The 262,313-nt window shown below is 44.8% G+C and overlaps 2 protein-coding genes and 1 long non-coding RNA gene across 7 annotated transcripts in view; 1 reads left to right on the forward strand and 2 right to left on the reverse strand.

Annotated features, from left to right (window-relative positions):
- The window catches only part of WDR1 (WD repeat domain 1), a 43,534-nt gene extending 7,644 nt beyond the window's left edge, over positions 1-35,890 (reverse strand). The window contains exons 1-11 of one of the 2 annotated variants that reach the window (XM_073891423.1): positions 35,708-35,890; positions 35,131-35,252; positions 23,255-23,345; positions 18,171-18,318; positions 16,997-17,177; positions 9,200-9,277; positions 8,760-8,840; positions 8,192-8,425; positions 5,297-5,386; positions 3,658-3,812; positions 2,792-2,879 (exon numbers count right to left, since the gene is read on the reverse strand). In XM_073891423.1, coding sequence (XP_073747524.1) covers positions 2,792-2,879; positions 3,658-3,812; positions 5,297-5,386; positions 8,192-8,425; positions 8,760-8,840; positions 9,200-9,277; positions 16,997-17,177; positions 18,171-18,318; positions 23,255-23,345; positions 35,131-35,252; positions 35,708-35,723 — 1,284 coding nt within the window. In that variant the 5' untranslated portion in view covers positions 35,724-35,890. Of the gene's footprint in view, positions 1-2,791; positions 2,880-3,657; positions 3,813-5,293; positions 5,387-8,191; positions 8,426-8,759; positions 8,841-9,199; positions 9,278-16,996; positions 17,178-18,170; positions 18,319-23,254; positions 23,346-35,130; positions 35,253-35,707 lie in introns of both variants that reach the window. The other variant, XM_073891422.1, reaches the window with a different exon arrangement.
- Positions 35,891-73,421: 37,531 nt separating this feature from the next.
- On the forward strand, positions 73,422-223,378 carry LOC141372569 (uncharacterized). The gene is made up of 4 exons (XR_012377851.1): positions 73,422-73,531; positions 78,798-78,876; positions 216,838-216,902; positions 223,274-223,378. It is a non-coding gene; the product is annotated as an uncharacterized lncRNA (long non-coding RNA).
- A 22,546-nt stretch (positions 223,379-245,924) lies between these two features.
- Positions 245,925-262,313, reverse strand: part of ZNF518B (zinc finger protein 518B) — a 21,198-nt gene continuing 4,809 nt past the window's right edge. For 2 of the 4 annotated variants that reach the window (XM_073891426.1, XM_025887400.2), the window contains exon 2: positions 245,925-252,577. In XM_073891426.1, coding sequence (XP_073747527.1) covers positions 249,132-252,374 — 3,243 coding nt within the window. In that variant the 5' untranslated portion in view covers positions 252,375-252,577 and the 3' untranslated portion in view covers positions 245,925-249,131. Of the gene's footprint in view, positions 252,578-253,298; positions 253,441-258,569; positions 258,722-259,701; positions 259,794-262,313 lie in introns of all 4 variants that reach the window. The other 2 variants (XM_073891424.1, XM_073891425.1) reach the window with 2 other exon arrangements.

A 262,313-nucleotide genomic window follows, 5' to 3' on the forward strand; every position in this document is an offset into this window, starting at 1 on the left:
ACCAGGGCACGACCTCCCAGCAGAGCACGACCTCCCAGCAGAGCACGGCCTCCCAGCAGAGCACGGCCTCCCAGCAGGGCACGGCCTCCCACCAGAGCACGACCTCCCACCAGGGCACGGCCTCCCAGCAGAGCACGACCTCCCAGCAGAGCACGACCTCCCAGCAGGGCACGACCTCCCAGCAGGGCACGGCCTCCCAGCAGGGCACGGCCTCCCACCAGGGCACGACCTCCCAGCAGGGCACGACCTCCCAGCAGGGCACGACCTCCCAGCAGGGCACGACCTCCCAGCAGAGCACGACCTCCCAGCAGAGCACGACCTCCCACCAGGGCACGACCTCCCAGCAGGGCACGACCTCCCAGCAGAGCACGACCTCCCACCAGGGCACGACCTCCCACCAGAGCACGACCTCCCACCAGGGCACGACCTCCCAGCAGAGCACGACCTCCCACCAGGGCACGACCTCCCAGCAGAGCACGACCTCCCAGCAGAGCACGACCTCCCAGCAGAGCACGACCTCCCAGCAGAGCACGACCTCCCACCAGGGCACGGCCTCCCACCAGGGCACGGCCTCCCACCAGGGCATGACCTCCCAGCAGAGCACGACCGGCCCCAGGCAGCGGGGAGGACAGGACAGACGGCGCACAGCAAGGCGGCTGGACTGTGGCGCAGCGGGCCCTGTGCGGGCTCCGCCCCAGCCAGCACCTCGCTGCCCTCCGACTCAGGGGAGGGGGCAGGGCGGAGTCCCCAGGCGTCCAGGCCCTACTGAGGGCCCTGCGGGGTTTGGTCCTGGCTCGGCTGCCTACTGCGTGTGGGGACAGCTCTGTCTTGAGCCTCAGCTTCCCAGGGTAGAAGAACCCGCCGGTGCCTACACATCACAAAACTGGAATCCGACGTTCAGGGTAAATAAAGTCCCTAATAAAGGCAAATAAAAGTAGCAGCTAAGGTCCGCTGAGCATGAGACCCAGGCCTTGCTAAGAGTGCTGCACATACCCCGCCCCTGGAGACGTCAAGATCACTACCCCCACCCCTACACGGACAAGAAAATGGGGTAGTTACAACTTCCAAAACCGAGCTGGGGCTCGCGCCTGGGCCCCCTGGCTCCCGCGCGGTAACTTCCGCCCTCTGGTGCTCACAAGAGGCCCTCTGTACGCGAGGACCCCCCGCGCCCCTTGCCACCCCTCCTGCTTCTAGCTCCTGGACTGCTCCCAGACAGCATGGCCTCGATCTGTGACAGCTTTGGCTTCAGGCCACGGCACCCCTGCCCAAGCTACCAGCTGCCCCACGAAGGGTGGGCCGGCCCCTGCCCCCACTGTGCAGTGGCCTCTGCTTCTGGGCGTCCCGTGGGGTGGGGCTGGGGGAAGAGGACAGGGAACAGGTGGCCGCACCCTCACTGAGACCTACCACTGAAAACGCAGCCCAAGAAACCCTCACCTGCCATCTGCCCAACTCAGGAAGTGCATGTACCTATCTGACCGGTAAGGACTAGGGGCACAAGCATTTGCTGAAACTTGCCCAAGACGTGAGACTCGAACCTAGCTGTTTCCCTTCCAGCACATTCTGCTGACCCTATGACCTGCAGTGAGGAGTTCTATGGAAGCCTCCTACCTGAAGTGGGGCAGGGAGTCTGAGCAGCAGCGTGGCACATCACAGAACAATGCTGCACTCCCCCACCCCTCCCCCGCGCAGCACCACCATGGCCCCTCTCTGACCCTCCTTTGTGCTAGCCGCGCTAAGAGCCTCGGAGGAAGGCCTGTCAGGACTGCCCTCCACTGACAGGAAACTGAGACCTGGAGACACGGAGCGCACCCCACAGAGCCGCAGCCCAGGCCCACCCGTGCTCCTAGAAGGCTGCCTTTCAGGCCCCCCCCCCCCCCCCCCCCCCTATGGCTCTCCACGCAGTTCATTCCTCCTGTCCCCCACCGACCACCCAGGCTGCTGAAAGAAGTTCCTGCTATCTAGGACACGCAGAAAACCATTCTCCCCGAAGCACTTAAGTGAGCAGGATGGAGGAGGGGCGGGGGACCCCGAACGGCAGCTGCCTTTACCAGGGTTGTCTCTCCTGCCGTTGGGGGCGCAGGCACACCTGCCCTCCCTAATCTACATGCCGGGATGTCCCAGTATGCTGACACCGCCTGCGCCACAGCAAAGCCTTGTAGGAAGTGGGTCACGCCAGGGTCTCGATCAAGGGCGCTTTGTTCCAGAAATTCCAAAAGAAAAGGTGTATAGGTGACCTGTCTTGAATGAGAAGCCAGGCCGCAGAGCTGGGATACCAAATGCCATTCTGGTCCTGGCGCCTCCGGCCATTGTGCGGCCTTGGGGAAGTCACCAGATCACTGCACGCCTCGGCCCCGCTTAGGAAAGGAAGGTGCAACGCTGCAAGGAGCCTCACAAGCCCCCATGAGCTGCCAGGGAGGAGGAAAGCAGAGCTCACAGACGGTGAGGAGCATGCGCGGATCACACAGCTCCAGGCCTCAGGGCTGTACCCCGGGCAGGCCCCCTGGGCTGATGGGCACACGGGGAGGCTGATGCCTGACAGCCGTGCCCTCTGGCAGCTGCAGACCCTGGGCAAGAAACTTATGACCCTGTGCCTACAGAATGGGGAGGACCCTGTGCTACCAGGGAGGCCTGCCGACGGAGCCAACACATGTGCATACGGGGCTCGGACAGACACGTATCAGAGCTCCCGCTGCACGGGAGGCCAGGGGAGGTCGGAGGTCAAATGCCATGGCCCGCCAGTCCCGCTCTGCCGCCCTGCCCATCCTCCCCGCCACACCGAAGCAGACCGTACCTGCCCAATGCACACGACCACAGCGTAGCCTCCGGGGCCCACAGCCACGCACTTGGGCTGGACGTCCATCTTCACAACTCCCTGCCCACTGGTGCAGACAAGGGAAAACGTTATGTCCACCTCACGGGGGCTCGGCGTGCGGGTTAAGCACACACTCACCGCACACCCATAGCAGTCCCAGGGGCAGGAAGCAGAAATGCTAGTCCATCCACACGGACGAGCCATGAGCTAAAACCTGGGACGTGAGAAAGGGCCCCTGGCTCCAGGGAAAGAGATTGGAAATCACGCAGGGGCTGGGGGCGGGGGGCTCCTGTCTCTGTGACCTGAGGACTGCCCATGGACCGCCCTGGGGCACCCCATCCTGCTCTCGTCCTGCATCCATGGGCCACAGACCCTGGCGATCCCTGGGTACAGACGGAACCAAGCCCACCTCCCACTCCCATGGTCACAGCCACTCTGCTCAGCAGGGTGACTCTTCTGAAGAATCGGATACTTTCACAGATGAAAATCAGGTCTTCGTTTTTGGCTAATGCCGTGAAAACACGCCCTGGAAAATCTTGCACACACACAAAAACTTCTTGAAAACAGTAAACAAAGGAAAACCCCGTGACCGGGCCAAGTGTGAGGTCTGGGAGGGCATCTGGGCTGAGATGTTGTGCCTGGCTTCCCAGGCAGAGTCCACACAGCTCACTGTCCACGTGAGCCACCCGGACTCTCACCCGGCCCCCGGCCGAGAGCCTGGCACAGGAGGAGTAGTCGGGGGGAGAAGCAAGAAGAGCAAAGTGCCATCGAGAGCCGGAAGCAGCGTGGGCAGAGGGTCCCTCTTCCGGGGTGCATTGTGGACCCGGGCCCCCGGCAGCCCTCACCTGTAGTCCCTCAGCGTGAGGTTCGTGTACCGCACCGTGTCGTCCATGCTGCAGCTCACCAGCTGCCCGGACTCGTCCACCGTCATCCTGGACACCTGGTTCGTGTGGCCCTTCCCGGCGAAGGAGTCATTCTCCCCCGTCTCTGAATCCCAGTAATGTGGGGCGGCGGTTAAGGAAAAGCCGCCTCCAGGACACAGCGCAGGCCCCACCGGGGAGGCCTGGCCGTCCCTCCTTCAGGGCAGCGTATGTGGGATGGGGAGCACGGGGCCCGAGGGGACGTCTAGGGCAAGTCTAAGTCCGAATTCCAGCACGTTCTGGTGACAGTCAGTGGGCCAGAGGTCACGCCGACGATGAGCAGTCCGGCCGGACCCCCTGCAGCAGCCGGCACGGGAGTGTGCGGGTCCCCGCTGGCTAGCGGTGCACATGGAGCCCCGGCGGCGGCGGCGAGCTCCTGCAGCGAGGGAACAGCTCTTCACTGCAGCGCCGCGCCACCAAGCCCGCGTCGCCCTCTGTGTCCTGCAGCGAGCCGTCAAGCCCGTGACCACCGGCAGGAGGCTGGCTGTGCCTCCCCGCTCAGAGGGTGGCCAGACAGGTGCCGCCGGGGCTGACCCACCCTGGCTGGGCTGGTTTACACACTGTGAGGTGGAGGTGCTCAGCGGGGAGGAGTGCTTTAAGTGAGGAGGCTTTTCCTTCACACAAACACCTGAAAATCTCATTTCAAACGAAGATTATTATTGACTCTAGAGCGCCACGGGTATGCTGCACGGCCGAAATGCTCTTGTGATGGGAGACCCCGGTGCCTGATACCCAAGGAAACATAGCTATCTGAGCGTCAGAGTTCACACCAAGGCAGCTGAAGACAACATGACTGCAGACCGGCACGCCACTCCAGAAGGGGCAGATTCTAGAGCCTTCTCTGCCCCTATTATCATGCAGCCCCGACCATACACTATCCTCCTGACATTTAATGGGGCAGAGGATGACATATCTGCCCTCCTACCCCAGGGCTGTGGGGAGGCCTCCCTAGCTGGAGCGCTCTTGTGAAAACTGCAAAGCCCTGCAGGGATGCGTGAGCCTGCACCCCAGCACCACACAGACAACAGTCCTGGGAGAAGGGGGGAGCCCCAGGCCACAAACACAGAGCGGGGACTGTAAAGGCTGCTTCACATGCCTCCAGGGAAAGTCTCACGGGACCGCAAAGAACCTCAGAAGGCAGATTGCGGTTCCAGTCCCAGGGGCCGCTGACAAGCGGTGTGACTTTGGGGAAGGCACGTGAGCGTTCTCAGCTTCTGTTCTCCACTTTTAAAACAAGACGAATAATACTGACAGGTTCTAGGTCCTACTTAATCCTAAGATTCCTGACTCACGGCTTGTGAGAGGGATCGGGCCGCACTAGCGGCCCAAGCGGGAGCAGCAGCTCGACTCAGAGCTGAAGAGCCACTTACAGCTACACAGAGAGGTGACCCATCGGGTCAAGGTTGCAGCACGGAGCCAGGGGCCCCCAGCACGGACACGGCCTGCTGCTCGGAGCCCCGCTGCCGCCACCTGGCTGGCCTGGCCTTTGGCTCCAAGGGGACAGAACACTCCCACCTCTCCTGTCAGTCAGTGGCCCCGGAGCCAGCTCTCTTAGTCAAAGGATATTAATGTGTCCGTCGTGGCTCCCGGAGTAGATGTAGGACTTGCCGCCATTTTTATGCACCGTCAGACACTGGATGGATTTGCTGTGACCCTGCGGAGGACATGGACGGGGCAGGGTGAGCTGAGAACATGCCATCCTGTGTCTGCAACCTGCCAACCGCCCTCCGCTGACTGTGCCCCTGGGGGATGAGGCAGAAGGCCCTTCACACTGTGGCAGACCTCCGTGCCGACACCCTGCAGCCCCCCCGCCCCGCGTGCCCGAAACCCCCTTCCATGAGCCGTGGCCAGCTTTTCCCCAGCTGACTGGCCATCTGGCAAAACCTCATCATGCAGCCCTCCCCTCCTGGGACCCAACCTCAACCCCGGCCAAGGATGGGATCTAATAAAACCCCAGGAGCCAAGGGCATGGTCCGTGCAACTGACCCTGGCAATGCCCCTGAACGGGGGAAAGGCTGCTCCCGCCCGGCAGATGAGAGGGAACCCCAACCCCGAGCTGAGCCTCTGTGGAGCGGGAGCAGCAGTTAGCAGGAGCAGTCGCAGAAGGGCCTAATGCTCACTCACAGAGGCAGGTGGGGGGACATCCGGGCCCTACAAGGACCCAGGGAGACCTCCCGGCCACCCAGAGACAGACCCAGACAGTCCCGGGGTGCTGCTGATAGTCTGTTCTCTCCCCAGAACCGGAACATACAACTCTAGCTTCGACTCCTGGCTGGTGAGGTTTCTTCTCTCCCAACACGCTGCTCCCCACCCAAGCTGCCGGAGGGCCCTGACCCCCAAAACCTCTCTGACTCCTCTGCAGCCGGCCCCCCACTACTAGGGGGACACGTAACCTCGCTGTAACTGCTCCGGGGGGGGCCTGGGGTGGGCGGGTCTCTGTCTGGTCTCTCCCAGCAATGCTCTGCGGCCAGGTGGCACAATTCTGCACAGGCCTTGCCCCAGGAGCTTCCCAAGCGTCCTGCGGGGTTCCACTTGTTGCCACACCGTGGCAAGAAGCTTCTGAGGAAGGTTCACAGTTCTCAGGGAACACACTGGGTCCTTTCGACCTCCCGTCTCCTTCTAGGACAGAGTCCCTCAGCCCTGATAATACTTAAGGCGTGGTCCTCAGACCAGGTCGGCCCCACTGGGCATCCCATCTGTGCATCCTGAGGACTCAGGACCTGCACCCGGGGAGATGCCTGGGGACACCATGCATGTGCCCTGCCTGGGGCCACAGCCTCACCCGGGGACTTGTGAGGAACCTGAGCTTGCATGTGCCCCACAGATGTCCCCAGACGAACCCAGCTGCCGTGTTTGAACAAGTTGCCTCTCAGATGAGTCTGATGGACCTTCTAGCTTATAACCACTGCTCCAGCTACACATCAGAATCCCTGGGTGTGTTTTAGAGAGGTACCAACAGGGAGAGCCACCCCTAGAGGTTCTGACCAAATCCCTCTGGGGCAAGTCCAGTTCCAAGGCCTCCCGGTCCCCCTTCAGGTTCTCCAGGGAATCCAGCCCCTTCTCAGTCTCAACGTGCAGTAGGGCTGAGAACTACTAGTCTAACTCTGGCCTTCTCCTAGGCTCCCACGTGTGGCTCAGACACCTCTGCAGCGCGAGATCAGCACCAAGTACCCCCTGGGATTCACGCACACATGCTGTGGCGGGAGTGGGAACAGGAGTTTCTTTTCTGCTAACTGCAAAAGCCCACAGAATTCCCCGAGCTGGCCTGGGTGCAACAGAAGCCCAGCCTGTAGCTCCTGTGCTTTCAATGGCCCGTGGGAAACTGCTCTTCTGGGCCCAGGTGGGCTGACACCAACGCCTGAATCTCTCAAGGAATTCTCCCCATCACAACTGGAAGCCCAGCAAAGTGACTGTGTCCTGCGATGGCCCCTGGCTCTGTGCCAGGCCATATACACCCGCATGACATATGCACCACGCCAGGCTGGGAGCCCATCACGGAAGAGGTCCCAACGCCCCGTCCTTGGGGCCAAGCGGGGGGGAAGCGTCATGAGAGCAGAAGGTGTGGGGCCAGCAGTGAGGACAGATGCTGCTGTTATACCAGATTGGTCCTCCCCCACAAGCCACATCCCCTCCTGAATGGGACACAGCGGCTCCCACCTAGGCAATGCCTCCATCAACTCCTGGGCAGAAACAGGGTCTGCAGGGAGTGGCACCAGCCGGCCCTGTCCTCAGGGAGCGCCTAGGTCCTCACCTGGCTGCTCGTCTCCTGACAGGGAGAAGGCATGCCCCCCACCCCCCTCAAAAAAGGGGCACCCAGGGCAGACTTGGCATCAGCTGCCCTGAGGAAGCCCTCCAGGTGACAGGGACGGAAGCTGGGGAGGGGTCCCAGCATCTCCCATCGCTCACTGCTGCACAAACTCCCAGCCGAGCACTCGAGGCATCTGTACCTCAGGGTCCACCTGTTTCTCCGAACTCATTCCCTCCCATGTGCTGTCCCTGCTCAAAGCACATAAAACTCAAGGCCTCCTCGAACTCCATCCCATGTTCGAATGCTACATAATGCCCAGGTCCAGTCCCAAGGCCTCCTGGTCGTCCTTCAGGCTCTCTGCTGGTCCTCCATGTCTGTGGTGATGCTCTTGGGGCCCCGTGTGCTCCAGCCGTCAGCTCCTAACGGAGGGAGGCTATTCTCCCCAGGGCACGGGGACCCTGACAGCAGGGGGAGGGTCACTGTCCACAGCCCCAAGGCCCTGAGCCCCTGGTACTTCTAGAAGCTCAAGGGGAACTCGGCACCAGCCTCCCACTTCTGCTAAACACACATCCCAAAGCAACTAGCATCCTGTCATTGCCCAAACCCCCAGGGCTGCTTCCCCCTGGGCCTCACGCAGGTTCTCCCTTTTCCTCGCTGGGCGCACACCTCTGCCAACCCCTTTGGACAGAGCCAATGCCGGTACAGCCTTACCTTGATGACCCGCAGGGGCTTGCTGGGGTTGTTTTTGTCTAGGTAATTGATGTACCCAGACAAGGAGATGCTGAGGAGGTGGTCCTTCTGCCACAAGCAGCCCAGCTGCTGGTCCAGAACGGTGGAGCCCATTGTAAACGTACTGACGACAGAGTTCACATTGACGTCCCAAATCTTCGAGGTTTTGTCTCCAGAAGCAGAAAGCAAATGGGTGCTATCAGGGCTCCAACTGATCTACTCAAAGGAAACAGCGGGCCACGTGTCAGCAAGCACAGAACGGGAAGGGGCCTCAGGAAGCAGCCTGCCCACAGCCCCCATTTCTGAGCAGGGAGAAGCCATGGCGGGGGTGGGGGACCTGGTGGGACCGGTGTCCAGGCCCCTGCTCTGGCCACTGGCTTCTCCAGGCCACGACACCCCTTGTGTGTGACCCTGAAGCTCTCCACCGCCGCCCCTACTTCAGCCCCCTCACACTTCACGCTTCCGACTCCAAGCTGTATCGGACGACTGCACACACAGACAGGGCCCCACCAGTCGCTGACACGCTCATACAACGCGGATCCGTACTCACAGCGTAAACGCCTCCGTCATGAGCCTTGCCTCCTCCCAGGGCACACACTTTCTCTCCCGTCTTTCCATCATAGATGTAAATCTTTCAAGGAATAACACACATGTGGGTCACAGGTGGGAGGATGCGCTCACCAGCTGGCATGCAAAATGAGCTCTTCCTCGTCCCTGCTCTACCGTCGAGTTTGCTACTGTGACTCTTAAAAAAGGAATCTGAAAAATGTGCTAACAGGCGGAGTTTCCAGCTCCATTTAAAAGGAGAGAGATGGAAAGGGGGACACCAAGCTGTGATGACACAGCCCGGGAACCGAGCGCCTCCCAGGAATGGGATGGAGGGAGAGTCCGAGTTCCTCCTGGGAAGACTGGCTTTGGGAGGCTGGCCTGCCCTGAAGAGCTGGGAGGCGGTCAGGTGAGCCCCCACCGCCCCGGGGCCCCAGCCCTCACCTGACCATCTGCGCTGGCCGTGGCAAATCTGTTCCCATCAGGAGAGAATCGCACACAGTTGACAAAGCGGCCGTGGTCCTGCAGGAACGAGCACAGTAATGCACCTGATGACAGGAGACTCCGGAAAGTTCTTTACAAAAAATGCAATCTGCTTCAAACATCTACTCCGGCTGCCAATGGGAACTGTCAGTCCACAGGAAGACCTCAGAGCTTAAATAAAAACAAGCCCGAAGCAGCTCCTGACTCACTGGGAGGTCTGTGTCAGCCTGCCTGCCTTGGCCCAGGCCCATCTGTGCCCGGAAGGCCGTCCCCTGCTAGGCCTCCCATTCCCATGCTTGGTCGGATGCCTGAGCTTCCCTCATCCCACAGAGCAGAGCCCAGACAAAGCCAGCTCTCTTCCCCCAGGGCCCCAGCGGTAGCTCAAGCCCAGAGCCCTAGGCCTCTTTCCCAAGTCTCCAGGGCCCAGCATACAGCAGGTGCTCAGTGGGATCAAGATGGAGCTGAGTTAAGGGAGGTTTTAAAGAAATTAGACAGTGGTCTTGCACTTCCAGGGAGTAAGACTCCAGATGACCTCCAGGGATGATTCCCTTTCCTAAAGATTCATTCTTTCCTCCATCAAGGGTTTGCATAAGAAAACATCCTCTAACACCCCACACACCCTCACCTACCTGTGAGAAGCACCCCTCGAGTGAACTTAATACTATTAACTCTCCTCAAGGTAGGAAGGGTTAAGGGCTTCTGGGGTATAAACACCTAACCTTCAGGAAAACCCGCACCCATCACCTGCCCCCACAGCGCCCTCCAAGGCCAAGCACTGAGTCAACTTAAGTCAGGAGCTGCTTCTGTGAAGGCTCTGCACGCGTCTGTGTGACGTGAGGGGCTGAATCGTGCTGAAATCATGCCACCTGTGAACAGAAACCTCCTTAGGAAAGAGAAGAGGGTCTGTGTGGATGCAGTCAAGGTACGATGAAGTCCTTAGGGCAGACCTAACGCTCCAATGAGGGAGATCAGGACAGACACAGACAGGGAGGGAAGAGCACGTGAAGATGGAGGCAGCCTGGGAGGACGCTCCTCGAGCCAAAGAATGCCAGGGGACAGGATCTGGAAGGAGTCGGGGGAACACAAGCCTGCTGACACCTGGATCTCAGGCTCTGGCTTCCAGAAACAAGAACAAATCCCTGTTGAAGGCCCTGGTTTGTAGTCCTTTGCTGTGGCAGCCGCAGGGAACGAGCACACGGGAACACCATCATCTGTAATGCTCCTGGCATAATAACCCTTCAAGGACACTGTGCTCACTGCACTGCGAAGAAACTCAGGCCAGGAAGAAAACTGGGGCCAGCATCCCGAGGAGGGCAGCCACAGAGCCGGGATCGGAGGAACCCATGTGTCTGCGAAGTCCAACTGGGAGGCTGAGCAGAACAGTCGCCCCTCAGTTGGGGTTTCCCTGGTGTAGGCAGCTCTCGTCTTGGAGACATGAGACCGTGATCTCTGCCTGCGGACTGTTCCAGGCCAGGCACCTCGGGCCCCGGGCGATTCGGTCCAGAGCTGGAGCACAAAGCCAGCCCCGCATGCTGCTCTTTAGCAATCACACCACTTTGCTCAGCTGACAAGGCCAGAAGCAGCCAGCCCTTCATCTCGCTCAGAGGGATTCCCCCACAGGGGTGAGGACAGGAAAGCCTGAGCACTCTGAGCCCAGTGACACTGGGGATCCACACAAGCCGGCTTTCCCTTCTGCCTCTTTTTGGCAAGCACCGTTGTGGGGCTGCAACTTTGCTCTGACTCAAGAGCCTGACCTCTGGGGCATCATCATCAGTGTCCGTGGCAGAGGTGCGATGGGTCACGGCTTCAGCCTGAACTTGGCTCTGGTTTTGGGACCGCTGGGAGGCAGTTCCATTACTAACATGCCACCCACCTGGCTCCCGGGGCCCAGCCTCAACCAGGCCAGGTCTGCAGGGTGACACCAAGGCCACGGACCGGAGTTTCTTGTGTGTGCTTATCTGTGTGAGGGCTGACCTTCCATGCTCCAAGGTCTGGCCCCCATGTTTTAGAGCAGGCACAATCCGCCAATCTGAACCACGGTGGAAGGAATCTGCTTCCCAAATTGCGATCTCTCAAGCCCTCCAGAGTGCTTCTGCCTCCACCACGGTCACCTGTCACCCACTACCTCACCACTGCGAGAGCCCTGGGGAGCTTCCAGGCACCTCCCAGGAGACAAGCAGGCCCAGAGGGAACCTGGGTCTCCGGTTTCTCTTCCAGAACACTGGGGTTAGCTGCACTAGCTCTGGGGCCTGGGCAGGCCGGGCACCTGCTGGTGGGGAGCCACCCAGGTCAGATCCTTAACTCCCGAGGCCAAATGCCACCGTGGTGCCAGCCAGGCTCCCCAAGAACTGACTGGGGTGCTGAAAGAGCGCACAACAAATGGAGCAGACCCTGGGCTAAAGAAGTCACTACAGTGGGATGCTGATCCCCCTTTACTGGGCATAAGGAATATGCCAGGAGTTAGATGGTCGGCCACCACTCAAGAGAGAACAGGAACGTCCCCGTATCCCAAGCCCAGCTCAGGGAAGTCAGGATGCCTTCCTGAAGGGTGGCACCAGACACCCAAGCCCCACACCTGCCCACGTCCACCCAGCGGCCAGAGCGTTCCCATTATGAGGCCGCTACCTCTCCTCAGAAAGGCCTTCTCCCCTGACCACCGGCCCCCGTCTCTCCGGATCCGACTCCACCCAGCACTCAGTATCCTCGATATTACAGGGGATGTCACCCATGATGGGCTCGTGGCCCTCCTCCTGGATGGAATGCCGCATGGCCCTCCCCAGGCCCTGGAACAAGGCAGGCTTGTGGGAAAGCCTGGGTTTAATGAGAGCCAGAAAGAGCAGATGTCCCCAGAGGACCAGGCATCGTGTAAACTCAAGACCTTTGGCTTTAAAAACTCCTCCCTGTCAGCTTTTCCTGCAGCTTGAGCCAAGAGTCCAAATGAGTAGGAAACTGATGTCTGCTCCTGAAATAGCCCACTTAAAGGGAAACAGCAGTGAACAGCTCATTAACCAAAAAAGTTAGGGCTAAAAATAGCCTGTTCCACAGGGAGGTGAGGCCTGAGTACAAAGGAACGGGTCTCTGAGGAATCATCACGGTGTGGGGGGGAGGGCGGGATGGGAAGGGTTCAGACACCTGACGGGCTTCTTCCGGCTGTCCAACCCAGCGGCCACCTACTGAGCTGGGGCTCCCAGCCCCTGGCCCTCCCCACGCTCCCTGGAGGAGTCACAGCACCATCCTGCGGGCCTAGCTCACTCAGGCCATTCCCTGATGTGGAAAGCCCTTGGTGTCCGGTCTACCGCCGTCAGCCCATCAGTCACAGCCGACACTCACCGCAGCTCTGGCGGGGACTGTGTCAGCGATCCTCCCCGAGAACCCCCCACTGTCACTATCTCTCCCCCACCATCACCCCCTCTGGACACTGAGAACAGAGCCATGAAGCCATTAGGTAATAAGTAATGTACCTGAGGCCCCGTCACTGATAGGCTCAGAGCACCACAGGGCTCTGTGGCCTGGCTCCAGCGAGCACAGGCAGACGAGCTGGTCCGCTCAGGTGTCCCCTCTAGGAGCCCTCCCTGGTTTCACTGGCCCCAGCTGTCCTCTGAACATACAACTGCTCCTAACCCTCACACTGAAATGCCCCGCCCACCTGTCCTGCTGCCCATCCCGAGCTCATGGAGGGAGAACTGGCTCGGATGCCTGTGCCCACCTCCTCGTCCTCCCCGAGCATGGCACACACCTCCACAGCTGGTGCTCTGAAAATGGGCTTCTGTCCTCCCCTGAAACCCTGCCTCGCTCCTTCAGCCCGCTGCCCCCTCCACTCCTGCGCCTGCTTCAATGTGGCTGAGAGACACAGAAGGGCCCCGGCTCCTGCTGCCCTGGCCAGGCCACTCACCCTGCCGTCAGTCACAGTGGGGCAGGAGTAGACCAGGAAGGAAATGGGGGGAAGGAGACCTGCCCCGCTGACCCCCAGCATGACCAGCACCGATACACCCACAGCTCTCTGAAAAGCCAGACCGGCAGGTACAAGGGCGGGAGGAGGAACGGCTAAGGACGAGGCAGGGCATTCTGTGGGCCCAGCCTGGGCCGGAACAACGCAGGCCCCAGATACACGCCGAAGGACCGACACTGCTACTTTCTGCCCTGCTGTGAGTCAGGGAACAAGGAAAACACCACCAGAAAAGCCTGCAGAGCAGAGCTCCAGTTTTACTTACCTGCCTAGAAAGGCAATGCTTCTAGTAACAGCCAAGACAGGTTTCTAGCCCAACCCCCCTCCGCTGCGTAGAAGGAAGCGGGACACCCCCCGCTCAGCGCCGCCCGTGATGGGCGAGACCACACAGGTGGCAGGGGAAAGCCCAGGAGCGGCCGACCACGCTGCACAGCACGCCCGGCTGGAGAGGAGACCAGGTGTCCCCTCTGCCACAGTTGGGCGCCGTGCACGCTCAGAAGCTCAGGCAGGATGTTCCCACTTCCAGATCACACGGCCACAGCCTGGACAAGCCGGCCCGGGCCACATGAGTGCCGCCTAAGCAACCGCTGAATTAGACAAACTATCCTATCGCCCGCAACACGTGGCTGTGGGACAGGCTGTGGACACAGTGTTCTCAGAAGGGGCGTCCATGGTTGTCCCCGGCAGAAAAGGAAGCCCAAGGCCAGAAGGGCGCTGAAACCTGCCCAACACACCCACGGGCAAGGTGCACAGACAAGGCAGGCAAGCAAACAATGCCTCGGTCGCAGGGACGTGCTCCGAAGGAAGAAATTCCTGCTGCAGAGGCTGGAGTAGGTTAAGGGCCCACCTGCCCCTTCTTTCTTGGATCCTCCAAGGGAATCTCAACCTTTGTCCACAGAATGCCAGTGCCAGAAGCAGAGACAGTGATGCCACAAGCCTCCACCCCACACCCGGCCTCCTACGATCCTGGGGAAGTCACCTGCCCAGGTGGCCCATGGCATCTGAAATGAGGGGGGCCGGGGCCTATTCCAGTCAAGGTTCCTCCACCCCATCTTCCTGCAGCCTCTGGAGCCCACAGCAGGTTCAAGCAAAGGAAAACAAATGCTGAACTGACAGCCCGAGGGCCCAGCAGAGCCTGGCTGAAGCTGATCCTAACTTAGCTCCGGAGGATCCAGGAGTCTATGCTCACTCTGCACACCATGAGCAGCCAGTTTAAACCAATAAGCTCAGGGGCGCCTGGGTGGCTCAGTCGGTTAAGCGTCTGCCTTCGGCTCAGGTCATGATCCCAGGGTCCTGGGATCGAGCCCCGCATCGGGCTCCCTGCTCCGCGGGAAGCCTGCTTCTCCCTCTCCCACTCCCCCTGCTTGTGTTCCCTCTCTCTCTGTCTCTCTCTCTGTCTCTCAAAAAAAAAAAAAAAATATTTAAAAAAAAAAAAAAAAAAAACCAATAAGCTCAAGAACCAAAGAGAAAAGTGACCGGACGCCCCCTGCGGGCCAGCAGGGTGGCCAGGAGAGCTGACTGAGTACATTCGGTCCCTCTGGCTTGTCTGAAACCCTGCTTTCACCTCCCCTTGGGTTCGTGCACCACCTGCGTTTTTATTCTAGCACGTACTGAAAGTGAGAGCACAACTCAGTCTTTCTCATCGCAGCCACTTGAGCTCAATCCCTCTGTGCTCCTGACATGCTCACCGCCTGTCCCCCAGCCTCAGCCACGGTGCAGAGGGAGACAGCGAGAAGCTGGAGCCTGGATGGGCAGGCAGCCAGCCACCCACTCCAGCTGCACTCTGGGGCTCTGAGGGTCCAGGGCAGATATGTGTGCATAAGTCAGACTGATCTACATAGCTGTCAATACTTGACAGGACATTCTGGGTGGGTGTGGGGCCCTGAGTGCTCTCCCCACCCTTCATTCGCTGGCCACCTGAGCCTGTTAGAACCTTCTCCAACAGAAGCCCAAAGATCTCCTAGTGGACACTCCGATCTGACGTCCGCCAGCATCTCTCGTCCTCCCACAGGTCTACGGGGCCAGCGGAGGACAGTCGTCATCGTCCCATCTCCCGAAGGGACCCGGACACGCCACTGGCCCATCCAAGGGTCACAGAGCCAGCCAGCTGCGGCTCTGGGCTACCACCCAGCATCCCCCACTCCTGGTGTGCAGCCAGGTCCTGACGCAGGACCCATGGGTGACAGGCTCCACAGGCAGACCTGAGGACAAGCTGTGTGCCCACCCTGGACACAGGTACCAGCTGGACTAATGTTTGTACCTGACAGCCCTGGGCTGGGGCCTTGGGGTGAGGGCTGTGTTCTCACGTTAGAAAAGAAAACGGAAAGAGAAAGATTATTCTGGCCAAGTCCCCAAGTGAGCACATGGAGAAGGCTGGCAGCGTGCTGGTCACAGGCTCGAGCCGCCTGGGCTCAAACCTGGCTCTGCTGACTCACCGCTGAGCTGCTCCGGGCTGGGTGTAGTCTACATCTGCAAAGAGGACGTGATCCCTCCTGGGGCAGGGAGAGGTGCCTCACCGGCCCACAGCCCATATCACGCCAAGTGACATCAAACAGTGGGGGGGGTGGGGGGTGGAGGGGGACTTGGGAGCAGGGACAGCTTCACTGAGACATGCAAGGACAGCCTCCTGTTGCCACAGAAACCTCTTATCTCCCTCTCTTCCTCTCCTGGGTGCAAGGCAGGATGCTCAGTTATCTGACGCAGCTCATGGTACCTCTACCTGCACTTAGTAAACACTGACCTTGAACAGCCTCCGACAAAGCCCCCACCACCTACCAACCGGGCAGCAAGAACCGGAGACGGTTCAGGAGCAGGAGACGGCCACAGGAACTGCTGCAAAGGGATCTCTGAGCTGCACACCCCGCGGGGCAGAGAGCCTTGCTGGACTTCCTACGCAGCCGCCTGGCCCTGCTCAGGGGTCCTGGGGATGGAACGGAGACTGTTTCACCACTGGCAGTGTAGGAGTCCCTCTGTACCCGAGCCAAGATCTGCACTGGAGATTCTGCCCACCACCCGAGTGCCACCCTGTGGGGAACCTGCCGAGGAAGTGGCATCATCCTTTCTGGCCATACCCTGCCCGCAGTTTATGAATCACTGTGTGCAGTCATCGAAGTCAACAGCAGTCCCCACAGAGCCACTTTAAGGACATTCTCTCATTTCATCCTTGATGAGGTAGGACAGGGAACTGCTCTGGACCCGTGGGCAGCCGTGAAGTTCATGGTTAAAATGCACTATACTGATGCCCCCATACCCACCTTGTAGATGAGAAAAATAAGGCTTAGGTTCAGACCCTTGTCCCAACCAGGGAGCAGGGGCAGAGCTGGGACACTCTGCTAAGGCATTAAGACATGTGTCTTCTACAAGCAAAGCATCTAATTCTCCTCATCCCGTGTCCCATTCAAGCTGTGACCCTGCCCTCATCATCTGGAGGAGACGAACCCGTGTGTCCCCGGAAGCTCACCACCTCTACCACCTGGCTGGCTGAGCAGGTCTCAAGCGGGCAGAACCAGAGCCAAGCTTGGGCTACCCCTTTCTAACAAAGCTCCTTTAAGCCAGGACACTCACCTGGTCACAGGGCATCAGAAATGTGTCCTCCCTGCAACCCCAGAAACACACACGTCTCCCAGGGTGGGTCCCTCCTTGTTGGAGGTGGCCCCACCGGCCAGAGGGTTAGCGTGCTGTCCCACCATCACGTCACGTTCCCCCGCAAACCCGTCTACACATCACAGCATAAATGACACGTGCCTGCAACCCTGCGGGTCTAGACTGCTGATTTCACATGCAAACCACCCCCCAAGGGCACGTCCGCTTACGCCAATTGTAAACTTGAACTTGAACGGTGGCCCCTCAAAGAACGCGGCACAGTTATCGTCACTGCCCGTGGCCAGCCGGTACGGTCTGCTCTGCTTGATGTCCACGCTGTTGATGACTTTGTTGTGTCCCGTGATCTCGCCCACGGAAGAGCCACTGTCCCACAGGAAGACGGCTCCAAACCTTTACCCGAAGAGAGGAGTCACAGGAAGAAAACAATCAACCCTCGGGATGGTCAATGAGATGTGGGCAGCTCAGAGTGGGGCAGGGTTGGGGGGGAGGGGTGCTCACGGCCACGCTTCATGCACACTCGCTAAAGGAGCAAACACGAGGCACCGTGGTTTCGGCTCTGTGCCGTGTTTGTCAAAGAATCTGAGAACAAGGGCCTTTGGGAAGGGGTGGATGTCTGCATCTGTATGGTCCAGGGCCAACAAGTCTCCCACCTGCCGGGAGAACAGCTCTGTGGCTTACCAGTTTCCTAACAGTTGTACTGGACCAAGGTATTTAGCAGCTACCATCCCCTACTAGAAAGGAGAGGATGCCTTGCTCTCAGCTGGCATCCGATGAACACGCCACTGCGGGGGTTACTTTTTGTGTCCGAATGAAAACTGAATGGTTAAGACCAATAGGATGACCTGGAAAACTATGGCAGAACACCTGCCAGAACACACATTAAAAATAGCCTCTGAGTAAGGGAAATGAGATGCGTGCCCGCCAAGCCCCTGAAGCTGCGTGGTGCCCTGGGGGGAACCCCGCACTGTGGCACTGACCCTGCTGGTCACTGGACCCGGGTGCAGCAGCCACTGAGGGCCACCAGTGCCGTCTCCACCGGTCCCCTCTTCCTTCGGAAGGTAACCACCTTCGGTGATGTGCCCATCTCCCCTGCAGCCAGGTGTGGCTGTGTGATATGCTGGGAGGGACCCCAGTGATACTCCCGGAGCTCCCTTTCCCCTCCTTCCCTGCTGCCTGGAGTGTGGGCATGATAGCTGGCACTCCAGGAGGTGAGGGGCCAGGGATGTCAGAGACAGAAAGAGAATAGGCCCGGCCCCAGGCGGCCTCAACACACACTAGTCCAAGCTGGCCCAGAGGTCCCCGCTCCCCTCCCAGCAGGGGCACCCACAAAAGAAAGCAGAGCCAAGACACACGGGCAGGGAGGGGCCGAGGCCAGAGACTCACTTCTCCCTTCCTTCTCCGACCACTGCGATCCTCTTGCTGTCTTCTGTCCAAGCAATGTCCTTGATCTTCCCAGCGAAAGGCTGATACTCATACTTTAAGAGGTGCTCCTTCTGCGTGGTATCCCAGATCCTCAGCTTTCCAGATACATCTGTGGACACAAAGGGTGGCGAGAGCCATGTTCAGCCCTGGGCCCAGGCCGTGTGGGCACAAGGCACACCCATGCAGCACGGCCCAGGGGCTCACAGGCTTGCTGCAGTTGCCCAAGGCCTCATTTCAAGTGAGCAAAATGTGCCACCGGTGCATCAGAGCCTGCGGCCTCTGTGAGGCCCATGACTGGGTCCCTGCAGTGCACCAGCCATCCCCTGGATGACAAACCCTCTGTGGGCACGAGAAAGCCGAGACACACGGAGGCACGTCCCAAGGCATCAGGCAGCAGTCTGGTTCTATGATTCTAGTCTCCTCGCAGGGGGATCTAAATGGCGTACGAGCCTCCCGCAGCCTTCTGAACGCTCGGGACTCAAGTTCTTCGTTTGCAAAATGTGACAAGACTAGTGACAGCCGCCTCTCCCACGCAGTGACTGCGCTAACAAGGAGCAGAGCTGTGTGCAGCTGGTGCACGCCGTGACTTGCACACGGCCCCCGCCTGGGCTTCCCTCCAGCTCCTCGCCTGCACCCCCCACATCTACGGCGACGCACATGCCACAGCCCAGACGAGTGAGGTGAGAGCAGGAGCCCTGTGGGAGGCTCGCAGGTGGGTGCTGGAAGGCGAAGTGGTACTACAGACAGAACGTGAAGCCACGCCTCTCCTTGGGGATTAGTCATCAAGTGACTTCGCGGGAGGGAGAAGCACACCCCTCCCTTCCCCGCAGGATCCCGTCACCAAGATCTGAGACCAACCCCGACACAGCCCTTCCCAAAAGAGCACCGAATTCCCAAATCAGCATGAAGATGGAGGATTTTACACTAACTCCTCAGCCCAGACTGGGCCTGGGGGGAGGTCCTCCCAGCAGGCAAGCTCTGGGGGGTTCCCAGGGCCCCCAGGCCTCTTTAGCACTTAACACAGACCCTCCGGCTGCTCTGTGAGGCCAGCTTCTGTCCTCCCGCTTGGGCCGCAGAGCTGAGGGAGGAGGAGGCTGCACGGGGTTCCAAGGGTACAAATCCCTTACACCTACAACTGCACCAACCAGAGGGGGAAGGACAGGGCCACTTCTGGGGGGACTGATGCGAAGGTGACATGAGTTAGCACGTGTGAAGTCTTAGACTAGCACTGGGTGCGCTGTAGGCGCTCGCTGCAAGCTGGTCATCACTCGCCAGGAACGAACTAAGGCTCTGCAGGAAGCCACTGGAGACCCTGCCTCACAGCAAACCCCCGCACCCACAGTCTGCAGGGCCGACAAGGGGAGACCCCCTGCCATGTGAAAAGCACAACCTGAGGGGTCCCGAGGGTGCTGGGCCTCTCTGGGTGAGGTCCGGGAAGGCTGCCTGGTCGAGGCGAGTTCCAAAGATGACCTGGAACTAGTTCGGTCCCTAACAAACAGGCCAGCAGGAAAGGCAAGGAAGAGGCAGACGCTGGCGCATCAGAAAGGACGCGTGTGCACGCGGGGTCGTGCGCACACTCACGTACACGCCAGGCCGTGTGGTCGGCTGGGCTGAGGCCGGTCCAGGGGGCTCTGGAGTCCTGCACAGGGTCTACAGCTCAGGCTGACCGTGTCCCACCCTCTCGGACAGGACGGAGCCAGCTTGCCCGCCTCCCCTGGGCTCTGCCAGTCCCTGCCCGCCTCCTCGGGGCGCTCAGGCTCCTCTCTGGGCCGGGCACGGATCGTTTCTCCTACGGCCTCCCCACCAGACCCCCCACCTCCCCCGGTGGGCCCTGCTTGTCCATTTAATCCTTTTGTTTCATCTGAGGGAAGCTGATAATGTCACATTACTTTCAGGTGCACAACCTACTGACCTGACAAGCTCATCCGTTACGCTGCGCACACAGGTGTAGCCACCATCTGTCCCGCCCTTGCTATTAACGACATCTGCGACTGCCCTTTATCCCCACGGCTCGCTCACTGCACACCTGGGAGCCTGCGTCTCCCACTGCCCCGCCCCCACCCCTCTGGCAACCGTGGTGTGCTCTCTGTATTTATAGTCTGATGCTGCTTTTGTTTGTTCTTTTTCCCCTTAGATTTCACTCTGAAGTGGAATCATATGGTCATTGTCTTTCTCAGTCTATTTTACTTACTGTAATACCCCCTAGAGCCTCCCGTAGTGTCTCAGATGGCACGACCGCATCACAATTCCATCACACATATATGCCACATTTTCCATATCCAATCGTCTACTGAGGGACACTTAGGTTGCTTCCATACATTTAATTCTTTTTCAGAAGCAGCTGGGACTAGGAAGAGACAGCGGGGCATGGAGACCAGGCGCTCGGGCCTCACTGATGAGGGCAGCCCCCACGCAGTCACGAGATCCTGACCAACTGCCCATGGGTGCCAAGCCCTGTGCTGAGTGCTGGGGACACAACAAAGACACCTGCCGGGGGCAGAGGATACCTGCAAGAAGCCAGAGATGATGGGGAAAGAGTTCCTTCTGTCCTCCACTGGGAAGGCATCTCCCCCTCCAGACAATATGCTGCACCAAGGGGAGCGGACTGGGTGAGCCTGCCCCCCGCCCCCTTTCCCCAGCAGCTTAGCAACATGGAGGGGCAACAGGGAGCAGGGAGTGGCGTGGGCCTTCCCGTGCCCACGGAGGCCTCTGCCTGCCAGCTCTGCAGCATGGCCTCTCTTCCTATGTTCCTCATCTGGGCAACCCTTCTCTCCTCTCCTCTGGGCATGGGGCCCCTCTCCTATGAGGCTGCCACTCTGTGGCCTGGGTGCATGCTCTGAGGGCAGCCGGAGATTCACAGCCCTGGTGCGTGCCCAAGGGACGGACCATGGGGTATAGACCACTGGCATTAAAATTACGCAAGGAAGACATGGCTAGAAAAAGGGAATTGGGTTTGCCCTGGAAATGGCTCTGAACAAGAGAACATGGCACTGGGGGCACGTCAACCCAAGGGCAGAGACTAACCATTTTGTTCAGGGCTGGGGATGCAGCCCCGGCATGGGCTCGTTACACAGTAGGCCTTTTGGAAGGTTCAATCATTCAGTGACATAGACCATTCAGGCGCACAGGAATCTGAAGGTCCCACAGAGGGCTGGAACTCCATCTGGGAGCAAGCCGCAGGATTCCCAAGGTACTGAGACCCACACCTTAACCCGGGGAAACCCAGGTACCAGGTAACCTACTTAGCCGGAGAGCACAGCCCTTTCTCAGCCTCCCTCCTCCTCATTCCAAACCCTGTACAACCACACTATTTTTAGTCCAGGACCTAATCTCTGCAGTAAAGGTTTCCTTGTCTTCACTTGATTCAAGAGACCAGCAGGCTAGAAACATAAATGTGATCTCCGCCCAAGAGCACCTGGATCTGCATGCAGCCCAATCCTGCCTCAGTTCCTCCCCAAATCAGGGTGCTTTCACGAGAGAAAAACGTCAAACTGATCCTTAGGTGGACTGTCCTTTGCAATGGTCTCTGTGCCAGGCTTCCTCATTGATTTAGCATTAGGATCTGAAGAGCCCAGATTTCTGGCTGGTGGAGCACCCTGCCCTGGGACCTGAGAGTGCTGGCCTGGGCTCCCACGTGCTTCAGCAGCTGGGCCTGCAGCTCCACGTGCCAGGGTAGGGAAGCTGCGCCAAGCAAGCAGCAGGGCCCTCACCAACCACACTTCTCTCCTGAGAAGACATAATTTTAAAAGGCACCAGGGCCACATCTTGGGGCTTTCAAGGAAAAGGTATTTTCCTGGCAAGCAGGGCCGGCCAAAAAAAAAAAAAAAAAAAATTACACGGCTAAAATAAATCAAGGCATATAAATTAGAGCAAGTTTTACAGATAGAGTTGGAGTGAGTCTAAACACCAACATTATTAAGTGCCCACGTTGGGCCAGACTCCTGGCCAAGCTCTTCACACACAGCCCCAACTGCCGGCTTTTAGCCATCAGCCAGCGTGCCTTTCTCTCTGGCATGTCCCCGTTTTAGTGACAGACGTTTCGGTCACCTGCTATCAGGTGGCCACCAGCACAAGACGGTCCCAGGCATTTCACACACACTGCTGCTCGGGATCCACTGTCTGGCTTCCGGGAGAGAAACCCAGGACCCAGAAAAGTCAATCATTCCAGGTAGGCCACACAGCAGGTAGGCTGTCCCTCCAGGGACAGCCGCAGGGATGTGTGAACCCCTCTCCTGGCCAGTCAGCTCTTTCAGCAATTCGTTCCTCTCTGCTGCTCTCTGGGGCGGCTGACAAGGCCCAGGCCCCCACTCGCTCGCTTGCTTGGCTTTCCCTGAGGCCGGAGACAGGGCTGGGCACTGACAAAGCAGTCCGTATCTGCTGAGCGTGCGAGTGAACGAATGAGTGAATAAACGGGAGGCCCGCTAACTTCCATGCCTCCCCTTCTCATCTGCAAAGGGTAAAAGATCTACCTCAAAGAAGTGGGTGAACAAAGCATCCAGCCTGGTAAACATCTTTATGTCCCTCCTCCCAGCCAGCCTCCCACAGAGCCACACAAAAGCCTGGCTGGAATGGAATGGAGCGTTTGCCTGAGGCCAGCATCGATATGGACTGGGAAAGGAGCAGCTAATGAATAAAGGTGACACAAGACAAAGCTGCAATTCAGAAAACACACACACACAGACAAAATGAGCTCCCAAACACCATGATACAGCTACCCGCAAAGGCCTCTGGCCAACCTCACAGGAGCATTTCTGCTGACCTCTGAGCTGGAACCAGCTGGAACCCCGCCAACTGCAAAGTTCTGCAATGGGGCTTTCTGGCAGCTTATACTTTCCTTGTCAGCCCCAGATGAAACCAACCACACTGGCTCCACCTGCCGCAGCTCCCCTCTCTTTATCCACCGCCCCCCCCCCCGCCCCCCCCCCCCCCGCTCCTCCTCCCTCCCTCTTCACCTCCCACCACCCTATGGCCAGGAGTCCAATCTGGCCTGGGGAACTCCTGGGCCACACCACACGCGTCCACGAGCCATGAGCGCACAAAGGTACCTCCAGAGGCGATGTAGAACCCACTGGGCGCGTACTTGGCCACCACCACCTGATGGGCATGCTCCGTGTAGATGTCAGCAAGGGCTGGGTTCTGCAGGGAGGAGACCAGAATGAACACAAGGAATGCAGAAGCAATCAACTGCTTCCCCCTCTCCCGATGAATGGATTTGGGGGCTAAAAATAACACACGCACAGACATTTTTTTTTTTTTAAAGATTTTATTTATTTATTTGAGAGAGAGAGAATGAGAGATAGAGAGCACGAGAGGGAAGAGGGTCAGAGGGAGAAGCAGACTCCCCGCTGTGCAGGGAGCCCGATGTGGGACTCGATCCCGGGACTCCAGGATCATGACCTGAGCTGAAGGCAGCTGCTTAACCAACTGAGCCACCCAGGCGCCCCACACGCACAAACATTTAAGTCAAAACCTCCATAAAGAAAAATCCCAGCAGTAGGACTACCTGCCCACACACCCACCTATCTTCGGGTGATAGGAATCTAGGCAGTTTTAACTCTTTCTCTTTCATCTACAGCTGTGAAATTTGAGATGATTGTCTTTCCTTTGCTTTTCTGCACTCGACACAATACAAATATGTGTTTGTAAGATACACACTCGAGACAGAATTGTCACTGAAAAAAAGTCTACTATTCTACTTTTCTTTGTGGGGAGCCTCCCGCTGCGGCTGCTTTCTCCAGTCACCTGTGTGCTGGTCTCCCTGTTCAGAAGCAACTCAACCCCAGCTGCCCAACAGTGTACAGTGTATGGCCTGAAACAGAGCCCTTGGCTTTGAGCTCCAGCAGCACAGCGGGGCGCGGAGCTGGGAGCCTCCCCTTGTCACAGCCGTCGCCCGGCAATGTGGACTTCCTACTCGCTTCGTAGCCCAGATGGAAGGCTGGCTGAACTCACAGCAAGAACAGGGCCGGCATCTGGGATGAGAAGCATCTCCACTACTCGGCAAGAAGGTTCTAATGTCTAATTTACTAAAAGTAGACAGCGGCGCCCCCACTTCCACACCCTCGAGCGGCCTCAGCAAACCTGAAGCACGCATACTGAGATGCTCTCGATTTGTCTCCACAGCTGGGCTTTCTTTCAGGAGGGAAGAGACTCGGTCATCTACTCCCCAATTCCCGCTGTTGGCTTTCTATGAAGCAAGCACTCTTTAAAAGAGGCCGCTTCCCACTGGCTGGAGGCTGAGGACACATCAGGCCCCAGTGTCGACACCCCGCTTTCTAGAGGCGGCGGCTGCAGGCACATCCAGCCTGACCCACAACCGCGCCCCCCACAACCTGACCACAAGATCAGAGGCCTGCACTTTTCTCAGCCTTCTGGCCAGAGGGTCCCCACACCCCCATTCTACCAGAGTAGCAGACCCTAAATTCTAGCCCCACCCCCCACAACCCACCTTCTGGCATTCCTGTTAGCCCCATGTCTCTCTGCAAATGCTGTTCCCCAGGACCACCCCTCCTGCCCGCTGACACCTACTTATAAGGCCCAACTGCCAGGCCACCTCCTGCACGAAACCTCTTGTGAAGGCTTCTCTTCTGTGCCCCTAAAGCATTTAACATGTCTGTAAAGGTCCTAAAGGTCCTCATGACACACGATACAGGTATCCCCTGCTTTTCCAAAGTTTGCACTGTGCCACTTTGCTTTTCCAAAAGACCTACATTAGTACCTGTTTTCACTAACTGGGAGTCACACGGGATTTTTACTGTCATGAAAAAAGGCAAAGAGCCAAAATCGCATTCAGCGCTGGTTTTGCGGCAAGATGAGCCGGTCTGGGGTAGCAGGCACCCGAGAGCGGCGAGGGATGCCCCCCAGTGCCTTCCCCGGGAGCCACACTCAGCGTCTCGGCATCAAGTGGCCAGAGCTCCAAGCTGTGTCTGGGAGCACCTGGGCTTTATCTCCATTTATGTCGTGCATCTGTCCTAAGGTATCAGAAAAGCCAGGACAGGTGATCTTTTTGGGGTCTAGAACACTCAAAAATTTTTTCATATAAAGTACCAGTAACTGCTTCTTTGCTTTAGGCCATTTTGGCTCACATAAGGTTTCACAGAATGCTCTGGTTTTGGATAGCAGGGAAATCTGGGAATCCCAAACCTTCTTGTAGACCTGAACCTTCTTGTCCTCTCTTCCAACCAGTTTTTCTGCGACCTGCTTCAAGTGCAGTTTCTTCAGCCATCAAAGCAGTTCACAAATAGCAGGTGCTCAATAAATGGGTTTTTTTGAGGGGGAAAAGTATACAAAGTCCTTTTCACCCCTACAACTTAACACTCAGCATTATGTGATGTAGTGGGCACTTAATGTACGTGCTTCATAAATTAATCCATCTTGGAATAAACATTTGCTAATGAAATCGGAAACGTATCAGGTACTCAAAGAGGATGTCACAAATGGCAAACAGGCACATGCAAAGGTGCTCAATGTCATTAGTCTTTTGGGAAAAGCAAATGGAAACTACAATAAGATACCACTACATATCCACTAGAATCAGCAAGATTAAAAACTGGTATCACCAAATGCTGGCAAGGACAGGGGCGCAGGGTACGGGAATGTTCACGTATTGCTGGTGGGAATGCAAAACGATGCAGCTGGAAAACAGTTTGGCTGGTTGTTCACGAAGTTAAGCATACACTTAACCACACACAAAACCTGCAATCCCGCCCCTACGTATTTACCCGAGAAACAAAAGCACATGTCCACAAAAAAGCCACATGCGTGAAGGTTCATAGTTGCTTTACTCATTAACAGACCCAAACTGGAAACAACCCAAATGTCTACCAGCAGACATTGGAAGAAACACCACCCTGTATCCACACAGTGGAACACGCCCGGGCAACAAAGGGGAACATCCACTAACACGCTCAGCAACATCAGTGAACCTCAAAGGCATTATGCTAAGTGAAAAAGTCAGACACAAAAGACAACACTGGGTTGCAGGACTCCTTTTTTATGACATTCTAGAAAAGGCAAACTTAAAGGGACAGAAAGCAGATTGGTCCTTGCCAGGTGTTAGGCATGGAGGGAGCCCAGTGACAGCAAGGGTCTTCTGGAAATGATGGGAAGGTTCCGTGTTAGGACTGCGGTGGTGGTTATGGGACTGGGTGTATCTGTCACATTGCGCAGCAAATAAATCTTGCTGTATCTAAATTATGCCTCAATGATATTAAGATGCCTGGTATCCATTTAACATTTGCCTGATCCAACCCATTCCAGTCCAGATTGGTGCTTCTTATCCTAACACCCTAACGCAGACAAGATCGCTCCCAAAGTAGCTGGCCGAAAGTGGTCTGTGGACAGTCCACCCCTCCTGAGATTCTTTCCAGATTGGTTGTTTCAAGGCCGACTGAGGGGTCTTACACCCCACACAGCGGGTACCACCAGCCCATTTTACAGATGAGAAACCCATCCCATGGGCAACTGACCGCCCATACTGGCACTCAGCCCCACTGGGATCTGCCTTTAAATGGGTGGGCTCTGAGGGGCCTGGGGCTGGGATGCAAGATGAGTAGGCATTGGCTCTGGGAGAAGTTCTGCCCCTAAACATTCCTTCCCTTACACGGTCAGGGCGGTTAAGTGCAGGGGGTGTGAAACACCCAAGGTCATCCCCAGCAGGCTCAACACCAGAATCCCAGGCTGGATGAGACATCTCTCTTGTCTGCATTGCAAATACAACTGAGCCAGCGACGGAGGGAGCCAGATCCTCCAAGCTGAACATAATGACTTTTTCTGAGTCTATGGCAAGCTCCCCACCTGAGCTCAGCACACGCAGGGAGGCTGGCTACTAGGGGCAGAAATGACAACTCCCCTGTTCCCACTGTCGTCCTGCCAGGTGAGGCTCATTCCAGATCAGCTAAGGTCACAAGGCACCAGGATTTGGACCCAACGCCCGCTCCCCCCGCCTCACAGGGGGCGGGAGCTCCCCTCACTTGCCCTCCCTCTCCTGCTGCCCTCAGGCAAGGAGAATAGGACTTGGGTGAGTAATTTATTTGCGGCAGGGCTAGCGAACAGGGAAAATGAGCCAGTGAAGGGGAAGAAAGCCAATTCTGGGTGCACCAAGGAATATTCCTGTTATGGCAGGGGCTCCCCCTCCCTGGGGGCCTTAGGACATGGTTCAGGACAGGCCCAACCTCACTGCCTGCACTCTTCTCAGACCCCTACAGGACTGCCCTCCTGGGCCAAGGGGCTGCTCCCTGGGTGCCCTTACCTGGCCAGGGCTCCGGTCACGCCCACCTGGGGCTAGAACAGGCGCACCCCCGGGGCCCCCTCCCTCCGTCCACCGCAGCTCAGGGCCTGGCAGTGGGTACTCAGCAACACTGCTGAGGGGCGGAGCTCGGGGCTGCTCAGACCCTGGCATAAGCCCCGGAAGGCTGCCCCCACACCTCGGAGGTCAGGGAGCCTCACAGAAAACACAAGAAGACAGAGTCACAGATGTGAGGAGAGACATGGGCACGGCTGGCCTACCACTTGCCTTGCAGAGCCTGCAAATGCCTGTGGGGACAGCAGGTGGGGGTGCTCTGGCCACAGTGGAAGCCAGAAGACAGGAGGCACCTCAGCCCAACCGGAGGAGGCCCATTCTCCTGTGGACTACATGCCGCCCTGGCCTCCCACCTGCGCAGAGGCCCGTCCCCACGACCAGACTGTCTTCCGCCAATCCTGTCAAACAGGAAATGAACCCCCCACACCTTCCCAATCTGCAGCCTGCCCGAGGAGACTCCCTACGTCAACGAAGGAAGGATTCCTGAAACTCGCTTCATCCGGGCAGTGTCTAACTGAGCCGTCAGCTCCCCAAAGCTCTTTCAGGTCCTAGGTCTTCTCAGGCTCAGGTGCCGAGGAGGGATCAGAGGTCACCACACCACCTACCGTGAGGTCAGTGACTCGCCCAGGTCACAGGGCGTGGCAGCTTTGACCTCAGCTCCTGAGCCAGTGAGCCGGGGGGACACATCAGGAGGTTGGGAAGGCCTCCCCAAACGACCAGTGTAGAAGCTGTTGGACACAGCACTGCAAGAGGGGCCTCCGTGCTCTCCTGTAGCAGCTGATGGCCCCGGAGCCTCCAGAGAAAGCCCTGGGCTCCTCCAAACTCGGACCAGATAAAGTGAGCGTGACCTTCCAGGAGGATCGCATTTCACAGTACTGGCTTTCTAACTACTTCTAGTTCCTAAAAGCAGTCACTAGGAGCTGAACCTGTGTATCTGACACAATCTGCAGGGACCTCTGTTCATTGATGACTAAGGACAAACTCGAATTACTGCACAGTAACCCGGCGTGAAAGCAGCCACACGGACACCTGTGCTTCCAGAGCGGCAAGCTTGGGCCCAGAAGCCGAGCCCCTACCACGCTGCCTCAGAGAGGAAGAACACGTAAGTATGGCTCCTTTACTCCTTTCGAGAACTCCCTGCACCCACTCCGGGCTGGGCCTGGGGACCCAGCAGTCAGCGAATGCTTCGTATGAATACGACCTGCCACCAAAGCAGCAGCCGGTGAGCACCGTCCTGCTCCTGCTTTGAGGCTCCCGCCAGCCCAGAGGAAGAGAACCCTACCTGGCAATCCGAAGTCGATCTTCCACTACGCCTGCTCTTTCCTCCAGGAAATCACTGAGTGACTTTCTTCCCTTTAACTGCCTCTGCCTCAATGACACCCCCTAATTAGCTTCTACCACCCAGGCAAAGGCTACCTCGGAGAATCCTTCCCTGCTGTCCCAACTGGGAAATGATCTCTGCCATGAATGCCCTGCCCCGGCTGCCCACCCCACCACCCTACTTCCCGCCTTGTACCATGTGCCATTCTTATACCCACGTGGCTTCTCACCAAGCAGACCCCGCAGAGGGCAGGGCCTGTATCTGATCCAACACGGCTGCCTCCAAATGCCCCAGAAGACCAAGGCTGGCTGGACCACGAGAGCCATTTCCGAATCACTGTGCATGGATGGTTCCCTCTCAGCCACAAGGGTGGACCCTTCTGTTGATTTCTCTGAAACCTCACAGGAAGGTAACTTTACAACCCACTTCACTGGCAAAGAAACCGGGCACAGAGAGCGTGATGTGCCCAAGGCTACCTGGCTGGTAAGTGGTGGGGTGGGGGAACCCGAAGTCAGGTAAGAGCCTTTATTCCTCAGTGCTATTCTCTTACATATGGTTGGTACCACCATCTGACTGTTTTGACTCAGAAGAGCATTTCAGCCTGGCCGACAGTTACGCATTTCAGAACCGCGGGGGGGCCATTCAGCAATCCTGCATGGTGTGCAGCTCCGAGCGACTATCCCTCCTGCCTCCCGGCTCAACCCCTTCCCGATGGAGCAAATCATGCCGTAATACAGGGACCCCTACACACAGGACACTGGCACCTCCCTTCCTGCACCCCCTCCTTTTCCTCTGTCTGCCCAGAGCCTTACTGAGCAGTCATGAGGGGAGAGTCTGGGGGAGGCTGCCCGGGATCAGATCCCAGCACCTCCTGGGCCTCTGGTGTCCACATCTCTAAAAAGAGAAACAGTCTCTAGCTGACATGGCGGCTGTGAAGAGGAAGACACCCTGGACCATCACAGCTCAGGCAACCCTCTAGGGATACTTGTGAACGAACTCAGCTAAATCCCACGATGACCCCATGACTGTTCCCCCTATTCTTATGGATAAGAAAACCAAACTGGATGAAGTACGGTAGGTGCTCAGCCACTGACCAGCACAAAATGTGCTCAACCAAGAGGAGCTCTTTTGCCAGAGGCAGAGCTCAGGGTTGCCTGCTGGACTGGCCCAGGTCTGTGTTCCCTGGAGAACAGCTGAACATGGGCGGGGCTGGGGAGCAGGACTGGAGTACCCATGTTGGGATGGTGTGTGGTGGAGAAACTGACATTTTCTGGATAAGATCCCAGGGAGCAGAGATAAAACCAGTGGCTAGAAGCTACTAGCAAGACGACCAGCGCCTGGAGTCCAGGTCTTTCTACGGGGTGTATCACCACCAAAGCCGGGCAGGTTCCACCAATGAGACTTTAGAAGAGAAGCAAAAAGAGCCCTTTCCACTCCAGAGTCTACAGGTCACCTGTAATGAGGCCCTGTGGGGGATGATGGGGGGTTGATGGGGGCAAAGTCCAAGGTCAGGACTGCACAGGGACCCAAATGGGCAACTCCAACCATTTCAGGGCGGGGTTGATTTCCAAAACCCAACCAGAACCCCCCACTCACCTCAGGCATGAGGCTACAACCTTGTTTTATAACCTCGAAGGCCTTGACATTCCTATCTACACCTCCAGGAACAGGAACGGGGTAAGAAATGTACCAAAACCACCAAAAACCGGCAGAAGCCCCTAATTGTGCTGAGAGCACACAAGTCAAACTTCTTCCAACCTCCGTGCACACGTGGTTCGCTGTCTGGATCCTCCCCTATCTCTGCCTCACTCCTCCTCCTGGAAAACTCTTACTCATCCTCCAAAACCCAACTCAAATGTTCCCCTTCTCCAAAAACCTTCCCTGCTGCTCTGTGGCACATCTGGTTCTTAAAACCTCTTGTTCCCAAATCACCCAGGACATTCTTTTAAAGTGCTTCACCAGAGCATCAGAATGGTTACCCATAAGGGTAACATTCAATCTCAACGCTACTGATATTGTGGGCCAGGTAAGTTGTAGTACAGCCCTGTGCGCTGTGGGATGCTTGGCAACATGCCTGGCCTCTACCAACTAGATAGATACCAGTAGCACAAAAATGTCTTCAGACATTGCCAAATATTTCTTAGGGGGTGGGGCTGGGGGCAAAATCTCCTCACAACCGTTGATTTGAACCTTGGACACTGTGGTCATGGGCAGGGTTCAGCAAGACAAGCTTAGTGAATTTGTGTGGCAAACATCAAGAACCAAGGATCGGTTCTATCCTGATAAACACTTGCTGAGTGTGTTCATCTTGAACCTCAAATCTTAGTACAGAACAATCTCTACTACAGATTTGATCATAGTACTAGTGTGCCTAACCTCTTTATGGTTCTGGTGGTTTCTGCCACAGGGCTGACTGACCACCCACTGCTACAGCCCCCCACATCCTCACACCAGGCTCTGGCCCGAAACTCCACAACCCCTGCAGGGGACCTCTCGCCCAAGCCCATCTCATCTGTCTGGAAGCACAGCACCTGCACTTCCTCTCAGGGTCAGCCCCATCCAGTTCCCAGTGTCGGTTTTGCCCACTAGACTGCAAGATCCCTGAGGATGGGCCCTTGGGCTCTGCTACGAAGCAGATGCTGGAAAGTACTTGTAACAGGATTCACCGCGGCTTGAGGTCAAGGAGGTGGGAGGGCAGGGCAGCAGGGCGGGATGGAAAGGAAATGCCTATCCTGGGCCAACTAATAACACTCAGGGAGCCCCCGCTGTGACTGGACATGTGACAGCCAAAGCACCCAAGAATCACTGGCCCACGAAGCAAGTCGCCATGCAGCTCTGTGGCTTGGTCTGAGCCTGTCTCTTCACTTCTTTAAGATCCAACCCCCAGGTCTCTCCTGGTTCAACCTCATGCATGTGCCGCCTGCTCATCTGTCCAGGTGGTACTCCACACACCACTCCCTTCTGCCACCTGGAAGCTTATGTCACTCCCACCAAGACCACGAGCTCCATGCAGGAGAGGCCTCCCCTGTATCTGTGCTCCCCACAGGGCTGGTGGCCATCCTGGACGCACAGCAGGGACTGAGAAGGCATGTGCAAATAGACAGAAGGGACAGTGTCAATCCTTCTTGAGCCATCTGTCTCTTCATGGACCTCCCCCACCCATGTGTGGGGGGAGGCACGCACAGGTGGTCCTTCTGCACACGGCTGGCAGCAGATCACTCCAGGAGAAACTCAGCACTCAAGTTCAACACCCCTGAACTTCACACTGTGCTTTGAAACAGAGCATGGTAAAATCCAACAAATATGTCACTGCCTAGAATTGGACTTTATATACGTTATTTTGTCAAATATATGTATTTTAGTTCCGGAATCTAGGGATTAGACTGCTTTAAAAGCAAGCTCCAAACCTGCCCTTGCAGCTAATCTGCTGGCTGCTTCTGGCAGCTTTCGAGGGGCCTCTGCTGGGAAGTTCATGTGCCAAAGCTGTTTTTTACAGGGACGTGATGCTGGGCAGTTCAGAATCCTGAGAAGGCTCCTTCACGGTCACTGGGAGTAACTCTGCCCTGTCTCTGCAGAATCCGCAGGGGCAGTGGCAATGCTGGCCCCATGCTAAGAATACACCAGGCTCTCCCCTTCTGGATTATTCTTTTCTAGATGGCCACACGACCGTAACATGTTAGCCCTGAGGGGTAGAGAAGGCCAGGATGGAAGTGCTATTAATTCGTATGTCCTGAGCCAGGTATGTGACGTGTCGCAGAAAGAGCATGGAAGCAAGAGGGCCTGGAGCTGAGTGGAAGGAAGGGTGGGGGTGTTTTGGGGGTGACACCAGAGGTGACAGGCTGGATGGGGAGGCTGTATCAGGCACCGTAAGGCAGAGCAAAGGGGCAACGGACACCATCTCGTATTTTAACGTAACCGGTCCGGCCATGCTCTGAGCAGACTGGAGGACAGCCAGCGTGGAATCAGGGAGACCAGTCTGGGTTTTCTGTTCTGCAATCCAGAGAGGATGTAGCTTGGAGGAGGGTGGGAAACAGAACAGGCAGAAAAAAATGTCAGATTCTGAAGTCTGAAAGTAGTCACTAGGATCCACTGAAGAATGAACTATGGGAGGGAAGAAAAAGAGGAAAATCCAGTAGAAGTCCCAGGTTTGGGGCCCGGACAGCTGGAGGGAAACCTGAATGTGGTCTGGAGGGGCCAAGTAGAAGCCAAGCAGACGTCTGCTGGATATTCCTTGACCTGGTCCCAACCTCTCTCCCGGGCCTCCTCTTTCCCGAGCCTGTAATGTAACCAGACCATCTTCCTTCCTATTCCCTGAATGGTCATGAAGATTCCCCGTCCCTTTCCCAGGAATGCTGTGTCCCACTAAAAATGGTGTCCATCTTAACTGAGTACCAATGGTCCCCCAATCCAAAAAAGAGCCCAAGGGCCTGATTTACATCCAGAACAGGAACACATTAGCAGCTTCCCATGCTGTCCTGGCCCCACAGAAACTTACAAATAGCTGGGAAAGGAAAGCAGACGCACCCTCAAGAGAGAATGGTAAACTCTGGGGTACGGTAAAAATAAAGACCTCTGAAAAATGAGCACAATGGGTGTCACAAGCTGGAGAATGTTCGCGAGGCGGGGGGGGGGGTGCTTGTGCACAGCTGTAAACAATTCTCCATTGGAAGCAGCTCTGACGATCAGCCTCCTTTGCCTTGCTGGCCCAACCCCTCTGCAGAGCAATGGGCCCCCAGGGCTGAAGGATGCTGTAGTTCAAGAACCTTCCGTGGCACCAGACACACAGTAGGTACCTCACATGAGGCCTCCCACCTAGAAGTACATGTAGATTGCCACGACAAGTCCAGGATTGTTAGTGGCAAACCCAAGCGTTCCCCCCACCCTGTATCCCTGAGAATGGTTTAGTCCACTTTTATACTCAAAATCTTGGGACCTACCCTGGACATCTCCAGATCATTACCATCTAAGTCCCTGGTGAGATTTCTCTCAGTTCTGCGTGAGGCCAGATCAGCTTTCTAGGAATCGGTATGACTAGCACAATAGCACTTAGCAACTTCAGTGAACATTCACACCCGCCCACCCCTTCATTTGAGGTGCCCAGCAATCCGGGGCAGGGCTGAAACTGCCACTCAGGAGCTCGGTCTTTCAGCAGAGGAACGACAGTGACTGGCTGGCTTACCCAGAGACGAGGGGAGAGCCAGCAGCACCTCAGACCATGCAAAGTCCTCTCTTTTTACAGGCAAGAAAAGCGAGGCCCACAGAGCTCCTTTACTCCCTCAGCCAGTTGTGAGCTCCCCGAGGGCAAGTGCATCTGATCAGCAACAATCCCAACCCACTAGGGGTAATCACTCGCAACAGATGTGAATCTAAGCTGACATCCCTTGGGAACATGACCAATCACAATCATCCACCTACATACTGTGCACAAGGCCCAACCCCAAGCATGGTGCAGGAGAACCCCTCCCCCCCAAATGGTTGTGCTGGCATTTCCACCTTCCCTCCCCCATACCGTAATTCAGGCTGAGGAAGGGAGAAGAAAGATTTCAGTGTGCAATCCCAGCAGTGGGGAGACCAACAAGCAGACTGGGTCATTTCAGTAATTACAGAGGAGTAACAGGAATTTGCGAGGATTTTCCACGAAACTGGCTCAAGAAGCGTTCTCAGTCTGAGTCCAGGATGTCTGTCTAAACAATTCGTGGGGATAAACTGGTTCCTGATTTTGCATTGGGGCTCACACCAAGCTGGAGTGCAGAGGCCTGAGCATGAGTCCTGGCTCCGCCACACTGAGACCCTGGGTGTTAATAATGATCATACATAAGTGCCATTTACCAAGTGCTGGGTGTGTGCCAGGCATGCTGGGCTGTAGAGACGCATCATCTCATTCAGCGGGCACAAGCAGTCAGGGGAAGTGGGGGGAGGGAGCCTCATCTCATCACCAACTCCATTTTACAGATGAGGACACTGGGATTCAGAGGCCCAAGTCACCAACTGCCCCAAGGTCAAGCAGCCGCTGACCGGGTGTGTCTGATCCCCCTAATCCAGAGCCCTCATACTTAAGGTCTGAACTAATCCAAGCCTCAGTTTCCCCGGGAAGAGAGAGAAGAGGGCCTAGGAAAGCTTAAAACAGCCTTCTAGGCTTCCAAGGTGTGGTCCCAAGGCTGAGGGGGCGTGGCGTCCTCACCCTCCCCCGGCCGCTGGGCGGGAGAAGAGGGGCGTAGAGCGGAAGGAAAATTAACCGGGCAGTATCACCCAGGGTCTGAACCCGCGCCTGGGGGCGGGGGAGGTGGGAAGGGAGTACTCACGTCGATGTTCCTTAGAATGACGCACTTTCCATTGGTGTAAAGAAAATTGTTGCCCTTGGGGTCGCCGCCGATGATTTTGGAGACGCCCCTCTCCACCTGGGGGAGGCTGGCAAACACCTTCTCTGCAGAGACACAAACCAAGCAGGGCGCGCGTTAGGGGCAGCCCCCACCTCGGCCCACGGCCGGGCTGAGGACTGGGGACAGGAAGCAGACGAGAGAGGGGCCCTGGACCGGTCTCAGCCGGTCACCTGTTGCCTCCACCGGGAGGGGCGGCCGCCACTTTGAAGGAGCGCAGGGGACCGCGCGACTTCCTGGTCCGCGCTCCCGACCAGGCCCTTCGGGGCCGTGGGGGCTCCGACGGGCCCAGCCCGCAGCACCAACTTTGGGGCACCCTCCGGGCCGGGGATCGCCGCCGGGCGCCCCGAGGGCGGCGGGGCGTTCGCCGGCCCGCGCCCTCCTCCCCTCCCCCGCGGCCGGGGACCCCGCCGGGCTGCCCGCGCCCCGCGCCCCGCCGATGGCCGAGGGGACCCGGCGGCGTGGGAGCCCACCCTGGGGGGCACCGGGCCGCGGCACTTACTGATCTCGTACGGCATCGTCGCCCACTTGTTACCGCTCTGCACTCGCCGAGAGCCTCCGGAGCCGCCCGCGCCGCGAAGCGGACTGGCCGAGGCCGGGCAGGGTACAGTGGGCCGAAAGGCGGCGCCGGGCGTGCCGGGCGCGGAGGGGGCGGTCCGAGGCCGGGGCTCCGAGGCCGGCTCGCGCCCTGCCCTGCGCGCTGCCGCTGCGGACGCGCCGAACCCGGAAGCGCGGCCCCGCGCGCGGCTCGCCCCCAGCTTTGACCATATATAGTCAAGCGCTCGGCTCGGCGGCTGCAGCCCGCGTGAGCCTGCGCGGACCGGGCCGCCCCTCCCCCCGCGCGGGCCCCGCCCCGGACGCCCCGCCCCGGAAGTGACGCTGCACGCGGCCCCGTAAAAAATGTGGCTCGTGGGGCCAAGCTCGGTGCCAGACGGGTTCTGGCCGCGGGTCGAGCGTTGGAGCTGAGTTCGCGGAGGGAAGGCTGGGCGGGCTGCTGGGGCCGCTCCAGGCTGAAGTTCGGCGGCCGCAGAATGCGCCCGCGCGCTGTAGTGGGGCGGGGGTGGCTGGGGAAGTCCTTTTGGAGCCTGTGTTTGCGCAGCGGGCGTTCCCGGGCCGCTAGCCTTCCGGCTGAGTCGGCGCCCGCTCGGATATTGCGGACAGAGTGCTTTTTCTTTTCTTAAAAATATTCCTGAATAGGAGTCGCCCTTCCTCCAAAGCAGCCGCTGACAGATTTCAGGGATATGCCTCGCTGGGCCTGAGCTCTTTCTCTCAAAACTTCCTTTAGAAAGCTAAGAAGCCAAGGAGAGTAAAGGGAATATAGGTGCTAAGAGAATCAGGGAGGCAGAAGGAAAGGGGGAACTTCTAAGATGAAGGCAGCATTAAAATGGGAAAAGCAAGGGCTCTGAGATGTTGCTTTAAGCCTCCCTTTTCAGTAGGGGGACGCAGTTTTCCTGAGTGGGGGGCTAAGCGAGAACACGTAAAGCACCTGTGGGTACTGAAGCCTGAGCTGGAAAGCCTTGAAGCGTGATCCTTGACTTTCTATTTCTCTAATCTGGGAAGACCTCTTGGCTCTGTTTTCCAGAATCTGCCCAGGTTGATCATTTCTTGCCTCCTTGGCTGTTAGTCCCACAGAGCCAAGCCCCGAAAGCTCACCTGGGTTATCGCAGGTGTTTGCTATCTAGTCTTATGCCCCCACCTTAACCTCGGTCGGCTCTTCAGGTTGCAGCCTCTGTGTTCTATAACCTGAAACCTGTTTTTCCCCTTAAAGTCTATAGGAACTCCAAGTCTCCAAGCTAAAGCCTTTAAGGTGGCTGACTGGACCCTAGGTCCTAGCACTTTCCTTGGGCTCTCCTTACATACACCTTTGTTAATACAACCTCCTAACAGCCTGCCTTCGGTCTCCAGGAGGGACCCTGAATGTCAGTATCCTGGAGGCTCCTTCTCTACGTGTTGGTCCAGCTACTTCTCCAGCACCTCACCTGTCACCACCTGCCTCCCTGGCATCTCTGTAGCAAAGTCCCCCAGGCACTTCCTGAGACCAAACCAGCCTAAGACCAAACACCACCCCCGCTCCCCCCTGCCCACAGGGCTGTTTTTCTGAAGCCTCCCTTCTCACAGTGACCCCTGTCTTTCTGGCTACCCAGCCCTATTTTCACCCCCACATTCAACCCTTCACCAAATCTGGTTCCTTGAATGCCTGCGTTTCCCAAATCTATCCCTTCATCTCCCTAACACAGCCAGGCTCCGAGCTTCCTCACCTTACGTGGGCTCCTTTAACCACTTCCTAGCTGCTGTGTCCACTCAGAGCCAGAGTAACCTGGGTTTGGCCAGCAAACCCTGAAGTGGTGAATGAAAAGATTACTCCAGACCCGTAAATAGGAGAAAGAAGGTTGAAGGGACCAGACGTTCTAGTGGTGAAAAGATCTCGAGGCAGACTCAGTCTCCGCTTTTATTGCAGGTCTTAATACATCAAGTAAGAGCAGAAAAATAGAAAGGAATTGTTAGGCTTTATCAAGACCTAAACCTATGGGGCAATGCATGATGGAAGCAAATGGTGTCTGATGTGCATGCAGGCTAAAGGTGTGGTGAATACGTGACCATAAGGTGGGAGTGTTTTTCACCTAAGTTAAATGTTTACTCTCTAGGTGAGAGCCTTGAGCTGCAGTAAGGATCTGGCTGTTTTCAGCTCAAACTTTCAAAAGAGACCCAGCATTCCAGGCACTCCTCTTTTGGTTTTCAATCGGTCTCACCTCGGGAGAACTATTTCACTTCATCTTTCCAGGTACTATGAATCCTCACAGTAACCTCAGACCTTGTCAGCAACCCCCACATCTTCTATCTCAAGATGTAGGCCCGGGGAGGATGTTGGTCTCGGAGGCCCTGCAGGGACCCAGCCCCAGCCTAGCTCTCCAGTAGCTCTGTGCCTGAGTCTCTTCGGGTCACAGGGGCCACCCCGAGGGCCTTTCAGCTCTGCTACTCTGCACAGCGCCTGCCTGCGGCTACTACACCTGTGTTTGAGCCTTTCCTCTACACCCCAGTTTAAGGCCAGTCTGTTCCACTGAACTCTCAGACCAAGGCCAAATTGATTCCTCTGCTTCCTGGATTGACTTGCTTCCCTACCCCCACTGTGAACTTGAGAACAGGGGCCACCTGAAAACAGGGCCCACATGTTTTTTCGAACATTTAGCAAAGGGCCCACCAGACTGCCCTAGAGGGAATGAGCAATAAGAGCATCACCTGAATTTGCATTTAATTCCAAAGCAATTAGTGTCTTAAAAACCTACTTAAGTAATTCCTTAAATCTCAAACTCCTAGGCTGGCTTTGGGTAATCTGGTTGCAGTTACTTGATAACTGCAAAACCTCTTAGATCAGCTTCCAGGTGTCAATACGAGGCCTTGATGCTTCGTTTGGGGTCAGTTCTGCTGGATACTTGGTGGTGAAAATGAGGGCTAAGGATGCGTGGCTCTACAAGAATCCACCACCTCCTGAGCATGCTTAGCCTGGGAGCCCTGGTTTCCTCTTCCGTAAACTGGAATCCCACAGGAGACCTGGGCTTTGTCAAATGAGTAAATATCTAAAACCTGTAAGCACTACAAGATTTTTTCAAATTTCTGCAGGCTACAGGAACTTGTGTGTAAATACTTTCCCGTTTGAGATGATCTACAGTAGATGTACCTCTAGGACAACTCCATATTCCTGCATAGCTTCAGACTGATCTTAACATAGTCCAGGGAATATACCCTAGTCATTCCAGTTACTGACCTATCTTAATTCTTTATAAGCCATGCTTTCATAGACCACTAAACCTCTGATCTTCCTAAGGTCCAGGTTGAGGGTCAACTAGCTGGAGCCAGCAAACCTGGCTTGAGACTTGGACTGGCACGACTTCACTCCTTCAGCACGGAGCTGTGAAGGTTCTGGGCCAGTCCCGCTGCTTCCTTGTCTCTCTATTCCTTGTGCTAAGAACTCCTGGGACTTGTACAATGACCACAGCCACTGTTTTTGCTTCTCTCTGCTGCCTGATACTCACCACTTTGGCTGAAGTGGTGCCCTGAGGGCAGGTGGAGTCCTTTCCTCAACTCTGCCTCCCTGAAGGGCTTTCTACAACACCAGACTTCCCAAGCCTTGTATTTGGGAGCGCTTCCCACGAGCCAGGTGCTGGCTTGCATGTTCTTTGGCTCAAAAGTTATGACTTGCCCAAATTTCCAAGCAAAGGGCTGCAGCCAGGATTAAAGCTTGGGTCAGCTTTCTCCAAAGCCCAGCTGTTTTCCTTAAGGAGTGAACCAGAGGTCCCTGGGGGCTCAGTTAAGCATCTGACTCTTGATTTTTGGCTCAGGTCATGATCTCAAGGTCGTGATGTGAGCCCTGCATGGGGCTCCAAGCTCACTTGCATGGAGTCTGTTTGTCCCTCTCTCCCCTGCTTCCCATCTCCACCCCCCCCAAAATGTCTCTTAAAGAACCAGATCAACACTTGTGAACCTATGTTCTTGAAGAGGCAACTTTATTTCATTCCAGCAAATGGTAGAATCCAGGAGCTCTTAAGTACAGGGATGTCCTTTTTTTAGTTGAAAAGCTGTGTCCTTGGACAAATACTCAGAATTACAATACTTTTTTTTTTTCTCCCGACTTACACTAGAAAATGATCCAGCCATCTGTTAGGTCGGTCATGATCTGCTTGGCTTTGGGTTCTGACCCCGTCCCAGTAACCCCCATGAAGCAGGCACGGGCTACCTGACCTCTTGACGTTCTGCAGTGCTGTGGGGTATCTGGTCTAAGGGCCATGCTGGTATCCTTGCTGATGACCTACAGCATTGGGTGAAGGGAGCTCTGCTTTCTGCAGAAACCCTAGTACATCTCCGGGTCTATCCTTCCTCTGGGCTGGTCAGCACTAGGGTCGTTCTCCCTGGCTGTTGCAGGCATGGAGAGATTCTGGACCTCTACATACAGAGTACAGGGTGTGCTTAAGCCCCAAGTTCTGCAGAACTGGCTCTAGGCTACTTCCCAAATAGCTGAGGATCTTGGGAAGTGCCAAAGCACTCCAGAAACCCATCCCAGCTTCTGCAACACTTCCTGCTCCAGAGGAGTCCCTGGCCGTTTCCAAACCCACTTCCCACTATATTGGTCTTTAGTGTGCTCCAAGATGTGAACCGGGCTCCACTTTTCCCAAAGCACAGAAAACACAAGACAGGGTTTATTGGTGGCCGGGAGGGCTTTGGCCTCTTCCATGGAGAGGGACATTGATTAGCTGGACATAGGCGTTCCTCTGTTTCATGGGGAATGATCAGAGCAGTAGTTCAGCTTAGGGAACTGGCTAAGCATTGCTGAGCCCTTGTTTTGCCTGCATTCTGAGAACAGGTGCTTTGCTTCCTCCAACCGGTCAAGTGTTTGCATATAGACCGCCCAGCACCTAAAGCCGGGCCCACTCTCTAGGTCTGCATGTGTCTGGGAAAGGGGTATTAGTTTGCTAGAGTGCTGTAGTTAAGTACCACAAACTGAAGGACTTAAGCAGCAAACATGCACTTGGGCAGGGACCATAGCATTGACACTAGAGGTTTGCCACCCACATTGGAGTAGATGTCCTTGAGGAAAACCACCAGCTAGGGTACAAACCGATTGATGGGCAGGTGTTGTGCCAAAGGGTCCCCCCAAAAATGATCAGCTACTCCATCCCACCCCTGATCCAGCATTCCATTCTAAAATGCTCCAACATAGCAACTTAGAATAGCAGCCTTTAAAATAGGCACCAGAACATTTTTGTCATGTTTGGGAGCTACTTGGCATCTGGTGCTGCCTGTGGGGCTGTGAGCCCAATTCCTTAGCCCTACTGGCATGGCCATGAAGGGACTTCTGCGTCCAAGTGAGGCTGGAGGGTGGTGGCAGCCGTAGATAGCCAGGAGCTACTGTTTGGCTTCAATGTCCTCAGCTTAAGTCTAGGCCCAGGAAGGCCTAGGCCTCTTGTCCTGGCTGGGTGGGCTCTAGGCCCTATTGATGGCACTGTTGGGACCAGGACAGTAGGCCTCTGTACAAGGACAACTTGAATTCTATCTGGCAACGTTTGTTTTCAAGGCAGTGTCTCTACAGGGAGACTGCAAGGGGGGAGGCTGGAGATGGCAGGAGCTCTGACTCTGGCGTCAAAGTTAATGGACTGAATAGCACCATTGTGTACACTTGGGCATGATGGGCATCTGGTTTTGTCTATTAAAGATTTTATTCGACAGAGCTAGAGCCGAAGAGCACAAGCGAGGAGGGGGGGAGGCAGAGGGAGAAAGAAGTAGGCTGCCTGCTGAGCAGGGAGCCCAATGTGGGACTCGATCCCAGGACTCTGGGATCATGACCTGAGCTGAAGGCAGAAGCTTTAACTGACTGAGCCACCCAGGTGCCCCTTGTTTTAAGTCTTTAAATTCAGTTTAGTGTGATATTGGCTTTAGTGTATAACAGTGATTCAACACTTCCATACAACACCGTGTGCCCATCACAGGTGGTCTCAGTCCCCATCACCTATTTCACCCATTCCTTCACCACCTCCCCTCTAGTGGCCATCAGTTCTCTAGAGTTGAGTCTGTTCCTTGATGTGTTTCCCGCCCCAGCTTGCTGGTTTGCTAAATTCCGCATGAGTGAAGTCATCAGGTATTTGTCTTTCTGACTTATTTCACTTAGTGTTGTAATATACTCTAGCTCCATGTCATGGCAAATGGCAAGAATTTATTTTTTATGGTTGAGTACTGTTCCTGTGTATCACATCTTCATCTATCATGGACACTTGGGCTGCTTCCATTATCTAGCTATAGTAGATAATACTGCAATAAACACTAGGGTGTGTGGGTCCCTTTGAACTAGTATTTTCGTACCCTTTGGGTAAATACCTAGTAGTGCAATTGCTGGATCATAGGGTAGTTCTGTTAACTTTTTGAGGACCCTCCATACTGTTTTCCAGAATGGCTACACCAGTTTGCATTCCCACCAACAGTGTAGGAGATTTCGCCTTTCTCCTCAGCCTTGCTAACACCTGTTATGTTGCTTTTAGCTATTCTGACAAGTGTGAGGGGCTATCATTGTGGTCTTGATTTGTATTTCACTGATCTGTGATGTTGAGCTTCTTTTCATGTCTGTTGGCCATCTGGATGTTTTCTTTGGAAAAGTGTCTGTCTATTCTTCTCTTCTCACTTAATTGGATTACTTGGGTCTCCTGGGGTGAGTTTTAAAAGTTCATTTGTCTCCTGAGTCAAGGGAAATGAAAGCAAAAATCTTCGTGACTTCATCAAAATAAGCGCTTGCACAGTAAAGGAAACAATCAAAATTAAAAGGCAACCTACAGAGTGGGAGAAGATATTTGCAAATGACCTATCTGAAAAGAAGTTGTTACAGCTGATGTCAAAAAGGTTATTGCCTGTGTACTGCTCTAGGATTTTGATGGTTTCAGGTCTCACATTTTGGTCTTTCATCCATCTTGAATTCTTGTGTATGGTGTAAGTGGTCCAATTTCATCATGTCACTATCCAGGTTTCCCACCAATTATCGAAGACCTTTTTTCCCATTGGATATTCTTTCCTTCTTTGTCAAAGATTAATTGGACTTAGAAAACCCAGAAGTGAATCCAAAACCCTAGGTTTCTTCAATCTAGGTCTGTTTCTGTGCCAGTACCAAACTGTCTAGATCACTACAGCTTTGTAATATAGCTTGAAATCCAGGATTGTGAGGCTTCCAGCTTTGCTGCTTTTTCAAGATTGCTTTGGCTATATAGGGGTACCTGGCTGGCTTAGTTGCAAAATCCTGTGATTCTTCATCTTCAGGGTCATAAGTTCAAGCCCCATGTTAGGTGTAAAGCTTGAAAAAAAATTTTTTTTTTTTTAAGGTTTGCAGTCTCTGGACAAGTCCCGTTGAACCCCTAAATGTCTTTAGGCTGCAGCTATTAGTTCTCAGGATTGATATGTACTTAAGAGTCTGATAGACTCCCTTCCCCCTCCCCAAACTGGGGATGGTGCAGTATTGGCTACAGTGGACTTACACAGGGAAGAGTGATTGTGGGTCCTGAGACGCCCCTGTAGGTTAGATGGAAAATATACTGGAGCTTAGTATGCATTAGGCTTTCTACGGCCTTCTAAAACTGAGTGCATAATGGGAAAGAAGCATACGATTATTGTACTGGAAGCATGTAACTTGGAAGAACATGAGTGCCTTGTGTGTGCTGGGCACCAGGCCAGGGAGCTGAAGGTGTTACAGAAACATGGGGTTGGGGACTACACCGAATTGCACTTGGGCATCCTTGGGCTCCTTGCTTCACCCACCCCGATTTCTGGTGTGGACACCACATGGTGAATTCTTTAGTCCCCAAGTGCTAAACCACCAAGCATCGAGTGATCTGCATGCCTTATGCACACTAGTTAGTCCTTCCCCTGAACCAGCACTTGCAAATTCCAGCTCCCAGGATGCTTGCCATGCTGTAAGAGTGAAGGGGTTGGAGCTAACCTGTGTTTTTGGTAGTGCTTAAAATCGTAATTAGCCTCTTTACATGTTTAACATGCAAAGTGTTTATAGTGATATTCCTCACTTCAAGAGTTGCAGCTAGACCAGGACACTCCTAGGCTAAGTCCTGCAGCCAGGTCGCCTGACTCTCTAAAATACATGTTTTATCTTAAGGTCTACAGAGGAGTCCCAGCTATCAGGAGTGTGGGGGTCATGGTCCTAACACTAAGAGCTAAGACTTCTTGAAGTGATAGCATCATTGTGTGTACCACCCTGGGCTGTGGTCTTTGTCTTTTGGGGTGCGTCCCAGTGGTGAGAAGACCCAGTTCTATGTGAGCGTCCTGAGGTGGGCCCTGGGACGTGACTGAGTGAATAAATGCTAATTTTCTGCTCTGCTTTGTTCCCACTTGATGCAAACATCTGGGTTTAGGTTGCATAGCAGGCTCCCTAACATCTCAACCTGGACAGAACTGGCTTTAACCCTAAAGTTGGAAAGGACATGGAGTCCCAAAGTTACTTCCCATAAAGCAGTCTGATTAGGTAGCAAATCGGCTCCCTCTGTGGCTGACTCTCTAATGATAATGGCTAGAATATGCCTAATGTAAAGGGAATTGGCTGAGCTAATGGTGCTGTGATATAGTACATAACAAACCTTACTGTTGACAGATTAGCTCCAGACTTAAGATTCTTACTGCCAAGGTATCCCCTTATTCTCATGGCAAACCAAATCACTAACATGACCGAAACTACTCTGACATGATAGCAAGTAAGACCTTTAAGTGAAAGAGCAATTCTTGATAATCAGTTACTGCTTTTTAGGAGTCGTGTGTGCACAAATGACTTAAAACTTAAGGAGACTTGGTCTTGTCAGTTCTCTTTGCCTAATTCCAGATTAACTCAAAAGAACCCAACATACCAAACTTCCATCTGGCCCTGTGGACAGTAACTTGGACCGCTTCAGATGCATCCTTCATTGGATAGAATGTACCACTAAGTCTCTGCCATACTGATGTAATGGTTTTGGAAGCTTGGAGATAAAGTGCTTTGTAAACTGTCAATTTGCTCTCCAGATAGGACAAGTCAACATGGACAAAAGGATGATAGTCTAGAACCAATGGAAAAGTGGTGGGTAAGCTCCAGTGCAGGAGGGCTGCTCCCTACCTCTTGTGATCTGGAGGAATCTTGTGGAAATAGCTTTGGAATTACAAAATTGCTTTGGGGCTTGAGATATGCAGAAGCAAGGAGAGCCTCCCAGCCAAGGCATATACAGACAGTAAGCAGAACGAAGGCTGGTAGCAGATGCAGGGTGAGGTGCTGGTGCCAAGGACAGTCCTAGATGACTACCCAAAGAACAGGCCAGGGAGGGGGCTGGCCTGGGTGAGGCATGTGCTTTCCCTGAGGGGGGTGGTAGGCAAGGAAACTTCACCAGACTATTGCCTGAAGACCTGTCTGAATCCTCACATCCCTAGGGACTGGCAGTGAATGCCCATTCTCCTAGTGATACTGTACTGACATTTCAGGGTAGACTGTGCTAATAAGCATGGAACCAGTGCATCAGGCTGTACATCTTTGGGGGACACGCTTTATAGTTGGCCTCTGAGTCTAGGAGTATTTGGTTCTCCTGTGGCCACAGCCAAGTTCAGGTCGATGGATAGGGACTCCTTGGGATAGGCACTGGTCCTTTCATGGCTGCCTCAAATCCCTTCACCTTAGTGTCAAGTACTTAGATGAAGGCAGCGTCTGCATGTGACGGTGGTTTGCATTCGATCCCCTAAACTACCGGGGTGCCCAGTTTACAGTGAGAAAACTAGCCAGATGTCAACCAGTCTGGGTACAAGACTTGATTCTGTCACTGAGGGCTTTGCCTCTGTAATACTTCTGACCCCACATGGAAAGACAACTGAATTATTTTCAGAACCACACATCAAGGTGGTTTTGAAATTCTGAACTTGAACCCTTGTTTCCAGGAAATTTTGCTCCTTGTTTCCCATCATTCCCATAGAACCAAGGCCTTCTCACTGTTTAGTGCTGTTAGGAGATGAGTGTCTTGATGGTTTTGGCAACCGCTATGTGCATTTTTAGAAAACCCAGCGGTGTCCAGCATTCTTCCAAATGCTGGTAGGTGACAGCATGTTTTTTGGCTTTTGAGAACTGGTGGAGTTCTAAGTGTTGGGACTTAGCTGTTTCTTGGGTTCTCCTTGGAATTCTGGTGCTAGGATCATGGGTGGTGTTTTAAGCTCTAGGAGAAGCTTCCTTAGCTTCGGTGGGTATATACAGGGATGCCGGGGGTGAAGGGTCAAGAACTGGCTACCGCCCTGTGGGAGGCGGGAGTAGGGTACTCCCACCACCCTACCGGAAAGAACTACTGCCCTTTGACCTCCTCCCTCTTAATCCCCACTGTTCTCACCACCAGGCAAGAGGCTCCTCTGGCCAGGAAGTTCGCTCTTGCTTTCCTGGTGTTGAATCTATGCGGCTGCCCTTAATGTCCTATAGTAGGTTTCCTCATGGAAGTTCACCCAATCAGAGCCTCTTGTACTTGTGTTGGGATGGAGTGTTGGTGCTTAATTCCAAATCCTCTTTTTGCCCTTGGTCTCTAGAAGGCCATGCATTCCAGGAACTCCTAATAAATGGCAATAGAGGAATCCCTTTTGTAATGGCAAAGCTCAGTGGAGAGAGCTTGGCTTAGACTCCAGGATAATATGGGACTTCTAATTTCTTGCCAAGTGCATGGTCTTTGTCAGGTTGACACTGAAGGCTGGTTTGGAAGAATGCACTTCCTGGTGTGGCTACAGATGTGCTGATGTTCTCTATTTAAATGCCTGGCAGCTGTGGGTTGCATAAGCAGGACTGCTCTGTGACTGTATTGGGTAAAGTTAGCTTTGGTTATGGGTACAACTGGCCTTAATCTGCACAGCCATGTGGGGTCTTATAACAGCTGGAGCATCAAACATGGCTTTGGCTGGAATCATCGGACCCAAGGCTCTAGCCTGGCTGGGGCTGGGGGGAGGTTTATGTTCTGCACTAAAGCACAACTGTCTGTACCCTTGCTTTGAGCAGACTTTAAGATTTGAGCGGAGAGTTTATTTGCTGGGGTCTGAAGAGGCTTGAGGAGGTGGGGAAGCCAGGAACACAGCACCAGACCTTGTGGCCCAGACAGCTCAGCTGTCTGTTCTACAACCCAAGTCTCTGATGCCCTTGGGGCCATGTTCAGTGGGGGAAAAGTCAGACTTAAGGTAGAAGAGGGCATGAAATGGAGCAAGAGTGCTACTGGTACTATCTACAGAGCTCTTGGTAGGTTGACCCTAGTGAAATAGAATCAGTGTGACCTGATTATGGAACTTAGCCAGAGGAACCTGCTTGGTGATGCAGTGCTGGCTAACTTAAAAGCCTGCTCTGTGAGCCAGCAGGGAGAGCCACTCTCAAGCATTGGCATCCCTGGTCTGCAATCTGTGGGTGTGCCATCCCCTGTCCTGAGTAGCTGGGGAGCTGACTTAGGGTGGCCTCCAGGTCCTGTTCAAGCAAACTTACTGTTTCAGTAGCCACTTCCTCTTTGTCCCCAATCTGTTAGACTTTTTAAGACTTGGCTTGTCCCACAGGGGCTGCTGCCATAGGTGTCACATATGGGAGTAGAGCCATGGAAATCCAGAAGTAGGGATTTGCTGGGCCTTTCTCACCATACAGGGATGCTTGAGCTGTGGAGATGGAGTCTCAGGATCAATGAGGCAGATCAACTTTCCTCCTTGTTGGATTAAGAGGACCCTATGAATGGAACTGTGGTTTCAGGGCTTCCTTACCCTGTAGGAAACAAGGTGTAACTGTCACAGAGAAACTCCCTGAATGTCGTCAGTGTGACTAGCCTTCAGTGTGCACTCCTCACTAGAACACCAGGAATGTCGGAGAGGATGCTCTTCTAGCTTTCCTTCTTACTCATGATGTCTGTTCACTTTTGGTGTCTTGTCTTCCAAATGCGATTTGATGTCATGGAATATTGAATAGCAGGTGTAATAGAGGTGGAAGTGGGGGAGACCATGAGGAACAACACGAATGGGCTGGCCGTGGGAATCCAGATCCTATTAGGTTGTGGTGGGTTCAAGTGAAGTACTCAACCAAACTGAATGAAATGTAACAGATGAAGTTAAATCACATTAAAAACTAGCAAAAACAAATACCTCCTTTAAAAATACCCTCCATTCTAAGGAAGAGAAGGTTGGTTTTACCTTTCTCATGGCCCAACATCCTGGAACCTCCCCTTGCCCAACTTTTCCCCAAGTGACTTTCCTTTCTGTAGGGCTTTTAGTTTGATATGCCTGCTCTTAAACTCTGTATCTGAGTGTCCTTACTAGCCAGGGGCCCTAGTCTATGAACAAGGAATCCCAGATGTGATGGTGTCTGAAGGAGACACAGGCAAGTGGGGAAGTGGTGAAGTGGCCAGCTCTGTACAGGAGCACGGAGCTTATGTGGGCCACCAACCCCTCCCGCAAGGAGGCACTGGGATCTGGACAATGTAGGATGGGGAGGGATCAGGCATCCAGTCCTGGCAGGCTTGTGCCAACTGGGCAAGGTGGGCAGAAGGGTGCCAGCAGCTTCTCCCAGTAAGTCACTTTGGAAGTGCCTCCCATCATACCTACCCAGTCCTGGCCCTCTGGAATTGTGACTCCAAGTGTGAGCTAGTGCCAAGCTGTGTCCTTACCAGGTCCTATTCAGCAAACATGTGCTGGAACTTCTGAGGAGCAATCTTATTTTAAAACCTGGGTTCCCGGCATAATTCAGGAGATAATGTCCCAACTTGCAGGCAGGTACAGGGGCCCTTGGGGCAGGGCCCATGGCTGGGAAGGGCTACCCACAGGAGCTGGAGCTGTGAGCATAGGATGGATTTGCATCCAGGTGTAGTTGGAGAATTGATAAACTGGTGAACTGAGTTTCTCAATTCTAGGCTGTAATGGAGATTGCCATGTTAACCCATAAACAGAAGGAATGGGATGTTGTCAGTGACCACATTGGGAAGTCCCATAGATATTATGGTAACTGGTTGAAAATGGGGAAGAAGACTTAGGAACGGCCTCTCTAGCCCTTCACTTTCCTGATTGCATATGAGGTGAAGCTTACCCAGGACAAAGCACCCAATGTTGAAGACCCCTGGTAAGATGAGTCATATCTTCTGGGTGTCCAGTGTTCCCAGGGGCACACAGGTGGAGGGCCTCTAAATTGATAAAGCAGGGAGACCTTGCTTCTTGCAAAGGTTCCTATAGCTGCACCATGGGGTCTGGGATCTTGCAAAGGTTCCTATAGCTGCACCAAGGGAGTTTCTTGGACTGCCTAGGAAAAGGATATTGGGGAATAAGTTCATGGGATTTCTTAGTAATGCCTGATGTCCCGGAGGGCCATGACAATGACACGGTGGCTTCTTATGCGGGCTTTGGCCAACGGCTTGGGGTGGGGGTGCTGGGCATTATGGCAGCTGGTTTTGGGGCAGCATGCTTGGTTTGGTGGTTGCCCCAGTGGATGTGGAATTCTTCCCACACACAACTATGCTGTGTTTGTGAACTTGCAGGACCTGCTGATTCTCTTCTCCCTTGATTGTCAATTATACCTCCTGAGCTGCATTCTCTGCCAGAGTAGAAGCTCACTGAGGGCAAGGAAAGTGTGCTGATGGCTGTGATTTTGGCACTTAGGAATGAAGACAAACTTATTTCCATCTTAGAGCTTAGGATGTTGGACCTCTCAACAGTAACTCCCGGGAGTGTTGGGTATTTGGATGTTGTGGCCTACACCAAAGAACAGGCAAACTGTGTGTTGGATCCCTGGATTCTTAAAGTATGCTGACTAAAGGAGTGATTAGGGACACTCTGAAGGAGAGCCATGTTCCCCTGATCAAGCTGAGGTTTTATCCTTTAGGGTAGACAGTGTGCTCAACCAAGGTCCCTTGATAGTTGAGTTTGATCTGCTGTGAGTGGGATGAAGCTGCTACTTGCTAGATGACCACGTGGTGTTGGGCATGGAAGCTCCTGGATTCTCAAACTTCCCTGACTTCTGTTCTCCATGCTGTACCCTGTCTTCCTCTGCGGGGGGTGCCAGAAAAGGGGGATGAGGGTGGGAAAGAATGGGGTCACAGGTCTCTTAGGAGGTGACCGTTTAGGACTAGGAAACTCTTCATCTGCATTTTATTAAATAGCTTTAATCACTGAGGGGCCTCTCAGTGACTTTCCACATAGACTTTTGAGGGTGCTTTATTTTTGTCAGCTCCAGCAATTAGTCTTCGTTTGGCTTTAATTCCTGTGTAAGCCTCACCCATGGAAATGACACTAGCCCCTGTCTAGTTATCAGCTACAGAATCCATATGTGGGAAAGCAGTGGTCTTTGATAGATGCCAACAGTTTTCCTCATTTATGTGGTGGACCTTGGGTCATGGGTGGCCTTGAGTTGCCATGCAGACCTCCCTGAGCTATGGGAATGGGGCTTCTCCTGTACTGAGTGGTGTCCCAGCATGGTGCCAGAAGAGAGCAAGCAGGTACACTTGCCAGAGTGGGACTTCCCTATAGACGGGGTTACTCTAGATTCAGTTGTTAGGTTCTGTTCTCAGGATTAAACTGGGCCTTATTTTGTGACTCATTGGTGCACCCCCACCCCCATGACTGACTCACAAAGGAAATCATGTTTTTCTCCACTCCTTCCCCTCCCATCCCAAATAGTGGTGGAGCCTTAACCAGGTAAAACTGAGCCCACAATGACTGCACAGGAGGCTGGGGTCTCACTTTGGTCCTTGGCTAGACCTTATTGGGGTAGTAACACCAAGTGCCCGGTGTTTTGTCCCTGGGGGACCTATGAATTCAAGGCTGGGTACCAGGATTTTAAGGGTCCTGTTCTCTCAGCTCTCACATGTTCATATGCTTCTTGTGGATCATGTTGCCATTTCATTAAATTAGAAGGAAGAATGTCTAAATCACTGAGAGTAATGGCCAATGTCTTCAAACAGGTATTCAGGCCTAATGCGTGGGGGAAAACTTTTGTAGTTCTACCACTGAGCTGTCACCAGAGAGCTTTCCTGGTCTTCTCCATGGGCTCTTGAGTTTGTCCCCATTGTGGAATATGTAGCCTCAGGGCACACGAGCAGTACAACCGATGAAACTCCTTTCTGGGCTCTGGTAGAAGTGGAATAAGATGACGATTGTCCTTTTGTGTCTGGTTTACTTCCCTTCGAATGTTCTCAAGGTTTATCCATGTTGTAGTGTCGGTCAGTGCTTCATGCCTTTCGGTGGCTGAAAAACATATTGCATGCACATGTCTGTTCTTCTGTGGTAAGGATACTTGCTTGTCTCCTCCTCCTCTTGGCTCCTGTGAAGACTGTGGTGAATGCTGATGTTCACTTACCTGCTTGAGTCCCTGATTTCAGTTCTCTTGGGTATGTAACAGAATTGCTGCATCATAAGATACTTCTGTATTTAGCGTCTTGAGGAACTGCCAAACCGTGGACTGTTCCTGGAGGTGGTTCTGTGTGGAAAAATCTCTTCCTGAGGTCCTTTTGGAATACCACCTCCACCCTCTTAGGTGAAAGAATCCACTGCTTGGTTTTGTGCTTGAAATTCAACACTGAAAACCGGTGATATCCACTCCCACAGTATCTAGATCTGGAAGTCTCTCCCCACTCTCCTCCCCATCCCACTACTTAAATTGTCAAAATCCTCTTTATGTCAAGGACACTTTGGGGTCCCTGTCATTAAGACTCAACAGACACCTTAGCGATCAGTCCCTCTGTAAACTGTCAACCTTACACCTAGCCAGATTACCAGCAAAATGAGTTATTCATGAATAGGATTGCAATTTGGGACACACAAACTTAAGCAAACAAGAGGGGCAAATCCAGAGAAAGGGGAGCAGTCCTTATTGTAGAAGTCAGGAGGGGCTATCTGGAAAGAAAGTCCATTGGAAAGTGAGTTTAGGCTGTAGTGACTTCCTGTTGACTGGGTTGTTGCTGCGCAAGGAGGAAATGTCCTTTCTGCTGGGGTGGAGGTAAAGGAAGCTTCTACCTGCCAGGGTTTGCCAAGGGCGGTGAGCCAGTAGTGTGTGAAACCTCCCCTTCAGGGCTTTCTGGCTGTTAATAATGAGCTTTTCTTTACTCGTTTTCATAAAATCAAATAAGTATTCTCAAGATCTGCCCTATCAAGTGTTCATCTCAAATTTGATGCCAATGAGTCTTCATCCGTTGTTGGATGGCCATCTGTTGACTGGGTGACTCACTTTTTATGTGGTCAAGTTAGACACCACTACTGAGTTGGCAAGATTCCTTTGAATTGAAGTTTAGTTCACTCCGTTGTGGCTTTTGTTTCTCTCCACTCTTTGTCCCTGGACTCTTCAGGTACAGGTCTATAACTTGCAGCGAGTGGGGAGTCCTGCACATCAGTGGTCATGTGGCTAGAACAGCTGGAGAAATCTCATATGGAGAAATCGATAATGAGCTTCCAGTTTTAGACGTTGAAGGTTGCAGGGGGCTGTCCTTCTAGGAAGCGGCCTCTCCTTCAGTTGTGTTCTCTGGGTCTCTACTATCTCTGAACCTAGCAGCTTCTGGGTTGGAGAATGGAGTACTTCCCTCTGCTTCACTCCCGCAGATCTTTGCCTTCTGTGACTACGAGAAGACTTCTTCCTGCATCAGCTTTCTTGCCACTATAGTAAGGGTCACCCCTGGACTGTGGTGAGGAAGAGGGAGGGAGGAGCCCAGGGAGCAGAGGTTGGGCCAGGATTGACCTGGGCACTTGTGAACTCACCCAGGTTGACTCGGGGAAGAAAGTGAAGTTTCCTTCAATCCCTCCTTCCCCTGCCACACTTTGAAGCCTCTTCTGAGCTCTGGGGCAAGGCTGAGCTAGCACAGGGTGAAGGAGTACCCCAGTACCTCTGCCTGAGGTGGAGCAAGAGCGATTGCTGAGACAACGGAGTATGCAGCAAAGGAAGGGTTTATTAGAGAGGACTTCAAAGGAGGAGATGGGAGAGCAAGCCTCAGATTTACTTCCCCAGAGGAGGAGACTCTGGGAAGTTTAAAGGCAAATGAAAAAAGGTCTGGGTAAAAAGTTGCTGCATTTAGTCCATGAACCCTTTGGTTACCAGTTTCAGTTGGTTGGAATAGATCCCTTCATGCCTTAGGCCCAGCTGGGCTGGTCTTGTAACCTCCTGTGCCCCTATACACCTGCCTCTTAACCTCCAGTCCCTTACACTCCCAGCATACCAGGGGGATTTCCTGGGATCAGGTATCCGGAGGGGTCTTCTGTTGGGACTTGTTCCAACAGGGGGTGGTCTCCTCAAGCCTCCTGGTCCCTCAGCTCTCACATGTGGACAGTGTTGCCACTTCCAGGAAGAGGGAAGAATGTCAGACCAGTAGGAGGCCTTTTCTAATGGGCATTCAGGCCATGTCCATGGGAAGTCTCCTCCTCGTGGCTCTGAGTTGTCACCAGACAGCTTGTTGGAGATCTTAGCCCAGGGAGTTGCCCTCATGGACTCTTGGCTCTGTCTCCTCATGAGGGGATGTGTGGCTTTAGAGCCCACACAGAAGCATGGCTGGGGAAACCCCTCACCAGGTTCCTGGTGGGGATCAGGCTCATGGCCCTTCTGCTCTTCTGCCTTGGTTGTCTCCTGCCCTAGAACTTCTGTGATTTGCTCCGTTTTGGACTTCCTGAGGCTTGAATGCTATGGCTAGGCATAAATTTTTTGGTATTTATCTTGGATTTAAGTTTCTTGGATCTTAGTGTCTGTGACTAACGTGGAAAATCCTTGCCAACTATTCAAGCACTACTCTTCAGGTGAGATGGAAAGTCTGTAAAGAGGGCTGAAGGTTGTATACTGCTCATCCCTCAGATGGGTAATAGCTCACAAGCCTTGTTGAAAAGAGCTGAGTAGATTCCAGAATGACTATTCTGCCCTCTGCCTGCTTGGAAGCACAAGGGGATTTCCCTCTAATCCACAGTGGGACTCCGTGGGGCTCCTAGAGGTAAATCATGAAACTGTTGGAGCCTCCTGAGACTGGGCTCCCACTGGAGTTCTAATCCTCAACCTGTCGACACTGAACCTGGATCAACTTGTCAATTCCAGTTTAATATGTTTCTAAAGGTACTGGCTTGGGCCAGGCTTCTCCTGGGCTTCTGTTCCTCATAAACTGAGACTCAGTATCCTGTTTGGCCCTCTAATTCTTGGGGCGGTTTAGCCTGTGGCCTCCTCTTCAGATCTAAGTTTTTTCAGTTTGTTCAGTATCCTCTTGTTTTCTGGAGGAGAATTTGACCTCCAAACTCTTCACACATCAGATCCTAACTTAGAGGAAATTTCCTAACTTTCCTATAGGCTTCTATAACAAAATACCGTGGACTGGGTGGCTTAAGCAATGGCTCTCACAGTTCTGGTGGTTGGGAAGTCAAAGGTCAAGGTGCTGGCACCTTGTTTGGTAAGGGCCCTTTTCCTGGCTTGAAGACGGTGGTGGTCTTGCTGTGACCTCATGTGCTAGAGTGAGCTTTTGTCCCTTCCTCTCCATAGAAGGGCAATAAACCTGTCATGGGAGCTCTACCTTCATGACCTAACCTAAAGCTAATTATCCCTCAAAGGCCCCATCTCCAAATACCATCATACTACGGGTGAGGGCTTCAACATATGAACTTGGTAGGGGAGATAGGAACGTTCAGTCTCTACCAGGTAGGCTTTAAAACAAACAAACCACACACGCAAAACTATCTCCTCCCCAAGTAGATGGGTGGCTATTTTTTCCCCTCCAATTTTTCTGTGGTAAGATCTAGAACGTAAAATTGGCCAATTGAACCATCTTTTAGTGTACAACCAGGGGCATTAGATTCTCCATCCTGAGCAAGTTTTCAAATTAGCGGTGTTTGTACATCATCCCACAGAAACTAGACAATGACTCCCCATTCTGCTTCTCAGCCCTTGGCAACCTCTAATCTAGCTTGTTTATGGCCTATTCTCAAGATCTGATATAACTTGAAACAATTCTTGTCTCTGACTTGGAATTTTTTTCAAGGTCCATGTCTGTTAGAACAATGTAATCCACTCTATTGATTCTTCTGGTTGAACAATCTTGTCTATATCATTTTACCTAGTGGATACCAGGGTTTTCCACATTTTGGCTCTTGTGAATACTGTGATGAACATTGGCATACAAGTGTCTGCTTGAGTCCCTGTTTTCAGTTCTTTTGGTTGTTTACCTAACAAGAATTTCTAGGTCAGAAGGTAATTCCATGTTTAGTATTTTGAGGAACTGCTAAACCATGAACTGTCCCTGGAGGTAGTTCTGTGGATGACTTCTTCCTGAGGTCTTTTGGATATACCCACCCTGCTCCCCCCCCCTCACTCCTGCCTAGATGATAAAAATCATTCCTTGGAGTTTTATACTTGAACAGCACCTAAGAAGGTCATATCTGCCTCCCAAGTAGCTAGATCAAGAAGTCCTACTACCCACTTGGATGGTCCAGATTCTTTCTTACCACTGAAAAGCTTAATCAGTCCTCCTCCCAAATCAAATAATAACTTGAATATCTGCCCTATTAAAAACTTTAGATTTTGGAGGTGATGACTCTATCCATTGGCAGAGAATAGAAACCATTGGCAGAAAATGAGAACCGTGTTGGAGCTCTTCAATAGAATCTCGTTACCTTCTCAGGATAATTTCTGTTCACTAAAACATTTCAGGAAGGTGCCCAACTTGTCCAGGGTGACCTGCCCAACTTCCATTAGGCAGCCAATATTAAGCCTTGAGTGCTCATCTGTGTGATTCTTGAATCTTTCTAGGCTTTGTCCTTGATCCCTGCGGGTAGATCTGTCTGGTGATTAGGAACAAACTTTAAAATTTTCACCCTCTTTTAAAATCAAGACTTGAGTGCTTTTATCACTTTTCTAAAGTCCTTTGTCATTTCTGGTAAAAAATGTTCCCAGAAAGAGCTATGTGAGCTACTAAGGTGTCTTTGATTAAGATAACTTGGTATAATCTTGAGCACATACCAATAGAGAGAAGTGGGATGTCCCAAGACCTCAATACTCATAAGTAGGCTGGCCCTCTTGTAGGTCATCCTCAAATATAAGCTGGGTATATACCTTCATCTGCAGGCATAGTGTGCCTAAGTCAATTGGCCATACAGAATAGGGAAGGCTTGCAAACCTCAATACTCAAGGATCTCTCCTATAATTAAATATGGAGCATCCTTATCCCTGGGCACATGCACCTCAGGGCTCAGAATCTCCAAGGAATTACTGTCCCTCTTCAATCTGTATTCACTCTTCTAGGAAACCTCTGGCCCTAGTAGGTTTGACTACTGCAGAGCAGGGGAAGCCAGTCCTTGTGCTGGTCAGATGAAGTTGTTGACCAAGAGACAAAGAGGATGATTAAGCCCCTTGCACTCCCAGAGGAAAGAAGGCAGTTGGGAGGGGGGTGGGCAGCACAGACTAGAATCTGTTTCAGGTGTCCCCTGCTGGCCTGCATTCTGCAGTCAAGTGCCCACATTGCTGGAGGCTAGGCTGTGATTCTGCTTTTGTGGGTTCTGGGTGGGTAGGGGCTATGAGAGCAACCTGCAGGTCAACCAGGTTTTTCTTCATCAGGGTCACTTGTGATAAGCCTATTTTTCTGGATTTCCTTTAGTGTGAATTGTGATCAAAGAGTAAACTTAGGTAAAATCCTTCTGACTTCAGTGTCTATCAAGGACTTTAAGCATCATGGCTTTTGTCCATTATAGGCTCTGAAATTTCATTTGTGCCAGGTAGCAGTGGAGTTGACAAAATGGCTTCCTTAACTGGCTTATTAGGCTATTCAACTTTGCTGTTCATGTTACAATGGGTATATCCTATAGTAGGTCTTAAAATACAAACTGAAGCCATTCCTGGAAAACTCATCAGATTTGTCAAGGTTCCAGGCTATGACTAGACTGTCCCCTGTTTTGTCTTAGAATGGAAGGTGTGAATGCTGCTGTGCCCCCACATCCTGACCCTTTTAATTCTTAATCCCTTGCTGCCAAGGAAGGAAATGAACTGCAGAAACCACTTTATCCTGTTGCATGGCAGTTTTAAAAGCTTATAAGGAAGGTTTTGAGACTTGCATAGTAAGCACAGTATAACATGAGCGCAGCATGATCTCCTGGGCTCTGCATGCTGTTCTGCACCAGATGCTGTCCTGATATCCTCTGAGTCAGTTAAGGTAGTGGGTATACTGGAGGTGATCATGGGATGCTGCCTGGACTAAGCAGATGGCCTTATAACACCTGCTGATCCAGCAACCACTGAGCATAGAAAACCACCAAAGCAGGGTCACCAGGACTGTTCCACCCAGGTTGGATCTGGGAGGGGACTTCTCCCAAGCTCTGTTTAGCTGAGAGCTGGGTACTCTTAAGTCAAAGAGCATGCATCTCCAATAGTTAGAAGAGGAACGGTAAAGTATGCTCAAAACCGAATGCGCTTTGAGACCGAAAAAATCCAGCCACTTTATACTGGTAGCAGTTTTAGTCAGGGTATCTTACTGATGCGTGGTCTGAGTAGATGATGATCCAGGGGCCCTGCAGCTCTTCTTTGCAAAGTCCAGAACTTAATCTGCAGATTTTATAGACCAAGAGGACCCTGCACAGATCCTGTAATGCCACCTGCACCTGAGTGGGAGAGGGGAAGAAATTAGGTTATCTTTACTAGTTACCTAAACAATTCTAGGGAAGATCAGAACAAGCCTTCCTAAATTCTGGTTGAGGCATGCGTTAACCTCCACGGGGCCTGTAACTGTAGCCACAAGGTGGGGGGGAGGTGGGGGCGCGTCACTGTGTGGACATAAACAAGATGAAGGGCCAAAGATGGAGTTGGTGCTGTTAACACTGCCGCACCAAGCTCCCTAGACAAGGTCATGCTGGTGTCCAGAGACAGGACCACTTCTTGGGCAGGGTCATCTTAGTGCCTTGCTACTCTGACCATCCTCTCTGGCCCATCCAGCTGTTGTGCCGTGGATGTGGCTGGGAGCTTCTTGGCAGGGGGCTGGGAATCCTTTGTTCTAGTGTTTTCTGGCTAGATGTGGTAAGCAGGCTCTCCTCCTGTGCCAGGTGAGCAAGGGGCAACCTAACCATGAGGCGGATTCAGGGCCAACAGAGAACGTGCTGCTGGAAGAGACCTACCTGCCCAGGCATACCCCTGAGATGCTGCATTAGATATCCAGTGTTCCAAGATAGGGCTTGGAGAGGAAATGGTTGCTATTATGGGCCCATCCTGACCTTACAGAGTCTTTGATGTGGAGAGGAGATTCCAGGGAGGTTATTTTGAGTGGTCATCAGATCAGAGGAAGGACCATGCACAAACCAACTCTAGGGAGACTGGAGGGACCAGCTGGAAGGCTGAGGTTATTGGAACCAGATCTCAGGTAGTGTTCTGGGAGACAGTGAGGAGGTTTCCTTCACAGAAGGAATATACCCTTTCAAGTGCAGATTCCATATTTAACCTTGCATCCTCCTGTTCAAAATCAGCAATTGCCCTGACCTTCTACCGTGAAGTCCAGGAGGTAGCCAGCAGGCTGGTCACTGACCGGAAAGAAGCAAAGGCTGAGTTTGCTCCGTGATGATCTCCACTGGGGAGGGCCCTGGGGGCTTGAGAATGACCTGCTTTTTCTAGAAGCAGCAGCAGGGCTCTCCTGTGAGTCTTGTCAAAGAGCAAAAGGGTTATACAGGAGTCTAAGTAGGTGAATTCTTTCAGGAGACAAGAAGAGAAAGGAAGACTGGCCTGTGCACAGTACCGACATTCCTCGGGAAATTGGACACCGGTGTATTTCTCCCAATACTGTATCTTCGGTGGGGCTGTCAGCCACCAGGACTGGCTCCTCCGTCCATTACCAGTGGGGCTGGGGGGCTGAGAACGAGCTTGCTGATGAGCACGCCAGCCTGGCTTCCTGGGGCCTGGGTGTGGGCTCTGGGATATGGGACAGAAGATAAGGGAGCTGGATGGGAACAGTCCCTTGGACTTGGGGTGAGTGGAGCCATCCCAGGAAGCAACTTTTTTTGGTAGAAATCCTTCAACATCCGTCATTTGGTGCCTGTCCTTTCTCATAACTGACGTCAGTTATTCCCCAACACAAGTATAACTTCTCCAATCACACCTTGGTAAGAGATGTTACATCAGAGCTTGACAAATGTATGCAGTGAACCTGGAGCCACATGGGAAGGTCAGGCGCTGCCTCTTTTGCCGACCCTTTGACAAGGAAGTGAGGGTCTTCCTAGGCTGGGAGGGGTCCCTGTGTCTTGGAGGCACGGTTTCTGTCTCCAGGCCAGGGGGGCTGGCTACTGTGCTCCTTTTACATCATGAGAAGCCATGGGCTAGAGCCTGCCTCTTGCTGGTTCCATGCGGCTGCGCCATTTTGTTCTCTCAAATGTCCAGCTTAGTTCCCCTTTCTTTCCTCTAATGGGGTGGTGTCTGTGTCACTTTCCTACAAGTCTGCCGGCCATAGGGTGCACAGGATCCTTCCAGGGTGGCAGTGAGAGACCAGAATGTTAAGCTTCCACGGGCTTCTGTGCACCTAGCGATGGTTATACCCCAAGGCCACCAGGTGGTGCTAAAGGACTCCCCTCAGCCAGCGGCCTGGTAGAACAAGGAGAGTCATGGGCTTTTTGGTGAAAGAATGGGTTTTGAGGACATCAGTGGGGGGAGCGTTTCCTCTGTCTCAGCATCTTTTGCTCTTGCCCTTTTTCCATTTAGAGAAGTCTTTGTCCCCTGTGAACCACCCCACCCCATCTTTCATACCAAGCTTGCAGACCCCTCAAAACCTATGGGATGCCATGCATGTGTGGGGAGCCCAGGATCTCCCCAGGGACCCAGGTGTCTCTGTCCACCTCCCAAGTTGGGGGTATGCACTAAGCAGGTAAACTCCTTTCTCAACAGATGGTTGACTGTGAACATTTTGTGATCTTACTCATGTGGCCTCACAAGTTTTTGAGATTGTTTTTTCCCAAATACTAACATAAAACCCCAGAAAATTAAGAACCAAATTTAGAAATTGAACTTGGCAAAGGCAAATTGGTTCACAATAATAAAGGATAAGCTGCCAAGCAAACAGCTTAACACGACAGATCACAGTAATCCGTGAGGTAGCAGTCAGCACATCTTAATTTGGTTCTAAGCCTAACTCTTGAGGATTCAGAGTATAGAGAAACCATAAAACTGACTTCAAGACCGACGAATACATAACCAGCAGTTACCTATAGTGACCCTGACAAAGTCTAAAGGTTTGCTTGAAACACGTCTTACATAAAATGTTGGTAACCTACCCAGTGGCGCACAACTGTATTTCAATTGCTAGATTCTTAGGATGATCTAGAAGTAGTCTTTCTATCCAGAGTTCCTCTACTGTTTTAAGCTAAATTCCTTAAGCTTCTGGTCCAACTTGCCAGTCAACTTCTTTTGCTCAATTCCATAGGCCAGGCCTTACTAGAAATCTAAGACTAACATCTTTAAGCTTGTCTGCTTTATTAACAGCCTGAGGGCCCCCTAAATACATTGGAGGTAAGGATAGAATAAGTTGTCTTGACCAACTAAAGGGACATGTAAGGACAAGCAGAAAAAGCATTCATATAGCATCCTTACAGAATGTCTGAACTACTCATCTGCAATTAATTATCCTCCTGATCTAAGAATGTTAGCATTTTCCCCCTTTCAAACTCTGCTTAGCTACTTCTGATTTGGAGACCAAAGTTTCTTTGAACATTGGTGTCTGTGTGTGTGTGTCCTTTCATGCACTAATAGGAGACCTGGTTCACTGAGATTCGCGCTTTTGAGAGGGGAACCTACTGGCTCAGACTCTGGGAGGAGCAGGATGGGCTTGGGGACAGGCATGCCTGCGCCTGTGCTCAGTACCGGCCAGCAGCTCTATCCTTGTTCCTATGGCCACCTCACACTGGGAGAGCCACACTTCAGCAAAGCAGATGTACATGTGAAAACGCCACTGGGGAGCGAAGCTGAGGCACTGCAGCCTTTTGGGGTGGGGGTGGAGAGAAAGGAAAGTTGAGGAGCCAGAGACCTGCTGGGTGTACAGGGATGAGAGGGCTGGAAAGTCCAAGATGAAGGTGCCAGCAGATCTGGTTCCCAGGGGGGGAGCTATTGACAGGCAGACAGCTGTCCTTTCCAGTGTCCTCAAATGGTGGAAAACAAAAGATTTCTGGTCTCCCTCTTAGACACCAATCCCATCATGGGGCGCCCCCACCCTCATGACCTCATTTAAACCTAATCACCTCCTGGAGTCCCACCTCCTAATGCCAGCATACTTCGGGTTAGAGCTTCATAGGTTTGGGGGAGAAAGACGTGAACATTCAGTGTGTAACAGTGTATCACTGGATTTTGAACTTCATCTACTCACTGTAATCCTATAGCTTCACCCAGACTCCTCAATTTGGCTTTCTAGAGAGCAGATCCTGGGGCAAGGCTATGAGAGCAGAAGTTCACTTGGTAAGTGGTTCCAGGAAGCATGAGTGAAGATGTGAGGAAAGTAGGAATAGAGGAAAGGAAGTCGAAGGTGGTGTGGTTATAAACAGGTTTACTGTGAGGATTAAGGTGCGTTCAGTCCTGCTGGGGAGCCTCTGGTACACAGTCCATGCAGAGCACACCCGAAGAACCACCTCACCCAGCAGGAGGATGCTCAATGACTGTCCTGCCCTCAGTGGTTGGGGGTGGGTACCCCTAGGGGCATTACTTCCCTTGAGGCTTCTAGTTTGCATTTGGGTGTTTGTTTTATACATAGGCTTCACGTCTAGCATGGGGCCCCTGAAATTAAGTCACATGCATTTTTTTTTTTTTTTGACCAAGTTCAGGTGGTGCCAGAGACTGCCCTCAGGCAGACAGAGGTGGGCACTTGAGGTGGGGAAGTTGTGGGTGTGCCGGAGGTGCCTCCTGAAAGGACTGGTGGGGTATGGAAGGAGGGCCTCATAAATCTGATTCTTCCCATACCTGAGAAACGTTGAGTCTGTCCCTGCTGCTTCTTGGTGGTTATGCTGTATGCAGAGAAGATGAGGAAGGCAAAAGACTGACCTGGGAATAACACCTGTGAAAAGACCAGGGAAGAGGCAGGATTATGCAGAGGGAGAGGTCAGACCATAATGTGAACCTGATGGTCTCTGTTAGCCCAACAGCCTGTGGCAGAGACCAGCTTAAAAAAAAATCCCACGTAGGACCAGAATGGCTAAGCAGGCCCAGCGGTTGGCTTAGGGCTACCCTAGGAGCAAGAGCTAACAGCTGGAGGTAGTTAGGTGACCACGCTCCTCACAACTGGACAGCACCTTTTGTGAAGGGGAAGCTGTCTAGTGCATCTGAGTCTACGAGTGATAGGTAGCAGCAATCCCCTGATCTTTACTGCTGTAACTGGTCTTTAAGGACCATCAACATAAAATGAAATTGGTCTTTCTCCTACTCTTCGTCCTAGAGCCCTCCCCTGTTGGCCAGCGCTTCCATTGTTAAGCTTTTTTGGTGGGAGAGCAACACCTTCATTAAGAGGTCTGAACCCCTGGTGACCTTATCAGGCCATATTTACCATAATTGCTTATGTACTTTTAACACTGGGCATGGAAACACCAAGAAGTCCCCCAGTGAATTACCTGGCTTCTATATCCTTTGCCACTTTCACGTGGCAGAAAATCTTGCTGGGCTATTGGCAAAAGGAGCCCCAAATGACCTGGCAAAGCCTGTGTAAAGCTTCTGGATTGAGGACCTCTTGACCTTAACCTGGAGGGATGGAAATCACAAGGGTGTTATAAGAAGAAACTCCATTCCAGTTCTTGGTTCCCAGACCTCTACTCTGGCTGTTGGGGATTTACCATTATATGAGCATTAGTTTGCTGGCAGAGAACACCAACCTGTGACCGAGTACATTAAAGTTGTAGTTCCTGTTTTGAATGGCCTCGAAATTGCTAGTGACTTCAGGAGGACTATGTAAGTGGGCATCATAAATCTAATTCTTTCCACCCCTTGGACAATGCTGAGTCTATTACTTATGCTTCATGGCCTTTGTGGGGCTGAGTTTTCTGGGAAGGATAATCTGAGATGCTGACTTAATACAAAAGAGTTTGGGGTATAAAGTGTTTATCAGGGGGAAAGAAGGACTAGGCAGAAGTCAGGGACGGAAGATTGGTAGAGCCCTGGTGAACCAGGTAGGGGGCTCCGTAGCAGATATCTTCTGTGGGAGTTGTCCCACCCAGACTAATATGGCTAGAATGTCTATACATTGTTCATCTAGATCTGAATGTGGGCTGCTCCTGGAGGGACTGATCACTAGCTGGAGGTGATCTGCTCAGTGCTCCCTACCAAACAGCATGTGCTTCCATGAAGGGCTATCTAGGTGGTATGTTTCTGCATGTAAGAGCCATTCCATCTCTGCTGTTCATCCTCAATCTGGTACTTGAGCTGATCATTTAAGGTCATTCTAATATCAGGCTGACTGCTTCTAGAGAACAAAATGTTTCTAGGATCACGTGTCCATTGTTTAACCCTTTTCACTCTAAAAATGGGTCCCTTGTTCTAGGTGACTTACAGGCTTTTCTGCAGTAAGCTAGGTATTCTGAAAGTGCTTGTGCTGCATACCCTTCCCAACGTCCATTAGCCAGTTACCCCATCCCTCCAGCCCCCTCCCCTCCAGCATCCCTTAGTTTGTTCCCTATTAAGAGTTTCTTATGGTTTGTCTCCCTCTGATTTTTGTCTTGTTTTATTTTTCCCTCCCCTATGCTCCTGTCTTGTTTCCTAAATTCCACATATGAGTGAAATCATATAATTGTCTTTCTCTGTTGACTTACTTTGTTTAGCATAATACCCTCTAGTTCCATCCACATTATTGCAAATGGCAAGACTTCATTTTTTGATGGCTGCATATTATTCCTGTGTGTGTGTGTGTGTGTGTGTGTGAGAGAGAGAGAGAGAGAGAGAGAGAGAGAGAGAGAGAGAGAGAGACATACTACATCTTTATCCACTCATCTGTTGATGGCCATCTGGGCTCTTTCCATAGTTTGGCTGTTATGGACACTGTTGCTATAAACATTGGGGTGCATGTGCCCCTTCAGATCACTGCATTTGTATCTTTGGGGTAAATACCCAATAGGGCAATTGCTGGGTCATAGGATAGCTCTATTTTCAACTTCTTGAGGAACCTCCATACTGTTTTCCAGAATGCACCAGCTTGCATTCCCACCAACAGTGTAGGAGGGTTTCCCTTTCTCTGAATCCCTGCCAACATCTGTCATTTCCTGACTTGTTAATTTTAGCCATTCTGACTGGTGTGAGGTGGTATCTCATTGCGGTTTTGATTTGGATTACCCTGATGCTGAGTGATGCACATTTTTTCATGCGTCTATTGGCCATTTGGATGTCGTCTTTGGAAAAATGTCTGTTCGTGTCTTCTGCCCATTTCTTGATTGGATTATTCTTTGGGTGTTGAGTTCAAGTTCTTTATAGATCTCGGATACTAGCTCTTTACCTGATATCATTTGCAAATATCTTCTCCCATTCTGTAAGTTGTCTTTTGGTTTCTGTCAACTGTTTCCTTTGTTGTACAAAAGCTTTTTATCTTGAAGTCCCAATAGTTCATTTTTGCCTTCGTTTCCCTTGCCTTTGGAGATGTGTCTAGCAGGAAGTTGCTGCAGCTGAGGTCAAAGAGGTTGCTGCCTGTGTTCTCATCTAGGATTTTGATGGATTTCTGTCTCACATTTAGGTCTCCTCCATTTTGTTTTTTTTGTGTGTGTGTATGGTGTAAGGAAATGGTCCAGTTTCATTCTTCACATGGCTGTCCAATTTTCCCAACACCATTTGTTGAAGAGACCATCTTTTTTCCATTGGATATTCTTTGCTGCTTTGTCAAAGATGATTTGACCGTAGAGTTTTGAGGGTCCCTTTCTGGGTTCTCTATTCTGTTCCATTTATCTGTGTGTCTGTTTTTGTGCCAGTACCATACTGTCTTGATGACTACAGCTTTGTAATAGAGCTTGAAGTCCGGAATTGTGCCACCAGCTTTTTTTTTTTTCCCCCAGCCTTCCTTTGCTATTCAGGGTCTTTTCTGGTTCCATATAAATTTTAGGATGATTCCATTTCTTTGAAAAAATTTGGTATTTTGATAGGGATTGCATTAATGTGTAGATTGCTCTAGGTAGCATAGACATTTTCACAATATTTGTTCTTCTAATCCATGAGCACGGAAAGTTTTTTCATTTCTTTGTGTCTTCCTCAATTTCTTTCAGGAGTATCCTTCGAGGATCAAAGTAATGCTGGCCTCATAGAGTCTGGAAGTTTTCCTTTCATTTCTATTTCTTGAAACAGCTTCAGAATAGGTATTCTTCAAATGTTTGGTAGAATTCCCTTGGGAAGCCATCTGGCTCTGGGCTCCTGTTGGGAGATTTTTGATTACTGCTCCAATTTCTTTGTTGGTTATGGGTCTGTTCAGGTTTTCTATTTCTTCCTGGTTCAGTTTTGGTAGTTGAAATGTCTCTAGGAATGCATTCATTTCTTCCAGATTGCCTAATTTGTTGGCATAGGTTGCTCATATGTTCTTATAATTGTTTGTATTTCTTTGGTGTTGCTTGTGATCTCTTCACTTTCATTTGACTTTATTTGGGTTCTTTCTCCATTTGATAAGTCTGGCCAGGGGCTTATCAATCTTATCAATTCTAATTAATTTCAAAGAACCGGTTGATCTGTTCTACTGTTCTTTTGGTTTCTATTTCACTGATTTCTGCTCTAATCTTCTCTTCTGCTGGGTTTAGGCTTTATTTGCTGTTTCTCTAGCTCCTTTAGGTGTAGGGTTAGGTAGTGTATTTGAGAACTTGGTTTCTTGAGAAAGGCTTGTAGTGCTATATACCTCCTTCTTAGGACCACCTTTGCTGCATCCCAAAGATTTTGAACAGTTTTCATTTTCATTTGTTTCCATGAATTTTTTTTTCTTTAATTTCCTGGTTGATGCAGTGTTTCTTCAGTGGGATGCTCTTTAGCCTCCATGTATTTGAGTTCTTTCGAAATTTCCTCTTGTGATTGAGTTCCAGTTTTAAAGCATTGTAGTCTGGAAATATGCAGGGAATGATCCCAGTCTTTTGGTACCAGTTGAGACCTGATTTGTGACCCAGGATGTGATGTATTCTGGAGAATGTTCCATGTGCACTTGAGAAGAATGTACATTCTGTTACTTTAGGATGGAATGTTCTGAATATATCTGAAGTCCCTCTGGTCCGGTGTGTCATTCAAAGCCTGTATTTCCTTGTTGATCTTCTGCTTAGATGATCTGTCCATTGTAGTGAGGGGAGTGTTGAAGTCCCCTGCTATTGTAATATCCATGTGTTTCTTTGATTTTATTAATTGGCTTGTATAACTCACTGTTCCAATGTTAGGGGCATAAATATTTACAATTGTTAGATCTTGTTGGATAGACCCTTTAATTATGATAGTGTCCTTCCTCATCTCATTACAGTCTTTGTTTTAAAATCTAATCTGACCTAGGGATAGCTACCCAGCTTTCTTTTGATGTCCATTAGCATGATAAATGGTTTTCCACCCCCTCACTTTAAATCTGAAGGTGTTTGGGGGTCTAAAATGAGTATCTTGTAGACAGCATATTGATGGGTCTTTTTTTTTTTTTTTTTTTTTTTTTTTTTTTCAATCTGATACCCTGTCTTTTGATTGGAGTATTTAGCCCATTTACATTCAGGGTAACTATTGAGAGATATGGATTTATTGCCATTGTTGCCTGTAAAGTGACTGTTACCATATATCGTCTTTGTGGTCTGTTACTTTTGGCTCTCCACTTAAAGGACCTCTTTTAATATTTCTTGTAGGGCTGGTTTGGTGATCAAATTGTTAGTTTGTTGTGGAAGCTTTTTATCCTATTTTGAATGACATCCTAGCTGGATAAAGCATTCTTAGTTGCATATTTTTCTCATTTAGCACCCTGAATATATGCCAGTCCTTTCTGGCCTGCCAGATCTCCATGGATAGGTCTGCTGCCAATCTAATGTTTCTACCCTTGTAGGTCACAGACCTCTTGTCCTGAGCTGCTTTCAGGACTTTGTCTCTGAGATTTGTAAGTTTCACTATTATGCCGGGGTGTTTTAGACCCCTTATTTTGGATAAAAGATGACCAAAAGCATTGATTGAACTTCTGCCTGTTCAGAGGATTTTCTCTCTGAACTGTTTTGGAGTTCTCTAAGGAATCTAACTCTAAGGAGTCCCAATATTGCAATAGTCCTCTTATAATGCCTTGTTATACATTGAACTAACCTATCTATGAAGCAGGGCTTTAATTTTTCATCCTTGTCATAGGAATCTCCCAGTGAGGCCATAAGTATGAGCTGAGAGGCTGTAGAAACAAGAGGTAGGGGAAGATGGGTCTGAGCCATTCATTCTTGTAACTTCAATGTGACCTTAGATTTGCTTGGGACTCCCCATAACTACCCTACTTCCTGCATAAAAATAATTGGCCCACTTCACCTTATGCCTTTGAGTCTTACAGCATCCAGTTATAATGGGAAGTGCTAAACAGTTAATTGATGTTTCATGGCTAAGGGTTCAGTCTCTAATAAGGCCTAGTAGCATGCTTGGGACCAATTTCGAGATAGTAAATTGTCTTCTACTGGCAAATGCATAGATGGACTTTGAAATCTTAAGGGTCCACTGGGTACTTTTCCTGTTGAGTCCTACAGAGACCTCACATTTCTACCACGGGTATGCCTAACATTGTGACCGGTCAAGTTATATATTGAGGGGTAAGGCCATAGGTATTACAACCCAGACCAGTTGCAGCGACCTCTTTGCTCCAGTCCTACTCAAAACTTGCCTTCGGAGCCCAGTGGAAAAGGTTTCCAAGTGTGACATGTGTTGTCTCTACAATCCAAAGAGGCCCACCAGTTTTGGAGTTATACCTCCTGGTAGGAGATGCAACACTGTCCCTGGATTTGCAAGTTGGGAGTTCTGTCCCTGTGTGCTGTAGATGTTCCAAAGCATCACTCATGTGGCAGGCCCCTGAACCCCTGTAAGTTTACCTCTTTCACTCTGGTACATAGGTGCTTTTCAGAATATTTGCTACTTTCTGACTCCTAAGTCCATTAGTATAATGCTAATGGTAAAGTAGACCAGCAAGATCTTTGAAAAGTCAATATAATGAAGAGTCCCGCAGCCTATACTGCAAAGATGAGGGAAGTTAACATATACCTAAGATGAGGCTGTAAATGCATTCTGCTGACCTTACCGTGAAAAACAAATGACATTCACTTTCACTGAGGTTTAAAGAATGTATTCTCTAGACCAGCCGCTACATACTAAATGCCAGAAGTGCCAGAAATATCCACTATTTCCAGACTACAATGCTTTAAAACTGGAACATCTTAACAGTCAAGATACCATATCCTGCATAACCGCTATGGTAGGTTAAATATACAGTAGCTTACTGTCCTGCCATGGGATTTCAAATGTTAAACTGACAGCCTTTCAAAGACTTCAAGTCAAATGCAGGGAGACTTCTCTTCCATACCTAAGAGCCAAGTGAATATAGCAAGCCGGTGAACGATCTGATATTGGCTAGTCAGCTTTAACCAGTGGTCAAAGTGAGTTTTTCTGTGCTGAGAAACCTTCCTGGTCCACACACCGAAGTGGAACAGTTGTCCCTTGGGGAATATTCCAGAACCATTGCAATTTTCTACGAGACATGAGCCCTTGGAGTATCTGTTGTAATTCTCTTGAGATAGGACTTTCTACAGAAGATTCCAGTCATTGCAATGCTACTCTTATCAAAGCTACAATAATCAAAATAGTGTGGTATCAATATAGTGACAAATATACAGGACAAGGGTAAAATAGACATCTCAAATCCACAGATAGTAAAAAGATTTTCAACAAGGGTGACAAGAACATTCAATGGGGGAAAGGGCATAACTTTCAACAAGTAGTGGTGGGGAAACTGCACATCCACATGCAAAAGACTAAGGCTGGACCCCTAACCCATGCCATATACAAGTATTAACTCAAAATGGATCAAAAACCTAAACCCAGGAGCCAAAACCATAACTCTTAGAAGAAAGCATAGGGGAAACCTTCATGACATTGGATTTATCCCTTTGGAAAGGAGCATGTCTATCCTATGCCTATCCCACCATTGTATTGGAAGCACGTACATTCTTTAGAGTTAGGCCTCAGGATGAATCACACTTCTGGCCTCACCCAGACTTAATTTTAGATATTCAGAGACTTTGGAGTTGATGCTGGAATAGGTCAAAATCTTGGGGGCTGTTGAAATGGGATAAATGCATTTTAGATCTTGTATATGAGGACATGAATACTGGGGGGCCAGAGGGTGGAATGTTATGTACCGAACTGTGTGTCTCCTCCCCCTTCCCCTGAATTCATAGGCCAAAGCCTCAACCCCCAATGTGACTGCATGTAGAGACAAGGTCCTTAAGGAGGTAAATAAGATGAAATAAAGTCTTAAATGTGGGGCTCCAATCTAAGTGTCCTCCTGAGAAAAAGAAGAGACACCAAGAATGTTTGCTCACAAGAAAAGGGCCATATTGAGGATGCAGCAAGAAGACTACAAACCAAGGGAAGGAGGCCTCAAGAGAAACCAAACCTGCTGACAACTTGATTTTGGAATTCCTACCTCCAGAACTGCAAGAAACTTCTCTTAAGTCACCCAATCTATGGCTTCCTGCTAAAGGCCAACTCAGAAGTCCAACACAGGATATAACACAAATTGGTGATTGCCAGGGACCGGGTTAGATAAAGGAGGGAAATTACTTAGTGAATAGTTCTACTTTGGGGAGATAGAAATGTTTTGGAACCTAGAGGTCATGGCTACACAACATAGAAATGCACTAAACACCACTGAACTGCCCACTTCAAGATGGTTCGTGTTTTGTTTTGTGGAAAAATATACATAATGCAATATCTATGTTTCAATCATTTTTAATGTGTAATTCAGTAGCATTAAGTACATTCACATTGCTGTGGAATCATCACCACTATCCATTTCCAGCAATTTTTCATTTCAAACAAACTGAACCCACTAAAGTTCCCCTTCTCCATCCCCCACTGCCCCTGTCAACCACTATTCTACTTAGTCTTTTACAGACACATTCTTTATCTAGAAATCTAGGTTTAACTTTAGAAGAACTGTGGTTCCAGCCCAAGACTCTGGATGAAAAGGGAGAATATTGACCTGGTTACATAGCCTTAACCATTGGCCCAGGTATGGGAAATCCTAGCAAAGGGAGGAGGGCGAGGTCCTAGAAGCAACCCCAAGGAAGGTCAGCAATAGTTGCTTGACTCCTGTGGCATTGCCTGCCTCCTAAATCTGCCACATCCATCCACCTTAAGAGAAAACTACCTTCACAGAAATGGATCCTCCACCAGTTTGCACACATTTACACTTAGAGTGACTTACAAGCTGTCAAGCCAGTTGGGGCAGGGGGAGATAGTGTGTGGGCAGAAAAACCTAGGCCCTAGGTTCACTGAACCTTTCACTGTGAATCAAGGTATTTCCCAAGCCAAGAAACACTCCTTGACTCCAGTCTTTACTTCTTGTTTGAATTAGTCTTTTTGACCACAAGATAATAATGAAACCAGTGACTATAGTCCTACTCACACATTTGTCCCTAGAACTGACTGCAACAGATAGAATAGGTATTGATCACAGAGATCTACCTGGAGCAAGTCTATGTGGGAGATTTAAGATACAGGAAGCATGTTCTTTGGATCAGGACACCAGCCTTCTCCCTTCATTGAGACCTGACATGCTAGTGAGGTTACTTGAAGAGTGATCAGTTTTCCATGAAGAGGTACTTTGAGGTGGACTTGATTCCTGGCTGGCATGAATGGCTCCAGACCATGGAATGCTTATCTTCACTTCCCTCTGGTTAGTTTCCTGTAGTAGCAATCCTTCACAAGAATCCACAGAATCCTGTTTCTGTGTGAAAATGTGGAAAGGTGGATGATGTCCAAATGGTCCATGAGTCCCACATGGTGACACTGTCTTCATAAACTGCTGTTCCTCCATTTACCTGAGATCTAATGTTGCCTGACAATTGGATGAATACCAATAGAAAGACTAATATAGAGAAAAAGGAGAGGAGCAAGGATTTTTTAAATGGAAATTTTGGAGATTGATTCCTGTCTAGGGAAAGATCCAGAACTCTGCCTGTTTCATGTTTAACCCTGAAGCATGGGTCCTGGGTAGGTGAGGCTCCATGGGAATAGGGATTTGCACTTGGGGCAGCTGGTCCTCCAATTCCTGTACTCAGACCTGCTGTTACCTGTGGGTCCAACATGTCCAGGAGTTTTGGACCAAGCCCAGGGCCAGGGTGAAGTAGGTGTGGCTGGATGAGGAGTCACAAGCCTGGGTGCTGACAGGTCTGGAGTTATGGGCCCTGGGCTTTAAAGTCCACTCATGGTGTTGAAGCTAAGCAGGCTCTTCACCAAGCCAGAAAGGCAGGGGAGGGGAGACATGCCAGGCTTATGGTTTGCTGGCAATGGGGCAGGCTCTGTGTGAGTAGGTGTATCATTGGATAAATGTCCCATGACCAAAATGAATGTTGGCAACTTCATGATTAAAATTGTTCTGATGAAGTTTGAGTATTAAGCATGGCCTAGTGAGAGCTTTTTTTCGGGGGGCTCATAGAATGGTTAATGGGGAGTCACAAACATTTTTCTACATATTCTTTTATTTGTAGGGAACTGAAGATTAGAGGCTGTCACTTTTCAGGTGTCTCTGGCTGTAGCTTAAGGGAATTCTCCTGTGCCTTCCTCAGGGAGAAGGCCTACACCCATTTTTTTTTTTTACTCAAATTTAGGAAGTTATTTACCCAATAGAATGAGAATCTAGATAAGGGGTCTATATTAGTAAATGCATGGCTGTGTGAAACTTGCTTGAGGGATTGTGGTAATAAAGCATGATGTCTGTCATTGTTATAGCCACTTCTGGTCTGTTACTGAGGCCCAGGGGATACTTCTGAGCCTGTGTAGTACTTGCAGGAAAGATAGTACACTTCAGGCTTCTTCAATTTATTCATGTCCTGTCCTTTGATAAGATGTTGTTCAAATTCCTCCATAAAAGTAAAGAATTGGGACCATAACATCTCACCACATTTGAGGTCCTTCAGAGACGAAGATTCTCACATTTTGGTTTCTGGTCATTGAGCTGGATCTAGAACCTGGTCTGTCTGAGCTACAGAACAACTGATGTACTGATAGCAGTGGACCCAGAGATGACACTCCATCACCAGATAGCTGGGTACCAAAATCTGATATAAAGGATATATTGTCCAAAGGCAAGGCCTGATATGTAGATGGTTCACCACATATTGGAGCCTGGCCTGCCCAAGTTGGCCTTAGTGGGGAAGGTTGAACAAATTCTCACTGCCCACAAAGACCTACTAGTATCCATAATGATAGGTGTAGGTATTCAGAACTACAGAACACAGAGCAAGGTAGCTCCTCATGGAAAACAGAGGAACACACCCTTTAGTAGGAAATCATATCAGCCCATAAAACTGGATCATCCTGGAGCAGTAAGTGATCAATGCTACATAATTTTTTGCCCTGATGTTGCACAAGCACTCTGAACTTGGCTCTTGAAGTACATACTTGATGTGTCATCCTTGTGCTTGGTGAACAGGCATATTTTTTTTCCCCCCTGGGACAACTTAGTAGCATTTGATCAAGATATTGTTGCATTGTTTTTATTGTCCTTCCTCAGTCTTAGAGGTTCCTTGGTTACCCTTGGAAGGTACAGCAATTTAGTGAATGGATAGGATCAAGCGATTTAGTAGGCGGATTCTGTTGTAGTTCCTGTTTTGTCTTGAACTACTTGGTCAGAAGGAGTGTTGCTCCTCAAAAGGCTGCGTAGGTTTCTTAGGGCCTCCCCAGACTTGCTTTATGGCTTTTGTCTATGCCATCTATCTCATGAGGACAGCTGTTCTCCTGATACTGATCTATTTATCTTTTAATGTTGAATCAAAAAATGAAGTCACATGAACAAGGAGTCAGTGTTTGGGAACCTTGGCTCACCTCACCCTTGGCCTCTTGATTTTCTAGAGGGAAGTCATCCAGTTAGGTTGAAGTTCTGCCTCTAGTCTTTATACTTTTCTCCATGGCCAGGAACATGGCTGTTGGCATCTGTGAGATCATGTTCTTTAAGCTTCAGAACAGTTAGAAGTATCTATGAAACTTATTAGGTAGGGAACCTCTTAGCCATTTTCTGTGTACATGGGCTCCTTTGTCTCAAGGGTCTGGCAACTTCTGTCCATAGAGACTGGTGAAGTTCCAGTAGAGGCCTCTCCATTGTTGAATGCAGCATTTCCAAGACTCAATTGACCATAGGCTGCAGGGTTCCCTCCACTGTTGAAATCAGGACCCAGTGTTTTTTGAAGTGTCTCTGTACAAAGCCATAGAATTGTCTTAATTTTCAATTGCCATTAAGGCTGAAATCTATTTCATGGGTGCCTTGGTCTACTGAAGCTTAGTTTTAGTCTGTGAGACACCATGAGACCAGTCCCTACCGGTCTCCTTATTTGTAGAAGGAATGTAGAAGGTGAACACAAAGCTTAGCCAAGAAAGAGCGCCTGGGCAGGAACACAGAGACTCAAGTCCTGGGGTCTGAGTCCTGTACCCAACATGTCCAGTCTGGCTTCCAGTATAAAGAGTGATGGGCAGATTGGTCTCCAGTCATAGCTTTCAAGATGTCACAATGCAGCAACCATGTCAGTGTCTCCACTGGCAACACTGAACTGTCCGTTACTTTCAATGTCTCTATGAAAGCCTTTGAGGCAACAGTGCCTGGCAGAGAAGCAGGGTCTTTGGGAAAAGTTTGAGGTGAATAGGTGGAAGATGGTTCATCTCTGCCCTGGGAAATAAGCTTCACCAACAAAGGTAGGGCTTTTATCTTTTTGTTCAGTACAAAGAATCCTGGATCTTGAAGGTTTTGCTTGTCCTGTATGGCATCCAAAGGCTTCATATTATTTGGACTTTGTCTCAAAGCAGTGTCTGACCTCATTAGTATAGACGTCTTTGGCTGGATGATCCTTCATCATGGGGGGCTGTCCCGTGCATCATAGGATGTTTAGCGTTTGTCTATTCCTATTAGATGCTAATAGCATCCCCACAATTGTGACAAATGTCCCCAGATGATGTAGTCCTATTTGCCTGGGGAACAAAATGTGCCCTGGTTGAGAACCATTGAACTAGGTCCTTCAAGAAACACCTGAGTGCCTCTTGTAGTTTCCCTGTGGGGCCTTTGAGGATGGAGTACTGGATGCTTGAATATTTTTCTTATGAGCTCTTTGGGAAAGAATATTTTGGGAAGCGATGGGATTGTTCTCTGCCCCCCACCCCCACCCCAGCCAAACTCTCTCCCTCCTTATACAGATTCCCACAGTTTAGCTCTGATAGCCTGGCACTTGCTTCATTCTCCCCTCTTACTTTTAGGAGTCCTTTTCACCACTAATTCTGGCCATCAAACTTGGAGCTAAACATCCTGTGTTCATTGTACCCAACTTATAACTGGCTTCTTACTACTCAGGGATCTGAATCTGACCAAGTGTTCATGTTAGACATGCTCTGGCTCATATTTAGTTCATCTGAGTGGGTGCTGAGGGAGAACTGGTGTGCCCTGTTGCCTGCAGTGACCTCCATCTCTACAGATGACCTAAAGAGGCTGTACCTCGAACTTGTCCTCCTGGAGCCAAAATCAACTTCAGGAGTTGAGGTAGGATTTAAGGCTTCACTAAAAAACCAAATATCAGGAGACTTATTTCAAGGAGTTGATCCATGAGATTGTGGGGGCTGGTGTGCCAAGCCTGAAACCTATAGGGTACCCCATTAGGAAATGCAGTTTGAAAGTCTCAGGCAGGAACTGATGGTACAGTCTATAAGTGGCATTTCTTCATCAGGGAAACCGCTGCTTGGTTCTTAAGGCTTTTCAACTGATTAAACTAGGCCCACTCACACTATCTAGGATAGTCTCCTTTAAGTCCAACTTATTATGGACTTCAACTGCTACCTACAAAATACCTTCACTGAAACACCTAGATTAATATTTGGTGGAAGAACAGGACTGTAGCCTAGCAAGTTGACAAAACTACCCATCACATATTCTTAGTAAGATTATTTCTGAAGAAATGGAGTCCAGTGCTAGATATCAGAAAAAAACTTTTCGATAGTAGGACATTTCTATATACTAGTCTCTTGAAATTCTCAGGTAGCTTTATCACCAGGATGTTCTTCTCCCAAAGCATAAATCAGAAATCCCAGTAGATATCCACACTCAGAGCTGATGTAGCAGTATCCAGTATGTCCTCTCATGCTGCATATACCAGTGTGAGCTGCAGCAAACGGTTCTAGGCCTGCATGGGTTCATGACAACTTCTTTGGATTATTTCCTGTGCTGCTACAGCCCATGTCAGTTCTATGGCCTCCATGGATCTGGAGAGGTGGATGGTGCAGTGAAATTTAAGAGGCAAATATTTGGCCTCTGTTTGTTTTACTGGATGTCTTCATATTACTTGGTAACTAACAAAGTCCACTTTTGGATCACCGATGGTGTGAGGTCTAAGTCACAAAACAGGTAACTGCAGATAACTCAGAGCAATTGGGAGTAATTCAAGTGAGGGGAGGGAGGATGCTTCCCTTGGAAGGGGATCATGTTTCTTTTATGTAGGGAATGTCTCTTTATTGTCCACTTCATATTTGGCCTTCAAATACTAGCACTTGGCAGACTTGACTTGCTGGTGAAAGGGACTGATGATGTTGGGATAGCTGTTCACTGGCAATTCTTGCCCTCAATACATAGTGCTATCTGGATTGAACAAGAAACTTGATTATTTTAAGGCAGGGTCAGTTGGCCTTCACTTGGGCCTCAAGGTAGCAGAACAAACCACATAGGCGAGGGTCCAATCAGGCGTCCGTCTTCTAGACAAATGGCCTCAGACCTGTTCCTCATTGTTCATAAAATACAGCCTTTCTGTGCTCAGTGTCATGGAACATTCTCAAGCCTCCCTGAGGTGGCTTATAGGGTATATACATCCATCCTGTGTTCTGGCCAGAAGGAGTAGGCTGCTACAACTGATGGGAGAGGTAGACAAAGTGATGGGACTGCCTGTGTGTAGATGCCAGCTTGGAGGGGGGGGGTGGGTCATGGATCTCCAAAGCCTATTGGCCTATTTGATCAGGGTGCATCTTCTTGCAATGATAATGCTCAGAACTGTACTATGAATGAGGATCTGGCCAGGGTGTGGGAATCTTCTGATAAGGTGTGGTTCCCTTTGCAGTGCCTTCCTTAGTCCCAGTCAAAGACTTGAACATTTTCATATGCTAGGCTCTAGTCTAAGTGATAGGGGCATATAGAAAAATTAAGGCTGCTGCTTGTTTCCCGTAAGAAGGATGACCTTCGCGTTTGCCATCAGCATGGTCTTAGGCTGCATTCTCAGGTTCTCCTGTATTGACTGAGCTCTCTTCCTCCCCATAATACCTGCTGTTTTGTGAATGCAGTCACCTGCTTTCCAGTGGCCCCAACTGAACACTGTCAACTTCATTGCAAGTCTGTTTCTTGAATGTCCATGATCAAGCTTGTTTCCAGGAGCTTCCTTAAAATCAGGCAAAATGCTTGACTTGGTTTGGTCCTGAAGTGGGTGAGAGCAGACCAAGACGTTTTCAGTCGATATCTTAATTTTCCTCTTGGAATACAGATTTTGTGGAAGACACAAGACAATGACAGGCCCTAGTCTTCATTCCTCTCTAGACTTCATTTGGAACATGCAGTATTTTCATGGCCATGTGTGGTATCAGGTCACCTGCCCAGTTCAGGTTTGCCATCAGCATGGCCTTAAGGCTGCATTCTGAGGTTCCCTTGTACTGGTTTAGCTCTTCTTCCTTATGACATTTGCTGCTTTGTGAATGCGGTTTTTCTGCTTTCCAGGTCACCTGCCATTTGCTACTAGATCTGGTATATATCTGGATGTTACCACATTGGTTGCTTCCCTCCAGCATGGCAAATTCCTCTTGATAGAGCTGGGTCCCCCCATGCCTTCAGCTCCATCAGTGTTAAATGTGGCAGAAATGCAAGAACTGATGTTGTAGTGGAACTGATAGGAAAGCTGAGAAGGTGGCCGGGGTGGGGGGCACCCACCAAGGACTGGAGGGCATCATAAATGTTAGATACCATGGTAGGCTAACCTTGAATTCTAGGTGTTCCAGAGCCCTGAAGTTCATCATAAAGTACAGGACTTGACTTGAGGCTGTTACTGAGCACTAATCACCTGGGAGATGCACAATGGTTGTATCTAGTGTCTGCTGCAACATAGCTCCATGGCCTTTATCAGTGGCAGCTGGTGGATGGGTGGGAGTAAGACAAATAGAGCTCCTGGAGGTGGCCCAGTTAGCTCAGCTGGCTGTAAAACATTTTTGATATTGGACACTTACAGCCAGAGTTTGTGTTCATTTGCCTCAAATAATGGTCTTGTAATTTCAATGACTGTTGACCAGCAAAACTCCAGCAAGGGCACTTTCTGCTGTAGAATGCAGCCTGCCTACAGAATCTGCAGGACAACAGCAACGTGGAGGATGTGGAGGTATTACCCATGATTAAGGGGTCAGGACCCCATGCTCTCCTTGAAGTTACTCTGCATGCATGAAGGTAAAGAATTCATTTGCCAATTGCCATTGAGACTAAGGCATATTTCTTGGGTATCCTGATCTTACTGCAGCTTCATCTAAATTCACATCCATGAGGCTTTTGTCCATGTTGCTTTGCTAAGTGGAAGAAGAATACAGAATGAACATAAATCTTAGCATGGAAGAGGGACCTGGGCAGGACCACAGAGCTTGCTATTCTGGGGTCTGAGTTTTGCACCCAAAACGGCAGACTTGGCCTCCAGAAGAATGATGGGTAGGCTGGTTTCCTTGTCCTAGCTTTCCAGATGTTGTCAAACAGCCTCTGTATTGTGATGTACCCAGAAGGAAATGGGGGGAAAAGCCGACTTACCTTCATTGTCTACATATACACTCTTGAAGGCAACAGTGCATTGCAGATGGGTCTCTGGGGAAAGCTCAAAGAGCTCAGTTGAATATGCCTTATCTATTTTCTTGGGCAATAAGCTCCAACAATTTGGGTTGGGCTTGTTTGTGTGCTACCTCAGGTCATGACTATTTCAAAGTCTAAAGGTCTTACCTGTGCTCTTGAACAGATACCAAAGGCTGCAGACTCTTCAGATTTTCCTGCAAAGGGACCAGCTTATTCAGTGCTTCTCAACCTCAGGACTATTGACATTTTAGGCTGGATGATTCTTTGCTGGCATGGGGTGGGGGGGATGGTTTATGTGTAGCTGCACTGCACAATAGGATTTTTAGCAGCACCCCAACCTCTTCTTGAAGTCTTTAACACCCTTCCACAAATCACAATGAAACTTCTCCCTCCATTGCGATATGATCACCCCCCAGTTGAAGATCACTGACCGGGTCTTTCCTAGGAACCCTAGTGGGTGTCCTGCAGTTCTTGGAATGGTGGAATATTGGCTGATGGATGAACTGAAGTTTCAATTGCTTACAGAAAATGGGAGAATTTGAATGGCCTTGGTCAGAGGCCAACCCAGGAGGTAGAGAGCCTGTACTCTTGGAGTTCCCTAAACTTAGCTAATTAGCCTTCTGATAAGTCTCTACCATTCTCTCACTTTTGGAAACTTTTTCTATCTTATGTTTTATCCTGCAACATGTAGCTCAAAGTCATCATGTCCTCATGTTGTATAGGCTGGTATCAGCTTCTTTGTACTTAAGTACTTTGTACTTAAGTATCTGAATCTATCCTTGTGTGCGATGCTGTGTGATCATTTAGCTTGTCTGGGCAGATGTTGAGAGAAACAAGTCCTGCTGATGCCACTGTGACATGTATCCTTGGAGGTAGCATGAGTGATGGTCCCTGACCACCTGTTGCTGCTGATAGCTATCCTCAGGAAAATGGAGACTTCAATTCTCCTTGGTTGGAGCCTAGAAAAACAGTTGTACAAAACACATTTTTTCTAGCTTCCATCACTGGCCACTGTTTCAGCATCCTCCAGGTATTGTCCATTGACAAATGTTTTTCTTATGGCATAAGTTATAAATCATGAATGCCTGATTCATATCCCTGAAATCCTGTGCTCTGCAGGACCACGTGGAAAGAGACCCCCTCCCAGTGTTTGGGCAGCTGGCCATCAGAGTTCTGTCTTCAAAGACCTACTTTTGAGGTAGGCTGGTAACATGTCCTGCAGTGTCCCTAAAACCAGCAGGGGGCTGGTGTGAAGTATAGGTGTGGCTGGGTAAGGGGTGCCAACAGATCTGGGATGGTGGGAGCTGGGCTGGGAGGTACACTCATGGGACTTGGGGTTTCCCAGGCTTCTTGCACAGCCAGATTAGAGAGAGGACAGCCAGTGGCCACCTCTGGTTTCAGTAATGGACTAGGCTGTGGTAACAGGGGAATCACTGGATAAATATCCTGTGACCTGCACGAATGCGGGCAACTTCATAAGTGCTCCAGTGAAATTTTGTTTTGGGCATTAAACACAACCCACTGAATTTACCACAAAGATACAAATGTAGGGATCCGAAGGGGTACGTGCACCCCAATGTTTATAGCAACAATGTCCACAATAGCCAAACTGGAAAGAGCCAAGATGTCCATCGACAGATGAATGGATAAAGAAGATGTTGTATCTATACACAATGGAATATTATGCAGCCATCAAAAGGAATGAGATCTTGCCGTTTGCAACGACGTGGATGGAACTGGAGGGTGTTATGCTGAGTGAAATAAGTCAATCAGAGAAAGACATGTATCATATGACCTCACTGATATGAGGAATTCTTAATCTCAGGAAACTGAGTGTTGCTGGAGTGGTGGGGGTGGGAGGGATGGGGTGGCTGGGTGATAGACATTGGGGAGGGTATGTGCTATGGTGAGCGCTGTGAGTTGTGCAAGACTTTTGAATCACAGATCTGTACTTCTGAAACAATGCAACACATGTTAAGAAAAAAGAAAAAGAAGAAGATAGCAGGAGGGGAAGAATGAAGGGGAGTAAGTCGGAGGGGGGAGACGAACCATGAGAGACGATGGACTCTGAAAAACAAACTGAGGGTTCTAGAGGGGAGGAGCGTGGGGGGATGGGTTAGCCTGGTGATGGGTATTAAAGAGGGCACATTCTGCGTGGAGCACTGTGTGTTATGCACAAACAATGAATCATGGAACACTACATCAAGAACTAATGATGTAATGTATGGTGATTCACATAACAATAAAAAATTAAAAAAAAACACACAACCCACTGAGACTTTTGGGGAGTGAAGTGTGGGGTAGGAGTTAAGTTGACACAACTTGTTCATTTCTCTGAATGCCTTAAAGCTTCAACCCTCTTTAATCTGAGGTGGTCGCCTCTTGAATATTCTGGCTCTAAGTCTAAGGGACCACTCAAATGTTAATGTCCTTCCCTGAAAGGGGTACCCATGTTCTCCTTCCTGGGTTTCTTTTTTGAATGCTTCCCTTAGCTGTATTCCTACCCTCTATAGGTAAGAGGCCTGTCTGCCCAGACAGAATACCATTGACATTTTTCACAGAGCTGGAACAAACAATCCTAAAATTCTTATGGAACCAGAAAGGACCCCAAATTGCCAGGGGAATGTTGAAAAAGAAAACCAAAGCTGGGGGCATCACAATGCCTGACTTCAAGCTGTATATATCAATTCTTGATCCTTTAGACAAAGGAGTCTTTAGGTAAAGCATTTTACCTAGCAGGGGCTGAATACTGAGACATTGGAGTCTGTTCCTCCTCCTGGCAAACTTACCCATTCTTATTCCAATGTCTACCTATCCTGGGTGGTGTTTTCTTTGGGAGAAGCCCATTATGGAGGTCTAGGCAGCAGCTCAGGTCTACAGCTGTGAATGAAGAATGTTACAAGGATATAGAGTGCCTCCCTGAAATCCCACAGTGCACTGGAGGTGGAAGGAGTGTCACACCTTGAGAACCAGGTGTGGAAGCATGCTGAGTTCCAGGTGGGGATTTCAGGGCAAGAGGAGAGGGAAGGACAGGAAGGTCTGCACAGAGGTTTGGTGAGACATACTTGAAACTGGGCATATCTGGACTTCCATCAGCAGTAGCCAGTTCTCTCACATGAACTTGGTGACCTTTCAGTGTGATACCAAGTATTCAGGATAAAAAATTCTCCTTTGCATGCATTTCCAGTGGTCTCAGAACTTGGGCTGTTTGACCCACATGGGTCTTCGTCTCTGAAGTGGCTTGGCCAGTGGTGTCTGACAGGTAAGTATCTCTCCAAATACTGCTGCAGTGCTGGAGATGGCTGTAGGATATCACTGAAAGGACTTCATATGGAAACCTATAAGGACAACATTCACAGAAGTTCTATTGTGATGGTTGCAGTGTTTAACACCAGTTCATCGGAGCCTGATTCTCAGGGCTTTTTGGCTGAGTTATTGTTATCCTCCTACTACGATACCTAATTTCTGGTCTCAGATGAATTTCTCCAAAGCTTTAGTCCACTTGGTGGGATTGGAAAGTGGTAAAAGTTTCCATAGTAATACTTGTTATATTAACAGATCCTTAGTGTTGTATATACCACATACATTGCTACAAGAATGAAGGATAAATATTGTCCTTCAACTTCTCTATGGCAAATGAATTCCAGTTCCAAAAAGCTGGAAGTAATTCCATTGTCAATTGCTCAATCTTTTATGCATCTTACGTAGCTCCCTGAACTGGAGAAAAGGGGTAGAGCAAGAGTTACTGAGGACAATATACAACCTGTGAACTTTAATCAGACATGATATTTTTGATGAGGTTCTAAACCCTTAATGACCTCTTGTCCAATATTTCTGCACTTGTGCTAAAATCTCATGAGATGTTTGTCTGAGGGTATCAAGAAGTAAACTTTCGGGCGCCTGGGTGGCTCAGTTGGTTAAGCGACTGCCTTCGGCTCAGGTCATGATCCTGGAGTCCCGGGATAGAGTCCCGCATCGGGCTTCCTGCTCAGTGGGGAGTCTGCTTCTCCCTCTGACCCTCTTCCCTCTCGTGCTCTCTATCTCTCATTCTCTCTCTCTCAAATAAATAAATAAAATCTTTTTTAAAAAAAAGAAGTAAACTTTCTGCCAGTTCTTCTGGTTTGAATCTGCATTCAGACCAGATCATCCTGCCTCTCGTTGGCCTTTTGTTGTTACTTGCCACCTCTAAAACTCTGAGGACATATCCAGTTGAATTAGCCCCAATGCTAGCCCTTGCTGTACTTCTTAATAGGGAATGACTGGGAGAAGCTAGGCATTTATGTCCAGTCCTGTTCATTGACCAGGTCTGTGCTGTTGGCTGACTGATAGTTGCTCACTGGATAAGGTTTTCTCCCAGGATTCATATTCTAGATCTCTGTGGCAGACAGAGCTGTAGCTCATGAACATCCTGAGGATTTGTGGTGACCACCTGCCTAAGGGAAATCTTGTTCTGAAGGCAGGCAGTGGGGTTGGCACTGAGACTGGAAGAAGACTATGACCACTAATTACAGGGTGAGTTAGACCCTAGAATGATAATCAATATTCCATAGAAGCAGGTGGAAGACAGAACTAAGTACACATCTAGGGTCACTAGAGTGGGCTAATCTTACTAATGCTGCACAGCTTTTGAGTATGCAGCTTTCCTGATAAAATGGGTTTTATTGGAGCAGCTTACACTCCTGTCATGACATTGTTGCCATGGCTACTATGCAGGTTGCATTACACTGTTTCCTGTCGGAGTCCCCTTAATGTCACCTTAATGTCAGGAGTCTGACAACTTTGGTCTGGTTCCCATGGGAATCATGCCTTTACTACCTGTGTGATGCCAAATCTTGAAGGTAGATACATCTCTATAACTGTGTTTCTGTTACCACACTGGAGCGTCTGATGTTTGTGACTGGCATTGTTATTTCAGTACTCTGGGTGGTGAAAAAATGTTTATATCTTAGTGGACTTGAGCCTGAATTTACAGCTTTTCCTGTAACACCAAACTTCATTACATATCTTCTTAGATTTCTCCCTTTCAACTTCAATCATAGATCTGTCACTGGGATTTAATGATGTAAAATGTTGTATAACCCTGGTTGATACCCATTCCAAGTTGTTTTCAGGTAGCTCTAGGCACTAGAGACTCAATTGCACTCTTTTCAGAAAGATTCATTGATGGAGGTGCCTAGAAAGTAACCTGATAATCCACTCCCTTCTCCAAATAACTTGAGCCAGAGGGAATCTTGTCCCCCCAACCTGGACATTTGTCCTTCGTCTCTGATCTCAGAAAGGTGGAGATGGGAGTATTGTGCCTTGCTCTGAGGGTTCAAGCCACATCCAGATCTCCAAGTTCAATACAGAAGAGGATGGAGAGGGGGTGGCTTCTGTCCTTCAGCTTTGAGCTCTATCACCTCTGCCAGCACCAGTAGGAGGTTTCTGATGCTTCTCTAGTGTTTCAAGTCTTCCTGAAGCAGTCTCAGCCCCTCCCTTGATCCTATAATTTTGTTCATGGCACCTCAGTTTTTGAGATCTAGTTTTGTGAACTGAACCCTGAGGGTCTGGTTGCCTTTACTAAAGCCTGAGCCTGCAGCACAGGGATGTTAGCTCCTCTACTCCAAGGAATGCCCAAGGCATGGTTGCCCATCTAACACAACCTTTTGTAGGATATTAGGGAGGTAACACAGGCCTTGGGGCAGGGGTGCAGATAGTATGCACAAGGGCACAAGAGCATTTTGGGGGAGCAGGTATTAGCCAGATGAGAGACTACACTATTCACCTAGCTTTTTGTTTTGGCATCTTAAAAGGAGAATCTAAAAAAAAAAAAAACATGCAGTTTTAACCTTTTTAGACTGTTTAAGATTTGAAGACTGTAGCACAACTTCTACATTTTCTTTGGACACATATACTCAAGATAGCTAGGCTATAACAAATGCATGAGCTACCTTTTGGATGTAACTGGTAGTTGTTACATTCAATTATGACTCTTAAATCTGTGTCTTTAATGGTTTTCCTATCTGTTGGAGACCACTGAGGAGCAATAGGGTCAAAAGACATCACTATCCTTAGTCATATTTTCTCCAGTTTCCAAGTTCTAATAACCAAAGGAAGCTGGGTCCTGATCAATTACTGTGGCTGGGGAGGGTGAGAATCTTCTGTGATTGGGTCCCCTTGTTTCTCTCTAAGCCAGTGCTCCTTTTATCCCAAATGTGAGTTGCCCCTCTCCACAGAATAGGAGGAAGGCATCTGGCTAATTCAAGAGGCTGGTTTGATTCCTTCCTCTGAAGGGGTGATGATACCCAAAGGAAGAATCAGTGAGGTTATCTCTGGCGGCTCTCAAGGAAGGGCACACAATCTGTGGCTATAGCTCCTTCTCTGCCTCACTAATTCTCCTTAGCAAGGGAACACTAGAAGGAACCACCTGTGTGAGAGCTTCTTTGTAAACTCACTGTCTATAACTAGCATCAATAGAGCAGGTAGATACCTGCTCGAAACTTTCAAAGCAGTGAGCAAAATTCTCAGTGTTCAAGGACTCCCCCCCCCTTTGTTTTTTTCCCCACCCTCTCCCCTCCTGCAATGATGGACTTCTAGGTCATCAGCTCGCATATGGATGTTCTTGAGGGAATCTGGATTGAGCTACAGGTTTTGAAGGGAAGCTGCTGTATTTCTACCTTGTCTTTATGGGATACATAGATTGAAGTCTAGGGTGCGAGGTAGGGTGCTCTGAGATCATCTTTCATCCTAGTCATGCAGAACCTGGACCCCAGAGGGGAAGAAAATAGCCTGAAAGCCCTGTGTCCTTCTCTCTGCCAATCCCCATGAGGACCAAGGGCTCTGAGAACCATCCAGGCACTGAGCCACCTCTGTAGATGAGCAGATGCTTGTAGGCCATGATACTTCAAGGTTAAGTGCCTATTTCTGCAGCTTCCAGCAGGATTGGTGGTTACTAACCACACCTTTCAAATATGTAGCCAACATGAGGTCCCAGGGTAAAGTTCATGTCTACACTGGAAGTCCAGGAAGAGCTCTTCTGTCAGGTGGTTGTGACTTAGACCTGGGACTTTATTTTTTGGTCAAATGTCTCCATGTAACCTAAACTTAAAGGTCCTTGGTAAGTCAAACTCCTACCATTTGCCTTAAACATTGTATCCTGAAGGATGTGGAGGAGATGGCAGATGTCAAATTCTACCCACATTGGTGGGGGTGGGGAGTGGGGACCTCAGAGTTGATACTGTAGCATACAAAATAGCTTGAGACACCAATTCCTCATTTTTGGTGACTTCAAGGTTGGTTATTTCCAGTATTTGGCCACAAAGATTTCTCAAACCCCCCAAAACCTGTATCTTCATTCAGAGCCCTAGGGGGCTCATATTTACAGTGAGGGTTGGTGGGAAGGCATCTCTCCTACCATAGCCCTGCATCAAATTTTACCATCTAAGTGGTAGTCTGTTCTGCCTTTAGAAGTAGGAGACCCTTTTCACCCCGGTGACAGAAATCTTCCCCTGTTTTTCACCAACTTCAAGGTGGATGGGAAAGACTTTTTCAATCCTAATGGAGATCTTATAGCATCTTTCTTTCTTAAGATAGAATTCTTTTTTTTTTTTTCATATTCAAGAAATCTGGATAGAAGGCCAGTATAGTATCCACAGTAAAGAAGAACCCAAGTTCCTGTATTTTGTTGCTTCACTCTGGGTGGATTCAATTGCTAAGATCACTTCATGATGCAAGATGACTGCTGACCTTCCAGCTAGGAAGGAAGATGGAATAAACGACATGCCTCCTCCCTCTCCACCTAGCCCCCTACCCCTTGGCCTTGATAGACACACCACTCCTATCACTTATAGCAGGTGAAAGGGCAGGCATCATTCCCGAAGGTAGTCCTATTGGCCAAGGAGTTTTGAAATTGTCTCTAAATACTAGTTTCAATTGCTTTTTTAAAAATTTTATTATGTTAGTCACCATACAGCACATCATTAGTTTTTGATGTAATGTTCCATGATTCATTGTTTTTGTATAACGGCTAATTCTGATCTTTCTCAGGAACTACCATTCTTGTACTTAGGTGGGAATCAGAGCAGGTGCTGACCAACAAAGAACCTATAGAATAGGCAGCCATGCTACCATGTAGGTGGCTGTTGCATGGACATCTGCCTGTGTAGAGCTAAGAACTGGCAACTGTTTTTGAAACATAGCCCTATACATACATACCACATCTTTATCCATTCACCTATGGATGGACACTTGGGTTGTTTCCATTTCTTGGCTATTGTAAATAATATTGCAATAAACATGAGTGCCTATGTTTTTTTCAAGTTATTTTTAATTTTCTTGGGGTAAATACCCAGTAGTAGAATTACTGGGTCATATGGTATTTCTATTCTTAGTTTTTTGAGGAACCTCCATACTGTGTTCCAGCGGCTGTACCAATTTACATTCCCACCAGCAGTGCACAAAGGTTCTTTTCTCCACGTCCTCAGGAATATTTTTTTTTTTTTGATACTTACCCATTCTGACTGGTGTGGTATACCACTGTGGTTTCAATTTGCATTTCCCTGACTCGTGATGTTGAGGACTTTTTGTATCTTAGGAAAAATGTCTATTCGGGTCCTTTGTCCATCTTTTATCAGATTGTGTGATTGTGTAAGTTCTTCATATTTTGTATATTAACCTCTTATTGGATATCATTCACCAGTATTTTCTCCCGTTCAGTTTGCTTTTTCATTTTGGTTTTCTTCATTGTATAAAAGCTTATTTTGGTGTAGTCCCAACAGCTTATTTTTGCTTCTGTTTCCTTTGCCTGAGGAGACCTATCTAGAAAAATGTTGCTAACGCAGACATACAAGAAATTACTACCTATATTTTCTTCTTGGAATTTTATGGTTTCAGGTCTCACATTTAGGTCCTTAATCCATTTTGAGTTTATTTTTGTGTATGGTGTAAGGAAGTAGTCTAGTTTCGTGGCTGTCCAGTTTTCCCAGTACCACTTATTGAAGAGATTGTCTTTTCCCCCAATGTATATTCTTGTCTCCTTTGCCATAGATTGACATATGAGCATGGGTTGATTCCTGGGCTGCCTGTCCTATTCCATTGATCTATATGCCATTATTACATGGTTTTGATTACTATAGCTCTGTAGTGTCTGCTTATCCTCATCTTGACTCTTCTCTCCAGCCCTTGCTGAAATCTAAGTCTTAGATGGAATGAATGACTGGGCTTTTAGGTATGACAAGAAGCCCCTGCCTGTCCTGTCCCATAAGGAAGAGGCTTCAATGATCTTATGAACACTTTTATGGGGGAAAAGTGACATTCAGGTATAGCCTCCTTAGATCCTCTGTTGCATGGGATGTGCTTTACGTTTAGGTAACCACTGAGATGTGTGAGATACCTCAGTCTCAGGGAATGAGGCGCATGTTTAATGAGGAGTCTTTTATACCTCACTGGTCATGTGGCCCAAACTAGCCTGTGTAACCAGGCAAACCAGATGTAGACTCCAGATGTAGGTATTCTCAACAAAGGATATAGGCAAGCTAATACAGAATGTCTGGTGGGAGGGCTCGGGGAATGTTTCAGACTTTAAATACTATAAATCGCTAGCTGCACCCTTATCTTGGTCAAGGCCAATGTTCTGGTTCCAGGCACTTCTGGAATAAGCACAGGACAATCATAGGCCAGCTGCAAGTTAACTATCCCTGTATAACTTCTAATCTTTTTCAGTCGACAAAACTGAGGGCCACTGATATGTTGGTAGCATAACAGGAGTACAAATGAGGAAGATTCTGTCTGTGTCCCATGGAGGAGACCCCAAAATGGAGCAAAGGGTTTTGTAGAGTCATGGCTGGGGAGATCTCACATAGTCTTCTCCAAGGTGTCAAGCCTTCATTCAGGGGATTTTCTTTCACTGCTAGGCTGTACTACTTTGTGAATACCTTCTCTAGCACTTCCAAGGGGTTTAAACCATCTTCATCTGGAGCAGCAGTAATTCTGTTTTATCAAGGGCCAGTGCTGGTACTTGATCTAGGGAGCCCCGGAAGGTTGGGCAGTGCTATAGTGCTGGGAAGGTAAAGCCCAGGGTAGCTCTGTAGCCATCTTATCATAAGAAAGGGTCATAGGTGCAACTGGTAGAGACTCACTATGACTGGGGCCAAGGAGAGACTGCCTGGTAGGACTGGACATGTCATGGTCATGCCTGACATCAGAAATGAACCTCAAACTCTGAGGATGAGTCTGGACAAGATGGACTCAAAGGAAATGATGAGTGGACATTCACTGCCCATAGACATTCTAACATCTAAGGGGAATTGTTTCAATGGTTCAGGGGTACATATGCTGAGTGGCATGGTCCTTAATAGGAAAATCAGATAACATGCCCCCCTTTTTTTCTTGAAACTCTAATTTTAAAAAATGGGATCATAATTACTAAGTTATACATGGAATGTCTGAAAATTAGATATGGTCAGTGAAGGATGGTCTTTATTCTCTCCTGCATGGAAATTCTAGATATATTCTCAACATGGTCCACCAAAGTGACTGCAAAACACAATGAGTGTACATGTAAACTGAGGCAAATGGGTCTTTCTGGGATAGTTTTGGGTTTATCTGAGTATTTTCATTCTGGTTCTACTGATGTACCTTCATGTCACATTCCAGCACAGCTCTCCCCTCTTGTGGAGGTTCTCTAGGAAATAATACAACAGTGTCACATGCAGGGTGTTCTTTAAGGAGTGCTTTGAGATTCACACTTGTGTAAGGGACGGGGTAGAATCAGGACTGGGTAGAGCATCTGAGCTGCAAGCTTAAGTTGGTCTGACTGCCTTGCCTGACCCGAATAGATCATTTCAACTCTGGAGCTCTCCCATCAGAATTGTTGTGTGTTGGGCCAAAACCAGGTCTCTTACTCCCCACCTTGATCAGGTTGTTCCTGGGAGGGTATGACCTAGGGTGAGATGGCACTCTGCTGCAGGGACTATCCCTGTCAGCTGATAGCACTACCAAAAGCCAGGACACTCTTGAGAAAGGGGATCTGGTGGCGCATCTTTGTCTAACAGTCCAATCTTTGTGCCAAATCAGATCTACTTTATATACATTTGAGAAACATTTCCTCTAAGATAAGCCTCTCTTCCTGTGGAAACTTAGGAAAAGTTGGGTTAGTGGAATAAACTATAGTTGCTATTGCTAGTGTCAGTGTCTTTACCAATATTCATGGTCTCCTGATGGTAACTCCTCATCATTTTCTTTCACCATCCTGTCTTGATTCCCATCCTCCTCAGTTAGCCTGATCTGGTTGGCTTATCCTGCGACATAACTTACTCTCATCCCTTGAAGATCTGAGTCCCCATGTCCTTCTTAGGCTGAGGTTGCTTGCTGTTTTTATCACAGTTAGAAAAGGAGTACCAAGAAGTGTCCAAATGTGAGCCAGCTGTGTGCCAAACCGATTCCTCCTAGCCCCAACTGTGGCTCACTAGCCCTATGTTCTCTTGCTGATCAGTCAAGTAGCAATAACAAGATGGTGCTTCTTCTTGCCTACGGGTCCCAAGGATACAAGGAGCTCAGAATGTCCCCTGGAAGAAGTATTCTTGTGGGCTCTTCAGAGTTAGAGCTCCTGGTCCCTACAGGTACACAGAAAGTACACATTCAAGTGAGTCATTGGGAGTGATGGTAAGTGGGGCTACTTTTGCTTTTATCCCTTGGTTCCAGGTATTCTGATTGACACAGTGCTATAAGAAGTACTTGAATTAAAATGTATACATCAGTTAAGTGTCTGACTTCTGCTCAAATCATGATCTTTGGGTCCTGAGATCAAGCCCCACATCAGGCTCTGTGTTCAGAGGGAGTCTGCTTCTCTCCCCTCCGCATAACCCTGCTCTAATAAAGTCTTTCAAAAAATGTATGTGGTAAGTGTATGTAGTGGAATATTACTCAGCTATCAAAAAATGAAATCTTGCCATTTGCAATGACATGGATGGAAATAGAGAGTATTATTAAGTGACCTAAGTCAGAGAAAGACAAATACCATATGATTTCACTTGTGGAATTTAAGAAACAAAACAAAAACAGGGGAAGGGAAGGAAAAATGAGAGGGAGGCAAACCATAAGAGATGCTGAACTCTAGGAAACTCAGGGATGCTAGAGGGGAGGTGGGTGGGCAGAAGGGATAATTGGGTGATGGACATTAAGAAGGCACTTGATGTAATGAGCACTGGGTGTTATATGCAACTGATGAATCACTAAATCTACCTCTGAAACTAATACTACACTACCTGTGAACTAACTTGAATTTAAATAAAATCTTGCATGGAAAAAAAAAAAAAACCCTGTTTTCTAATACAAGTATGAAGTAGGATTTTTTTAAATCATAATCTGGAGTACAGAGAGATAAGGTTCTCAGATCAGAAACAGTAGGCAAGCCATCTGACCCATCTTACCAGGTTTTAATGACTTCTGGCAACTTAGGTAACATCATTACCCTAAAACGAGGCCACTTCCCTGCCTTCATGAACCCCTGAGAATTTGGTTCAGCCAGCTCTGCTTCCATCTGCCTGGGAGTCCTGAGTCTGTCATGTTTCCTATTAGCAGGAGTGACCCAAACCCTATTAGCAAGGGTTTCTTCTCTGGATAGTCTTAAAACATGGCACGTCTATAGCCATACTTCCTTCAGAGGAATGACTTTCTCAAAACTTCAGGATCCAAGATTAATTCCATTTTTAATTTCTAGATTTTTTGACAAATTCTAAGAACTTCCAAAGTATATACTGAGGTCTCTTAATTGCCATATAGTACAGAGTTCACCATGGTTGGCATGTGACACTTGAGATTATGTTCGCAAGGACTTCCAGCATCTAGACCTGTCTGCTTTAAGGCCACCAGGTGGCATCAAATGACAGGGCTCCCAAAAGAGTTAAATGGCAGCCAAGACTTGAGTGTATTGAGGACTGGATTGATGCCAATGTTAACTCTCACCCATGATTTCCATATGGTTCATAAAGTTCCTTCAAGCTCACAAAACCGCTTGGGCTTCCTACATCCTAGGTGTTCAATAATGGTCTCCAGCTCTGATTAGTCCATGGTTAAACCACTTTCTACATGGGATGTACAGGGAACATTAATTATGAGCATTGGGAACCAGTATTCTCCCCGTGGTGTCTGTCCTCTTAACATCACTCAAGAAGATGGGATAAAGAAGGATGTCGAACTTGATCTGAGAGTTGGTGATGTCTGTCTGAGGGTGGCCTAAGAAAGAACTCCTTAGTGTTTGTTCAGGCTGGATATGCCACTGGATTGGGCCATTACCAGTTGAGGTCACCTGGAAGGCCTTACCCAGGGAAGTACTTGTCATGAAAATTTAACCCTTTGGGGCACAAGGAATGAAGAGAACTGCTGAGCAAAAAAATTCCTTCTCTTCATTTATCAGAAGATGATCAAGGCCTTTGCCTAAGTCATATACCTTCAACTTTTCTAGAGGCAATTTCCTATCCTCTTCATTTATCTCTTCCCCAGCCAAGCAGATAGGTTTCTTTTCGAGATGATTTCACCTGGAAGACTCCCTCCTGAGGTTTCTTTGGAATAAAGACCCTCTTACCAAGGTGACAACATCCATTCCATCTAGAAATTTCATGCTTCATTTAAACCCACAGGGTGGCTGTTTCAGTCTATAGTACAGGAAGTCACTCCTGGTTTTCTAGACCTCTTTGATTCTTAAATACCCAATGATCTAAAGGTGTCTTTGAGATCCAGACTCCCCAGTGATAAAAACCTTACCTTTACAAAGTAAATCCAAGTTACATAAACATTTGTCCCGAGCAATCAGGGTTCACTGATCTTTGAACCAAATCACTTTGACAAAGAATGGGAAAAGTTGGATCTTTCAGTTTGTCCTGTCACTTCCTATAAAGTTTCCTTCTGTAACCTAAAACATAGGTGGGCTTCCAAACCATGGTAGTCCATAGCTATGTGAACAACCTTCCCATTCAATCCTCCAATTCATGGGATCTGTGCAGCTAACCCTATTGTTTACCTTAGTGGGTATTTGGCAAGCCTCTAGGCACTTCCTTGAAATACCAAAATTGGTCAGATTGGTCTATGAGCACAGAAGACAAGGAGGATTTTTGTTTCTCTTTCCTCTATTGGAAGCTCTCGAGCTTTTGAACAGCAAAAACAGGATTATCTTCATTACCTACAGTGTTGGAAGTGGGGAAAATTCTAAGACCATCACTGTTTTTTCAAAGGTAATTTCCATTCCCCAAGAGCTAGCCTTGATAGTCTGTGATCCTCAGAGTTTAAGATATAGTTACTTATAACTTGGTAACTTATCTTTGAAGAAAATGCTCATGGTCAAAAGAAAGCCTCCCTAGAAAGTGCTGCAAGACACTGGCCTTTTTGACCAAGTTAACTTATGAACACTAATCAACTACTATTAAGAAATACAAGATGGGGGCACCTGGGTGGCTCAATTGAGGTTAAGCATCTGATGTGGAGCCTGCTTAAGATTCTCTCTCCCTCTCCACCACTGCCACTCATATTCTTTCTCTTAAAAAAAAAAAAAAAAAAAAAAAAGTTGGTCCATTATGAAATAGGCATGCACTCTCATGAGTGTCCCAAGTTATAGGGTGAGTGTCCCGAGTTATAGGTGAGTATACCTGTAGGTGCACTCCACGGCTCAAGATGAAATCTGTGCCCAAGAGAGAAGCTTCTAGTTGGCAATGGCTTACCTCCTCTACATTCAGGAATTTTGGGATCCCAGCTGTCCAGTTTTGGATGGAAGCTACATGAGGGGTCAAGAAAGAGCAAGGCCTTTAAGGGGCCTGCTTGCTCCTGCTATCTCCAGGAAAGAGGTTCTGTGAGTACTGGTGAAACTGTCAAGGAACTTTGGCCCTCCCCTTTCCTGACTGGCACTTCATTCCTCTTCCTGGAAAAGTCATGGTGAAGAGGGGAGAATGACAGGAAGAATACCACCTATATCTAATTCTCTCATGAAGTTATCTGTTTCAGAAGTATCTGGGATACCTGAACACCTTCCAATTTCTGATTCTAAAGTTTCTAGGAAGCTATCTGTAGGTAACTCTGAATTCCAGTGTTATCTAGCTAAAATTGCTTGGCCATCCCATTGAGTCTTGGCTGGTCAATGAATTCTAGATGTAGATATGATGCCTTGCCCAGTATTGCCTCCTGGACACCTGTTTAGGTTGATTTCTTTAGGTCTTTTAAAAGACCCTTATACAGTCACCCAGCATAAGTGTTTATATCTTTTTCTTGTTGAACTTCATGCAAATCAGGCCAAATGCTAGATCTCTACATTGGATCTTACAGCTGAAAGTAAAAACTGTGGAAAGGATCGTTGTTTAAATGAAGTAACAGTTCTAGAGACCTCAGTAAAAAGAAGGCAAACAGCAGTTCTAAGGGACTGTAGTCAGAAATTTTTAGAGGTAACACGCCTGTAATGGGACATCTCAATGTTAAAAGATGTAGTAGACAAAAGCTATGGCTTTCAGACTTTTTTTTTCACTCATGATTGCTAACATGAAACTTCATAAGCATGAATCTCTACTATCAGACTAAAATATTCCCACTGATGGGGCTTGTCTCCCCACTTCATCTGGGACTCAGATCACAAGAAAACTTGCCTTTGCTGTTTAGTTGGTAAGGCACTACAAATTTTGCTTATGGCCTGTAAAGATATCTGGAGCAGAATGAGGAGACACCAAAGGATACTGAGAAGCAGAGGTCAGTGTGACAGAACCAAAAAAGTATGTTCTAGAAGTTAACTCGAGAAAGTGGCTCTTGGAGGAAGCAGTGGTCAGTCATGTAAAATGTTGCCGATAGGTGAGCTAATAAGGAATAGAAATGATTGGATTTAGTGCTGAACAGGTTAGGGTTAAGGAAAGAAAAACTTGTTTCATGGAGTTTAAAAGTATAATAGCTTTCAAAAAAACAGTGAAAACTAGGCATGGGGATTTAGACTGTTTCAGAGTATTACAAAGGTGAGCAAAGAAACAGGTAGCAGCTAGAGGGGGATGTGGGGTCAAAGGGTTTTTGAGGAGGAGGAATGATGGCAAAGGTTGGTATTAAGGATAGTGTCATTTTGAGTCTTCAGTGGTCAGTGACTTCACATGTCATTTAGGCTTTGACAGAGGGAGGAACAATAGGCATCTTAAGCACTCCATCTGCTGGGCCAAATGGTATGTGCCTTTCCCAGGGTGGTACTTGACTTTATTCCACCTGGATACTTATACTGCCACCAGCAGTGGCCATGGGTTTGAATTAACAACCAATGTGTAATGGGTTTTAATCTAATGTTTCTAGTAAGCATTTTAGAAGGATATAATGGAAATACCATTTTCATTTCATCAGAAACTATCAGAAAAAAGGGCACTTTGCTCCTTTATCTACATGGGGTAGGATATCTGACCTCTATAGTCAAGAGTGAAGATGTGTGTGATCCATGTTGGAAAAAAAGGCAAGGCCTCCATTCTCAATAATCATTGCTATAATTCTGGTCACCTAGGCCCACCCCAAAGTTTGCATGCTGGCTCGTTGTTCTTTCAGTATAGACAAGGTTTTTTTTTTCCACGCTAAACTTAAGATCTGGAATACTGAGTCTGTAGTTTCCAAGAAAATGGTACTAAGAGATAACAGACCTGGAGATCCACTCCCTATTCAGGCCTGTCTTCTAGGTCAGCCTAGACTAGATGTTAGACTACTGGATAGGTAAGCTTCAGGATCAGAGATCTGTGGCACATCAGTTTGGAAGAGACCCTGGGACCCTTTTAGTTCAGAGTGGATGATTGACGCATGCCCCTAATCCAGGTCTTTGAGAGTAAGACCTCAAAGAGGTCTCCCTTTGTGTGAATGCCTCCATGTGTGAAGGGATAGACAAGTGATGCTAAGACCTTGGCAAACTTTTGAAATTATGACTCCACCCAGACTTAAATAATTGGAACTGTTGAGTTCAGATAGCAGTTACTATGGCTTCTGGGACAGTCTTGGACTTCAAGAGGTGGGGCCACAATACTGTGCTGGTCATCACTCCTGCACAGGGCCAGTTGTGGGTGACTCTGCCTGAGAATGCACTTCTAGAGTAACATGGAGGTATCACCTCAATGTTCCAGAGCCCTCCTTCCTGAAAGTAGGAAGGCTACCCCCATACTTAGCTGGGTAATGCTACAGGCTTTCTACCAAGTCATTCACTTGGGAGTATAGTTGGGATAAGGGCTCTTGGATTCTAGGCCTCGAGGTCCTACACCCATCAACTCTCACAGAGGTGAGTGATGAGAAGAATAATCTGCATGGATAAAATCCACTTTTCTCAGATACTTAAGTATATGATTCAGAAAGCATGAGAGGCCATAGAAATATTAGTATGACTACTCCAGTAGCCTTTTTTTTTTCCTTGCTAGAAGCTCTTCCATTTGGTCCATGGCTTGGGAGAAGGCTCCAGGGTGGTTAAAAAGCTGCCTAGTACTTGCAGGGAGGGGCTTAGGTGCAGCCCTGATACCAGGGGTATATCAGAGAGGCCCCTCAAAGACCATCAGGTTTAGAAGGCTCCTAGTCCTGCTTGAGATTGAGCCTTCTAAAAAGAAACCCAGGATCTTGTTTTTTTTCTGTTTCAAATATCTTGTTATATAATGTATATAAATCTACATTTGTCAATTTTGATGTAGGCCTTAAACATTTCTGTACTGATTGAAATTAACATCTTTTTTGCATAATCATATCAACAGTACATGAAATATATTCATGGTTATAACTTCTTGATGAGTTTCACATTAACTAGGAAGTAGCTCTGTAGGAAATCAGATGGAGGTCTGCACAGGTAGAACCCATGCATACAGATCCAAAGCAGCCTTATTTTGGTTCTTCTCCAGGACCATGGCAGCTTCCATGGTATCCAGAGTTTAACCCTGTTCATCTTGGGATGCCTTCTGCATGTCCTGGAAAAGAGTGTGGCCACCACAATGCTTTTGCATCTTCAAGAGATACTCTGCACTCTTGCACTTCTCCTTGACCAACTCATGAGAGAAGTGGCCCACACCCTCTGAACCATGTCCTCATGGTTGGAACAGAAGCCCTTAGGAGGTGCAGGTGGACCAGGTAGTTGATGACAACTTCCACGTTGGTGGAATAATTCTGACAATCATGGTTGACTGTTAATAAGGAGGGAAGCTCAAAAAACTGTGTTGGTTGGTTTCAGAGGTCAAGGATGGTTGAGAAAATGGTTCTTACAGCAACTAGAAAAGAGGTGGGAGGGTGGCCAGAGGCTGGATAAAAAGGATGTCCCTGGGTCTGTTCCATCCAAACACTGTTGGAAGCAAGAGGTAGGTCAATGGGACTACTGTGCGTATATTTCAGTAACATTGTTAATTAAACATAAAAAATAGAGCTACCCAATGACCCAGCAACTACACTACTGGGTATTTACCCCAAAGACACAGATGTAGTGAAAAGAAGGGCCATATGCACCCCAATGTTCATAGAAGCAATGTCCGCAATAGTCAAGCTGTGGAAAGAGATGAGATGCCTTCAACAGATAAATGGATAAAGATGTGGTCCATATATACAACGGAATATTACTCAGCCATCAGAAAGGATGAACACCTAACTTTTGCATCAACATGGATGGGACTGGAGATTATGCTCAGTGAAATAAGTCAAGCAGAGAAAATCAATTATCATATAGTTTCACTTATTTGTGGAACAGAAGGAATAGCAGAGAGGACATTAGGAGAAGGAAGGGAAAAATGAAGGGGGGGAATCGGAGGGAGATGAACCATGAGAGACTATGGACTCTGAGAAACAAACAGGGTTTTAGAGGGGAGTGGGGGGGAACGGGTTAGCCTTGTGATGGGTATTAAGAAGGGCATGTATTGCATAGAGCACTGGGTGTTATACACAATGAATCATGGAACACTACATCAAAAACTAATGATGTACTGTATGTATGGTGACATAACATAATAAAAAAAAATAAAATCAGGCTGCAGGCTCCTGAACATCTCCTGAGGGAGACCTACAGTATAGACCTTGGGTAGAAACTGGAGTACAAAGCTGTCCTTCATCCACAAATAACATGAAGCCTTGGTTGCCTACATAAGCAGCTCTGGAATTCTCTACCATGGTGCTTAGCAATGTCCAGGCACAAGGCTGAAGCAACAGAGCCAGAAGGGCTTTTTTTTGACTGAGGCTGCTCTAGACTCCAGACAGCAGCAAAAACAGAGTTACAGAGTTGAGCACAGAGGAAGAGCACATGCTGCTGAGGCCCATGTATAGCCTTTGTGGTAGGCATCATGATGTGCTGCCCAGAACCCAGCTGAACAATGGAAGACTTTTTGCCTTTTTTTGGAACGGCAGTTGGTAGACTAGCATCAGATATTAACCTTCTTTAACCCACCATTGTGCTTACCTTGAGTGCCGTCCCCTCTCCTACCCCTGGCATTGTGACTGATCCACATCTAGTCCCTGGGCAGTTGGGAGAATGATAGCCCGGCCCTGCCATCCTAACTGAAGGGTCATCCTAGCTTTAGCATACCCTATGGGGTTGGCTGAACCTTCATGAGACTGCATTGCAACTCAACTTCTCCCTCTGCCAACCTGGCTTCCTTTCCTTCCAAAAGTGGTAATGTCAGGAAAGTTTCCCACATTTATCTCAGTCTACTTCCTAGGGAACCCACCCTATGACAGCCCTCATTCCTGTCTCCATGGTTCCCTGTGAACAAGCATGGGCTTGATTGAGAGAGATGGGCTAATATCCTCAATCTTCTTGTTTCATGTCTCTGCTTAAAAAAAAGATGGATGTGTCAACGAGTTTCTTTCATGCAAAGTGGGCAAAACTGCCCAAAAGTCGGCCACTGGGAGAACTTTCCATCTCCCATTCCTTTTCAGACACTCTGTTGAATGGGGCTATGATTCAGTGACTATTTTCCAGCATTGCTGGCACATTGCAGACCTGTGCATAACCCAGGTTTGCACATTTACTCTTCAGTTAGTTAAAACCCCCAGAGGCCATAGGTGGTTTGAGAGAAGGCTGGCAAATGAACAGGAGAGGAGAAGGGTACTATGAGATTCTGAACTACCTGTTTATGTGATATATTGTAACTTTTGGAGTTATTCATAATTGGTACTTAATGTCATATTTGTTTTATGATGGAATATCATGGTGTTTGCCTATCTCTGATCTGAGACTTCCATGAACTGGGTTTTACCTGATCAAATTATGGTCAAGCTTTGGTTTCTCATGGAGCCAAACAGCAAGCCAGCAGAGTTATTTAAGAGAACAAGGCATGGCCTTGCTTCAGTACCCTAGGCATCTATATTGTGATTTTTTTTTTTTTCACTTGAACTGTAAGAGGCTCCATACAGCATCTGTTAACCATAGAAAATCCAATTGTCTGAGGGCTGTGCCATAGGCTCAAGTGATAGGGCAACTTAACCTGCTACAGAGTGTACTCTTGCTCTCAGTTCCACTTCAAGAATTTGTGGATTATCTGGTAAATGAGTCAGGGTAGTACTCCTATACAGTCTGTTTCCAAAGTCTGAAAAGATCCACCAAGAATTAGGCCATCTGCTTCCTGGTGGGTGGTAGAAGGTCCAGCAACTTGTCCTTTACTTTAGAGGGAGTGTTGCAATATGCCCAGACCATTGATGTGTTAGGCCTGGACTTCTAGAAGGTGGTTATCTCCAACCTCTGGTACTTTTATATATTTATAAATCCTCTAAGGTGCTTGCTTCTTGCTGTTCCTCTCCTACAAATAATGCCATTAATAGGATGGAACAGTGTGGTGGCAGGTGGGGAACCAAGACAAGATCCTTGTGGACGCTGTCATGGCTAAGGCCAGTTGGCCTAACCATGAACTTAATGAAGGTGTGCTATTGTCCATGCCAAGTAAAGGCAAACTGTAACAAGAGTGTTACTGAAACTATCTTTTGCTAGTCTGACTTATTCTATCTTCTGTTTTACTCTGTGGATCGTACCGGGTGAATGAGATTAGGGCTTGGCAGCATGTTGCTCAAGAATTAATAACTTCTTGGTGTTTCTCACTAGGACTTGCACACTTTATTTCTTAAGGAATGGCCATGTGAATGTTTATCTGTCAACTCCTGCAGTAGCAAGGACAAATACAATAATGCTCCTGTATAGATATAGCAGACGAATTGTCTGAAGTCCTAACCAATATTAGGTCATCTGTAGGTTTACACCTCCATTAACATTTTTTATTGTGCTAAAAAACTTTGTTAAGGTAGGTCTCGTTTTAAGAGCACAATACTGCATTAACTCTAGGTGTAGTGTTGTACAACAGATTCTCTAGAGCTCATTCATCTTGTATAACAAATTTCACACAAGATGGATAGCTCCATGGACTTTGCCAGTAGTTTCCTGGTACCTCAGGGTAAAATGGGATCTGAGGGGATATGGGAAAAGCCTCTCATTGCCCACTACAAATGAGTTCATTGCCAAATTCACTGATACTTCAGAAGGAACAGGCATCTTTGAAGTGGGAGCTCCTGTCACCCCTACTTTTTAACAGGCAGTATCTGCCTGGGGCTCACAGCCTTTTTGAAGTGAAGTCCTACATGTTCAGTGTTCTGCTAAGAATCTGAATGCTGATGTCAAATTTCTTATTTCTGGAGGTTCTTGACAACACTATAGAAGCTGAGGAATGATTTTTCTGCATCTCAAAATAGTGGAATGTCTCTTCCAAGAAGTCAGCAGAGAATAAAGGTCTATGCTTCCTAGTGATTTTCTGGTACTCTTCTTACAGGCTTTAGTATCAAAAGGATTCCATAACACTGGAATGGTGTCTGCCACCTTTTGAAATGTTTATAGTATATACTTTATTTGAACAGATCTGGGTATCATGTCAACCTTATAATGGAAACTTAGCTTTACTAAGACCTCCCTATATATTCTGAAACCCTGTCCTAGTCAAAACCTGAGGTTTTCTTTATCACCTCAGCAGATGACTGATATCATGGGGCAGCAGTAGCATCCTGTCTGGGTAAAGCACTCAGTTTTGCAAAGATGAGTTAATTCAGGTAGTCCAGGTTACACGTATGAGTCAGAAGAACTTGAAGCTCTCAAACATTGAGATTCAGTAGGACATGATTGGGCATAGCTTTTATTTTCTTCATGTGCTGGTGATGCTTTCAGTGATGAGAATCTTGAGTAACTTGCAGAACTTGGCACAGGTTGAGTTAGGAAGCAAATGGAAAATGAGGCAACCTCAATGAGTATCACTACATTTTTCCTCTTTGAATGAACTTTAAACTTTACATGGAAAATTTGTCTCTTTTTATAACCTTTCTTCTGAGGTCTCAGAAAAATGAATGACTCTGTCTTCTGACTCTTCCACTGCTTGGTTAGTGCTTTTACTCTGTGACCTAGAGGTTTCTCCATCTGTCCAAACAGCCCCCTGGGAATGTAGGTCTACAGAAATAGCTGCTTCCATAGGTCATGGTGTGACGTTGTGTTCTGTATTACGTGACTTTGGCCTCCCTTGAGCTATAAAGAACCACACAGAAGTTTGTGAGTGTAAATTATGGTCTTGATAATCACAATGTTTCAGAAGTCAAAGTACACTTTGGAATGGTCAGAGATCAATTTCCTTTTGACCCAGAAAAGCTACCTGGTACTGCAATCCCCTTAAACACTGGCCACCTAGAACTTCAGCCTTAACGCCTCTTTAAGGCAGAGCTGATCTCAGTGACCTGAACCCAAGGAAAACATCCCACACGTGTTGGGAGAACTCAGGTTCTAAACTATGATGCTGGCTAGAGAGGAAAGTGTGAAAGTTCTCCTCCCCCATGCTTAACCACTACCTTGGCATGAGGATTCGTGGTCTGAGGGGAGGACACCTGTTAGCAATGACTATGGGGGGTGCTGCCGAGAGGGCTCCTCAGCTCCCTGTAGAGTGTTCTGCTTTACAAACAGACCACATCCATCCACCTGCTTTTATGAGGCCTCATTTCTCACAGAAATGGGGCCTCCTGAGAGTATGTACATTCTCTTACTAGAGTGAAAAAAACTTACTTAAATTCAATTAGTTAGCATAGTGTATCATTGGTTTCTGATGTAAAGTTCAGTTATTCATCTGTTGCATATAACACCCAGTGCTCATTAGATCATGTGCCCTCAAGGTCCATCACCCAGTTACCCTGCAACCCTTAGATTGTTCCTTAGAGTTAAGAGTCTTATGGTTTGTCTCCCTCTCTGATTTCGTCTTTTTTTCCCTCCCTTCCCCTATGATCTTCTATTTTCTTTTTTTTTTTGAGCTGATTATGATCTATTTTCTTAAATTCCACATATGAGTGAAACCATATAATTGTCTTTCTCTGACTTATTTTTTTAAGTTCCTGTGCTTTCTGGTACCTTTTTTTTTTTTTTTTAAACATTTTATTTATTTGACACAGAGAGAGGGAGATAGAGCACAAGTGGGGGAGTGGCAGGCCGGCAGAAGGAGAGGGAGAAACAGGCTCCCTGCTGAGCAAGGAGTCCAATGCGGGACTCGATCCCAGGACCCTGGGATCATGACCTGAGCCAAAGGCAGCTGCTTCACCGACTGAGCCACCCAGGCGCCCCTCTCTGTTATTTTGTTTAGTATAGTACCCTCCAGTTCCATCTCCATCAATGCAGATGGTAAGATTTCATTCTTTTTGATGGCTGAGTAGTATTCGTGTGTGTGTGTGTGTGTGTGTGTGTGTGTGTGTGTGTGTGTATACTCCATATCTTTACCCATTCATCTGTCAATCGACATCTGGCCTCTTTCCATAGTTTGGCAATTGTTGGTATTGCTGCTATAAACATTGGCGTGCCAGTGCCCCTTCAGAGCACAATGCTTGTGTCCTTTTGGTACATTACTAGTAGTGCAATGACTTTTAAAAGATCAAGGTTAACAATGTTTACTCTTCTGATCCATGAGCATGGAATGTTTTTCCATCTTTTTGTGTCTTCCTCAATTTCTTTCATGAGTGTTCTGTAGTTCCTGCAGAGCAATCTATACCTTCAATGCCATCCTGATCAAAATTGCAATGACATTTTTCAAAGTGCTGGAACAAACAATCCTAAAATTTGTATGGAATCAGAAAAGACCTCGAATTGCCACGGAAATGTTGAAAAAGAAAAACAAAGCTGGGGCATCACGTTGCCCAATTTGAAGCTATATTACAAAGCAGTGATCATCAAGACAGCATGATACTGGCACAAAAACAGACATATAGACCAATGGAACAGAATAGAGAGCCCAGATATGAACCCTCAACTCTATGGTCAAATAATCTTAGACAAAGCAGGAAAAAATATGCAATGGAAAAAAGTCTCTTCAATAATTGGTGCTGGGAAAATTGGACAGCCACGTGGAGAAGAATGAAATTTGACCATTCTCTAACACCCTACACAAAGAGAAACTCAAAATGGATGAAAGAACTCAATATGAGACAGGAATCCATCAAAATCCTAGAGGAGAACATAGGCAGTAACCTCTTTGACATCGGCCACAGCAACTTCTTTCAAGATACATCTCCAAAGGCTAGTGAAACAAAAACAAAAATGAACTTTTGGGACTTCATCAAGATAAAAAGCTTCTGCACAGCAAAGGAAACTGTCAACAAAACAAAGAGGCAACCCACAGAATGGGAGATGATATTTGCAAATGACACTACAGATAAAGGGCTGGTATCCAAGACCTATAAAGAACTTCTCAAACTTAACATCCAAAAAACAAATAATCAAATTAAAAAATGGGCAGAAGACGTGGACATTTCTCCAAAGAAGACATACAAATGGCTAACAGACACATGAAAAAATGTTCATCATTAGCCATCAGGGAAATTCAAATCAAAACCACACTGAGATACCACATTTCACCAGTTAGAATGGCAAAAATTGGCAAACAACAAATGTTGGAGAGGTTGTGGAGAAAGGGGAACCCTCTTACACTGTTCGTGGGAATGCAAGTTGGTACAGCCACTTTGGAAAATAGTGTGGAGGTGTCTCAGAAAATTAAAAATAGAGCTACCCTATGACCCAACAATTGCACTCCTGGATATTTACCACAAAGACACAGATGTAATGAAAAGAAGGGCCACATGCACCCCAATGTTCATAACAGCAATGTCCACAATAGCCAAACTGTGGAAAGAGCTGAGATGTCCTTCAACAGATGAATGGATAAAGAAGATGTGATCCATATATACAATGGAATATTACTCAGCCATCAGAAAGAATGAATACTCAACTTTTACATCAACATGGATGGGCCTGGAGGAGATTATGCTAAGTGAAGTAAGTCAAGCAGAGAAAGTCAATTATCATACGGTTTCACTTATTTGTGGAACATCAGGAATAGCAGGGAGGACATTAGGAGAAGGAAGGGAAAAATGAAGGGGGAATCGGAGGGAGAGATGAACCATGAGAGACTATGGACTCTGAGAAACAAACTGAGGGTCTTAGAGGGAAGGAGGGAGGGGAGTACGGGTTAGCCTGGTGATGGGTATTAAGGAGGGCACATACTACATAGAGCACTGGATGTTATACAAAAACAATGAATCATGGATCACTACATCAAAAACTAATGATGTATGGTGACTAACATAATAAAATTAAAAAAATAAAAGATCAAACTATGCTACAGCATCATAGCCTGGTCTCCCTGCTAAAAGCTGAAACTTGGCCCCCCAAAACTTCACAGGGCATGGGCATATACTGAGGTTGCTGAGGAAGTGGGACTTGAAGCATCTATTTTCCTCTGAAGATCACCAGGAAAAAGTGTGTATACCATCGCCTCCTTTCTTTCATTGGCTGAAATGGAATGCTAATATCCCCTGGATACTTCTGGGCCATGCATGTCTGCCTGAAGAGCAGGCTCCTGTTGGCATCCCACATTGTAATGTCTAAGAAGTCCTGTGCAGAAAAATATGCTCAGCATAGGTTTGAGCATTGAGTCAAAGCAAGCAGAATGGCTCAGAGGTACACCCAACCAGATGAAGGGTGTGGCATGGGTATGAGCCATCCTCTGACCCAATGTTTGCATGAGAAAAACAGGCAGAGATCCATGAGGTGCTGGGTTTTTTTTTTTTTTTTTTTTTTTCCCTTTGCTGGTGGGAGCCGTAGTAAAGACTTAACATCTCAGCTAGCCTGGAGTAGGTGCTCTGACCCTATCTGGGAGCTTGTGATAGTCTGGGCCCATAGGCCTCCTAGCAGATGGACCTAGCAGATGGAGCTCAAGTGTCTGACTATACATCTTGGAGGTTGGGGAATGGCTAGTGCTGATGTTACTGATGACCGCTATGTGAGAGGAGTAGTCAGAATGGGTAATCTTATTCCTATTAGGGGTCTGGCTGAGTCATTAAAGTCTCATTAAAACCTCTTTAAAGCCTGGCTTGCTGGTACAGTTTGGACTATAGGCTCCTCTGTGCTCAGAATCTTAAACCAATTTCTGTCAAGGTTATCAGCCCAGAGAACATTCTATGTCCTTTTAATCTATATAACTTTGTACTTGCGGATAAGATGGCCAGGCTGGGGTGAAGAGCATCAAACCAATGCTTATTGATATAGAGTAGGTGAACCAGAGAATACCTGAGGCACACTCAAATGTCTCACACCTGCTTAGAGAAACCCCCCTCCCCACAAAATGAGTTATGCCATTAAATAGTAAAAAATCTACCTAAAGGACTAAGTTCTTGGCTAGATATGTATTTTAAAGCAAGTGATCCAAAAAATTCAGAGGGAGACCCAGGTTTCTTGGATGAAATTTTCAGCTTTTACCTTCAAGAGAAGCCATTGAAAGTTACTGTTGACCCAGCACAGAAGCTCAGAATTGGGGTGTGTCTTGGATGCTATGTGCCTCAGAGTCAGATACCTGGGCTAATAGGGACCTAAACCTGTTATCACTATTCTTCTGCTCCAACTTCACTGTGGGAGATCTCCTCTTTCTCTGGAAGCATCCAGAGGGAGGGGAAGGTGCTGACCAGTTGGACTTCAGGTGAGATTAGAGTGGCGTCAGATGAATGGACTCCAAAATTTGCCCTACTTTGAATTGTAGGCATTTAATAATTTGATCCCCAGCTGTTCAGTGTTACCCAGATATTTGTGTTGTAGCAGAAATGCTCTGGCGAGATTATCTTAGTTTTAAAATAGCTATAATTTTGGTTATATCTTAGTACAATCTGTAGTAGGTGTTTTTTTGTAAACTAAGGTTTATAAAGGGCAAAAAAGTGATAGCATTACCCTGTTAAAATGCAGAGTCTAGTACTTAGGGCTGATGCAATGGGATGTGTTCTCAGAATTCTACATGGGAAAATGTTTGGCTTTCCTTGGCCTAAACTCTTGACATATGCTATCCACTGGCCAAGTGAATGCAGATTGGGTAAAGTTCTCTGTTTAGTCAGTCAGCAGATGGAAGTTAGTAACTGATGTCAAGGTTTCTCCTAGAATTTCCCTGCTAGAAGCCTAACATTCATCTTGAGTTGTAGAATACCAACAAATTACTGGATCTTGTCAGTTTACACCAAGAAAACCACAAGGTGGGTCTCCTAAAGGACAGGTAAACTGTGATAGGGCACAGGAATCTCCTAGGGACAAAAGGGAAACAATTATCAGAAGGAAGGTTTTTCCCTTGAAATCATAAAGTCAACTCTGTATTTCTCCATCTTTAGCTGACACTTGGAGAATGGCCTGCCTACTGCCTTCCAGAATTGCCTTCATTCTACTCTGGAGTATCTTTTACTGTCCTATCTTGCTCAAAGGGTAAAAACTAACTATACAAGCAAATCTTGTGTGGTGTGACACCAGAGGGCTCATGTGCTAGGCTGTTGTCTGGGGAAATGGTTGTACTGGGTGCCTGCCCAGCTTCCTTTAAATCAGTCCTCCATGGAAGAAACCAGGACTTAAGGATGAACCACAGTTCAGCAGCAGTGCCGAACAAGATACTCTCATAGACAGCTTCCGAGTCCATTAGCAAGCGATACCAATACCTCCATGTTTCACAAGAACAGTTCATTCTCATCCTCACAGGCCTACAGGTTGGAAGGGAAGCTTTATTCACATGTGCTCCTGAGACCCAGAAATGTACATCGTCAATATTCACTAAGGATTTCCAAACAGGGAGGCACTTTGTTGGATTTGCCCTGTTATTTCTTTAGCTTGCTCTGAGGGAAGGGAATGAACAGTCCAAAAACATGAAGCAGTTGGATTGAGCAGGCAGGAACTTGATGGCTCCATACCACAAGAAGAACTGTATGCAAAAGAACTTTTTAGTCCTGAATCTTTTCTAGAAATGACTCCCAGTCCTGGTCAGTGGGTGCTGTTTTTCCAATTTGCCTGACAGGGGAAAACGTCCCCTCTTTTCACTTCAATAGCATTAGGACCAGGTGTAGGTCCTCTTATTCAGAGCAAATGGAAATCCAATCTCTTGTGTATTAACCCAGGAATAGATGTCTGACTAAAGCAAGCATAAATGTGCTCATGTGACTCCCTCTTACTGAAGAATCCTAAGGAAGGGGCGTGCAAGGGAGACACTGTTTTCCACATGAACATGAACTTGAGCAAGTCATGGTAGATGAAGTCATCCCTCATTGTCTCTCTGGCAATTCTGTGTGAAGGAATAAATTATAGATTTGAAGGGAATCATCAACTCAAGGGTCAAATTATTCCATGCTCAGTATCTAACCAAGAACCCATTGTATGTAAGATGTGAGCTCTTAAATTCTGTCGTTTTGTGCCACAACTAGTCAATGTAGGATAAAAGAAGGGATTGTGACCTCAGTTATCTGTTTTTAATTGATCTAGAAGTATCTTAATTGCTCTACTTTTGAAGGAGATTTTATCAGATAAAGAATTGTTCCTTGAAAGCCTGTCTTTGAACACTTTGAATACGTGGTTCTTCTGCCTCTTGTCTCTGTGGTCTCTGATGAGAAATCAGCTGTCAAGCTTACTGAGGATCCCTTGTATGTGATGAGTCACTGTTTTCCTGCCGCTTTCAGGATTCTGTCTTGCAACAGACTGATGTGTGTAGCTTCAGGTCCCTTTGAGTTTATTCTAGTGTAAGTTCATTGGCTTAGATGTGTCAATAAATGTAACCAAACTTGGGGAGTTTACAGTCATTTCTTCAAATATTCTTCCCTTTTCTAGTCTCTCCTTCTTGGGTTAGCATTATGTACATGCTGGTATGCTTGATGGTGTCCCACAGGTGTCTGAGTCTCTGCTCACTTTTTCTGATCCTCAGACTATAATCTCAATCAACCTGTCTTTGTGTTTGCAGATTCATTCTTCCATCAGCTCATATCTGCTATTGAGCCCCTTAAGTGAACTTCTTATTGTACTTCTCAACTCAAATTTTCCATATGGTTCCTTAAATTTCTGTTGATCTACCTCTTAAGACATGGTTCTCATACTTTACAAACGATTTCCTTTACTTTGAAGGTATTTTACCTTTTTTCAAAATTTTTTATGTTCAGTTAGCATATAGTACATAATAAGTTTTTGTTGTAGAAGGTATTTAAAATAGCTAATTTAAGCTTAAATTTTTCAATATAGTAAGGATAACATGTAGGTTTCCTCAGGCCAGTGTCTACTGACTGACTTTTTCCCTGTATGGGCCTGTTTCTCTGTATGGGCTTCAACTTTGTTAATCTGAATATTTGAAATGATTGCAACTCTGGGAAATTAGATTCCCCCACCCCCAGGGTTTAGTGGCTTCTCTAGTTTGAGGTCTTTATTACTTGTGATGTTCGGACACTCAACCTTCTGCTCAGTTATCTTAATTACCTAAAGATTAGACAGCTCTTTCCTTAAATGCTTTAGACCAGTAAGTCTTTCAATTGTGGATGAGGGAGCTCTGTGTGTTGGGGTACACCTTTAATTACATGGCAATTATAACTCTGCTTTAGCCTTTATTTTGCACTGTAAGAGCCTCAAGTCCAGCAAGAAGAGATTAGGGCTTTCTCAGGTCTTTTTCTTCTTTTTTTTTTAGATTTTATTTATTTGAGAGAGAGAGAATGAGAGAGAGAGCCCATGAGAGGGGGTAGGGTCAGAGGGAGAAGCAGACTCCCCGCCGAGCAGGGCTCCTGATGCAGGACTCGATCCTGGGACTCCAGGATCATGACCTGAGCCGAAGGCAGTCACTTAACCAACTGAGCCACCCAGGCGCCCTCTCAGGTCTTTTTCTAGGGGTGTGCAAAGCCATGCACATATATGTGGCCTTCTAAAGTCCCAGAAATATGTTCGAGGCTTTCAAAGTCTATTATGAGCATCTTGTTCTAGTCTCTTAAATTTTTTCTCAGTCTCTTGTTTAACACATTTCTGAGGCCATATTACCAGATGGGGCAAACAATTACTGTTTTGCCTTTTTTTTTTTTTTTCCTCATTTTTGACAAACACAGAGGGGATAGGTCTGTTTTTAGTGAGGCAACTCTAATTTAGGTCAATTAAGACAGTCTCTAAGAATAGGACTTTGGAAAGTGCCAGACAGGTCAAATAGTTACTAGTTTATGGGGCCAGGGATTTTTGTGAAGGTCCAAACCCAGTTTGCCCCCAGGAGTGGCTGGTAGGCTATTTTTCATAGCTACCATAGTTGTAAGGTGTTGGTTTTCAAGCCTACTACAGAGCTGGGGAGAATAGTGGAATAAGACCTGTTAAAATGCCACAAAGCTCCCCATCCTTATTAAAGACTCAAGAAAAATGTACTTACTACCTTTTGGATTGTTGCAAGCATTTGGTTAATTTCCAGAGTACTGGAAAAGTTACATTTGACAATTTTTATTGTTGTCATTGTGCTCACTGTTCTTATGTAGAAATATTTTTGGAAGTTGTTCCCTTGCCATTCTGGAAGTACTGCTTCCACTGTGTTGACATTATAGGGAGGGATCCTTCCAAAGCCACTTTGCTTTGATTTGTAATCCCAGGTCTGTGAGTGCAGGGTGTGTGTAATGCACATCATGAGACTCTGCTGGACACAGCTTAGGTTGGTGTCTCAACCTGCCTGACATTCTTATCTTTGTCTCATTAAGGGGTTCTTTTCATCCCAGAATAATTGGGGATGGTCAAGGTGAGGTTTTTTATACAGCTGCCCTAGAAAAGGTTAGCACTCCAATTTGCCTCTGGACATTGTCACTGGATGTTGATTACATGGGGGAATATTGACTGTTGCCCTGGCAAGCACTCATCTTCTCCCTGGGGCTCCTGCACACTTGGATCTCAGATTTGAGGAGGCTGTAATACCTCAAGGGTGGTATCTTAAATTTACACGGAGAAAGCAAAGGACTGAATATAGAAAGTATGGAACTAGGCATTCCCTACAACTTTTTTTTTTTTTTTATGGGTACTTTGGGCAGAAATAGGGTTGCCCCAGGCAGTTGGGGATAGTGTCTGACATGGCCAACATGAGCACCACCTCTGAGAAGATGGGGACCAAGTCCAAGAGACATGGAGCAGAGTTCTGAAACCATTCCAGTCATCATGGTGTCATGTTGCTAGGCATAGCTAACTTCAGTGAGGCAAAATTAAAATTGAGCCAGGAATACTTCCACTGAGAAGTCACCAGTGCATATATACATCCTTTGTATCCTCGGGGATAAGACCATTATATGTCTAGGATGTTCTGTGTTCTGCTTGTCACAAGAGTCAGATCAATTCAGCCTGGAGAGGTTTCATCACAAGTTCGAGAGGTTTGTATTTAGCACCATGGGAAGAGATTTTTGGAGTTGGAAAGTGGCTCCTCATGTTGATGTTGATTTTGAATTTGTTGCTCAGAGATCAGAGCTACATACTAAGTCTTACCCAATAGTAGCCTGTCTCAGTGATGACTTGTTTGCCATTCCTACCAAGGCTGGCTCAAAGGGATTTGCTTTGTGCCTGAGGGTGAGCAACATATGAGATCTTGATGAAGACCCAAGGGCTGAAAAACATTGAAAAAAGAGTTTCTGTTGAGATGCAGGCAACTGACATGTTACTGTCCACAACAGCTATGCCCAAAACAAGTGGGCAGAGTGGGGCATGGTACATGCCTAGCCTCAGCCACACTTGCCCAGTCATCCTGGAAGAATGCCAAACTGCCTGGGTTCACTTTTCAAACTTTTGTTTGGGAAACTCTTTATTTCTCCTTCTGTTCTGAATGACAGTCTTGTTCTATAGCATATTCTTGGCTGCAGATTTTTCCCTTTCAGCACCCTGAATATACTGTGCCACTTCCTAATTCTTTATCACTTTTTTTCCCCCATTTTAATTACTAGGTGTCTTGGTGTGGACCTCTCTGGGTTGAATTTGTTGGGGAATCTGTGTGCCTCCTGAATATGAGTCTATTTCCCTCCCCAGATTTGGGAAGCTTTCAGCTATTTTCTTCAAATACATTTTTTGCCAATAAGGATGATATTTAATGCTGATGGATATTAAGTATTTTCTGAATGTATAAAACAGAAGAAATATTCAATTACCCACTACTACCCTCATGAAGCTCTCTATAATCCAGAGAGTCAGATGAGCTCTCATGTAGAGCAGAGCCTATAGGTGTCCCCCTACCTGCCCAGTGCTAAGGTGGGGAAACTACAACCCGAATGCTAGAAGGTCCTCAGCCACCCTTTTATCTTAACTTGGGAGGGGGTTCTTGGCAGAGGCAGTTGAAGGTTCAAAATGAAGCACTGTCTCATTAACTGTTTCTGCTTTTCTTATACAATCATTCAGGGTGGTGACAACTTGAGGGGTTATTCAAAATTCAGAATCATTGCTGAGAAATTTGTGGGATTTTCAGGTCTGACTGAGGGGTCTTCTGGGAAGATTGCCTCCCAGCCCTTGTTTGCACACGGTAGTGTGAGCTCATTGAGTTTGGTCCACTGGACGACTCTGCCTCAGCATGAGAGCAACCTGTGTGTGGCTTCCCAGGAATGACACACCTTGGTGCACTGAGGATGACATTCATGGTGGCATGGCATATGGGGCTCTGATTGCTGGCCTGAGCATTGGCGTCTGACCTGATATTCCTGGCTCTGTGTCCAATGTTCATCTCCCCTGGTGGGCTCAATAACTTCTTTTATGGCCATAAGAATAGGCAATTTCATCCAATGTATATGGAGTTTATACAGAATTGAGCTTTGACAAAGTACAGGGCCTTGAGCCTCTTTCAGTGCATTTTACCTTAAGTCCAATGACATCCCCTCACATACGGTGAATAGGGAAATGTTTGGGTTTCCATGTATCCTGTAGGGAGGTTATTGTATATTTTGGGTCCTACCTATAGAAGGCCCTGTAATTTGGGCTCTATGTAGGGAAATAAGAGGTAAGCAGCAGGTGGTCAGCATCAGTGAGAGCATCCTAGCACCCTCAAGAATAGCCCTGTGAGAACCAGAACATAAACTACCCATGGAAGACTTACATGATGACCAGATGCTGTCAAAGAAGGTTCCTGAGTCTTTCTTTACCTGCTAAAACAGCAGGCAGCAATTCAAGGTGAGAGGCTTAAATCTGCCCAATCATCAAAGAATATTCCTCCCTGAGCCTTTCCCTATCTCTGATGTGAATCCTTTCCAGATGGTTCTGTGGAGGCTGCAATGGTGAGCAATCTCTTAAAATAAGCAAGAATGCTCCTTTCAGCAGAGTTAAGATACTTTTGGCTCCAAAACTATGCCACATTTCAAAGTTACATCAATCCTTTGGATCTTAAATGTGTCCTTCACTAACCCATGGCAACACAGGCTCGAATCTTTTAAGGGGTGAGTGAATCCTTGGAGCCATGTGGCTGGTGGAGCATGCTGTAGGATCCTGACATAGTCACTGCCCAGCCTCCAGTGAGCAGCTCTGCAGTAGTGAGGTATTTCCTTGAGTTTCATCTGAGTATTTTCATCAAGCTGCTGTACACATGCAGGGTTGTTTCTTAGCCTGGGCCTGGCAAGTTTCTCAGCAGCCTAGTTCCAGAGACTGCTGAACTCCACTCATCAGACTGCCTGTATTGTTCTCCTGCCCGTAGCCTATCTTTTGACCTTCCATTTCATCAGTACTGGGGAAGTAGCTGTACATGGAGAGACCTGAAACCAGACCCTTCAATGATTAGATGAGGAACTGCTGCATTGTCAGTTTTAGCAGGCCTGGTCCATGACCCCAATCCTCACTTGATTTCTTGGACTAGTGAGCAGAACCTGGATCCCTTTATCACAGCTTACTTGTGAGGAACAGGTTGTTTCTTGAGGTGCAGACTTAAATCTGCTTTGACTGTTTCTCAGGTCACTGATAGGTGCTACATCTTGGAAGTTCATCCAGAGGAGATGAGGGCCTGAATGCTGGGAGCACAGAGTAGAAATTTCTGCTTTTCTCTCGATGCCTTGGGAGCCAACTGAAACTTTTCCCAGGAAGTCTGGGGACAAAGCTGATGGTGGCCAACACCAGCACCTTCTCTGGGTATAGAGGCTCAGTGTTCCAAGGAGTAGCATTCCGAGTCAGTCCCAGCATCTTGGTGTTGGAACCCTGGGCCTGCCAGGCCAATGGGGCAAAGTGTGAGCCAGCACTACCTTCTGAGCTGTGCTGACAGCTGCTGGTCTTGCTTTGCAGGGCTTCCACATTCCACGTTTGTGCTCAACAAGATTTCCTTGAGGTTAGAGGAAGACTCAAAGCTGTTGAAGCACAGTGATCCATAGCTCTTATGAAGTAGGGACCTCACTATCCACTGTGAAATACAAGGCCTCTTGTAACATCTTAGCCTCTTTGAGTGCTTGTTAGAGAAATTGGTGCATTTCTAGCTGAACTAGTAGTAGAATCCTATAAGGAAATAACTTGGGTTCAGAGAATTCTTTGGAAAGTTTTTAGTTGTGTATTTAGTTCCTTTTTGTAGAAATCCTGGATATCTGATATTTTATCATAAATTCTAATGATTTGAGTGCAGGTATAAATACTTTGGCATTTGTTTGAACTGAACTCCATGATATCTCTAGGTTGGGATGCTAGGAGGTTATGTTGCTATTTTTATTGCCTTAATTTTTTTTCCCATTATTTTATTTTATTTTATTTTATTTTTTTAAAGATTTTATTTATTCATCTGAGAGAGAGAGAATGAGAGATAGAGAGCACGAGAGGGAAGAGGGTCAGAGGGAGAAGCAGACTCCCTGCTGAGCAGGGAGCCCGATGCGGGACTCGATCCCAGGACTCCCGGATCATGACCTGAGCCGAAGGCAGTCGCTTAACCAACTGAGCCACCCAGGCGCCCCTCCCATTATTTTAAATACACTTGAATGGGTTAGTATGGATTCCCTTGAATGTAGAATCTGAAATAAGAGTTTTGGACAGGTACTAGATTAATTTACCATTGCTTGTGTAACAATTGACTCCCAAGTTAGGGGCATAAGTGAAGACATTCATTTCAGTGTTCTGGAGACCAACAATTTGAAGTAGGTCTCAGAAAATCAAGATGTGGGCAAGGTGGCATTTGTCTTTGGCACTAGAGGACAATCTAACCTGTCCTAACCACCTTTATAGAAGCCTTCAGAAGTCCCTGGTTGTGGCCTCTTTTATGTTTAAATTCTGAGGCTTCTTTCATCTTTAAAGTTGGCAGTGCATCTTAACCTCTGACCTTACCTTTACTTTTGTGAATACATGAGGCCTAAGTGCATAATCCAGGATAATTTCCTCGATTTAAGTTCAGTTGATTAGCAACCTTCATTCCTTCTGTCTTAATTCCTTTGTCATGTAACATAACACCTCTACAGGTTCAGAAGATTAGGATATCCACACTTTTGGGGGATGCAGTTATCTGTCTACTTTATAGTTTATTTGTTGTGATCCCAGGAAGCCCAGAGGTGAACCTGTGGTGAGTTGAAGAGAGTTAGCCACTGAAGTGGGTAGTATTTTTTTTTTTTTTTAAGATTTTATTTATTTGATAGAGAGAGACACAGTGAGAGAGGGAACACAAGCAGGGGGAGTGGGAGAGGGAGAAGCAGGCTTCCCGCTGAGCAGGGAGCCCGATGCGGGGCTCGATCCCAGGACCCTGGGACCATGACCTGAGCCGAAGGCAGATGCTTAACGACTGAGCCACCCAGGCGCCCCTGAAGTGGGTAGTATTAAGCTGGTCATCTGTATAGGTGACTGGAGCTCAGTCCCACTTGGGACCTATGTAGAATACATCTCATAATTGTTCCTGATGGGGTCAAGAGTCTGGTCATTCACCACTAACTCTATCTGCTATGTTCTTTGCAGTTATTCCTTCAGCCAGCCATCCATTTCCTTGCACTGCTGAGTTGTGGCTTTGCATAAAAACAAGGGCACAAAGAGGGTCAGTGTGTGGCACTGGGTCATCAAACCCTTTCCGGTAGAATGCCAACCTCCTACATTTCCCCTTGAGCAGAAGAGGGACTACTGCAGTGTTTACTACAGCAAGGTGTTCCCTATACTATCTTCCTGTGATGGGGACTTTCCCCCTCTTCTGGGAAGAGATTCTTTATACTCTCACATCCCATTCTGCCTCCCACAATGCCTGTCTGTATTAAGTATCTTAGGATGCCAAAAATGAATACCAGTCTCTCATTGTGTTCAAAGGATGACTTGTCTTTATGATTCATCCTCTTCTAGAATAAAAAAAAATGAGAATATATTAGGGATATAATGCTAAGTCTACCACTCACACCTTCATTACAAGTCATGAGTTCTAAGATAAATGTTGCAAAAGAATTCAACTGATTTCTTAGCATATAGTAGAGCTCAAGTTTAGATTTCCATATTCACGTGAATACTATAATAGGAAAACTATAGCATTTCATTGCTATATACCTCTATTGTTTAGGGTGAAATGTGATCTAAAATTTTTGTTTCTAAGAAATGTCTACATCTCATTTGAATTTGAACACTTGATGCTGGTTTTAACCTTTTTTTTTTTTTTTTTTTTTTTTTTTTTTGCATTCTCTCCTCTGACATTGTACCTTCCTCTGCTGCTATTAATTCTAGTGAGCCTAGTCTGGTTCTGCTACAACCCCCATACCCCCTCCATTTTAAAACTCCCGATTGTATGGGAAAGGAAAAGCAAATGTGCTGAACCACTTCTGCTGTTTGCAGTCTCTGGCAGGCCTAGGCTGTGTGTCTCAATCGATTGGGCCCTGCTGGCCTCTAGAGGAAGCTGCTGTCAAGTATATTTGGCTCTGGCTTTGTCCACAGCTGTGAGTGGTGTTTGGCCCCATCATGCCAGCTGCTGCTCGCTGGCCAAAGCCTAGGTCCTTTTTGACCCATGTCTTCCTAAAAATTGTATTCCTTAGTGCCCATACAGAGTCATTTTTAAGCCAGAGTGTTTAGATGGTACAGATACAGTTTCTTACCACCTAAGTGCTCTTAGGAAGAGAGACATTCCATTTTACCCCCAGGGATATTGATGATATGGACAGGATTTAATGTGGGTCCAGGTCCTTCAAGTGATCTCCCCCCACCCGATCTATGACCCCTGTGGATCCAGATCTCCCCTTTCAACCCTCCGTGCCTTAGGTTGATTTTAGAGCAGTGAGGGCTGAAGCATAGAGCCCAACAATGTCCATGCTGTGTGCAGGGCTTGACTCACAGGTAAATTCTCTGATGGCATTTCCCCCACTGCCCTGATCTTAGGTTAGACTCCCAACATAGTTGCCTGGAGTCTTGTCATAGGAACATCCTCTTAATGCAACCAGCCCTGACTTTCCTTGTTGGAGTGAGTGGGTTGAGGAATTGAAGTTTAATTTTGCTTTTGTTTCCCTTGCCTGAGAACTGTCCAGAAAAATGGTTGCTATAGCCCATGTTAGAAACTACTTGTGTTCTCTAAGATTTTTGTGGTTTCAGGTCTCACTTTTACATCTGTAATCCATTTTGAGTTTATTTATGTATACAGTGTCAAAAAGTCCAGTTTCATTCTTTTACATGTAGCTGTCCAGTTTTCCAGCACCATTTATTGAAGATGGTCTTTTTTATTCAAGTATAATTAACATACAGTGTCAATTTGCTTCAGGTGTACAATATAATGATTCAACATTTATATACATTTCTCAGTGCTCATCAAGATAAGTGTACTCTTAATATTTACTTCATCCCACCTACTTCCCCTCTGGAAACTACCAGTTTGTACTCTAAGATTCTGGGGGTTTGTTAGTCTTTTTATTTTTCTGCCCCCTTTGTGTATGTGTTAAATTCCACATGAGTGAAATCATATGGTATGTTTTTCTGACTTATTTCACTTAGCATTATACCCTCCAGTTCCATCCATGCTGCAAATGGCAAGACTTAATTCTTTTTTGTGTCTGGCTAATATTCGTGTGTGTGTGTGTGTGTGTGTGTGCGCGCATGTGCATGTGTGTGCATGTGTGCACACACAACACACCTCTCCATCCATCTATAAATAGACACTTAGGTTTCTTCCATATCATGGCTATTGTAAATAATGCTGCAATAAACATAAGGGTGTATATATCTTTTCAAATTAGTGTTTTCATTTTCATTTGGATAAACACCTGGTAGTGCAATTGCTGGATCATGGGGTAGTTCTATTTTTAACTTTTTGAGGAACCTCCTTACTGTTTTCCAGAGTGGTTACACCAAGTTGTATTCTCACCAACTGTGTAAAAGTGTTCCTTTTATTAATGAGATGGTCTTTCCCCTATTGTATATTCTTGCCTCTTTTTGGTCCAAGATTGACCATATAATTCTGCATTTATTTCTGAGCTCTACTTTGTTCTAGTGATCTATGTATCTATTTTTGTGCCAGTACCATACAGGTTTTCCTAATTCTGAGTGATCTGGCATGAACCAAGTTTGATTAGATCAGGAATTTAACACTGGATTTTCCAAGTGTTTGGTTCTCACAAAAGCTAATTTTGAATGTGCTACTGTTCTATACTCAGTTCTGACTTCTAAATGGAATCAAAATCTGCATATCCTTTCATAAGGATGTTTTATACTGATGGAAATAGATGATGTTCTAAACATAGGATATAGAGAATTGTTCGTTACCTCCTTTAAAACTCAGAGGAGCTATCTGAGCACAACAGGGGCCATAAATGAATTTACTACATGTCCACCATGGATGGGACATTGAATTCAAATGACAACATCTATACCATCCTCTATGTTGTACTCTGAGCATGTCCTGAAAGGGGGGTGTTTCAGTGATTGAAATGAAAACATTCTGTCTTCTACACTTCAGCCTTTTCTTTTCTGGATCTTTGGACAGTGTTCCTTCAACTGATCTTCAGCCACATTTATTCTATCACTTATCTTTGTCTTTCTATAGGATATTTGCTGAATATTTCTATCTGTTTTATGACTTCATTTTCTTTGGCTAATATCTGCTTTGTCTTTGAGGATTGTGACTATATCTCAATTTCTTGTTTTTATTTTAATCTCTTCATGGAGGAGTGTACATTTAGCTCTTAAACTGGTGCCCTTTTGATGCCTGCTACTTTGTCTTGTGAATGTTTGTGGTGGCTCCTGCCTGAGCTTATATCTTGGCAGAATAGCTCTATTGAAAACTAATTCTTTGTGGTATCTGGTTGAGGTGATGGCCCCTTGGATTGATCTGGAAACTGTGTGGTACCTGAACATCCTCTGAAAATGTGAGATCTCAGGTGCTGCTTGTTGAAACTTTGCCAGAGGAAGCAAAGACCTAAATGCTAGAAGGTTGGAGCTAGATGCCCCCTGTTGCTATTCTCTGAATTTATTTGGCACCAGTAGCCTATGAATGTACAAGAAAGGAGTGGGATAGTGCTCATCATGGGCATCATTACCCCTTTTCTGGGCGGACAAGGCCCATCTGTGGAACAGGGATAGAAATTCTGCAACTATTGCAGACCCACAGTGTCCTAATGGTGGGAATTACTTGACTTTTGGTCCAAAGATCTGACCCAGAGACACTTTCTGGGTAGGAGAGGCAGCTGTTGGTCATGTCGTCTGGGCATTAGCCATTGCTGGTCTATTCTTGGCAATACTTTTCTATGGAGAGTGGCTGAGAGGCCCTGGGTATGGCTATAAGAGGAAAATAATACTAGAACTGCAATTTTCATAAAGAGCTGTTTTTCATAAAGAACTTTTTTAGTGTGCAGGGCAAATAGTTTGGTTCTTCTGGCAGCCCTGCTGACCAACAAGCATGTGCAAAGCAGGGACCTCACTGGACATCTGAGTCAGACTCACATATCTTCATTCCTCTGACTTAGTGAAGAACTTAGTAAAGTTGGCAAGAATTCAACCACTGGACTAAGTTTACTTGGTTCTCAGGGATGAGACCACTTCCAGTCTAAAGTGTCCTGTGTCAGGACTCCCCCTACAGATGGAGCCAGATTAATTCAGTCTAGCTAATTTTGCTGAGGGAGTTCAAGTTGCTTATGAATTGGGAACAGATTTGAGCTTGTAATTGCCTCTTGGTGTATACTTGGAATTCTTCCTCATGCCTTAGAGAAGGGAGCTGTAATTCTGTTTGAACTTTAAATGGTGGGCTGTTGTGACTAAAAATCTTGGCATGTGGGCACCTGGGTGGCTCAGTTGTTAAGCGTCTGCCTTCAGCTCAGGTCATGATCTCAGGGTCCTGGGATCGAGTCCCACACCAGGCTCGCTGCTTGGCGGGAAGCCTGCTTCTCCCCCTCCCACTCCCCCTGCTTGTGTTCCCTCTCTCGCTGTGTCTCTGTCAAATAAATCTTAAAAAAAAAAAAAATCTTGGCATGTTATACTCCACTCAGTGGCCTCCTTGTTTCCTATCAAGAAGCTTCAGTTTTGCACATTGCCTTTGCTGGCAGCTAAACATTACTCACCCAGGAATGAGCTAGACAAAATGCCAAGACGGAGGAATTCATCCCAAAAGAACAAGAAAAGGTCATGGCCAGAGATCTAATTGAAACAGATATAAGTAATATGCCTGATGGAGAATTTAAAGCAACAATCAAAAGGACACTCTCTGGTCTTAAGGAAAAAGTATGGAAGACTTCAAGGGAGACCCTTACTGCAGAGATAAGGGCTTTAAAGAACCCCAATCAGGCAGAAATGGAAAATGCAATATCTGAGATTTGAAACTGGATGTAATAACCACAAGGATGGAAGAAACAGAGGAATGAATAAATGATGTAGAAGATAAAATTACAGAAAATAATGAAGCTGAACAAAATAAAAACGGTGGATTATGAGAGTAGATTTAGGGAACTCAATGACTCCATCTAATGTAATAACATTCATATCCTAGGAGTCCTAGAAGGAGATAGAGAAGGAGACAGAAATTTAGTTGAGGAAATAATAGCTGAAAACCTTCCTAATCTGCGAAAGGAAACAGACATCCAGATCCAGGAGGCACAGAGAACTCCCATCAAAGTCAACAAAAGCATTCCAACACCAAGACCTATTATAGTTAAATTTGCACAATAGAGTACTAAAGAAAAAATCCTAAAAGCAAGATGAATGAAGTCCTTAACTTACAAGGGAAGGACCATAAGGCTAGCAGCAGCTCTCTCCACGGAAACTTGGCAAGCCAGAAGACAGTGGCATGATCTATTCGATGTGCTGGATGGGAAGACTCTGCAGCCAAGAATACTTTCTCCATCAGGATTGTAATTCGGAATAGGAGAGAGAGTTTCTCAGACAAAGAAAGGAGCCTGTTTAGAGTACTTTCATGTAGCTCTTCATCTTTGTCATCACTTGTCTTATTCCTTGATCCTATTGTGCTGCTCACCTTGATGTTGTGTCACAATCAGGATGGAAAATGAGTCTTCTCTTGTGTAGGCCCTGACCCATAATTGAAAGAAGATTGTTCTGGAGGTGGTAAAGGCCTCTGTAACTCTAGATCAGGGACGGGTCCCTACTGGTCTCTCTGGAGCCCTTGTTTTCATGTGTTCCAAGTTGTATGGTCTTCAGACACCAACTGCACAGATGGAGTGGAATGGGGCTCAGAGGCCTGAGAATAGCTCCGTCTTGGAGAAAGGGCTCATGGCTTACCCACACAGGTGTAGGGGATGTTTGTCTTGTTCTTTTCATGTGGTTCTCAAGTTTTAGTCACACAAGTCTCCTTTCAACTAAGATAATACTTTAAGAAACATTTACTTAAATATTTAAGTTGTCATGAAAGTGACAGGAAATATCAAGAAAAAGTGTAATAGAAGAAATTTGCAATAGCTCTTTCCTACATTGGAGTGGAATGTTGCTTTTAGATGCCTTTTCCTTTGTGAATATTTTAATATATAAATGCATTTTATTAGTACATGCTTCACTATATTAGTAATGGTTTAGAAGGGAAAAGAAGGGAAGATAATGTAAAATTATCACCTAGTTTTTTTAAAGCTATACTTTTGTCTGAATTTCAAGACCTGTTGAATTCTTACTTGAGTGTGTGCAATTTAAGCTCTTTTTGTGGAGGTAAGGGTTGGTTGGTTCTTCCATGTTTCGCCTTCTCCTTCAGCCACATGAATTCTGGTGAAACCTGACCTAGGAGGCTGCCCTCCCATTAGAACTCCAAGGACAGAATCAGAAGGAAGCTAGCTGTGTGCCGTGCAGAGTCTCACCTGAAGTGCAAGCTTGTATTAGACACTGACTGACCAAGGAGAAGACTTCTAGGCTATTTTGCTTTGACTTTTCCCACAGGGTTCTTTGGGTATATGATTCCCATCCTTCCAGCCCCTAATGGCACAGTCCAGGACTCCCTTTACCTCATCTGACATCGTGTTAAGTGACCTTGTGAGTCCTCTTCATTGCAGAGCATTTGAGATGGTCCAGTGAGACTTTTTACTTTTCTGATGCCCTGGAAGAGATTTTAGCTCAGACTTACCTGGGAAATAGCCACAGGAAATTGACTATATGGGTTCAGTGTAAATCTATTTGCTAGATGATTGTTGCTCTTAGACTGGTAAAATGTCAGTAAGGTGTACCTCCTGGAAAGTACAATAGGAAGTGCAGGTTGAATGTGGGAAGATTTCAGCCAGATGTCCATTAATTTTATGATATTTTGGCACCACCAGCAACATAATTGCTTCAGGCTGAGGACTGTGTTCTTCTTGGTCAGCAGCATAATTTTCTGCTCTGGCATCTAGGAGACATGGACTGGATTCTGAATCCAATTCAGCCCCCACACTGTTACCCTGCTAGGTTTCAGACTCCATCTAGTAAGCATGAACCACGGGATTCTGTTGAGGAAGCTACTGTTGCTAGTACCTGGAAGACCTTTATGGGTTTGTTTTATGATACTCCTCCGCAAAGCATGTTTCAGGAATTGATGTCTGAAGGTGAAAAAAGATAACGCCTTTGGTTTCACTTCAGATAGGACTCACTGGTGCAGGTGGTTCAAGGTTTCCAGACAGCTCTGCTGGCCGTTAATCGGGTATGAAGCAGGGACCTCACTGGCCAGCTCAGAAACACTCTCATGAAGTTCTGGTTTTCTGGTGGTAAAACTGGTAAGGCTCATCCCTTCCTCAGGGATGAGCCCATTGTGAAACTAAGTGGTTCTTCATCTATCTATCTATGTCTGGAGAAGATATGCTACTCTCTTAGCCTCTAAGTTTTCCTTAGAAAGTCTGAGTTATTACTAGATGCATAGGAGTAGATTTCTGGGTATGACTATCTCCTTATTTCTAGTCCAAAATTTTCTTCCTCAGAGAAAAGAGGTGTAAGACTAAGTCTTCAATATAGGCAGTAAAGACACTATTCCATTTGATTATAGCTCCTGTCAGGGCAGTCAGCTGGGTAAAGTGGACTTTATTTTTCTGTTGCTTATCCTGACTTTATCAACCTCAGAATCCAATATCAAAAGGTAGAAGTATATTCTATGTAGGTTCACCTCTGCTTTTGTTTGTCATTATTGGCATCAGTTTTTTTTTATTCTGCTGAGTAAGCATTTGATTTTTAAAGCATTATTTTTAATGTTTTCCAAGTCTGAATATTTCGTGTACTTCAAGGAATCCATGGAGTTCATATCCCTGAGCATAATATCTAGGAAGGAAGGCAAGTTGTCACCAAGGGAAGAAAGCAACTGTTGATGTTCACATTCTCAACCTCTCGTAAGGGGCACTCTCCTGTAGGCCGTTACCTGGACATTTTCTTGAAGGCCGCATGGCCTTCAGTGGGAAGTCCGGAGTGAGTCTCTTTCAGGTTTGTTTCTTCTGGAGGAGGCTTTACTTGCATAATCCCTCCCAAACTGTCTAGAGATCTCCTGCACTCACAATCACTAATTTTACCTAGGAAGCAATGGGATGAGCAGTAAGATGTAGGTTTCACTATGTGTATATTATTCACTGCCCAGGTGTGGGACCTGGAGTAATCTGACCAATAAAAATTTTCATCTTTGAAAGCATGGGCTCAGGTGTAAGAGTTGCCTACTCCTAGAGAGGTAGTGTGTAGAGGTGGACAAGACCAGTGTAGACTAAGTGTGTCATCTGATCTTTGAATATGCTGAGCTTCAAGTTGAAGTGGAAACTCGCAAAAGGGTTGGGGGGTAAGGTTGCTTTTGCATATTACTGAGTTATGCTTCAAACCTGAAAATGTTCCAATGGATGCTGTCTCCTCAAACAATTGTGAAATGGTTCCATCTGCATTATCTGGAAGAATTTGCATAAGATTTTCCTGGGTTGAAGTTATCAGTATAAAGAAAGTGAAGAGGCCTCGAACCTCTAGAAGGGTATTTGCAGGAGATTTGCAATTATGGATTAATATTCCCATAGACATTGTACATCCTATATTGTGTATGATTTGGATGTTGTGTCTCAGGCACTGATGAAAAATTTTGAAATCTGAACAAAGTTTCTTGATATTACCATATCTATCTAACCTAAGGCACTTAAGAAGATAGGCCCCAATTTTATATTCCTGACGTAAGTCATTCTGCCTCTTGTTTTTGAGTATTGCCAATGACAAAATGGAAGTGAAACCTGAGTATTCTAGCATGGATCCCTGAAATCAGAATCTGAGCCTTGGACTTGGGGCCGGGACTGTGTTTGGAAGTTACCCCAGAGCACAGAGGAGCGAATGTTGCATGTGAGTGGGATGGATGGACAGTCAGTGATGGGCACAGCATTGAGTTGGACACCTTTAGGCTCTGTTGGCCCCACTGGGATACTCTGAGGAGCATGTAGAATGGATATCAGGATGTCCCCACTGGGGAAGAGAGCCTGGTCATTTGCCCACCAACTGTTTATCCCCCTCTTGATGAATCACAAATGCCCCTGAGTGGCTGAGACATGTCTGCATGGAAACAAGGGACTGAGGTTGAGAGTGTGGCAAGGGGGAAGTCCAGTTTATTCCAGTAGAATGACAATGTCCTGGGCTTCCCTTGCAGCAGGTGAGGGAGAGGCTCAGGGCCTAATAGTTCAGGTTTCTCCCTATTGCTTCTTCCTGTGATGGAGACTTCCTGGCACTCCAGAAAAGAGCTGCTCTGTGCCCTCCCAAATCCTATTCAGACTTGTCCCCAGCTTAGTCTCCAATGCCCGCCTAAACTAAATGCCAAAAATGTGAAAACTAGAGAATAACTATCTCCTTATATTCAAAGTGGGATTTGTCCTTTCAAATCCCATATTCCTCTTACCACAAACAAGAAAAGGGTTAAAGGATCTAAAATAATTTTCCTTCCCTTCCCCTATGTTCATCTGTTTTGGGAAGGAAAAATAAGAGGTAGGCAAACCATAAGAGACTCTTAACTATAGGAAACGGAGGTTGCTGGAGGGGAGGTAGGTGGAGGGATGGGGTAACTGGGTGATGGGCATTAAGGAAGGCACTTGATGTAATGAGCACTGGGTGTTATATACAACTGACGAACCACTAAATTCTACCCCTGCAACTAGTAATACACTATATTAACTAAATTGAATTTGAATAAAAATTTTAAACTAGAAAAGATCTAAAATTATATTTACCCCATATGTCAGGTCTTCTACCTGTCATGAGTTGTTTTAGATATTTTTGAAGAAATCTACAACTCTCATTCCTCATTGGAATGTGACAAAAGAGTTTAGATTTCCAGTCTATCTGTCAATTATTGCATTTAATTGCTACATCTATATATTGCTTAGGGGCAAGTATGATCTAAAAAAAACATTTAGTTCTTGTATCCTTTTCTCCTCTGAGCTCCTAGAACTTCCTACATGTCATTTGAATTTCACCAAATGATGTGTTTGGTGAGAACTTACTCTCTCCAACATTCCCCTTTCTTTGGCTTCCATGAATTCAAAGGAGCTAACCTGGTTCTCCAACTCATCCATTAACTAGAATGAATTAGGAGGAAGTATTTGTTTGAAACTCTTTAGCTTGCAGTCACTGGTAGACCTAACCCAGGATGGGGCAGACCCTGTGCTGGCCAGATAGAAGCCGTTGCCAAGCATGTTTGGCTTTGACATTGTCTACAACTGTGCCAGGTGTTGATTCTCACCATTGTGGCCCATGTTCCACATGGTCTCACCATCCTCTGACCTTTGTCTGCCCATTCTTGCTCCTTGCATCCATCAATATGGGAGTCATTCTCAAGATACATTACTCAGGATGATACTGGTGAAATTTTGTAGCATGTACTCTTTTTGGGATGGAGTCACTCTACTGTACCCTTATGGAAGTTTCACTGGATGTCAGTTATACTTATTATGGGCCTGGATCACCCTGGTCTTCTCCATGTTTCCATATCTATAGTTCTCAGACACAGGTCAGTCCTCTGTGCCTTGACCACACTTTGGGGTGGTGAAGGCTGAGGTTCAGGGCCTAAGATGTCCACGCTGTGTGCAGGGCTGAGCCTCTGGTAGTTACCAGACAGAGAGGGAAAACATTTCCTCTCTGCCCTGATTTTCTTAGGTGGAGATCCTCGGATCTTCAAATGTCTGGAGGTCTCAATATGGGTATGCCACGTTTATGGAACAACACTGACTTTCTTTGCTGATCTCAATGAGCTGGTTAAAAGTGAAATTAGGGAATTGCTCAACAAGGAGAAATCCTTGGTGGATATTCTATGAACCAGAATCCAGGTCTGTGGTGTTCTGGACTCTGAACGAGTCATACAACAGGTCCCTATGACAGGTCATTTGTCACTATCTTTCCTCCTGTAAAAGTTGATAGTTTCCATGGTGAAATGCCTCCATTTGAAAGCCTTAACCTCACAACACTTCTGGATTGAAAGTTTGCCAGTAAGAGAAAATAGATTCTGTGACTGCCTATCCTGTGAGTAGTCTAGCATGCTTCAGGAATGAAGAGATAAGGATTTCAACCCTGGATATTCTAGGTCTTCTATTCCGCAATGCCAATTAAATTAATGTCCTAAGTTCTCCGTGGACTCTGGATCAAAATCTGCCATTCAGCCAATATAGATCTTGTATTGAAGGAGAGAATTTTCTGAATATATAATACAAAAAAGTGTTAACCTACTGCTATTATCATGTTTTCACTAACCAAATTAGTTGGATGAGCTACGCACAGTAGCGTCAACAGGTATTTGAACCCCATGTTCAGGGTCTTGGAGAGGACCCTGAACCCAAATGCCTGAACGTCCTGTACCTACTTTGTATAGTGTACTATATAAGGGGCCCCTGAGATGTGAGATGTTTAAGGGAATAAAAGGAATAAGTTCTGGCCCTTTTGTCCTTTACATTTTAGACTTTGTAATTTCCTGATGCCTCTGGAAGAGTTTCCTTGTCTGATCTTTAGCCATGTTGACTATATTTATTCCATGTGTTTTTACATTGTACTGTATTATATGCTGAATAGCCGTGTTTTATGATGTCATATTCTCACGTTGGCTAATATTAGTTCCTATGTCTTCAGAATATGAACTACACATATATTTTCTTGATCTTTGCTTAATACTCTTCATTGAATATGTTACCTGTTTTAGAGGGAAAGAGAATCTTAAGAAGGCTCCATGCCCTGTGTGGAGCCTAATGTGGGGCTCAGTCTCACAACCATGAGATCATGACCTGAGCTGAAATTGAGTCAGATGCTTAACCAACTGAGCCACCCAAGTGCCCCATAAGTTGTGTTTTGGTGGGTTTTTTGTTTTGTTTTGTTTTTTTAAATATTGTACCTTTTGGGTCACTGACCTTGTCCCATGGGTTTCTATGGTGATTCTCATGCCTGAGCATATATATTGGTGGAGAGCTCAACTGAGCTATTTCAGTTGTCTGAGGTCTACCTGGGTTGAATGTCAAAATATACAGTACCTGGATATCATCAAATGATACTATGTGTAGGGACTGTTCCATCAGTTTTTCTGGGAGGAAACAGAAACCCTAAATATTAGAAGATTAGACCTAGATGCCCCCTGTAGTTTTTCTGAGTGCCTTTGGTATGACCAATAGCAATATAAATGTCCAGAGAGGTGGGGGACAGTGCTTACCAAGGGCAACACTGTACCTTCTCCAGACAGCCAGGGCCCATCTGGGAGACATGGACTGCATTCTATAACCATCAATGTCACAGTATCCCACTGCTGGGAATAACTGACCTTTTACCCCCAACTGATCAGAGACTGATCAGTTCTGCACAGGAAGATTGCTCTAGGGCATGCTTTCTGGGCATTATTTCATTTCTGGCTTATTCCTGGCAGTGATCTTCTATGAAGATTGGATCAAAAGTCCTGAGGGGTGCTGTAATTAGAAAATGAACAATGCTAGGTCTTCCCCCACCAACCCCACCACTCCCGATCTTGTTGTTGTCAGCGTGGAGGGTTTTATTTGTCCTGGCAGCTCTGCTGACCAACCAGTATCTGTAGAAGCCAGGACCTCACTGGGTAGGCTGGGAGGTCTGAGGACTCCTGTGTCTTAGTTATTCTGATAGTAAAGCGGGTGAGAATTCAACCAATGGAGTGAGGGTCTACTTAATCCTCAGGGATTAGTCCATTGTGAGTCTGGGATGCTCTGTGTCATGACTATCCTGAAAGAGGGGGCCAGATCAATTCAGCCTTGACAGTTCTGCTAAGGGGTGGGGGGGGGATTCAAGTTGCTTAGTCCTCTGGAATCAGACTCCTGAGCTCATAACTGTATCCTTGCGTACATTCAATACCACTTCCTTGGAGAAAAGAGCCAAGTCTGCATCTTCAATGACAGGCTGTTGTGATGAAGTTTTGACATGTCCTAGCTCCAATGAATGCAGTCTGTGTTGGCTCAAAGAAAGGTGCTTCAGTTTTCTTTTGCGTATTGCTTTGCTGGCAGTGCCTTACTTATCCAAGGATAGAAACACATTCAGACTATTTTCACTCTGGCTGTTTTGTCTTCCTCATCACTTCTCTCTTGTACCTTGGTCTGGCTAGTGACTGGTTACCTTGATGTGTCACATTTCGGATGGTAAGTTAGTCCTTTCTTGTATAGGCTGAAGAAAGTCTAAAGTCAAAATTAACTGGAAGGTTGTGACCACACCCATCTTTCTCTCTGAAGACTGTCAGAACATAAGAGCTCCTGTGTCTCTTCTGTCCAAAGTTGAGGTGGCTGTGAAAGGCTGTGGGTCCTTCAGGAAGATGTGAGAGTAGAAGCCATTCCCCCTTGCCCTCATGTCTCTAACCCACCGCTCTAGGAGGGTGCCTGAGATACTCACACCGCTGTGACTGATGTTCATTACCGGATACAAAGGTCTGTCAGTTTTTATGGGGGAAAACCCACCTGTAGAGGGCACACAGATTATACATCACTTAAAGATGGAAAAAGTCAGACAGGAGTTGTGAGAGTGGTTCTCCCCAAATAGCTTCAATCATCTTAATCAGGGGAGTTAATTGTGGGAAGATCCCTGTTAGACTAGCAGAGCTGGTTGTTACTGTATCTTCTTGTCACTGAGCATCAGGAGATTCATGTGCTTAGAGACCTCTATTCTGAGCAATAAGAGGATACCCTTCTGTCTTGTTCAAACCCATGGGCCTATAGGTAGTGTAACTGAACCCAACTCTGTCTACCTGATGTGCAGCAAGGGAAGGGTTTATTTAAGGCAGTCAACAAGGAGATGGGAGAGCAAGACTCAAACCCTCCCCCAAGGAGGGAGAGTCAGGGATATTTAAAAGCAAACAAAGGTCTAGGTGAAATGTTGTAGCTCTGCTTGTTAGTCCCATTAGCCCTTTAGTTACTGGTGTTAGCATCATAATCTAGCCTTTGTCCATTTGTTGGCATGTGCCATTGGCTGTTACCAGATAATTAGGTGGGCCACTTGCGAGGGTGTTACATTCTGCTATAGTTCTTCTCAAAGTAAAACCCCAAGAGACTTGAGTTCTCTTTCTGCCACATTAAGTTGGTGAAGGAGCACTTCATTGAGACCTCAACCACTCATATAATGGCAAGTTAGCACTACTCATAAATCCCTTTTTTCTTGTCCTGTTGAGGTAGCTGCTCTTAACTGTTTTCTCTCTACCTGCTCTTTATTGTTGAAGATTCCCTGGTGAACTCACCATTGTTTCATTAGAAGACTCGAAGGGGTAGGATAAGGAGAAATTTATTCTTTTAGATCCTGGTGGGTAGTTTGTTCTTGTAATTCTTTGGTTAGATAGCCCATGGCACTCCCCCTCTTCCCATTCAGTAAGAATATAATGCAGATGAGCACAGAATAAATTGCCTTTTTGTGGAAGACAGCATTTTTTTTTTCAAAACAATTTGTAAAGACACCAATTTCTTTCATGTAAGAACCACAATCTTCCACTGAAGTGAAAATGAAGGATGTTTGCCTCTGCCCTGTGCTCCCTGAGTAGAAGACCTGAGGGAGGAGCCTATAATCCTATAACTACATTTATAGGGGACCCCAGGGTCAACTCGAATAAAGCTGTCGTCTCTGTTGACTGCGGAGTATATCAGTATGTTCTGCCTACTCTGAGGTTTTCCTGTGTAAAGATTAGTGATGTCTGACCTTCAGATTCTATTCCTTGATTCTATTGAGATCAATAGTTCGAAGCACTCAAGATGGAAAGTTAATTCTTTCTTGGAATAGGTAAGCAAGATATCAGCTAGTCCTGGATAATCCCATGGGTCCACAGGTGGGCTTTCAGTACTTAACTGTATATTACCTGATGTATGTCATCAGAGGCAATCCTCTAGTTTGAAAAAGTACCTCCGGTGTGGCTAACTTCCACTATAACCGTTTTCAGAACATACTCCAATGTGACTTCAGAGTTTTCTCCTTTTCTCCCCATCTTAGATTGTTGAATTGAGGAATTCATGCTAACTTCACTTCTACAGCAAGATATTAGTACTAGGGATACACCATATGTTTTACTGTCCATTTTGACATAGATGCATTCACAGCTCTGGTTACACCTTCCCTGTACTCTATTATTGATGTGATCACCTCAAATAGGATCAAAAGAGTTTTATATGGGTAGTCTAAGTTGGTGCCCATGAATTGCTGTATGTTTTTGAGCTTCTTCCTTGTAAGAAGCAGGTTACAATGACTATGGACAATACTCCCCAACCCTCGCCCCACCCTGCCCTGCCCTTTCCCCTTGTGAAGCAACCTCTTTTCAGTACAGCAGTCACCCAGGAAGAAGAAATGAGGCATCTATTCTTTAACCTGAAATCCAGCATCATAGCCTAGAGTGACACATTTAACCAATAGGCATGCCTATAGGGAGGTATGGCAGGGCTGTTTTGGCTTATTCCCCAGTGGACTTCTGCACGGGACTCCTTTTCTCTGAGCTTCCTGTAGCGCCTGATCCTGAATCTGATGACTGTACATCAACTTCCCTAAAGAGGGCCAAAATAAAGGTCTATTTCTATAACTTTGTCCTATTTCCCACAATTCGCCAATTTTAGTCAGTGTGTCCTTTGAACTAAAATACCTGCTTGCTGTGCTAAAAAAGATCTAAAGGATGTATCACAAGGGACAGTCTCTGTAGAAATGCCCAGATTCCAGGAGAATGGCAATACTCCTGGGTTTTCCTTTCTCTAGGAAAGGTACTTGGGTCTTGAAAGCAAGGCTATTCTAATTCCATAGCCAAGGTCTCTGACCTCGATTTTCTTGTGATGTCTTTTCTCTCTTCTGAGAAGAGATTCCTTATACACCCCTCAACCTGTTAGCCTTGTTCCCATCTTTGCCTCTCAGTGATGTCTGCCAGAATTAAGTACCTTAGAATTCCGATAACCCAAGATGAATTTTCTTTCATTGTATTCTATGGGTGGTTTTGCTTTGTCTTTCCAAGTATCATTCTTTTTCATTCACAAACAGAACACTGGTTATCTAAAATTCAAGCCTAAACATTGTGGGAGAAATCTATAATTTTCCAGAAAAACACATTACCTTTGTTTCTTATATGGTAGTGGAATGGATGCTGATGTTTTAGGTTTCCATTCATGCGTGGATGCTTTAATATGTCCATTACTGAATTCCTGATGGTGCATACTTTACTATATTCCTGCCATTTAGAGAATGACTTAAAATTTTAATTTTTGTACGTGGTTCTCCCTTGAGTTTTTAAGATCTACCTCTTGAATATGATCTATTTATGTTCTGTTTGTGGAGGGAAGGGTTGAAGATCCATTAAATTTAATGCCATTAAATTCTCAATGTCTAATACATGGACAATATTTATCAAGGGTCCAGATCAAAACTAGGTCTTTCCCAGGAACCCACACCCATGGAGCTCATGTCACAGGTGTACAGCCTTCTATGCCATGGGTTCCCTTTGGAGGTGGTGAAGGGCTGAGGTTCCTTGCCCAGGATGTCCATTCTGTGTGCAGGGCTGGGCCACTGGCAGATACTACCTCTGACAAAGCAACTTCCCCTTTGACCTGGTGGTCTTATGTTGAGAGCCTGCTAGGATTGCCTAGGGACTGCCTAGAAGACACAGGTGTCTTCTTAATAGAACCAGCCCTGACTTTGCTTGTTGGGCTGAGGGGGCAGGTAAAGGACAAATGAGGGAGTGTAAAGCAGGGACATTTCCTGTGGAAGTTCTTGTGATATTTAGTTCTGTGGGCTCCTAGCCTCTGACAACACTCTCACAATAGGTACTACTTGCCACTCCTCACCTTTCCTAATTGGGCAGTTTCCCCCCCTACCTCTCTCCCTCTGCTATCTTTCCTAGAAGTAAATGGCTGTGTCATGGAATTATTCTAGCTGAAAGCCTTACCCCATATCTCTTAGGTGAAAGCAATGTATGTTTCAGGGTTTCCTAATCTTCCCAGGGTTGGCTGTGTTTCAGGAGTGGCTAGGTCAGGAATGCAACACTGGATGTTTGTTTTTCTTAGTCCTCACATTAGACATTGATCCTGAAGTGTACTTTTCCTTCTCACTATTTGATAAATTAGCCTGATTTCTTATTGGAATATACAATATATACCTTATTGACTGGTATCTCCAAGGTAATATTTCCTACAGTAGGACATATGAAATGGGACTTCTCACTTGTATCTGCTACTCATTCTGAAGTTTCTATCCTGACCTCCAAATGTGCAAATAAACTGCCTAAGAGTAGCAAGGTCCATAGGTGCTTAAATCACCTGCCTAGTGCCCTGGAGAAGACACCAGGTAGAAATACTGGAAGGGTCCTGAACCACCTTCTCCAGTGGGGAAGTGAGCAAAAATGAAAATATTCTGTCTCCAGAAAGAATTACCTCTGCATTTCTCCTGCAGTCATTCAGGGCAGTGGCAACCAAGGGGTTATAAAAATACCATTCCCACAAATTCTACTCTCCTCTTGATGCTCAGACACCTCCTGTGGGATTTCAGGTCTGATATAAGAATCCTTGATTAAAAGTCCATTTTCCTTGTGCTTTGAGTGGAGACTCATTCACTATTGCCAACACCTCTGTGCATACATTTTTAAAAATGCTTAACAATTTTCAGAGATTCAAAATTCCAAGTGGTGACTGAGGACATGGCCTTTAGTCTTCCTAGGTTTTTCCTTTCAGTAGGAAAGGTACACATCAGTCCAACTGCAGCAAGGCTGTTTCAACTCTATAGCTGAAGTCTCTGACCTCCATCTTGTTGTGATGGTGTCTTTTTTCCTCTCCTGAGAAGAGATTCCTTAGACCCCTCATCTTATTCAGATTTGTCCCTATCTTGCCTCTCAGTAATGTCTACCAGAATCAAATATCTTAGAATTCTGATTACTAGAATTATTCTGATTTGCTTTTGTTGGGTTCTATAGGTGGTTTTGCTTTGTGTCCAAATATCATTTATTTCCCTCTGAAAATATAATGCTATATTATCTAAAATTCAATTTGATTTGAATGTAACAAGTTTGCCAAGAATTAATCTGGGAGAAACCTAAATACCTCTTTTCCACATTGCAGTGGATTAGTCACTGAGGTTCGCTACCATTCATGTGTGAATATTTTAACACCAGTTACTGCTTTTCTTTTCTTTTTTTCTTTTTTTTTAATTTTATTATGTTAGTCACCATACAGTACATCATTAGTTTTTGATGTGGTGGTCCACGGTCCATTGTTTTCATATAACACCCAGTGCTCCATGCAGTACGTGCCCTCCTTAATGCCCATCACCGGGCTAACCCATCCCCCCACCCCCCTCCCCTCTAGAACCCTGTTTGTTTCTCAGAGTCCATCGTCTCTTATGGCTCATCTCTCCCTCCGATTCCCCCCCTTCATTTTTCCCTTCCTTCTCCTAATGTCCTCCACGCTATTCCTGATGTTCCAATAGTACACATGCAATTCATTATCATTTAGGGAAGAATATGATCTAAAATTGGTACTTCTGAGTTTGGTAAATGATCCTTCTTATTCTAGACCTTCTAAGAAATATTTGCTTCTCTCCTGAAGATAATTTATGGTCTTTCTGTGGAGGGAAGGGTTTACATACCATCCTGTCATTTTCCTTAGCCCTGTGAATTCTACTAAAGCCCAGGCTGGGAAGCACTGTCTTATTCGAAACCCCAGGACTGACTCAGAAGCCCATGTGAGGTGTGTCTGAAATGCTTGTCCTACTGCCTCACTGCAGTGTCTAACCATGGGTCCCAGTAGTTTATACATTGTGCTGAATGGACCAAGATGAAGGCACCCAAGGCTATTTGGGGTTGACTTTCCCACAGGGGTCTATGAAGTTTTGTGTGATTCTCATCCTGCCAGTGCCCCGTGTCACAGCCTAGGATGTCCTTTGCCTAATTCTCCTTATGTGTCAGAACTGGGGTCCTTCCCATCTAGAGTACTTGAGATTGGCCAAGTGGGGTTTCTTATTTTCTGGATGCTGAGAGGCTTTAGCTATGATGGATCACCAGGCAAGTCCGCAGGATGTTGATTGAATGGGAAGTGTGTATTTGGGATCCTGAGCTTCTCTAATATTCCTCCAAGGCTTGTACATCTGGAATCTCAGATCTCTGGTCTTCATTATACTGCCATGAGATCCTCCTTCCAAGGCGTCTCCTTTTAGTACTAAGTTTAATATCTTAAAGGGTAGAGCACTTAGGTGACAATCTCTCTGATCTGTGTGTCTTCTTTTCCACTTGGGCTGGTTACTCGGAGAATGTGGGTCCATAGGTGTTGAAACCACATGTCAAAGACCATGGAGGAAACCTGAACCCACTCATCCACCAGAAGATGCAGAGGATTTGGGCAGCCAGATATGAATGGCTCCCTTGTATTCACACTCAGTGTATAAAGTGATATCCTCAGGATGGCACATCTGTTATTGTCCCTACAGGCGATGATGCATCTGCATAAGGTGAGCACTTGTTTTTAACTAGTTGAAAGTTCTTAGGCACTGTCTTTGGTTCATGACTGTCCAGTTTGGCTGATGGCCTTTTGTCCATGCTGTAAAAAAGCCAAGAGCAGCCTTGAATAATCATAACCTTTCTGCCAGATTATACAATGTCCATCTATTTTCTGGCACTGCTGTTATGCTTTCTTATGTTCTGGTAGTGGTTCAGAAGCACTTACCTTCAAGTAATCTTCTATTTTTTTTTTTTGACGTTTTGAAACATCTCCATTTTTATTATTATGTTATGTTAATCACCATACATTACATCATTAGTTTTTGGTGTAGTGTTCCATGATTCATTGTTTGCGTATAACACCCAGTGCTCCATGCAGAACGTGCCCTCTTTAATACCCATCACCAGGCTAACCCATCCCCCCACCCTCCTCCCCTCTAGAACCCTGTTTGTTTGAGTCCATAGACTCTCATGGTTTGTCTCCCTCTCCGATTCCCTCCCTCCATTCCTCCCCTACTGCTGTCTTCTTCTTCTTCATCTTCTTTTTTTTTTTTAACATATAATGTATTATTTGTTTCTGAGGTACAGGTCTATGATTCAACAGTCTTACACAATTCACAGCGCTCACCATAGCACATACCCTCCCCAATGTCTATCACCCAGCCACCCCATCCCTCCCACCCCCCACCACTCCAGCAACCCTCAGTTTGTTTCCTGAGATTAAGAATTCCTCATATCAGTGAGGCCACATGATACATGTCTTTCTCTGATTGATTTATTTCGCTCAGCATAATACCCTACAGTTCCATCCACATCATTGCAAATGGCAAGATTTCATTCCTTTTGAGGGCTGCATAATATTCCATTGTGAGTGTGTGTGTGTGTGTGTGTGTGTGTGTGTGTGTGTGTGTGTGTGTGTACACACATCACATCTTTATCCATTCATCTGTCGATGGACATCTTGGCTCTTTCCACAGTTTGGCTATTGTGGGCATTGCTGCTATAAACATCGGGGTGCACGTACCCCTTCAGATCCCTACATTTGTATCTTTGGGGTAAATACCCAGTAGTGAAATTGCTGGGTCGTAGGGTAGCTATATTTTCAACTTTTTGAGGAACCTCCATGCTGTTTTCCAGAGTGGCTGCACCAGCTTGCATTCCCACCAACAGTGTAGGAGGGTTCCCCTTTCTCCACATCCCCACCAACATCTGTCGTTTCCTGACTTGTTAATTTTAGCCATTCTGACTGGTGTGAGGTGGTATCTCATTGAGGTTTTGATTTGGATTTTCCTGATGCTGAGTGATGTTGAGCACTTTTTCATGTGCCTGTTGGCCATTTTGTTGTCTTCTTTGCAGAAATGTCTGTTCATGTCTTCTGCCCATTTCTTGATTGGATTACTTGTTCTTTGGGTGTTGAGTTTGATAAGTTCTTTATAGATTTTGGATACTAGCCCTTTATCTGATATGTCATTTGCAAATATTTTCTCCCATTCTGTCGGTTGTCTTTTGGTTTTGATTGTTTCTTTGGCTGTGCAAAAACTTTTTATCTTGATGAAGTCCCAATAGTTCATTTTTGCCCTTGCTTCCCTTGCCTTAGCGATTTTTCTAGGAAGAAGTTGCAGCGGCTGAGGTCAAAGAGGTTGCTGCCTGTGTTCTCCTTTAGGATTTTGATGGACTCCTGCTCACATTTAGGTCTTTCAACCATTTTGAGTCTATTTTTTGTGTGTGGGGTAAAGAAATGGTCCAGTTTCATTCTTCTGCATGTGGCTGTCCAATTTTCCCAACACCATTTGTTGAAGAGATTGTCTTTTTTCCACTGGATATTCTTTCCTGCTTTGTCAAAGATTAGTTAACCATAGAGTTGAGGGTCCATTTCTGGGTTCTCTATTCTGTTCCATTGATCTATGCGTCTGTTTTTGTTCCAGTACCATACTTTCTTGATTACAGCTTTGTAATAGAGCTTGAAGTCTGGCATTGTGATGCCACCAGTTTTGTTTTGTTTTCAACATTCCTTTGGCTATTCGGGTCTTTTGCTGGTTCAATACAAATTTTAGGATTATTTGTTCCAGCTCTGTGGAAAAGAAGTTGATGGTATTTTGATAGGGATTGCATTGAATGTATAGATTGCTTTAGGGAGCATAGATATTTTAACAATATTCTTCCAATCCATGAGCATGGAATGTTTTTCTGTTGCTTTGTGTCTTCCTCAATTTCTTGAGGGTTCTGTATTTTTGATTACAGATCCTTTGCCTCTTTGGTTACGTTTATTCCCAGGAATCTTAGGGGTTTGGGTGCAATTGTAACTGGGATTGACTCCTTAATTTCTCTTTCTTCTGTCTCCTTGTTAGTGTATAGAAATGTAACTGATTTCTGTGCATTGATTTTACTTTATTTTAATTCAGTTAGCCAACACAGTACATCATTAATTTTTGATATGATGTTCAATGATTCATTAGTTGTGTATAACACCCAGTGCTCATCACATCACGTGCCCTCCTTCTTGCCCATCACCAAGTTACCCCACCTACCTCCTTTTCAGCAACCCTCAGTTTGTTTCCGGGAGTCAAGAGACTCATATGGTTTGTCTCCCTCTCTTATTTCTTCCCTTCAGTTTTCCCTTCTTTCCCCTATTGCCCTCAGCACTATTCCTTATATTCCACATATGAGTGAAACTGTATGATAACTGTTTTTCTCTGATTGACTTATTTCACTTAGCATAATATCCTCCAGTTCCATTCACATCAGTGTAAATGGTAGATATTCATCTTTTCTGATGGCTGAGTAATATTCCATTGTTATAAATGAATCACATCTTTATCCATTCATCTGTTGAAAGACATCTCAGCCTCTTCCACAGTTTAGCTATTGTGGACTTTGCTGCTATGAACATTGGGGTGCATGCGCCCCTTCTTTACGCTACATCTGTATTCTTGGGGTCAATACCTTGTAATGCAATTTCTGGGTCATAGGGTCGTTCTATTTTTAACATCTTGAGGAACCTCCATACTGTGTGTATAGATTTTCATATCCTGCCACTTTGCTGAATTCCTGTATGAGTTCTAGCAATTTGGGGGTGGAGTCTTTCAGGTTTTCCACATAGAGTATCATGTCATCTGTGAAGAGTGAGAGTTTGACTTCTTTTTTGCTGATTTGGATGCCTTTTATTTTTGTTATCTGATTGCTGAGGCTAGGACTTCTAGTACTACATTGAACAACAGTGGTGAGAGTAGGCATCCCTCCCTTGTTCCTGTCTTTAGGAGAAAAGCTGTTTTTCCCCCATTGAGAATGATGATCTCTGTGGGCTTTTTGTAGATGGCTTTTATGATATTGAAATATGTTCCTTCTATCCCACTGTGAAGAGTTTTAACAAAAGGATGCTGTACCTTGTCAAATGCTTTTTCTGCATCTATTGAGGGGATTATATGGTTCTTGTCCTTTATTTAGTGAATCACATTGATTTATGGATGTTGAACCACCCTTGCAGCTCAGGAATAAATCCCACTTGGTGATAGTGAATCATCCTTTTAGTGTACAATTGGACCCTACTGACTAGTATTTTGGTGAGAATTTTTGCATCCATGTTCATCAGGGATATGAGTCTGTAATTCTCCCTTTTGGTGGGGTCTTTGGTTTGGGGATCAAGGTAATGCTGGCCTCATAGAATGAGTTTGGAAGTTTTCCTTCCATTTCTATTTTTTTGAAACAGATTCAGAAGAATAGGTACTAGTTCTTTATATGTTTGGTAGAATTTCCCTGGGAAGCCATCTGGCCCTGGACTCCTGTTTGTTGGGAGATTTTTGGTTACTGCTTCAATTTCCTTGCTGGTTATTGGTCTGTTCAGGTTTTCTATTTCTTCTTGGTTCGGTTTTGGTAGTTCATACATCTTTAGGAATGCATCCATTTCTTCCAGTTTGCCTAATTTTTTGGCATATATTTCCTCATAATATGTTCTTATAATTGTATTTAAGTGTTGGTTGTGATCTCTCCTCTTTCATTCATGATTTATTTGGGTCCTTTCTGTTCTTTTTTGTAAGTCTGGCCAGAGGTTTATCAATCTTACTAATTCTTTCAAAAAACCAGTTCTGAGTTTCATTGATCTGTTCTGTTGTTTCGGTTTCTGTCTTATTGATTTCTGCTCTAATCTTTATTTCTCTTCTCCTGCTGGGTTTAGGCATTATTTGCTGTTCTTTCTCCAGCTCCTTTAGCTGTAGGGTTAGGTTGTGTATTTGAGACCTCTCTCGTTTCTTGAGAAAGGCTTGTAGTGCTATATACTTCCCTCTTAGGACCACATTCGCTGCATCCCAAAGGTTTTCTACAGTTGTATTTTCATTTTCATTTGTTTCCATGAATTTTTTTAATTCTTTGATTTCCTGGTTGATCCATTCATCATTTAGTAGGATGCTCCTTAGCCTCCATGTATTTGAGTTCTTTCCAAATTTCCTCTTGTGATTGAGTTCTAGTTTCAAAGCATTGCGGTCTGAAAATATGCAGGGAATGATCCCAGTCTTTTGATACCAATTGAGACCTGATTTGTGACCCAGTATGTGGTCTATTCTGGAGAGTGTTCCACGTGCACTCGAGAAGAATGTGCATTCTGTTGCTTTAGGATGGAATGCTTTGAATATATCTGAAGTCCATCTGGTCCAGGGTGTCATTCAAAGCACTTGTTTCCTTGTTGATCTTCTGCTTAGATGATCTATCCATTGCAGTGAGTGGGGTGTTGAAGTCCCCTACTATTATTGTATTATCAATGTGTTTCTTTAATTTTGTTACTAATTGGCTTATATAATTGGCTGCTCCCATATTCGGGGCATAAATATTTACAATTGTTAGATCATCTTGTTGGATAGACCCTTTAATTATGATATAGTGTCCTTCCTCCTCTCTTATTACAGTCTTTGGTATAAAAATCTAATTTGTCTGATATAAGGCTTGCCACCCCAGCTTTCTTTTGATGTCCAGTAGCATAAGTGGTTTGCTATCCCCTCACTTTAAATCTGGAGGTGTCCTCAGGTCTAAAATGAGTCTCTTGCAGACAACATATCAATGGATCTTGCTTTTTTATTCATTTGATAGCCTGTGTCTTTTGATTGGGGCATTTAGCCCATATACCTTCAGAGTAGCTGTTGAAAGATATGAATTTAGGGCCATTGTATTACCTGCAAACTGACTATTTCTGTAGATATCTGTTTCTTGCCTAATGTTACTTTTGAGCTCTCTTCACTTAGAGGATCACTTTTAATATTTCTTGTAGGGCTGGTTGGTGATCACAAATTCTTTCAGTTTATCCTGGAAGCTTTCTAACACTCCTATTTTGAATGATATCCTAGCTGGATAAAGTATTCTTGGCTGCATATTTTTTTCATTTAGCACCCTGATTATATCATGCAAGTTTTTTTTCTTGGTGGAATAGGTGGATAGGTGGATAGGTCTGCCACCAGTCTAATGTTTCTACCCTTGTAGATTACAGACCTCTTGTCCCAAGCTGCTTTCAGGATTTTCTCTGCTTCTGAGATTTGCATGTTTCACTATTACATGTCGGGGTGTTGGCCTATTTTTGATTTTGAGGGGGTTCTCTGTGCCTCCTGGATTTGGATGCCTGTTTCCTTCCCCAGGTTAGGGAAGTTCTCAGCTATAATTTGCTCCAATATACCTTCTGCCCCATCCTTTCCTCTTCTTCTGGGATTCCAATTTTTCTAATATTCTTCAGCTTTATGGTATCACTTATCTCTTGAATTCTCCCCTCATGATCCAGTAGTTGTTTAGCTCTTTTTCTCAGCTTCTTTATTCTCCATTTTGTCTTCTATATCACTAGTTCTCTCTTCTGCTTCATTTATCCTAGCAGTTAGAGCCTCCATTTTTTATTGCATCTCATTAATAGCCTTTTTGATTTCGACTTGGTTAGATTTTAGTTCGTTTCTTTCTCCAGAAAGGGATATTCTCTATTGTTTTGTATGCTTTTTCTCAAGCTCAGCTAGTATCTTTGTAATCATTATTCTGAACTCTAGTTCTGACACCTTACTTACTTATATCCATACTCATTAGGTCCCTGGAAATCAGTACTGCCTATTCTTTCTTTCTTTTTTTTTTTTTTTAGGTGAATATTTCCATCTCATTCTTGCAGAAAGTGGTCACTTTTCTATTTTCTTAGATCTCCAGTTGAGTTTTCAGGTATTTAGAATGATTTGATAGCTATCTAGCTGAATTCCTGGGACCAGACAAAACTATGGTCTCCTACTCCTCCATCCTAGACTCCTCTCTGAATTAGAGTTTTTGTATTTTTGTTTTTTTTTGGTAAATATCCAGTAGTGCAATTGCTGAATTGTATGGTAGTTCTATTTTTTAACTTTTTAACTCTTTGAGGAATCTCCATACTGTTTACCAGAGTGGTTGCACCAGTCTGCATTCCCACCAACAGTGTAAGAGGGTTCCCCTATCTACACATCCTCACCAACACTTGTTTCTTGTGGTGATTTTAGCTAAAATACACAGGTGTCTTAATGGAACCAGCACTGACTTTCCTGGTTGAAGGGGGTAAAGGAGAAATGAAAGTGTAAAGCAGGGACATTTTCTGTGGCTGTCCTGGTGATATACTTAGTTCTGTAGGCTCCTGGCCTTTAGACAATACTCTCCTGGTAGATGATAACCTATATGACTTTGAAAGTGAGAAACAGGAGGACCAGGAATTCTTAAGTTGTATTGATGTGGGTGTTTGTATTGAGCTAAGCTCAACTGGGGAATGGTGAGAGCTGGGAAAAGTTGGTTTGCTATTTACCTGAAATCCCCTTTGGCTGTCTGTGATTGAGAAATGTAGGAGAGGAGGCCCTCCAAGAAAAGGCAAAAATGTGGGCAATGAGGAAAGGAAGGAAATAATTTTTTCTTAGAAGAAAATGTAAATCCCTGAGTTCTGATCTGTTGAAAACCAAGTCTATCCATTAAAGAGGTTTAGAACTGTCATTCTGTCGATTAGTCTTTTTTGGGGATTTGCACAGCTGTATCTGGGCCATATTGAAAATTAGTGCCAACTGCATCAGGTGGGGATACTAGGAAGAGATAATAGAATGCTAATAGCATCTACCATGTGGAAGGTATAGGGTTGTGCAAATTGACCTAGGTCTCAGAAAATGGAGACCCTTTAAGATCAGGAAGCTCCACAGATGTTGGCAAGTTATCCTAAGGTGAAGAATCTCATAATTCTATATAGAGGCATGATATTTATATTTTTCCCTTGTTATGTTGATGTGGCTGCTCTTCCTCAACTGTTTATACCCTATTTGTTCTTTATTGTAAGTGCTTTAGTGACATCACCATGGTTCTTATAAGGTCCTCCTTGAAAAAGAAACGGGGAGAATTGCATGCTTTTAGTTCCTTGTAGTTGGCTATGCTTAGAATTCCTTCTTGGTCAGAACTTAAGACCATTCTCCCTCTACTTTCCCCAATCTTGCGTGAATATAAGGTAGATGAAAAAAAATTGTCTTATTGGTGAAGGAATACTTTTATCCATCAGCACAATCACACAGTAAAGAAGAAACTAGAGTTATAGGCCTTTCTTGTATATCTGACAGGTGTGTGCAGTTTTGTTCCACAGGCGGACTTCTCCTGTAGTTAATCTGCCCTGTGCTGCCTGAGCCAGGAGAAATCTGAGGAGGTAGCAGACCTGAGAAAGGCCTGCAGAGTGGGCCTATATTCCTAGGACTAATCTTACAGCAACCCATGTGTCCCCAGGGCAATCTGAATACTGACATCCCAGCTGTCTGTCAGTTAGTTGGGTCCACAGCTGCATTGTCTACTCGAGTTTCTGAGCTATAAGTGTGATTTCTGACCTTCATGACCTTGTTTCTTAAATGTATTGCCTGATACAGAAGACCAATCAACTTTTTTGAAACCCTATAGAAAGTTAATTTTCCCTTGTCTTAGATAAGCAAGATGACATCAGCTGCTCTTGAGTAATCCCAGGTACCCACATGTGGGATCTCAGGATTTAAACCCTATTTCCTCTTTCTTCAGTTAGAGGTGACCCTCCTATTTGAAATTAGTCATGATTTATGTTATACTATCATTTTAAGAGCATTCTTTTCCAGGGGAACTTGAGTTTCTCTTATCTCTCTCTATCCTCCCAAGGACATGCAAACCTCAATCACTCATACAGGAACTTAGCACCTAGTGATACCATATATAGTCCATTGCAACTCCATGTAGTTGTTTCCTAAAGTCCAATTATAGGCTACCTGTTACTGACCTGACCTTGGCGTTGTTATTGGTGTTCCATGAAGATCTCTGCAAATAGGATATGGAGAATTTTGTTTGTAAGTCTAGGTTAGACCATGACAAGCTGAATGTTTCTAGGAGTCTTCCCTGTAAGAGATAGCTTATGATGGTCCTTACGTACTCCCACTTCCACATTTGAATGAAAATAAGATAAGAATAAACTAAATTTTGTAAAAGACCTTACTTTTAAGAGAACTATTTCCTCTTAAGCAATCTCCCACCAAAGTGTAATTGAGAAGTATACTTACCTGAAATCTTAGGTGGCCTATATTTAGAATTCTTCAAAAAAAAAAAAAGAAAGGAAGGATGACAGAGGTGTGGTATTCATTCTCCATTGGATTTCTGTCTGCGCCTTCTTTTTTCTAAGCTTCCTTATATAACCTGTTCTAAAAGAAAACAGCTGTACTTTGAGCTCACCTAAACAGGGAGACCTCAAAGGAAGACTATTATCTATGACTTACAGGATCAGGTAGGTTCCTCATGAAACAGTTTGTAGGAGCTGTCATCCTCAGCTGGGGTCAGGGTATAGGAACTGGTCACCGGGCAGGAGAATCTGCTATACCATTGTACATGTAAAAGGTACTCCACTAATATTGGCTTCAAATAGTCCATTTATTTTGTAACTGGTAGTAACACATAATGAATGTCCTAAGTGCCAAGTGAATCCTTGCAAATACTAGGTTGGTGAAGCGTCCTGTGGGATCCTGATGTAGTCACTGTCCAGTTCCCACAGAGCATCTCTGTCCTGAGAGGTGCTTTCTCCACTTTCACCTTAATATTCTTTCAGTTGGCTCCCCTATGTAGGATCATTCCATGGTCTGGAGCCAAGGAAATTCTCAGCAGCCCAGCTAAAGATCCTGAGTTCTCTGTGAACTGAAGTCCACTCCTTACAGGCACTGCCACTGTGGCCCCCAGCCCACCCTTTGACCTTCCATTCCCTTAGGACTTGGAATTGGAGAGACCTGAAATCAAACCCTTTTATGATTAGACAAGGAGAACAAATACCTTGCCAGTTTTAGCAGGGCCGATCCATGACCCCAATCCTCATGTGACCCCTGCTTACCTGGGTCTACAAGTAAGTGTAAGTGAGCACTAAGTTTCTCTTCCTATCACATTGATCCCAGAGAGGAAGGGGCACTCTTCCCTCATGCCAGGGAATGGATATGTCCTCAGGGCCAATTATAACCTAGAAACCCATGGGGCTTTGTCCTTGGTGCTGTTTCTTTCCCTTTGGATTGAGCAGAACACAGACTTCCCTGAGTCACAGCTCACTTTGTGAGGAACAGGTTGTTCTTCAAGGCCACAAATTTGAACCTGTCTGGAAGTTCCTCAGAAAGGCACTGGTAGGTGATGCATCTTGAAAATCATTTAGAGGAGGGGAAGGTGTTTTCTATGAGGTCACCTATTCTTTATAAAGAGCATCAGTCCCCCACTGAAGTAGAAATGAGGGCATGTCACTTCCCCCTATGTCTGACAGGTGTGTGGTGTGCGTTCCCAGCTAGCAATCTGCTTTGGCTGCACCCCCAGATAATTAATTGCTCTGCAATGCCTGATTGAAAAGAAGGCTGAAGATAACCAGCCAGAGGAGGAAGAAGAGAAGTTAGAAGAACCTATATCCCCATAACTTCCTACATCTTCTCCAAAGACATACAAATGGCTGACACATGAAAAAATGTGGGTCAACAAGAATAAAGATTTCCCTTCTGTGTCTCATTAGTGATGGCCATGTTACATGAATGAAGTGTATGAAGAATATCTGATCTTTAGGATCCTGTACTTGAAAAAGTAGTTCTCTTCTCATTCAATGTCCTCCTTGAATCCATGAGTGACTACCTCTAGGAATGGCAGGTAAAAAGTGTGGTTATAGTGGTGTGGTCAGTGCATTTTCTAAGGTGCCCTGTGGACTGGGACATCTCAGCAGGGAACTGTAGATTTCATGCGCCCTAGCTATATTTGCATGGGAAAAATTGTCCTGGAATTAGAAGTCTGCAACCTACAGATCAGGGACCTGTTACTGGACAGAGGACAGGTTCTGCTTTTGTTTCTGTTTTTAATTTTATTAGGTTATGTTAGTCACCATACAATACATTACTAGTTTTCGATGCAGTGATACATGATTCATTGTTTTCGTACAACACCCAGTGCTCCATACAGTGTGTGCCCTCCTTAGTACCCATCACTGGGCTAACCCATCCCCCCAACCCCTCCCCTCTAAAGCCCTCAGTTTGTTTCTGAGTCCATAGTCTCTCATGGTTCATCTCTCCTTCTGATTCCCCCCTTAATTTTTCCCTTCCTTCTAATGTCCTCCATGCTATTCTTTATGTTCCACAAATAAGTGAAACCATATGATAATTGACTTTCTCTGCTTGATTTATTTCACTTAGCATAATCTCCTCTAGTCTCATCCATGTTGATGTAAAAGTTGGGTATTCATCCTTTCTGGTGGCTGAGTAATATTCCATTGTATATATGGACCACATCTTTATCCATTCATCTGTTGAAGGGCATCTCGGCTCTTTCCACAGTTTGGCTATTGCGGACATTGCTGCTATGAACATTGGGGTGCATATGGCCCTTCTTTTCACTACATCTGTGTCTTTGGGGTAAATATCCAGGAGTGCAATTGCTGGGTCATAGGGTAGCTCTATTTTCAATTTTTTGAGGCACCTCCACACTATTTTCCAAAGTGGCTGTACCAACTTGCATTCCCACGAACAGTGTAAGAGGGTTCCCCTTTCTCCACAACCTCTCCAACATTTGTTGTTTCTTGTCAATTTTTGCCATTCTAACTGGTGAATTGTGGTATCTCAATGTGGTTTTGATTTGAATTTCCCTTTTGGTTAATGATGATGAACATTTTTTCATGTGTCAGCCATTTGTATGTCTTTGGAGAAGTGTCTGTTCATGTCTTCTGCCCATTTTTTGACTTGATTATTTGTTTTTTGGATGTTAAGTTTGAGAAGTTCTTTTTTTTTTTTTTAAAGATTTTATTTTATTATTTATTTGAGAGAGAGAGAATGAGAGATAGAGAACACGAGAGGGAAGAGGGTCAGAGGGAGGAGCAGACTCCCCGCAGAGCAGGGAGCCCGATGCGGGACTCGATCCCGGGACTCCAGGATCATGACCCGAGCCGAAGGCAGTTGCCCAACCAACTGAGCCACCCAGGCGCCCGAGAAGTTCTTTATAGGTCTTGGATACCAGCCCTTTATCTATAGTGTCATTTGCAAATATCTTCTCCCATTCTGTGGGTTGCCTCTTTGTTTTGTTGACAGTTTCTTTTGCTATGCAGAAGCTTTTTATCTTGATGAAGTCCCAAAAGTTCATTTTTGCTTTTGTTTCACTAGCCTTTGGAGATGTATCTTGAAAGAAGTTGCTGTGGCCGATGTCAAAGAGGTTACTGCCTATGTTCTCCTCTAGGATTTTGATGGATTCCTGTCTCACATTGAGTTCTTTCATCCATTTTGAGTTTATCTTTGTGTATGGTGTTAGAGAATGGTTGAGTTTCATTCTTCTGCATGTGGCTGTCCAGTTTTCCCAGCACCATTTATTGAAGAGACTGTCTTTCTTCCATTGCATATTTTTTCCTGCTTTGTCAAAGATGAGTTGACCATAGAATTGAGGGTTCATATCTGGGCTCTCTATTCTGTTCCATTGGTCTATATGTCTGTTTTTGTGCCAGTACCATGTTGTCTTGGTGGTCACTGTTTTGTAATATAGCTTGAAATCGGGCAACGTGATGCCCCAGCTTTGTTTTTCTTTTTCAACATTTCCTTGGTGATTCGAGGTCTTTTCTGATTCCATACAAATTTTAGGATTGTTTGTTCCAGCACTTTGAAAAATGTCATTGGAATTTTTTTCTTTGTATTAATGTTTAATTTTTTTTTAACTTTTCACTTTGAAATAATTTCAGACTTCCAGAAAAAGTTTCAGAAATAGAACAAAGAATGTCTGGTTTTTAACCAAATTCCTGAAATGTTAACATTTTTTCCACATAACCATCATAATGTTAATCAAACTTATAAAGGGAACACTGATATAATATTGGTAGCTAGTGTAAATTTCTCTAATACAAATTTGTCCTAATGCAAATTTCTCCAGCTGACCCACAGATGTCTTTTCTCTGGTCCAGCATCCAAAGGTGAGCATCACAGGTTGTGTTTTATTGCCATATCTCCTTAGTTTCCTTGAATCTGGAACATGTCCATTCCTTGACTTGATACTTGACACATAACCTTAATACCTTTGAGGAGAACTGACAAGTTATTTAGTAGAATGTTCCTCAATTTGTCTAATATTTCCTCATGATTACATTTTGGTTGTGCATTTTTATCAAGAATACCACAGAAGCGATGTTGTGTCCTTCTCAGTACATTTCATCAGGAGGCACATGATGACCATTTGTCCCTGTCTTGGTGATGTTTACAATGATATCTCAGGCAAATTGTCCTCAAAATGAAGATACTGTGGAAGTATGCAAAATTTGTTTCTCATCTTTTTTTTTTTTCTCACTAATTTTATTATCTGTTGAAGATTCTTGCCTGAAACAATTATTACTTTTTCTGGTTGCCAAATGATGATTTTCTATTTTTCTCATTTCTCAAACACTCATACATAATTTGGAATTCTATGCTAATAAAGAGATTACTCTTCATTCATTCATTCATAGACACATTCATTTGTTTCAGTATGAACTCATTTTTCTTTTTTTTTTTTTAAGATTTTATTTTTTTAGGGCACCTGGGTGGCTCAGTTGGTTAAATGACTGCCTTCGGCTCAGGTCATGATCCTGGAGTCCCGGGATCGAGTCCCGCATCGGGCTCCCTGCTTGTCAGGGAGTCTGCTTCTCCCTCTGACCCTCTTCCCTCTTGTGCTGTCTCTCATTCTCTCTCTCGAGAGGGAGGAGGGTCAGAGGGAGAAGCAGACACCCCGCTGAGCAGGGAGCCCGATGTGGGGCTTGATCCCGGGACTCCAGGATCATGACCTGAGCTGAAGGCAGTCGCTTAACCAACTGAGCCACCCAGGGGCCCCGAACTCATTTTTCTTATTTTAGTCTTTGGTTACAATCTATTGCAGCTAACATTATCCTAGACTGGCTATCAATAGGAATTTTGATCAGGATGGCATTGAAGGTACAGATTGTTCTGGGTAGCATAGACATTTTAACAATGTTCTTCGGATCCATGAGCATGGAATATTTTTCCATCTTTTTGTGTCTTCTTCAATTTCTTTCATGAGTGTTCTGTAGTTCCTAGAGAATAGAACCTTTACTTCTTCAGTTAGGTTTATTCTGAGGTATCTTATGGTTTTTGGTGCTATTGTAAATGGAATCATTTCTCTAATTTCTCTTTCTACAGTTGCATTGTTAGTGTATAAGAAAGCAACTGATTTCTGTGCATTGATTTTTGTACCCTGCCACATATACTTTTCAGAGTATAGGGATAGAGGGAACATTCCTCAAGTTCATAAAATCCGTCTATGAAAAACCCACAGTGAATATCATCCTCAGTGGGGAAAAGCTGGGAGCCTTTCCCTTAAGATCAGGAATGCGTCAAGGATGTCCACTCTCGCCACTATTGTTCAACATAGTACTAGAAGTCCTAGCAACAGCAATCAGACAACAAAAAGAATTAAAAGGTATTCAAATTGGCAAAGAAGAAGTCAAACTCTTTTCTCAGATGACATGATACTTTATGTGGAAGACCCAAAAGACTCCACCCCCAAATTACTAGAACTCATACAGCAATTCAGAGGACAGGTTCTGAATTGAAGGTTGGCTGCTTGCCACTCAAAAATCCATACTTGAGAGACCGGTGGTGGGAAAGGAAATGTTGTCTTATTCAGGAAGCCAGCAGCCTGGGAAGATGGCAGACTAATGTCTCAAAGGCTATCTTCCCCAAGCAGGTGAAGCAGGAGGTTTTTAAAGGGGAAAGCATGGGGAAATGGTGAGGGTATGTTACAGGAGAAGATGGTGCTCAGCAGCTAATCATTTGTTGACATGACCCTGAACAGACTTGCTGGCATCAGTGGCAGCTGTCTTCAAATGTAATCAGGCCTTATTTTCTGGGAAAGCCTGGTCCTTTATTCAAGGCCAGTGGTCTGCAAAATCTCAAGGGAATTTCTACTAACTATAAGGGGCTTAGGTCAGCTAGCAAGGGGTGCATAAGCTTGAAGCAAGTTAACCCTTAAGACCAGTTGAAGTGCTGTTTTGCTGTTAGTGGGTTTTTAGTTGGTCCTTCCAGATACACCAAACTCGTGCCCTAAGTTTTATAGGCATCAGAACCCAGTCACACATTTGGAATGGGAAGTGGCTCAGAGTTAGAATAAAAATAGCCAGGTCTGAGATAAGGTTCTAGGATGGCCTGAACAGGTAGGAGGGATTTAGAATGAGGTACTCCTTCCTATGATTCTAAGTTTTTGTCATGTCTCCTTTGTCCTCCTCCTCAAACTGTATTCACTCTGCTCTCCTCCCATCTTCTCTCAGGCTCCTACCCCCTGAGCTCTCAGATAGCTAGCTCTTCAGAATCATTGGAAGTTGCTCCCATGGTAGGACAATGTCTTTGCTGATAAGGGGTCTGTATCTTAATGTGATGGTACCTCCACATGATTACCTTTTTTTGATCTGTGGTTTCCATTTTCCATTGGTTTTGTTACTGTGTCTGAAAATGTGTTTTGTGGTAAGAGATCAAGAGCATGAATCAGATCTCCATCCTGTTGAAGGATGGTCTATGCAGGTTGAGTGTCAACTGACTTGCTAAATAATGGGTGCTCTTCAACTGTGATGTGCCAGTTGTGCCTCCTGGAAGTGTGCATAGAAAGTACAGGACTGAATGTAAGGAAGTTGCACCCACATGCCCCTGAAGTTTGTTTCTTGATGCTTTTGACACTATTAGCAATGTGATTGACACAGGCTGAGGGCAGTGCTGATGATGATTAGTAGCAGGACCTTCTGCTCTGGGTAGACAGGCCCTGGAAACATGAAACAGTTTTATAGCTGTTCCAGTCATCACAATGTCATGCTGCTTGGGCTTCACTATATCCTGTGAGGTAATAACGTGAGTTTGATATATCTTATGGGTAGGGTAGGTGCTATACTTATGCATTCCCAGATTAATCCTTTTCTAGTTGTGCTTGGTGGTGTTTTTCTGGGGAACATGTTTCTAATGTCCTGCAGGATAGGTCCCATAGGAGAAAAATCATTATCACGCTGTGTCAGACCTGCTTTCCTAGTGCAGGGTGATAAGCATTCTACTTTTCTGGGACACTTTGCTGACTGAAGCAGGAGCCTTACTAGCCAGCTCTGAGCAGGATCATTTTCCTCTCATACTAGCTTCACTGTCCATAAAGCTTGAGTCCCCCTCTGCTCCTCACTGATAAGCACAATATGAGCCCAGGGAGTCTGTGTCCAGAATAAGAGAGAAGAGCTTCTTATTCATAGTCCTGAGCTACATTTAATGGGTGAAGATGGTCCTGCTGGTGGAATAGCGTGCTTGTAACATCCAGATCAGGGAAACCTCCCATGTCCATGCTGGTCCCTCCAAAGCATGCACCCATCTTCATGTTTCCTAAAATGTATGATTTTAAGATACCAATTGCAAGATGATATTGAAGGCAGCTCAGAGATAGGTGAAAAACAGGAGTCTTTATTCTTTCCCCGACAGGGAATGGAGGTTGTATTGCCTTTTCTTGCTGGCACTGATTGGTATTTTAAGGTAGCATATCTTTTTCAAAGAAAAGATGCAATTTGGTCTATGACATTTCACATTCTCCTTCAGCTCCCATTATGTCTAATGAGGCTGTACTGTGTTTCCTTTTGAAACTCGCATAGTTTAGTCAAAAGGGAGACAGACTCCTTGTGCAAAACTTTGCAGAGGCTAATTTAGGGGCATGGACTGAATAGACCCTGCTCTGATGCTCTAAGGGGATCCTTTCCAAGTTACGTTGCTCTGATTTCTGTCCAGGGATCAGTTTGTGGAGGAGGGAAGGACATTTTTTTGATATATATATACACACACATTTTTTTTTTAAAGTGAAAGGTAAATTTGAGTTCTAGTCTGTTTAGACTCTGGCTTACCTGTTAAAGATGCTTGAAAACTGTCATTCTGTTGGGCATACTGCTCTGACAGGATTTGCATAGCTGTCTCTGAGCCATACTAACTTTGATCATATGGCAACCTACTGAATGGGAAAGGATATTTGCACGTGCCTTGTTTTCTTGATGGAACTAATTTGTATTTCAAAATTTAGGCCATTCTGAAAAGAAAGATTCTAATCTTCCTCTGACATTCTACCTTCTTCAGCTCCCAAAGTTTGATGAGGCCATTCTGTCTTCCCATTTGAAATTCCCTTCATAGACTCAGATTTTTCCACTACTCAGGTACAAATCTTGACAGTCTAATCCAGAGGCATAGCCTGACCAGACCCCTGTGCTGATGCTTTATGGGGAGTCTTTTGAAAGGGATGTTGCTTTGAGTTCTGTCCACAGATCTTGTGTGAAAGAGGTGGTAAAGGAATTTTTTTTCTTACAGCAGTAAAAGAGCTGTGGCCTGTTTAGACTCAGGCTTACCTGTTAAAGATGTTTGAAGCTGTTACTCTGTTGGGCACAGTGCCTCTGTCAGGATTTGCATAGCTGTCTCTGAGCCATACCGAAGATTGGTGCCAACTTCAAGTAGGACATCGAAGAAGAGATATTACCTAGGATGCTGGGATCTTCTTCCCTGGGGTAGGTGTAGGTTTGCACAAACTAACCTATGTCTCAGAATATGGAGACCCTACAAGATCCAGAGAGTCCCACCCATGTGTGCTGGTTCTCCTGAGGTAGTGAATCTCCTACAGAGGCATGAGCCCTCCAGGTACCAGGAGACTTAGGCATATGAGAGTCATAGTGGCACGAGCCAAGCCACTCATGCTGTTTGACAAAGTCCAAGTATGGGGGACAATGCTGAAAATCAGGAGACTCCCCAGCTGGCTCCTGCTACTTCCTTTCATTTTATTTGCGGCGATCTTTATAATCAGGGGATTTTTTTCTGGGGTTTCATGATAAAATGATTTATAAATTTAGTTATGCCTATGCAAGCAATCATAATGAAACTGATTCCAAAAAGGCCGACGATGGGCCAAGAAGTAAAAATACCCAATGTCCTCCAATCTGTAAGGGAGCTGTTGGATCCAGGCCCAGTAAAAATTCCTATTGATGTGATTCCTCAGGCACCTCTGAAACATCGGGATTCTAGGAAAGGAAAATCTCATGTCCTTCCCACAGTACAGGGACCTCCCTACGTTGCATACAAAATAGGAGGCCACCTTTGGTATGCCCCTCGAGGCAAGCCCTGGAGTAGGATTAACTTCCTTACCCCTACTCCTCCCATTCCTTATAATGGAGTTGATAATGAGGACATGAACAAATGGTATAAGATTAAAGGAAAAAAGGGGGCGGGCATCATCTGTCAGCCTCTGGGTAAAGATTAAGAGGAGTAATCCTCCGTGGTGTCTATGGAGCAAGGACAAGAGACGAAAACATATAGAAATGGAATGAGTACTTTGATAAGATAGGGTGCACACATTGTAAGCTGCCTTTGGAGAAAGAATAAACTTTAGATAAACCTTTGAGCAAGAGTAAAAATATAACTTTTTCGCTTTAGCACACAATAGCAGATAGGTCATGCTTTGTCTCGCTCTGTTTAACACCTTTGTTTTTAAATCCGAAAGGTTGCGATAAAATGTAAAAAACAAAATCACATGTTATGAAAGAATGGAAAAACAAGGAGATATTCTAATGAATAAATAAGAGTCCCTCCGAGGCTGTCAGGAAGGAGATGCTTACAACCTGATCCTGTGTCTGTTGTCTCCTCGCTCGCCAACGCCGTCCTTTCCTTCAAGGACCCTTCCCCTGCTGGAGCTGGACTCCGGCATCACAGGCATTGGGAAGTCCAGGACTCATGAGGTGAATGTTTGCAGCAGTTGTGGGTGTGGGGGGCTCTTCCTTCTTCCACTGAAGCAGTCTGGTTGGTGCTTCTAAAGAGGGCTGCAGCTGAATTCTCTGTTGCTGCTGTCCCCATAGAGGCAGCAGTGCTTTAACTACTGGCTCATGAAGGTTAAGAGTTGAGGTGATTTCTTCAGATCACCCAGTCTGGATGTAGGTTTGCTGAACACATCTTACTATATTCTTCAGCTATAAAAAAAACTGGGTGGCCCAGATGGGCACAATGAGGCTCTGCTGTCAAAGACTCCTTTGTAGAAGCTCACTGGTTCAATCAATTGGGTCACTCACTCTCCCTGTCCGCTTCAACTTATTCTGTCTCATGATTTGAATTCATCACCTCCTTGTATCCCATGTCATGCCCCAGCTCCTTTCCCTTAAATAGTGGTTTTCACCTCTTCGTGGCTTCATCTTCATGGTAAAGTTGGCATTAGCAGGGAATACTTGCTGTTGTATGCAGGATTCTAAGATGGCCCCAGGATCTCTGCCCCCTGGTGTTATGACCATGATTAGATGACCTTGTTTGGCAAGGGTGAGGGATTTTTCAGTTTTATTGAGGGTCCCATATCACACGACTTTAACTTAACTCAAAAAGAGTATCCTGAGTGGGCACCTGGGTGGCTCAGTCGTTAAGCGTCTGCCTTCGGCTCAGGTCATGATCCCAGGGTCCTGGGATCGAGTCCCACATTGGGCTCCCTGCTCCGCGGGAAGCCTGCTTCTGCCTCTCCCACTCACCCTGCCTGTGTTCCCTCTCTCGCTGTCTCTCTCTGTCAAATAAATAAGTAAAATCTTAAAAAAAAAAAAAAAAAAAAGTATCCTGAGTGAGCCTGACTTAGAAGTTTTTAAAAAGAGATCTTATGCCTCCCTAAAGGCATGGGCTCTAGCATCTTAAGAGACTGCTCCCTTTCTGATTTTGATTAATGTGACAGTCATGAGGAAAAGGATTCTGCCAACAATGGAGGGATTGGAAGTGGTTTCTTGCCCAGTCCAGCCTCCAGATGGGAATGTGGCCCTTCTGATTTTTGCTTGCCTATTGTTGAGACCCTTAGGAAATCAGTTAAGCTGTGCCCAGATATCTGAGCTCCAGGAAAGTTGTTATAATCAGTGGGCATTAGCCACTAAGTAAGTGATTTGTTACAGAGCAACAGAACAGAACAAGCTTTGCCAAATTCTTGCTCAGACTGACCTGCTCCAGGGTCTCCAGAGCTAGTGCTGCCGCGCAGAGTGAGCTTGGTGCAGCTGCCCTCTTGTCTGAGTGTAACTGCACAAGGAGCACTCGACTGGGACTCAACCTCTCTCATGGTGGCCAGGGAACATGAGTGATAATCCCGTTTTTTCCTTGTTATGTTGATACATGGCTCATAGTCAGCCCCATTCAGAGGAGAGGGCTCTAGGCTTTTTTCTTGATTCTTTTCTCAGAGTCAAATTTTATTCATAATGTCTCAAGTATCCTCACTGCTGTGATGTCCTGAAATAAAGGGGTCCAAAAATGTCTCTGGAGCATGCCAGTCTCTGCCACACTTGCCACTCAATGAAGAATGTTGTACCTAGTCTACATGCGGTAAGGCTATTCCAATTCCATAGCTGAGGTCTTTGATCTCCATCTTATTGTGACAGTGTATTTTTCTCTCTCCTTAGAAGAGATTATAGGCTTCAATCCCATTTAGTGCCTTAACCTGTCACTGTAATGTCTGCCAGAATCAAATACCTTAGAATTTGGATTAGTGGAAATTAATTTGCTTTTGTCAGATTCCGTGAGTGGTCTTGCTTTGTTTTTCCAAAATCTTCTTTTCCAGAATATAACCCTGTGCATTACCTAAAATTCAATCTGACTTAACGTCACGTTTTCCAAGTATCGCCTGGAAACGCCTGTAATATCATTTTCCTACACTTCAGTGGAATGGATGCTGAGGTTTTAGGTCTCCACTCCTGCATGACTACTTTAATGTCAGTTACTGTGCGTCTCTAATGGTATACAATTTATGTTCCTATCATTTAGGGGAGAGTATAATCTAACAATTATGTTACCTTTCAGTTTGGTAAATGATCCTTTGCAGTTCTAGAGCTTCAAAGAGATGTCTACTTCTCTTGAATATGATCAATTTCTGTTGTTTTTTTTTTTTTTTTGGATGGAAATATTTAAATTCCAACTTGTGACATTTTATCTTTACATTTAGTCCTGTAAATGTTTTTTTTTTTTAAGATTTTATTTATTTATTTGAGAGAGAGAATGAGTGACAGAGAGAGAGCGCATGAGAGGGGGGAGAGTCAGAGGGAGAAGCAGACTCCCTGCTGAGCAGGGAGCCCGATGCGGGACTCGATCCCGGGACTCCAGGATCATGACCCGAGCCGAAGGCAGTCGCCTAACCGACTGAGCCACCCAGGCGCCCCTAGTCCTGTAAATGTTCATGAAGCCTGGGCTGGGAAGTACTGTCTCCTCATTTAAACCCCCCAGGGCTGACTGAGAAGCATGAATGAGGCGTGTCAAATGCTGTCCTGCTGCCTTCACTGCAACGTCTAACCCTGGGCCCCAGGGGTTTATATGCTGTGCTGGAATGAGATGAAGGCTCCCACCATTTGGGGTTGACTTTCCCCACAGGGGTCTATGATGCTTTTGTGTGATCTTCATTCTGCCAATCCCCCTATGGCCCAGCCTAGGATGTCCTTTACCTTCTCTGTCTGATGTTCTTAAACTTATGTGTCAGAACAGGGATCATTCTGTCCTCAGAGTACTTGAGATTGGCCAAGTGGGGCTTCTTATTCTCTGGATGCTGAGGAGGAGATGTTAGCTCTGACATAAGCCCAGATGAGTCTACAGATGCTGACAGCATGGGCAGTGTGTGTTGGGATCCTGGGCTTTTCTTGCCCCCGAGTCTGGCATCCCTGGAATCTCAGATCATTGGTCTTCACTGCACTGCCATGGGACCCTTCTTCCCATGTCTGTCTTCATACTACTAATTTCAGGATCTTAAAGTTGTGGGCCCTCAGATAATGAACTTTCATTTGGGTGTTTCTTACCCATTGAGAGAGGTTACTCTGACAGAATGTGAGTCCGTCGTGTTTGAGCCACATCTCAAGGACCATGGAGTAAACTCTGACCCCAACAGCCTAAAAATCTGTACTCCTCCACACTGTACTGGTGTGGCAGGGGTGAGTTGAGAAGAGTTTGTTTTCGTTTCAGCCATTCACTTGTCCCTTTTCCCTCCCACTGTTTTTCAACAATTATACAGACAATGGAAACTTGAAGGGTTCTTTAAGGTATGTTGGGGTTAATGTAGAGCATGAAATCAGCCATAATACCCAGCTTGCTAAAATGTAACGTGGAGGCCGCTGAGGGCAGGCAAGGTTTTGGAGAAGGGCGTGGGCCTTTGAAATGCCGAGGCCTCCTTGACCCCTGCAGTTGGAATGCCGTGGGAGTTACCTTCCCCAGAGCTTTCTTAGCCCCAAACAGCTGCCCTGTGATCTAAGAGTTGTGTGCATTGTCCCCTAGGCTATGTTTAGTAGAACTCGTAGAACACACAGATTAGCATATCATATCTTTCCTGTAAACAGATCCTCCTAGTTTCAGTAAGACCCCTTGACACACTTCCACGTGCTTCAGAAACCATGATAAGGATTGGTAATTATCCTGAAGGACCAATAAAGGCGGGAGCAAAGAAGAGCAAAGGGTCTTCATCTCTGAGCATTGACCCCCTTGCCTTCTGCTCTCTTTCATGGCAAAGTTTGGAGTAATCTTTCATCTATTGGTACAGGGATTGCTGGCCATTCCCGGCAAAAGTGTCTTCAATAATCTTGATTATAGGCTTTCTTCTGGGTATCAGAGGCATGCAATGCTCAGGTCTGACTCAGGGTTCCTTCCAGATTGGCTCAGAGCCCCTCATGGAGCCCTGCTCACCAGATGCCCCTAGCCCCACCAGGAGATTCGGAGGATTTGTGCAGCCAAATCTGAGTGGTTCCCTTGCATCCAACACTCAGTGCACAAAGTGACATCCTCAAAGATGGGCACATGCAGATTCTGGTCATTACAGGTGATGCATCTGCATAAGGTGACCACTCAGTCTGACTGGACAAAAGCCCTCTGGTGGTGTCTTCAGTTTGTTACTTTCAAGTTGTACTGATGGCCTTTCATCCAGGCCAAGCAACTGACAAACTGATCTAACATCTTAAGAATGGTTCCACAGAATCGCATCTACCATTCTTCCTGAAAAGATAACCCTATGGGCTAGGATCTTGTTGAGAATTTTGGCATCCATATTCATCAGGGATATTGGTCTATAATTCTCCTTTTTGTTGGGGTCTTTGCCTGGTTTTGGGATCAAGGTAATGCTGCCAATGGTACTACTGTGTATTTACCCCAGAGACACAGATGTAGTGAAAAGAAGGGTCACATGCGCCCCAATGTTCATAGCAGCAATGTCTGCAATAGCCAAACTGTGGAAAGAGCCGAGATGCCCTTCAACAGATGAATGGATAAAGAAGATGTGGTCCATATATACAATGGAATATTACTCAGCCATCAGAAAGGATGAATATCCACCATTTGCATCGACATGGATTGAACAGGAGGGGATTATGCTAAGTGAAAGAAGTCAGAGAAAGACAGTTATATGGTTTCATTCATATGTGGAACATAAGGAATAGCAGGGAGGACATTAGGGGAAGGAGGGGAAAACTGAAGGGGGGAATCAGGGGGAGATGAACCATGAGAGACTATGGACTGGGAAACAAACTGAGGGTTTTAGAGGGGAGGGGGTGGGGGGATGGGTTAGCCCGGTGATGGGTGTTAAGGAGGGCATGTGTTGCAATGAGCACTGCTTGGTGTTATATGCAAATAATCCTGGGCCACTACATCAACAACTAAAAAACAAAACAAAAAAAACCCTCCATTAATATGGGTTTAACATACCCAGATTTTGGAACTGCTGGTAACAGAATCTGAGGGCCAGGTGAATGCTTGCAGCTGGGAGGCTGGTGGAGGGTCCTGTGGGGTCATGACATAGTCACTGCTCAGCTCCCACAGAGCAACTCTGTCCTGAGAGCCACTTCTTCCAGTTTCACCTTAACATGACCATGCCTTCAGGTGGCTCCCCTGTGCAGGATCATTCCTGGAGCTGGGGAAATTCTCAGCAGCCCAGCTGTAGAGTCTGACTCCTGTATGAACTGAAGTCTACTCCTGATAAGCACTGCCATCCTGTCCCCCAACCTACACTCTGACATTCCATTCCCTTGGGACTTGGAAGTGGCTGTGTGTAGAGAGACCTGAAACCAAACACTTCTTCTATAATTAGACAAGGAAGAGCTGCCTTGATAGTTTCAGCAGGGCTGGTAAGTTACCTCCATTTTCACATGACCCCTGCATACCTGGGCATCCAAGTCTAAGTGAACATTAAGAAATGTTTGTCATCCATAGACCCTGGAGAGGAAGGCTACTCTTCCCTGGTACCTGGGAACTGAGGTGTCATCAGTGCCAATTACGCAGACTCAAGTCCATGGGCCTTCCTTTCTGATGGTGTTTCCTTCCCCCTGGACTGTTGGACAAAACATGAACCTCCTACAGTCAAAGTTCACCTTGTGAACAAGCGAGCATCCACCAGGCAACAGATTTGAATCTGTTCTGGAGGTTTCTCAGCAAGGTCACTGGGAGGTGCTGCCTCTTGGAAATTCACCTGGAGGAGTTGAAGCCCTGAATGCATGGAGCGCAGAGTGGAAGCTTCTACCTTCCTTTTGATGCCTTTGGTATCAACTGAAATGTGTCTTAGAAATTCTGGGGACAATGCTGATCACAGTCAACCCCAGCACCTTCTGCTCTGGGCAGGAAGGGCTCAATGTTCTCTAGTCCAAGGAGCAAGATTCTGAAGTCTGTCCCAATGCCTTGGTTTTGGGACCCTGGGACCTGTGTGAGCCAGTGCCACCTCCTGGATTGCACAAGTAGTTGGTGGGTTTGCTTTCAAGATCTTTCAGGTTTGCATTTGGTAGTGTTTTCTTGGTGAGATAACCACTTTAGGATGGCTGCATTCCAGAAGGTAGAGAAGGTACGGAACTGGTTTTCAGAATGTGCTGGAGAGACTTAAGATGGGATCAGCATTTTAATCAATCCACTTGTACATCAGGGAAGTGCACTCTTTGGAGAAACTTTCTGACTTTCCTTTTACCTCTTATAATTTGCATGTGTCTGTTACATTTCTGTCTGATCTCATGGAGAATCCAGGAAGGGAGTTACCTGGGCTTCAAGAAAAGTTTGTGAGAATCTTTTAATGTATACTTAAATTAAAATTTCTTGGATGGGCCTTAATAAACAAGGAATATCCAGGCTCTTGTGAGGAAAATTAAGTCTTCAAAAGCATTTATGCTTCCAGATTTGAAGTTTAACACTGTTCACAATACCTTCTCAAAAGCAGAAGCAAGGATAAGTTGCTATTTTTAACTAAATAGTTATGGCCAACAGACACATGAAAAAGTGCTCAACATTACTTGGCATCAGGGAAATACAAATCAAAACCACAATGAGATACCACCTCAAACCAGTCAGAATGGGTAAATTAAGTCAGGAAACAACAAATGTTGGTGAGGTTGCAGAGAAAGGGGAACCCTCTTACACTGTTGGTGGGAATGCAAGCTGGTACAGCCACTCTGGAAAACACTATGGAGGTTCCTCAAAAAGTTGAAAATAGAGCTACCCTATGACCCAACAATTGCACTACTGAGTATTGACCCCAAAGATACAAATGTAGTGATCTGAAGGGGCATCCACACCCCAATGTTTATAGCAGCACTGTCCACAATAGCCAAACGGTGGGAAAGGCCCAGATGTCCATCAACAGATGGACGAATAACAAATGATGTGGGGTATGTGTGTACACACACACACACGGGAATATTAGCCATGAAAAATGAAATCTTACCATTTGCAATGATGTGGATGGAACTGGAGGGTATTATGCTAGTGAAATAAGTCAATCAGGGAAAGACAATTATATGGTTTCACTCATGAGGAATATAAGAAACAAAACGGGATCATAGGGGGAAGGGAGGAAAAAAAATCAGAGGGAGACAAACCATGAGAGACTCTTAAATCTAGGAAACAAACTGAAGGTTGCTGGAGAGAAAGTGGGTGGGGCGATGGGGTAACTGGGTGATGCATTAAGGAGGGCATGTGATGTAATGAGCACTGGGTGATATGCAGCTGATGAATCACTGAACTCTACCTCTGAAACTAATACACTATATGTTAATAGGTTTTTAAATTTTATTTAAATTCAATTTTCTTCCTGATCAATACTGTCAAGCAAAGAATAGTTATGAATCCTATTTGAAAAATGAACTTCAGTGAGTTAGTATGAATTCCCTTAAATATAGAAACTGAAGAAATTTGACAGATACTATATTAACTTTCTATTGTTACTGTAATAAATGGTCACCAAATTTCAGCTTAAATCCATTTCTTTTACCTTTCAATTTTAGAGATCAGAAGTCTGAAATGGGTGTCACTTGATTAAAATCAAGTGTTTGCAGGGTTGCATTCTCTGTTTATTTCCAGGGACCTTGGCAATGTTTTTCCTGTCTTGTTAGAAACTGCCCCTGAATGGGATCCTGGGGAATTTTATGCCTTTAAATCTTATTTGTTCCTAAATTTCTACCTTGTCCATAGGTACTTTTGACAGCACCATTCCCTTCTCCATCACTGCCAACCTAACTTTCATGAAAATACTGTTTAGGAGAAGGTAACTGTGTTTGGGGGAGAGGCAATACTGGTGAAGATGCCTGCTTTTCCTTCACTCAAGCACTGCTGGCCCCCACTGAGGAGGGCATGGGACTTACACCTCTTCCCCTAAATCTTAGACTACCTTTTAGTGAAACCTTTCAAACCGGGGCATGTTATGGAAGAAGGGATGGCCAGTGTGTAGTTGTTGACATTTGGATTTCTACTTCGGAAGACTTTTTTGGTAATCTTTCTTATGGTGCCTGATCCAAGAGAAGCTACCTTATGGGTAGCTGTTCTGAGGAGAGGTCACAGAAAGAGCTTGTATTCCTGTAACATCTCTTACAGTGCCACTCGAGTTTCTCATGGGTAAACTTAAATAAAGGTGATATATTTGGTTTATTTTAATCAGCTCTTATTACATAACTATGTACTGGGATGCACTGGTACATAGTAAGGAGAAATGATGATGACCTTCAGGATCATGTTCTTTAAGGAGGTGGCCACCTCTTCTCTCTTATTCTTGTTACTGACTGAGGCTAAATTGAATCTCTCTAGGAATGTCAGAGCAAAAGCAGAGCCCTGTTCCTTGAGTGTTCTTGCTGGTGCATTTTCTAAGAGGTGTCCACTGGGCTAGGACATCCCAGCAAAGAACTGCTTTCTGTTCATGGTCCTGAACTATATTTGATGGGAGAAGATGGTCCTGAGGGTGGCATAGGGTGCTTGTAACATCCAGATGAGGGAAGCAATAGTTGCCCATGTTGGTACCTCTGAAGCATCCATCCTTTATCATTTACCCCAAGATGTAGCATTTTCAGACACCTGTTGTAAGCTAGAATTGAAGGCAGCCCAGTGTTAGGAAGAGAAACAGCTACATCTAGGAGAGGCTTTCATCTTGCCCATACAGGGCATGGAGGATACATTGCCTTGTTTTCTTGCTGGGGAAAAAAAAAAAAAATTGTGCTTGAAGAGTTTCTTTCCTTCCAAAATGTCATAATCTGTCCTGAAACTCTATCTTCTCCTTCAGCTCCTATTTCAAGTGAAGCCATCCTGTCTTCCCATATGAAACTCCCATGATTGCCTTAGAAGGGAAATGGAGATGTTCTTGTGATACTGAGTTCTGTAGGCTCTTGGCTTCCAGATAGCAGTCTCACGGTAGACAATAACCTATGTGAGTATTAAAAGATGGAGAAACCAGGAATTAAGTTGTATCTCCTCTGGTTTGGGTGCTTCCATTGAGCTAAGTTCAATCTGGAGCCAGGTGGGAGCTAAAGCAACTGTCTGGTTTCTTCTATTGATCTGATATCGCCTAATGGCTGTCTGTGATTGAGAAATGTGGGTGAAGAGGCATGCCAAGGGAAGGCAAAAATGTGGGCATGAGGAAAGGAGTGAAAATTTCCTTACATGAGAAGGTGAATTCCTGCAGTCCAGTCTGCTTAGACTAACCCCTACTCATTAGAGATGTTTAGATAGGTCATTTTGATCATTTGTCAGGATTGTCATGCTCGTATCTGAAGCCACCTGAAGATTGGTGCCAGCTCCTTTCAGGTGGGACACTGGGGAATATATTACCTAGGCTGCCAGGATCATCTCTGGGGGAAGGTGTATTGTTGCACAAATTGACTCAGGTCTCAGAAAATGGGGACACAACAAGATCCAAAGACCCCAGACAGTCTGCCAGTGGTCCTGATGGAGAATGCGATGATTAATTCCGAACAGAGGCATCAGCCCCTCCATATACAGAAGACCCGGTCATATCAGGTATAAGAATTCATAATTTCATGACCTTGGGGTGACTGTTTGCAGCAGTTCTGTATATTAGAACATCTTCCTCTTCCTCTGAAGCAGTCAGATGAGTTCTTCTGATGATGGCCATCGCTGAATTCTTCGCTGCTGTCATCTCCATTAGATGCAGTAGTGCTTGAACTGCTGGCTCATCAAGGTTAAAAGCTGAAGTGGTTTCTTCAGATCACCCAGTCTGGATGTGGGCTTGCTGAATGCATCTTGCTGTGTTCTTCAGCTACAAAGACTGTGTTGCCCAGATGGGCACACTGAGGCTCTGTTGTCTGACTCCTTCAGGATTGCACTAGTTCAGTCAGCTGGGTCACTTCTCAATTTTTCTGCCTCAACTTACTGCCTCATGTGAACTTTGAAGTCATCCCCTACCTCTTGCCCCAGCTCCTCTCCCTTAGATAGTGGTTTTCACCTTTACGCTAAGTAAAGATGGCGTTAGCGGGGAATACTTGCTGTTGTATGCAGGATTCTAAGATGGCCCCAGGATATCTGCTCCCTGGGGTTATTACAACAATTAGAAGACCTTGTAATGCAAGGATGATGGGATTTTTTCAGATGTATTGGGGTCCCAAATCAGAAGACCTTAAATTGCTAAAAGGGAGATTATCCTGGGTAGGCCTGACTTATTTAGTAAGAAGTCTTTTAAAGAGATCTTTGGTATTCACTAAGGGTGGACACTCTATTATCTGCAGAAATGTTCTCTCCCTTTCAGGCCTTGATTAATGGGACAGTCACAAGGAATCGACTTCTGCCAACAACTGATCTTGGAAGTGATATTTTAGCTAGTCTGTCCTCCGGATGGAAATGCAGTGCAGCTATCAGCTTTGCCTCTTGTGACACCCTGAGGAAATCAGTTAAGCTGTGCCCATTATCTGAGCTATAGAAACCATGAGATAATAAATGAGCATTGTTTTTAGCCACTCAGTAGGTGGTGATTTGTTAAAGAGCAACAGAATAGAACACCCTCCGCTAAAGTCATGGTTTAGTCTACTCCAGAGTCTTCAGAACTGGTTCTGCTAGACCTGCCCTCCGGTCTGTGACTGTAGCTGCAAGAGGAGTACTTGACTGGGACTCAATCCCTTACACAGTGACAAGTTAGCATGAGTAATCCTATTTTACTTTGTCATGTTGATACAGCTGTGCCCTATCTCCTGTTTTCACCCGCTCTGCTTCTCACTGTTAAAAGTATCTTGGCAACATCATTAGGGTCCTCCCCTAAATAAGATATAAAGAACTTTATGCTTTTAGATCCTTGTTATTTTATGTTGGAATACCTTTTCCATCAGAGAGTTTATGGACACTCTTCCTTTTCCCATCTTACATGAGTATAAAGTAAATGAGAGAGAAAATATTTGTGGGAGACTATATTTGAAAAAGTTTCTTCTAAGCACAGCAATCACCACGAGGAAAAAAAATTGGGGTTATATCCCCCCCCTTCTATCTGACATGTGTGTGATCTAAACCCTGCCCTTTTTCTTGAATGTTTTATCAGTTAGAGGTGACTTGCAGTTTGAAGAATTGCTCATGTGGACTGTATGGTAGCTATATTTTTAACTTTTTGAGGAACCTTCATGTTATTGGGGCCCTAGTGTTTGAACCAATTTACATTTCCATCAACAGTGCACAAGTGTTCCTTTTTTACCACATCTTTGCCAGACCTATCTCTTGGCTTTGGTGATAGCCATTCTCACAGGTGTGAGGGGACCTCATTGTGGATTTAATTTGCATTTCCCTGATAATTATGGATGTTGAGCATCTTATGTGCTCTATGTGTTTGAGTGATCGAAATGAAAGCATTCTGTCCCTTGTCATTACCACTCTTTGGAATTGGAACAAATTACACTGACTTTGGAACTTTAAGGGTTATTAGAAGTATTCTCAAAATGCAGATTACAGGGGCGCCTGGGTGGCTCAGTTGGTTAAGCGACTGCCTTCGGCTCAGGTCATGATCCCAGGGTCCTGGGATCAAGCCCCGCATCGGGCTCCCTGCTCGGCGGGAAGCCTGCTTCTCCCTCTCCCACTCCCCCTGCTTGTGTTCCCCCTCTCTCTGTCTCTCTCTCTGTCAATTAAATAAATAAAATCTTTAAAAAAAAAATGCAGATTACAGGCATTCTTTCTTGGGTGCTGAGAGATACAGGTTCCACAGGTTGGACTCAGGAATCCTCATGGCTTCACTCAGAATCAAGTTTCTCATGGAGTCCACACCACTCCAAACCCCAGAAGATCCCAAAGATTTGTGTGGCCAAATCGGAGTGACTCCCTTGCAACCCACACTTAGTGCAGGAAGTGATGTACTCAGAGATATGCCAATGCAGCTGTGATTCTGGTTGCTATAAGTGATAAATCTGTGTAAGCTGAGCACTGGCATCTTAGTCAATCCCCTTGGTGGTCAGGGAAGAAAAACTTCTGAGAAACTCTCCTTTCACTGAAATGATTTGCATATGATTGGTACGTTTCTGTCTGAACTCATGGGAGAATCTAGGAATGAAGTTTCTGGGCCCAGAGAATACTTTGTGGAAAGACTTCAATGCATATTTAGTTTTCGTCATTAAAAATTCTGGATATTCAAGGGCGCCTGGGTGGCTCAGTTGGTTAAGCGACTGCCTTCTGCTCAGGTCATGATCCTGGAGTCCCGGGATCGAGTCCCACATCGGGCTCCCTGCTCAGCGGGGTGTCTGTTTCTCCCTCTGACCCTCCCTCCTCTCATGCTCTCTCTCTCTCTCTCTCTCTCTCTCATTCTCTCTCTCAAATAAATAAATAAAATCTTTAAAAAAAATAAAAATTCTGGATATTCAATACTTACTTTCTTTTGGATAAGCTTTAATCACTTTTTCAAGGCATTTATGCCTCTACACTTGAAGTTTAAGTGGACACTGTTTATAATACCTTTTTAATACTCTAGGTTGGGATGCTAACAGGTACATTGTTTTTGTGACTATTTTCTCCTTGATTAGTGCTGCCCAGGAATGAATGATTATGGATCCTAGTATTAGAAAAATACAGTAAACCTCAGTGGTTAGTATGGATTCCCCCAAATGCAGAGTGTGAAATAAGAATTTTAGACCAGTATTGTATTCATTTCTTTGGTGCTGTAACAAATGACCACAAAGTTTTGGCTTAAAATAAAAGCAATTTGCTTTACCTTTCAGTTTTAGAGATAAGAAGTTAAAAATGAGTGTCATTCAATAAAATTGGGTGTTTGTGAGCATGCCTTCTCTAGATTTCTACAGGAACTTTGGCAATGTTCTCCTGTCTCATTAGGAACCTCCACTGAACAGGATGTGGGGAACTTTATGCATTTAAATGTTCATTACTTCAAGTTGTTATTCCTAGAATTTTTTCCTCTGCTATAGATTTTTGATGCCCTAGCCTAACTTGCATGAAAATACAGCTTAGAAGAAGGAAATGCCTATTGGGGAGAAATAGTACTTGTGGAAGACACCTGTTGTTTTTTTTTTTCCCCCTTCACATGCAGTGCTTTCCACTGAGGAGGTCATGTGGCTTACATATGTGCCTTACCCTAAATTGTAAAGGGACAACCTTTGAGTGAAACCTTTCAAATTTCGGTGTGTCTGGAAGATGAGATGGCTGGTGTATGATTGTTGACAGCTGGATTTCTATTTTGGGAATTTTTTTTCCTGATCTGTCCTGTGCTATCTGATCCAGGAGAAGCCTTACAGGGTGACAGAAAAGGAACTTGTATTCCTGTAATATCTTATTGAGCCACCTGTGTTCCTCCCAAGTCCACCTGAATAAAGAGGACTTACCTGACTTATTTCAGTTAGCTATTATAATTATGTACTGGCCATCAAATGTGAGAATGATGACGACCTTCAGGATCATGCCTTTTTAAAGAGGAGGACTCCTCTTCTCCATTATCCTTGTTACTGGCTGAGGCTCAGATTGAACTCATCTAGGAATGTCAGGAACTGCAGCAGCAAGATTGTTCAAGGAACACACCTATGCTTTTGCTTTAAAAAGTGTCCAATGGGCTAGGACATCCCAGCAAAGAGTTGCTCTCTATTCATTGTCCTGAGCTACATTTGATGGGAGAAGATGATCCCAGAAGTATAGTAAGGTCCTTGTAACATCCAGATCAGGGAAACAAACAGCAGTTGTCTCTGTTCCTCCAGAGGTACCTACAATTTCATGTGTCCTGAAATGTATGGTTGTCAGACACCAGTTGTGAGGTGATATCAAAGGCTGCTCAATGTTAGGAAGAAAAAACATTACATCGGGGCGCCTGGGTGGCTCAGTTGGTTAAGCGACTGCCTTCGGCTCAGGTCATCATGATCCCGGAGTCCCGGGATCGAGTCTCACATCAGGCTCCCTGCTCAGCAGGGAGTCTGCTTCTCCCTCTGACCCTCTTCCCTCTCGTGCTCTCTATCTCCCATTCTCTCTCTCTCAAAGAAAGAAAGAAAGAAAGAAAGAAAGAAAAGAAAGAAAGAAAAAACATTACATCTGGGGGTGGGGGAAGAGTCTTTCATCTTGCCCATACAGGGAGTGAAGTTTGCTTTGCCTTGTTTCTTGCTGGAATTCAATTATATTTGAAGAACTTATAATATTTTGGAAGAAAGATTATAATCTGTTCTGACCTCCTCCTTCAGCTCACATTTTTTTCTAATGAGACTGTCCTATCTTCCCATTTAAAACTCTTATGGTTGAGTCATGAGGGAGACTAAGATGTTTTTTTCCATCACTTCTCATATACAAACTTGGCAGAGCCTTACCCCGGGGCATGGCCTCACTAGACCCTGTACTGATGCTCTAAGGGGAGACTTTGCAAAGCAATGTTGCTTTGGCTTCTGTTCACAGATCTGTGGAGGGGAGTTGGGAAGTGATACCTACCATATGAGTCCTTGATGGACAGTCTTGGACTTTGATATTTGTCTACCCAATATGATATTTGTCTACCCAATATTCATGTTCTGACATCACAAAAAAGTGTCGTTTTTTCCCTTCCTACTATCTTCTTTTTTAACTTATAATGTATTATTTGTTTCAGAGGTACAGGTCTGTGATTCAATAGTCTTACACAATTCACAGTGCTCACCATAGGACATACCCCCCGGGAAAAATGAAGAGGGGTAAATCGGAGGGGAAGATGAACCATGAGAGACTGTGGACTCTGAGAAACAAACTGAGGGTTCTAGAGGGGAGAGGGGTGGGGGGGTGGGTTAGCTTGGTGATGGGTATTAAAGAGGGCACGTATTGAATGGAGCACTGGGTGTTATACACAAACAATCATGGAACACTACATCAAAAACTAATGATGTAATGTATGGTGATTAACATAACATAAAAAAAGAAGGGTCCTTCCCTGCATATTTGGAATGGGCCAGGTGAGTGATCTTACCATATAAGAGATGGTGTTTTGTCTTGTTTCTTGCTGGAATTCAATTATATTTGAAGAACTTATAATATTTTGGAAGACAGATTATAGTCTGTTCTGAACTTCTCCTTCAGCTCACATTTTTTTTTCTAATGAGACTGTCCTATCTTCCCATTTAAAACTCTTATGGTTGAGTCATGAGGGAGACTAAGATGTTTTTTCCATCACTTCTCATATACAAACTTGGCAGAGCCTTACCCCGGGGCATGGCCTCACTAGACCCTGTACTGATGCTCTAAGGGGAGACTTTGCAAAGCAATGTTGCTTAGAATTCATCTTAGAAGAGATGAATGCTCAACTTATACACAAAGAATTCTCAGTGTCTACTACCTGGGCAGTATTTTTCATGGACCTGGGTCAACTGGATCATCTTCCCCAGATATTTCCACCCATAGCAAATGGATCACAGGTGTTCAGCCTTCTCTGCCATGGGTTTCCTTTGGCTGGGTAAAGGCCTAAGGGTTTAGGATGTCCATACTGTGTGCAGGGCTGAACCCCTAGTAGATCCTGCCTCTGACAAAGCATTCCTCCCCCCTGCCCTGATGATCATAGAGAGAGCACCTAATATGATTGCCTGAAGGAATTGCCACTGGTATTGTCTTAATGGAACCAGCCCTGACCTTTCCCTGTGGGGATGAGTTGGTTGAAAGTTAACTGGAGGACTTAACTGGTTAGGAAATTCCTTGTCTGATGTTTGCTTGTGATGCAGGGACAAGGTCTGAGCCTCCAGACAAATTATGTGGCCTGTCTTAATCAGGGGCCACAGAACACTCCTCATCTTTACTACCTTCTCCACAAATGGGTGGTTTCCATCTGAAATTGTTCCATCTGTACACCCAGTCCCATGGTGCTTCTGCTTTGATGGATTTATAAGAGACACAGAACCACTTTTCAGATTTTCATGATCTTCTGTGCTATCTACCATGCTCTAGGATTGAACATATCAGGAATTCAACCCTGGATATCCAAGGTCCAATTATTAGTTCTTAGAAATGCCATTGTTTAAGTGTGGTTAAGTTTCACAGTCAGTCCTGACTTCTCAATAGAATATTGATCAAAATCTGAATTCCCATTAGTAAAGATGCCATTTTATACTGATGGAAACATTGTTTTGTAAACATATAAAGAACAGTCTGTTACCTCTTTCTACTCCTAATGATGCCAGCTATAACTCAGATGAATTCTCAAAGCACAACAGGGGCCATGGGTGAATTAACCACAATCCATGGTCATGGATGATATACTGAACCCAAAGGCCTGAGTGTACTATATTACCCTCTCTCTTGAACTCTGGGGGCCCCAGGAGAGGGAGTTTTTGAATGAATGATGTGAAAACGTTCTGTCCCTTTCTCTTCCACCATTTGGTCCTTAGTTTTCCTTGATACCTTTTGAGCGTTCCTTGACCTGATCTTTAACCACATTCATTCTATTCCATGTATTTTCACACAGTACTGTATTAATGCTGTACTTCTATATTTTGTCTATATTCTTTCTTGGGCTAATATCCATCCCTTTGTCTCTGACAATATGGACTCTGTATATTTTAATTTATTGATCTATTGATATATTTATAGAATAGAGATTCAGCAATCTCTAAAATATGGTTCCCTTTAGGTGACTCTCTTGGACCTTGAGTTCTTGTGGTAACTCTTCTTCCTGAACATGTATAGTCACAGTGATGCTAGATTTAAAATATTTGTTTTATAATGGACTAAGGTACATTCACCTGCATTGAATGCCATTTTGTACTGTTACCTGGGTGTCATCCAAAGCTATGTTGTTTCAAGTGCTGCTCCTTGAAATTTTCCCTAGAGGAAACAAAGTCCCAAATGCTAGATGGTTGGACTGGATGATCTCGAACTTTTTTTTCTGAATTCATTTGGCACCAGTAGTTACTAGATTGTCTCAGACAAGTGGGAGACAATGCTCCTCATGGACAACACTGTAAGGCTAAGTGTTTGTTTGCTGCTAAGGCTTGTTTGGCAGACATGAGAATTCTGAAACCATTATGGTCCCCCAGTGTCACACTGCTGAGACAAACTGATTTTTGTTTCCATATTATGAGCCAGAGACATTTTTCTGGATAGGAGAAGCAGCTGTTGGTCATGTCTTCTGGGTATTAGCCCCTCTGTGGTTTATTCTTGGTGATGCTTTTCTGGAGAGAATGGCTTGGAGATCCTTAAGAATGGCTAGTATAAGAGGAAAATAAAGTTAAAAATAGAGCTACCCCACGACCCAGCAATTGCACTACTAGGTATTTACCCCAAAGATACAGATGCAGTGAAAAAAAAGGGGCACATGCACCCCAATGTTCATAGCAGCAATGTCCACAATAAGCAAACTGTGGAAGGAGCTGAGTTGTCTGTCAACAGATGAATGGATAGGGGCGCCTGGGTGGCTCAGTTGGTTAAGCGACTGCCTTCGGCTCAGGTCATGATCCTGGAGTCCCAGGATCGAGTCCCGCATCGGGCTCCCTGCTCAGCAGGAAGTCTGCTTCTCCCTCTGACCCTCTGCCTTCTCGTGCTCTCTATCTCTCATTCTCTCTCTCTCTCAAATAAATAAAATCTTAAAAAAAAAAACAAACAGATGAATGGATAAAGATGTGGTTCATATATACAATGGAATATTACTCAGCCATCTGAAAACTTTGGCACCAGTAGTTACTAGATTGTCTCAGACAAGTGGGAGACCTACCATTTACATCAACATGGATGGAACTGGAGGGTATTATTCTAAGGGAAATAAGTCAGAGAAAGACAATTATATGGTTTCACTCATATGTGGAATATAAGGAATAGAGCAGAGGACAGTAGCGGAAGGAAGGGAAAACTGGGAGGAAATCAGAGAGGGAGAAAAACCATGAGAGACTCCTGACTCTGGGAAACAAATTGAGGGTTTCAGAAAGGGAGTTAGGTGGAAGGATGGAGTAACTGGGTGATGGGCATTAATAAGGTCACATGATGTAATGAGCACTGGGTGTTATATGCAACTGATGAAATACTGAACTCTACCTCTGAAACTAATACACTATATATTAAATTTAAATAAAAGAAAAACCAACCAGTCCTAGCATTGTTTTCCTTTATTTAAATTCAATTAGCCAACATGTAGTACATCGTTTTTGATATAACATTCAATGATTTGTTAGTTGCATGTGATCCCCTGTTTTGTTAAATTTCACATATGAGTGAAGTCATATGGTATTCATTTTTCTCTGACTTATTTCACTTAGGATAATACCCTCTAATTCCATCCACATCCTTGCAAATGGCAAGATTTCATTCTTTTTGATGGCTGGGTAATATTCACACACACACACACACACACACACCACGTCTTTATCGATTCATCTGTCAATGGATATCTGGTGCTTTCCATAGTTTGGCTACTGTGGACATTGCTGCTCTAAACATTGGGGTGTGGGTGTCCCTTCAGATCACCGCATTTGTATCTTTGGGGTATAAAACTAGTAGTGCAATTGCTGGGTCAAAGGGTAGCTATATTTTTAACTTTTTGAATAACCTCCGTACTGTTTTCCAGAGTGGCTATACCAGCTTGCATTCCCACCAATAGTGTAAGAGGGTTCCCCTTTCTCTGCATCCTTGCCAACATCAATTGTTTCCTGACTTGTTAACTTTAGCCATTCTGACTGGTTTGAGGTGGTATCTCATTGTGATTTTGATTTGTGTTTCTCTGATGCTAAGTGATGTGGAGCATTTTTTTCAAGTGTCTGTCAAACATTTGTATGTCCTCTTTGGATAAATATCTGTTCATGTCATCTGCACATTTCTTGATTGGATTATTTGTTCTTTGGGTGTTGAGTTTAAGTTCTTTATAGATTTTAGATACTAGCCCTTTATCTGACAAGACATTTGTAAAAATCTTCTCTCATTCTGGGTCTCAAATACACAACCTAACCATACACCTAAAGGACCTGGAGAAAGAACATCAGATAAAGCCTCAACCAAGCAGGAGACAAGAATTAATAAAGATTACAGCAGGAATCAATGAACTAGAAACCAAAAGAACAGCAGAACAGATCGACAAAACTAGGAGCTGGTTCTTTGAAAGAATTAATGAGAATGATAAAGCCCTGGCCAGACTTATCAAAAAAAAAAAAAAAAAAGAGAGAGAGAAAGGACCCAAATTAACAAAATCATGAATGAAAGAGGAGAGATCACAACCAACACCAAAGAAATACAATTATAAGTATATATTACAAGCAACAAATTAGGTAATGTGGAAGAAATGGATGTATTCCTAGAAACTTATAAACCACTAAAAGTGAAACAGGAAGAAATACAAAATCTGAACAGACCCATAACCAGAAAGGAAATTGAAGCACTAGTCAAAAACCTCCCAACAAACAAGAGTCCAGGGATGGATGGCTTCCCAGGGGAACTCTACCAAACATTTAAAGAAGAACTAGTACCTATTCTGAAGCTGTTTCAAAAAATAGAAATGGAAGGAAAACTTCAAAACTCATTCTATGAGGCCAGCATTACCTTGATCCCAAAACCAGACAAAGACCCCACCAAAAAGGAGAATTACCAATATCTCTGATAAACATGGATGCCAAAATTCTCACCAAGATACTAGCTAATAGGATCCAACAGTACATTAAGAGGATTATTCACCACAACCAAGTAGGATTTATTTCTGGGCTGCAAGGGTAGTTCAACATCTGCAAATAAATGTAATATACTACATTAATAAAAGATAAGAACCATATGATCCTCTCAATAGATGTAGAAAAAGCATTTAACAAGGTACAGCATCCTTTCTTGATTAAAACTCTGCACAGTGTAGGGAGAAAGGAAATGTAACTCAATATCACAAAAGCCATATACAAAAAGCCCACAGCGAATATCATTCTCATTGGGGAAAAACTGAGAGCTTTTCCCCTAAGGTCAGGAACATGACAGGGATGCCCACTCTCACCACTGTTGTTCAACATAGTATTAGAAGTCCTAGCCTCAGCAGTCAGACAACAAAAATAAATAATATGCATCTGAATAGGCAAAGAAGTCAAATTCTCACTCTTTGCAGATAACATAATACTATGTGGAAAACCCAGAAGTCTCCGCCCCAAAATTGCTAAAACTCATACAACAATTCAGCAACATGGCAGGATACAAAGTCAATGCACAGAAATAAGTTGCATTTCTATACACTAATAATGAGACAGAAGAACGAGAAAGTAAGGAATTAATCCCATTTACAATTACACCAAAACCCATAAGATACCTAGGAATAAACCTAACCATAGAGGCAAAGGATCTATACTCTGAAAACTATAAAACACTCATGAAAGAAATTGAGGAAGATACAAAGAAATGGAAAAATGTTCCATGCTCATGGATTGGAAGAATAAATATTTTTAAAATAAAAAAAATAAATAAAATGTGCTTCTTAGAGCAATCTGTACGTTCAATGCATTCCCTCTCAAAATCCAACATTTTTCACAGAGCTGGAACAAAGAATCGTAAAATTTGTATGAAATCGGAGAAGACCCCGAATAGCCAAAGGAACATTGAAAAAGAAAACCAAAGCTTGTAGCATCACAATTCCGGACTTAAAGCTATATTACAAAGCTGTTTGTTTTTTATAAAGAACATGCTGTCAGTAGGAAGATGAAGACTTTTCCCTCTCCAAGTAGCTGTACTTGTCAACAAGCTTGTGTAAAGCAGGAACCTCACTGGCCTTCTGAAGTACAAAGAATCATGTACCAACAGTGCACTGGGTGTTCCCATGGATCTGTCTCTTCAACAATGTTTGGATGGAACAGACCCAGGAATTCCCCATCTCCTAGCCTCTGACCAGCCTCCAACCTCCTTTCCAGTTGCAACCATAAGAACCATCCTTCTCAGCCATCCTTTCACCTTCAGGGGCAGGGAACACCATTTTTTGAGCTTTGCTCCTTATTGACAATCAATCATGAGCTGCCATGTTCTGCAGAAGCATTCCACTGAAGTGGAAGCTGCTATCAACCTGGTCAACATGCATCTTGGGCCTCCTGCACCTCTCGCTCTGGGCTATTTCACCTGGGATGATATACTCTGGAGGGCACAGAACACTTCTTCCACAAGTTGGCCAAGAAGAAATTTGAAGGTATTGAGCATTATTTGAAGATAAACCAACATGATACCCAGGATGTGCAGAAGCCATCCCAAGATGAGTGGGTAAAACCCTGGACACCATGGAAGCTGACATGGTCCTGGAGAACCTGAACAAGGCCATTTTGGATCTGCATGCCATGAGTTCTGCCCCTGTTTGGCCAGCAAACATGCCATGAGTTCTGGCCCATGTGTGTCGGGTTTGGCCAGCAAACCCTGAGGTGGGAAGTGAAAAGACTACTCCAGACCCCTTAGTAGGAGAAAGGAGAGTGGCTGGGTACCAGACACTCTAGTGGTGAAACGCCCTAAGCCAGAGTCTGCCTCCACCTTTATTGTGAATGTTATCAGTACAACAAGGGGATAAGAAAAAGAGGGAATGTTAAGCTGTAATAATCAGCTCAGTGGTATAGGGAGAATTGTGTGATTAGAACAAGCTGGCTCTTGATGAGCATGCAGAGAGGGAGTACGAGGAGTGCGTGACCTCCAAAGAGAAATGTTTCTCCTAAGCCAAGCATTTACTCCCTGGATGAGTGCATTGAGCTGCAATGAGGATCCAGGTGTTTTCAGCCCAGAAACCTTAAAGGGGAGCCTAATTTTCTGGACACTCCTTCTTTGCTTTTCAACTAGTCTCATCCAGGGAGACACGTTTTTTTAAATCTTATCCAGCCAGGCACTATGAATTCCTACACATGTGGACCCTCATCTGTGTGACTTCCTCGGGAGCCACTTCCTAGCTAAAAAGGTGAAACTAATCTAGAATATGGGGCAATCACCTGATTAACTTCTACGGCTAGTCCCCAGTCTGGGCTGGGTAAGTCTCTCTTTGAAAGGCTCACCCTCAAGAAAGACTAGGGACTTCTGGAGCCCAGTAGCCTTTGAGGGGCCCCTCTGCATCCACATGGTGTCAGGGCTGCTGCCTGAGGCCCTCCCTGCAGCCCCTAGTCAGCTTTTTAATCCACCCTGGGGCCTTCTCCCGAGCCATGGACCAAATGAAAGTAATAAACCTTTTCCTGGGAGAGGGGAAATTATGTATCTTAGCTTCTCAAAATGGTAAAGATGGTGGGAATTCAATTAGTGAACAGAGTCTACTTGGACCTCAGATGAGATGACTGCCAATCTAGAGTGCCGGGTGTCCTGATTACCCCTCATAAGAAGCCTAGATAATTGTGCTGCGGCGGGGGGCGGGGGGGGGGGTCAGTTGTTGATGAGTCCATAGAAACAGATTTGTGAACTTGTAATTCCCTCCTGGTGTGTACTTGGAATTCTTCGTGCCTTAAACAGGAGTGTTATAAGCCTATTTTGAGTCTTCAGTGGGAAGCTTTAATGACAAAATCTTGGCATATTATAACTCCATTCATTGGATTCTTCCTTGGCTCCTAGTAAGGTGCTTGAGTTTTCTTTTGTGTACTGGTCTTCGCTGACTTTTACTTATTATCCAAGAATAGAGCCTTTCAGATTACTTTCACTTCAGCTAGTCATTTTTGTCATCACCTGTCTCTTGTCCCTTGATCCTACTGCTGGTGACTGCTCCCTTTGATGTTGTATCTCACTCAGGTTGGGAAAGTTAGTCCTCCTTTGTGTACGGTGGAGAGAGTCCTAGAGTCAAAATTCCCTGGAAGTTTATAACCACCCATGGTTTCTCTCTCTCTGATGTTTGTCAGTGGAAAATAAGAGCTCTTGTCTTTGTCCAAAGTTGAGATGCCTGTGAAAGGCTATGGGTCCTTCAGCAAGATGAGGGAGCAGAAGCTCATTCCCAGTCCCTATATTTTGTCACTACCCCACAGGCCTCCTGAAATATTCATGCTTGGGTGTGTGATATTCTTTTGCTGAACAAAGATGGTCTGTCAGTTATGGTGAAAAAAACCTACATTTAGAAACCACTCTACAGACTGTGTGACACTTAAAGATGGCAAACAATAGACTGACCAGCACCTTTGTGACTAGTCCTCCCAACACAGTCCTTACTTTACAACAGGAAGAAGCATTTTTTTGTAGGAGTGTTCCCTGTTAACTGCTGAGAGAACTGAGCTGGTCTTTGCTGTGTTCTACAAACACTGAGCATCTGGGGATTCTCGTGCTCCGTAGATGTGGGTTTGTTTGGAGCAATGAGATGATAGCAGCTTTCCTGTATAATCCCCTGGGGCCATAGGCAGGACCTAAATATAAACTGTCCATTTCCTGGTATGTGCCATTGCCTGTGGGCCACCAAGTGTTTGAGTGAATCACCCAAGCTGTGCTCATTTTTCCCACTACACCCCTCTCATGTGACTTAAAAGATTTCTCTTTATATTTCACTGGAATCTTAGATTGTTGAAGGAGGCCCTCATTGGGATCTTAACCACTCCTTCAAGGAAGTTAGCACCAGTGATAGCTCACATTTTGTCATTTTGACATTGGTGCTTTTCTTTGTTGCTATTTAAGGTATCTTGGTGACTTCATTCCTGTCTCACTGGGGTACTCCACTAAATAAGATATGAAAGTTTTAGGTCTGATAATGGCTGTAAGGAAGTGTTTGGTGTTAGGTCTGGTGATAGCCGTGTAGAAGTCTGTGTTCTTAGAATTCCTTCATGGTCAGAGATAAACACAGTTGCCTTTCCCCGCAACTTGTGCGTAATGTAGATGAGCAGAAAGTGAACTCTTCACTAAAGGCAGTTTTCATGAGGTGACCTGATTCCTTTTTGAAAAAGTACAGCAGTCCCCCACTGAAATGGAAATGAGGGTATGTCCCTTCCCTCAGAATATAATGACAAGTGTATGGTGTCCTTTCCAAGTAGATTTCTGATTTGGCTGTCCTTACATAATTAATCTGCCCTGTGCTGTCTGATTCAGGAGAGAAAGTGAAGGGAGCTGGCCTGAAGTGGGAAACCTCAGATAAGAGCCTCGACTCCCATAAGTTGTCTTGCAGTATCACATTAGCTCCTCATGGGTCAACTAGAATAAAGATGACTTTCCTCTGTGTTTCATTAGCTGGGGCCAGATAATTAATTCTGGCCATGCATTGTGAGTTGTATGTGAACTTGAGGACACTGACCTGTAAAATGTGTGGTCTCCCTCTCCTCTTTCAATGTCCTTTCAGTGTTCAGTTGGGCTGAGAACGACTACAGCTAGGAATGGTAGGAAGAAAAATGGGAGCGTGCCTGGAGTGTTCTTGTTGATGCATTTTCTAAGAGGTATCCAGTGGATGGGATTATCCCAGCAAAGATCTGCTTTTGTTTTCATGTTCCCAAGCTATGCTGGAGGGGAGAGGATTGTCCTAGAAGTCAGAGGTTGTCCACATTGTCCAAAACAGGGGCCTATATTGGGTATGTATGTTGGTCCCTCTATGGTACCCGTTTCCATGTGCTCTAAGTTTTATAGGCTTCAAACACAAGTCACAAAGATGGTTTGGAAAGTCTCTTAGAGTTAGACTGATAAGCCCAACACTGGGTGACAGATTCCAGGCTGGGCCAGACATACAGGGGTATTAAAATTTGTCTTGGGTGCCTGGGTGGCTCAGTTGGTTAAGCGACTGCCTTCAGCTCAGGTCATGATCCTGGAGTCCTGGGATCGAGTCCCGCATCGGGCTCCCTACTCAGCGGGGAGTCTGCTTCTCCCTCTGACCCTCCCTACTCTCATGCTCTCTCTCTCTCTCTCTCTCTCTCAAATAAATAAATAAAATCTTCAAAAAAATTAGTCTCATAGCTTTCCTGTTATTACAAAATTTTTGTCAAATGTCCCCTTTTACCTCTTTTCCTCAATGATTCTATCATTTTTCTTTATATTCTATCATTTCTCCTCAGTTCTTCCTTCTGTCATTTTCCACCCAATTTTTCAGGTCAATAAATGAATAATAGTCCTTTTCTGAAATATGAAGTGAAATCTGAATATATTAGTTTGGACCTTGAGTTCTGAATCTGAGACCTGGACTCTGGGGAGGGTACTTCACTGGAAGCTACCCGGGTAGCATAGGGGCTGGAGTGGTAGAATGGGGGTAGATGGGGAGAACAGCCAGTAATGGGCATAGCATTGAGCTGGTCACCTTACTTGTATAACCATGTTGAGTATGTCACAAGATGTCCTCCCTGGAAGGACAGGATCCAAGGATTCAGTCATAACTCCATCCACCTCATTGGTGGAGGTCCTCCTCTCCCTGCTCATCTGACAAGAACTTTGTGCCTGGGGCTGAGCTCTTGTGGAAGACTTTTGAGAAAGCTTTAGGACAGACCTTGACACACATCACAAGAAGATCTCCTGCTAAATGTGACCAACAGGACTGCTGCTGTCCTCCAGAAGTGCTTCTAGCAAGGCACCTGGAGGACATGTCCCGGAGCACCCCAGTCTCTGCCACACGTACTCACTGAAGAATATTCCTGAAGGATACCAAACCTCCTGGGTTCCCATTTTTTTTTTTTTAAGATTTTCTTTATTTGAGAGAGAGAATGAGATAGAGAGCATGAGAGGGGAGAGGGTCAGAGGGAGAAGCAGACTCCCTGCTGAGCAGGGAGCCCGATGCGGGACTCGATCCCAGGACTCCAGGATCATGACCTGAGCCGAAGGCAGTCGCTTAACCAACTGAGCCACCCAGGTGCCCTGGGTTCCCATTTAAGTTCTACATTAGCAAGGTTATCCGTATACTATAGGTGAGGTCTCTGACATCTTCTTGTGGTGGAATCTGGTTTTCCTCTGAGAAGAGATTCTTCACAGACCCCTAATCCCATTTCCTGTCTCCATTTCTGCCTCTCAGTCTGTCAACCAGAATCAAGTACCTTTATAATTCTGATAAAATAGATCTATTTGCTTACCTTGATATCTATGCATGGTTTTTCCTTTCTTTTCAAGCTTCCTTATTTTTCATGAAGGACTATAAGGTCCTATTGATATATTAATGAAAATTTGATACGAATTTGCAAAGAAAAACATTGTGGAATAAGTTTACAATATCTCCTTTCTGAATTGGAGTGCAATGGATAGTAAGGTGTTAGGTTCCATTCCTGTGTAAATATCTCACTAAATTGGACTCACTTCTAATGGTATATATATTACTATATGGATATTTCTTCCCCTTCCAGGAGTATACTTCACTATATTCCTCTTAGTTTAGGATTTGTTGATGATCAAAATGGTGGTATTTGTCCATGAATCACATCCCTATTCCTTGAACTTCTAAGAATTATTCACTTGAATATGAGCAAATTATGCTCATTTGTGAGAGAAGAGTTTATTCCATGCTATGACCTTGCACTCCTGCTGCCCCATGTGTTCTGGTGAAGCTTGGCCTGGGAAGTGCTGGCTTCCCATTTGAACCTCCCAGGACTGAATCAGAAGGACATGTGAGATGGGTCTGAAACCCTTCTGCAGCTGCATTACCTGCTGTTTTTAACCCGATGGCAGGGTTGGACTAGTGACTGGCCTGTCCTATGAAGGCAAAGGCTTCTATAGCTATTTTGCTGGACTCTGCCTATAGGGGTCTTATTTTGGAGTATGATGCTCATCCTGTCAGCCCTCCTGGAAGACCCCCTAGGTCATCCTTTAACACATGCCTGCCTGATACTCTTGTTCTCTGTGGCAGAGAGTTCACTTCTGAGTATCTGTGAAGCTCCAGATAAGGGCCTTACCTTCTGGATGTCCTGGAAGGGGGTTAACCTCCAACTTATTCCTGGACATATCAACCAAATGTTGATTATGTGGCAGTATTCAGCATGAGCCTGGGCCATTCAGGTCTTTACTCAAGACTCCTATACCCTGAGCTCTTGGTCACTGGAAGGTGATCCCATGAAAGTATTGTCTTCACTGATATGGGATCATTACTGTAATGTGGTTGTACCTTTGAGCAACAGCTGTTCCTTGGTAGGTGGGTCTGTTTTTCATGGGTTTTGGTTTTGTGTCTGAAAATGTATTTGGGGGGAAGAGATCAACCCAGAATTTGTATCAGATCTGTCTTATTGAAGGATGGTCCACTGGGGTTTAGTGTAAAGCTAGGAAAATCTTTGATGTTCTTTTTTTTTTTTTTTTAAGATTTATTTATTTATTTGAGAGAGAGAGAGAGAGCACAAGCAAGGGGAGCAGCAGACAGAGGGAGAAACAGGCTCCCCGCTGAGCAGGGAGCCCAATACGGGACTTGATCCCAGGACTCTGGGATCATGACTTGAGCAGAAGGCAGACACTTAACTGACTGAGCCACCAAGGTGCCCTGATGTTCTTTGATATTTAAATCGTTCTGTAGGCTCCTGGAATTCAAACAGCATTCTCATGGTAGATACTACTTGACACTTCTCATCTTTCCTGATTGGGCAATTTTCCTCTGTGCGGTCTTTTCTAGAAATGGTCATGAAATTTTTCTGCCTGAAAGCCTTACCCCGTGGTTCTCTTTCCTTAGGTGAGAGAGAGTGTGTTTTGGGATTTCCTATCTTCCCAGTGTCAACCCTGTTTCAGGAATGACGAGATCAGCAACTCAACACTGGATATTCCTGTTTTTCTTCTTTTGTCATCCTCACAACGACATTGATCTTGAAGCGTACCTTTCCTTCTACAGTATTTGATAAATTAGCCCTGATTTCTCAGTTATATATGGATCCGCATCTACAAGCTAATTGAGAAAGGTGATGTTTTCTATGTTCAGATAATAAATTTCAGGCAGCATAGTATATGAGACTTCTCACTTGGATCTGCTACTCCTTATGAAGTTTCTATCACAACCTCAGAATTTGCAAGTGAACTATGCAATGTCCATAGGTGCTTAAATCATCTGCCTAGTGCCCCTGAGAGAACACAGGGCAAAAATGCTAGAAGGTTCTGAACCACTTTCTAACTGGCTTGTGGGCACCTCTTTGGAGAAGAGGGGAGGTGAGTGAAAAACGAGAACATTCTATCTCCAGAGAGAATTACCTTTTTGTTTCTTCTGTGGTCATTCAGGGCAGTGACAACCAAGGGGTTTAAAAATACTGCTCCCACAAATTGAGCATCAAGGGGAAAGGGAAGCCATGAAGCAGAGACACCTGAAGGACTTCAAGTCTGACTCAGGAATCCTGGATGGGGAAAGGCATTAAAAGTCCATTTTCCCCATGCTTGGTTTGAATAAACATCATTTGCCATTGCTGACACTTTAATGGATGTATTTTTTAAATGCTCAACAATTTTCCTCAGAGGTTCAAAATCTCACCTGGTGACTATTGAAGGGTTAGACCGGGAGAGTCTTCTGTGCTGCTTTTCAGCCTTCTTGCTTTCTCTCCCGCATCCTGTTTGGGTAAACAGGAAATGGTTCTTTCACATGGACTTCTGCATGCTAGGATGATCTCTTTTCACTTATTCTTGGCTTTCTTGGCAAACTATCTACCAGTCATCCTGAGGTGAAGAATTTTATGATTTCCAAATAGAGTATCAGCCCCTCTAGGTACCAGAAGACTGACGCATATCAAGGTCAGGTACCAGAAAGTGCAGAACCCAGGGGGCAAGTGTTTGTAGCAGTTACGGGTAAGGGGACTGCTTCCTCTGTGTAAAGAGTCTGGCTGGTGCTTCTGATGATGGCCTTTGTTGAGTTTTGTGCAGCTGCTGTCTCCACTAGATGCAACAACCCTTGAACTGAAGCTGATCAAGGTTGGGGGTTGAAGCTGGTTTCTCAGGCAACCCAGTCTGGGTGTGGGCATGCTGAACATTGTTCAGTACTCATCAGCAGTAAGGACTGTGCTGCTCAGTGGGCACACTGAGGCTCTGCTGTCAGGATTCCTTAGGGAGTACACTAATTCAATCAATGAGGTCATCTTTGTCTGCCTCAGCTTATTCCATTTCATGTGGCCTTTGAAGTCCCCACCTTCTTGTACCCAATATTTTGCCCAGCTCCTCTCTTTTAGTTAGTAGTTAGAAGGGGTGGTTTCCACCACTGTTAGGGGTAAGTAAAACTGGTATTAGCAGGGAAAACCTCCTGTGTTAGGCAGAATTTTAAGATGGCCCCAGGATCTTTTCCCTCTGTTAGGACCATAATTAGATTACTTTCCATGGCAAGGGTCAAGGGACTTTTCAGATGTTAATTGGGGTCCCACATCAGTTGACTTTACCTTGTTAAAAAGGAGAATATCCTGGGTGAGCCTGACTTACTTACTTAGACCTAAGATCTCTAAAGAACAAGGACTTTGGGATCTGAGACTCCAGCATCTGAGACTCTCCCTTTCTGGCTTTGGTTAATGTGACTGCTGGCAGAATTCATTCCTTGTAACTGAGGAGTCTGGGAAGTGGTATCTTTCCTACTCAATCCTCCAGATGGGAATGTCGCCCAGTGATCACCTTGTTTGCCTCTTATGAGACCCTAAGGAGAGAAGTCAGTTCAACTGTGCCCAGATACTAAGCTACAGAAACCATGGGATAATAAATAGGTGGTATTTTAAGTCACTAAGTTAGTAGCAATTTATTATATAGCAGTAGAAAACAATTACATTTGCTACAGCTTTGCTCAGAATGGCCTACATCAGGGTCTCCAGAGCTGGTGCTGCTGTGTAGGCTGAGTCTGGGTGGAGCTGCCCTAGTTTCTGTGATTGTAACTGCCCTAGCTTATGGGGCAGAGGAACAAGTCACTCTCAGCCTGCCACAGTTTTTGAGCTCAAGGGCACTCTTGTGAACCGTGCTCCTCACTCCCTTGTCATAGGACTTCCTCATCCAGGGCTTGAACCACTTGAAACTATATGATTCTTTACTAATAGGTGGTGCATGTAAACATTGGCAAATTTGTCATTCCTTCATCTCACCTGAAGTAGACCACAACCATATCTGTTAAGTGAACATAAAAGCTAACTGGTCTCCAAATGCATGTGTCTAATGTAGCAGCTAAAGAAACAAAAAATGAACACTAGGAAACTTCCCCAAGGTGATAGTAAGCCTGGTATAAGTTTTCTCATATAGAGAACATTTTCCCCACCATTTTAAGACCTACATACCTACAGACATAATAAATTATTGACAATGAATTGCTTTATAGTTGTAGTTACTCTTCACTGAAATAGATTAAGGTAAAACCTAAAATAAAAGTTGAATGATTTTTACATGAGAAAAGCCTAATTCTCTGTAAAATTTCTTCTTTAAAAATATTTTTATTTAAATTCAATTTAGTTAACATAGTATATTAGTTTCATGGGTAGAATTTAGTGACTCTTCAGTTGCATATAACATCCAGTGCTCATTACATCAAATGCCTTCATTAATGCCCATCAACCAGTTACCCCATCTTCTCATCCACCTCCCCTCCAGTAACCCTCAGTTTGTTTCCTATGGTTAAGAGTCTCTTATGGTTTGCCTCCTTCTGTTTTTATTTTATTTTTCCTTCCTTTCTCTTATATTCATCTGTTTTAAGTTCCACATATGAGTGAAAACATATGGCATTTGTCTTTCTCTGACTTATTTTGCTTAGCCTAATGTCCTCCAGTTCCATCCATGTCATTGCAAATGGCAAGATTTCATTCTTTTTGATGGCTGAGTAATATTCTATTATATATATTGTGTATATATGCATTTGCATATATACACATTTATATATATACAAATACACACACACCATATCTTCTTTATCCATTCATCTGTCGATGGACATCTGGGCTCCGTGTTTTGGGTATTGTGGGCATTGCTGCTATAAACACTGGGGTGCATGTCCTTTGAATCACTGTATTTGTATCCTTTGGATAAATACCTAGTAGTACAATTGCTGGGTCATAGAGTAGTTCTATTTTTAACTTTTTGAGGAAACTCCATACTGTTTTCCAGAGTGGCTGCATCAGTTTGCCTGCACCAGTTTCCATTTCCACCAACAGTGCAAGAGGGTTCCCCTCTCTCTGCATCCTCATCAACATCTGTTGTTTCTTGAGGAGTTAATGTTAGCCATTCCGATCAGCGTAAGGTGGTATCTCATTGTGGTTTTTATTTGTATTTCCCTGATGAGTGATGTTGAGCATTTTTTTCATGTGTCTGTCAGTCATTTGTATGTCATCTTTGGAGAAATGTCCATGTCTTCTGCCCATTTCTTGACTGACTGTTTTGGTTTTTGGATGTTGAGTTTATTAAGTTCTTTATAGATTTTGGATACTAGCCCTTTATCTGACATGCCAGCAAAGTTGCAGGATATAAAATCAAGGCACAGAAGTCTGTTGTATTTCTATACATTAACAAAAAAGCAGCAGAAAGAGAAATCAAGGAATCGATCCCATTTACAATTGCACCAAAAACCATAACATACCTAGGAATTAACCACATAGGTAAAAGATCTGTACTCTGAAAACTATAGAATACTTCTGAAAGAAATTGAAGACACAAATGGAAAAACATTCCTTGCTCGTGGATTAGAAGAACAAATATTGTTAAAATGTCTATACTACCCAAAGCAATCTACACATTTAATTCAATCCCTATCAAAATAACACCAGTATTTTTCACAGAGCTGGAACAAACAATCCTAAAATTTGTTTGGAACCAGAAAAGACCCCAAATAGCCAGAGGAATATTGAAAAAGAAAGCTAAAGCTAGAGGCATCACAATTTCAGACTTCAAGCTGTATTACAAATTTGTAATTATCAAGACAGTATGGTAACTGGCACAAAAACAGACATATAGATCAATGGAACAGAATTGAGAACCCAGGAATGGACCCTCAACTCTATGATCAAGTAATCTTCAACAAAACAGGAAAGAATATTCAATGGAAAAAGAGTCTTTTTTTAAATTTGTTATGTTCAATTAGCCAACATATAGTACATCAGTTTTTGATATAATGTTCAATGATTCATTAGTTGCATATAACACCTAGTGCTCACCATATCACATGTCCTCAATACCCATTACTGGTTACCCCATTTTCCCCCACAAATGTCTCTTCAACAAATGGTGTTGAGAAAACTGGACCACTTTCTTACACAAGACACAAAAATAAACTCAAAATGGATGAAAGACCTAAATGTGAGACAGAAATTCATCAAAATCCTAGAGGAGAACACAGGCAGCAACCTCTTTGACCTCAGCCACAGCAACTTCTTGCTAGAGATGTCTCCAAAGGCAAGGGAAACAAGAGCAAAAATGAAATTGGGATTTCATCAGGATAAAAAGCTTTTGCACAGCAAAGGAAACAATCAACAAAACTAAAAGGCAACCTACAGCATGGGAGAAAATATTCTCTATAAAATTTCTTGTATCTTATCTCCTTCCAACCTCTTCTGCAGAGGGAGTGAAAGAATAGTCTGCTCTTCCATATGATTTTCAGGGGAGATGCTAGGTGATGTGCTCAGGGATCTATCTGCAGAGAGTCCTGCTTCAAGGGCTTGTGGCAGGCAGGTCAGCAAGTGGGTGTTGGGTGAGTGGCAGCCTGATTGGCAGTCAGGAGCATCCCTGGCTTCCTAAGGGACAGCCCTGGTCAAATGACCAACTTTTTCTTGGGGGCGTTTATGTCACAGTGTTGTCAAGGTCAGTCACTTTTGTCTGTGGAAGACCTCCCGAGGAACTCCAGGTAGAGGAAGCCCAGCCAGAATGCTCTCAGGCAAAGTCTCAGGCCAGAGTTTTAAGTGGGTGTGTGCTTATGGGCACCATGAGTCTTGATTCCATGAGTCTTGATTCCATGAGACTTTTCCTCCACCTGTATACTCACTGCCACAGTTATAATTTCATTATTTTTTTTAAAGATTTTATTTGAGACAGAGCACAAGTAGGCAGAGTGGCAGGCAGAGAGGGAGAGGTAGGTTGCCCACCAAGGAGGGAGCCCCACATGGGACTCAATCCCAGCGTCCTGGGATCATGACCTGACCTGAAGGCAGATGCTTAACCAACTGAGCCACCGGTGCCCCAATTTCATTATTTTTAAACTTTACAGATGTTTTATTGACTTTTTGCAGGTGATATATAACAACAAAAAAATACAATGCCTAGGTCTCCAAAGGGGGAAATTGTTAGTCCCAACCACATGTTGATTGAAGGAAATATTCACTTAAGTTTCAGATAAGCACAAGAGTATGGGATGCTGTACCACAGGCCTTCTGGCCCCATTGTAAATGGTTGCCTGTTTTGTAGTTTTAGAAATGCTAATGAGCTGTTCTAGGGGTCTATAAAGAGCCTTCTCTGGGAAGGAGTGTGGGATGTGCCTAAGATGAATTAAATGATTGAGAAGGCAGAATCCTTGGGACTCTTTCTGGCTCCTACTGTTTTCTCAGTTGACTGTGTTTGTTTGATCTCTGGCTAAGCCTCTCCAGAGGACCCAAAGGAACAAGAATTTTATTAGAAGGAATGAGAAAATAGGGTACAGGGACTCAAGAGGGCATCAGACCGTACTTGAAAGTCTGACCTGGAAAGCCCAGGCAAGGTTCAAGTCCAACTGGGAGCCCTTGAGCCAAAGCAGCCATCGGAGGACACCAACATCCCCAGGTGGGGCCTCAGTATCCCTGCTGTGCCCAGTCATTGGCCAGAGCAGCCGGGGGTGGCGGCCTCACAGTTGCAAAGCTCAGAGTAGAGTAGCTGCTTCTGCTTTCCATCGGTTGTGGCCCCTGCAGTAGATCCCAGTGACCCGTGACCCAGGAATCCACCTCTTGGCCATGCACATTTACATCCCCACATAAGTGTGGGGAGGATTTCCTCTCTGGCTCCAGAGTATGTCTCACTCAAAATCTAGAAAGGGAGGTTACTGGTCAGGGGCAGCCTCCATCATTGTAGCTGACCGGCAACTGCAGCTGGTACTTAGCTTCTTTCTTTGGTTGTCCATTCCCTACCCCCCTCAGCTGTCACCTCCACAGGGTTCAGTTCTACCTGGTTGGGGTGCCGGAGACCACCACGAGCTCTAACCAGATGCCTTATGGTTGCTGTACATGGTTAGTCACAATGGGACAGGGAAATATCAGGAGGCATTCAAGTGGATTGCTCGGATCCCACATGTACTCTTAGTTTTAATGAGGATGTCCCTTGATTTAGTATTTTCTATCTGATTAAAACCCACTTGTATTTGATTTTCTATGAATCGTGTGGTCATGTCTATTGATTTAGAGGTGCAGTTGTCCTTTAGTTGACAACTAAAGTTGTCCTGTATCATTTGGGTTGCAAATACTTAGATTGTTTCTTATTTTACAATATATTACAGAGATTTTTCTTTTGTTGTTGTTGTTGAAAGACTTGCAAATTTCATGACTTGAAAATGTGTGCCTTCTGGATTTTCTCTCATAATTAAAAAGCTGTTCTCCACTCAGACTTTTAAAATTTTCAGCATTTCTTAGTCCTTATGTGTTTTGTCTTTTATGGTTAAAATCTGTTGTACTCTAATTTATTTTGCCCCAAAAAAGTGAGAGAGAAGTTGCCTGGGTGGCTCAGTCGAGTGAGTGTCCAACTCTTGGTTTTGGCTCAGGTCATGATCTCAGGGTTCTGAGATCAAACCCTGCATTGGGCTCCTAGCTCAGTGGGGAGTCTGCTTGAGATCCTCTCTCTCTGCCCCTCCCCTCACTCACACACGTGTGTGAGCACTCTTTCAAATCTTTAAAAAAAAACAACTTTTTTCTTTCTTTCACATAGCTACCTTATCCCACCATTAATATGTTGATACCATACTTTGATCTTTTTGTATGTGTGAAATATAAAGCAGACCATAAATATAAATAAAAAATCATCTTCAAGGAATTTATTTTTTAAAAAATTAGATTCAAATTTGGACAATGAGGGCATCAGACCATACTTCTACAGTATTTACATGAGGAATGAGTTAATAGAGTATATTTTCTTTAAACAAGAAATATCTTTTTGATTCTTTAAAAGATATCTTAAACAGATTCCCAAACGTTGGTCCATGCAAGTATAAAACCACAAAGATTTTACAGAAAATGCAAGATCAGGAAATTAATGACAAAGTTATGACTTTCTTTAAAAGTTTAAAGGATTGCTCTTATCATATGATTAGACTATTTTTGGCATCAGCAATAATTCATATAAGTTTTATTAATGGAAGGTTTTGTTTATGGGAAGGGCAGATGGAAGAGAGATTCAGGTCCTTAGCAACATTAAGAGTTAGTAAAACTTTATTTTAAAAACTTCATAAAATTCAAAAATCTAGATCCATCAATTTAGAGGATGTCCCTCTAATATGAATTTTTCCATGTTAAACTTTGGGGAATATGTTCTAAAAACTCTTTCTCTTGTATGTTTTAAAAACCAACTGAATTAAACTACAGCAGTAGGAACTCCTATATTACTTCTATTCCTGAGGTTTTTCCTCTAGTATGCTCTCTGATATTTAATGGTGCATCATTTCTGAAGGATTCTCCGTAGTGGTTGCATTCATGGGCTGTTCCAGTTATCTATTGCTATGTAACAAACTACAGGAATATTTACTGGCCTAAAACAAGTTTATATTGCTCATAACTTTGTTGTGATTTAGGGAGGGCTCAGCTAGGCATCTTGTCTCGGTTCCGTGTGGCATCAGCTAGAATGGTTCAAAGGGGCTAGAAGATCAGCCCACTAACAGGAATGGCAGATTAGTACTGCTTGTCAACTGAAAGTGCAGTGGGGCTCTTGGCCAAAGGCCTTAGGCCCTCTCCCATGTGGCCTTCTCAGTGGGGGATGATTGGGCTTTCTCACAACATGGCAATTGGTTTCTGAGAATGAACATTCCAAGAGGCTTGGGAAGAAGCTGCAAGGCTTATGATTTAATCTTAGAAATCCAAGGAAGCCTTTAACCACGTTCTATTGGTCAAGAAAGTCCTAGAGGCCAACCCAGACTCAATGATAAGGGTGTCTTAACTCAGGCTGCTATAAAATACTGTGGATTGGATGGCTTAACAGATACTTCTCATGGTTCTGGAGGCTGGAAGGTCTAAGATCAAGTTCCTGGTGAGATTGAGGGCCTTCTTCCTGGTTTGCACATAGCTGCCTTTTCATTGTGTCCTCACATGCCCAAAAAAGTATGCTCTGGTCTCTCTTCTTATGAGGACATTAGTCCTGTCATGGGAGCCTCATTGTCAAGACTTGATGTAAACCTAATTACCCCCTTGATCTCCATCACCCATTTAACCCATCTCCCCCACCCACCTCCACTCTGGTGACCATCAGTTTGTTCCCTTTAGCTGAGAATCTGTTTCTTAGGTTGCCTCCCCCACCCCTTTGACATTGGCCATAGCAACTTCTTTATATGTCTCCTGAGGCAAGGAAAACAAAAGCAAAAGTAAACTATTGGGACTTCATCAAAATCTTCTGCTCAGCAAAGGAAACAAGAAAACTAAAAGGAAACCCACTGAATGGGAGAAGATATTTGCAAATGACATATCTGATAAAGGGTTAGTATCCAAAATATATAGCAAACATAAAACTCAACACCCAAAAATGAATAATTAAAAAAAATGGGCAGAAGACACGAGCAGCCATTTCTCCAAAGAAGACCTACAGATGGCCAACAGACATATGAAAAGATGGTCAACGTCATTGATCTGAGAAACGCAAGTCAAAACCACAATGAGATACCACCTCACATCGGTCAGAATGGCTAAGATCAACACAGGAAACAACAGGTATTGGTGAGGATGTGGAGAAAGGGAACACTCTTATACTGTTGGTGGGAATGTAAACTGGTGCAGCCACTCTGGAAAAGAGTATGGAGGGTCCTCAGAAAGTTAAAAATAGAACTACCCTATGGTCCAGCAGTTGCACTACTGGTATTTACCCAACGAATACAAAAATCCTGATTTGAAGAGACGTATGTACCCTGATGTTTATAGCAGCATTATCAACAATAGCCAAATCATTGAAACAGCCCAAATGTCTATTGGCTGATGAATAAAGATGTAGTGTATGTATATACACACCTTATACACATCTTTATTCACATCTTATATATGTATAATTACATATATAATATATATAATACCTACACACACACACACACACACACACACACAACACAATGGAATATTATTCAACCGTAAAAAAAAAAATCTTGCCATTTGCAACTACATGAGTGAAACTAGGGAATATCATGCTCAGTGAAATAAGTCCAAGAAAGACAAATACCATATGATTTCACTCACATGTAGAATTTAAGAAACAAATGAGCAAACTTCCTCCTCTCCAATCAGTCCGATTTATCTGTGAGAAGGGAGGGTAACCCATGGAAGAAAGAAGATGGTCGTGGCTAAAACTTTCATTGGTAGTGGTCCGAGAATAGGGCCTGGTTGGAGGAAATGCTTTTTCACCTGTATGATTCAGGCATTTGAAAGACATGGGACAAGGCTACAGGGACAGTGGAGTGGGCTGGCTGCTGCCTTGAATTTCCAGGCAGATCAGGAGATGCTGAATGTTACTGATGAGCAGATAGTAGCTAAGTGAGAGCTGGAGGGCCTATGTGGTAGTTTATAAAAGGGTTCTTTGTACCTCTATGGAAAGGCAGACCTAGGCTGAAGATTAGCTATGAGATTTACAGACCCCCTGGTGACAGAGAGGTCAGTGGTTTGGATTCTCCCTCACTGGGGAGAATCACTGTGAAGGGCCCTAGGATTCTGGAGCAAATCCTTGCTGCCTATACCAGGAAATTGTACTTTACTTGAGAAACAACTTGAGGTAAGTTATTGGCTCCTGGTAGAAGTAAAACATTTGGCCATTGGACAAGTAAACATGCCTGGAACCAGGGATTCTATCTTACTGAGTCATGATGTCAGGCAGGCCCAAGCTTTCATTAAACCCATCACTCTTAGACGAGTGCCCCTTCCACAGTTTGCACCTATGACCATATAGGGGGTCTTGTTTGGCTGGTTGGAAAAAGAAAAGGCCTGTAAACTTTGTTTATGGATGGGTCACCTCTTAATGGGTCTTGAAGCTGGGGGTAGTTACTGCCAGGACATTTTAACTGAGTTCTGAAATTATTTCCATGGATATACTATTTCTTTCCAGGTTCTGGGAATTCATACAAATAAATCCTGGATTAGAAATTTAGGAGTTGCAGGAATTACTCTTTTATACTGTGCTTTTTATTAATAGTCAACTGACCTGAGTCTGTCACTGTCTTAGTTACAGGGGTTGTGGGGTTAGTTACGAGGAGTCTTGTTTGTGGATTTGGAAACCCTGGATTATCAGTGCTGCACACTTTTCAGGTGACTTAGCTATCTCAAAAGCCAATATTTTACCTTCTCCTTGCTCATCATCCCAATCTACCATGAATCTCAGTAGTGATGATGTTACCATAAGCCGCAGTGTTCACCAGAAGTGAGATCGGTAATTTTGTTCTAAAATCTTGTCCTGGGGGTGTGCTTTCTATGGCACTCCTGGATCGAAATGTCGTAGCCTGGGTTCCCCATGAAAGCAAAGCCTGAGAAGAGCATTTGTGTGCCAGTAACTGCTGGGACGTAATCCCAGGGAGCAGGAGCTAGGAGCTGGGCAGAGTAACATGACCAAGGTATGTTACTGGCTCTTGGTAGAAGTAAAACATTTGGCCATTGGACCGGAACTAGGGATTCTATCCTACTGAGTCACAATGTCAGTGAAGTGGGAAGAGATAGCCATTGCTGTGGACAGGTGGTGCCCAACCCATCTCTAAGGAGTTGATCATGAAGGTAACAGAGTATCTGATGGATGCTGTATATGGTGATTTTAATTCTGAAGTTCTCAGGTGAGCTTTAGGTCTGGCTGAAGCCTTGATTTATAAGTTGCCCTTATATTGACTTCAATTTCTTTACTTAGGCAGGCACCTAGGGGGATCTGGCTAACCAGATTGACTTACCCAACATCCCAGAGTTTCCTTAGGGTAGAACAGGCTAACATTTCTTAATGTACTGGTTTCAAATCCACCATTACAATGTAGGGGAGTAAAAGAGTCTCTTCCTCTATCCATTTATGTTCTCCAGTTGGGGCCCTATAAATGAGATTCGCCAAACAGGTTAATGAGAGAATGAAGCTTACTAGCATGGGTATTGTGCATACACATGGGAGTACCCAGAGATAAGTAACTCAGAGGTGTGGCTGAATTTAGGTGTATGTATCCTCTGAGGCAAAAACAAAGGGAAAGGAAATTGGGCTTCTGGATAGGGAGGTAAGTTATGGGAAGGTGACCAGGAAAAGTGTGGGGTAAGCAACGATTGTTTAGTAACGTTTGTTATGCAGATTTAAGCTCTGACTTCTCTTTGATAAGAGTTCTTAAGTTTTACTCTTCCTGGAACAGGAGAGGGAGACATTTCTACAAATTGATATTTCCTTTATAAATGGAAATTTCCATTACAAGAGGAAAACGTAGCCTGTTTCTAGAGCTTTTCAGGCATCTCCTGGTTCTCTGTGAACTTTAGCTCAAAATATTCCATGTGCCAAAGCACGTTGTTTGGCATTATTCTGGTACTCCTCAGCAGTATCCTATAGAACGGTTTCCTACTCTGCTCTTCCACCTGTTCATTCATCCCTCCAAGACTCTGGCAACCACTGATGTTTTTATGTCTCTCTAGTTTTTCCTTTTCCAGGATGCTGTATGGTTAGAATCATACACTATTTAGCCCTTTCAGACTAGTCTCTTTCAATATGCAATATACATTTGAGGTTCTTCCATGTCTTTTTGTGGCTTATAGCTCATTTCTTATCACTGATCGTATTCATTGTGTGGATGTACCATCGTTTATCTGCTCACCTTTTGAAGGACAAGAGATGTGAATTTTAATTTTGGGAAGTATTAGATGAGAAAAACTCAGCCAAGTACATTTAAAAATTAAATTGGCTTTGTTCAGTGATTCATGCATTGGCAGCCTCTTGTCTAGCAATAGAAAGGAGCTCCATCAGGTCAGTTACCTCAGTAGTGTTGTTCAGGTATTTCCAGGTTGACTGGGTAAAGGGTGTATTCCTGGGGGTGGGGGTGACTATAATTAGGTATTAGGCCTTGGTTTCCTGAGGATGGGGTTTAGCACAAGTGATACAGGGATTTTGGACCTGCTGTTTCCTTTTTATCAGAAATGAATTTAGCCATTTGTGGACGAGCAACAAGATTCTCAGGGAAAATTTATCTTGTTACTTGGGATTTTGGGCGTGGTGGGCAAAGCACTGCCCAGAGCTGCCAGCAATGGACTTGCTTGCCCCACCTGCAAGGGATATTTCAGGGTATTCCTCACTATAGAAAGTCACCTTGCTGTGCAAGCAAGTCACCTTGCTGAAGTCATGCCCCTCCTGGCACATCCAGTGACTGAGATTGTGGTATAAGGCCAGGCATTTCTGTCCAAATGGGGACAACTCTGGGCTGAGACTGTTGGGTTTGTGTCACAGTTGACCCTCCCTCTGCCAAATATACTTCCTTTCATTCTTCTGTAGGCGTTGGTCCCTAGTAATAGATATTAATATCCTATGGACCAAGCCTTTATTACGTGGTTTGATTGCTTTATTTTCTATGGCACATGCATTTTAACAGGACAGTGTGATTTGTCCTGATGCTTGTGTTCAGTGTCCATTGGAGGTGGGTGTCACACATCCCTCTGGTGCCTTTTCTGACAGTGTCATGGAAGAACTCCTGTGATGTTCCATGACTCCATGCTGAAACCATTTTATCGTCTAGTTCATAGAGTGTTGAAAATGGGCTGCTTGGAATTTGGGTTTAATTTTGAATGGAACCTGACTTACAGAGGGAACTTGGTAAATTTTAGAAGTAAATATCAATTCTTATCTTCTCATACATGTCAGCTCCGGGCTGCAGTCAGCTGTCAGTACTCACTGTGGGTCTGATGAGGCTTAGATATAAACAAGAGAAATTGAACTGAGCCTCTAAGTTGGCCACCAGGGATTGGGTGAAATGGTTCTGTGCTCTTAATCAGTAGATCTCCTCCAGTGTAATATCATGATGCCTCTTTCTATACCTTGTCCCTGAATCCAGAGGAAATCATGCTCTGAGGGTCTGATCTCTGAGTCTTGTAGGACCAACTTGCACACCTTTGTGTAGGTTGTATTCTCTACAGAGACACCTGCTGTTGGGGGACTTGGGGATGAAATCCAGCCCCTGCTTGGCAAAGACTTTCCTAGACAGGTTCCTCGAAGCCCTCTCTTCAGCTAGGCCTCCTCCTTGAGCCCTGTCCTCAACCCGCCTCAGCCAGTCTTAGCAAGGAATCCTGCCCAGTTCTCTGCTCAAACTCCTCATCCCCCACCTTTGATGTCCAAATCCTTGGCCCAGCTTTAGCAAAGATCCCCTAATGTTGATGTCTCCTCTCAGTCCTCCATCGGCTGACCCCCTCATTCTGCTAGTTGGCTATAAATCCACAGCTGTCCTTTCTGTATTGGGAACTGAACTCAGTCTCTTGACTCTTGCTGCCAAGGTCTCAATCTGCTTTCCTTACCATTTTAGCCACTGTCTGATTAAATTTGTCATTAACATACTCTACTCACTCTGGGACCACTTTTACAGGGATGATTTTGCCCAAAGGAAGAGACATATTTTTCTTCTCTGCACACACACACTATGTGGTCACCAAGCTGGAGGCCTACCTAAATGGAGTGTGCTCTGCTAACTTTCACGAAGACCTCGGATATGTGAAAGGTGGCTCTGACTCATGCCCTGAAAATTAGGACCATGCCTTACCGCAGAGTGCCAGGCTGCGAAAGGAAGGTGTAAGTGTCTTCTAATTACCCCTTGGACACTTTCAAATTAAGTTCATACTGAAGAAGAAAATCAAGAGCTATCTTGAGAAGTGGATCCCTTATGAAATATTTCAAATTCTCTTTATTCTTGTTAAGGGAGCTGTGTGGATGTTGGTCTTATCTGATTCTCTGCCTGTGAACACTTATAGGTGTGCCCTAAAACCTCTCAGACTCTTGTCCTGTACCTATGGCCCAGACTGAAGTCTCCCTGTTCATATTCTCTGCTCTCCTTGTGACCTATGGGACTACCTAGATGTAATAAACCTGGATGGCAGCTGAGGCCCAGCCAAGTGCCCAGAGATTTGGCTTTCCTTCCTGAATTATTATGGGTGGTCTCTGAGGAAGCCTGTAAAGAAATGAGGGAAAGGAGGAAGCTAAGCAAGGATAAAGTTTCAGGTAAAGTTTTACATCAGCTGGATGCTCAGGAGAATAGAAAGCACTATAGCATTGATGCTGCCTTGAAGTAAGGGGGTAGGGCTTTGATTCCAGCACAGTAGCAGGTGTCAGTTAGGGAGGTTCTGGGGGTGGAAGTATGGTTTTAACTTCTAGGCACCTCTGGCAAGGTGACTCTTAACAACCTCAAAGCAATTCTCCAGAGCAGTTTGCGGGGGTAAACTAGAAGCAGATACAGCAGCTGGGAACAGGGATGTCTGGGATCTGGTTAGGGCATTGGTGACACAACTATATCCAGAACAACCATTTTCTGGTGAATTGACCTAGATCCCTCCATATTCCTTCCATGTTGCTATAATGTTGAGCACACTTTGAAAATTTCCTGCCTTTACTCTAAGGGTATCTCTCGATAAGAAGGGAATGTAAGGAAGTACAAAAACTCTCCATCTCTGCAATCCCTAACATTCTGCTCAAGTTCTGCTAAAGCTTCCAGATAGTTATCCTGGAGCTTGGTCCTTTCAGCCACAAGAAAATTTCACTCTGGATCTAGACTAGACTTTTTTTCCTGCTATGTTTTATTTGTATACTTGGGAAAGTGATGAAAAGAATGAAAGTAGAGAAATGGATGCCAATGCAAAGTCTAGTATGCAGGTGTGTATGAACCCCTATGCTTGTTCTTGGTGTGTGTAAACAAGCAGCAAGTCTACTCAAATACTATTGAGTATAGTGTATGGGGGCCTTAGGGAGCTTGGTCCTATGCGTGAGCCCCACGAGGAACAAAAGACAGATCAGTGCCCTGGCTAAGTGGTTTTTGAAGCTTTGGACTCTTATTTAGGGGCTGCTATAAATGCCCCAGTGCAAGTCTGGAACTGAGCTGACACATACCTGGGATCATACTTCCCAAGGAAGAGATAGGGATTATTCTTTTCACCCCTTTTCCACAGTGACCAGGGAGGAGATTATATGTGTATCTCAAACTCCAGCACACCCTCTCGCCCTCTCTAAGCAGATCATAAAAGGGGTTCCCTTTTCATCCACTCTGGATCTGGGGGATTCTGCATACTGGACCTGAGGTAGGACTCCCACTCACTCCTCACTAGAAGCACAACGAGTGGTCAGGAGCATGCATGTACACTGGCCAAGTGTACCTCCTCTGCAGCTCTGGCCTCATTCAGCCTCTGTAAGATGCTGGCCAGGGAGAGCAGGGTGCACAGATCAACTCTCTCTGGCCAGGAGACCTCACGGTCTCCAGAGTTGCTGTAGTCTCTTCATTGTGTCTAGAAGCAATCATACTAATGCCCTTTTATCTGTGAGCTTTTTCAGCACTATTGTTCTCCTTCATTTAGGAGTCTGTGTCTACTGATTGGAAGAAGTTCCTTGTAATTCTCTGGCAGGCATATCTACTCATGCAGGACTTCCTTGCAAGGTCAAAGAATCACCCACAGGAGCAAGAACAGAAGGGAATTTATCTTCCCACTCCCTCCCATCTGTTCCCCATCAGTCAAGTTTTAGAAATACTTTCTCCCATTCCATAGGTTACCTTTAGATTTTGTTGGTTTCCTTTGCTGTACAGAAGCTTAATTTAGTCCCGCTTATTTATTTCTGTCTTTGTTTTCCATGCGTTAGGTGTCATATCCAAAAAGTCATTGCCAAGATCAATATCAAGAAATTCTTTGCTTTCTTCAAGGAGTTTTATGGTTTTGGGTCTTTAAGGCTTTAATCTTTCTTGAGTAAATTTTTAAAAAATTTTCTATTTAAATTCAATTTAATTAACATATGGTATATTATTAGTTTCAGGGGTAGAATTTAGTGGTTCATTAGTTGTAATGAGCACTGCATGTTATATGCATCAAGTGCCCTCCTTAATGCCCATCACCCAATTACCCCTTCTCCCCACCCACTTCCCCTCCAGCAACCCTCAGTTTGTTCCCTATATTTAGGAGTCTCTTATGGTTTGTCTCACTCTCTGTTTTCATCTTATTTTACTTTTCCTTCCCTTCCCCTATGTTCATCTGTTTTGTTTCTTAAATTCCACATGCGTGATATCATGTGGTATTTGTCTTTCTCTAACTTATTTTGCTTAGCATAATACCCTCTAGGTCGATCCAGGTCATATGTCAAACATAGTGTTTTGACACCTATGTTAATACTCCACATGAAAGATTTCATTCTTTTTGATGGCTGAGTAATATTCCATTGTATATACATACCACATCTCCTTTATCCATTCATCCGTCGATGGACATCTGGGCTCCTTCTGTATTTCGGCTGCTGTGGACATTGCTGCTATAAACTTTGGGGTACATATGCCACTTTGAGTCACTGTGTATCCATTGGATAAATACCTAGAAGTGCAATTTCTGGGTCGTAGGGTAGTTCTAGTTTTAACTTCTTGAGGAAATGCCATACTGTTTTCCAGAGTGGTTGCCCCAGTTAGCATTCCCACCAAGAGTGCAAGAGGATTTCCCTTTCTCTGCATCCTTGCCAACATCTGTTGTTTCCTGAGTTGCTAATTTTAGCCATTCCAACTGGTGTAAGGTGGTATCTCATTGTGGTTTTGATTTGTATTTCCCTGATGATGAGTGATGTTCAGCATTTTTTCATGTGTCTGTTAACCATTTGTAGGGCTTCCTTGGAAAAATGTCTCCCTCCCCTCTGCGGCCCCATAGCTTTTCTCTCCCCCAGTTCCCATCTCTAAACTTCACAGCTGCTATGTTCACTTCCTCTAATTGTACAGATTGTTCTCTTAATTCTCAGTTCGATTTCCTAGTTCAAAATGATTTGATGTTGATCTGTGTTCGAGGGACTAGGCAAGCCCAGAGGGACTACTCTGACATCTTAAATCTTCCCTTCACTCTTCTCAAATATTAATTGACAATATGTATATTGGTTTATTTCTGGGCTTTCTATTCTGTGCTGTTGTATTATCTCTCTTTACGCCAATACCATACTGTTTTGTTTACTGTATATTTGTAATATAGTTGGAAATCAGGAAATGTGCTCGAGCTTTGTTCTTCTTTCTTAAGATTGCTTTGGCTATTTGGAGCCCTTTTCTGGTTTGATACACACTTTAGGATTAGGGAGACATTGAGTATGTAGATTGCTTTGGATATTATGGACATTTCAACAATCTCTTTTTTTTTTTTCTTAAAGATTTTATTTATTTATTTGACAGAGAGAGAGATCACAAGTAGGTAGACAGGCAGGCAGAGGGAGAGGGGGAAGCAGGCTCCCTGCTGAGCATGGAGCCCAATGTGGGCCTCGATCCCAGGACGCTGGGATCATGACTTGAGCCGAAGGCAGACGCTTACCCGATTGAGCCACCCAGGCACCTCTTAACAATCATTTCGGTCCATAAACATGAAATATCTTTCTATTTAGTTTTGTTTTCTTCAATTTATTTCATCAATGTATTACGATTTTCAGTTTATGGATTTTTGACCTCATTATTTAACTTTATTCCTAAGTAACTTGTTCTTTTTGATGCAGTTATGAATGGGATTTTTTAAAATTTCTCTTTCTGATACTTTGTTCAGATATAGAAAGGCAAATGATTTCCGTATATTTTGTATCCTGCAACTTTACTGAATTCTAACAGTTTTGGGTGAAATCTTGAGAGTTTATAGATGTTATATACAGATAGACATAGTTTTCCTTCCTTTTCAATTTTTTTTTCAAATTTTAATTTAAATTCTAGTTAGTTAACATATAGGGAATTGTGGTTTCAGGAGAGAATTTAGTGATTCATCACTTACGTATAGCACTCAATGCTCATCACAACAAGTGCCCTCCTTAATACCCATCACCTATTTAGCCCATCCCCTGCCCACCTCTCCTCCATCAACCCTCAGTTTGTTCTCTATAGTTAAGAGTCTCTTATGGCTTGCTTCCCTCTTTTTTTTCCCCTGGGTGAGAAGCTGGTTAAGAACTATTTCTTTTTCTTTCCTTTTTTTTTTTTTTAAGATTTTATTTATTTGAGAGAGAGAGAGAGAGAGAGTCCAAGAGGGGGTAGAGTTAGAGGGAGAAGCAGACTCCCTGCTGAGCAGGGAGCCCGATGTGGGACTTGAGCCCGGGACTCCAGGATCATGACCTGAGCCGAAGGCAGTCGCTTAACCAACTGAGCCACCCCAGGCACCCTCTTTTCTTTTCTTTTTCTTTTTTTTTTTTTTTAAGATTTTTATCTATTTACCTGAGACAGAGTACACACAAGCAGGGGGAGCAGCAGGCAGAGGGAGAAGCGGGCCCCCCACCAAGCAAGGAGCCTGACATGGGGCTCAATCCCAGGACGCCAGGACCGTGATCTGAGCCAAAGCCAGACACCCAACCGACTTAGCCACCCAGGCACCCCTGGTTAACAACTATTTCTTTGTTGGCACAGTACTGCTGGGCTCATGAAAGCAAGCCTTGCTCATCACTAGAGCAGGTGATCAAAGGGTCTGTTTCTTGGGTGGCAGCTGCAAAAGCCAGGGCACCAAATGTGCATAAGCTCCTTCCAGGGAGATGCTAGTGGCCCATTTCAATGTGCTTATCTGTTTGCCTGGTGTGTAGGAGTTATTCAGCTGGTCTCTGGAGTCCTTTCAGAAGGAGTTGTTCCATGTATACTTGGAGATTTGTTGTGTCTGTGGGAGGAAGTTAATTTGTGAGCCTCCTACATTGTCATCTTGGACTCCAACCTCACTTTTCTTTTTTCCTTCTTTTCCTCAGACTTAATAATTCCATTGTCCTGTCTTTAGGTTCTCTGATTCTTTCTTCTGCCTGCTCAAACCTGCCTCTGAATTTCTCTAATGCACTTCTCATTTGTTGCTGTACTTCTTAGTTCCAGACTTCTTGGGATTTTTCTTAGGTTTTCTGTCTCTTCATCGATAATTCCATTTTGTTCATGCATTTTTATTATCTCCATATCTTCCTTAGTTCCTTGAACATCTTTAAGACTCTTATTCTAAGATCTTTGGTAGATCTGCCATCACCTGTTTTCCTGAGATAGTTTTTTTTTTTCTTTCAAATGGGCCATATTTGCTTATTTTTTTGGTATGCTTTGATTTTTTTTGTTATTTTGAAAACTGGACATTTGAACTTACTAATGTGCTTATTCTGTAAATCAGATGCTCCCTTGTCCTCAGGGTTTGCTGGTTTTTGGTTTTGTTTTTGTTTAATTTTTTGTGCCAAGGATCCACTTGAGGTTTACAGTTAAGGTCTTCTCAGGTCTTTTCTAAGACCGTGCCTTTCCCTAGGCATGTGTGGTCACTTTCTAATTTTCCCCGTGTGTGTAGTTGCTTTTGAACGTCCTTAATGTCTGGCTTCCCGAAGGGAGAATGGAAAAAAATGAAGGTTCTCTACATGCAGTGATATAGATTGGATTACACCTCTGCCCCCTTGTGGCAAAGTCTGTAGTGGGTGCCACCCTGGCTGCAGTTTCTGGTTAGAGCAACATGAAGGCTGTGGGATTACTCACTACTTAGTGAATTGCTTTGCATCCCATTCCAGTTTAAATGATATCTTCAGGCAGGCCATCTTGTTCTCTGATATAAAAAGACCTAACGTTTTAAAGATTTATTTATTTATTTTAGAGAGCACGAGCCGGGGGAGGGGCAGAGAGAGAGAGAAAGAGAGAAGTAGAGCTGAGTGCAGAGCCCAGTGCAGGGTTCGATCTCATGACCCTGAGATTATGACTGGAACTGAAATCAAGAGTTCGATGCTTAACCGACTCAGCCACCCAGGTGCCCCAAGACCTAATGTTTTAGATATTAGCTAACATTAATTCATGTAAATATAAAGTTTGTTAGAAATTAGTTGAGTTGATATAATTAATTGTATGCTTGTATATATAATCTAAAACAGAACCACTATACATATCCTAGGAATACCACAGGAATTAATATTTACACAAATATAGAAAAAGCTGGAAAAGTGAAGTCCAGAGGCTATGGCTGGAGGATCAGAAAAAGGCACTAATGGCTTTAGGCACTAATGGAAGTGCTGTTGGAGAAGTCAGAAGTTGGAGAATTTTTTGTGGTGCTGCCATAATCAGAGAAGCTTATTGGAGAGCTCTTAGAAGTTGGAGTTCATGGAGAAGTGTGCAAAAACTCCAGATCTAATATTATACCTCTTAGTAATAATGAACCCTCCTTCCTTTTCTACAGTCCATATTTTTCATGAGTTCTTATCATTGGCAAACTCCAACTCAGAGCCATATTGGGCAGGTATATTCATTGTCTCCTACTGTGTAACAAATTACCTCAGTCTTAGCAGCCTAAAACAACACATGTATTGTCTTACAATTTCTGTGAATCATAAGCACTGGCATGACTTTGCTGGGTCCTCTGCTTCAGAATGCATAAGGCTGCCATCAGTAAGTTGGCAGCGGCTACAGTCTCATTTCATGGTTTGACTAGAGCAAGATCCATTCCTGAGTTCATGTGCTTGTTGGTAGATGTCAGTTTCTTGAAGACTGTTGACCAGAGGTTCCGTAGTTTGCCCTTTGGGCTTCTTTGTAGAGTAACTCACAATATAGCTGCTTGCTTTGTCAAGCCCCAACTTTGATGGGAAAGAATGTTCTAGCAGGAGGGTTGTTACAATCTTAAGTACATCCTATAACCTTTGCTATAATAGAAGCAGATTATATGTTCCACTCACATTCAGTGGGATTGGATTTCACAAGGGTGTGAATACCAGAACAAAGGGATACTTGGTGTTATCTTTGTCTGTCTGCCAAACAAGGAGATTTAGGAAAATGTAATTCTGATAAGATCTTTGCATTTCAGAGCCATGTGTGTAGCATAATGCAAAGTTGACAACTAACATCCAGCGCCTAAAGTCCAGCATGATGCCCTCTGGAATGTCAAGCAATCATGGTCTCTGCAGGATTATACTGTGATTAAGAGCAGAAGTGACAGAAATCTGGGCAAGATGATAAACTTTTGCTCTTTACCTTTTTTGCTATTGGGAGTTGAAAAAAAAAAATCACACCAGAGCAGCAGCTAAATACCAATTTCTAGAAGTTGTAATTGGGCCTACTACCTGATTAAGTTTTTTTTTTAATTTTTTTATTATGTTAATCACCATACATTACATCATTAGTTCTTGATGTACTGTTCCATGATTCATTGTTTGTGCATAACACCCCGTGCTCCACGCAGAATGTGCCCTCCTTAATACCCATCACCAGGCTAACCCATCCCCCCACCCCCCACCCCTCTAGAACCCTCAGTTTGTTTTTCAGAGTCCGTCGTCTCTCATGGTTCATCTCCCCCCCCGACTTACTCCCCTTCATTCTTCCCCTCCTGCTATCTTCTTCTTTTTCTTTTTTCTTAACGTATGTTGCGTTATTTGTTTCAGAAGTACAGATCTGTGATTCAACAGTCTTGCACAATTCACAGCACTCACCATAGCACATACCTTCCCCAACGTCTATCACCCAACCACCCCATCCCTCCCACCCCCGGCCACTCCAGCAACCCTCAGTTTGTTCCTGAGATTAAGAATTCCTCATATCAGTGAGGTCATATGATACATGTCTTTCTCTAATTGACTTATTTCACTCAGCATAACACCCTCCAGTTCCATCCACATCGTTGCAAATGGCAAGATCTCATTCCTTTTGATGGCTGCATAATATTCCATTGTGTATATATACCACTTCTTCTTTATCCATTCATCTGTCGATGGACATCTTGGCTCTTTCCACAGTTTGGCTATTGTGGACATTGTTGCTATAAACATTGGGGTGCACGTACCCCTTCAGGTCCCTACATTTGTATCTTTGTGGTAAATACCCAGTAGTGCAATTGCTGGATCGAATGGTAGCTCTAATTTCAACTGTTTGAGGAACCTCCATACTGTTTTCCAGAGTGGTTGCACCAGCTTGCATTCCCACCAACAGTGTAGGAGGGTTCCCCTTTCTCCACATCCCCGCCAACATCTGTCGTTTCCTGACTTCTTAATTGTAGCCATTCTGACTGGTGTGAGGTGGGATCTCATTGAGGTTTTGATTTGGATTTCCCTGATGCCGAGCCATGTTGAGCACTTTTTCATGTGCCTGTTGGCCATTTGGATGTCTTCTTTGGAAAAAATGTCTGTTCATGTCTTGTGCCCATTTCTTGATTGGATTACTTGTTCTTTGGGTGTTGAGTTTGATAAGTTCTTTATAGATTTTGGATACTAGCCCTTTATCTGATATGTCATTTGCAAATATTTTCTCCCATTCTGTCGGTTGTCTTTGGTTTTGTGGACTGTTTCTTTTGCTGTGCAAAAGCTTTTTATCTTGATGAAATCCCAATAGTTCATTTTTGCCCTGGCTTCCCGTGCCTTTGGCGATGTTTCTAGGAAGAAGTTGCTGCGGCTGAGGTCGAAGAGGTTGCTACCTGTGTTCTCCTTTAGGATTTTGATGGACTCCTGTCTCACGTTTAGGTCTTTCAACCATTTGGAGTCTATTAAATGTGTGTGGTGTAAGGAAATGGTCCAGTTTCATTCTTCTGCATGTGGCTGTCCAATTTTCCCAACACCATTTGTTGAAGAGACTGTCTTTTTTCCATTGGACATTCTTTCCTGCTTTGTCAAAGATGAGTTGACCATAGAGTTGAGGGTCCATTTCTGGGCCCTCGATTCTGTTCCATTGATCTATGTGTCTGATTTTGTGCCAGTACCATACTGTCTTGATGATGACAGCTTTGTAATAGAGCTTGAAGTCCGGAATTGTGATGCCGCCAGGTTTGCTTTTCTTTTTCAACATTCCTCTGGCTATTCGGGGTCCCTTCTGGTTCCATACAAATTTTAGGATTATTTGTTCCATTTCTTTGAAAAAAGTGCATGGTATTTTGATGGGGATTGAATTGAATGTGTAGATTGCTCTAGGTAGCATTGACATCTTCACAATATTTGTTCTTCCAATCCATGAGCATGGAACGTTTTTCCATTTCTTTGTGTCTTCCTCAATTTCTTTCATGAGTATTTTATAGTTTTCTGAGTACAGATTCTTTGCCTCTTTGGTTAGATTTATTTCTAGGTATCTTATGGTTTGGGGTGCAATTGTAAATGGGATCGACTCCTTAATTTCTCTTTCTTCTGTCTTGTTGGTGTATAAGAATGCCACTGATTTCTTTATTTCTTTTTGTTTGATTGCTTGCAAATGGCAAGATCTCATTCTTTTTAATGGCTGAGTAATACTGATCAATACTGAGTAACAATACAATACAATCAATTCTGATCAATCAATACAAATGAGCAGCATACACTTGGGCTGCTTCCACATTTTGATTATTGATTCAATTTCTTTGCTGGTAATTGGTCTGTTCAAATTTTCTGTTTCTTCCTATTTCAATTTTGGTAGGTTATATGTTTCTAAGAATTCATCCATTTCTTCTAAGTTGTCTGATATTTTGACATGTAGTTTTTCATAATATTCCCTTACAGTTGTTTGTATTTTTGTGGTGTTATTTCTCCTCTCTCATTTGTGATTTTATTTATTTGGTCCTTTCTCTTTTTTTTCTCTTGAAGTTTGGTAAGAAGTTTATCAATTTAATTTTTTTTTTCAAAGAACTGACTCTGGGTTTCATTGATCTATTCTACCAGGTTTTTTTCAATTTCCCCTTTATTATTTCCTTCTGCTCGTTTTAGGTCTTGTTGTTCTTTTTCTAGCTCCTTTAGGTGTAAGTTTAGATTGTTTATTTGAGATTACTCTTGCTTCTTGAGATAGGCCTGTATTGCTATAAACTTCCCTCTTAGAATTGCTTTTGCTACATCCTAAAGGTTTTGGACCATTGTGCTTTCATTTTTATTTGTTTCCATGTACTTTTTTATTTCTTTTATTTCCTGGTTGACCCATTCATTGTTTAGTAGCTTGTTATTTAACCTCCCTGTATTTGTGGTCTTTCTGTGTTTTTCTTTGGTTGACTTCTAGTTTCATAGCATTGTCAGAAAAGATGAATGGTATGACTTCAATCTTTTTGAATTTGTTAAGGCTTGTTTTATGGCCTAATATGTGTTCTATTCTGGAGAATGTTCTTTGTGCACTTGAAGAGAAAGTGTATTCTGTTTTAGGATGGAATGTTCTGAATATATTTCTTAAATCCATCTGGTCCAGGGTATCATTCAAAGCCATTGTTTCCTTGTTGATTTTCTGTATAGGTGATATGTCCATTGATGTAGTGGGGTGTTAAAGTCCTCTATCATTGTATTATTATTGAGTAGTTCCTTTATGTTTGTTATTAACTGTTTTATGTATTTTGGTGCTCCTATGTTGGGCGCATAAATATTTACAATTGTTATATTTTCTTGTTCGATTGTCTTCTTTATTATAATATCCTCCTTTGTCTCTTGTTACAGTCTTTGTTTTAAAGTCTATTTTGTCCAATATAAGTATTGCTACTCCAGCTTTCTTTTGACATTCATGTGCATGATAAATATTTCTTCATATCCTCACTTTCAATATGCAGGTGTCTTTAGGTCTACAATGAGTCCTTACAGTCCATTGGTGTTGTGCATTCTACAGTTTTGACAAATACATAATGACATGTATTCACCATTATAATACTAAAGAGATTAGTTTCACTCTCCTAAAAAAAATAAAATAAAATGAGTCTCTTGTAGGCAGCATATAGATGGGTCTTGTTTTTTTTTTTTTTAATCCATTCTGTCACCCTATGTCTTTTGATTGAATCATTTAGTTCATTTATATTTACAGTAATTATTGATAAGTATTTGCCATTTTATGACTTGTGGTTGTTACACTGAAGATTTTCTCTGATCTTTTCTTGTCTTTCTCTCATTCATGGTTTGCTGATTTCCTCTAGTGATATATTTGGATTTCTTTCTCTTTATTCTTTGCACATTTATTAGTGGTTTTTGATTTGTGGTTACCACTATGTTTGTATATAACTCTTTCTGCATATAGCTGTCTATATTAAGTTGATTGTGGTTTAAGCTGAACCTTTCCATGTTTTAGGTATATGGTGTCATATTTTACATCTTTTTATTTTGTAAATTTCTTGACTGATTTTTTACAAAATATTCATTTTTACTGCTTTTGTGTTTCATACCTTCATGCTCTCATTTTTAATCTTTCCACCCAAAGAGTTCCTTTTAATGTATCTTGCAGGGCTGGTTTAGTGGTCATGAACTCCTTTAGTTTCTGTTGTCTGGGAAGCTCATTATCTCTCCTTCTGTTCTTGACTGCAGATTTTTCCCATTCAGCACTTTGATTGATTGATTGATTTATCAGAGAGAGAGAGAGAGCACGTACACACAAGCAGGAGGAGCTGCAGGCAGAGAGAGAAGCAGGCTTCCTGCTGAGTAAGGAGCCCAATGCAGGGCTCGATCCCAGAACCCTGGGATCATGACCTGAGTCAAAGGCAGCGTTTTAACCACCTGAGCCACCCAGGTGCCCCATGTACTTTGAATATATCATGTCACTCCTTTTTGGCTTGGAGAGTTTCTGCTGAAAAATCTACTCATGGCCTTATGGAATTTCCTTTGTATGAGATGCCTTCTTTGGTCTTGCTGCTTTTAGTATTTTTTTCTCTATCACTATATTTTGCCATTTTAATTACAATATGTCTCAGTGTGGATCTGCTTTTGCTGATTTTGTTGGGGGTTCTTGGTGCCTCCTGGATTTGGATATATTTCCTTCCCTAGATTAGGGAAGTTTTCAGCTATTATTTCTTCAAATTATCTGCCCCCTTTTCTCCCTTCTGGGACTCCTCTAAAATGAATGTTATTATGTTTGATGGAGTCACTGAGTTCTCTATGTCTATTCTTGTTTTGTGTAATTCCTTTTTCTTTTGTTCACCTTGATTTCTTTCCATTACTGTCTTCACATCATTGATTTGTTCCTCTGCTTCTTCCAGCCTGCTTTCATTCCATTAAACATGTTTCTGATTTCCTTTATTGAGCCCTTTATCTCTGGTGTGTTATTCCTTATCCCTGTGTTAATGATCTCATTGGTGTCCTCCACTTTTTTCTCAAGTCCAGTGACTCTCCTTATGATCAGGGCTTTAAATTCTCCATCGGGGGTATCTGGGTGGCTCAGTCAGTTAAGTACCTGCCTTCAGCTCAGGTCATGATCTCAGAGTCCTGGGATGGAGCCTCATTGTCAGGCTCTGCTTCTCCTCAACCCCCCCCCCCCATGTGCGCTCTCTCTCTCTCTCTCTCTCTCAAATAAATAAATTAAATCTTAAAAAATTCTCCATCAGGCAAGTTACTTATATCTATTTCCTATTTTGCTTAGATCTCTGGCTGTGGCCTTCTCCTGTTCTTTCATTTGGGACAAATTCCTCTGTCTTCTCATTTTGTCTAACTCTCTGTGCCTATTTCTGTTAGGAGAGTCAGCTACATCTCCTGCCTTGTGAAGAAGAGGTCCTATAGTGCCCTGCAGTGTAGTGTTCCCTGTTCCCCAGAATGGCATTTCCAGAAATTTCCAGGAATGGCGTTTCCAGGAATGTCTCCAATGTGTGCTTCAATGTGCTCTGTTCTTTTGTCCTGGCCACTTTGTCCTTCAGGCCGGTCATCTGCAGAGGCTCTCTTTGCCCATTGTGGGCAGTGTTTGGCTCCTGGCCTGAATTTGGCACATTTTAACTAGGTGCTCTGGTCTGCTTGTGAAATGAGACCCGTTGCAGCTGCCAGACCCAAGGCCTCACAAAACTCCTGGTTTGGGAGATACAGTGTTGGCAGGGGTTTGGGCTGGTCTTCTGGGGGTTGAACTAAGGCAAACATGACTGGGAAGGGCAGTTCTTCTGAAGTGTGGGAGGAGGGGTGGGGCTTGGTGTAAGCAAGTTAAGTAGTGAGTGTTGGTGCTGCACTGTTTCCTACAGTTGGCCCTGTGCTTACTCTGAGGGCCAGGGGAGGGAAATGGCACATGCCAGTTCCTTTGTTCCCAGAGGGGTCTCTCTGTGAATGCTGCCTCTCTGGGACACACTCCAAGATAAGCAAATAACCTTCCCATTTTGTGCCCCAGGTGCTCTTCAGATCACTGTTTCTGCACTGTATGTCTGTGGGATGTTTGCCTGCCTTCTCTCCAAGAGCAGCCCCAATGTCCTCTAAGCTCTCCCAGAACCAAGCATGCTGACCTTTAAAACTCCAGGCTGTAAGCCTCACTGGTTGCCGGAATTTGGGAAAATCTTGCCCTCTCACCCTCAGGCCAATTGTTATGGGTATTAGTTCCCCTCTTCACCCTGCATTCCCCCGTGTGCTAGTCTGTCTCTCACCCTTCTAGGCTACTGCGGCTCACTCCCCACCACAGTGGCCATGCTCTGTCTCTCTCCCAAACCACTTTTCCACACTTGATACCTTCTTCAGTGTGGCCTCTTCTGTACCATTATTTGTGGAGTTTGTTCTTCCCATCTTCAGATTGATTGCTGGAGTATATAAGATGATTTGATAATTATCTAGTTGTATTCATGGGTCAAGATGAGCCTAGAGTCCTCCTACTTTGCTGCCATCTTCCCAGCCGGGTCTTCTAGGGGCAATTTATGTTCAAACACAGTGACACCTTTCCAGTAAATGGGTATTCCAGAGAAGTCATTTTAGTATTACTGACATAAAGATACTAATAATTAAGGGATTCCAACATTGGGACCACAGAAAGTCTTAATCCTATAATCGATATATGTGATGTTAAGTTGCCAAATCTAACTATGGAGAATGATTATCCTAATAGCATTGACTGTTCTCTTTTATTGGCTCTCTTTAATAACATTTGTTCCCAGGTTTTAGCATCCTCCCCCCATGATAAATTTAATCCTATTTTTTAAATTTAAATTCAGTTAGCCAACTCTAGTACATCATTAGTTTCAGATGTAGTGTTCAATGATTCATCAGTTGCGTATAATACCCACTGCTCATCACATCACCTGCCCTCCTTAATGCCCATCACCCAGTTAACCCATCCCTCCACCCACCCTCCCTTCCACAACCCTCAGTTTGTTTCCCAGAGTCAGGAGTCTCTCATGGTTTGTCTATTTAATCCTCTTTTTATGACAGTGTTTAGCTTTAAAAATTGTCAAGTTACCAAAATGATCTTTAGAGTACTTTCTAAGAAAAAAAGTTCTGGCTTTTATCAGAAACATAAAAATTCCAAGACTTTTCATCCAATGGTGTGCTGGTAAATGCAGTTCTCCAGGGGAAAAAAGTTCTGGTTTGTACTGTTTGCCACTTTTTGAGTGTAAATTCTCCCACCCTGGCCGATTGTGAGATCACAGTGCTGCATTATACGCTCAGCTCAGGAGCAGCTCTTGCATGGCATTGCTTCCACCCAGTCTTGGTTTGAATAATATTCTTGAAAACTTTTTTTTTCCACATCAGCATCCTAGAGTAAATTTTGCTTGGATTCTTATAATCATATTTTAGGTGTTTGCAGCATGTTCCTTTAGTGGTAGATCAGGGAAGTACTACCCTACCACAATTTTTAATCTGGGATGCTATGGCCTATAACTCCCTCTCCCCAGCACTACCAGGTCCTTTGATATTCTTGTCACACAGTTGTTGTGTATATTAATTCTGCCTCTGACCATTCCAAGGCTTGGGTAGCATCTGTTTGCAGCACACCTTTCCTTGTAGTGGTATGTGTGCCTAAAGTTTCCCTACCCTCTTCTATTCTTTTAGGAATGGCCCACTCGAGTGTGTTACCGGCTCAACTACCTTCCTTCTCCAATTCTCCAGTGCAAGGAAGTAGGGCATGGCTTGCTGAATCTGAGTGCCTTCTTTCCTTTTGTTACTCCTTTGATTTCTGAGTTCAGTAAATTAGGCCCTCCAGGGGCTCAGAGAATTGCCTTTTTGGCATGCACATTATTTTAAGCTGATAACAATCTTGTCCCAAAAGACTCAGGAAGAAGCTTTGACCTTCCCCCTAACTGCCTAAAAGAATTTATAGGGAAGACCTTCAGGAAGAGAGCTATCACCATAGACATTTTAATAGGAACTAGGGGTGGTAGACAGAGGAAACAAGCAAAGCGTGTTTGTTAAAATTCCTCTGTGTCCCATGGTTCCTGGATGGGCCAACAAACGTTTGTTTACTAAACATTTATTCCTCATCTTCCTGTGAATTGTCTTTCTTCCCTTTGAAATCCTATTCCCTACCCCTTTCTCCTAGGTTGGGAAGGACCTATATACTTTATTTTGCCTGTCTTTGGAATTTCATGTTTATGATGGTTCCCTGTACTTATGAAATTAAATCCAACATCCCCAAAAGAAAAATTCCAGAGTCTGTGAGGGAGAAACATACCCAAAGCAACACTTTTCAAATAAATTGTACCTCCTGGGTGGAGCATATTTATCAAGCCTAATTTCTTTTCTCTGATTTACCAGCCCTCTCTACTCCATTGAAGACAATTATTTTTTCTTAAATGTTAACTTTAGTGTATGTCTATATATGTAAAAACATACATACATGTGCACATGCAGTCCTAAATCAGCATTTATAGTACAATGATTTTAATCATCTTGAGTGTTACGAAGAACAGATATGTGTGGACAACAATGCACCGGGACACTCATGCAGATAGTCTAATGACCAGAACATCATTCAGGAAAAGAAAGAAGAAATCATTTTTTTAGAAATCCCCAGAAAACAAATTTAAATAACCCTGGTATTGTAGCAGTCTGAGTTACCAAAGCCAATTAGGCATTTTAGAAAATAAAGGTTAATTTAAAGCAATCTCTGTTGCTAAGAATTTAATTTGTTGGAGAAGCTAATACACTAACCTAGTGAAGTTTTAAGATAAATGGAATAATTCTTAAAGCTACATAATTTGCAATGTAGGATTTTTTTCATTTTAAAAGATACTAGTTTTATTATACTCTGAACATCTATTTACACTTATATAATCTTAAATGTTAATAAAAGCTTTCTAACCTATGAGGCAAGAGTTAAGAATAAAGGGTATTCCACTTACGGTAGTTTCTTCTTTTATTTATTTATTTATTTATTTATTTATTTAAATCTGAAGTCTTGCGTGAAGTAAAATCTAAAACGTTTTTGCATTTTCATTTCACAATGATATTTATGTTTTCTCCCTGATTCTCTTTTAAACCCCAAATTCACTGAACAGTTAGAATTATCAAATGGTTTAATGTGTCATGTGGACTTATTAAATGTAATTGTTTTCCTTTTACCTCATAATCTTAAACCACCCCCTCCCTCCTAAATCTTGGGTTGAAGAGTTCTTCTAAGCTTTCAGGATCACTAATACTAGGGCTAATGTCCATTTGCATATCTTTGTTTTTTATTCAGTAGCTGAGCGGGAATGCCAAGGGGTAAACCTAAACTGGATCTTCCCTTTTCTCATGCAGAAACTTTAGAAAGGAGAGGTGGTTAGGGAGTTTCAAAGCAATTCCATTAACTTGCACCAAAAGGGGAAAAACAGGGCTATGAGAAGCTTGAAGCTTATTAAATGGAACATGGACCACATAAATTTTATATCTAAAATAACCCCAAGATTGTGTGTCAGCATGGCTGTGGTGGGGCAGAGGGGTGAGGGAAGGGAATATTTTACCAATATCTTGTATGTCTTACAAAATTTTAAATAAAGATAGGAAAATATCAACAATAGTTCATTATAATAACTTCCTCTACTTTTCTGTGTTTTGAAAGAGTAATTAAAAAATGTTAATGAGGGTCCCTCTCCTCTCCTCTCCCCCCATTTATAAGTAGCATGTTTTCCCCACAGGGACAGATCCCTAAGCCTCTGGAAGTCTTTTTTTAGTCATTGAAAAAGGAAATGGTCAGTAATAGCCCCTCAGGTACCCATAGTACCTCTGTGTCCCTCAAACACCTTTTTTCTCCCTTACACAATTGTGCATGTGGCCCCCTTCCTGGCCTTCAGTGTCAGCATAGTGCAGTCTTCTACATCTAGAGGTCTTGGGCCCTAGTTAGGGTGGTGTGAGCACACATGAGCCCATGTTGGAGAAGGACCATCTCCAGTGCTATCAGGGTGAATACAACCACACTTCTACCAGGTAATCAGAGCTGCTGTGCTTCCTAGTCTCCCAAGGCCATGTCTTCTGTTCACCTACACTCTTAAGCATTCTTCAGAAGCCATAGCAGTGTTCTGTCCTTAAGGCCTGAATCAGCAGGCCTGTCACTCCTACCAAACAAAGGAACCCCAGGAATAGCTTGGCTATTCCCTTGTGTCTCATGTTCCTCTGTCCTCTCCCTACCTCCTGACAATGTAAGCCTGGAAAGTACCCTGGTCTGGGTTCCATATACTAGCTCCCCTTCTTCTGTTCCTTTTTTTCCTCTTTCTCCTCTCCTGGATATGGAGAGTTGGGGCCAACACTTCATCTCACATGGAGCTAAGTAAAAGGACTTTTTTTCCACCCAGAGCAACTGGAGCCAAGACAGCATTCTTGCAATTTGAGCACAGTCCTCCTCCTGGGAAGGTAAGAGGCTCTCCCGTGCTGGTGAGGGTCTTGCTAGAGTTACAAATGTCTTCCATTTTCTGGCACTTCTGTAATTTTATTCAGTGTTATCTTGTGCATTTAATAGAAATCTCCAATTTTTTTTTTTTTTTTTGCAGGAATACAGGAAGATTTAGATGAGGGGGCAGTAGCCAATAGGGTGTATTACAGTGAGCAGCTCCAAACTCCATCTGTGTCTGGTGCCAAGGAGTTCTGTACATAGGCAGATTTCCTCCCAGATTTGATAAATCCATAATGAAAAAAAATTCATGATGGAGAATTTCTATTAGTGCTTTTTGCTTTAAGTATATTTGTTGGAAAGAGTTGACAACTTAGATTCTAAAAACAATAGAATATATATAACTTAATATTTTCAAATAATACAATTAAAAAATACAATATAGTTTTCAAATTATACAATTCAAAAATGGAAAAAATATTGGGGAAAAAATGGGGAGCCTTAGGAACTTGTGGAATAATATCAAATGCTATTGTAGGATTAATTGTAATCCTAGAAGGATTACAAAGGAGAGAATGAACTGGGCAGAAAAATATTTGAAGAAATGATGGTCAAGTTTTTGTGTTTTTTGTGTTTTTTTTCTTTTTCAAATCTGGGGAAAGATGCAAAGGCACAGATCTAAGAAGCTCAGCAAACCCTAGGTAGGATAAATACATGAAAACCATGGCTAGGCACATCTTTACTGAACTCCAAAGATTAAAAAGAATTTTGTAAGGATACAGAGAAAAATGTATACATAAGGAACAAGGATTCACATTATCACTGACTTATCCAAAACGATAGAGACCTACAGACAAGGGAACATCATTTAAAGTACTGCAAGAAACAACTGTCAACCTCGAATTCCATATTAAGCAAAAGTGTCCTTCAAAGATGGAAATAAAATAAAGACTTCTTCAGATAAAAACATTTTTTGTACTGTGGTAGTAAAGGAATGCTGACAGCAAATTCTGTAAGTTCTTCAGGTTGAAAAAGCATACCAGAGGAGAAGTTAAATCTTCAGAAAGGAATAAAGAGCATTGCTGGAAATGATTAATATTTAAATATTAAAGCCTAATTTTTAGCTTCTCTAAAATACATTGGACTGTTTAAAGCAAAAGTTATGTCATTGTCTTATGAGGTTTTAATGCAGGTTGAGGTATTACATACGATAAACCTAGAAAAAAGGATGGTGGTGAATGGACATATATATTTACAAGATTTTTGTATATATCGTGAAGTGGTACTCTACCAACTCTGAGAGTGAAAAGTCAAGGATGGATATTGTGATTCCTAGATCAACAGTTTAAAAGTGAAAAAAAAAAGTTTAAAAGGTCAATAGAAAAATAGAATCTATTTAATAAAGGGAGCCTCACACTCTCAAAAGTAACTCTTGAAAATAACTACTATTACAGGACTTGACTTCTCTCTGGTTTTTCTTGGTTTGTTCCTTCTACTTCCATCCAGCTGTTGTCATCAGACCACCTTGGGAACAGTTATGTTGAGATACTTAAGCAACATGGAACATATAGTGGAGGTGGGGGAAGGCTTGGGCAGGAATGTGGGCCAATGGGCAAGAAGGGATTCTTGTCTGAGAGGAAGATTGGAAGAAAAAATAATCTTTAATATTCCTTAGTTCACATAAGTATAATGCTATGGACACTAAACTATAAGCCAGGAGACCTAGGTCCTAATCCTGGGCCAGCCACTTGCATACTCCCTGACTTTCCATTTGCACTTGCTCTGAGTTTCCCCATCACAGATGCAAAGTCAATCCACATGTCCCCTAGTCTCAAGATTGCTGTCAGAATATAGTAGAACCACTTCCGACTGTTCATAGTTTACTCTAAGACGCTCTGAGGAGTCTGAGAACAATTTAGAATTAGTTAAATGCCTTTATCTTAAACAGCAAGTCCTTAGCCTGGGATTTTTCTTTTGACTAATTGAACACTGCCATCTGGTGTGTAAGTGTAGGAACTATCAGCGATTCAATTCCCAGAAGAGCCCTTAAAAATCATTTGCTTCCTTTATTTTCTTTTTTTTGGGTTGTAGGCTTTTTTTTTTTTTTTCCCAGTGAGGTATAATTAACATACGATGATACATTAGTTTCAGATGTACAACATCGATTCAACAATCCTATACATTAGTCAGTGCTCACCACAGTATGTATAATCACCATCTGTCACTGAACATTATTACAATATTTTTTACTGTATTCTCTATGTTGTACTTTTCATTTTTGAGTTATTTCTTTTAGAATGGGAAGTTTGTACCTACTAATCTCCTTCATCTATTTCTACCCATGCCCCTACCCACCTCCCCTCCTGCAACCACCAATTCTCTGAATTTTAGGGTCTGTTTTTGTTCATTTGGTTTTTAGATTCTACATATACATGAAATCATGTGGTATTTGTTGTTCTCTGTCTGGCTTATTTCACTTAGCCTAGTACCCTCTAGGTCCACCCACGTTGTTACAAATGGCAAGTTCTCATTTTTTATGGCTGAGTAATATTCCATTCTGTGTGTCTCACATCTTCTTTATCCTGTTCATCTATTGATGGATGCTTAGGCTGCTTCCATATCTTGGTTATTGTAAATAACGCTGCAACAGACACAGGGGTGCATATATATTTTCAAATTAATGTTTTTGTTTTCTTTGGGTAAATACCCAGAAGTACAATTACTGGATCATATGGTAATTCTATTTCTTTAGTTTTGAGGATCCTCCTTACTGTTTTCCAGTGGCTGCACAAATTTACATTCCCACCAGCAGTGCATGAAGGTTCCTTTTTCTGCACACCCTCCCCAACACTTACTTCTTATCTTTCTGATACTAACCATTCTGAGAGGTGTAAATTGATATTTCACTGTGGTTTTGCTTTGTATTTCCCTGATGATGATTGATGTTGAGCATCTTTATGTGTCTATTGGCCATTTGTATTTCTTCTTTGGAAAAAATGTCTATTCAGATCTGCCCATTTTTAATTTGATTTTTTGATATTGAGTTATATAACTTCTTTATGTATATATAATATATTAACCCCTTATCAGATATATCATTTGCAAGTATCTTCTCCCATTCAGTAGGTTACCCTTATATTTTGTGGGTGATTTCCTTTGCTGTGCAAAAGCTTTTTATTTTGGTATGGTCCCAGTAGTTTATTTTTGCATTTCTTTCCCTTGCCTTAGGAGACCAACTAGAAAAATGTAGCAACATTTTCTTAGACTTCCTTTATTTCTTGTCTCTTTAACCTCATTTTCCAAATGAAAACTCAGGATATCAAGGAAGAATTCAAAATTGCCCTCCATAATTCATTAAGACTTATTTGAAAGGGTTGAACTAAACTTTAGAGGTCAGATAGGATTTGAATAGGAATCAAGGTGAAAGGAACGGATGACATGAGGAGAACCACTGGAGCCCTGGGAAGACAGGAGAATAGTTAGGAGCTCAACCTCAGGGGAAAGACTGGACTGGGGTCACCCCTGAGCTTGGCTACTTCCCAGCTGTGTGCTTAGTTTGAGACTCCTTGTGTATAACATTGGGATAATAAAAGTACCAACCTCTTAGGTTATTTCACTAATCCTCCCAACAGCCCACATGCTGTTTTTAGCACAGAACCTGTTACAGTAAGTATATAACAAATGTTAACTGACTATAAATTAGAAAATGTTCATGTTAAATTTTCTGAACTTGATAATTATACTGGGATTATGTAAGAGAATATTCCTGTTCTCAGGAAATACACTGGGGTACATGTAGGGGTAAGGGACTTTGAGGTCTTCAATTTACTCTCATATAGTATAGAAAAAATATGTATACATGAAAAAATGTTCAACGTTACTCATCATCAGGGAAATACAAATCAAAACCACAATGAGAGGGGCACCTGGATGGCAGTCAAGTGTCTGCCTTCAGCTCAGGTCATGATCCCAGGGTCCTGGGATTGAGCCCCGAGTCGAGCTCCCTGCTCAGCAGAGAGCTTGCTTCTCCCTCTCCCTCTACTGCTCCCCCTGTTTGTGTGCTCTCTCTCTCTCTCTGTCTCTGTCTCTGTCAAATAAATAAATAAAATCTTAAAAAAAAAAGAATTGCAACGAGATACCACCTCACACACCAGTCAGAATGGCTAAAATTAATAAGATAGGAAACAACAGACGTTGGCAAGGATGCAGAGAAAAGGGAACCCTCCTACCCTGTTGGTGGGAATGCAAGCTAGGACAACCACTCTGGAAAACAGCATGGAGGTTCCTTAAGATGTTAAAAATAGAGCTATACTATGACCCAGCAATTGCATTACTGGGTATTTGCCCCAAGATACAAATGCAGTGATCTGAAGGGGCACCTGCACCCCAGTGTTTATAGCAGCAATGTCCACAATAGCTAAACTGTGGAAGGAGCCGAGATGCCCTTCAGTGGGTGAATGGATAAAGAAGAGGTGGTTCATATATACTATGGAATATTACTCAGCCATCAGAAAGGATGAACCATTTACCTTGATATGGATGCAAGTGGAGAGTATTATGCTGAGCAAAATAAGTCAATCAGAGAAGGACAATTATCATATGGTTTCACTCATGTGGAATATGAGAAACTGCAGAGGATCATAGGGGAAGGGAGGGGAAACTGAAGGGGAAGTCATCAGAGGGAGAAAAACCATGAGAGATTCTTAACTCGGAAAAAACTGAGGGTTGCTGGAGGGGAGGTGGGTGGGGATGGGGTAACTGGGGGATGGGCATTAAGGAGGGCACGTGATGTGATGAACACTGGGTGTTATGCGCAACTGATGAATTACTGAACTCTACCTCTGAAACTCATGAGGTACTATATGTTGGCTAATGGAATTTAAATAAAAAAGACTAGTGACCTGGCTTATTCAATGCCAGCTGTTATGCAAATCTCTCTAAGGCATAAGATCTATGGTAGTGATTTTAAATGACTACAAGTCACATCCCTTAAACAAAGCTGTTCTTCCGGAAACTTTATTTATCCAGAGCTTTCCATTACCTAAATTTAATTTCACTTAGGTCTCTATGGAAACATCAGCTTCACTGGGCTAGTCAAGATACACTCTGTGACCTAGTAAATTTGGCTTAAAAGGTAGGAACACTCCACTTCCAAAGGTGCCTTCCTTTGCCATCAGAAGAATCTAAAGAAACAAGTGTTGTTAAACATGCAAAGACCACTTTCCCCAAGAGAGGAACTGAAGTGGTTGGTATGGCCTCCTCAAAACATACTGATTATGCATGCTTTTTCAGGAAGGGATAGTGAGTATCAGGGGAAAAGTAACTCAATCCATTCTGATGGTGTTCCAGTGGCCTCATCTTTATATACGAAATACAGGTCTGCACCTGGATACTTGAATACTCTCATTCTCAAAAGCAATAACATACTCATATTTTCAATTTGCTCTAAAGTTGCCTATTCAAAGTTGTACAGTAAAAACACAGCTGGTCTAGGAGCATAAGTTAGGATCTGTAACACTCAATGACACAGTGCAGAGGTTAAGAGCATGCATGGGCTCCAGGGACAGGTTGTCTAGATCTGAGGACTGGCATCATCTCTTACTATGTATATGCTCTTGTACGTGATATTTATCCGCTCTGCTTCAGTTTCCTCACCTACAAAGTAGCCATATTACTGGCACCTACTTTAGGTGTTTGTTAGGAAGAGTCAATAAGTAAATTCACCATAGATCTGTCCCTGAAACATGGTAAGTGCACAATAAATGTTTACTAATAATTCTATTGCTCATAATTTAATAGCAATCTATTTCATAACACTGGGTATTGATTTCATTCTTTGAAAATGATTATTACTCAGCACTTCTCAGCCAGGGCTCAGAAGCTCAGGTTTAACCATACAAATGTCAAATGGAGTCCCAAACTATCTATGATGCTACAGTGAATTATTTCTGTCCTGGATCAGATGTTAACTGAGAGAAATACAAAAAAAAAGGGAAAAGGAAAAGGTACCTGGTGAAGAATAAATGCTCATTTCCCTTCCTTTGTTGGACACTGTCAATGCCCTGCCCTGGTGCCCTTGGATGCCTCTTACTGTTTCTCTGTGCATCTCCCCCCATTCCCAGTGTGAAATTTCTTTCAATGACTCCTATTTGCTTTTTTCTTCCCAGAACTGCCCTTGGGCTACCTGAGCTGCTTGCTTTGCCCATCCCACAAAGAACACAAAGAACAACAGGTGCTGAGTTTAGACTCCTCCACCCCCTTTCCCTTCCCCAGTGGGCTAAAGGACAGCTGATTCCAGGCCTCAGATTGGAACAAACTCTGAGACTTAGCACACTCTCAAATTCCCCTGCATATCAGGCTAGCCACTGTCCAAAAGATGTTGCCTGGAGTCATATGCTTGCCTGGTTCTTTCCTTCCCCATCCTGCTTCCTCAGCTCCTTTTTCCAGTTTCTTTTGGGAGCACATCTTCAGTAAATGACTTACACCTAAATTCTCATGGCAGGGTCTGATTCTGGAGAACCCGAACTGTCTTAGTCCTGTTTGGGCTGCTATAATAAAATACCGCAGACTAAGTGGCTTATAAACAACAGAAATTTCTTATAGTTCTGGAGGCTGGAAGACTGAGGTCATGATGTCAGCATGATCAGCTGAGGGCCCTCTTCTGGGTTGCAGATTTCTCATTGTGCCTTTACTTGAAAGAAGGAAGCTAGGGAGCTCTGTGGGGTCTCTTTCAAAGACATTAATCCCAATTATGAGGGCTCCACCCTCACGACCTAAGCACCTCCCAAAGGCTTCACCTCCTAATACCATCACCTTGGGGAACTGGGGTTTCAGTGTGTGAATTTCAGGAGGACACAAATAGTCAGACAAGAGTATGAGCAAGACACTTCCTATACTTCTCCTTTTAGTGCCTCAGCTGATGTGGATTCCCTTGTCAAAGGTCTCCTCCCCCCTCCTCCCCCCTCCTTCCCCCTCCTCCTCTCCCATCCTCCCTCCTTCCCCCTCTTCCTCCTTCCTCTCTTCCTGCCTTTCTATGCAGTTCCCATCCCTGAAATAGTCCAGTCTTCATCTCACATTCCCTGTGCCTGTATATGACAGTTTAATAAAAACATTTTGTTTCTGAAGGAATGACTTTACAAGAAGAACCCTCGCTGGCCTTTCTTTCAGAAACAGGATTCTTATAATCAGGGGTTTCATGAAGGTGTCATGCCTTGGGAATCAAGAGACCTAAGGTCTAGACCTGATGCTCCTGAGGTCTCATGGTGTGACTTTGAGGTCTATGGGGTGTAGCTGATTTGACCCACTTCTACATCTGCAAAGTTAGGGTACTTGGGCTCTTATATTCCTTTGAGAATCCAAAGAAAACTATGGATTCTGTTCCCAAAAGAGAAGCCCTTTATGCACAAACACAATTTTATATTCAAATTCCAAGGTTTACTGGATCCTCTGGGAATCCATCACTGGGTCCCTTATGGGATGATTTCCAACGGTCTTTTTAGTTCTCATACTTCTGGATTTTCTCAAGTCTGTACAAACTTAATCAAGGACAGATTGCAAATGTTTAAGCATAAACTCTTCTGAAGCAAGAGTGGTTAGAACTGTTTTTAATTTGGGGTGGTTTTTTTTTTTTTTTTTTTTGGTTTGTTTTTTGTGGAATAAAGACAATTAGTGCCCAGAAGCAAGTAGGTATTTAAAAGTGCAATCCTCCCAGATGGGAGGAGAAAACACCTGGAAACAGAATACATCCTCAGCCCTTTTGTCTTCAGTGGGGATCTCCACACTCTCTGCAGTAGAACAGAGTTTGGAGCCTCACAACCAAAGGTCTCAAACCCATCTCCATCTGTCAGGTTTGTGTTTGGCCACCAGCAAGATACATAGCTCAGGTTTAAATTATTCCTCTGTTAAAATGGAAAAGACTCTCTTACTTCCTTATGGTATTGTAGTGAAAATTAAAAAAGACAATATTCATACTTGGCACATGAGTCTCCTCCTTTTCTATTTTGTTTCTAGTTTAGGTGTTCCTCTTCCTTTTCCTGTCTGAGAGGGTGATGTTCCCTGAGTACTTTCATCCTTGACCTAGTAATCGTCTTAACATTTATACTCTCCTTGTGTTCTAATGCATTGCTGATGACTTCCAAGTATTTACCTCCAAACTTGAACTCTCCCTCCACATTCCAGTCATATCATCAACCCCAGATAGATATTTTTCCCATGGTGTGAATTTCTGTGGCTTTGGTCTGTCTATTAAACAGGACTCCTCTTTTGGTACTGGGACTCTTTTCTTCTCAGGGATTTCCCTGACCCTGTTCCTTCTACTAGAGGGAAGGATGCATAATCCACAATTGCTGTTCAAAGTACCTCCTCACTCCACTCAGTGATTTTCCAGGGACAGACATGTGGCCCCAGTGAGGGCTGTTCAGAGCTCCTCTTTAGGAGTTGACATGGTTGTTGAAAAAGCAACGGGCCTCTTCAGCTGTGGTGATGGGTGGGTAGTACCATCTGGAGTTGTCAACCATTAACACTGCTGTGAAGAAGGAGCCCGAGAGTGAGGTAACAAAGGAAATTTGAGCTGAGAAGCTGAAAGAAAGATTATTTATGACTTTGGTTGAGTCTCTGAATCCAGCTGTGGCAGGTATAACTATGAAGCATTTCAAAACCAATCCAAAGCAGCTTACATAAAAATGGGAAATAGCTAATACAATTAGGAATCCATTGCATTAGATTAGGCTCATGGTGTCAAGTCAAGGACACCCAACATGTTGACTCATTCTCTCAGACAGTTCTCCTTTGTTTCCACTGGAGACACCAATATTCACCCAGTCATTCCAACTAATGACCCAGAGTCCTCCTTAACTACCTCTGCTACATTCTCTTTATATCCATTGGATCCACCAGTCCTGCTGTTGGCTCTCCGTTATTTCTCCAGTTGCCCAAATTTGTTCCATCTCAACTCTCGCCACCTAGTTTAAATACCCACCACCTTCTCTTTGCGTTACCTTTAGAATTTCCTAACTAGTCTTTTTGTCTCTGGTCTTGTTTCATGTTACTGTGATGAAACCAAAGAAAATAAATTGATGCAAAACTCATCTGACCATGGCATTCATCCGCTTTAAACCCTTTGATATCCTGTTACCCCAGGATAAATACCAAACTCTTCACCTGGTACACAAAATCTTCCATGTAATGTTTAGCTATCTCTGCTTTCCACATCACCATCCAGAAATAGCACTCTTTGTAGTTACCCATGGACAAACCCACCTCTATGCTGTTGCTTATCACATTGGGAAGGCAGCATAACCTGCCTCTATTAAAAGTTAGGCTTTAGAATGTGTGTACTAACTTCTACTTGAGCAAGCCACTTATCCTCTCTAGCCTCCATTGTCTCATTTGAGAAATTGGGATGGTTTCATGAGCATGTTGCCATGAGAGTTTAAAGCTTCCAGATCCAATTTCAACAGGTGTGTGTGTTTCTGGGGGTTGCGGGGTAGGGGGGGACGGGTACTGTTTTGCATACCAGTAATTGTTGAGATGCCAACTGGGTGTCCTACAATTCAATTCAATTCTGGCACTACCCAGAGAGAGCATCAGATTCTATAGGTTAAGGGCTCAGTCCTACAAGACTATCCCCCATTTCCTCCTCCCACTACAGTCGCAAGCCCAGGTTGTCGCCTGTGCTTCTGACCAATTGGCTATAGATTGGAGGTTCCAACGACCCCCCAACCTTGGGTTCCATTAATTTGCTAGAGCAACTCACAGAATTCTGAAAAGCATTTTACTTACTGGATCACTGGCTTATTATAAAAGGAACAGCCAGATGGAAAAGAAGCATAGAGCAAGGTATGTGGGAAAGGGTGCAGAACTTCCCTGCCCTCTCAGACATGTCACTCTCCCAGCACCTCCACATGGTCACCAACCCTGAAGTTCTCTGAACCCCATCCTTCTGGGTTTTTATGGAGGCTTCTTTACCTAGTCATGATTGATTGGCAGATATTCAGTCTCCAGCCCCTATCCCTTGCAGGGGTCAGTGGTGGGACTAAAATTTCTAACCCTCTCATCAAAGCATTGGCTCCACTGGCAGCCAGCCCCCATCTTTAGGCAAAGTCCAAAAGTCCCCTCATTAGCATAACAAAAGACATTCTCAACACTTAGGAAATTCCAAGAGGTTTTTTTCCTTTTTATTTATTTATTCATTTATTTATTTATTTTTAATTAACATATAATATATTATTTGTTTCAGGGGTACATGTCTGTGATTCAACAGTCTTGCACAATTCACAGCGCTCACCATAGCACATACCCTCCCCAGTGTCCATCACCCAGCCACCCCATCCCTCCCACCCCCCTCCATTCCAGCAACACTCGGTTTGTTTCCTGAGATTAAGAGTCTCTTATGGTTTGTCTCCCTCTCTGGTTTCGTCTTGTTTCATTTTCCCCTCCCCTATGATCCTCTGCCTTGTTTCTCTACGTCTTCATATTAGTGAAATCATATGATACTTGTCTGATTGACTTATTTCACTTAGCATAATACCCTCTAGTTCATCCACATCGTTGCAAATGGCAAGATTTCATTTTTTTGATGGCAGCATAATATTCCATTGTGTGTGTGTGTACACACCACATCTTCTTTATCCACTCATCTGTTGATGGACATCTAGGCTCTTTCCATAGTTTGGCTATTGTGCACATTGCTGCTATAAACACTGGGGTGCATGTGCCCCTTCGGATCACTACATTTGTATCTTTGGAGTAAATACCCAGTAGTGCAATTGCTAGGTCATAGGGTAGCTCTATTTTCAAAATTTTGAGGAACCTCCACGCTGTTTTCCAGAGTGGCTGCACCAGCTTGCATTCCCACCAACAGTGTAAGAGGGTTCCCCTTTCTCCGCATCCTCACCAACATCTGTCGTTTCCTATCTTGTTCATTTTAGCCATTCTGACTGGTGTGCAGTGGTATCTCATTGAGGTTTTGATTTGTATTCCGTGATGCCGAGTGATGTTGAACACTTTTTCATGTGTCTGTTGGTCATTTGGATGTCTTTGTAGAAATGCCTGTCCATGTCTTCTGCCCATTTCTTGATTGGATTATTTGTTCTTTGGGTGTTGAGTTTGATAAGTTCTTTATAGATTTTGGATACTAGCCCTTTACCTGATATGTCATTTGCAAATATCTTCTCCCATTTTGACAGTTGTCTTTTGGTTTTGTTGACTATTTACTTTGCTGTGCAAAAGCTTTTTTATCTTGATGAAGTCCCAATAGTTCATTTTTGCCCTTGCTTCCCTTGCCTTTGGCAGTGTGTCTAGGAAGAAATCGCTGTGGCTGAGGCTGAAGATGTTGCTGCCTGTGTTCTTCTCAAGGATTTTGATGGATTCCTGTGCCACATTTAGGTCTTTCATCCATTTTGAGTCTATTTTTGTGTGTGGTGTGAGGAAATGGTTGAGTTTCATTCTTCTGCATGTGGCTGTCCAATTTTCCCAACACCATTTGTTGAAGAGACTGTCTTTGGAAATTCTAAGAGTTTTAGGAGAGGGATGAAGACCACATACATATTTCTTATTAGAGTTCAAGAGACTTTGTGAAAAGCACATGGTACAGCACTGGAAGGCAATTAGATTTGGTGTTAGACAGTATTTCCTCTGTCTAGAATTCTCTCGTTGCTGAGTTTATCCCACTGCTCCTCTTACTCGGCTCACTCTTGCTCAACCTCTGACTCCGCTCCCATATCATCTCTTTCAGAGGGCATTCCAAGACCCCTGGGGGAGTGGGAGGCTGCTTCTGTGTTATGTGGGACCATGTTTATCACTGCTCTTGCCTCGTTGGATCCTCAGCCTCCCCTTCTCATCTGAGCTCCCTGGCGGCTAAGAGAGTATCTTGATCTTGACATCTCCAGTTTCTAACAACTTTTGGATTTAGTTGAATAATAATGTTACCTTCCTCAGCCTCTGACGGGGAGTATGAGAACTGAGCAATAGCCATACTCATTTCCTTGGGAAATGAGCCATACTGAGAATGAGCCATACTCATTCTCGCTTGCTATTTTTCATTCGTTTTTCCCAGTACACATAATTTAGAGCTATTATACCTGTCTGCTTCCATCCTGTTACGCTTGACAGGTAACACATTGGGAAAGACAGGACTTGTGAATGCAAATGAATAGAAACAACTTGACAGACACTCTCTTTTCCTTCCAATAAAAGCAGCTCTTTTCCTGTTGTTCATTGACCTTGTAATGATGGATAGTGAACATCAAATCAACATCTTTTCTCATGACAGCATGTTGACTAGGCCCAGCCACAGAATCTAAAGCTTTCCGCAAGAGAGTGAGTCTAGGGGAATGTAAAACACTTGGCTCCTGCCAGGTTTTCTGCCTTTTACCCTCCTCCCCGCAGCCCTCAGTGAATGGATGATGTCCTCCTAGGTCACTACACGTGGCTCCTAGGTCATTACAATGTCTAGGAATTACTGAGTTGGAACTAGAATGCTCAGGGGAAAAGGCCCGTGAATCTAGTTTGTTTCATGAATCAGAACCCTGAAAGCTGCTTGGTTTTGGTAGTGAGAAAGGCAATGGGTTTGGAAATGACTTTGAATGTCTATCTCTTTCCTAGATGAAGAAACCAGGACTCTGTCAGGTTAAATAACCTTCTCAGGATCACCAAGCTATTAAATGTTAATATTGATTTCCCACAAGGGCTGTCGGAAGGAGAACATTATTTAAGGTATATATAACACTTAGCAGAGTGCTGGCACTCAGAGCATCTAATGCCTTTTTGCATGCCCGGTAAAGGAAAGGCTGGTCCTAAAATGGTACTATAGTTCACTTTTCAGATTTTCAGTGTTTCCTCTGAGATGGGTGCTCTGTCACTCTTGTCCCCATTTCTCACATTTTCACATGTAGAAGGCATTTTATGCTCCATTGCCCAGAAGTATAGGAGGAACACCCAGCTCTCTTTCCCACGACTCACTCTTGCCCAGAGACCATTAGTCCTGTTATGTCCAGGGGGAATGAACTGAGGATGCCTGGTGGCCACCTTGATGCTCATCTTTTTCTGATTCGCCTTTGCCCACAGGACACAGGCTCTCTCCTGCTTCCTCTTGTGGTATTTACAAGGACAGACAGGTCCTGTGGGGAAGGTTGTGTTCGTCCAGTGGGATTAGGGACAAGGTTTCAGGTCTCTATATCAGTGTGAACTACCAGGAGGCCATCATGACCACACATACAAACCACATCCACACTCCCTCCAATTTACTATGTCAACTGCCTCTGTCTGACTTCTGTGTTTTCTCACAGTTGATCCAAATTTGGGAGTGGATAAAAGGGCTTTAGGAAGGCTAATTAATAGTGCTAATATCTTGATTCATTGGCCAGGGACTTTGAGACACAAATTTTGGCGTCTGGGAATAAAATTAATGAGGAGGAAGATCAAGGCTTTGGGCTTAGCCAGAGTGTGAAACCTCAGATTTTAATATAATAGCAGTTGGTGGGACAGAGTTTATTTCTGCATTTCTCACAAGTTAGCAGCCATCTTTATTTGATCAGGCTGATTAGGACTTAGGAAGCAGGAGTTCTATGATGGTCTATGGCTAATCCCAACCTGGCCTGGGCATGTGTAGCCATTCCCTTGGCAAAGTGTGGCTGAGGCAACCATCATGGGAAAATCATCCTTGAGCTCTGCTTAAGGCTCCCCCAAGTAGGCAAATCTTTCCCGCATGGCTGACTAGACCTTGCTGGATATCCCTGTTTTTACTGTTTCTTAGCCAAATCTGCAGGCCAGAACTTTAATATAAACAGACAGCTATATTTTGTGTGGGGCTGAGAGCATTCCTGTAGGCTTCATGTAGGTCATATGAAGTTAACCACACACCAGCTGCCCCAAATTCAGTTCCTATTTATGCTGTTTAGAATTGTATTCAGAGCCAAGGGTGGGAAACATTTAGCTAGCTAAAGAAATAGCAATCAAGTATAATTAAGGACTTTGTTCAGATCTTAATTTGAACAATACATTTTCTGATTATTAGGGATATTTGAATTTGGACTGGGTATTAGAAAATATCAAGGAGTGATTTATAATTTTGTTAGATGTAATAATATCCTGACTTATGTAAGAAGATGCCCACTTTTTAAAGAGATGCCTATTGATCTATGTAGGAATTTCATGTTTGCTATTTTAAAAAGAAGACACTTTGAGTCTCTAAATCAATGTGAAATATGGGGAAGTGTACAGTGACTACACATATAAATTGTATTTTGTTAGATGTAATAATAGCATCAATAATAAATCAAGCAAATAGAGTTCAGGATAGCTCAATGATTCGCTTTATTAATAGCCCCAAGGAGAAAAAACATAAGATCATCTTAATGCGGAAAAGATATTTGAAAAAAATTCAACAGCCATCTGAAAAGTAATTATTAGGTGGTAGGTGTTAAAGTTCATTATAAAGCTTCAATAATTAAGGGTGCAGTACAGGAGGAGAAAACCACACATTAGTGAGACAAGACCGTATGTTTGCATAGAGACCTATACACATATGGAGATATATTAGACTAAAACAATAGCAAGTATCATTGTATTCCTAATCAGCAGAGTTCTCAGCCCAAACCCACCAACCTGGTTGAGAATGAAGCGTCAGAAGTAAACCAGTTACTAGTACTCTTTAATATCATTCTGAATATACCAGGTGGAGCAGTGGAATGGCCAAAAGAAAATAAGAATGAAAATAAGAAACTGAGCGTTGCTGGAGGGGAGGGGAGAGTACGGACATGGGTAACTGGGTGATGGGCATTAAGGAGGGCACATGATGTAATGTGCACTGGCTGTTATATGCAACTGAAGAATCATTGGTAGATGAACTTTACCTCTGAAACTAATAATATACTATAATTGAATTTATTTTTATTTATTTTTTTTTTTAAGATTTTATTTATTTGACAGAGAGAGATAGCGAGAGCAGGAACACAAGCAGGGGGAGTGGGAGAGGGAGAAGCAGGCTTCCCACAGAGCAGGGAGCCTGATGCGGGGCTCGATCCCAGGACCCTGGGATCACGACCTGAGCCGAAGGCAGATGCTTAACAACTGAGCCACCCAGGAGCCCTATAATTGAATTTAAATAAAACAAAATTAAAAAACAAGAACTGGGTAAAACTATTACTTGCCATAATTATTTCTAAATCTTTATACTGATTTTTACATGGATATCTTGGTATCAGTCATTCCATCTACCAATTCTAATCTAAGAAATGTAGCTAGTCCAAAAGTATCATAGACCAGAAAGAAACAGAGACTTTACAGGTAATACAATGGATCTAAATTCATATCTTTCAATAGTTACTCTGAATGTAAGTGGGCTAAATGCTCCAATCAAAAGACACAAGGTATCAGATAAAAAAGCAAGACCGATCCATATGCTGTCTACAAGAGACTCATTTTAGACCCAAAGACAGCTCGGGACTGAAAGTGAGGGGGTGGAGAACAATTTATCATGCTAATGGACATCAAAAGAAAGCTGGGGTAGCAATCCTTGTATCAGACAAATTAGATTTTAAGCCAAAGACTGTAGTAAGGTCTGAAGAGGGACACTACATCATACTTAAAGAGTCTATCCAATAAGAAGATCTAACAATATAGGGGCGCCTGGGTGGCTTAGTTGGTTAAGTGTCTGCCTTTGGCTCAGGTCATGATCCTGGTGTCCCATGATTGAGCTCTGCATCAGGCGCCCTACTCAACAGGGAGTCTGCTTCTCCCTCTGTCCTTCACCCTGCTCATGCTCACTTGCGCTCTCTGTCTCTCAAATAAATAAATAAAATATTTTTAAAAAACAATCATATATAATAAAGTAAAAATAAAACTAAAAAAAATTAAAAATTAAAAAAATTAAAAAAAAGACCTAGCAATATATATATGTATGCTCTTAAGTTGGGAGCAACCAATTATATAAACTATTTAATAACCAAACTAAAGAAACAGATTGATAATAATACAATAATAGTAGTGGACTTCAACACCCCATTCACTGCATTGAACAGATTAAGCAGAAGATCAACAAGGAAACAAGGGCTTTGAATGACACACTGGACCAGATGGACTTCACAGATATATACAGAGCATTCCAAACTAAGGCAACAGAATACACATTCTTTTAAAGTGCAAATGGAATATTCTCCAGGATAAATCACATACTGGTCACAAATCAGGTCTCAACCAGTACCAAAAGATTGGGATTATTACCTGCATATTTTCGGACCACAATGCTTTGAAATTGGAACGTAATCACAAGAGGAAATTGGAAAGAACTCAAATACTTGGAGGTTAAAGAGCATCCTACAAAAGAATGAATGGGTCAACCTGGAAATTAAAGAAGAATTAAAAAAATTCATGGAAACAAATGAAAATGAAAACACAGTTGTTCAAAACCTTTAGGATGCAGCAAAGGTGGTCCTAAGAGGGAACTACAGAACAATACAAGCCTTTCTCAAGAACTTAAAAAAGTCTCAGGGCTCCAGGGTGGCTCAGTCAGTTAAGTGTCTGCCTTTGACTTGGGCCGTGGTCCCGGGGTGCTGGGATCGAGCCCCGCGTCAGGCTCCCTGTTCAGTGGGGATTCTGCTTGTCCCTCTGTGCCTCCCCCCACTTGTGCACACTCTCTCTCAAAAATAAATAAATAAAACTATTTTTAAAAAAATTAGAAAAGTCTCAAATATACAAGCTAACCTTATACTGAAAGAAGCTGGAGAAAGGACAGCAAATAAAGGTCTAAACCAAGTAGGAGAAGAGAAATAATAAAGATTAGAGCAGAGATCAATGAAATAGAAACCAAAAGAACAGAACAAATCAAGGAAACTAGAAGCTGGTTCCTTGAAAAATTAGTAAATTGATAAACCCCTAGCCAGACTTATCAAAAAGAAAACAGAAAGGACCCAAATTACTAAAACTGTATTTCCTTGGTGTTGGTCATTTTCTCTCCTCTTTCACTCATGATTTTAAGAACATATTATGAACTACTATATGGGCAATCTGGAAGAAATAGATGTATTCCTAGAAACTTATAAACCACCAAAAGTGAAACAGGAAGAAACAGAAAACCTGAATAGACCCATATAACCAGCAAATTAATTGAAGCAGTAGTCAAAAATCTCCCAACAAACAAGACTCCAGGGCCAGATGGCTTCCCAGGGGAATTCTACCAAACATTTAAAGAAGAACTAATATTTATTCTTCTGAAGCTGTTTCAAAAAAATAGAAATGGAAGGAAAACTTTCAAACTCATTCTATGAGGCCAGCATTACCTTGATCCCCAAACCAGACAAAGACCCCACCGAAAGGAGAATTACAGACCAATATCCCTGATGAACATGAATGCCAAAATTCTCAACAAGATCCTAGCCAATAGGATCCAACAGTACATTAAGAGGATTATTCACCACGACCAAGTGGGATTTATTCCTGGGCTGCAAGGGAGGTTCAACATTCACAAATCAATTAATGTGATACATGACATTAATAAAAGAAAGGACAAGAGCCATATGATCCTCTCAATTAATGCAGAAAAACATTTGACAAAATACAGCATCCTTTCCTTGTTAAAACTCTGCACAGTGTAGGGATAGAAGGAACATACCTCAATATCATAAAAAGCCATATACGAAAAGCCCACAGCAAATATTCTCAACAAAGAAAATCTGAGAGCTTTTCAGGAACATGACAGGGATGCCCACTCTGACCACTGTTGTTCAACATAGTACTAGAAGTCCTAGCCTCAGCGATCAGACAACAAAAGAAATAAAAGGCATTCAAATTGGCAAAGAAGAAGTCAAACTCACATTCTTTGCAGATGACATGATACTTTATGTGGAAAATCCAAAGAACTCCACTGCAAAATTGCTAGAACTCATACAGTAATTCAGCAACATGGCAGGATAAAATCAATGCACAGAAATCAGTTGCATTTCTGTATACAAACAATGAGACAGAAGAAAAAGAAATTAAGGAGTCTATTCCATTTACATTTGCACCAAAAACCATAAGATACCTAGGAATAAACCTAACCAAAGAGGTAAAAGATCTGTACTCTAAAAACTACAGAACTTATGAAAGAAATTGAGGAAGACACAAAGAAATGGAAAAACATTTCATGTTCATGGATTGGAAGAACAAATATTGTTAAAATGTCTATGCTACCCAGAGCAATCTACACATTCAATGCAATCCCGATCAAAATACCATCAACATTTTTCACAGAGCTGGAACAAATAATCCTAAAATTTGTACCAGAAAAGACCTTGAATAACCAGAGGAATGTTGAAAAAGAAAACCAAAGCTAGTGGCATCACAGTGCCTGACTTCCAGCTCTATTACAAAGCTGTAATCATCAAAACAGTATGGTACTGACACCAAAACAGACACATAGGTCAATGGAACAGAATAAAGAACCCAGAAATAGACCCTTAACTCTATGGTCAACTAATCTTCGACAAAGCAGGAAAGAATATCCAGTGGAAAAAAGACAGTCTCTTCAACAAATTGTTTTGGGAAAATTGGACAGCCACATGTAGAAGAATGAAACTGGACCATTTTCTTACACCACACACAAAGATAAACTCAAAATGGATGAAAGACCTAAATGTGAGACAGAAATCCAACAAAATACTAGAGAAGAACAGAGGCAGCAACCTCTCCAATCTCAGCCACAGCAACTTCTTTCTAGACATGTCTCCAAGGACAAGGGAAAGAAGAGCAAAAATGAACAATTGGGACCTCATCAAGATAAAAACTTCTGCACAGCAAAGGAAATAGTCAATAAAACCAAACGGCAACCTACGGAATGGGAGGAGATATTTGCAAATGACATATCAGCTAAACCGGTGTTTACCACAAAGATAAAAATGTAGTCATCTGAAGGGACACCTGCACCCCAATGTTTATAGCAACAATGTCCACAATAGCCAAAATGTGGAAGGAGCCGAGATGCCCATCAACAGATGAATGGATAAAGAAGATGTGGTATATGATTATGCTGAGCAAAATAAATCAGAGGACAATTATCGAATGGTTTCACTCATATGTGGAATAGGAGAAACAGTCCAGAGGATCATAGGGGAAAGGAGGGAAAACTGAATGGGAAGAAATTAGAGGAGGAGAAAGACCATGAGAGACTCTTAACTCTAGGAATCAGACTGAGGGTTGCTGGAGGGGAGGTGGGTGAGGGGATGGGGTAGCTGGGTGATGGGCATTAAGGAGCACATGTGATGTGATGAGCACTGGGTGTTGTATGCAACTGATGAATTATTGAACTGTACATCTGAAACTAATGATGTACTATATGTTGGCTAACTGAATTTAAAGAAGAAAAAGGAAAAAATGTGGCTAGTTGCAACTTTAATTTCTAGAAATTAATGGGGTAAAAAAAGCTATACAAACAAGAAACATTTGAAATATAGTGGAAGAAAAGATATTTATACTATCAAGATAAAATCATTAAACACTTAAGAATAAGCCTAAGAAATGTACAGGACCGACATGAGCCAATCTTAATAACGTTGAGCTTTCCTCTCGAAGCACAAGATGTCCTTCAGCCTATTTGTCATCTGTCATTTTTCTCAGCATGTTGAAAGTAGAAATAACTCTCCATAAATTAGACCATAAATAAATGATAATCTCAAGAGATAGCTACCATTCAAAAAAATAGAAGTTTAGTTGAAATGTTATTTAACTAAAGTGTTTAATTCATCTGGAGGGACAAATGCTTAGGAAGAGTTGAGGGAGGGACCCAAGAAGGAAAGTGGTGGTGGGTGGAGGGTTTACACAGCAAGCCGGAGACTGATCCTCAGAAAGGTCTGTGCACAAGGTTAGTCCTGGGCTGGTGGACAGTTTCTTATGCTGATACAAGGTATCTTCTCAGTGATGAGAATGGGTCCCTGCCTAGACTGTTTGGACAAACAATGTGGTTCATGCTGAGCACATGTTTTCTCCTGGTAGTTGGGGACTTAGGTACACGAGAGGTAGAAGGTGAGTACACCACCAGTCCCCAGTAAAGCCCCAGAGCAGAGTCTACCGTGTGCTGTCACGACCCATTGCTTCAGGAATGAAGCCATCCCTGTTTGATTCCACTGTAACAGGGCTCTCAGAAACTGGTTCCCGATGTTCTGTGGACTTGGCCCCATGTGCCTTCTCCTTCTGCTCATTCTGTTTTGTATCTCGTCACTGTAATAAATCTCAGCTGTGATGACAACTGTGTTGAGTCTGGCGAGTTCATCTAACAAATTGCTGGACCCGGGAGTACTCTTAGAATCCCTGATATGGAGACTTGAAGGAGGATTTGGAAAGATAAAAGGAAAATCAGGCAAAAACTGATTTGAGAGGCTAGGAAAGGAAAATTGGAATGGCCAATTTCCAAATGCCGCTGAGCAATAGTGAGATTAAATAGGAACTCTTATAGTTGTTTACAAAAAGCTAAATAAGGCAACTTAGCCAGAAGACTAGGCAATGAGCACTGCCAAACTGAGGCAAGGGGTTACATGCTATTCTGTTGGATTGTTTCTTTTAAAGGCCAGATTGTCTTACTAGCAGTTTAAAAAGATACCAGAGAAACTACACACATGTGCCTTGTCGTGGATTGAATTGTGTCCCCAGGAGAGTTATGTTCAAGTCTTAACCCAGGAATCTATGAATGAGACCTTATTTGGAAATTAGGTCTTTGCAGATGTAGTCAAGTTAAAGCCATGGTGTGGGTATGAGAAGAGGGGAATTTGGACACAGAGACACAGACACCCAGGAAGGACGGCCATGTAGAGATGGGGCATAGACAGGAACGCTGAACCTACAAGTCAGGGAACATAAAAGATACTGGCACCTGCTAGACGCCAGAGGAGACAAGGAAGGACTCTTCCCCAGAGACTTTGGGGAGAGGAGGGTCCTGCCAAAAGCCTGATGTTGGAAATTTAGCTTTCAGCACAGTGAGTGACTGTGTTACTGTTTTCCAAGTTGCTCTGTTTGTGGGACTTTGTTACCTCAGCACCGGCAAACTAAGGGACGCACAAGCACGCACCCGCAGTCATTGTATGAAGTACCTGATAGGAATTTTATCTTTAATTTTTAAAAATGCTTGATTATTTTCTAACTGTGAAAGAGCAGTACATCAAATAGAAGCAGAAGCATTCAAAGAGGGATGCTAGTTCAAGCAAACCAATCCTTAGGCAAAGAACTTGACCACTGGGTGAACTGGGTCTGCGTGGAGTCCACCACTGTCCAGTGAGGGGGGGCTCCAGGTCACAGTGGGGGAGATGCGCATGCCTCCACTTGTTGCAAGTCCTTGAGTGAAAGCCCAGTGGAGGCTCTAATACACATGTCTGAGTATTTAAAAGTACCTCACAGTTTGTTAGCTCACTTGATATGTTCTATCCTCCTACTTTGACAAGTATACACTAATAACAAGAAAAATTTAAAAATGTGTGCAAAGATAGGACTTCATATAACCAAATGGCAGCAAGAGGTCAAAGATGACAGAATTTAATTTTGTATGTCACGTGTTTCTGCTGATGGGCTGGCAGTATTTAGATGCGTAATAAATTAAACATACATGACTTGCAAATTATTAAGTAGCATTCCATCCTCTTTATCTGGCTTTCAACTCCACTAACTCACTAGTTATGTTTTTTTTAAAGGTTTTATCTATTTATGAGAGAGAAAGAGAGTACATAAGTGGTGGGAGGGGCAGAGGGAGAAGCAGACTACCTGCTGAGCAGGGAGTGTGATGACTTGGGGCTCCATCCCAGGACCCTGAGATCATGACCTGAGCTGAAGGCAGATGCTTAACTGACTGATCCACCCAGGCACCTTAATTATGTTTTTATAATCATGGTTTTCACAGTGCGTGTTCTGTTGACAGAAATGACTTGAACATATTACAATAAATGTAAAAAGTGAAAAAGTTCATATACTTTTAATTAACATTTTTTAAACTTATCTATAAAAAATTGAAAATGAAAAATATTGTGAATATAACATTTTAAGTTATTTAAATGCAGAAAAATATTTAAAAGTGTAGAATGAACATTAATTTTTTTATAAAAATAAAACTAATTGCAAATTTAATATGCAACATCCATTCAGTCACCAAAGAATGGAATTGGCGCCATGCCTCACATACATTATATATCTAGATCCGCACACATGAAAATAGGAGCGAAATGAATTGTTTAATGTTGGCAAATATTTCTCAGACACCATGTGTAATTATAAAGACCACGGTAATTTGTGAGTACCTCTGGAACCGCATGCATAATGAAAAGCAATAAAATGGATGTTCTATAACACTAGCAATGGGTTGTTTGTTAGAAAAGAATTTATTGCATTTATGCTTTCTGAACAGAAGGATTTGACAAGTTATTCTTTCTCCTGCGTGAGTAATGTCCACAGCTCAAATTGTCCACACTGTAAGTAGTCTGTGAAGCAGCACAGCCACGAACCTGGCATTCAGACACTGTCATCTTTTGTTCTTAGGACAGCAGAAGCAAGAGATATGGAGAAATGGCTTCCCTGGGGCCCAAATGGAGTCAGTCATGGGAATGGATGTTCAGTGTCATGGGTTCTACTCTGCCAGCTCTGGTCCCAAGTGACTGAGGTTCCTGTGTGTTCTTTAAATAAATTCATATGTGTTTGTGATATTTGAGTCTGTCCAAAGTGCAGGGACTAGGCAAGGGGCCCTCTTGCCAGGTTCTGCTGGTGGCACTGGGGGTTGGGAGGATATAGAGGGCTGCAGGAGAGGAGCCAGGTTGCTGGTTGTCGCCCAGATGAGAGACCCGAGTCCCTGACCTTGTGCTGGAAGCCAGAGGATGGAGAAAGAGGTCATCTTCACTGTTGTTCGCTCCAAGCACAGTCATAAGTGATCTGAATTCACACCTCTATGGAACCACCCACAACCCAGGCCATACATCTCATGCCCGGGTTTGAGACCACTTTAGTTAAGGAAACAAGATGACTTCTACCCCAACTGAGACGAGTTAGTTGGTAATTAAGTCCATGCTGGGAAAGTCAAAAACAATTCTTTGTCCTTCTGGGCAGCATCTTTTGGCCCTACTGTTTGTCTAAAACAAGACTCAGTACTTGGATGCCTCACAGGGACCGTCTCAAGGCCAGACCGTATGAGCAAGAACCGACATCTTACCGGACCTTTTTGTGCTCAGGAGGGAAGAAGGTCCAGATAGTCTCTCCTTCTTCCCGTCAAGTCCCCTCCCCTTAGCAGACTGGTCTCCGTAGAGCAGTTTGCGTCCCTGGGCCCCAGTGTGCATCCTTGCCACCCTGCCCTGCACATGGAGGAGTTTCCCCGGGCCTCACTGTCTTTCTAAGATGGGGACTGGGGTAGATAGAAGGTGATTCTTGTTGAGGGGCTCTCAATCCCTCCATCTTCTGCCTGGCCAAGGTTGCACACAAGCCAGAGCAGGAGACTAGGAAACCAGGGCCCCAGGTTTGGTTGTGGACTCCCACCCGGGAGAGAATGAAGTAAATTAATGGCATTCTTGCACCCAGCCCACATTCTCCAACTCCTCCTCCCCGTGCTCACATGTGTTCTGGAGGTCAAGGCTCACAGAGGCACCTGAGAATTGAGGCTCAGATCGCCCTAAGAGGTCAGACCACCCTGCCTGAGTCCCACTACTCAGCAGCTTCCTCCAAGAGCTGAACCGCTTGGCTGTGTTTTTGAGCTGGTTCCCCCCTAATTCTCCGGCCCCAGATTCGTGGAGAAGAACAGGCAAGGCAAAGGGTTTTGTGGGCTAGAGGTGAAGGGAGGAGGCTTATATATATGAAATGAAAGCTGCATACAGGGCCGGCTCTGGAGAAGATTTTAATTCCTTCCTGGCAGTTTAATGTCTTTATTGCATCGGGTGTTCTTATTGCAAGTGATCTCACATTCATATCTGGAAATAAATGCATGTACGTTAAGATAATGTTGGTTCACAGAAAATCTTGATTCAAAGAATAAATCTGCCCTATAGCAGCTAAGAGTAAGACTGTTTCCCAAACATGGAACTACTTTTCCACCACTGGGCAATTTTCATGTTCCTTCTATCTAGAATGCTGTCCGCCAACTCTATTCTTCATTAAAATTCATTTCAGCCCTAACCAAGAAACAGACTCTTAACTATAGAGGACACACTGATGGTCACCAGAGGTGGGGGTGGGGTGGGGAAACAGGTGATGGGGATTAAGGCGTGCACTTGTCATGACGAGCAGTGGATGATGTATGGAAGTGTTGAATTACTCTATTGTACACCTGGAACTAATATCACACTGTATGTTAACTGGAATTTAAATAAAAACTGAAAAAATTAGAAAGAAAAAAATAGAAAAAATAGAGCAAGGCACAGAACAGCAAAAAAGCAAAACCAAACAAGACATTCATTTCAACCCTTTGAATGATTCTCAGTACTTTTCTTCTCGTTCCTGGTGTTTCTGCATTCCTGTGTTAAACTGGAGGTAAGGAGAAGGTGGGTTGCTCCTTCTCGGTGTCCTTTGAGCCCCCTCTTTCATAGTGGCCCCAAATGCTGTGTTCCTCTCTCATATTGCCTCTTCTCAAAACATGCACAGGGGCGCATATCAGTATCTGCCCCTACAGACTCTCAAAACCCCATTAAAATAAATGATGGCAAAGAAGTCCCCTTTGGGGAAACAATTGATAAATGCTGTTTGTTGAATGAATAAGTCCATCATCAACTCTCTCCATCATGGTTTTGCAGCAGTCCCTGCCTGGTGCAGAGGCCCTTTGCCAAACTGGCATGCCTACACCAGGCGCTAAGTGACCGCCCCACCCGCACCCCACACCAGGGCCATGGATTCCCAGGATAAGCCCTGGCTGGTGTAATGAAGAAAAGCAAGAGCATTGATACATTTCCACCTAATGAGTTGAGTTGGAAATACTTCTGAGCTGTTGGAGGATTTAGCACAAAGAGTGCTTTTATATAGCGTTTCTCTGAATGCTCTGCGAGTAAGAATTACAAACTACTTAGGTGCTTCTAAATTCACTTTTCACCTTCAGTTGAAACAATAAGAACATGACACCAAGAGAACTGACAACGGGATCCATATCACACAACGGAAACACATTTGAAAAATACAAGCCGATGGAACAATGGATTGGACATATAGACGAGGAGAGGAATCAGGCTGTGTCGGGGACCTTAGAGACACACTCACCAAGCTCCTCATGTTACAGATGGGCTGGTGGAGAGCAGGGATGGAGTAATTCTCTTCTGTGTATCTAGCTACTGATAGGATCAGACCATGCCTAGGTTTCTTGGCTTCTTTGCAGATCTCTTTCTTCCAGAAGGTATGTACCAGTGAAAAAAATGTGATTTATGAACAGTACATCAAAGAATAGTTGCAGGGAGAAGGATAAGGGGGTTAGAGATGACCCTCCCCCATAATTTATTCATTATGTGGGGAATCCAACAAGAGGCAAAGGAACCAGTGTTGGAAGTCATTCCCTATTTGGGGAATGGTCTCATTTTGGTATTTGGGTACCTCCTTTCCCCCACTTTTTGGAGCTCTCTGCCCACATGTCACCTCCTCAGAGAGGCCCTCCCTGAACACCACATGTAAAATAATTCACTCTCTCCTCCCAGGTCACTCTGCAAACATTGCCCTGTTCTCATTTCGGGTGCAGATCTGCTGTAAGGACAAATGAAGTAAACAAGCAAATGCATTTATTGCCATCTCCACCAACAGGATGCTAAGCTCCATGAGGGTACGGACTTTTCCTGTCTCCTTCCCCAGTGAATCCTCAATGCTTACCATTGCGTGAGATGTAGTAGACACTCAATAAGTAGTCCTGAATGAAAGAATGAAAATTGACATCTGTTCACTATATTGAGAAACTTAAACCGTGCTCTCTTAGAGGTATCCCCCAGAGCTCCCACACTCCTGTTCTTATCTCATTGTCCATGAGGCTGTTTCTGTCCTGGGCTGCCTTTCACTACTTCAGCTGCTGTTCCTCAACCTTTTTCACTGGAACTACTTCCTTTCCTACCTCTCATAACTATAACAAGTGCTTTACATACTTGTCCCCATCGAATACTATACAAATTTAGATTGTCCTAATTTTGACTGCAAGGATCCTGGTCAAGCTGTTTGAACTGTCTAGGCCTCCATGTCACAGAACTACTGAGTGACAGGCGAGGGCTCAGACCATGACAGTGCTTGTAGCACCCTCTTGGGTTGGTGTTAAGATAAATGGGTCACTATGCACCAAGTTCTCTGCACAGTGATTGGGACACTGGGGAGATGGTAAACGTTGGCTCCATCATTATCATTGCTGGCAGGGCTAGGGGCACACACCAGTATGGATCTGGCAGGAAATAGTTGGCCTGTTTAAGAGTACTGTCAAGGACACCTGGATAAAGAAACAAGGGGAAGAGATTACCAGAGACTACCAGAACTCAGAGACAGGTGCAGTTGCAGGAGGGGAGGGACCCTCCAACAACTTAAGCTTTGCTAGAGCATGTAACTAGCAATGGGTTCACATGGTCCTATGGTTTTGTAAACTCTTCCAAAGTGAGATCTTTAACCCAATGTTGCATAAGATCTCTCTTTCCACTCAGACTTTTCCTCCATCACATTTCCCCTCCTGTTGGGTGGTTTTGGAGTATTTTAAATCTAGCTAAGGAGGTGTTGAGTTTAGGAAATGTTTACATATATCTCACCAAACCCAGTCTGTTCCGTGGACAATTACTATGAGACCTGCCATGTACGAAAAGCATCCAGAACTTTGGTGTCTTCTGTGACAACTCAAGTATGGGGACACAAAGTTGCAAGACCATGGGCTATACTACCATACAGATGTGGCCTATGGACCCTAGACACCAGAAGTATGTGGGTAGTGAAGGGAAAAGGAGGAATTTAAAGTATACAAAGCCAGAATTAGTCTGTGGGAAATTCTTCCAGCTAACAGACATGTAAAATTATAAGCAGAGGGTTCAGTTTGCATTGACTCCCTGGTCAAAACAAATACTCTCTTACCAGAAATAAATTCTATTTCACTCTATTCACATTTAAATAGAAGTTTGGAATGTTAATAACGCAGTGATGGCAGTGTTCAAGCAGCTAAAAAAAAGATTAAAATTTTTAGTTTTCTCTGTTGAAAATATTACCAAGTTGATGAAATCCTCATGATAATAAAGAGAAGTCAGGTCAAAATGCACAGAAAAGGTATCACTGGGGTATGTGTAAATTTGAATTTGTGTTATTTGTAATTTTTTTTTTAATTTTGAAAGTTGTGATTTCGCTTCTCATTCTAACCACATATTTATATCTAACTTTGTAGTGATAAACATTTTGTATTCTTTTTCTTAAGGAAGGCCCAAGGTGTGTGTAAACTTCTACCCCGCAAAGCTAGTTCTGCCCCTGTCTGTGGCACTTCTAAAGGGGAACTGGCCAATGAGAGCTGACCTCTTTATCCTGCGGCCCAAAGTGAAGCCAGAGGGTGAGGGGGCACAATTATTTTAATCCATAGACTTCAGCCTCCCTGGGGACAGAGTGGCAAAGGGGCAAACAGGACATTTCAAGCACAAGGGGAACCTTCATGTTGCCAGGAAGGGTCTTGCGCAGGACCCCTTCCACCTGCGCCCACCCCCCACTCGCTCCGACCCCCTGGAAGAAGAATGACATAAGCAGTTGACAGATTAGAGGCACCGGTACCTTCGGTGTTCTCTCTCACCGCTACCCACCTGCCTGCCCGCACAGGGGCTTGTCCCGCGTGCTCCTGCGCCCTGACGTCAGCACGTTGCCAGCCTGCCAGGGAACGGGAGCGTGTTGGCCTCATCCGGAAGCTCATTGGAGCATACTGTTGAGCTGTACTGGAAGAAAGTCCCTTCCAGCTCTACCCGATGACAGTAATAGTAATATAATAATAAATAGCATGATTATTATGATCTAGTCCAACCCCCACATTTTACCGGTTAAAATGTATTTTGCTCTTAAAATAAATGTTCCATTACAATATTTATTGTGGCTTAGTTTTAATTATTTTTAGCTTCCCTTCAAATCTCAGTTCTAGCAGTATTTACACGCAGAGAACTTCCAGGTTTTAGAGGGTATTTGTGTGAATTACAAACATAACTGCCAACAGTGATCTTTCATTTTATTTGAGAAACTTCTGCGTTCTAAATCATAATTTTCTTTTATGGATTTCCTAGTGAAATATCTGCCAAAATGAATAGAGAATAGAAAGAGGAACACCATTTTCCCTCTAAATAGATACATAACCCTTTAAAAGATGGGGATTTGCATAATGTTGAGGCTGAAAGAAATGAAGTGACTTGCCAGGTTTATGATTTCTCAAACAAAGGGTAAAGGATAAATCAGTTTTTCAAAGGGTCAAGTTGCTAATGTTCCTCAAAAAAGTTTGGAGTCAATTAAATGCAGCAACAATAGTGACAAGGGGGACAGGTTCTGGCTGGCGTGTGGGTGCGGGATGCGACTTTAGTGCCATCTGTTTGGTCTTGAGGCACCTGCCCAGACTCGCCAGTGACTTTTTAAAAAAATATTTATTCGTTTATTTGAGAGAGGGAGAGAGAGAGAGCACGAGCTGGGTGAGGGGCAAAGGGGGAGAGAGAATCCACGAGCCGACTCCCTGCTGAGCATGGAGCCCAACGTGGGGTTCGATCCCAGGATCCTGAGATCAAAACCAAGAGTCGGCCACTCAACTGACTCAACTACCCAGGCGCCCCACCCCAGTGATTTTTAAAGCCATGAGACCAGCTCCAGGATTTCCAGAGGCTCACCCATGTAATGGACGGTTCTAGGAGTTCATTATAAATCATTATTCAAAATGCCTGGGTGAAGCATACACACCCATGCTTCAAAGTACCTTTATTAGGAACCTTCAGGATCAAAATTTTCAGGTTTGACATACAAGGGGAGGGATTCAGAGCGAGGTACTTAGGATCAGCCTCATTTGAGTTGCTGAGATGGCAGAGAGCTGGCTACTCCACAGTCTGATTCCCTATTTGCCCTTTAGTTTTTGAGATAAGATTGAGGAATTTACGGTTGCATGTATTGAGCTCAGAAAGGCACGTTGCAAAGAATCAGTTCATAGAAATAAGAGTATTTGAATAGACTCCAAACTGATTTCCCCCACAGCTGTTGTTTGTTCTGCTTTTATAAAAGAAAACTTTAAGATTTCAGTGCATAGTCCCTAGTACATCGGCATCATCAGACAGGCTGAGCTGGAATCTGTATTTTAATGAGATCCTTTGTGATTTGTATGCACCGTAAAGCAATGTTTCTCAAACTTGAATTTAACTCGCAAGCTTACTCTGCACGAGGCCCTGAGAGGTCTTGCCCTCAGCCCCAGCTCCCTTGTAAACCAGTGGCCACAAAATGACAGGCACTGAGAAAGCAGGAGGTCAGCTTGCAGGAGGTGAGTTTAAGAGATGAGTCCTGAGCCAGCTTTTAATTAATGACTTGGCCGCAACAGCATCTTGGTTCACTTCTGAAAGGCCCTGGGTTCCTCCCTGTAACTCAGGGCCCAGCTCGTGCAGCCCAAGGCACTGTCCTTCAGTTCCCTACTGTCTTCCTTCCTGCTTCCTGCCCCCACCCTGTCCCCCTGGTTCATATTACCATTAATTATAGCCTATGGCTCTGCATATGCTGCTTGTTCTGATAACACAAAGTATGCTGGCTTCCCCACTGGACCATGAGTACTTTCTCCCCTTTCATTTTCTAAGAGCAATAGCAGTACCATGGCAACGTCTAATCCCTAACCTCGAGATGGGGGGTGGGGTTGAAGGAATCAGAGCAGGTGTTCTTGAGAAAGGAAACAAAGAATTAGCCAGATGAAGCCAGAAGTGAAGGGTCAGTATTCTAGGCCAGTGCTTCTCGAACAGTCATGTGCATACAAGTCACCCAGGTATTTGTCGATACTCTGATTCAGGAGGTCAGGGATGGGACTGGACAGTCCGTAGTTCTCACAAGATAACAGGTGATCCCAATACTACTGGCCAACAGACCACACTTTAAGAAGAAAGTTCCAAGCAATGTGAAGGCGAGGATCTTAGTGTTCTATTCACTGCAATATCCAGATCATGTGTGTCTGCTCCAGAAAAGGTGTTTAATAGATTAGTGAATAAATAGTTACTGAATTAAATACTTAATATCTGAGATACCACCTGGCTGCTTGAATTCTCTTAAGTTGCAAGATATAAAATATGTTTGCTTTGGCTCCAAAATTAGGGCTAATACTAATGCAACATGCATTGAGGCACAGAGAGGTTGAGTTACTTGCTCAAAGTCACACAGTTAATGTAGCAAATTGTTGTTTACCAGATATTCCTTGTGCTCCCTTACATGTCCTAATCTTCCGGGCAGGTAGTTGAAGCTTTGAACTAATTCTAACCAATGGAGTGTCAGTGACATGGCAAGTCTCACCTCCTAGCTGCAGCAATTAGGAGCCAGCCCTCTCTCCTCCTCCACCCCTTTCTTGTCTGTTTTGTACTCTGCAGTCTGAAATATATGGCCCCCAAGGCAAGATTAACAGGAATGCTACCCAGCCTCCAGTGGACTACACACAAGGATACATAAATCTTAGCTGAATTTGAACCACTACAAATTTGAGTTTTGTTACCAGATAATTCTAACTAGTATGGGCTCAGTGTTGCCATCAGACAGCTCTTTGCATAATGGGCTTTTTGTCTGGTATCCTAGGTCCTCTAAAGGGGAGCATACCCCCAGATGAGGCATGTCTCAGTCCTGCCAATGGGGGAAACCCAGATGCTAGGCACTGGGGCTGTGAAAAATGAATGACAAGTGCCCTGAGAAACATCTGAAGACAAAAGCTTTAGCAACAACAGCTTGGTGACTGCTCTCTGCAATTGGCTAAGGCTCCTTCCCTGCCAGGCACCATTTGCTGTCTAGCTGTTCTTTATCCATATGGAGGCATGTCTTCAAGTGTGCTTGGCATGAGGCGAACCTTGCTTTCAGAGGTTTTATGGGCTGCATTCATGAGCTGAATGAAATCTTATTTTTGGAACATTATGAACACACACCTTTTCAAGTGATTGGCTTCATGACTTCTGTTGACTTGGTTAGATGGGATGTAGTTTTTCTACATGATGGCACATGGACTTGTATGTCCCACAAAAAATAGAAGATGCATCATCCTACTCACATGTAAGCATCAAAAAGACAGGACTATTGTTTCTATTTTTCTAGGTGTATGGAATTGAGTGGACCAGAGGAGCACAATTGACTTAATAAAAAAATAGATAACCTAAAAAAACAGATAATCATTGTAGAAATCAAATCAGTATTTGAGACTTTCCAACCTTCCCCTCCCTCCACCCATGTTTCTTCTTTTCTGTTAAAGATGCCTGGTCAGGATGTTTTTGCTGAAAGATTAACTCTCCAAGGACCAACTGATATCTATTCTCTGAAATACTTTGCATCAAATGGAGCACAGGAAGTGACCCACCTATTCTGGGAGAGTAGTATATCTTGATAAAATAGTATAGGGACAGTACTAAAAGAGGAAATTACAGACCAGTACCATTTACATAGATTCTAGCATTAGATCTGGAAACTCAGCAGTATATACACATGAGTAGATCATGAGAAAGTATGGTTTATCCAAGGAATATAAGGAAGATTTAACATAAGAAAAGTGTATTCAAGTAATACACCATGTTAGAATTTTAAGAGAGAAAAAGTACTCAAATATGTTATATAAGTTTAACAAATGTAGTTGTGAAAAAAAAAACCTAAGCAACTTATGGATAGAAGGGAATTGCCTTAAGCTGATAAAATGTATCTTCCAAAAACCTATGGAAAAATTATGCTGAAACTCTAAAATTATGGTGAAACTGTAAGGAAACTTCTCTCTTCCAATATTTCTCTTTCAAGTTCTAATCTTTGCTTACATAGAAAATACAAAGAGGCCCATTTTAATTTATAATTTCATATCACATTGGTTAGGACATTTCTTAAACTGTTGAATAGCAGAGGTGATAGGAGCATTCCTATGAGAGCTATTGCCATGCCGATGTGTAGGAATTTTCACTGATTTTTAAAATATCGAATTTGTACTTGGCAATTTTGCTACTCTTATTGCAAGTGATATGATGGTCTAAAATTCTCTTTCTTCCTTCCTCATGGCTCTAATTGATTATGCAACCTATAGTTTTTATTGTTACTATGAATGAAATCTTTTCCCCCGCAAAAAGGGAATAAATTATAAAACGTTTTTGGTCCAGCACAACTTTATTTCTATTACATTTTCAAATCAAGTAGCAGACTAAATGGTAATAGCATGTTCCCACTGATGGAAATTTTCTTCAAATGCGTCTGTAAATTCAAAGCTCTTCCAATCAAAATCTCAACAGGGACTGACAGGCTGATTTTCAAATGCACATGGAAGAGCAAAGAGCCAAGAATAGCCAAGATCATTATATAGCTTTCTAATATCTGCCAAGGAAAGTGTCTGCACTTCGTATATACCTCTGTCAATGGTAAACTATCTTATTAGAATTAACTCTGAAGAAGAAGCACAATAAACAGGGTAATGGAGCAACACAGAGACCCAACCATAGATCCACACAAATACGGAACCTGGCTATATGGAGGTAGTGTCCCACACAGGGATAAAAGCAGGCTCTCCCGTAATGGGTGTTAGGACAACTGAGTAATTTACCTGGAACTGACATTTAAAAGATTTGGACCCAGCTCCTTTTGGAAAAGACTTTTACAAAGCCTATATCTGACAGCTTGTATTTTGTTATAGTGTTCACTCTTGTATGGAAGTTTATTTTTAATATTAAACTTAATACAAAGGCTATCTTTTTGACCTCAAGGTGGGGAGAGATTTCTAAAGGAAAACTTTTTCTTTATGGATTTTTAATAGGGTCTATATTTTCTTTTAAAAATAATTCAATAGCAAAAATGGACAAGGAATACCAGCAGTCTATGCACAGAATACGATAAAGTCCAATAAACACTTAAAAATATACTGTCTCACTAGGAATCAGGGCAATGCAAATGAAAACAATACATTGCTTCTTCAAGTTTAGACATTGCCAAATACCATGTGGAAGTTCCTATTTCTCCATATCTTCACCACGTCTCAGCAGACTGTTAACATTTCACAACTATCAGATTGACAAGTTGCTTTCCACACAGGACAGTTGCCATGCATAACCCTCCAGCAGCACTCAGCCTGGGATCCGCTGTGTTAGATGCCACTAGCGGTCAGTCCACCGATCTGCACACAGAGGCGGTGGGACTGTATAGCCCCTTGTGGAGGTTGTGTGACCACTTCTGGGGCGGTGGGTCGCGAGTGGAAGTTCTGTGTGTTGTTTCCCGCCTGTGCAAGATCCTCTCCTCCTGCTGTCACACCGAGGAAGGGGCCCAAGTGGTTCAGATGGCGCAGCTACAAGATGGGACCCCCTCCATCAGACAGGTCTCCCTGGCACCGTGGGTGCAGTGTCAATGAGAAATAAACACTTGTTCGGTTGACTAGGATTGCAAAATAAATGTTAAATGACACATGTGCAACCATTTTTGTAAAGTACAGGTCTAGAAATAGAACTGCCGGGCATGGATGTGGAATCTGGCACACAATTGGCATTTCCTAAATGTGAGTTAGTGAAACCTCGCCTGGCCTACCCTAGTTTTAGAGATACGTAGATAAATAAAATCCACTTCTTCCTATCAAGGAACTCAGACATGCAAGCTAATATTTAAAACACAGTATGTTTTACCCTGTCTTAGGCAGTTCAGTGTGGTAAACACTAGATACACGTGGGTAATGAACATCTGAAGTGTGGCTGGGGTTCCTGAACTGAATTTCTCATTTAAATTGAAAACCGGAAGCAGTTAAAATCTTGCCACTCAACACAGCTTAAGTGTTTTGGTAAGACTGTATCTCATTATAAATGAAAATTTAGCATTAAAATGTAAACCTTTAAGTTGAAAATACATACCAGGTTTCTAAAGATTTTGTTTTAAACAGTGTATATATATACTTTGTATGTGTGTGTGTTTATATACACAAAATATCTCAAGCAATTTTATGTTTATTGAAAATGTTTTGGTATTTTAGATGATTGGGTCAAATAAAACATTTAACTTCACCTGCTTTTTCCTCTCCTAAATGTGGCTCCTAGAGAGTTCAGATTACATATGGGGCCCGCTTTATATTCCTATTGGACAGCACTGCTCTAGACGAAGTGCACATTCCTCGGAATGCTATTTCATCCCATCCTAAGGCGTCTGATCCCTGCTAGAACCTTAAGAAGTCAATTCATACTGAGTGTAACCTGTGGCGGCAAAAGGCTCTACATGTTGCAAAGAGCTTTACAGATGCCAGGGAGTTTCCTGCCAAAACACCAGCTTGCACGTTACTTCGCTCATCTTCATGTAAACGTTCATCTTTCTTGAATTGACGTTTTCTTCACAACAAAATGTGGCTTAGCAACTGCCACTCCCTCGCTTTCTGGCCTGGACATCAGCTTCTTCCCAGGCCCCTACTCTGTTCACACCGCAGCTACCCCTGGTCGTCCACATGCAATTCAACCCCCCCTGAGGCTTCCACTGCCTTATTTGATTTCCATTCCCCCCTAAATAACCAAAGGCGACCACTTACCACTTATTAGACTAGATCTATGGGATGGAGGATGACAACTCCTCTCAGCTAACAAATGAGAACAGCAAATTGCTGATTTTAAGTCATGTTTTCTTCAGGGTCTGCCAAAACTCAAGTCCATTTCTCCTTTTCCCTTTTTGACCCCTTGGGATGAGATGAGAGAACCAAGCCCCCACCGAATACCCTCGTCCTCTTTCCTCCCGGGTATGCGTGGAGCCAGAGCTGAGGATGTCTGCACAGACGGCGTCACAGTGCAGCTGCCCACGTGGTCCAGCAGGCTCGTCAACCGCTCGGCAACTCTCCCTCCCCAGCCCCCTCCTCGCTGAGAGGCCAGACAGCGAGGGCAGGTGCAGTGGCCACATACCATCCCTGATGAGGCTACAGAACATGGGATGGAAACTGTTACTGCTGCCCAAACCAGCACCTCTTGTGAATTTAAGGCAAAGCAAAACAAAAAAGGAACCTGGTGTCATTTCAGGGTATGCACGGTTAACCAGCAGTGCATCGACTCCAAAATATGCCCTGCTGGAACTCAAGGCACCTGTGCTGTACGGAGGCACGCCATTCCATGTTTCAGAGACGTACCCCGCAAGAGAGGCTATGTAATAAATAGCCCCCCGACACTGAAATAAAAGGGCAGAGAACATTTTACAGTTGCTTTATTTAACAAAATTTACGCCAACTTCTTTATGTACAAACGTGTTTCAAAACCAGAGCAGCAAACACACCGTTAACACAGGACTTACAATAATGCTTAAAACGCGTTATGCAATGTTTTGTTTTCTGCTCAGAGACATTTACAGATTCAAAAATTATTCCAAAGGCCGAGCAATGTTACATCTTTGTTTCCTGGGATGATTTACTTAGTAGGTTGTGAAGAAAGAGGGATGGAGCTCTTGAGGGTTAATATATGTTTAGTTTAACAAACAGCATTTGGCCCATGGTAGGGCTCACAAAATGTTTTGGGCAGGGGACAAAAATTTGGGTAAAATATAATGAGACTATGAGTCATTTTTTTAAAAATTTTCACTCTGTCATAGCTATAACAAGATGGTCTCATTTCTGACCCCCAAAAGTAAGAAACTCTTAAGAAATAAGTTTAAAATTTTATTAGTAAGTACTATTAATAAAAAATTGTGAGTACAGGTCCTTCAAAATCAAGATGGGGTATGTAAGTACTCAACACAATTCTACCCCTACCTTGTCCAATTTTGTTAGAAATGTTTCAGGACACTTACCTACATGTTAACAAGCTATTTCCTAAAGTTCTTCATATAGGGAGGACAGACATGTTTTGCTTTCTCATTTTTTATGAGTTTTCAGGAGCCTTCTCAATGCCTCAAAAAGGTACTGTAGCTCTGGAAATCCCCAAAAAACTTACATAGTCTACTTATAAAATTGAGCTCCATATAAGTTACATAAGCGGACTTTTAGGTAATACTTGAAAAGCGGCTGATGCTGCAAAGTATATTTCATGTGGACACTTACTTAACACTCTGACCTGATTCATGGTCATCTTTCCTGAAAGGTCATGCTCTAGCCTCTCGAGAAAGATGCTACCAAGCAGTGAGGTATAGAAGGAGGAAGAAAAAAAAAATCACAGCCTTCCCTTCTCAGTGTCTTGGGAGCCTTCCATCGTGCCGGCAGGATACACATCTACACGCGGCTCACACTTCAGGGCACTCTCCTCTATGTGGTGAAGTGGTACACAGGATCCATTTCCCAAAAAGCACCAACTAGAAATGCAAAGGGATGAAATACTGCAACGAAATGATCCTCAGGAGTTTCTACTCGTTTGTTCATATAAATCAAGATTCATCACTTACTTGTGCTTTCATTTTCTAAAAATGAGATCACACCATTATAAAAATGTGCTTCCAAAATAATTTCTAGAATATAAAATGTCTTATATTTTTCCAGCCCACATAATTTCATTATAAAATAGGAAATCAGAAAATTAGCTACTGCAGTTTTCGTATGGTAAAAAATATTTATATGTGTACACACACGCATATATACACATATAAAAAAACCCAAGTTTTAAATTTCAATAAAAATTAACCAATTAGCCAACTTAATGATTATGTATTCAATTAGACATAAGAAATGTTGATTATCTGTAATGAGAACCAACTACAAAGAATTACAATCCCACCTATCAGAAGATAGTCTTTCACACGTGTAAAAAAAAATCCGAAAGTTCCAACTAACCAACAAAATGGAAATCTCACTCAAGTCTTTTTCAGATAATAATGGCCCCCCAGTTTCATTCACTGCACTACTGAATTCCCTAAGGAAGGAGCGGTCTTAAAGTGAGGACAACAGAGCCGGGGCCGCCCTGCGGGTGTGTTCAGCGTGGTGGTCGCTTCCTGGTGGAGTGGGCGAGCAAGGACGAAATCCCGCTTGAGCTCCCTCAGCCAGGCCACCGACCTGCCCACGGGGTGGTGGAGGTGCAGAGGGAGTGTTTCCTAATGCACACAAAGGTGCTGTGTGGACCAGCCGTGGTCCTGGCGTCTGCTGGTGGAGAGGGAAGCAGGTGTTCTCGAGAGTTACTACCCAGGAAAGGTGAGCGAGAAGAACAAGACCGTGGAGAAGATACATTAGAAGCAGGCTGTGACTACCGGTGAAAACTGGGAATAGTGTTTCTATAAGCTCCACAAAGATGGTGGGATGTTTTTCTATTTTGTGGATTCCTGCCTGTTTTTTTGTATTTTCATGAGGGAAAGCCTTAGGGGGCCTCAAAGGCACAAAAGGAACGGGACAGGAGGTGGGCAGGGGAGCGTGTCACTCCGCAGGAGAGCTGGTTCAGGTAACTGCCGGAGGGACAGCAGGCTACGGGCTGGGGGGCAGTGTCCAAAATCCTAAGTGGTGGAGAGAGAGAGCTCAGCCTCCGCCCCCAGTCTGTGCCTGAGTCCTCAGGTGAAAACTAATGGTTACGTTAAAGTCGTAAGTCTCTTCACAATCCTACCTTGAACTGTCTTCCCCAGTTTTATCTATGTCGTAAGAAGCCTGTTCATTCACATTTTAAATTGGTTACTTTATGTTTGTGAGGGTGGTACGGGCAAACAGGAGCCTTACTTTTAGATATTTTCCCTCTGTGACCATGCCGTTTTTTTTTTTTTTTTTTAAAGGCACATTTCCTCCCCAACTGTCATAAATCAGGACATTCAAATAGAAAGCAAAGGTTTAAAAATGTTTCTTTCCTCCCCTAACATCTACTGCTCAGGCAAACCCTTGGAATCACTCTTTAAAGTGGCCAACAAAACCACAATGCTCTGTGCTAAAGACAACAATTCTGAGTACTGCCGAGTGGGTGAGGAGTTTCAAAGAATAGCCACTTTTCTATAACCAAATTTAAGATAACAAAGTAGAAAGTATAATTTCCATTATGTACCAAATATGCAGCACATGAGTTAATGCAGAAAAAAACGGATGTGCACACCAAGATAGGGTTTAATTCCTCAGTAGCATTTTGTATGCAATGTGTAAAACACTCTAAACTTGCCCCTCTGATCACAGAAAATTTGTACCTACTCAGAAAAAAGGGGTGCTAAACAAAGAAAAGTCTCAGATCCCATTGGAAATCTGGAAGTTTCACTTCTCTCCAGAAAAATGCATGTATAGATTTGTGCATACTATTTCAGGGGCTTCCAATACCTTCCAAGGTCCAGTCTCTTATCTCAGGTTAAGACTCCTGGCTCTCAACATTCCTACAAGGTTTCTGAAGAATGAGCGGTCCTCCCATTCCTACGATCTGTATTTCCCCTACTGAGTCGGGGGGCGGGGGACAAACAAACTAGAATAAACTAAAAGTAAGAAAAACAATTTGCTTCAAAGACCGTTTTTTACTTATTTGCCCTTGGAAGAAAGAACATCCCAATCTCTGGTTGCCTCTATCAAATGCCGTTGGCCATGACTCATCCACTCCTCCTGGTCTTCATACAGCCGCCCACAAAACCAGCACTTAAATAGACACTGTGATGAGTCATCAGGCAAGGAATCCACCACCTGGTAGTTGTTTTTATGCACTTTCTTAAGTTTCATTTTCAACATCATCTGCCTTTTTATCTGATTGGCCTCCTCCACGTTGCGGTAGGTCAGGCGAACGTGATGCCGTCTGATGCCTAACTGGCACCTAGTCCTCTCCGATAAGACGACTTTGAGGACATTGCCTTTGTACTTGTTGATTACCTTCATCACATTGGAGACTTCTGGAGAGTCAACATCAGGATGGTTTAACACAATGACGGGCTGGTTCCGACGGGGGCACTTAATCAACTGGTCTGGTTTAGCGGCGATCAGTCGAAGCTGTCTTGCAACCTGAAAAATTGAAGGATCCTTGAGATAGTGGCTGGGATCGGCCTGGATTTTGCTTTTCTTCTTGGATGAGTTCACTTGTTTGGTTTTATTTTTACTTATGGGAAGACTTCTGGAAAGCAGTTTGCCTTGCTTACTCAGTTCACTGCTTCCTTGTTGCCCGTGCCAGGGGCTAGTTTTTTTAGGCATGGTGCCACAAATAGCACTCTCTTTTCTTGGTTTTGGCCGAAGAGGTATATCAAGATTTTGGGACATGTTTATTGGCCCGCTTTCACTTGTCAAAGACTGTAAGTCTGAGTCTGTCTGTCTCACTGGGCAGAACGGAATGGGTTTTATTAACTGGCTCTCACTGCAAGGTATGCTGACGGGTGCTTCGCACGTTGCCTCTATAATGTGGGCGTCTTCTGAAGAATTAAGAACCCTCAACACAGCTCCTTTGGGGATCAACACTGGAGTAGCAACATGGGCGTTCCTGGTTACTCTGCTTTCAGTTTTCCCACTGCTGCCTTCTATAAACTGTGGATAGATTTGCTGTTGGGTGAGCGGCCCATTAAGACCACCATCATCCTGAGGTTTTGGGAGCGTGCCTGTGGAATAGCCAGGGCCAGTAAATGACACGTTAATTTCGTGAATACCTTCAGGAGCAGCTTTCGAAGTTCCCTTTGATGCCTGCCCTACAGAACGGCGATGTGCGTTATTTGCAGACAAAGATGACGGCTTGCCACAGGATTCGATTAACTGAGCTATCTTTCTGCGCAAGAGTTCAATTGACTTTATTTTGGACGTTGAGCTATTCCACTTAACACCCTCAGGGACGTTTTCAGACCCAGAGCTCAGAGAAAATACTGATGAGATGACTGGACCATCGAAAGAGTCCTTAGTCCTTTCAGGATTCTTTAATTCCAAAGGCTCCTCCCTGGGTGGCTGAGACCTGATTCTATCGTCTCCTGATATATTTATGTGCAAGTACTCGCTTTTAGGCTGAGAGGAAATCTGGCCTGTATTTGAAACTGCCTTGGGTTCCTCCATCTGCTTGTCTTTTGACTTCCTATGAGAGGGAACCATTTTTACAGGAATACTGATCTCCTTTCTGGATTCCAAGCTATTGGGACTTAGAGGCAACAAGCGCTTTTCTCCAGAGAAGGACATGGTTGCAGGTGACACAGCCCGGGGAAGTAACTGCTGCAAGTCGCCATGCGGGTTCCTTCCATCTTCAGCCAAAGAAACAGCAGCTTTATAAGGGAAAGGGCTGGACGCAGTGCCGAGACTGTGGAAAACACTGTTTTTTGCTACAGATGCCGGAGAATGACCTTTCAAGGAGAGAGAAGGAAGAGCCGGTCTATGTGGATACATACTATTTTTCTGGAAATCCTCAACTGTGTCCAGGTTGAGGAGGGATTCTCCACGGTTGTGCGCACTAGAATTTGACATGAAAAAATCATAAGACCTGACCCACTTCACATTTTTAAGTTGTTTCTGAACTGACGACTGAAGATTATCAATGCCTGTCAGTTTCCCAACATGCCCTTCCATCGCCAGGGACTTCGTTTGGCTTGCAGAAACCATTTTTCCTGGTCCGACCGAACCCTTCTCTTTAGTCATATGCTCAGAATCACCCCCTTCACTCCCAGCAGCTTCAGGGCGGTTACTTTCTTCCAGAGGAAACAGTTTGAGGACAAGCTGCTGGGTCCCGTTGACGACCTTCACATCCATCAACTGGGCCAAGCAGTTGGCAGGGACGACGAGTTCTGCCGGTGCCACCACTGTTAACGGCATTCCCGGCTGCACCGGCTCTTTTGCCGGGGACAACACTTCTACCTCCACGCTTTGGTTCTCAAACACACTGCCCTCGTTGGGCTCCGAAAGGGTCACTTTATTCGGAATACACACTACATCTTTTTGGTATTCCTTTGATTCAGGCAACAACATAATATTGTGCATTTTGTCTTTATTTGTATGGAGGGAGAACCTTGAGAGTTGATCGGACAACTTATTTGGAAATGCAGTCCTTGGATTGGGAGGTTTTAAGAGCTCTGTGTTTTGTTTCGATGTGTTGGTTCTTCTTGGCTCCAGCTTGGCAACAGTTTTGGGCGGCCGCCTTCCCCCGACCCTCTCGTGTACTCTCCGCCTGTGTTTGACAATGTAGTCATTCCTAATAGCACCATAGTCACAGTACTCACATTGGTATGGGAATATGCCTGTGTGTTTCACCAGATGCCTCTGGAACTCCCCTTTTGTGTAGGAAATGTAGCTGCAGTGAGAACAGATGAATTTAATCTCTTCATGTTGAAGAGTGTGCTTTTTGTACTGCAGAGGGTCCTTTGTGGAAAACCGACATTTGTCACAATAGTATTTGCCTGGCTTGAAGTTCCTTACCTTAAATTTATTAACGGAACCAGCGATGGCTTCGGCTTTATTTCCTATAGGAGTAGCACTGGGATTACTGTTCACAAAATGAAAATGGGGAGTAGCCACACCGAGGTTGCATTTGAAGCAAACATATTTGTCTTCCTTCTGGCTTGGCCCAGTAGCCTTTTTCAAATCTTGAAGCGGGATTTTGTGAACACTTTTGCACTTCGCACACGTAGCAATGGTCATCATGGCAGCCTCGGCCTCTGAGCCTTGACACAAAAGAGCTTGCGCTTCTTGTCTATCTGGTCGAATCACTCTATTAGCATTCGGTTGTTTGGGTGACATGGTCAAGGAATTATGTCCGTTATTCCCTTGGGTGGTATATAACTGCTGTCCAATATCCTTCATCTTCTTTATTTGCATTTCTAAAAAGAGAAAGCCAGAAAATCCAGCAAGACTTCACATGATAAAATCCTTAGGGGCCATCCTTCATTTAACTTCATAATTGGCGGAGAACCAGTGACTTCCTGGGGGGCATAGTCAGTTATCCTTGTTTATAAACCACCACAGTAGGTGGACGATCCCAAAATAGGATCGTTCCCAATTCTCTGATATTCCGGGCAACACTAAAGGGGGAAAAAAAAAAGACATCATAAAGCATGGTTAATATGTGAACCTAAGGTTTAATCTATTTCCAAACTTCTCCTATATTTCAATGACCTTTGAATTTTATGTGAAATCTTGACATATTTTCTTAAACACAAATTGCCAGTAAAATATAATACAACAGAAATGGCAAATAAGAAGCCTAAATAGAAGACATTTTTAAATTCAGCACCCTAAAACTCATCACTTTAGACCAACCATAAACCAGCTGTCATTCAGAACAGCCCTTGATACGTGAGAGTTATTTTTAGGTGTCACAGAGAGCATCCCAGCAACTTCACAGGTATAATTTCATATTAGCCTAAATAAAACTTCATACAGGAGGATGCTATTTCAGTTTTTAAACACACAAATTATCAAGTGGTAGAGAGGGCCAGGGCTTTGGCTCAGGTGTCCATTTGTTTCTACATGATAGCTAATTAGCAGCTTGGATTCCCAGCTCTCACTCACTCCATCTGCTTTCACAAATATAAGAGGTCAATAATACACTGGCAATATTAGGTAGACAAATACTGATTCCTTCAACATCTTACTGAGCGTCTATTATGTGTCAGGCACTGAGTGCTGCAGGGCAGTGAGCAAACCCCAGTTATCAGTCTGTACACTCAGGAGGGTGTAGTGAGGGGCAACGGGCAATATATTTATTTCTTGGGTGGTGATAAGTAATTGATAAAAATATACCATAAAGCAAGGCCAGGGGGACAAGGAGTAAGTATGTGATGAGGCTGCACGGCTGGCACGTGGAGGCGTGGAGTCAGGCAGGCCTCCCATGAAGCTGACGTCTGAGCAGAGACCTGGGCCAGCCAGGGAGCAGGTACTGCGGCTGTCAGGGAGAAGGGAGTTTCAAGCAGAGGAAGGCAAAGGTCTGTGGGATGTGGGCCTGCAGCACCTGAGGAATGGCAAGGAGGCGGAGAAGGGAGGGGACTGATGAAGGACAGGAGGGAGAGGAGGGAGAGGAAGGAGAGGGCGATATGGTCAGAGGCAGTGGGGGTGCTGGTCAAGGAAGGTTCTAGCACAGAGTCGTAAGGATGTGGCTTTTCCTGTACCTGAGGCGGAGACGGGGGCAGTGACGTGGCCTGAGGTGATTTACACCCTGACAGAGCCCCCCGCTGCCGCAGAGACAAGCGTCTGTGAGTGTGAATGGCAGCGCGGGGGGCTGAGGTGAGAGGCGGTGGCAGAGGCGCAAATGTCCCTACAGCAAGTGCCACAATATGGGTGACGCTGATGACACCTTCTATAAAAAGTTACCTTTTTTTTTTTTTTTTAAATAGTTACTTTTAAGTACACACTCTTTTCTCCAGAACATACAAGAACTAGGAGCCAAACAAAATTCTAGTTGGGGATCTGCTAAAACAGGTTTATTTTATGATCTTCTAAAAACCAATGAAGCCTTCTGAGCCTCAGTGTTTTCATCTGGCAGTCAGAATGAAGGACACTTGTCCAACCTCTCCCACAGCGCTGCCACGATGACTAAAATACTCCAGAGTGTAAGAGAGCACTTCTGAAGTTTTACGGTGCTTCTAAGCGTCAAGGGGCAGACAGAGGTACCCAGTGAGTGTCTGTTCGGTGATGAGCAGCAACGTGAGGGGGAATTGGCAGCTTCGTTCTGGCACACTGCTCACAGGCCAAGAGCCATGCAAAGTCAGTCTGAACGTAGGGTCAAGAGAATTATTGCATATTCAAGTCCAGCATAAAACCTGCCCTTTACAAGCATTTTTTGAAAGGACCATAAGAACAAACCATGTTTAACAACAGGCTTTGTTTTCTTTGGCAGTGTTGTCTTTCCCTGTTTCGCTTTTGCAAAAGACAGCTGCCTCCTCTCAAAAGCAGCTGAACCCTGGTGGCATCTAGGACTCAATCAGACTCGCAGCAAGTGGGCAGAGGCCGCTGGGGTCACAAGGTGCTCCCTCTGCCTTTAGTGTTCAAACACATACCTGTGCAAGGGGACTGTGAAAAGGGCAGGACATGTAAGCTGGTAAGCATGGGTAAAGACAAGGACTTCCATTTCCCACTGCACTCCTTGTATACACAACAGGTGGAAGTTTCAGGAGTCACTCGTAGCTCACATGCATTTCATTTTCCAGAGTTGTAAACTGGATTTAGTGAAGGGAGACCCCAGAGACACTACTAGTACCAGAACTTCTAGAAGCAGAACTTCTGCTATTACTCAGGTAATCTCAAGCGAGATTAGCTTGGATTCCCAGCTCTCACTCACTCCATCTGCTTTCACAAATGTAAGAAGTCAATAATACACTGGCAATACTAGGTGGACAAATACTGATTCCTTCAACATCTTATTGAGCGTCTATTATGTGTCAGACACTGAGTGCTGCAGGGCACTGAGCGAACCCCAGTATCAGTCTGTACACTCAGGAGGGTGTAGAGAGGGGAAACTATTACCTAAGCTATTACTCAGGTAATCTCAAGCAGATGAGAATGGGTCTACAAACATCCTCATCCCTCTTGAGAGACCCTGCACACCTTTATAAACCTGCACACCTCTTCTCTCATTTAGTCCTCGGTTCTCAATTCCAAAGATCTGCGTACCAGCTGATACCACATCTGCTATCTACCAGCCCTGTAATCCTGCTAACTACAGAGAGGGAGGGGGCAAAAAGACAGGAGGAAGAAGGGAGGGAAGAAGTAACTAACTCACTTGCCTGGCACAATGTGCTTACCAACTGCTTCAACATTTTACATGTTAATCCTAAGAAATTCTCAAGAATCTTGTGATGAGATTCCTCCATTTGAAGACTCACCCAAACCAGGATTCCAACTGTGCATTTTTAGTTTTCCAGCACCTTTCCCAGCCTCCAGGATTCTTCAAAATTTATAGAAAGCAGTTTTGCCATTTTCTTTCCAAGTCCTCTTAAAACTTGGAGGCGTCATTCCTCCTAAAACTGAAAACTTGAAATCCCAGATAGACTGGACGGTAAGATCACATACTTGGCAAGAAGTGGAGAGCATCCTGATGGAGGAATGTCCCCAGAGAATGAATCAAGCCAGCTACAGCGGCGAAGGAGTGCAGTCTGTTCAGAGGTGTTTCCATAAAACTATCTCACCAGTTATTCTGAATTAAGATTCCTTAGGAGCAAGTGCCGGTAGGAAGTGCGAGGCTGTGATTAGCACATATGTTTAATGGGAGGCAAGACATCTAGGCCACGTTTGAATTACGGTCACCTGTTTACAACTGTCTTCCTGGCTTCTAAACCATTCTCAAGATAATGCAGTGCTTCTACACCAGCACTTCCTCAGTCCAGGTGACAAGGATGTCAGGTTTCTTCAAAACAAGTAATGTTCTCTTTGGCCTTTGTAACGTGTGTGGCTAATTGTGGGGGGCGGAGGGGAAAGACCTGAGCAGGCCCCATGACAGGAGTGAATGGACGTGGTGAATGGCAGGGAAAAACTAAGGTCCTCTGCTGCTGGTGCTGCATGTGAGCCCATCTGAGGCCGTTGCACCTGAGTGACCGGCTCGAGAGCCCACTCCCTCCGTGCAACTCGCTGTCTGGCTCACATAAGGTCCAACCACCTGGGAAGCTGGGTCGTCTTGGCAAACCGCTGCCCAGGGGTCTGATAACTAACCTAGGCTTATGTGAGGTGATAAAAGGTAGTGCGTGCCTGACACTAGAAGGGCACTCAGTAAACTGCTGTTAACATCAGTTTCGGTGTTGACCTACCTTTCAAATGCATGCCTCTATTCCAAAACCTCTGCATTTGACCTCCTAGGACTAGAAACTTACTTTTTTAAAAAAGATAACTTAGGAGGGTTCTCAAAAGCACAGAAAATACTTAGTATTATGAACCCTGGGCACAAGAAATCAAGTGTCCAATGAATATTGTCTGTTTTTTCACAGCATGCAATGAGCTTTTTAATGCAGAATTATCTACAGGATCTGCCAAAGATGACTGACACACCCCGAAAAGTGCATGGTGTGTCACAAATGTGCTTCCTGAGTCTTGTCTCTTCCTCGGGAAAGGCCGTACAGCATGCCCTGCTGCTGGCTTTTCCTTTTGACTTTGAGCTCACTTGCCCTGGTTTCTTATACTTATTATGTGGACAGATGGAGAAAAAGATTAAGTTTGTCAGACACCAGGTCAGTGACACTGGGGCCTATAAAAACCATGAGGGTTGTAGAAGTTCTTATTAAGATGGAAGCAATGGATTTCTAAGTACTGAAAATGTCAAATGCTCAATAAAATTAGAAGAGAAATAAGTAGTAACACGATTTAAAGCTACAGACTCTGGAATCATTTTACAGGGGTTGAAATCCCAGTGCCATACCTTTCTAGGTGTGTGACCTGGGGCCAACTGTCTGCATCCTCATTGGTAAAACATACAGTTAACAGTACCTATGTCACAGGCATGTCATGAAAATTACGTGATAATATGACGTATAGTGCTTAGGTAAGCTACACATCATAAATTATTAAAAAAAGAAAATAGAGAAAGAAATCATGCCAATCACATGAATAGTCAAAGGGGCTAAAACACATGCTTCTTCACTGCCTAGCACTTGCTCTTTCCAGAATACACACTGAATCTCACGTCATGATTTCAATTGTAGTTACTGGGTTGTATAGTCTAAAACACAGTTTACCTCTGGGGTCAAGACCATCACCTAACCTCAGCGGCAAAGTGACTAACATGAAAAGATACTTGAACCACATACAGAGTATCCCCTACAACTTAGGTTTATGTAGGAGCTAGTCCTCCTTGCTCCTCTCCAAGCCCAGCTGAACTGTGAAATATCCCTGTAAGTGAATGAACATTTACAAGCTGGATGTTAATGTGAGAAGCGGCTAGCCAATTGCATCACATGTGCTCTATGTGCATCATCACCTAGTTTTTGTTCGTGAGAGATGCCCACCAAGTCAGTGGTAGTTGACTGACTGCATTATCATTTTTGGATGGAGAAGCAGATTCAGGGTGCTCTCTCCAGAAATCCTTCCATGTGGCTTCTGCCATATCCACTGCCAGGATGGGGGGGATGCAGCTGCAGTACCCATGAAGAGCAAAGGGAATGGAGTTGGAAGGTATGCAGTTCAAACTCTGATTCTGTCCCTATTTGTTGGATCCTTAGGCAAGTGATTCCCTCTGCTCATTGTCAGGCAAGGAAACAGGCTTTAGGATTGTCAAACTTAAAAGGTAATCAGGAGAGCCAAAGAAGAGAACATATGCAAAGCACTCAGCCCATAGCACAGGTGCTCAAAGATTTTCTTCTGTTCCTTTTGTCTAGTTATAGCAAACACCGGTCCAAGAAATGTTTCCCAGCAAGCAAAATTTTAAAGCATTCTACCTCAAAGTGCCCAGCAGCATGTAGACAAGTAATACCTGATTGGGGGGGGGGGGGGAAGGTAACATTAGGCCTGTAAAGTGCTATCACTGCCCAGGTAAAATGGTATTTAGGAAGAAGCTGGTAGCTCACTCAGCGAGAACTCTTTCAGACCATTACAAAGAATCAGAACTGAACTGAATGGGTACATAGTATTATTTTCTTTTTGCCAAACGACCTTGCACTTCGAAATAACCAAAGTGCAAATTGGTGGCCCCTGAATGACAAAAAATACTTCCAAATATTGCTGACAAATGTACCGCTTTTGGAATTCTAGATTTCCTTCTGAAACCAAATGTAACACTTGGGCCACAGAATGGGGCAAGAAGGCTGGACAAGAAAGCCTCTGTTCTGATTCCTTTGCTTTCTAGGGGAAAAGTATAAGAGTGGAAAAGACAATGACCTTGGGAGATCAAGAACAAGGTTTAAAACCTAGGTTTTGTACACAATAGCTGTGTAATTCTGGATCTGTTAACCTCCCCTGAGCCTGAGTTTTCTCACTTGTAGAGTGGAATGATAATGCCTAATTTACATGCTGATGTGAGGAAGAGGTATATGCAGACAGCAGGTAACCTTATGCTTGGCAAACAGTACATGTTCTGTTAAGAAATAAGTCAACCTGTTTTTGTAAGACTCCTTTGAATGTAGAAGAATCCGGAGACACTCCTGAGCAGCAGAAACTCAGCTTAACAAATCAGCCAGATGAGATAAAGGACTCGCAGCAGGAGGTCCTCAGGGGGCTGGAGGCCAGGATCTCCTCCACAGCCCCATCTACAAAGGAGTTATTTGGAGACAGACATGACACTGTGAAGCTCTTTAACTGAGACTATATCAGAAAACAAAGTAAGTTATCACATAGGGGAAATTATACTCTTGTTAGCATTAAAAAAAAATACAAGGTAAAAAACAAAGGAGTATTACAAGCAACATTACAAAACTGTGTGTTACTGAACACACACCTAGGGTGAAGGACACATATATTTTTGTATTTCCTCCCCACCTTGTTTTGGCTTAAAGAAAAACCAAATTTTGCAGATGAAATGGATTAAGGGTTTAATAAAAAGTATAATCGAACACAGAAAAAATATCCCCCACTACACCACTGATTATTAACCTTGGCTGCATTACGGTGACCAACTCGTCATAATACGCCCAGGATGTTAAACTTAGTTTTGAAGGAGGTCACTGGGATGGTCACCTTACTGCACACTAAGATTTCTTGGAGAGCTTTAAAAATAATGATGCCTGGGCCCCACTGTGTGTGGGGGTGGCTTTGGGAGTTTTAAAAGCTTTCCAGGTAAATCTAATGTACTGCCAAGGTTAAGAACCACTACCTGACATTACAGGTGCAGAGGAGTGTGTGGGAATGCCAAGAATACCATGAGCATTGTTGTGCCATCTTTTACATACCCACCCAGGCAAGGGTGCTGGAGAGGGCGGCAAGGCCACTGCCTTGGAGGGTAGTGGGGTAACTGGGCAAGCGGACTCTGGGTCCGACCCTTGCTTAGCCATTTGACCTTGGAAATGTCATCACTGACACTCTCTGTAACGTGTATAAGGACAGGAACACTTTACAGATTCTTGGAAACGTAAATGTTCCTGGGACGGTGCCCGGCAGTGTGCGAGTACAATGAACATAAACCAGGACTGTTTTCGCCCCACCACCTGCCACAGGCAGTCTTTCAGGAGTGTAATGGGAGATGGAGAGCAGTCATAAATGGGTGGTTTTAGTGAAGCAGTAAATGCCGTACCAGTGACCTGATCAGGATGCTCTCCGTGGCTGGCTGGGTTTGGCAATCCTGGACCATCTTGACTGAAGTCAGGTGGACGGGGTGCCGGGTGGCTGCAGAGGCACATTCATACATTACCTCAATAGTCCTCAAAGTACACCTTCAATTATCTGCTGCTTCTAAGATGACAGAGCTGGAGAGGCTGTGTGTCTTTTCCCAGGTCACGGAATTGGTCAGCTGGCGTCTAACCTAAATTCTTTTGCTTTCTGCTAGCAGGCTGTGTGAGACTGTGAACTGAAGTCACAGCATCTACTGTCACTCAAGTATGGTTCTTACTTCCTGCCCGGTGCTGTCAAGCTGCAGATGAGTCAAAAGCGTGGCAAGTTCCAGGGCTCTTCCTTATTTTGGGCCTTGTCTTCTCAGGCACCAAGCCCCATCTGGCCTCACACCTGCAGGCCCAGGCATAGGCTTCTACAACCAGGACCTTGCGAGGCTGCCAGGTACTACACAAAATGCCCTGCAGCAGAAGCCAGGCACTTGGTTTTAAGTCCTGGGTCTGGGAAGCCTAGGTTGCCCCCGGGGAATTTTCTTCTAGAAAATAAGGAGAATGAGCCCCCAAGATACTTGTCAAGCAAGGATGTGTGGCCAGGTAACACAGGAACTTAAAATAAAAAAGAAAAGGTTTCCTAGGACTCAGGTGACCTAATACATCAGATTGCCCTTTTCCTGAGATGGGCTGGCGCACGCGGTTTACAATTCTTCCCAGGTGATTCTGCTGCCTCGCCACCCCCACTCCATGATGAGAACATCTGGATTACATAGTCTCTGGACCCTTCATTCCAAGGATGGATTCTGGAAATTGCAATTGGCTGGGTTGGCATGCGTGAACAAAGAAAATGCAGTCTACCCCAGGCAGCTTGAGAACAATCCAGGACTGGGAAGTCTCACTGTGAGGACCTTGTTTATCAGTCAACAGGACAGGACTTGGCACAGGGGGCACTCAGTACAAATTGGTTGAAGGAATGAATAAATGAGTGAATGAATGAAATGTCCCAGCCTTCATGGCAACAACCATAAAAATATTCTTTGTTCTTCCTCTTGCCCAAAGAACTGACCCGGATCCCCTTACTTAAAGACAAATACACCAGGGGAGATCACGGCATTCTTTTTTCTTTACATTGGTTATCAATTAATTTTTAAAAAATCGGCAGAGTTTGACATAGTATCAGGGAGGAGGCTCAATAAAATAATGCCCTCCTTTGTCTGTTTTCCAAAATGCATTTGTAATGAATGTTATCAGCATAACAAAACCGGACACATACAAAAGGCTTATTTTTCAAGGCTATGTTACATCTAGGATAAAAAAAATTTTAAAGAGTGCCTCCTAGGTGAAAGAGAACATTGATATCAAACAATTAAAACAGCCTACCATTCTCCTTGCATTCTGAAGAGACTTTATGATACTGGTTTCTAAACACCTATTTGCTGGGCTTCGAGAACCCTCCACCAGTATCTCCTGCTGTGTACATACATCACTAGCTGGGCTGAACTTTGCATCCGTGACTCAGAGAAGGAGTAAGACCTACATTCCTATTCTCCCTCCTTTCCTCTAGGAAAGCACTGCAAGCTCCTGGAGACCACGGCTGTCTTACTCTTGGTGGCTTCAATTCTAAACTTAGGTATTAATCCTCAAAGGCTGTAACACAACATTACAATTTAGCTGTGTACACTTTCAAAAACAGGACAAAGTGCTATTTCACTTTTTAACTTGTTTAATGTTAGGCTAATTGTTCATTATCCTAGTTTTTAAAGTCAGCGTTATTTTAATGCGGTACATTTACATAGAGGGACGTAAGTGTTCTCTTTCTTTCTCTCCTTTGGTTTCCCTTTCCGGTGAAGAAATACTCACTTTTTTGCACCCTGCCTGAAACTGCCCAACAACCCCAGATCGCAAGACAGAAAGGGCAGCTGGGATGGGGAGGTCCCACAAAGGCTGCCATCAGCATCGGAGCAAGTCAAACCTTCACCATCCACCCTCCCCTGACTCCCCTCTCCCACAAAAGATGCACAGGTCCTCCGTGGACAAGCCCTTCCCGGGGCAAACGCCGCGAAACTCCCAAGGAAAGACAATGCCAGTCCGGTTTTCAAGTTTATTGTTGGCACTCTCACACCGATGGTACACGGTATCCAAGGCGAGTCCACATCTAACAACGTGGTGCTAGGACGGGAGGCGCGGGCGCGGGGGCTTAGTGCGTGGTCCGCCGGGGCCGGCCCGGCCGTGGCGGGGCCGCCGGGTCTCCTCTAACCACTGAGAGTCACACCACGTCAACGCTTACCTCCGAGGCCCGCAGGAGGCTTTTAAAAATGGCCTCCTGACGACACTTCCTGCTCGGAGCCGACCGGTAGAAATCCTCGCAAGAGATGCATCATTTAAAACGCTGGGGGCGGGCGGAGGAGGCCGGCTCCGCGGCTCCACACCGGCGGCCCCGCAGCCCGCACGCCGCCGCCGCACGTCGCGACCGGCGCGCGGGGGCCGAGCCTGCGGGGTCGCGGCGGCACAAAGGGCCCGCACCCCGCCGCCGCCCCGGCGCGGGGGTCTGGGCAGCCCCCGGCCCGAAGCCCCCGCCCCGCCC

Source organism: Callorhinus ursinus, unplaced genomic scaffold, assembly GCF_003265705.2.
Source record: "Callorhinus ursinus isolate GAN/ISIS: 27379988/994484 unplaced genomic scaffold, GSC_fseal_2.0 scaffold4, whole genome shotgun sequence".
NCBI lineage: Eukaryota > Metazoa > Chordata > Mammalia > Carnivora > Otariidae > Callorhinus > Callorhinus ursinus.